The 288,358-nt window shown below is 43.8% G+C and overlaps 3 protein-coding genes and 1 long non-coding RNA gene across 15 annotated transcripts in view; 2 read left to right on the top strand and 2 right to left on the bottom strand.

Annotated features, from left to right (window-relative positions):
- tmem181 (transmembrane protein 181) overlaps positions 1-118,039 on the top strand; it is a 137,798-nt gene extending 19,759 nt beyond the window's left edge. For all 3 annotated transcript variants that reach the window (XM_072265941.1, XM_072265942.1, XM_072265944.1), the window contains exons 2-17: positions 5,652-5,755; positions 14,266-14,327; positions 15,878-15,962; positions 22,556-22,677; positions 35,586-35,708; positions 43,634-43,714; positions 53,687-53,786; positions 70,309-70,439; positions 70,617-70,708; positions 83,213-83,270; positions 89,876-89,978; positions 97,635-97,686; positions 99,380-99,462; positions 99,821-99,910; positions 108,965-109,031; positions 113,802-118,039. In XM_072265941.1, coding sequence (XP_072122042.1) covers positions 5,652-5,755; positions 14,266-14,327; positions 15,878-15,962; positions 22,556-22,677; positions 35,586-35,708; positions 43,634-43,714; positions 53,687-53,786; positions 70,309-70,439; positions 70,617-70,708; positions 83,213-83,270; positions 89,876-89,978; positions 97,635-97,686; positions 99,380-99,462; positions 99,821-99,910; positions 108,965-109,031; positions 113,802-113,880 — 1,432 coding nt within the window. In that variant the 3' untranslated portion in view covers positions 113,881-118,039. The remainder of the gene's footprint in view (positions 1-5,651; positions 5,756-14,265; positions 14,328-15,877; positions 15,963-22,555; positions 22,678-35,585; positions 35,709-43,633; positions 43,715-53,686; positions 53,787-70,308; positions 70,440-70,616; positions 70,709-83,212; positions 83,271-89,875; positions 89,979-97,634; positions 97,687-99,379; positions 99,463-99,820; positions 99,911-108,964; positions 109,032-113,801) is intronic.
- A 17,144-nt stretch (positions 118,040-135,183) lies between these two features.
- On the bottom strand, positions 135,184-169,687 carry LOC140201591 (uncharacterized). Of its 3 annotated transcripts, none has more exons than XR_011886903.1 (4): positions 152,624-152,709; positions 152,414-152,530; positions 137,743-137,820; positions 135,184-135,420 (listed from the first exon to the last, which is right to left on the bottom strand). It is a non-coding gene; the product is annotated as an uncharacterized lncRNA (long non-coding RNA). The 3 variants fall into 3 exon arrangements; XR_011886902.1 differs by lacking the exon at positions 135,184-135,420 and adding an exon at positions 168,821-169,687 and having other exon boundaries at positions 137,234-137,820; positions 152,624-152,665; XR_011886901.1 differs by lacking the exon at positions 135,184-135,420 and having other exon boundaries at positions 137,234-137,820.
- A 209-nt stretch (positions 169,688-169,896) lies between these two features.
- sytl3 (synaptotagmin-like 3) lies at positions 169,897-279,219 on the top strand. 7 transcript variants are annotated; one of them, XM_072265934.1, is made up of 12 exons: positions 169,897-170,070; positions 208,736-209,117; positions 227,525-227,740; positions 228,998-229,065; positions 232,918-232,969; positions 240,484-240,532; positions 246,821-246,893; positions 255,527-255,654; positions 267,772-267,861; positions 271,296-271,465; positions 277,412-277,514; positions 278,857-279,219. In XM_072265934.1, exons 2-12 carry the CDS (start codon positions 209,008-209,010, stop codon positions 279,028-279,030), a joined length of 1,233 nt encoding a protein of 410 aa, XP_072122035.1. In that variant the 5' UTR covers positions 169,897-170,070; positions 208,736-209,007; the 3' UTR covers positions 279,031-279,219. The 7 variants fall into 7 exon arrangements, with proteins under 7 accessions (XP_072122035.1, XP_072122038.1, XP_072122039.1 ...); XM_072265937.1 differs by lacking the exon at positions 169,897-170,070 and adding an exon at positions 183,775-183,842; XM_072265938.1 differs by lacking the exon at positions 169,897-170,070 and adding an exon at positions 187,979-188,073 and having other exon boundaries at positions 240,487-240,532.
- On the bottom strand, positions 175,561-191,771 carry LOC140201590 (dynein light chain Tctex-type 1-like). 2 transcript variants are annotated; one of them, XM_072265940.1, is made up of 5 exons: positions 191,447-191,771; positions 180,001-180,042; positions 179,791-179,914; positions 178,204-178,281; positions 175,561-175,888 (listed from the first exon to the last, which is right to left on the bottom strand). In XM_072265940.1, exons 1-5 carry the CDS (start codon positions 191,450-191,452, stop codon positions 175,818-175,820), a joined length of 321 nt encoding a protein of 106 aa, XP_072122041.1. In that variant the 5' UTR covers positions 191,453-191,771; the 3' UTR covers positions 175,561-175,817. The 2 variants fall into 2 exon arrangements, with proteins under 2 accessions (XP_072122041.1, XP_072122040.1); XM_072265939.1 differs by lacking the exon at positions 191,447-191,771 and adding an exon at positions 181,760-181,834.
- Positions 279,220-288,358: the final 9,139 nt, after the last annotated feature.

Below are 288,358 nucleotides of genomic sequence, written 5' to 3'. Positions count from 1 at the left end.
AAGGACAGCAAAAACAATCCAGGGAATTACAGACTGGTGAGTCTGACATCAGTGATGGCATTCAGATCTATCATCCCCATGAAACTCATCACTAAGCTCCATACTTAGGCCTTGTTACCTCCCAGTGCAACTGGATTCTCAATTTCCTCACTTGCAGACCCCTGTCAGTATGAATTGGCAACAACATCCCCCTCACACTCAACCCTCTGCCCTGCTCACTTTACACTTATGATTGTGTGGCTAAGTACAGCTCCAATGCCGTATTTAAGTTTTCTGATGACACCACTGTTGTTAGTCGAATCGAAGGTGGTGCTGAATTGGCATATAGGAGGGAGTTGGAAAATGTGATTGAATGGTGCAAAAAAACAACCTCTCACTCAATATCAGCAAAAATAAAGAGCTGCTTATCAACGACAGGAGAAAGAAGCCAGAGGCCCTTGAGCCAGTCCTCATAAGGGGAACCGAGGTGGTGAGGTTCAGTAACTTTAAGTGCTTTGGCGTAAGCCTATCAGAGGACTTTTCCTGGGACCAGCATGTAAATGCCATCACAAAGAAGGCAAGTTGGCACCTCTACTTTCTTAGTAGTTTCTGTAGATTTGGCATGTCACCTAGAACCTTGACAAACTTCTATAGATGCGTGGTGGAGACTAACCTAACTGGTTGGATCATGGTCTGCTGTGGAAACACTATTGCCGAGGAATAGGAAAGTCTACAGCCCAGTCCATCTGACACCATTGAGTGCTGCAGTGGGAAAGCTGCATCCATCATCAAAAACCCCTATCATCCAAGCCATTCCCGCTTCTCAAACCTAACACTGGGCAGCAGTTACAGAAGCATTGGGTCCCATACTGCTGTGTTCAGGAACAGTTATTACCCTACAACCATCAGGCTAGGAAACAGCATGGATAACTCCATTCACTTCAACTCTGAACTGAATCTGCAACCTTCAGATCATTTTCAAACTCTTTACAGTTCATGTTCTCAGTATTATTTTATTTGCACATTGGTTGTTTGTTAGTCTTTGTCAGTTTATGTATAGCTTTTTTGGTAAATCCTATTGTATTTTTTTCTTCTATAAGTGTCTGCAAGACAATGAATCTCAGGGTAGTGTCTGGTAACATATATGTATTTTGATAATTTTACTTAGAACTTTCATTTTTTCTGCCTTACCAGTTAAACCGCATACATTGAAATAAATGCAGTTTAAAACTGGGTATTCTTTTCCGATTCTGATGGGAAAGTTACTGGGAGGGGATTCTGAAGAGCAAGATTTTCTAGCACTCGGATAAACATGGGCTTATTGGGGATAATTTGCATGGTGTTGTGCTTGGGAAATAAAGTCTCACAATTTGTTAGTTTTCAAAGAGGTAACCAAGAGGATAGATGAGGGTATGGAGTTGGTGTTATCTCCATGGTAGTTGGAAAGGCCTTTCACAATGGCCCACATGGTGGGCTGATCTGGAAGGTGAGATCACATGGGATATCTGGACGGCCAGCTAACTGGCTGTGCAGTTGGCTCAATGGTAGGAAGCACAGGCTGATGGTGGAAACATGTCTTTCAGACTGGAGGTCCATAACTAGTGACGTACAGCAAGCATTGGTACTAAGACCTTTGTTGTTCTTTATTTATATAGAATATTTGAATGAGAATGTGCACGGCATGGTTAGTAAGTTTGTGAATGAGAAGTGGTATTATAGACAGTGAAAAAAGTTATCAAAAATTACCTTAGGATCTTGAGCTATTGGCTAAGTGGATTGAGGATTGGCAAGTGTTGTTTATTCCAGATAAGGGCAAGGTGTTGTCTTTTGGGGAATTCAAACCAGAATAGGACATGTACAGTGATGGATTCTGTTCTTGATGATGATGGTAGATGCTTGAAATGCACATTCTCTCTGATTTCATCGGGTTTCTTTCTGATGCTCTGGTTTACTAGTACATCCCAAGTGATGTAGGTTAATTGGCTATTATAAAATGAGTGGTAAAATCTGAGGGAATTGAAGGGAATGTGGACAGAATAAAATGAGATTAGTGGGACTGCTTCGTCAAGCACCTCCACTCCATCCGCCTAAAACAGGACTTCCAGGTGGCCAAACATTTTGATTCTAATTCCCATGCCCATTCTGACATGTTGGTCCATGGCTTCCTCTTATGCCAAGATGAGGCCACCCTTCGGGTGGAGGAACACCCCAACCTGATGGCAGGAATATCAAATTCTCCTGGTTAAAAAAAAAATCCCCCCCCTTCTATTCCCCATCTGCCTATCACCTCCCCTTGAGTCCTCTCCTGCTTCTCTTTACCCTATGGTACATTCTCCTTTCCTATCCGATCCCTTCCTCTCCAGCCCTTTATCTTTCCCACTCACCTGGTTTCACCTATCACCTTCTAGTTATCCTCCTTCCCTCTCCTCTTCCTTTCCAGTTTGGAGAAGGGCCTCATCCTGAAAGGTCAACTGTTTACTCTTTTCCATAGATGCTGCCTGATCTGCTGAGTTCCTCCAGCATTTTGTGTATGTTGCTTTGGATTTCCAGCATCTGCAAGTTCTCATGTTAGTGGAAGTGGTTACTTGAAAATCAGCATGCTCTTGATGGGTCTGCATCCTGCACTGTAAAACTCTATATCTTGGGTATCTTGATCCCTCTGCTTGAAATTGAATATTTGATTTGAATGCTACTGAACATTTTAATGTAAAAGTATGCATTAGCCACGTCAGAGCAATATTCACAGCAATTCCATGAATCATAATGGGTGTGACCCTTTGTTGGACACATCACAGAGAGCGATTGTAAGTCGTGTAAAGAAGAATGGATACATTATTCTTAGCTAAACAGTGCCTTTCAAATCACCTATAAGTCTGTGACATTCTGAGCGGTTGAAACCATTCATACAAGGTAGGAATTTTACTTTGTAGAATAGGTAACTTGTGGAATGAGTATCTGCAATCGAACTAAGGTAACCAGTGTTTCTGGGAAAGGCAGGCATATGTGTATGATCCCTTTCTAAACCTAATTATACACTGTTTTCTTACCCACTGGTTTGTCCTGTTTGAAATGGTTGATGAAATTCACATGGGAATGATTGGAGAAATTTTGTACACGCAAAATGCTGGAGGAATTCAGCATGCCAGGCAGCAACTATGGAAAAGAGTGCAGTCGACGTTTCGGGCCGAGACCCTTCAGCAGGACTGGAGAAAATAAGATGAGGAGTCAGAGTTCGAAGGTGGGGGAAGGGGAGGGAGGCCATTGGAGAAAGAAAAAAGGGGGAGGAGAACCAGAAGGAGGCAATGGGCAGGCAAGGAGGTAAGGTGAGAAGGAAAAGGGGATGGAGAATAGAGAAGTTGGGGGGGGGGGGAAGCATTACTGGAAGTTTGAGAAATCAATGTTCTCCTCCAGTCGTGTTGCTCCTCCAACCTCAGTGAGGTGTCATCATGACAGTAGAGGAGGCCATGGATAGACATGTTGGAATGGGAATAACATTGATTTCTCAAACTTCCAGTAATTGCCCCCCTTCTTTATTCCCTATCCCCTTTTCTCTCTCTCACCTTAACTCCTTGCCTGCCCATTGCCTCCCTCTGGTGCTCCTTCCCTTTTTCTTTGTCCAATGGCCTTCTGTCCTCTCCTATCAGACTCCCCCTTCTCCAGCCCTGTATCTCTCTCAACAATCAACTGTCCAGCTCTTTACTTTACTCCTCTCCCCCAGTTTCACTGATCACCTTGTGTTTCTTTCTTCCCTACCCCACTTTCTAGCTCTGACTTCTCATCTTTTTTCTTCAGTCCTGCTGAGGGACCTCGGTCCGAAAACATTTTCATTGATGCTGCCTGGCTTGCTGAGTTCCTCCAGCATTTTGTGTGTGTTGCTGGGATTTCCATCATCTGCAGATTTTCTCTTGTTTGTGATTGGAGAAATTTGTTTCAAAGGTTGTTAAATTTCAGTTTGGATCTTCTCTCTCTGGTGCTTATGATGACTTTTTGGCCAGGGAGGTGGCAAAGTGGATGGGTGGTGGGATGGAGATACATTTTTACCAAAGGAGGTGTAAGGTGCTCCTTCCTTCCCTCCACTAGCCTGCAGGACACCCTTGCTTAGCTCCCCTCACCCCTGCTCCCCCAGCTGATCAGAGTCACGTGAAGCCATTGGAGCAAGTGTTGGATGGTCGTTTGAGGAGCTGGTGCATGTTACAAATCCTGGTTATGCGCCAGGCAGACAATCTCTAAAAAGTATTGATAATGGCTGAGGTCACCTGCCTTGTAAAGACACTGCCCAGATGAAAGCAATGGCAAACTACTTCTGTGGAAAAATTTGCCAAAAACATTCACGGCCACGAACTCATGGTCGTCAAGTACATGGCTACAATGATGACGTTGGTAACAGTGGCAAAGCTGAACTGTATTGATTGCTGTGGATAGAGTCAATGGCACTCATGTCAAGGACAGGGTCATGGTTGAGGCGATGGTTAAGGTGTTTCTGTCAGCAGGGACTGACTGCCTCTTTGCTGTTGAGATGTTCACTTGCATTTTCGGCTCTCAGTGGTGAAGGGCCTTGGGTGTTGTGCCTGTGTATGTGCTGCTCAGCCTGTAGAGCTTTCTGCACCTTCAGGAGTTTAGAGGAATCAGGAACTCATGAAATCCTACCAGGAATTGAAAGACACAAAATGCATATATTCCCATTGACTGGAGAATCTAGAACAAGCAATCAGTCACAAGACATAGGGTTTGTCAGTTCGCGTGGATATCCCAAGTTTCTTCAACGAGAGGGAGATGAACTTTTGGAATTCTCCACCATAGAAGATAGTGGAGACCATCCATCCACCTGAACCTATCCTTCACCCCACTGTCTGCTGAACCCCATTATGATTCCCAAGTACTTACTGTGGCTGGGAATCACGAGGCTCTCCATACACTACCAAACTTTCAGCCTTGTCGTATTTGGACCGAAGGTGGCCTTCGGTTCGTGTAACTTAATAGTGGCCATCAGTAACTGTACCTATTTACAGGTCAGATATTTTGCAACTTAAATCCTCATAACATCGTTATAATTGCTTTACTGTTCCAATTTATCTCTGTCTAGCATTACTGACCTTGGCCTCAGTAAATGAGAGATCAGTAAAAAAAAGTGCTGCTAGCTCTATTCTTACTTTCACTGGGTCTTGTTCATTTATCTGTTGGAAAGTTTAAAAAAATACACTGAACTTGAACTTACAGAGAATGGATTTTTTAATTAACTCTGAAGTAAAGTAGGTTCCAGCACCTCAACTGACTGATGTTTATGCTGGACCTCATAAGCATGGTAGATTTAGGGATGTGGAAGAAGCCAGAATTAAAAATGAGCTGAATCACAATAGTTTGGATTCAAAAAAAGGAAATGTTTATTGATCGGGTTGAAAGCAATATTTCTAATTGCAACAAATTTTATCTTGAATTATGCATTCTTAAAGTTCAAGGGAATTGTTGAATTTACAAGCATGTACTTATACTCTTTCTTTCTTGAACAGAGATGCAATCCCTTTAATATGATTTCTATGTTTGTAATATCTAATGATCTATAATGTGGCTGCACTAATGCAATGAAAAATATGCTTGGAAAAGTTTGTGCTAATTTTGAGATAGAGTCTTTCAGACTTTTCATTTCACTGGTAGTTTTATTCTTTTCTTTGTAGAATAGCACCAATGCGATTATATACTCTCTCCAAGAGACACTTTGTCCTGGTGTTCATGGCCTTCTTCATATGTTTTGGACTGATAGTTTTTATCGGGATAGCTGGTGAGTACAAAATGATGGAACTTGATATTTGGTATTATTTATTGCAAGTTTAATTAAAAACAAACATGTATAACCAGGTAGAAAGATTTTACACTTATTGCCAGTTTGTTTTTTAAAATATGCTTAGGAAGTGGGGGACATAGGTACTGCATAGTTAAACATCAATCCTCAACTGACCGGAGTGAAAAGTCTTAATTACATTGCATGGTGTGGTGGCAGCTCCTTCACTCTCTAGGGAGTATCAGTGAGTCATTGGATTTTTACAATATTCTAGCAGCTTCCATGTTTTCCTTTGGTGCCAAGCCATGAATTACCAGTTTAACTTATCGTCCACAATGAAGTTCACATGGACTATGTGTATTTTTGGTGGAATTCAGAAAGAGTGAGACAGTGTTTGGAATATTGTGTTCAGTTTGGTCAACCTGTAAGAGAAAAGAAGCATTAAGTTGGAAAGAGTGCAGAGGATGTTAACAAGGATGTTGCTGGAACTCCAAGGACAGTATTAGAGAGAGAGGTTGGGACTTTATTCAGTGGATTAGGGGGATAAGGGGTGGCCTTATAGAGGTGTATAAAATTGAGGGACATAGACAGGGTGAATGTGCAATCTTTTTCCCGGGTTAGGAAATCAAGAACCAGAGGAGATAGGTTTAAGGTGAGAGGGAAGGTATTTAATAGAAGCTCGAGTGGCAACATTTTCGGCGAGTGAGTGTTCAGTATATGGAATGAGCTGCCAGGGTAGTGATTGATCCAACATTTAAAAGGTACTTGGACAGGTACATCGATAGGAAAGATTTAGATCAGAGAGTTCCCAACCTGGGATCCACGCAGCCTTGGTTAATGGCATAAAAAAGATTGTTAACCCCGGGTTAGAGGGATATGAGCCAAATGTGGGTACAGATGTGAATCTTGGCCAGCATGGATCAGTTGAGTTAAAGGGCCTGTTTCAATGCTGTATATAGAAAAACATAGAAAATAGGTGCAGGAGTAGGCCATTCGGCCCTTCGAGCCTGCACCGCCATTTATTATGATCATGGCTGATCATCCAACTCAGAACACCGCCCCAGCCTTCCCTCCATACCCCCTGACCCCCGTAGCCACAAGGGCCATATCTAACTCCCTCTTAAATATAGCCAATGAACTGGCCTCAACTGTTTCCTGTGGCAGAGAATTCCACAGATTCACCACTCTCTGTGTGAAGAAGTTTTTCCTAATCTAGGTCCTAAAAGGCTTCCCCTCTATCCTCAAACTGTGACCCCTCGTTCTGGACTTCCCCAACATCGGGAACAATCTTCCTGCATCTAGCCTGTCCAATCCCTTTAGGATCTTATACGTTTCAATCAGATCCCCCCTCAATCTTCTAAATTCCAACAAGTACAAGCCCAGTTCATCCAGTCTTTCTTCATATGAAAGTCCTGCCATCCCAGGAATCAATCTGGTGAACCTTCTCTGTACTCCCTCTATGGCAAGGATGTCTTTCCTCAGATTAGGGGACCAAAACTGCACACAATACTCCAGGTGCGGTCTCACCAAGGCCTTGTACAACTGCAGTAGTACCTCCCTGCTCCTGTACTCAAATCCTCTCGCTATAAATGCCAGCATACCATTCGCCTTTTTCACCGCCTGCTGTACCTGCATGCCCACTTTCAATGACTGGTGTATAATGACACCCAGGTCACGTTGCACCTCCCCTTTTCCTAATCGGCCACCATTCAGATAATAATCTGTTTTCCTATTTTTGCCACCAAAGTGGATAACTTCACATTTATCCACATTAAATTGCATCTGCCATGAATTTGCCCACTCACCCAACCTATCCAAGTCACCCTGCATCCTCTTAGCATCCTCCTCACAGCTAACACTGCCACCCAGCTTCGTGTCATCCGCAAACTTGGAGATGCTGCATTTAATTCCCTCATCCAAGTCATTAATATATATTGTAAACAACTGGGGTCCCAGCACTGAGCCTTGCGGTACCCCACTAGTCACCGCCTGCCATTCTGAAAAGGTCCCGTTTATTCCCACTCTTTGCTTCCTGTCTGCTAACCAACTCTCCACCCACACCAATACCTTACCCCCAATACCGTGTGCTTTAAGTTTGCACACTAATCTCCTGTGTGGGACCTTGTCAAAAGCCTTCTGAAAATCCAAATATACCACATCCACTGGTTCTTCCCTATCCACTCTACTAGTTACATCCTCAAAAAATTCTATGAGATTCGTCAGACATGATTTTCCTTTCACAAATCCATGCTGACTTTGTCCGACCATTTCACCACTTTCCAAATGTGCTGTTATCACATCCTTGATAACTGACTCCAGCAGTTTCCCCACCACCGACGTTAGGCTAACCGGTCTATAATTCCCCGGTTTCTCTCTCCCTCCTTTTTTAAAAAGTGGAGTTACATTAGCCACCCTCCAATCCTCAGGAACTAGTCCAGAATCTAACGAGTTTTGAAAAATTATCACTAATGCATCCACTATTTCTTGGGCTACTTCCTTAAGCACCCTGGGATGCAGACCATCTGGCCCTGGGGATTTATCTGCCTTCAATCCCTTCAATTTACCTAACACCACTTCCCTACTAACATGTATTTCGTTCAGTTCCTCCATCTCACTGGACCCTCTGTCCCCTACTATTTCTGGAAGATTATTTATGTCCTCCTTAGTGAAGACAGAACCAAAGTAATTATTCAATTGGTCTGCCATGTCCTTGCTCCCCATAATCAATTCACCTGTTTCTGTCTGTAGGGGACTTACATTTGTCTTTACCAGTCTTTTCCTTTTTACATATCTATAAAAGCTTTTATATCTCTGACTCTAGAAATAATTTTAGTTATAGACTTCATTTTTAGTTACAGACTTCCTTTCAAGTTTAAACATGGAACTTCTGAACAAAAAAAGTGATATGGGACAATAGTTGACCAGGTCAAAAAAATTAGTTAACTGAAAATATAAGCAGTTAATTCTACATTAAGTGAATAAGACTGAATAGGATTGAAGACTGAAAACTGTGCCTGTTATAGGGTCATAGAGCACTGCAGCACAGAATTAGGCCCTTTTACCAATCTAGTCCATACCAAACTATTATTCTACACAGTCCCATTGACCAACACATGGATCATAGCCCTCCATATCTTTTCCATGCATGTACTTACCCAAATTACTCTTAAATGTTGAAATTGAACCCACATCCACCACTTCCATGCTCTCACCACCCTCTGAGTGAGGAAGTTTATTTATTTATTTAGGGATTCAATGTGGAACATGCCCTTCTGGCCCAACATGTCTAATCAAAGGACAATTTACAATGACCAATTAACCTACTAACCAGTAAGTCTTTGAATTGTGGGAGGAGATCCATACACTCATAGGGAGGACATATAAGCTCCTTACACTCTGCCCCAAAATTCAACTCTGAATTCTGATCTGTAATAGCATTGTGCTGATCACTATGCTACCATAGTTACCTTTCATGTTCCCCTTAAGTATTTCACCTTTCACCCTTAACCCATGGCCTCTAGTTCTAGTCTCACCCAACTTCAGTGGAAAAAGCCTGCTTGCGTTTGTCCTGTCTGTACCCTCATAATTTTGTATACTTCTATCAAATCTCTCCTCATTCTCCTACGCCCCATGGAATAAAGTCCAAATCTAATTCAACCTTTCCCTATAGCTCAGATCCCCAAGTCCCAGTAACATCCGTGTAAATATTCTCTATATTCTTTCAATCTTTTGATATCTTTCCTGTAGGTAGATGACTAAAACTGTACACAATATTCCAAATGAGGCCTCACCAATGTCTTATCAAACTTCAACATAGCCTTCAAACTCCTGTAGTGAATACCTGATTTGTGAAGGCCTATGTGCCAAAAGCTCCTTTACGACCCTATCTACCTGTGATGTCACTTTCAAGGGATTAAGGATCTGTATTTCCAGATCTGTCCGTTCTACCGCATTCCGCAACACCCTACCATTCACTGTATAGTTCCTGCCCTGGTTTGTCCTCCCAAAGTGCAAGGCCTCACATTTCTCTGCATTAAATTCCATCTGCTATTTTTCAGCCCATTTTTCCAGCTGGTCCACAGCCTGTTGCAAGCTTTCCTAGCTTTCCTCTCTATCCACTACATGCCCCACCTTGGTGTCTTCCATAAATTTGCTGATCAAGTTTACCACATTATCATCTAAAGCATTAATATAGATGACAAGCAACAACAGATCCAGCACAGATTCCTGTGGCAGTCCACCAGTCAGAGAGTGAACTATCTCCTACAGGCTTCTCCTGTTAAGTCAATGTCTAATCCAGTTTATAGCCATTTTTTTTAAAACCACATATTCATATTACATTAAAGAAAATGAGAATTATCAATGGGTATATCAGTGGCATTCCAGAGACAATATTTGAGGTAACTTTGTGAATTTCGTATTTTAAAATGTAAAGTGAAATGAACAATAAAGCATCTGAGTTCCATAACTACAGAAACACACTTAGTGATCCCATTTCAGAGCAATAAAGTTCATGATGACTTTTTGTAGTCTGGAAAACATTAATAAAGACATTGTTATGTAATCTTGAACACCAAAGGAGTCCTCAGTGCTGTTACCTGGGCAGATATGTGCAGCTGGGAAGAAACCGAGTATTAGAAATCCTGGATAAATGCATAGTAAATTTGACCACTGTCTTTGAATTGTTGGAAATTCCAAATGAGCTGCTCTGTCCCCTTGTTTGTCCAGGGTAAGACTGTGAAAGTAGAATATCTTTGTGATTATTTTTATTATTTATTCACTCATAGGATAAGCATTGAACTCAGAGACTTTCACATCCTAATTGCTTTTAACCTGCTTCTGGCATTGTTGTTAGCTAGTTTTGAGAATTTGATAAAACATTATTGAATGCACCCAGATATCTTGTAATGTGGGTAAACTTGAAATTGCTGCTCATAGGAGAACTGAAGGATTTGTGAGCAGCTGTCGAAGCATTCTTGGAGATGTGCTTTGCACATTGTTGAGGGAAATATATGCCTATGATGTCGGATGTATGCCCCAAATGACTTGCTGGATCTGGGTATACTGGACCATGCATACACTTGTCTGTGAATTTGGACAGCAACCAAATTATTCAAAATGCACCCCTGTAAGAGGCCAGGTACCTAGCTTCATGTCTCACAGGCAATCAAAAAGAATGTTTCTTAATGCTAGGCACAGAAATAAACTTGGGAGGAAAGTGCTACACTATTTTCTTCCAACTGGGAACAACAGGCACAGTTCTCATTTGCACCTAGCTTTGAATTTGGATTGAATCTGTAATGCATCTGAAATAACTCAAACTAAATGCACAGGTTGTTGTTGAGGGAGTGCTACTTGGTAGCACTGTTGACAATATCTTCAGCAAACAAGGAGCTTGAGAATGAACTGGAGTTGTGCTTTGTGCTGCTGGATTTGTTTTAAATTTGTGGCTACGACCATCCTGGGTGCCACTGTAGCACAGGGGTTAGCGCCATGCTCTTATAGCTGGGGCGTAGGAGTTCAGAGTTCCATTCTGACATCACGTGTAAAGACTTTGTACATCCCTCCCGTCAAGTGCTTGGATTTTCTCTGGCTGCTGTGGTTTCCTTCCACAAACCGGAGAAGTGCCAGTTAGAAGGTTAATTGGTCATTGTAAATTGTCTGGTGACTAGGCTACGGTTAAATTGGGCTTATTCCGTGCTGAAACTCAGTAATAAAAAAAATCCTCAAGTATTGTCATATAGATACTGGTATTGTAACTGTATAGGAAAAGCTTGACTTAGTTTTACAGTGAGTTGTTTTGAAAGATGAATAGTAGCCAGAAGGTGGTGCACCTCACATCCCATTAACATTGCCCTACCACCCTGCCACAAGATTTCATGCTGTTCATGGGGGCTTGCTTTTTTTCAAATTGCAAGAAGTACTTTCTCATTGTTTTTCCATAATTGTTTCACTCGAGCATCTTAGTCCCTAATGTATTCAATGCAGAATATGTTCAGCTATTCATCAATGATTTTGAGGTAGTTCTTTGATAAAGCTGCTGATAATTCCAAAGGTACTTTTGCAAATGACATTCGCCTTCTGACATCTTTCTATAAACTAAATCCTTCCCCTTGATTACAGTGATCCCCAGTCTCAAGTTGCTCTTAGCCCTTTGATCACTAGGTACAGGAAACGTGAGACAGTTTGGTAGGGTGTTGTGAGAACAGCAAATAGGTGTATATTTTGGATATTTTGAAAAATTGATCAAGCTACGATGAACACTAGACTATGTGCTGAGCCTTAACCTTGCCAATGATACAAAGTACAGAGGATATTCTTTGATAAAAGGGAGAAATACATTCTTGTTGATGATTGCCATTGTCTGGTATTTCTACTTTATGTTAGTGTATGAACAATGGCTCATGAATGTGCTGTGTAAATGTATTTGCAAGTTATTGTATAGGTGTACAGTATATTTTATGGTAAAACAAAGGATACTGTTTTGAGTTTCACCCCAGGGTGAGTAATGTGGAGGCTTTGAAGACAATTCAAATGATTCATTGAACATTATTTATTCAGGGTTAAAGAGCTGGATTTGTTTCCTTCGTGATTGACACAGGAATGGGAAGAAGAATGACATGAGGTTGGTTAGAGACAGCAGCAAAATGGCCAATAGATGTGTTTGGAGAAGAGCAGACAGAAATGAGGATGACTTATTTGAGAAAGAATATTTCTGTTGATTTATAGAACCTGATAGAAAAGGGCTATTGGTCACAATTGTCTTGGGTTGTTTTAACATCATAGTGTAAGGACAGAAAATAGATGAATGAATCATACAACTGAGTGTTTCAGTAAAACCATGACATTGGCTTTAATGTTGGATCATCCAGAGAAGGTAGAATTAAACTCGAAGACATATAGCTTGCATGACAAGTATGGTCTTTGAAAGAGAAGAGAAGCCCTTGAGGCTAAACCTGTTTCTCAGCTATAATCAAAAGCAAAAATACTGCTGGGGTAGGAAATAAAATCAAAGCACTGGAAAACGTTGGTCAGACATGTTAGATTGGACTGTATAATTATAATTTTCTTTGTAGCTTAACTTTAGTTTTAATTTGTATTTCATATGACTACTTATAGTGTTTCATAGTGGTCACAGTACTTATATGCAGTTGTTCAGTGTGTCCATTAGCAGTTACATTTGTATGATTCTGGAAGCTTCTTCTGTGTCACATTATTTGAATAGGGGTTATCTGATTGGTTAACTCTTACCTACATATTTGAATAGAATGTTTCTTATCCGTGGGGTATAAGAAGGGTACATCATGTCGACCTTCCATTTTTATTTTGAGTCTTTCTGGTCTTTGCTCTTAGCCACCAGACTTCTGTGACTCTGTGTTTATGATTCTCTTTGTTTTAATAGTGCTTAATAAAATGATCATGAAGCAACAAGTGTTGTGCCACTTCCTTGACTTCTGAAAGAACCTTAGATTGAAAAAACAGAATCCACAAGCATCATTTGTGCAGATACCAGTAAGCTGTTTCAGGGTGAAGACTTTTGGTCAGAACTGGGAAAATTTAGAAATGAAACAAGTCTTAAGTTGAGTGCAAGAAGTTGGTGAGAGAACAAAAGGAAGTTGTGTGATCAAGTGAAAAGCAAAGACACAAACAGTGGCATTAAATTGTGTGAGAAGGGCTATTGAAAAACAAAGTACATGTATCTGGGGAGGGGTAATGAATGGAATATGAACCTGAAGATCAGAAAAGTACAAAATTGTGAAAATGAGATAGAAGGCAAGAGCACATGTTTACTTCATATGTTGAGTTCGTTGAGGGGATGTTTCTTGGGCTTCATTTGAACATGTGGGAGTGAAGTGGGCATTAGTGACAAGCAGTGGAAAGCTCAAAATCACATTTTGTTCTTCCCAGAGTGGAGGAGACTAGATCATGAGCACCAAGTGCAGAAGACTAAACCAGAGCAAGTAAATGTGAATAGCTGTTCATCTAGAAGAGATGTTTGTGTCTCTGGATGGTGGGGAGAGAAGAGGTCAAAGGGCAGGGATTACATCTCCTGTGGTTGTCGAGGTGGTGTGAGCAAAAAAAAAAGGGATTGATGGAGATGAAAGAGTGATTGCAGATGAGATAGTCACTTTGGATATGTCTGGTGGTAACATTAGATTGAAGGCATTCTAAACTATTGAGACCAATGCATTGAATTTGAAGGCTGCTGGTATGATTGCTGAAGGCAAGCAGAGCCCTTCCAGTTTTGTGCTTGAATTTCTTTATTTGATTGTCATTATGCAGTCTTTTTTTGGAAGGGCAATTGTTCCAACTCATTTTGTTTCTACATGGAAGCTTTTTCCAAATTTTTCCGTAGTATCTCCTGAAGTTGAGACAGATTATTTGTCTATTCACCAGTGCATTGTACAGAAAGGCAGCGGGAAAGGAATACATGGATTTTCCTCCTCCCTTTCTTCCTTACCCTATCGATATCGGTGAATTGTTTTTACATACATTTTGTCTGATTACAGGTCCAGAAATTATTACATCCAGAGCATTACCACCAATTCCATCCACAAGGAAAGGTAATCTGGTAAGTGAATAACACTAAGCATGAACTGCTTTTTCTGGAAATACTCAGCAGGTCAGAGCATATAGTTAGCATTTCAGGTGTGTGAAATTTCTGATTGAAATCTTAAAGTTATATATCATTTGTTCTTGTTTGCATGTTACAATGGTTTTATTAAGTTAACACACTTGTAACATTATTGGCAATTCATGAAAAGGCTGAGTGTTGTTTCAGGCAAGATCGCTCAGAGGAGGATATTATTTCTTGGCAAGGGTTCTAAGAAGATCCTTTTTGTGCAAGGGCATTAAATTCAGGTTCCTGCTGAGCCACTGAGCCCCTCCATCATCTTGCTTGCAACTTAAGAAGTGGCCAGAGGAGTTGTACTTTATGCCTCTGCCATTCAGTTCAATTATGGACAGCCGAATTTGCAGTAGGCTAAAAGTATGTATATTTTGGTCTTGGACATATGTAACAATTTAACAACCACTGCTCTCTTGAGTTGAGGGTTCTAAATATCTATTTATTTATTTAGATACAGTGCGGAACAGGCTCTGGTGGCCCTTCGAGCTGCACTGCCTGATAAGCCCTGATATAACCTTAGTCTAATCATGGAACAATTTACAATAACCAACCACTACGTCTTTGGACTGTGGGAGGAAAACGGAGCACCCAAAGGAAACCCACACGGTCACAGGGAGAACATACAAACTCCTTACAGACAGCAGCGGGAATTGAAACTGGATCCCTGGTACTTTAAAGCGTTGTGCAACCACTACACTATCGTGCTGCCCTGACCAATGCCTGAGGAGAACTCCCTCCACATTTTGCCTTTATTAATGTTACAGTGCAGTGTAGGGTGTTCTGGCCCTTTCGGAAGGGAAATGAACATTTGATGTTTCAGGCTGAGTCCCTTCATCAGGACTGGAAAGAAAGAGGGAAGAAGCCAGAATAAGAGTGGGAGGAGGGGAGGAGCACAAGGTTGAAATGAGGGCAGGGGGAAAAGGGGATGATGTGAGAAACATGGAGGTAATAAAAGGAAGAGGTAAACAGCTGAAGGAAGAGTAAACTGATAGAAGAGGATTGTAGACCAGGGAATAAGGGGAAGACGCAGGGAACCAGAGGGATGAAGGTGTAGATGATTGGCAGGTCATGAGAGTGGGGAGGGGAAAGGGGAGGGGTAAAGGGGCTAAAAGGAAAAGGAAGGCAAAGGGGTGGGATCAGAGGGGGGAGGTTCGGAAGTTAGAGAAATCAATATTGATGCTGTCAGGTTAACGACTACCAAACAGGAATATGAGTTGTTGCTTTTTCAATATGTATCTATACCCTTTCCCCTTCCCTGCGCTACACCTTTCTCTCTTATGTTGGTTTTGCATGACCTCAGTTGTTAACTGTTCGAGTACAGACAGCAGCTTCAAGTACAGAACTTGGAAATCTGAATTCAAATCAGTTATGCATAATCAAAATTAGCCTGAATTATTGATGTCAAATTCTCGGATATGTGAGCTAAATTTTATTGATTATATTGACACCTGTCTTCAGCGGTTAAAACTTGACTTTTTATTCTCTCTGTCCAGTCTAGCCCACTGAAACTGCGAACACCAGGGTTGTCCACATACAACCAGGAGCTATGGTTAACATGTCGGTTTGAACAAAGTACAGGTAGGAATATCTGAATAAAGAGCAAGCTTTTCTGCTCTACACTTTGTAAATTGTGCAAATTGTTTATAACCTTCCAGTCCCTGATCAACATCACAGAGGTAATGTCAACTGAGAAGTAGAAAGTTGAATTACATCTATTTTAATACAAGGAGTCTCAGATAAAAACAGATGACCTTGGAATGTTGATCGGTACATGGGAATATAAAATAGTTGTAACCACTGAGAGGTGACTGAAAGAAAGGCAGGACTGACAACGTAACATTTAGGGTATACAAGCTTAAGATATGATAGTGGAAGAAGTAAAATAGAGGGCATTGCAATATTGGCAAAGGAGACCATTGCAGTAATGATGGAAGATGTCTCTGAAGACTCTCCAAATGAGGAGCTTAATAAAAAGGAAATTGTTTTGCTATGATTCTGCTGTGGGCCTCCCAACAGTCAGCAGGTGATAGAGGGGCAGATATGAAAGCAAATCACAGAAGTCTTAAGAGGAATAAGTTTGTAGTCTTAGAGGATTTCATCTTCCCTAATATTAGCTGGGATCATGTTGGTGTGAAAGAATTAGATGAGGCAATTATATTTTTAAAGAGCTCCAGGAAAGCTGCATAGTTCAACGAGGGATGGGACAGTGCTGGAACTAATCTTTCGGAATGAAGTGGGCTGGTGGTTGAAATGTCAGTGGATGAGCTCATTGGGCCCAGGGACAATAATCCTTCAGTTTCAAAGTATTCTTGAAAAGGATAAGTAATATTGAGTTCAGAAGTAAAGTATTTCTAACTTGTTCAACCACTGAGGATGAAGCATAATGAGATGTTTCCTGGATATCAAGGATTTGATAAAGAAAAAAATACAGCAATCAAGTTTTTTAAGTACTCCCTCTATACATCCAACACTACCTTCAGGTCTGTAGGACATATAGGGAAAGTACTTAAAAAAGAGATAAATGAAGAAGGTAAAGAAATGCTGCAAAATAGCACAGGCAGACAATATTAAGGTAAATCCCAAGGCATTTTGTAAGTATATTGAGGGCAAGAGGGTATCCAGGAAAGATCAGGGCCCATTAGGGACCAGAAGGGAATTCTAAGGACATGGGCGTGGTCTTAAATGAGTATTTCTCACTCATGTTCACTCATTCTTGGTTGGACATGGCATCAAAGGTTACGGGGAGAAGGCTGGGAACCGGAGCTGAGGAGGAGAGAAAAAGAGGATCAGCCATGATTGAGTGGCGGAGCAGACTCGATCAGCCTAATTCTGCTCCTATGTCTTATGGTCTTATAGTCAAAGACATTACTTTTGCAGATTTTGGGGAGGGTGATGGGGAATATTCAAAAGCATGTTAATATTTTGAAGGGTATATATCTTTGGCAGGGGAAGGTAAACAGAGAATTCGGGTTGAGGGTGGGGCAGCTGGTGTACAAGTAGACGCAGTATGTCGTGAGATTCTGAGATTGTGAGGAAGGACAACCAGATGATAGGATAACATTTCAGTCAGGATGAGTGGAAGTGTAAATATAGGGGCAATATTGAAAAGGGTGATGAATTCAGGACTAAAGCTGTTATATTGGAATGTACTCTGTATATAGAATTGGGTAGATCATTTTGTTGCACAGTTAGAGATTGACAGGTATGACTTTGTGGGCATCAGTGAGTTGTGGCTGAAAGAAGATCAGAGTTGTCGACTTAACGTTCAAAGATGCAAGATATATCGAAAGGACAGGCAGGTAGGCCGAGGGGTGGGTTGGCTCTGTTGTTAAAAAAAATGAAATCAAATATTTAGAAAGAGGTTACATAGGATCGGAAGATGTAGGATCCTTGTGGGAAGAGTTAAGGAAATGCAACCGTAAAAACACCCTGATTAGAGTTAAATACAGGCCTCTGAATAGTAGCCATAATATGGGGTACCAATTACAACGGGAGATAGAAAAGGCATGTAAAAAGTGTAATGTTATCATTGTCATGGTATATTTTAATCTGCAGGTAGATTGGGAAAATCAGGTTGATGCTAGATCCCAAGAGAGGGAATTTGTATAATGCCTACAAGATAGCTTTTAGACCAGCTTGTGGTTGAGCCTACTAGGGAAAAGGCACTTCTGATTTGAGTGTTCTGTAATGAACTGGATTTGATGAGGGAACTTAAGGTAAAGGAGCCCTTATGAGTCAGTGATCATAATATGATAGAATTCACCCTGCAGTTTGAGAGGGAAAAGCTAAAATCAGATGTATCAATATTATAGTGGAGTTAACGGGATTACAGAGGCATGAGAGTGGAACTGACTAAACTTTTGATTGGACTAGCAGGGATGATGGCAGAAAAGCAATGGTTGGAGTTTCCGGGAGCAATTCAGAAGGTGCAGGATAAATACATTCCAAGAATGCAGAAGTATTCTAAAGGGAGAATGAGACAACGTGGCTGACAAAGGACAGCATAAAAGTAACAGAGAGTACTCCACTTGGAGTAATGTGTTCAGTTCTGGTCACCTCATTACAGGAAGGATGTGGATGCTATAGAGAGAGTGCAGAGGAGATTTACAAGGATGTTGCCTGGATTGGAGAGCATGCCTCATGAGAATAGGTTGTGTGAACTTGGCCTTTTCTCCTCTGAGTGACAGAGGATGAGATGTGATGTGATATAGGTGTATAAGATGATGAGAGGCATTGATCGGGTGGATAGTCAGAGGTTTTTTCTCGGCTGAAATGGCTAACACGAGGGGGCATAGTTTTAAGGTGCTTGGAAGTAGGTACGTGGGTAAGTTTTTCACACAGAGACTGGTGGATGCACAGAATGCACTGCCAGCGAAGGTGGTAGAGGTAGATACAATAGGGTCTTTTTAGAGACAGGTACATAGAACTTAGAAAAACAGAGGGCTATGCGGTAGGGAAATTCTAGGCAGCTTCTAGAATAGGTTACATGGTCAGCATAACATTGTGGGCTGAAGGGCCTGTAACATGCTGTAGATTTTCTATGAGAGGACATATAATATAGCAAATAGTAGTGGGGAAACAGAGGATTGTTAAGATTTTAAAGACCAACAAAAGGCAACTAAGGAAGCCATAAGGAGAGAAAAGATGAAATATGAAGGTAAGCTAGCCAATAATAAAAAAGAGGATACTGGTTATTGGACTGCTCGAAAATAACACTGGAGAGGTAATGGGGGACAAATAAAATGGCAGACAAACTTAAGTAAGTATTTTGTGTCAGTCTTCCCTGTGGAAGACACCAGAAATTAGTGAGTGTTGGGGGCATCAGTGAGTGTAGTCGCTATTAAGGAAAATGCGTTTGGGGAAGCTGAAAGGTCTGAGGGCAGATAAGTCATCTGGACCTGGGTCCTGAAAGAGGTAGCTAAAGAGATTGTTGGGGGGCTTTAGTAATGATCTTTCAAGAATCACTAGATTCTGTAATAGTTCCAGAGGACTGGAAAATTGCTAAAGTTACTTCACCCTTTAAGAAGGGAGTGAGACAGAAGAAGGGAAATTACAGGCCACTCAGCCTGATTTCTGTGGTTAGGAGGGTGTTGGAGTTCATCATTATGGATGAGGTTTTGGGTATTTGGAGGCACATGGTAAACTAGACAAAATCTGTTGGAATTCTTTGAGGAAATAACAGGTAGGATAGACAAAGGAGAGTCAGTGGACGTTGTTTACATGGATTTTCAGAAAGCCTTTGATGAGGTGCCACACGTGAAGCTGCTTAACAAGGTAACAGCCCTTGGTATTGCAGGAAAGATACAAGCATGAATAGAAGATTGGCTGAATGGCAGTAAGCAAAGAATGGTAATAAAGGGAGCCTTTTCTGATTGGCTGCCAGTGACTAATGGTACTCTGCAGGGGTCATTGGTGTTGGGACCACTTCTTTTCACTCTGTGTGTCAATGATTTGGATGATGGAATTGATGGCTTTGTAGCCAAGTTTGTGGATGATGCAAAAATAGGTGGAGGGGCCAGTTGTGTTGAGGAAACACTTAGTCTGCAGAAGGACTTAGAGCCTCAGAATAGATGGACACCCAATTAGAACAGAGATGAGGCGGAATTTCTGTAGCCAGAAGGTGATGAATTTGTGGAATTGTATTACTACAGATGTTTGTGGAGACCTAGTCATTGTGTATATTTAAAGCACAGGTTAATAGGTTCTTGATTAGTCTGGGCATCAAAGGTTATGGGGAGAGGGAGGAGAATGATGTTGAGTGGATTAGTAAGTCAGCCGTGATGGAATGCCTTGATGGGCTGAATGGCCTAATTCAGCTCCTATGTCATGTGGTCTTACATTGGATGTTTTAGTAGACATAAAGGTGGGTAAATCTATAGGGCTGATGGGTTCTGAAGGGTAAGGGGGTGGTTGCTGGGGTCAGAATGTTTTTTTAAATCTTTGCTGGGCACTTGGTGAAATGCCTGATGACTGACTAAAGGACGACAACTGTAGTAAATTTATTCAAGAAGAGTAGCAGGTGTAAGCCCGGTAAATACTGATAAGTCAGTTTACTGTCTGGTCAGAAAGGTATTGGAAAATATCCTGAAGGGCAGGATTTATCTGCACTTGGAAAGACAGTGCACTTTTATTGTGGTAGATTCTCTGACTCACCTTGTTGATAAGGGCAGTACGTTTAGGTAGTCTGCATGAACTTTAACAAGGCCCCATATACAAGGTCAATCCAAAGGTTGGAGCCCAGGGATCTAAAGCTTGTTGGCAAATTGGATTCAAAGTTAGCTTGTTACTAAGTTAAAAGTGGCAGAGGGTTGATTTTGTGATTGGAAGCCTGTGACCAGTGGCGTACTGCATGGATCAATACTAGGAGCCTTACTGTTTGTTGTACGCAGTAGATTCCAGTAATTGGTCCTTCAGTTAATCAGGGCAGCTGCTTATTTGGGACCTCTCTTAATAAAAAGTAATTGAGAAAATTGCCAGGATTTCCTCTGTTGATTTGGGACACTATGCCACTTAATTGGGGCAGGAGACTGTTGCCAAACAGGTTCTGACGAGCGTCAGTCCTTGGAAGGTGGTAGAGGCAGGAGTTTATGAAGCATTGACTAAGTATCCAAATGAGTGCCAAGGTTTGCAAGCCTACAGACCAAGGATTGGTTAGTGGGATTACTACAAATGGGTTACTTGATTGTTGGCATGAATGCAGTGACCTTATGCCTCACTGGACAACAGGGTGACCTGTTGGGGCACCCTTAGAGAGAAGGGTAGTGCAGTCTGATGTGACCAGAATGAACACTAAATTTTCCTGCATGCTATTGGTATCACTTTGCTTTGGAAACTGAAGTAGAAAACCTCAGTTTATTAAAGAAGAAAGATGTGTAGCAAAGCAAATATAGCTGTTCCTCAGTTAACGAAGGACACGTCTGATGGCTTCATTTCTGGTTTATCTGCCACCCTTGTGGCTCTCGTTGTCATTCTGGAGACATGCAGCCCTTTCATCCCCCGTTTCTTCACCTCTTCTGCTGTTTGTTGTTTGTCTCTGATCCTGGAGACGTGCATGCCTCTCCTCCTCTGTCTCTTTTCTCGCATTTTTTTTGTCCTCTTTGATCCTGGAATCATGCGGCCCTGGCCTCATCTGATTCTTGTCCTCTCCCTCTCTTTGCCGCTTCCTGACGACGTTTGGGGTCATCTCTTGACCATAATGGCTCCCTTCCCTTTCCACGTGGCATAATTAGGCTGACCATTTTTTTTTTTTTTACCCTAATGCTGGATAGAAGATACGAAGTAGTAACACCAAAGGATGCTGATTATTCTTGATGGTGTGGTTGGAGCTCTCCTAAATGGACGTGATATAGTCACCGCTGTCCTTTGACTGCAGCAAAGGGTTTTATGGGTGTCTCAAAGTACATCATTACAATAAGATTTAATTATCTCTTAGTGATGGGTGGCAGTTAGATCTGTCCCAATCCTGCACATGCTGATGGTGATTAGCAGAATGTGACCCCTCAAAATAGAGCTGGCCTGCCCTTTTGCACCAGTAGGTGTCGCTGCTGAGGCTGGCCGTGCGCATGCGTCAGGCTGTCGCATCCCGATTTCCATGATGGCCGATCGGCTCTCTGATTAAAAGGGAGCCTGTTGATTTTTGCGAATGAGCAATTTCATACGAATATATAACCCTGAACTTTGCTTGCATTCTGTAAGTTAGCGCATTTTAATTTGATTTAGCCAAAAAAAGTGCCGCCGTAAAGCACCGTTTGCGCTAATTGGAGGTGACAAACAGACAGACAGAGCATGAGAGTTTTAGTAGTATATAGATGACTCCAAATCAAGAAAACGTTTACAGATTATGAGCTCGGTAATTACTGCAAAATTCAGTCTCATGTTGTTCATCTCATGTATGCTGATGTCACTAAATGCAGTTAAAAGCTATTACCTGCTCTAATTTGAGCCTATGAATGGCCTACTGTGATTTTAATGGCGATGCTTATTGTAGATTGTACCCGTGTACTTGTATAATTCATTGATCTGTAAATGTAGTAAATTATTCATCAGAGGAACTTTATAGACTTCATGTGGCATTGTGTGAGCTTTGCTTAATTTGAAACCACAGATTTACAGTATCTTGGGAATAATGTAAAAATATTCAGTGCCTATCAAATCTCAATTTTGATTTTCAGAAGTGGAATTCCGGAAAAATGTTTCCATGATGGTTGCAATAAGTGGAGTCATGCAAGACACCAGTGTGCCAAACATTAGGGTGCAACCTCATAACCATACTCGGTCTCTTCACTGTCCAAATGTAAGTTTCTGTAGATGTGCTTTCAGTTAAACACTGATAATTAAACTGTAGTTCTATTTATATAAATGTAATATTTAGTGGTGACTAGCTCACCTTTGGATCTGGGTGCTGCAGCTGTTGAATGTAAGAGCTTTTTTTTCAGAAAATCCCATCTAGCTGTGATCTACAAATTTCTTACCAGGTCCACTTTTGAACCCTTTATTCTTGTGATTTTATCTCCATCCAGTCTAATTAACCTGTGAGTGACTTGCCCTTCCAAATTTAAAAATAATTTTTTGTTTCATATGTTGGAGAATTGCTTGACATGATCGCTGTACTTTGAGCTACCTGATGGTGTGGCAGGTAGTGCTGATACTTGCAACACACATCAAAGTTGCTGGTGAACGCAGCAGGCCAGGCAGCATCTGTAGGAAGAGGTGCAGTCGACGTTTCAGGCCGAGACCCTTCGTCAGGACTAACTGAAGGAAAAGTGAGTAAGGGATTTGAAAGTTGGAAGAGGAGGGGTAGATCCAAAATGATAGGAGAAGACAGGAGGGGGAGGGATAGAGCCAAGAGCTGGACAGGTGATAGGCAAAAGGGGATACGAGAGGATCATGGGACAGGAGGTACGGGAAGAAAGACAAGGGGGGGGACCCAGAGGATGGGCAAGAGGTATATTCAAAGGGACAGAGGGAGAAAAAGAATGTGTGCATAAAAATGAGTAACAGATGGGGTATGAGGGGGAGGTGGGGCCTTAGCGGAAGTTAGAGAAGTCGATGTTCATGCCATCAGGTTGGAGGCTACCCAGACGGAATATAAGGTGTTGTTCCTCCAACCTGAGTGTGGCTTCATCTTTACAGTAGAGGAGGCCGTGGATAGACATGTCAGAATGGGAATGGGATGTGGAATTAAAATGTGTGGCCACTGGGAGATCCTGCTTTCTCTGGCGGACAGAGCGTAGATGTTCAGCAAAGCGGTCTCCCAGTCTGCGTCGGGTCTCGCCAATATATCAAAGGCCACATCGGGAGCACCGGACGCAGCATATCACCCCAGTCGACTCACAGGTGAAGTGTTGCCTCACCTGGAAGGACTGTTTGGGGCCCTGAATGGTGGTAAGGGAGGAAGTGTAAGGGCATGTGTAGCACTTGTTCCGCTTACATGGATAAGTGCCAGGAGGGAGATCAATGGGGGGGACGAATGGACAAGGGAGTTGTGTAGGGAGCGATCCCTGCGGAATGCAGAGAGAGGGGGGGAGGGAAAGATGTGCTTAGTGGTGGGATCCTGTTGGAGTGCTGATACTTTGAAGGTCCAGGGCATCCAGATTTGATCCTGACCTTGTGTGTTCTCTGTATGGGACTTGTATGTTCTTTCTGTGACTGTGTAGGTTTTCTCTGTGTTCTGGTTTCTTCCCACATCTCAGAGGATATGCTGCTGGGTTAATTTACTACTAGGTTAGCATGCCTTGGTGTTGGTTAATGACAGAATGAACCAGAAGGGTTAATGGTTATATATTGCAGAGGTATAGAGAAATTAGGTGAAGGTGCATCGTACCAGTGAGGTTGCTCCTCTTGGAACTGAATTAATGGCTGAGGTTCCTTCCAGTTTGTTAAAAGTATGAATTAAGACCTGGCTCATATTGCACAGATGCCTGCCATCATGTTGCAGACATAAGGTAGAGATGAATTTCTGCAGTTCGCCATTTTTAAGAAAGCTGCCACCTTTGGGTGGCAGAGTGCAGATATGTCTCTACCAAAGGAGGTGTAAGGTGCTCCTTTCCTCTGCTAGCTTCTAGGTCACCCTGGGGTAAGGTTTTGAACCTCATTAGCCCCCTGATCATGGTCACATGAAGCCATGGGAGCAGCTGGTGTATATCTCAAGTCCTGGTTATACGACCCCTGATGCCAAGCAGACAATCTCTGAAGAGTATCGATAATTGTTTCTGTAATTTCAGTTGTTGGGTTCACTACATATATTTTTGGTAATTCTCTTAATCATTTGACCTTTTTTTAACTTTTTAAAATTTCTTTTCCCCCTTTGCTGCATTTTTTCCCCTTTCTATGGCTTTTAATTATAGTCAATTTGGATTGGCGTTTACATTTTAATACATCCACTTCTGACAACAGTTGTTTACCATTCATGAATTAATGTAGTAGTTCGACATTCTTCATTTGGGTTCCTACAGCTGTCAGAAATCTCCTTTGCTTCCAAAAGTTTCCAAAATCATGAAAAACTCAAAAAGCATATTGAGAATCAGTGTAGATAATAGCTGATCTTCCTTCTGCCAACTTATAGACTTCAGTCAAAGCTTTCAGTTCTGTCTATTGCACAGAGGTATCAGGAGTCATGCTTCCTGATGCCAGCTCTTCAGTTTTAGAAACAGCGGTCCAAATAGCCACTTGAATTCCTCCATCAGTTGCTGAGGAACCATCGGTGTACAGAGTCAGATCTGGGTTCAGTAAACGTGGATCTTTATAATAATTTGCATCTTCATAATGTGTTAGTATCTTGGCTTAGTAATAGTCATCATAGTCCTCCATGTCCAATAAGAATTCAGCATATTCATTTCCAAATAGTCATTTCACATGTAAGTCATCTGGTTTTTCTATCAAAGCAAGTAAAGGCTGTAGGAAAGGGCTTAAGTCATTTTTTGAATTGGACAATACGTCTAAAACATCTGAAATTGCTTATTAAGAACCTTGTCATCAGATCTGGGTCTCCTGACATGTGAGAGAGAGGACTGAACTTGTTGTTGAGCTTGTTTCTGTTGTCCATCTTGCTTCCTATGCCAAAAACGTCTAGCCCAATTTCCTTCTTTACCACAAGTGGCATCTAGTTGTAGGGCATTGGCCTTGGAGATGTGGCTCAGACTGAGATTGCTGGACTGCACTCAGTGAATTCCAATTCCAATCCCTGCAGCAACTGTGGATGTTGACCAGTAAGCAATGACTGTTGACCCATGGTCATTGGCTGTTGGTCAACAGGTGACTGTAATGATTTTATTTGGATTTTGATATTTCTTGTTTGGTGGCTTGCACTAGCTCACTGTATGGAAAACTAATGTCACTCCAATTCGTTTTTGTCAGTTTCATTATTTTGGCAATGTCTGGTTTCAAGTCATCCATAAAAGTTGACTTCAAGAGACCACATGTAGAGTCCTTTATATTGTCTTCATTTATTCCTGGAACACCTGAGGAAATTAACCAAGCTGTTCTGAAGGGCCCTTCTTATTTAGAAACATCCTCAGAAATTTTTTGCTTGCCATTGTCTACTTTCCTCCAATTGGCCCATATTGAGTTCTGTTCTTTCTAAGCACCCCTTATTAGCTTCCCTACCACCTTGTATGTTTTGTTTATCATCTCCCATTTTGTCATCAGCTCTACATGTCAACTGTCTGATCTGCTAAGACAACACAATAGCCAAAATTTAGGTGCCATCATATGGGTGCAATATGTATATGTTCTTAATGTATTTAATTTCAGCCCACATCTTTAAACTTTGTTTTTTTAGAATGTTGAATTTCTTTGGATAATTTATGAATTTTGATAAATTGAATTGATAAGGTGGTTGATGAAAGACCATCTGTCTCCTTTCAAAAGTTCCATCTTCAGTCCTGTGTGTTTTTACTTCCTTGGTCTTTGTTGGAGCAGTTTGTGACATGGCTGCCAATCCTATTATTTCATCACCGTCACCTTCACTTGAGTCACTGTAGAGTTCATGTCATGTTCATGCTGTAATTCTTGGGATCTTGGATATACAAATAAAAAATAGAATGGTACAGCACAGTACAGGCCCCTTCGGCCCACAATGTTGTGCCGACCCTCAGACACTGCCTCCCATATCACCTCCCACCTTAAATTCCTCCATATACCTGTCTAGTAGTCTCTTAAACTTCACTAGTGTATCTGCCTCCACCACTGACTCAGGCAGTGCATTCCACGCACCAACCACTCTCTGAGTAAAAAACCTTCCTCTAATATCCCCCTTGAACTTCCCACCCCTTACCTTAAAGCCATGTCCTCTTGCAGTGAGCAGTGGTGCCCTGGGGAAGAGGCGCTGGCTATCCACTCTATCTATTCCTCTTATTATCTTGTACACCTCTATCATGTCTCCTCTCATCCTCCTTCTCTCCAAAGAGTAAAGCCCTAGCTCCCTTAATCTCTGATCATAATGCATACTTCCTAAACCAGGCAGCATCCTGGTAAATCTCCTCTGTACCCTTTCCAATGCTTCCACATCCTTCCTATAGTGAGGTGACCAGAACTGGACACAGTACTCCAAGTGTGGCCTAACCAGAGTTTTATAGAGCTGCATCATTACATCGCGACTCTTAAACTCTATTCCTCGACTTATGAAAGCTAACACCCCATAATCTTTCTTAGCTACCCTATCCACCTGTGAGGCAACTTTCAGGGATCTTGGACATGTACCCCGAGATCCCTCTGCTCCTCCACAGTACCAAGTATCCTGCCATTTACTTTGTACTCTGCCTTGGAGTTTGTCCTTCCAAAGTGTATCACCTCACACTTCTCCGGGTTGAACTCCATCTGCCACTTCTCAACCCACTCCTGCATCCTATCAATGTTTCTCTGAAATCTTTGACAATCCTCTATACTATCTACAACACCACCAACCTTTGTGTCGTCTGCAATCTTGCCAACCCACCCTTCTACCCCCAGATCCAGGTCGTTAATAAAAATCACGAAAAGTAGAGATCCCAGAACAGATCCTTGTGGGACACCACTAGTCACAATCCTCCAATCTGAATGTACTCCCTCCACCATCACCCTTTGCCTTCTGCAGGCAAGCCAATTCTGAATCGACCTGGCCAAACTTCCCTGGATCCCATGCCTTCGGACTTTCTGAATAAGCCTACTGTGTGGAACCTTGTCAAATGCCTTACTAAAATCCATATAGATCACATCCACTGCACTACCCTCATCTGTATGCCTGGTCACCTCCTCAAATAACTCTTTCAGGCTTGTTAGACATGATCTGCCCTTCACAAAGCCATGCTCACTGTCCCTGATCAGACCATGATTCTCTAAATGCCCAGAGATCCTATCTCTTAAGAATTTTTTCCAACAGCTTTCCCACCACAGACATAAGGCGCACTGGTCCCGGACTATCCCTACTAGCTTTTTTGAACAAGGGGACAACATTCGCCTCCTTCCAAGCCTCCTTTACCATTCCCGTGGACAACGAGGACTTAAAGATCGTGACAAGAGGCTCAGCAATCTCTTCCCTCGCCTCATGGAGCACCCTGGGGAATATTCTGTCAGGCCCTGGGGACTTATCCGTCCTAATGTATTTTAACAACTCCAACACCTCCTCTCCCTTAATATCAACATGCTCCAGAACATCAACCTCACTCATATTGTCCTCACCATCATCAAGTTCCCTCTCATTGGTGAATACCGAAGAGAAGTATTCATTGAGGACCTCGCTCACTTCCACAGCCTCCAGGCACATCTTCCCACCTTTATCTCTGATCGGTCCTACCTTCACTCCTGTCATCCTTTTTTTCTTCACATAATTGAAGAATGCCTTGGGGTTTTCCTTTACCCTACTTGCCAAGGCCTTCTCATGCCCCCTTCTTGCTCTTCTCAGCCCCTTCTTAAGCTCCTTTCTTGCTTCCCTATATTCCTCAATAGACCCATCTGATCCTTGCTTCCTAAACCTCATGTATGCTGCCTTCTTCCACCTGACTAGATTTTCCACCTCACTTGTCACCCATGGTTCCTTCACTCTACCATTCTTTATCTTCCTCACCGGGACAAATTTATCCCTAACATCCTGCAAGAGATCCCTAAACATCGACCACATGTCCATAGTACATTTCCCCGCAAAAACATCACCCCAGTTCACACCCGCAAGTTCTAGCCTTATAGCCTCATAATTTGCCTTTCCCCAGTTAAAAATTTTCCTGTCCTCTCTGATTCTATCCTTTTCCACGATAATGCTAAAGGCCAGGGAGCGGTGGTCACTGTCCCCCAGATGCTCACCCACTGAGAGATCTGTGACCTGACCCGGTTCATTACCTAGTACTAGATCTAGTATGGCATTCCCCCTGGTTGGCCTGTCCACATACTGTTACAGGAATCCATCCTGGACACACTTAACAAACTCTGCCCCATCTAAACCCTTGGAACTAATCAGGTGCCAATCAATATTAGGAAAGTTAAAGTCACCCATGATAACAACCCTGTTATTTTTGCACCTTTCCAAATTCTGCCTCCCAATCTGCTCCTCTGTATCTCTGCTGCTACCAGGGGGCCTATAGAATACCCTCAATAGAGTAACTGCTCCCTTCCTGTTCCTGACTTCCACCCATATTGACGCAAAAGAGGATCCTGCTACATTACCCACCCTTTCTGTAGCTGTAATAGTATCCCTGACCAGTAACGCCACCCCTCCTACCCTTTTCCCGCCCTCTCTATCCCTTTTAAAGCACTGAAATCCAGGAATATTGAGAATCCATTCCTGCCCTGGTGCCAGCCAAGTCTCTGTAATGGCCACTACATCATAATTCCATGTATGTATCCAAGCTCTCAGTTCATCATCTTTGTTCCTGATGCTTCTTGCATTGAGGTACACACATTTCAGCCCTTCTACCTTACTGTCTTTACACCGTTTATTCTGCTTCTCTTTCCTCAAAGCCTCTCTGTATGTTAAATCTGGCTTTACTCCATGTACTCCTTTCACTGCTCTGTTGCTCTGGGTCCCATCCCCCTTGCAAATTAGTTTAAACCCTCCCGAGCCATGCTAGCAAACCCACCTGCAAGATGGTGATGCTGTCTCAGAAGTCTGTCCAATGTACGGGATGTTTCCCCAGGAGGATTGTCACTGGCCCACTTGAGGTCCCTGTTGGGTTTTCTAATACTGCTTCAGTTTACTTTGAAGCTCTGTGCACTGTATTTTGATTTGATTACACTTACCATTGTTGGTTTTTCACATGTTCAGTTAGAATCAAAGGGTCATAGAGTTGTAGAAAAAAAAGTATAGAACAGAAACAGGCCCATTTAAACTGCCTATTCTCATAGGCCTCCATACTCCAACCGTCCATGTACCTATCCAAACTTCTTTTCAACTTTGAAATCGAGCTCGCATGCTCCACTTGCGCTGGCAGCTCATTCCACACTCACAATCCTCTGAGGTAAGTTTCCCCTCATGTTCCCCTTAAACTTTTCACCTTTCACCCTCTAGTTGTAGTCCCACCCAACCCAGGTGGAAAAAAACCTGTTTGCATTTACTGTATCTAAACCACTCATAATTTTGTATACCTCTATCAAATCACCTTTTAATCTTCTATGTTCCAAGGAATAAAGTCCTAACCTATTCAATCTTAACATCTAACTTGGGTCCTAAAGACCCGGCAACATCCCTGTAAATTTTCTCTGTACTCTTTCAACCTTATTTCGATCTTTCCTGTAGGGTTGTGACCAAAACTGCACACAATACTACATATTAGGCCCCATCAATGTCTATATAACTTCAACATGACATCCCATCTCCTGTATGCAATACTTTGATTTATGAAGGCCAATGTGCCAAAAGTTTCTTTACGACCCTATCAACCTGTGATGCCATTTTCAATTAATTATGGACCTGTATTCCCAGAGCCCTTTGTTCTACCACACTCCTCAGTGCCCTGCCATTCACTGTGTAAGACCTACCCTGGTTGGTCCTACCAAAGTACAACACCTCGTACTTGTCTGCGTCAAGTTCCATCTGCCATTTTTCAGCCCATTTTTCCAGCTGGTCCAGATCCTACCGAAGCTATGATAGTCTTCTGTGATGTCCACTACACCCCCAATCTTGATGTCTTCTACAAATTTGCTGATCCAATTAACCACATTATCATCCAAATTGTTGATATAAATGATAAACAACAATGGACCCAGCACTGATACCTGTGGAACTCCACTCATCATAGGCCTCCAGTCAGAGAGGCAACCATCCACTACCGCTCTCTGGCTTCTCCCACAAAGCCAATGTCTAATCCAACTCACAACCTCAGCTTTAATGCCAAGTGACTGAACCTTCTTGACCAATCTCCCATGCGGGACCTTGTCACTGTCTCGCCTTCATCAACTTCCCTGATAACTTTCTCAAAACCTCTATAAAATCCATTAAACACGACCTACCACGCACGAAGCCATGCTGACCATCCTCAATCGGTCCATGTCTATCCAAATGCTCATATATCCGGTCCCTTAGAATACCTTCCAGTAACCTTCCCACTACTGATGTTGGGCTCACCAGCCTATAACTTCATGGTTTATTTTTAGAGCCTTTCTTAAATGGCGGAACAACATTGGCTATCCTCCAATCTTCCCACACCTCGCCTGTCGCTAAGGATGATTTAAATATCTCTATTAGGGCCCCAGCAATTTCTGCACTTGTCTCCCGCAGTGTCTGAGGGAACACCTTGTCAAGCTCTGGCGATTTATCCACTCTAATTTGCCTCAAGACAGCAAACAACTCATCCTCTATAATAGGAGCACTGGCTGCTTGCCTTTTGATTGGTTGCTCTTTACCAGAGAGGGAAGAGACTGCTGCTGCACCCAGAGTGTTGCCCAAGGGTTTTCTGCGTTTTGGATGTGGATTTGGACTATAGACTCTTTCAGTCTTATAGTTTTATATTCTGTATTTTTTCACCTGATCGTCTCGTTTTTTTGTGTGGGGAGGGGAATTTGGGAGTTGATGTGCCTGATCAGTTATTGTTTGTTTTTTTTTATGCGGGAAGAGGGACTCAGGGGTCCATGTGCCTGATCCATTTTGTTCTTTTTTTTGTGCAAGAGGAAGGATTTTGGGGGGGGGGGGTTGATACGCCAGTTTTGTGTTTATTTTTTATTTGAGGGGAGGTGGGATTTGGGGGTTGATAATCGTGCTGCCTTTCTTTTCTTTCTTGGTTTCATGGCTACCTGGAGAATTGAAGAATTTTAGAGTTGTATACTTTGATAATACATTAACCTTTGTATAGAGTCTATGAAGTTGATGCTGTTTTGTCTTACTTTAAGTAAACATAGATGCAAAAAATTCATTTACGATCTCCCCCATCTCTCTTGGCTCCACACAAGGATTACTATTCTGATTTTCCAGAGGACCAATTTTGTCCCTTGTAATCCTTTTGCTCTGAACATATCTGTAAATCCCTTGGGATTCTCCTTCACTCTGTCTGCTAAAGCAATCTCATGCCTTAATTGAGCCCTCTTGATTTCTTTCTTAGTGCTCTCTTGCATTTCTTGTACTCCATAAGCGCCCCATTTCTTCCTACTTACCTGGACCTATAATACAAATACACTTCTTTGTTCTTCTTAACTAGGGCCTCAATAGCTCTTAAAAATCAAGATTCCCTACACTTGTTATTTTTACCTTTTATTCTGACAGGCACTTTGTACTCTCAAAATTTCACTTTTGAAGGCCTCCCACTCACCAAGTACACCTTTGCCAGAAAACAACTTGTCAAACCACACTTTCCAGATCTTTTCTGATACCTTCAAAATTGGTCTTTCTTCAGTTTAGAATCTCAACCTGCAGACCAGACCTATCTTTTCTCATATTTACTTTGAAACTAATAGCATTGTGATGACCAGATGCAGAGTGTTCATCTACACAAACTTCTGTCATCTGCCCTGCCTTATTCCTTTATAGCAGATCATGTATCATACACTCTCTTGTTGGGACTCCTATGTACTGGTTAAGAAAACGTTCCTGAACATATTTGACAAACTCTATCCCATCTAGTCCTTTGACATTATGAGAGTCCCAGTCAATATATGGAAAGTTAAAATCACCTACTAAAACAACCTTATGTTTCTTGCAACAGTCTGCAATCTCTCTTTACAAATTTGTTCCTCCAAATCCCTCGGACTGTTGGATGATCTGTAATATAGCCTCATTAACACCTTTCTTATCCCTCAATTTCACCCACAACACCTCACTAGATGAATTCTCCAGTCTGTCCTGACTGAGCACTACCTTGACATTTTTCCTTGACTAGTAATGCTACCCCTCCTTTAATCCCTACCACTTTGTCTTGTCCAAAACAATGGAAACCCAGAATACTGAGCTGCCAGTCCTGTCCCTCCTAGAACCAAGCCTTGCTAATGGCTACAATATCATAAATCCAGGTGTTGACTTATGCCCTGAGCTCATCTGCCTTTCCTACGATATTTCTTGCATTGAAATATACGCAGCTCAGGATAATAGTTGCACTGTGCTCAACTTTTTGATTCCTGACTTTGTCAAAAGTCTTAACAATGTGTCTCTGTGACGTCTCCACTAACTGTTCTGGCTCTGTGGTTCTTATCTCTCTGCCACTCTAGTTTAAAACCCCTGTGCAGTACTGTGGGGCTCTGAAACCCCCATCACTGAACTGTAACTGTGAGGCTCTGTAACTCCCATTGCTGTACTGTAACTGCAGGAAGGGGCTTTAAACAATCCCATCTTCCACATCATTCTTTGTACCTTGAATATGAAAATTAAAAATAAACGACAGATAATCTTAAAACAGCAAGCTGATCACGCAGCTCCTTTGGAAAGACAGTGAATTCAGGGAGTGAAATGTCTCAGAACTCACTCAATTCTAGCAGGCTGTCTGAAGGTGAGTATGATTCCCTTGTTCAAAATGCAGAAAGAGAAGGCAGGGAATTAGAGGCCAGATAATTCACACCACCAGGGTCAGGAACAGTTATTACCACTCAACCATCAGGCTTTTGAACGTTGGGGGATAACTTCACTCAACTCCATTTCATCATTGAAATGTTCCCACAACCTATGGACTCACTTTCAAGGACTCTTCCTCTCATGTTCTCGATATTTATTACTCATTTATTTATTATTATTATTATTAGTAGTAGTATTTCTTTTTGTAGTTGCACAGTGTGCTGTCTTTTGCGCACTGGTTGAAGGCCCAAGTTGATGTGGTCTTTCATTGATTCTATTATGAATTTATTGAGTATACCCGCAAGAAAATAAATCTCAGGGTTGTATCTGGTGACATACATGTATTTTGATAATAAATTTACTTTGAACTTTGAATTTTGAACTTGAACATCTATTTTAGGCAAGATGAAATAACTAATGATTTAGTAAAGCTGAATATAGTCAAAACTATTTACGATAGTTTTATGCCAAGTAAATCTTGTCTGACAAATTTGAATGAGTTCTTTAAAGAATGTGATATTTGATGGAGTGGAACCCTATTCAGATGTCTTAGATTTCTAAGAGGTATTTGACAAGGGGCCACATAAAAGGCTGGAGATAAATGAAGTTAAGGTATTGGAGGAAGTGTGTTAGCATGGGTTAAAAACTGGCAGTCACGTAGAGTTGGGATTTGAACTATACCACCATGCAGCCCACAACTTTTTTTTATCCCCAACAGATAATGCTTATCAACACATGCAAAATGCTGGAAGAACTCAGCAGATCAAGCAGCATCGATAGAAACGAATAGATATTCAATGTTCACAACCAAGAGAAAATTTGCAGATGCTGGAAATCCAAGCAACACACACAAAATGCTAGAGGAACTCAGCAGGCCAGGCAGCATCTGTCTCCCTCTGGTGCTCCTCCCCATGGTCTTCTGTTCTCTCCTATTGGACTTCCCCTTTTCCAGCCCTGTATCTCTCTCACCAACTTTCCAGTTCTTTATTTCATCCCTCCCTCTTGAGGTTTCACCTGTTACTTTGTGTCTCTCTCTTCCCTCCCCCAACTTTTAAATCTACTCCTTGTCTTTTTTCCCTCCAGTCTCATCCCAAATGTCAATTGTACTCTTTTCCATAGATGCTGCTTGGCATGCTGAGTTCCTCCAGCATTTTGTGTGTATTGGTTAGATATTCGATGTTTCAGACCAAGACCCTTCTTCCCGACTTGCAGTTCTAAAAAAGGGTCTCGGCCCGAAATGTTGACTCTTTGTTCATTTTTATAGACGCTGCCTGACCTGCTGAATTCCTCCAGCACTTTGTGTGTGTTCTGCTCTGGAGTTTCAGCATCTGCAGACTTTATCGTGTAGACGATGCTTGTCTACTGTTTCCAGCATTTCCTGCATTTCAGGTTTCCACCATTTTAAGAACTTCGGTTTTCTTAGTCATTCCATTACTGACAGAATTTGTATTTGTATGGATGTAAATGTTTACAGCCCAAGCTTCATAAACATAAACATCTTTTAATATTATATTTAAACATAAATATAGCCAGAAATTTTGACAGGATGTGTACATCAAGTGTAATACAGGTTTCCTCCGCTATTCAAAGGTAGAGCATTCCTATGAAACTGTTCGTAAGCCGAAATGGCGTAAAGCGAAGAAACAATTACCATTAATTTATAAGGGAAAATTTTTTGAGCATTCCCAGACCCAAAAAATAACCTGCCAAATCATACCAAATAGCACATAAAACCGAAAATAACACTAACATGTAGTAAAAACAGGAATGGTATGATAAATACACAGCCTATATAAAGTAGAAATAATTTATGTACAGTATAGTTTCACTTAACAGAATCGGGAAGTTTAAGCCAAAATTGATTTGTCAAAAAAAATTGGCACGTAAACACATGTGCACGTCACGCATTCGCACATACATGCACGTCACGCTTGCACACATACACGCATTCGCATGTCATGCATGCGCACAAACCTGCCCGTGCAAGGCTTCATGGTCATGGTAGTCTTTATTGGGGTAAACGCAAGTTTAAAGCAAGCGTCTTTTTTCGTAAAAGCGAAAATCCTCTTTCGGTTAACGAAAACAGGTACTAATGTAGGTCTTTTGTAAAAGCGAAATGTCATAAAGAGAACATTGGGAAAGCGGGGGACACCTGTATGTCATGTGCACTGTCCTGAACCTCTTTGAATAATACAGTTGCATCAGTGTTTCAGTTTTTTTGTGAGAATGTGACTAATTGGGGTTTTTATTTTATTTTAAAGCGGCTCTGTGATGAAATAATTGTACTCCATCTTGGTTATCTAAACTACACGGAATATGTGATTACTGTCACATTTTACAATCTAGTAAACACTGAGTTTTCAATCAAGGATGTGAATTTCACAGTAAGTACACCATTTATGATTTTTTTCAACAATGTTTCTAGTATTAAACCCTTGTCTTTTACAAATAGTTCATGCAAATACATGTACAAAGATCCTTTAATTACAGTGGCTAAAGGTTTAAAAAAAAATATTTTTTGCAGTGTGTCCTGCATATCCAGTTGGTAGTGTTGTTATTTGTGTATTCCTTTCACTACACCAACTTTGAGTAATTCTCAAAAGAGAACAGTATTTGATTTAGAGATGTAACTTAGTCTCCAGAATCCCTGTCACTGTGAATTTTTACTGTTGTGTAACCAATTTCCTCTTTGTTTTTATATTTTGCTTTATTGCACATACCATGTTTCATATGTTGGTGTTAAAGGTCAAGACTGATACTGATTCTTGTGTTTGGTGAAGTACCTTGTCCCATTCTTGTCGATTTCCAGTCCCCTTGTACACTGGCAGCGTCCACATGGTCTTAACATGGCATTCCTGTTCCGACATGTCGGTCCATTGCCTCCTCTTCTGTCAAGATGTGGTCACCCTCAAGGTCACCATATATTCCATCTGGGTAGCCTCCAACCAATTGGCATGAATATCGATTTCTCCTTCAGGTTAAAAAAAAATCCTTCTGTTCCCACTCTGACCTCTTACCTCTTCTCACCTGCCTATCACCTCTCCCTGAGTCCCCTCCACCTTCCCTTTCTCCTATGGTCCACTCTGCTTTGCTATCAGGTTTCTTCCATTCCAGCCCTTTACCTTTTCTACACACCTGGCTTCACCTATCACCTTTTTGCTATCCTCCTGCCCCACACCCCTCCTTTTAATTCTGGTGTCCTCCCCGTTCCTTTCCAGTCCTGTTGAAGAGTCTTGGCCCAAGACATTGACTGTTTGTTCATTTCATCGATGTTGTCTGAACTAGCTGGGTTCCTCCAGCATTTTGTGTGTGTGTTGCTTTGGATTTCCAGCATCTGCAGATGCTCTCGTGTTTATGCTATTTATATATTGTTCCCTTCCTGTGCTTTAATCAAGTGTTTTTATATAGTATAAGCAGCAATAGAGAAGGCAGCTTGTTCATTTTTTAATAGTGCATATCTACTACTACTTTTTATTAAGTGATTGGATTAGATGAAAGTGGATGTGTTATTTTTCTCTTCATCATATCATTTGGTCAACATAACATTATTGTGTGAGTTTGCTGTACATAAAGTGACATTTCCGTTATCATAGCAGTGACTTTGTAGAGTCAAACAGCATAGAATCAGGTCCTTTGGCCCAACGCATCCATGCCAACTGTGTTACCCAGTAAAACAAGTCCCATCTGCCTGCATTTCACCCCCAGCTCTCTACTTCTCTCATTTCCTTGTACTTAACGAGATAGCTTTTAAATGATGCTGATGTGTCTGCCCGGACCACTATTTTTGGCAACTCATTCCAAATGTACATCATCCTCTGTGTGGAAAAAGCTGCCCCTGATATTCCTTGTAAATCTCTCGCCTCTCTCTTGTTTTTAGCACTCCCTCCCTGGAGAAAAGATTATGTGCTTTTACCCTGTCTATACTCCTCATGCCTTGATCAGGCCACCCTGAATCTCTTGTCTTCCAGGGAATAAGGTCCTAATCTATGCAACCTTTCCTTGTAAGTCAGGCCCCCATCTCTGCCAGGTCCAAGCAACGTCCTGGTAAATCTTCCCTGTACTCTTTCTAGTTTAATATGAGGGTGCTAAAAACAGTACACAATACTCCAAGTGCAGCCTCACCAACTTAACTGCAACATAACTTCCCAACTCCCGTACTCAGTGTCCTAACTAATGAATGCCAGTGTGCCAAGTCACAAACGAGAAAATCTGCAGATGCTCGAGATCCAAGCAACGCACACAAAATGCTGGAGGACCTCAGCAGGCCAGATAGCATCTATGGAAAAGAGTACAGTTGATGTTTTGGGCTGAGACTCTTTGGTAGGACTGGAGAAAAAAAGATGAGGAGTAGATTTAAAAGGTGGGGGAGGGGAAACACAAGGTGGTAGGTGAAACTGGGAGGGGGAGGGATGAAGTAAGGAGCTGGGAAGTTGATTGGTGAAAGAGGTACAGGGCTGGAGAAGGGGGAATCCAATAGGAAAGAACAGAAGGCCATGGAAGAAAGAAAAGGGGGAAGGAACAGGGGGAGGAGCACCAGAGGAAGGCGATGGGCAGGCAATGAGCTAAGTTGAAAGAGGGAAAGGGGGATAGTGAAAGAGAGGTGGGGGGACCATTACCAGAGGTTCGAGAAATCAATGTTCATGCCATCAGGTTGGAGGCTACCCAGATGGAATATAAGATGTTGTTCCTCCAACCTAAGTGTAACCTCATCGCGAGAGTGGAGGAGGCCATGGATTGACATATTGGAATGGGAATAGTGTGGAATTAAAATGGGTGGCAACTGTTTTCACAATCCTATCTAGTCTTGTGGCTGCTTTCAGCAAGCAATGCCCACATAACTCAGAACCTCTGTTCCACAATACTCCTCATTCACTGTACAAGTCCAACTGTGGTCTCATCTCAAGAACACAATACTTCACATTTATCTGGATTGAGAGCCAATTGCCAATCCTCAGCCCACATACCTTGGCACAAGGACATCTTCTATCCTGCTGTTATAAGACTATTATCTACCACACTGCACCTCCTCTGTAACTATAACACTTTATTCTTCATTTTGTTATTGTTTCACCTTGTTCAGTATTGCGCAAAATACTTAAGCACATTTTTATAGCTAGGGTGCCTAAAACTTTTGCACAATAATGTACTACCTCAGTGTAGTGCTGCAATGAAATAAACTGTTCGGATGGAATGCAAGACAAGTTTCTTACTGTACCTCAGTGGTTGTGAGAATAAAATAAATATCAATTTAGTTGATTAAGATACCCCTGTAATTTTTCACTATCTTTTATGTTATCTATAATGCCACCTACTTTAGTATCATTTACAAGCCAACTATCCATGGCTTGTAAATTCATATCCATACAATTTATGTACCAGCATTCAGTATTGCGGTAGGAAAGTTTGTAGGTGCCTACAATTGTATAGACTCAGTCATATAGCCCACGATGTCCATACCAGCAATTACTTACATACCTACAGTGACTCCATTACCCAACACCAAGTCTGGATGCATCAATGTTATGTGCGTGCCTTCCTTCATAACGTCAGGTAGTGTGTTACATATTACGGACACTCCCTGCATGAAATCTTTTTCCTCAGCCACCTTCTAAGCCTGTTCCTCCTTACCTTAAACTTGTGCTCTCTCGTTTTTGATAGCCCAACTATGAGGAAAGATTTCCTATTAACTCCTATCTATGCTCCTTATTTTGTGTTCCTCAGTCGGTTTCCTCATCAGCCTCCTCTGCTCCAGAGAAAATAAACCTGTAACATCAAATTATTCATCATGTGAAATTTTCTAGGCAACATTCTGGTTAGTCTCCTCTGTATCCTCTCCTTGGCAATCCTTTCCTATAGTGGGGTGACCAGAAATCCACCACTACTCCAGAAGTGGCCAAACCAATATTTTATAAAGCAGTAACATAACCTCTCTGCATTTGTATTTTGTCTTGTGTTAGGTATCCTGTATACCACCTTCACCACCTTAGCTACCTATTTCTGTCACCTTCCAGGTCCTTCAGTACCTACTCCCTAGGGCCATACTGTTTGTTGTGTGTGCATCAGCTCAGACTTAACATGATTAAGTTCTGTTTTCCATTGTTCTATTCACTTCAATTAACTGATCAAGATATTCTGTGGTCCAAGGCCATCTCCTAACTATCAATAATATCACTACCTTTTGTATGATGTGCAAACTTACTATTATAATCCCCACATTCATATGCAAATCATTAGTCAATATCACAAATAGTAAGTGTCACCATTCCAATTCCTGTGGTACACCACTGGTCATAGGCATATAATCACAAAAAGGGCAATCCTCCACCGTCACCCTTTGCTTTTTACCAAGCTAATTTTGGATCCAATCCAGGTAAACTGTTCCTCCTCTGTCCCTTTCTCTCTCCTCATGATTTGTCCAGTTCCTCCTACACCACACTCACAGCCCCAATATATATATTTTTCTATCCCTTCTTCCCCTTCCTTCACCCAGCCCATCTGTCAATCACCCACACATTCTTCTGACTGAGTTCTCTCTGTTCCCATCTGCCCTCCCCACCTCCCTTATTTGGTTGTATGTTCCACCTTCCTTTCCCATCAGAATCATCTGCAGCCATTTTTTCCCTCCATCTATCACCTTGCAAAATCTGTTGTTTATTCAACTCTTCCCTCCTCCATTTGCATATCGCCTCTCCTCACCCGGAGCCATCTCTCACCAGCCAGTTCTTGTCCCACCTCCTCTCCTCACCTCTTTATACTGGCTCTCTTCCCTCTACTCTTAAGTCTAGAGGAAGGATTTTTCCATTTCCCTTCGCTGACCTGCTGTTCCTCCTGCTTTTTGTGTGTTGCTCCAGGTTCCAGCAACTGCAGTCTCTTTCATTTGGGTCCGTTTTCCCAAATTGCCTTGGATCCCTTGAAGCTTAACCTTTTGGATGAACTGACCATGTGAAATCTTGTGAGAGCATTTACTGAAGTCCATGTAGGGTATCTTTTTTACGCCATGGACCCCTGTCATTAACCGAGGGGTTCGTGAACCCCAGGATGGGAATCCCTGATGATGGGTTTATCGTTACATTTTGTTCCATCTAAATGCAATCATATGTGCCCTTTTAATAAAACCATGCTATGCTGTCTTTCCAAAAGTTAAATTCCTCGGGATTTTTCCAATAGCTTCTTGTTGAGGACATTGGACTAGCAAGCCTGGAATTACTAGCCTTCTTGCACCACATACAGCATAGAGTTGCAAGAAAAAGTCTGTGAACCCTTTGCATTTACCTGGTTTTCTGTATTAATTACTCAGAAAATGTGGTCTGATCTTCATCTAAGTCACAATAATAAACAAACACAATCTACCTAAACTAATAACACACAAATAATTGTACTTCTCTTCATCAATACTGAGTAGACAGTTTAAACAATCACAGTCTAGGTTCAAAAAAGTATGTGAACCTCTCCAAAAGCTGTTTGGAGTCGGGTGTTCCAGTCAATGAGATGAGATTGGAGGTGTGGGTTGTAGAGGTGCCCTGCCTTATATATAAAAAAGATGCACAAAGTCAGATTATTGACAGAGCCTGCTCTTCCGAAGAAAGATCTGTTTATGTGCACCATGCCTCAATGAAAACAACTTTCAGAGGTCCTCAGAAGAAGAATTGTAGAGATGCATGAAGCTGGAAAAGGCTGCAAAAGCATTTCTAAAGACCTGAATGTTCATCAGTTCGGAATAGAAGAAATTCAGTACTGTTGCGCCTCTCCCTAGGAGTGGTCTTCCTGCAAAGATCACACCAAGAGCACAATGTGCAATGCTGAAAGAGGCGAAAACAAACCCAAGGGTAACAACCAAAGACCTGCAGAGATCTCTAGAACTTGGTAAAGTCTCTGTTCATGAGTCCACTATAAGAAAAACACTGAACAAGAATGGTGTTCATGGAAGGACACCACAGAGGAAACCACTGCTCTCCAAAAAAAGACATTGCTGTACTTCTCAAGTATGCAGAAGACCACCTGGATATTCCACAACACTTCTGGACAGATGAGACAAAAGTTGAACCTTTCGTCAGAAATGCACAACGCTGTGTTTGGAGGAAAAAGGGCACTGCACACCAACATCAACTGTGAAGCGTGGCAGAAGGAGCATCGTGGTTTGGGGCTGCTTTGCTGCCTCAGGGCCTGGACAGCTTGCAATCATTGAGGGAACAATGAATTTAAAATTGTATCAAGACATTTTACAGGAGAATGTCGGGGTAGCAGTCTGTCATCTGAAGCTTAGAAGTTGGATGATACAAGACAATGATCCAAAACACAAGAGTAAATCAACAACCAGATGGTTTAAAAAGAAGAAAATTTGTGTTTTGGAATAACCAAGTCAAAGTCCAGACTTTAACCCAGTTGCGATACTGTGGCATGATCTGAAGAGGGCTGTTCATGCAAAATAGCTCAGAAATATTGATGAACTGAAGCAGCTTTGTATGGAGGAATGGTCTAAAATTTTTCCTTGCCATTGTGCAAGTCTGCTTAGCAACTACAGGAAACATTTGGTGGAGGTTGTTGATGGTAAAGGAGGTTCTATCAGGGTTCACATACTTTGTCCAGCCTGGACTCTGAATGTTTAAACATTGTGTTCAATAGAGATATGAAAGTACAATTGTTCGTGTGTTATCAGTTTAGGCAGATTGTGCTTGTCTATTGCTGTGACTTGGATGAAGATCAGACCACATAGTAATTAATGCAGAAAACCAGGTAATTGCAAAGGGTTCACAAACTTTTTCTTCCAACTGTATGTTGCCTCCTGCAATGTCTGGGAGGGCTCCAGTGATCTCATTCCTCATCTCCCAGGGAAGCCTGCAATATATCTAATCAAACCTTAGGAAATTATTCACCCTCCAGCCCACCAACACACACCTAATTCCCTTTTTAATGCTAATGTGTTCGAGAATTTTATTACCCATTCCAATTAATTCTTCAGGTACAATGATGTCCTTTTTGGTAAATACAAGTGAGAAGTATTTATTTAACAACTCCGTGTCCTCTGGCTCCATTTACATGTTACTATTTTGTCCCCGTTTAAGCCCTACTCTTTCCCTGGTTATACTTTGTCCTTACTTTGTTTACTAAAAAGCCTTTGTAATTTCCATATATTCTTATTTTTTCTTTAAATCTCTTTTTTAGAATCCCTTTGCCTCTTCTGCTCCCCATTCTTTATGTCTGTTATATATTTGCATTTTTCTTTTTCCTGTTCTCAATTGATTCACTTGACAACCAGGATCCCTAGAATATGATGTTATTTCCTTTCACCCTTATGGGAACACATTTACCATCAACTCTTGTTGGTTGTTGATCTACCTTCAAATAGCTGTTTGCAGTCTACTTTTGTCAATCCTGTCTTGTAATGTTAAATCAGCTTACCCAAATCTAGGATCTTCATTTCTGTTGAAACTTAAAGGGTTATGATCATTATTTCCAAAATGGTGTTATGATACCTCTCATAACATTAGATCTCACAGTGGCTCTTCTCTGGTAAGAATATCCATGTACTGGTTTACAAAAAGCTCTCTTGGATGCAATAGGCTCATACTCAATAGTCCCCCCTCCCCTTTTTGCACACCCTGTACCCAGTCGCATGTTGAACTTCTATACCAGGTAGTCCCAACCTGGGGTTCACTGACCCTTTGCTTAATGGTATTGGTCCATGACATGAAAAAGGTTGAGAACCCCTTTTCTATACCCTGGAATGTTGACTTGCCAAGCCTGTCTTACCTTGAACTATGACAGGGATAGTTAGGGTAGAATCTTTTTCCCGTAAGTATAAGCTGTGAGGTAGGCAGCTTAGTGGTCTTTTGGGTAGAGTTTTATGCACATAGTGATTTGAACCTGGAGTGTGCTGCGTGAGGAGGTGGCGGAGGAAAGTGCTTGTCTCATTTAAGAAACATCAAAATAAACATTTAAATTGTCAAGGGGTAAAAGACTATATCTATTGCCAGTAAATGCGACTACTGCAGATAAGTACAAGGGCGGGCATGGAGATAATGAACCATGATAACTGATACCCTTTCTTAGTGTGTCCTGCAGCAGCTTGGAGACATCCTTGACCCTGGCTCAAAGGAAGCCCATACCCTCCAGCAGTCTTTACTTGCAGCCACAGAAATTCCTGTCTACTCTCCTCACAAGCAAATCCCCTATCTTGTTCCCCTACTGTAATAGCTACATTTCCATCTTTGAAGCCACAAACCATGTTTCATATTGAAATAAATTGAATGCTACTGTGGAGACTGTTTGCCTTGCTTATTTAAAGCTGGTGTTATGCTTCTGTCAACAGCTGAAGATGTATAATGCCTCATTTTCACAAGTGGAGATCTGGTTTCGGTTCATCTTTGTAGTTTTCACTTTCATGGTCACAGTAAGTACAATATGTGCCAGGAGCAATTAGTATTTTGAAGGGTGGCTGTGTTTTGAATAATTCTGCTTGCATACCTTCATGGTATTAGAAACAAAATGGCTTTAGAGTTGTTTAGCACAGGTACAAATGGCCTGACTGCATTGAATACCTATCTATTGGCAAGATGATCAAGTGTGTTTTTTTTCAGGGAGGAGGGAATCAAATGTATGGTTTCCAAATTTGGCCATTACACAAAAATATGTGGGAGGGCACGTTGTAATGAGGATGTCATGGTCCTGCCACAGGATATGGATCAGACGTCAGCATGGTTTTGTGCAGAGGATCTAGTTGTGCAACTGCATGAGTATTGAATTACAGCGGTACAACAGAGGAATGGGCCTTTCAGCCCACAATGTAGTGCTGAACTAATTAAATCTGTCATTAAACTAATCCCTTCTGCTGACACAATTCATGTACCTTCATTTTCTGCACATTCATGTGCCAATCCAGGAGCCTCTTAAACACCTCTTTCATATTTGCTTGCACCACTGTTATCCCTGGCAATAGATTGTACGCATTTAACACCCTCTGTGTAGAAAATAAAACCTGCTCCACACGTCTCCTTTGAACTTGGCTCGTCTTATCTTAAATGAAAGTATTGGACATTTTGACCATAATAATAAGATACCTATTTATGCCTCTTATAATCTTCTAACAGGTTTCCATAAGACATAGGAGCAGAATTAGGCCATTTGGTACATTAAGTCTGCTTCACTATTTAATCATGGCTGATACTTTTTTACCTTCCTGAGCTCCACTTCCCAGCCTTCTCCCCATAAGCTTTGGTCCTGTGTCCAATCAAGAACCTACCAAGCTCTGCCTTAAATACCCCAATGACCTGGCCTCCACAGCTGCCTGTGGTAATAAATTCCAAAAATTCAGCACCCTTTGGCTAAAGAAAATTTCTTTGCATCTGTGTTTTAAATGGATGCCCCCCTATCCTAAGGCTGTGTCCTAGACTCCCCCAACATGGGAAACATCCTTTCCACATTTATTCTGACTAGGTCTTTCAACATTTGAAGTGTTTCATTGAGATCCCCCCCCCCCACTTCATCCTTCTGAATTCCAGCGTATACAGACCCAGAGCCATCAAACATTCCTTGTATGATAACCCTTTCATTCCTGGAAGCATCTTTCTGAACCTCCTCTGGACCCTCTCCAATGCCAGCACATTGTTTCTAAGATGAGGGGCTCAAAACTGTTCACAATACTCAAGGTGAGGCCTCACCAGTGCCTTATAAAGCCTCAGCATCACATCCTTGCACTTGTATTCTAGACCTCTTGAAATGAATGCTGACATGGCATTTGCCTTCCTCACCTCCGACTCCACTTGCAAGTTAACCTTTAGGGTATTCGGCATAAGGACTCCCAAGTCCATTTGCGTCTCAGATTTTTGGATTTTCTCCCCATTTATAAAATAGTCTGCACATTTATTTCTTCCACCAAAATGCATGACCATGCATTTTCCAACATTGTATTTCATTTGCCATTCTCTTGCCCATTCTCCTAAACTTCTGCAGTCTACCTGTTTCCTCAACAGTACTTGCCCCTCCACCAATCTTCGTATCATCTGCAAACTTGACAACAAAGCCATCTATTCCACCCTCGAAATCATTCATATACAGCATAAGAAGAAGCACCACTAGTCATTGGCAGCCAACCAGAAAAGGATCCTTTTATTCCCACTCGCAGCCTCCTACTAATCAACCAATGCTCTAGCCATGCCAGTAACTTTCCTATAATACTTCTAATTTGGTAAACAGCCTCATGTGTGGCACCTTGTCAAAGGCTTTCTGAAAGTCCAAATGTACAACATCAGCTGCATCCCCTTCATCTATCCTAAGTGTAATCTCCTCAAAGAATTCCAACAGGTTCGTCAGGCCAGATATTCCCTTAAGGAAACCATGCTGACTTTGTCCTATGTCCCCAAGTACTCCCTAACCTCATCCTTAACAATTGACTCTAACATCTTCCCAATCACTGAGGTCAGGTTGACTGCTCTATAATTTCCTTTCTGCTGCCTTCTTCCTTTCTTAAAGAGTAGAGTGACCTTTGTAATTTTCCAGTCCTCTGGCAACATGCCAGAATCTAATGATGTTTGAAAGATCATTATCAATGCCTCCACAATCTCTACCGCTACCTCTTTCAGAACCCTTGGGTGTAGTTCATCTGGTCCAGATGACTTATATACCCTTAGGTCTTTCAGCTTTTTGAGCACCTTCTCCCTTGTGATAGTAACTGCACTCACTTCTCTTCCCTCGCACCCTTCAACATCTGGTACACTGCTAGAGTCTTCCACAGTGAAGACTGATGCAAAATATTCATTTAGTTCATCTGCCATCTCTTTGTCTTTTGTTATTATTTCTCCAGACTATATCCACTCTCATATCTCTTCTATTTTTTTGCATTTTTGAAAAAGTTTCTACTATCCACTTTGATGGTGTCTGCTAGCTTGCTTTCATATTTTATCTTTTCCTTGCTAATGATTCTTTTAGTTGCTCTCTCTGTACGTTTTTAAAAGCTTCCCAATTCTGTCTTCCCACTAATTTTTGCTTTGTTGTATGCCTTCTCTTTTGCTTTTACATAAGCTTTGACTTCCCTTGTCAGCCACGGTTGTACTGTTTTGCCATTTGTTTTTGAAATACATCTATCCTGCACCTTCCTCATTTTTCCCAGAAACTCACGCCATTGCTGCTTTTCTGTCAGTCCTGCCAGCATCTCCTTCCAATTTCCTCTGGCCATCTCCTCTCTTATACCACTGTAATTTCCTTTACTTCACTGAAACACTGCTACATTAGACTTTGCTTACTCCCTATCAAATTTCAAGTTGAACTCAATCATATTGTGATCACTGCTTCCTAAAGGTTCTTTTACCTTAAGCTTCCTAATCACCTCTGGTTCATTCCATAACACCTAATCCAGTGTAGCTGATCCTCCAGTAGGCTTAATGACAAACTACCCTGAAAAGTCAACTCATAGGCATTCAACAAACTCACTTCCTTGGGATGCATTTCCAACCTGATTTTCCCAATCGACCTGCATGTTGAAATCTCCCATGACTATCATAGCATTGCCCTTTTGACGTACCTTTTCTATTACTTGTTGCAATCTGTGGTTCACATCCCAGCTACTGTTGGGAAACCTGTATATAACTGCCATCAGGGACCTTTTACCCTTGCAGTTTCTTAACTCAACCCACAGGGATTCAACACCTTCTGATCCCATGTTATATCTTTCTACTGATTTGATGCCATTCTTTACCAGCAGAGCTACGCCACCCCGTCTGCCAACCTTCCTATCGCTCCCATGCAACGTGTAACCTTGGATATTCGGCTCCCAACTGCAACCATCCTTCAGCCGTGATTCGGTGATGGCCACATCATACCCAACAATCTGTAAAAGTGCAACAAGATCATCCAGCTTATTTCTTATACTCTGTGCATTGAGATATAACACTTTGAGTGCTGCATTTACAACCTTGCTTGATTCTGCATCCCTAATACACTGGTACTCACCCTGCTGGCTGCAATTATGTCCTATCATCCGCCTGTCCTTCCTGACAGTCTGACTGCAAGCTATCTTTACTTTTTTACCATCCATCCTATCCTGAGTCCCTTCACTCCAATTCCCACCCCCTTGCCAAATTAGTTTAAACCCTCCTCAGCAGTTCTAACAAACCTGCCTGTGAGAATATTGTCTCCCCCCCAGGATCAGATGCAACCCGTCACTTTTGAACAGGTCATACCTTCCCCAGAACAGATCCCAATGATCCAAGAACCTGAATCCTTGCCCCCGCACCAGCTTCTCAGCCACGCATTAATTTGCCAAATCATCCTGTTTCTTCCCTCACTGGTGCGTGGCACAGGCAGCCATCCGGAAGTTACTACCCGGGAGGACATGCTTCTCAGGACCTCTTTTCCTTTCTATGTCATTGGTACCAATATGTACCAAGACGTCTAGCTGCTCTCCCTCCCTCTCTAAAATGTTGTGGACGTGACCTGAGATGTCCCTGACTCTGGCACTTGGGAGGCAACATACCATCTGGGTGTCCCGTTCACAGTTCCCCTTAGTCTCTGATGCTCCAGAAAAATGATCCAGATTTGTTGTGGCCTTCAATAAAGTCAGCATCTTGGTAAATCTCTTCTCCACCCTGTCTAAAGCCTGCACATCCTTCCTATAATTTGACAATCAGAAATGAAAGCAATACTCCAGATGCAGCCTAACCGGAGGTACACAAAGCTGCAACATAATCTTTGACTTTTGAACTCAGTGCCTTGGTGAATAAAGGCAAGTATACCATATGTGTACCATAACAGCATAAAGACATGGGAGCAGAATAGGGCCATTCAGCCCATCGAGTCTGCTGCGCCATTCCAGCATGGCTGATTTATCATCCCTCTCCACCTCCTTCTCCCGCCTTCTCCCTGACACCTTTACTAATCAAGAACTTATCAACCTCCTCTTTAAATATACCCAATGATTTGGCCTCCATAGCCATCTGTGGCAATGAATTCCAAAGAATCACTACCCTCTGGCAAAAGAAATTCCTCCTCATCTCTGTTCTAAATGGATGTCTGTCTATTCTGAGGCTGTGACCTCTGGTCCTAGGCTCCCCTATCATAGGAAACATCAACTTCACATCCATTCTGTCTAGGCCATTCAATATTCTACAGGTTTCAAATACATCCCCATTTATTCTAATAAAATCCAGTGATTACAGGCTCAGAGTTATCAAATGCTCCTCATACATTAAGTCTTTCATTCCTAGAATCATTTTTGTGAACCTTCTCTGGACTCTCTCCAATGCCAACACATCTTTTCTTAGATAAATGGCCCAAACCTGTTCACGATACTGCAAGTACTGTCTGACCAATGCCTTATAAAGCCTCTGCATTATATCTTTGCTTTTATATTCAAGGCTGACATTGTATTTACCTTCCTCACCGCCAACTTAACCTGCAAATTAATCTTTAGAGAATCCTGTACAAGGACTCCAGCGACTCTTTATACCTTTGATTTCTTAATTTGCATCGTTATTCTGCATCATTATTCTTTCTACCAAAGTGCATGACCATAAGCTGCTGTACATTGTATTCCATCTGTCACTTCTTTGCCCAATCTTCTAACCTGTCTAAGTCCTTCTGCAGCCTCCCTACTTTTTCAACCTTTACCTGCCCCTCCACCTAACAGACACAAAGTACTGAAGGAATTGAGCAAGTCAGGCAGCATTTGTGGAGAGAAATAAAGAGCTGACATTTCAGGGCCGCTGCCCTTCATCTGGGTCTTTACCATCCTACAGGCAGTTTCAGAGAGCTATTAACTTGGAATGCAAGATCACCCTATACTTCAACAGTGTTACAGGTTCTAGATCTTTCTTTACATTCAATCTCCTAAGGTGCAACACCTCACACTTGTCAGGATTAAAGTCTATCTGCCATTTCTCTGCCCATATCTACAACTGATCTATATTCCAGTGCATACTGGTTGGTTGGTAAGTTGATGGAGAAGATCCTGAGAGGCAGGATTTATGAACATTTGGAGAGGCATAATATGATTAGGAATAGTCAGCATGACTTTGTCAAAGGCAGGTCATGCCTTACGAGCCTGATTGAATTTTCTGAGGATGTGACTAAACACATTAATGAAGGAGGGGCCGTAGATGTAGTGTATATGGATTTCAGCAAGGCATTTGATAAGGTACCCCATGCAAGGCTTATTGAGAAAGTAAGGAGGCATGGGATCCAAGGGGACTTTGCTTTGTGGATCCAGAATTGGCTTGCCCACAGAAGGCAAAGAGTGGTTGTAGATGGATCATATTCTGCATGGAAGTCGGTGACCAGTGGTGTGCCTCAGGGATCTGTTCTGGGACCCCTTCTCTTCGTGATTTTTATAAATGACCTGGTTGAGGAAGTGGAGGGATGGGTTAGTAAATTTGCTGATGACACAAAGGTTGGGGGTGTTGTGGATAGTGTAGAGGGCTGTCAGAGGTTACAGAGGGACATTGATAAGATGCAAAACCGGGCTGAGAGGTGGCAGATGGAGTTCAACCCAGATAAGTGTGAGCTGGTTCATTTTGGTAGGTCAAATATAATGGCAGAATATAGCATTAATGGTAAGACTCTTGGCAGTGTGGAGGATCAGAGGGATCTTGGGGTCCGAGTCCATACGACACTCAAAGCTGCTACGCAGGTTGACTGCGTGGTTGAGAAGGCATATGGTGCATTGGCCTTCATCAACCATGGGATTGAGTTTAAGAGCCGAGAGATAATGTTGAGCTTTATAGGATCCTGGTCAGACCCCACTTGGAGAACTGTGCTCAGTTCTGGTCACCTCACTACAGGAAGGATGTGGAAACTATAGAAAGGGTGCAGAGGAGATTTACAAGGATGTTGCCTGGATTGGGCAGCATGCCCTATGAGAATAGGTTGAGTGAACTTGGCCTTTTCTCCTTGGAGCGACGGAGGATGAGAAGTGAGCTGATAAAGGTGTATAAGATGATGAGAGGCATTGATCGTGTGGATAGACAGAGGCTTTTTTCCAGGGCTGAAATGGCTAGCACAAGAGGGCACAGTTTTAAGGTGCTTGGAAGTAGGTACAGAGGAGGTATTAGGGGCAAGTTTTTTATGCAGAGGGTGGTGAGTGTGTGGAATGAGCTGCCGGCGACAGTGGTGGTTTTAGGGTCTTTTAAGAAGCTCCTGGATAGGTACATGGAGCTTACAAAAATAGAGTGCTATAGGTAACCCTAGGTAATTTCTAAAATACTGTGCTCATGGACTTCTTCATCAAGTTATGGTATTGTTGCACTGTTGTAACTATATGTATAATTATGTGGTTTTGTCAGTTTTTTTAGTCTTGGTTTGTCCTGTGTTTTTGTGATACCACACCGGAGTAAATAATGTATCATTTCTTAATGCATACATTACCAAATGACAATAAAAGGGGACTACGTGTCTTCATAATCTAAAAAAAATAATTACATGTTCGGCACAGCATCTTGGGCCAAAGGGCCTGTATTGTGCTGTAGGTTTTCTATGTTTCTATCTATATTTTGGCAATCTTCTACACAACACCACAAGCCTTTGTATTGTCTTCAATCTTTCTAAGTTTCACATATCACTACCTTCTGCCTTCAGTAGGCAAGCCAATTCTTAATTGAATTGGCCAAGTTACTCTAGATCTCATGCATCTTAGTCTTCTGGATGAGCTTCCCAAGAGGAAAGATGTCAAATCTCTTGCTGAAGTCCACAACATCCGCAGTTGGACCTTCATCAACTACCTTCATAATGTCCTCAAAATACTCAATCAAGTTTGTAAAAAATGACTTACCACATACAAAGCCGTGCTGACGGTCACTAATTAGTTCATGGTTTACCAAATACTCATAAATTCTATCCTTAATGGACGTCTCATATAGCTTCCCTGCTACTGATATGATTCATCAGTCTGTCGTTTCCAGGAACCCCTTTTCCCTTTTTGAACTAAGGAATACCAATAGCTACTCATCATTCCTCCAGGACCTCACTTATAGCTAGAGAGGACACAAATATCTTGATCAATATCCCAGCAATCTCACTCCTTGCCTCTTCTATAACCTGGGGTATATCCCTCAGGCCCTTAGGACTTAACCACCGTAACATTCTTCAAGAGACCAAACAGTACCTCTTTCTTTTTCTCAAAATGCCCTAGCTTACTAGTAAGTTGATCTCACTATGCTCCATGTCCTTCTCCTTGGTGAATCCCTGCATGAATACCAATGCAGTGTGCTCATTTAGGACTAATCTATTTTCTCTGCCTCCAAGCATGTGTTCTTTTCTTTATTCCTGAGTGCACCTACCCACTCTCTAGTAATCCTCTTGCTCAACGTGTGTAGAGAATACCTCAGGATTCTCTTTAATCCTACTTGCCAAAGACTTTTCGTGGCCCCCTCCTGGCTTTCCTAACTCCATTCTTAAATTCTTGACTAGATTCTTTATAATCCTCATGACTCCATTTGATGTTAGCTTCTTATATATGTTTCACTTTTTTGACTAAATTCACCACCTCTTTTGACATCCAAAGTTCTGTAACCTTACTGATTCTCCCAAAGGCAGATGTTTCAAATAGTCTCTGACAACCAAGTCAGCTCCTGGCTTTTGCATGTGGTTTAGCTACTAAGCCTTGTGGAACCATTTCTACTGATGGGAGGGGGCAAGGGAGATTTACTGGCGCCTTAAAACCAGTTGCTTTGAGCAAATAAGGCTCTTCAGTTATGGTGGGCAGTTCATCTAGGACAAGGAACCTTAAACCTCTGCCCCTGCCCCCTTCCTCTTCAGTCCTGCCCGAAACGTTGACTGTACGTTTTCACGGATGCTGCCCGACCTGCTGAGTTCCTCCAGTGTGTTGTGCGTTTTGCTTAAGCCTCTGCTGCAGCTTCACTAACTTATGGGGAAACTTAAGGAAACATCCAGAGCTGAAGTCCCTAAGGCAGTCCAATGTTGAGTTCAATGCTGACTGACAATTCCTGTGACATTGCTGGTTCCAAACTATATCGGTCTCTGCCATTTCTTTGGATTCATCAGCTGGGTGGAGAGAGGGATCCTGCTGCGTGGGCAACAGCTTGCTCTCCATATCATACTGCCCTGGCTTGCTTACTGGTTTGCACATAGACAGCAAGAACATAACATTCATCATCAACCCCCATCACCAGAGGGCCTCAGTGGTCACGTGTACTTGCCCAAAAACAGCTGTTCCCAATGAACTCTTCCTAGTTCCTGGCTAATATTCTCATAATTTGCCCTCCCAAATTAACATTCTCCCGCCAGGTCTATAACTTAGCCTTTTACATTGTTATCTTAAAATTTAAGGAGTATTTACCCATTGAAAGGTCAGTCACTTGGCCAAGCTCATTTACTAATACCAGGTCCGGTGTCATCCCTGGATGTTGATTGGCTATTTTTCTGACCTACAGAGTTCTTCCAGCATGTTGTATGTTGCTCCAGATTCTATCATCTGATGTTTCCTCTCTGACAGTATTTCACATCATTTCCTTTCATCACGTCAAGCATTATCCTCGTTTGTGAAGGCAGTTGCAAAATACTCAATAGGAACCTTCCTCTCATCCTCCTTACACACAGGTTGGATTTGGTCCCCAATACAATCCCAGCCTTATCTTTGTTTAATTTTTTTTATTATTTTACTTGTTTTCTTACCACCTGCTTTCCAAAGTTTCAGTTTTAATTCCATTGTTCTGCATTTGATAATCCTCCAAGCTTTTTGTTCTTTTAACTTGTCTGTCTGAGATGACCTTCCCTTTGTTCACTGTGTTCACCTTGTCATCTAAGGGTTTTAGATTGCGCAGCCCCACCAGATTTTTTGGAGGAAGATCTGAATCTCCTTATTGAAAGCCTTCATTACTCTGAAACTGAGTCATCTTCAGACCACTTCTCTGCTAAAGTTGGCCTGCCCAATTTAGAAAGTTTACTTCTATTTTTCATTGGTTCTTTTCCATAATTATGCTAAATTGAACTGAACTATGGTAAAGTAGATCTTCCGCAGAAACTTCTTCCACAGCCAAGCTCCATTCTGTGAAGCTAACTCCAAGAAATATTCCCACCACTGCTCTTGCTGTATTTGCTCACATTTCTAAAAGCGTTACTCCTGAATATACTCTAGGAATTTGTGCCGTTTATCCTTCTCACACGATCTCTCACTATTACTATTATTTCTCCAGTTGCTACATGACCGGTGAAGACTTAGAGCATTTTCTATTTTTAACTTTATTTGATGATCATTTAACACATAATCACATCTAGCAGCTGTGTTTAAAACTGGTGGTTGGACATACATTTCTTAATGTCAATGTGATATGTTGCTCCACAGTTTGTGGAAATGTCAATTGAAATGTTATCATTCCTGAGATGGCAATCTCTGAAGAACTTTATGTTCATTCCACAGTGCCTGTTTGCTCACTCTTTGAGGAAGTTTTCAATGCGAGATTGGGCGATTGAACAGAAATGGATGTCCATCTTATTGCCATTGTTACTGCTTTATAATGGTATGTATCATTGATGTTTACTGCTGCACATTGGAAACTGAGGAATCCATGCCTGCTGTCAATCCCATTTGGAGATTAAGAATCCCAATTTATGGTCTGCTCTGAAAATCTCAGGAATCCCATTTTATGTATAGCATGTTCCATTGGGGGAGCTCAGAAAGCCAGACTTGAGGAATGATTCACTAGGAAATTGGGAATCCCTGCCCGCAGACTGCCTCACAGGGAGCTCATGCTGTAACCTACACATGGTCCCATAAGGAAATAAAGAATCTCGTGCGATCTTGCGGAGGAGTTAGGAAACAGAGCAAGAGACTGTTTTTCCTTGTTTATTTTAAGCGTGTCCAGGGGCTTGATACTGTTCCTTGTGCATTGCTGCAGTTCACAGTTTATTTTATGTGAAAGTGAAGGATGGAATCCAGCTATGAACCTTCTATAACCTGAAATAATTTATTAACCTTGATTTATAGCTCTTTAGTGTTTCTGGCCTTTCCTCATGCACCTTCAGCCAGAATTTGAGAAGAATCTGTGGCTGAAATAGGGCACAATTTGTGTGACTGTTAATGACAGCATGATATTTTGCTATACAAGTTGTGATAACATCAACAGAAATAGGGCCTTGGTGCTGTACTGTTGGAGAAAGAACCTTCAGCTCATATTTGTCCATTCCAGCCAAAGTGTACGTTCAAGTCATTTATACTGAAGACAAATTACAGAGAACATTGCAGCACAGTGCAAGTCCTTGGAGCCAACCTTTTAACCGACTCTAAAATCAAACTAACCTTTCTGTCCTAACGTAATCCTCCATTTTTCTGTCATCTATGTGCATATCTAAGAGTTTTGTAAATGCCCTTGATATAACTGCCTCTACTATTGAACCTGGCAGGATGTTCCATGCACCCACCATTCCCTGTGTAAAGAACTTACCTCTGACAATCCCCCTTTACTCCAATTACTATAAAATTATGCGCCCTTGTATTAGCCATTTCCACCTTGGAAAAAGTCACTGGCTATCACCTCTATCTCTGCCTTTTTGCATCTTGTGCAGTTTCCCTGTCATCCTCCTTCGCTCCAAAAGAAAAAGCCTGAGCTCGCTCAACCTATCTTTATTAGACATGCAGCCAGACAACATCCCGGTAAATCTCCTCTGCACCTTCTCTCAAGCTTCAATATCCTCCTTATAATGAGGCAACCAGAACTGAACACAATATTCCAAGTGTGGTCTAGTCAGAGTTTTATTAAGCTGCAATGTTACATCATAGCTCTTGAACATAATCCCCTGAGTAATGAAGGGCCAACACACCACAATCAACGTCTTAACAATCCTCTGAGTAATGAAGGGCCAACACACCACGATCAACGTCTTAACAATCCTCTGAGTAATGAGGGCCAACACACCACTATCAACGTCTTAACAATCCCCTGAGTAATGAAGGGCCAACACACCACTATCAACATCTTAACACTCCTCTGAGTAATGAAGGGCCAACACACCACAATCAACGCCTTAACAGTCCCCTGAGTAATGAAGGGACAACACACCACTATCAACGTCTTAACCATCCTCTGAGTAACGAACGGCCAACACACCACTATCAACGTCTTAACAATCCCCTGAGTAATGAGGGGCGAACACACCACTATCAACGTCTTAACAATCCTCTCATTAACAAAGGGCCAACACACCACTATCAACGTCTTAACAATCCTCTGAGTAATCAAGGGCCAACACACCACTATCAACGTCTTAACATCCTCTGAGTAATGAAGGGCCAACACACCACTATCAACGTCTTAACACTCCTCTGAGTAATGAAGGGCCAACACCACTATCAACGTCTTAACAATCGCCTGAGTAATGAAGGGTCAACACACATTTATCAACGTTTTAACCATCCTCTGAGTAATGAAGGGCCAACACACCACTATCAATGCCTTAACAATCCTCTGAGTAACGAAGGGCCAACACACCACTATCAACGTCGTAACAATCCTCTGAGTAATGAACGGCCAACACACCACTATCAACGTCTTAACAATCCTCTGAGGAATTAAGGGCCAACACACCACTATCAACGTCTTAACAATCCCCTGAGTAATGAAGGGCCAACACACCACTATCAACGTCTTAACAATCCTCTGAGTAATGAGGGGCGAACACACCACTATCAACGTCTTAACAATCCTCTCATTAACAAAGGGCCAACACACCGCTATCAACGTCTTAACAATCCTCTGAGTAATCAAGGGCCAACACACCACTATCAACGTCTTAACATCCTCTGAGTAATGAAGGGCCAACACACCACTATCAATGCCTTAACAATCCTCTGAGTAACGAAGGGCCAACACACCACTATCAACGTCGTAACAATCCTCTGAGTAATGAAGGGCCAACACACCACTATCAACGTCTTAACAATCCTCTGAGGAATGAAGGGCCAACACACCACTATCAACGTCTCAACAATGCTCTGTGTAACGAACGGCCAACACACCACTATCAACGTCTTAACAATCCTCTGAGTAATGAAGGGCCAACACACCACTATTAACGTCTTAACAGTCCTCTGAGTAATGAAGGGCCAACACACCAGTATCAACGTCTTAACAATCCGCTGTGTAATGAAGGGCCAACACACCAGTATCAACGTCTTAACAATCCCCTGAGTAATGAAAGGCCCACACACCACTATCAATGTCTTAATAATCCTCTGAGTAATGAAGGGCCAGCACACCACTATCAACGTCTCAACAATCCTCTGAGCAATGAAGGGCTAACACACCACTATCAACATCTTAACAATCCCCTGAGTAATGAAGGGCCAAAACACCAGTATCAACGTCTTAACAATCCGCGGTGTAATGAAGGGCCAACACACCACTGTCAACGTCTTAACACTCCCCTGAGTAATGAAGGGCCAACACACCACTATCAACGTCTCAACAATGCTCTGTGTAACGAACGGCCAACACACCACTATCAACGTCTTAACAATCCTCTGAGTAATGAAGGGCCAACACACCACTATTAACGTCTTAACAGTCCTCTGAGTAATGAAGGGCCAACACACCAGTATCAACGTCTTAACAATCCACTGAGTAATGAAGGGCCAACACACCACTATCAATGTCTTAACAATCCTCTGAGTAATGAAGGGCCAACACACCACTATCAACGTCTTAACAATCCCCTGAGTAATGAAGGGCCAACACACCACTATCAATGTCTTAATAATCCTCTGAGTAATGAAGGGCCAGCACACCACTATCAACGTCTCAACAATCCTCTGAGCAATGAAGGGCTAACACACCACTATCAACATCTTAACAATCCCCTGAGTAATGAAGGGCCAAAACACCAGTATCAACGTCTTAACAATCCACGGTGTAATGAAGGGCCAACACACCACTGTCAACGTCTTAACACTCCCCTGAGTAATGAAGGGCCAACACACCACTATCAACGTCTTAACAATCCACTGAGTAATGAAGGGCCAACACACCACTATCAATGTCTTAACAATCCTCTGAGTAATGAAGGGCCAACACACCACTATCAACGTCTTAACAATCCCCTGAGTAATGAAGGGCCAACACACCACTATCAACGTCTTAACCATCCTCTGAGTAATGAAGGGCCAACACACCACTATCAATGTCTTAACAATCCTCTGAGTAATGAAGGGCCAACACACCACTTCAACGTCTTAACAATCCCCTGAGTAATGAAGGGCCAACACACCAGTATCAACCTCTTAACAATCCTCTGAGCAATGAAGGGCCAACACACCACTATCAACGTCTTAACAATCCTCTGAGTAATGAAGGGGCAACACACCACTATCAACGTCTTAACAATCGTCTGAATAATGAAGGGCCAAGACACCACTATCAACGACTTGACAATCCAACACACCACTATCAACGTCTCAACAATCCTCTGATTAATGAAGGGCCAAAACACCACTATCAACGTCTTAACAATCCCCTGAGTAATGAAGGGCCAACACACCACTATCAAAGTCTTAACAATCCTCTGAGTAATGAAGGGCCAACACACCGCTATCAACGTCTTAACAATCCTCTGAGTAATGAAGGGCCAACACACATTTATCAACGTCTTAACAATCCTCTGAGTAATGATGGGCCAACACACCACTATCAACTTCTTAACACCCTCTGAGTAACAAATGGCCAACACCACTATCAACGTCTTAACAATCCTCTGAGTAATGAAGGGCCAACACACCACTATCAACGTCTTAACAATCCTCTGAGGAATGAAGGGCCAACACACCACTATCAACGTCTTAACAATCCCCTGAGTAATGAAGGGACATCACACCACTATCAACGTCTCAACAATGCTCTGTGTAACGAACAGCCAACACACCACTATCAACGTCTTAACAATCCTCTGAGTAATGAAGGGCCAACACACCACTATCAACGTCTTAACAATCCTCTGAGTAATCAAGGGCCAACACACCACTATCAACGTCTTAACAGTCCTCTGAATAATGAAGGGCCAACGCACCAGTATCAATGTCTTAACAATCCTCTGAGTAATGAAGGGCCAACACATCACTATCAACGTCTTAACAATCCCCTGAGTAATGAAGGGCCAACACACCACTATCAACGTCTTAACAATCCTCTGAGTAATGAAGGGCCAGCACACCACTATCAACGTCTCAACAATCCTCTGAGCAATGAAGGGCTAACACACCACTATCAACATCTTAACAATCCCCTGAGTAATGAAGGGCCAAAACACCAGTATCAACGTCTTAACAATCCACGGTGTAATGAAGGGCCAACACACCACTGTCAACGTCTTAACACTCCCCTGAGTAATGAAGGGCCAACACACCACTATCAACGTCTTAACAATCCACTGAGTAATGAAGGGCCAACACACCACTATCAATGTCTTAACAATCCTCTGAGTAATGAAGGGCCAACACACCACTATCAACGTCTTAACAATCCCCTGAGTAATGAAGGGCCAACACACCACTATCAACGTCTTAACCATCCTCTGAGTAATGAAGGGCCAACACACCACTATCAATGTCTTAACAATCCTCTGAGTAATGAAGGGCCAACACACCACTTCAACGTCTTAACAATCCCCTGAGTAATGAAGGGCCAACACACCAGTATCAACCTCTTAACAATCCTCTGAGCAATGAAGGGCCAACACACCACTATCAACGTCTTAACAATCCTCTGAGTAATGAAGGGGCAACACACCACTATCAACGTCTTAACAATCGTCTGAATAATGAAGGGCCAAGACACCACTATCAACGACTTGACAATCCAACACACCACTATCAACGTCTCAACAATCCTCTGATTAATGAAGGGCCAAAACACCACTATCAACGTCTTAACAATCCCCTGAGTAATGAAGGGCCAACACACCACTATCAAAGTCTTAACAATCCTCTGAGTAATGAAGGGCCAACACACCGCTATCAACGTCTTAACAATCCTCTGAGTAATGAAGGGCCAACACACATTTATCAACGTCTTAACAATCCTCTGAGTAATGATGGGCCAACACACCACTATCAACTTCTTAACACCCTCTGAGTAACAAATGGCCAACACCACTATCAACGTCTTAACAATCCTCTGAGTAATGAAGGGCCAACACACCACTATCAACGTCTTAACAATCCTCTGAGGAATGAAGGGCCAACACACCACTATCAACGTCTTAACAATCCCCTGAGTAATGAAGGGACATCACACCACTATCAACGTCTCAACAATGCTCTGTGTAACGAACAGCCAACACACCACTATCAACGTCTTAACAATCCTCTGAGTAATGAAGGGCCAACACACCACTATCAACGTCTTAACAATCCTCTGAGTAATGAAGGGCCAACGCACCACTATCAACGTCTTAACAGTCCTCTGAGTAATGAAGGGCCAACACACCATTATCAACGTCTTAACAATCCTCTGAGTAATGAAGGGCCAACACATCACTATCAACGTCTTAACAATCCCCTGAGTAATGAAGGGCCAACGCACCACTATCAACGTCTTAACAGTCCTCTGAATAATGAAGGGCCAACGCACCAGTATCAATGTCTTAACAATCCTCTGAGTAATGAAGGGCCAACACATCACTATCAATGTCTTAACAATCCTCTGAGTAATGAAGGGCCAACACATCACTATCAACGTCTTAACAATCCTCTGAGTAACGAAGGGCCAACACACCACTATTAAGTTGCATGGCAACTTTGAGGGATCAGTAGATGTTGACCGCAAGATCCCTCTTCCTGCACACTGACAGGACTCCTGCGATTGACCCTGGATTCTGCCTTCATATTCAACCATTCTGAATGAGTAACTTCACACAAGATGTGTACAAGATAATGAGAGGCATTGATCGTGTGGGTAGTCAGAGGCTTTTGCCCAGGGCTGAAATGGCTGGCACGAGAGGGCGTAGTTTAAGGTGCTTGGAAGTAGTTACAGAGATGTCAGGGATAAGTTTTTTACACAGAGAGTGGTGAGTGTGTGGAATGGGCTGCCGGCAACGGTGGTGGAGGTGGAAACAATAGGGTCTTTTAAGAGACTCCTGGATGGATACATGCAACTTCAGAACATAGAGGGCAATGGGTAAGCCTAGGTTGTTCTAAGGTAAGGATGTGTTCGGCCCAGCTTTGTGGGCCAAAGGGCCTGTATTGTGCCGTAGGTTTTCTATGTTTCTGTGTTTACTTCAACACGAGAGCATTGGCAGACGCTGGAAATCGAGGCAACACACACAGTATGCTGCAGGAACTCAGCAGGCCAGGCAGCATCTATGGAAGAGGGCCCTGATAAAGGGTCTCAGCCCAAAACGCTGACTGTTTACTCTCTTTCATTGGTGCTGCCTCAGCGTTTTGTGTGTATCACTTCACTCTTCTCCAGATTGAACTCCATTTGCCATCTCTCAGCCCAGCTCTGCATCCTGCCAATGCCCCATTGCAATCTACAACAATCCTCCACCCTATCCATAATTCCACCAACCTTCATGTCAACTGCAAACTTACTAACCTGCCCTTCCACTTCCTCATCCAAGTCATTTATATAAAATAACAAAGAGCAGGGGTTTCAGAACAGACACCTGTGGAACACACTAGTCACTGACCTCCAAGCAGAATTCTCTCCATCTATTACCACCCTCTGCGTTCTATTTGCAAGCCAATTCTGAATCCACACAGACAGGTTTCCCTGTTGACGTTCTGAATCAGCCTACCAGGGAAAACCTTTACAAATTCTCTACTAGAATCGATGTACACCATGACCACTGCTCTCCTTTCATCAGTCTGCTTTGTCACATTGTCAAGGAATTCAGTCAGTCTTGTGAGGCATGACCTGCCTTTCTCAAAGCAATCCTGAGCATCCCTAATCAGACTATGCTTTTCCAAATACTTGTAAATCCTGTCTCTAAGAATCATCTCCAATAATTTGCTCACCATTGAATTAAAAATCACTGGTCAATAGTTCCCAGGGTTATCCCTACTCTTTCTTGAACAAACCAATAATATTGTCACCCTCCAGTTATCTGGAACTACACGTGGCCAGTGCGGATGCTAAGATAATCACCACAAGCCCAGCAATCTCTTCCCTTGCCTTCCCATAGTAACCTGGGGTATATCCTGTCTGGCCCTGGGGACTTATTTATCCTAATGTTTTTCAAAAGTCCCAGCACATCCTCTTTCTTAATATCATCATGTTGTAGCATATCAGCCTGTTTTACACTGTCCTCACTAATGTCAAGGTCCCTCTCACTGGTGAATATTGAACCAAGGTATTCATTAAGGACCTCCCCACTCTGGAAACTTTTTGGAGAGACATTTTTAATATTATTTCCAAGGTATTGAATATAGATATCTCTCCCCACCCTATTACTGCTATCTTTGGACTACCTAAAATTTCCAGTAATCTCTCTCCTTCAGCCCGTAGAATGATTGCATTTCTTACTTTAATGGCGAAAGGATATATTTTACAACATTGGAAAGAGCTTAATGCTCCAACTACCTTTTTTTGGTTTTCTCAGACGATATTATGCTTGAATTTGGAGAAAATTAGAAGCAATCTTTATGACTCTTCATTTAAATTTGAACAGACCTGGAGATCTTTTATTCAATATTTCCATTTAATGTAATATATACCCTTCTTGTTTTTTTTACTGTTTTTAATGGAGGTCGGGATTGAGGACGTGATTTTAAGTTTTTTAACTCTATTTGGTTTCAAGTTAGCCCATTGCTTTGCTTTGCTTTTAGTTAGTTGCACGGTGGGTTTTTTTTGGGGTTTTTTTTTCTTTTTCTCGATTGATATATATAAAAATTAGTATACCGTTATGTTACCTTGGTATGTTATGTTTAAATTACATTGTTTGTATTTTTTTTGTATTAATATCTCCTGTAATTTTACTATATTCTAACAGTGTATTAGTGCCCATATGGCTTACCTTTTTGTATACTTATTCAATAAAAAGATTTAAAAAGAAAAAGAAAGGACCTCCCCTATTTCCTCTGACTCTAGGCGCATGTTTCCTCTTCTATCCCTGATCAGTCCTATCCTCACTTTGGCCATCCTCCTGTTTTTCACATACCTGAGTGATTGGTGTTTTCTTAAATCTATTCGCCAAGGCCTTCTCAGTGCCCCCTTCCAGCTCTCCTAAATCCATTTTTCAGCTTCTTGCTGGTTACCTTACAACTCTCAAGACCCCTGTGTGATCCTTGCTTCCTAAACCTTAACTAAGCTTCTTTCTTCCTCTTGACTAGATAGATGTTCCACTTGTCTTGTCAGACATGGTGCCTTTACCCTACCATCCTGCCTCAGTGGGACAAACTTATCCAGAACCCCATGCAAGTGCCCCTTGGATTTCCTTGAGTACATCTATCCCAATTTATGCTCCTCAGTTTCTGCCTAATAGCATAATTCTCCCTACACAATTAAATAATTTCCCATAACATCTACTCTTATCTCTCATCAAGACTGTAGTAAAGGTTAGTGAGCTGTAGTTACTGTCTCTGAAATGCTATTCCACTGAGAGATCTGACACGTGACCTGGTTCATTGTCTAGCACCCAATATAATCCCTCCCCTGGTCGCCCTGTCTACATATTGTGTCAGGAATCCTTCCTAACACCTAACAAATTCCATCTCTAAGGATGTGTTATTCTTGCACTAAGGATGTGTCAGTCAATATTAGGGGAAGTTGAAGTCCCCCATGAAAACATCCCTGTTATTTTTGTACCTTTCCAAAATCTGCCTCCTGATCTATTCCTCAGTGTTTCTGTGGTTATTGGGTGGTCTATAGAATACTCTCAATTGCATGATCGCTCCTTCCTGTTTCTGACTTGCATCCACACTCACTCAGCAGACAATCCTTCCAAGATGTCCTCCCCTTTCTGCGGCTGTGATACTATTCCTGATTAGCAATGCCTCTCCCCCACCTCTTTTACCCCCTCCCTGCCCCTTTTGAAACATCTAAACCCTGGAACATCCAGCGGCCGTTCTTGCTCTTGTGATTGCAAGTATCTGTAATAGCTACATTATAGTTTCATGTCCTGACCTAGCTCTAAGTTTTTTTTTCCTGACACCTTTCAACCCATCGCACTGACTGAAATTTTGCCAAATCAACTGCTTATCCTTCCTTATAGACTCTCTAAATGTTGCGTTTACCTGTATGTAAACTGCCCCATCCTCTGACGTATCATTCTGGTTCCCATCCCCTGCCAAGCTAGTTTAAACCCACCCCAACAGCACCAGCAAATCCGCCTCAGAGAGGAAGGGTTAGGTTGATCTCAGAGTAAGTTAGAAGGCTGGCCCGATATCACTGGCTGAAGGGCCTGTTTGTGTTGTAATGTTCTCCATTCTCACGTACAGGTGTAGCCGGTCCTTTTTGTACCGGTCATACTGTACCTTGCCCAATGACCCACAAATCTGAAAACCTTGCTTTGGCATCAACTCCTCAGCCACACATTCATCTGCTAAATTTATCCTTTTCTTACCCTCTCTGGCGCAAGGCACAGGGAGCAATCCAGAGATTACTACCCTCGAGGTACTGCTTTTCAGCTCCCTATATGCTCTCATCAGGACCTCATCCCTTTTCCTGCCAATATGTATCGTGATTTCTGGCTGCTTGGCCTCCCCATTTAGAAGACTGTGGACCTGATCTGAGATGTTCCTGACCGTGGCACCTGGAGGCAACATACGTGGGAGGGTGTATCATTCACATCCACAGAATTTCCTGTCTGCTTCTCTAACTATTGAATCCCCAATCACCGTTGCACTATTGTTGTCCAACCTCCGCTTCCCTTCTGAGCCACAGAGCCAGACTTAGTGCCAGAGCTCTGGTCACTTATCCTTTCTCCGGCTAGGTTGTTTCTCCCCCCTGCCCCCACCTCTCGCAGCAGTGTCCAAAACAGTATGCAGTATTTATCATTGAGGGGAAGGGCTACAGAGGTACCCTGCAGTGTATTAATTTTCCTTCTCCTGATAGTTACCCAGCTACCTCCCTCCTGCAACTTAAGGGTGACTGTCATCCTGGAGCTCCTATCTGTCACCACCTCATTCTCCCGTATATGCCAAAGTTCATGCAGCTGCTGCTCCGCTGAGTATGTAAGGAGCTGCTGCTGATGCACCTCATGCAGATGCAGTTATCAGGGAGAATGAAGTCTCCCAGAGTTCCCACATCGCACATAAACAAAGCACCACTGACCCTGTCTCATTCTCACTGCACTAATCGACAAAGGTAGAAAGAAACTTGCCTTAGCCTTCACCCCTTTGAGCCGAAGTCTCAAACCACTCAAACACTGGCCCACTCACACGGTGACTGTTCACCACTGATTCCTGGTGCACACGACTAGTCACAGAGGAAGCTATTTAGAACCATAGAACCATAGAAACTACAGCACAGAAACAGGCCCTTTGGCCCTTCTTGGCTGTGCCGAACCATTTTCTGCCTAGTCCCACTGACCTGCACACGGACCATATCCCTCCATACACCTCCCATCCATGTATCTGTCCAATTTATTCTTAAATGTTAAAAAAGAACCCGCATTTACCACCTCATCTGGCAGCTCATTCCATACTCCCACCACTCTCTGTGTGAAGAAGCCCCCCCTAATGTTCCCTTTAAACTTTTCCCCCTTCATCCTTAACCCATGTCCTCTGGTTTTTTTCTCCCCTTGCCTCAGTGGAAAAAGCCTGCTTGCATTCACTCTAGCTATACCCATCATAATTTTATATACCTCTATCAAATCTCCCCTCATTCTTCTACGCTCCAGGGAATAAAGTCCTAACCTATTCAGCCTTTCTCTGTAACTGAGTTTCTCAAGTCCTGGCAACATCCTTGTAAATCTTCTCTGCAGTCTTTCAACCTTATTTATATCCTTCCTGTAATTTGGTGACCAAAACTGAACACAATACTCCAGACTCGGCCTCACCAATGCCTTATACAACCTCATCATAACATTCCAGCTCTTATACTCAATACTTTGATTAATAAAGGCCAATGTACCAAAAGCTCTCTTTACGACCCTATCTACCTGTGATGACACTTTTAGGGAATTTTGTATCTGTATTCCCAGATCCCTCTGTTCCACTGCACTCCTCAGTGCCTTACCATTAACCCTGTATGTTCTACATTGGTTTGTCCTTCCAACGTGCAATACCTCACACTTGTCAATATTAAACTCCATCTGCCATTTTTCAGCCCATTTTTCCAGATGGTCCAAGTTCCTCTGCAGGCTCTGTAAACCTTCCTCACTGTCTACTACACCTCCAATCTTTGTATCGTCAGCAAACTTGCTGATCCAATTTACCACATTATCATCCAGATCATTGATATAGATGACAAATAACAATGGACCCAGCACTGATCCCTGTGGCACACCACTAGTCACAGGCCTCCACTCAGAGAAACAATTCTCTACCACCACTCTCTAGCTTCTTCCATCGAGCCAATGTCTAATCCAATTTACCACCTCTCCATGTATACCTAGCGACTGAATTTTCCTAACTAACCTCCCATGCGGGACCTTGTCAAAGGCCTTACTGAAGTCCATGTAGACAATATCCACTGCCTTCCCTTCATCCACTTTCCTGGTAACCTCCTCGAAAAACTCCCAACAGATTGGTCAAACATGACCTACCACGCACAAAGCCATGTTGGCTCTCCCTCATAAGCCCCTGTCTATCCAAATGCTTATAGATTCTGTCTCTTAGTACTCCCTCCAATAACTTACTTACTACTGACGTTAAACTCACTGGCCTGTAATTTCCCGGATTACTTTTCGATCCTTTTTTAAACAACGGAACAACATGAGCTACTCTCCAATCCTCTAGCACTTCACCCATAGACAGCGACATTTTAAATATTTCTGCTAGGGCCCCCGCAATTTCAACACTAGTCTCCTTCAAGGTCCGAGGGAACACCCTGTCAGGTCCCAGAGATTTATCCACTTTAATTTTCCTCAAGACAGCAAGCACCTCCTCCTTTTCAATCTGTACAGTTTCCATGGTCTCACGACTTGATTCCCTCAATTCCATAGATTTCATGCCAGCTTCCTTAGTAAATACAGACGCAAAAAACCTACTTAAGATCTCCCCCATTTCCTTTGGTTCCGCACAAAGCCGACCACTCTGATCTTCAAGAGGACCAATTTTATCCCTTACAATCCTTTTGCTCTTAATATACTTGTAAAAGCTCTTTGGATTATCCTTCACTTTGACTGCCAAGGCAACCTCATGTCTTCTTTTAGCCCTCCTGATTTTTCTTAAGTATTTTCTTGCACTTCTTATACTCCTCAAGCACCTGATTTACCCCCTGTTTCCTATACATTTCATACAACTCCCTCTTCTCCTTTATCGGAGTTGCAATATCCCTTGAGAACCAAGGTTCCTTATTCCTATTCAATTTGCCTTTAATCCTGCCAGGAACATACAAACTCTGCACTCTCAAAATTTCCCCTTTGAAGGCTTCCCACCTACCAATCACATCTTTACCAGAGAACAACCTGTCCCAATCCACGCTTTTTAGATCCTTTCTCATTTCTTGAAATTTGGCCTTCTTCCAGTTCAGAACCTCAACCCTAGGACCAGATCTATCCTTGTCCATGATCAAATTGAAACTAATGGTGTTATGATCACTGGATCCAAAGTGCTCCACTACACAGACTTCTGTCACTTGCCCTAATTCGTTACCTAACAGGAGATCCAATATTGCATCCCCTCTAGTTGGTCCCTCTCTATATTGATTTAGAAAACTTTCCTGAACACATTTTACAAACTCTAAACCATCTAGACCCCTAACAGTATGGGAGTCCCAATCAATGTATGGAAAATTAAAATCCCCTACCACCAAAACTTTAGGTTTCCTGCAGTTGCCTGCTATCTCTCTGCAGATTTGCTCTTCCAAGTCTCGTTGACTATTGGGTGGTCTGTAATACAATCCCAGTAATGTGGCCATACCTTCCCTGTTTCTCAGCTCCACCCATAAGGACTCAGTAGACAAGCCCTCTAATCTGTCCTGCCTGAGCACTGCTGTAATATTTTCCCTAACAAGCAATGCTACTCCCCCACCTTTCATTCTTCTGCCTCGATCACATCTGAAACATCGGAACCCTGGAATATTAAGCTGCCAGTCCTGCCCCTCCTGTAGCCAAGTTTCACTAATTGCTACGACATCATAATTCCACGTGTCAATCCATGCCCTCAACTCATCTGCCTTCCCCGCAATACTCCTAGCATTGAAATATATACACCTCAGAAGATTTTTACCACCACTCACAACCTTTCTGTCAGCGGATTTGCTTAAACTTTCAACATCATTTATTTTCACCCCAGCCACACTGTCAGCTCTGGCACTCTGGTTCCCATCCCCCTGCAAATCTAGTTTAAAGCCTCCCCAATAGCACTAACAAACCTCCCTGAAAGGATATTGGTCCCCCTGTAGTTCAAGTGTAACCCGTCTCTCTTGTACAGGTCCCACCTGCCCCAGAAGAGGTCCCAATGATCCTGAAATCTGAAACCCTGCCCCCTACACCAGTTCCTCAGCCGCTTGTTCCTCCTCCAGAGCATCCTATTCCTACCCTCACTGGCACCTAGCACAGGTAGCAATCCTGAGATTACCACCCTTGAGTCCTGCTTTTCAACTTCCTACCAAGCTCTCTATACTCACTGTCCAGGACCTCTTCACTCTTCCTTGCTATGTCATTGGTACCGATGTGCACCACGACATCTGGCTGATCACCCTCCCACTTCAGAATGTCATGCAGTCAATCAGAGACATCCTTGACCCTGGCACCCGGGAGGCAACAAACCATCCTGGATCCTCTGTCACGACCACAGAACCTTCTATTTGCACCTCTAACTATCGAGTCCCCTATCACTACCACTCTCCTCTTTCTCCCCCCTCCCTTCTGCACTGCAGAGCCAGACTCAGTGCCAGAGATCCGGCTACTGCAGCTAGTCTCAGGTAAGTCATCCCCCCCAACAGTATCTAATGCGGTATACTTGTTGTTGAGGGGAATGGCCACAGGGGAACCCTGCTCTGCCTGCCCTTTCCTCTTTCCTCGCCTGACAGTGACCCAATTTCCTGTCCTCTGCTCCTTTGGCATAACTACCTCCCTGAAGCTACGATCTATGATCTCCTCATTCTCCCGAATGATCTGCAGGTCATCCAGCTCCTGCTCCAGTTCCCTAACGCGGTTTGTCAGGAGCTGCAGCTGGATGCACTTCTTGCAGGTGTCGTTGTCAGGGACACCGGAGGGCTCCCTGACTTCCCACATCCTGCAAGAGGAGCATTCCAACATCCTGCCTGGCATTCTCTCTACGCTAGACAATCTGAACAAAAAACTTACCGGAACCTACCCTGGCCTCTTGCCTGTTCTCGCTGAAGCCTGTTAAGCCAAAGCCGTCCCACTCTGACTCAGTCCACTCCGACAATGGCTGCTGTATATGGTGGTCTGCTTTTTAAACCTTTGCGTGGTATGTCACGCGCCTGCGCAGTGCAGACCCTTCTCCCCGTGCAGTGTTTAAAAAAAAACAACTTTTTCTACCCGATTTCTTCACTCCTTCTCAGCTGCTTGCTTCGACTGAAACAAGAACCGTTGAAAATTTCTCTTTTTAAACCTTGGCGCGCTATGTCACGCGCCTGCGCAGTGCAGACCCTTCTCCCCGAGCAGTATTTAAAAAAAAAACGACTTTTTCTACCCGATTTCTTCACTCCTTCTCAGTTGCTTGCTTCGACTACCACCCTCTGTTTCCTACCATCAACCAATTTTATATCGCATTTGTTAGCTCTCTTTGGATGCCATACCCTTTCAGAGCAGCCTATCTTGCAGAAACCTATTAAAACCTTTCTGAAATCTATATATACTATTTTGACCACTTTCCAACAACAACCTTCCTCGTCTCTTCTTCAAAAACTTCAATCAAATTGGTAAGTCAACATCTCCCACGTTTGCAGTCTTGCTGGTTACCCCTAATCAACTCTTGCCTTTCCAACTAGAAATATATCATCCTTAAGAATACTTTCCAGTAACTTAGCACAGCTATTGGGTCCATAATTAAGGTCTTCTTAAATAAAGACACAACATTTATTATCTTCTTGTATTCTGGCACCTTGCCAGAGGATAGTGTTGTTTCAAATATCTTTCCAAAGGCCCCCACAATTTCTTCTCTAGCTTCCCATGGTGTTCTTGGATATACATTGTTACAGTTCGGTGATGGGGTTTACAGAACACTGCTCATCCCCAGCAGCTCTACACATAGATTTCCTTCTTGGTCTTAGAGTGGTCCTGTTCTCTCCCTAATCATACGTTCTAGTACCAATTGTTTGGCGACAATAAAGTATAAAGTATAATCACCCTTTTCCCCCTTAATATACTAAAAACATTTCTTGGGTTTCTCTTTAATTTTCCTTGCCAAAGCCAAATCATGCCCTCTCTTTTGCACTCTGAATTTTCATCTTAAGTATACTTCAGCATCCACTATATACCCCCAGTGAATCATTTGATCCAGCTGCCCGCATCTGAGCTAAGCCACCACCTTTTTGTTGACCAGAGTTCCAATATTCCTTGACATCCGGATTTACCAACTCCCTACAGCCTTGTGTTTTACTTCAACAGGAACACAGTTTTGCTTTCATTCCTGTGAAAGATTTTCAGTGAAGTGTTTTCATTCCTGAGCTGGTAATTTCTGAAGAGCTTTATGTTGATCCAACAGTGTTTAAGGAAGTCTTTGCTCAGTCTTTGAGAAAGTTTTTAATGAGAGATTGGGTAATTCAGTAGGGATACTTATCTGTTCAGTTATAGGTATGTACTTTATAAAGTAAGGAGGGAGGAATATACTGTGAACCATTTGAAGTTTTTGAAAGCTGAACAATCTTGAAACCTCAAAATAGCAAACTGGGACTTTGCTTTAGAAAGAATATGTTGTTGTAGGTGTTCAGGTTTTCTAAAATATTGGACAGTGATATTATTTTGTTTTATTTTCAGACCCATTCTTCCCACTGTCATTTCTTGTAAACAGTTGGTTTCCAGGAATGCTGGATGATCTTTTCCAAGCGATCTTCCTCTGTGCTTTGCTGCTGTTTTGGCTCTGTGTTTACCATGGATTCCGTGTGCAGGTACACTAGAACTTTATCAACCTTTACCCTACCAGCCCTTTGTCTTACCCTGCCTCATGCTCAGTACCATTCCATGTAATGTCATTCCTCTCCATCCCTCTCTCATCGGTGCAGCCTGTTGGTTTTTATGGATTTATGATGTCTAATCATCGCTGCATACTGTTGTTTTTCTTTCAGGGAGAGAGGAAGTTCTTAACTTTTTATTTGCCTAAACTATTAATTGTTGGTCTCCTCTGGCTGGCTGCAGTGACACTGGGAATATGGCAGACGTGAGTAAGGGCACCACTTTAAACACTTGTCTTTTATGTAGCATTTAACTGAAAACTTCTTGTTTCAGATTCCCAGCATCCACAATTTTTTGATTTTTTTTAAACTGGGAGATATTGAAGTTTAACTATCGCCTGTATCATTTGGGAAATGTTTTGTGGATCTAGAAGAGCAACAATCAGTAATTATATCTTTGATAAATGAAGTCTTGCATTCATTTAGTACATTTAAAGCTTCAGATTTAATATGGCTTTGAAGTCAATGATGAAAATTTTAGTATCTTGTCAATATTTATATACAAGGTTGAGCAAACAAAAGATGATCTTTGCATTGTGTTGTAGGTCAGGGCTTCCGTATATAGTATTAAGGTAGGGCTGTTTTGTCCACCCATATTATTACTTAGCTGTAGCACAACACAACAGCTTTTATGATTTCAACAATGCAAGGTATTTCAAAATGTTATGTAGGAGTATTATCAAATGAACTCAATGCACGTTTTGAACAGAGAAGTGAACAGTTATGTCATTACCCAACCTGACAGTCTCCATTGTACCTGAATCTACACTTACTGTCACAGACGTGAGATTGATCTTCTAGAGGGTGAACCTACAGAAAGCATCAGGCTGTGTCCTTAGAACCCGTGCAGATCACGTAGCAGTGGTATTTGCAGACATTTTTAAACTCTCTCTGCTTTAGGCTGTAATTCCCTCCTGCTTTATGAAGACCACTATAATCCCGGTGCCCAAGAAAACAAGATAGCATGTGTTAATGACTACCACCCAGTAGCTTTGATATCTCCCAGTATGAAGCTCTTTGAGAGGCTGGTCATGGCACGCATTGACTCCAGCTGTCTAGACAACTGCAACCCTCAGCAATTTGCCCACTGCTGATAAAGGTCTAGAGCAGATGCCATCTCCCTGGTCCTACACTCATCCCGAGAGCACCTGGACCTTAAAAACACTGACATCAAACTATTGCCATAGAGGGAGTACAGAGAAGGTTCACCAGATTGATTCCTGGGTTGGCAGGACTTTCATATGAAGAAAGACTGGATGAACTGGGCTTGTACTCGTTGGAATTTAGAAGATTGAGGGGGGATCTGATTGAAACGTATAAGATCCTAAAGGGATTGGACAGGCTAGATGCAGGAAGATTGTTCCCGATGTTGGGGAAGTCCAGAACGAGGGGTCACAGTTTTAGGACCGAGATTAGGAAAAACTTCTTCACACAGAGAGTGGTGAATCTGTGGAATTCTCTGCCACAGGAAACAGTTGAGGCCAGTTCATTGGCTATATTTAAGAGGGAGTTAGATATGGCCCTTGTGGCTATAGGGGTCAGGGGGTATGGAGGGAAGGCTGGGACGGTGTCCTGAGTTGGATGATCAGCCATGATCATAATAAATGGCGGTGCAGGCTCGAAGGGCCGAATGGCCTACTCCTGCACCTATTTTCTATGTTTCTATGTTTCTATGTCTATTGTCTACAGACTACAGTTTTGTCCTCAATATTAAAAACAGGAATGGAGTAAGCACTCTGTTGGCAGCATTCTATACAGTCCCCAGTAACAGGAGGGACATCGAGGAACAGATTGGGAAGCTCCCAATATAGCTTCCTACCCAGCTCCCTATATTCTCCCTTCAGGACCTCATCCCTTTTCGTACCCATGTCATTGGTATCAATAGATATCACGAACCTGGCTGCTCATTCTCCCCTTTAGAATGCCGTGTAATCAATCCAAATGTCCCTGACCCTGGCATCTGGGAGACAACATACTCTACCATCCGGGCATCTCTTTCACAACTACAGAATCTCCTGTCTGCTCCTCTAACTATGGAGTCCCCTATTACTACTGCACCCCTCTTCTCCTCCTTCCCCTTTGAGCCACAGGGCCACACTTAGTGCCAGACACCCAGTTACTGTAGCTTTCCCCTGGTAGGTTGGTCCCACCAACAGTATCCAAAGCCATATATCTTTTATTGAGGGGAATGGCCACAGGAGTACTCTGCTCTTTCTGCCTATTCCCTTTTGCTGTCCTGACAGTCACCCAGTTACCTGTCTTCTGCACCTTACGGTGACTACCATCCTGTAGCTCTTCTCTATCAGCTCCTCACATTTGAGCTGGTGGTCATCCAGCTGCAGCTCCAGCTGTCATCTCTTTGTACAGAATCCTCTTGAGCCAAAGCCTCAATTTCTCCACTCTAACACTGGCCCCTCCGGCTTTGGTCACTCCCACAATGATCACTCTGCTTAAGCTTACCTTGTTTTATAGGGCTATGCTCAGTGTTTAATAAATCACAATATCTTAAGCCCACCAAAAGGTTTCGAAAGGCCCCACTCATTTTTTTTAGAAAGGATAGAAGGAATTTTTCGCACGTGGTGGGTGGTTGTACTGTGAAATACTTTTGAGGGGGATGGTGGAAGCATCTGGCCTCCTCTTAGCCTTCGATGCTCCAGCGAAAGCAATAATCCTGGTAAACCACTTCTTTACACCCTCCAAATCTTCAGGGGTTCCCCAAGCTTTTTTATGCCATGGAGACCTACCATTAACCGAGGGGTTAAGCTGTTCTACATCCTACCTACAATGGGCTAACTAGAATTGCACAGAATACTCCAAATGTTGCTTAATTGATCTTATTTTGCAGTTGCAATATGACTCCTTTATTCTTATACTCAGTACCCCAACCAATGAAGGCAAGCATGTCATATGCATTCTTTACCATCCTATCTACTTGTGTTACTACTTTCAGTGAACCATTGTCTTGGACCCCAAGATCCACCTGGTCATCAATGCTGTAAAACGTCCTGCCGTTAAATGTATACTCTTCACCCCGAAAAGTACAACACCTCACACTTTCTTGGATTTAATTTCCTTTGCCATTACTCTGCCTGTGTCTGAAACAAATTTTTGTTCTGCTGTATCTTTTTCAGTCCACTACACTGTTTACAAATCTATTAATCTTTGGAGATAGGTGGGTTATTTTTCAGTTCAATGGTCCAATGTTTCCATTTAATATCAGAGAACGTACAATGCGTATAAAAAGTATTCACCCCCCCTTGGAAGTTTTCATGTTTTACAACATTAAATTACAGTGATTTCGCTTTTTTGACATGATCAACAGGAAAGATTTTTTTGTGTTCAAAGTGAAAACAAATTTCTACAAATTGGTCTAAATTTATTACAGTTATTAAACACAAAATAATTGATTGCATAATTATTCAGCCCTTCAAGTCAGTGTTTAATAGATGCACTTTTGGCAGCAATTATAGCCTTGAGTCTGTGTGGATAGTTCTTGATCAGCTTTGAACATCTGGACGCTGCAATTTTCCCCATTCTTCTTGACAAAATTGCTCCAGGTCTGTCAGATTGCATGGGGATCTTTTCAAGTCCTGCCATAAATTCTCAATTGGATTGAGGTGTATACATACAGACTTTGTCTCTCCAGGACATTAACTTTTTTTTTAAGCCATTCCTGTGTAGCTTTGACTTTATGCTTGGTGTTGTTGTCTTGCTGGAAAACAAATCTTCTCCCAAGTTACAGTTCTCTTGCAGACTGCATCAGGTTTTTCTCCAGGATTCCCGTGTATTTTCGCTGCATTCATTTTACTCTCTATCTTCACAAGCTTCCAGGGAAGCATCCCCACAGCATGATGCAGTCCCCACCATGCTTCTCAGTAGAGATGGTGTGTTTTTGATTATGTGCGGTGTCCAAACATAGCGTTTAGTCTGATGGCCAAAAAGCTCAATTTTGGTTTCATCAGACTATAGAACCTTCTTCCACCTGACTTGTGAGGTTCCCATATGCCGTCTGGCAAATTCTAGCCGAGATTTTTTGTAAGTTTTTTTCAATAGTGGCTTTCTCTTTGCGACTCTTCCATAAAGCTGTGACTGGTGAAACACGCAAGCCACAGTTATTATATGCACAGTCACCCACCATCTCAGCCACCGAAGCTTGTAACTCCTCCAGAGTTGTCATAGGTCTCCTAGTGGCTTCCCTCATTCGTCCCCTTCTCGCACAATCACTCAGTTTTTGAGGACAGCCTGCTCTAGTCAGATTTATAGCTGCACCATATTCTATCCATTTCTCAATGACTGACTTAACTGTACTCGAAGGGATATTCAGTGACTTGGAAATTTTTTTGTATCCATCTCCTGACTTGTGCTTTTCAGTAACCTTCTTGCGAAGTTGCTTGGAGTGTTCTTTTGTCTTCATGCTTTAGTTATTGCCAGGGTATTGACTCACCAGCAGTTGGACCTTCCAGGTACAGGTATATTTTTACTACAATCAATTGAAACACCTTGACTGCACGCAGGTGATCTCCAGTTAACTAATTATGTGACTTCTAAAACCAAATGGCTGCACCAGTGATGATTTTGTTCGTCATATTAAAGGAGTGGATAGTTATGCAATCAATTATTTTGTGTTTTATATTTGTAATTAAATTGTATCACTTTTTAGAGTTCTGTTTTAACTTCGACACAGAAGAGTCTTTTTCTGTTGATCAGTGTCAAAGTTGCCAAATTAAATTCACTGTGATTCAATGTTGTAAAACAATAAAACATGAAAACTTCCAAGAGGGGTGAACAATTTTTATAGATACTGTATACAGTCTACAACAGAAATTCTTGCTCCTCACGGACATCCACGAAACAGAAGAAAAACCCCAAAGAATGAATGACAGAAAAGCATTAGAACCCCAGAGCTCCCCTCCCCTTTTCTAAGCACAAGCAGCAGCAAATCATCAATGCTCACCCTCCCTTTCCCCACACTTATTCCTACAGAACACATCAGCCTCCCCGTCACCCACCGTGCAAGCAATAGCAAAGCTCCCAAGAGTCCATCAAAAACCACTGTTCATCCCAACAGTTTGGCATCCCACAGGCTTGCTCTCTCACTAATGTGGGAGAGAGAGCTCTCACTCTTACCACATGAGAGGGGAAGCCAACATCTTGCTGCTTCTATGTTACCATTTGCAGCGTTGCTTTAGAGATTCCCTGGCTTAAGAATTGGCAATAAACTCACTCTCACCATTGAGAGAGAGTAATCGCTTGAGTGCAGAGGCCTCTGCCAGCCGATGTTCCGATCTCCCACGATGCTTTAGTTGGCGACCCAGATGAGGAATCACAGTGAGAGGTATACAATAGAAAGCTAGAGAGAAAACGGAATTGTAGACCAACACACATAAAATGCTGGAGGGATTCAGCAGGTCAGCAGGTATGGAAGTTAATAATCAGTCGATGTTTTGGGCCAAGACCCTTCATCAGGACTGGAAAGGAAGTGAAAAGAAACTGGATTAAGAAGAAGAAGGTCATAGTCATAGTCATACTTTATTGATCCCGGGGCAAATTGGTTTTCGTTACAGTTGCACCATAAATAATAAATAGTAATAGAACCATAGATCGTTAAATAGTAATATGTAAATTATGCCAATAAACTATGAAATAAGTCCAGGACCAGCCTATTGGCTCAGGGTGTCTGACCCTCCAAGGGAGGAGTTGTAAAGTTTGATGGCCACAGGCAGGAATGACTTCCTATGACGCTCTGTGCTGCATCTTGGTGGAATGAGTCTCTGGCTGAATGTACTCCTGTGTCCACCCAGTACATTATGTAGTGGATGGGAGACATTGACCAAGATGGCATGCAACTTAGACAGCATCCTCTTTTCAGACACCACCGTGAGAGAGTCCAGTTCCATCCCCACAACATCACTGGCCTTATGGGTGAGTTTGTTGATTCTGTTGGTGTCTGCTACCCTCAGCCTGCTGCCCCAGCACACAACAGCAAACACGATAGCACTGGCCACCACAGACTCGTAGAACATCCTCAGCATCGTCCGGCAGATGTTAAAGGACCTCAGTCTCCTCAGGAAATAGAGACGGCTCTGGCCCTTCCTGTCGACAGCCTCAGTGTTCTTTGACCAGTCCAGTTTATTGTCAATTCATATCCCCAGGTATTTGTAATCCTCCACCATGTCCACACTGACCCCCTGGATGGAAACAGGAGTCACCGGTACCTTAGCTCTCCTCAGGTCTACCACCAGCTCCTTAGTCTTTTTCACATTAAGCTGCAGATAATTCTGCTCACACCATGTGACAAAGTTTCCTACTGTAGCCCTGTACTCAGCCTCATCTCCCCTGCTGATGCATCCAACTATGGCAAAGTCATCCGAAAGGTGAGGGAGAGGAAGGAGTATTATCGCGAAGGTGATAGTTGATGCCAGGTGGGTGGAGGAGAGAGGATGAAGTAAGATTCCAGGAGATGATAGGTGGAAAAGGTAAAGGGCTGGAGAAGAAGGAATTTGTTAGGTGAGGACAGTACACATGGGAGGACGGGCACCATGGGGAGGTGATGGGCAGGTCAGGAGCAGAAGAGGGGGGCCAGAATGAAGAATTGAAAAAAAGGGAAGAGAGAGGGGAAAAATTAGCAGTAGTTGGAGAAATCAATGTTCATGCCATCAGGTTGGAGGCTGAAGATGAAATATGAGTTGTTGCTCCACCTACCTGAGAGTGGCCTCATCGTGGCAGTAGAGGCCAACATGTCAGAATGAGGATAGGGAATTATAGACCAGATACTCTGACACAGGTTGTGGGAAAATGCTGGAGTCTATTATCAATGATGGAGAAGACAGACAGGATTGGACAGAGCCAACTTGCATATGTAAAAGGGAAATTACATTTGACAAATCTACTGCTCCTTTTTGAGGATGTAACTAGCAGAATAAGTAAGGGAGAACTACTGGTTGTGATGTATTTGGACTTCCAGAAAACTTTCAATAAGATACTATGAAAGAGATTACCATGATAAAACACAGCAGGTGAGTTAAGATGGCAAAGTGTTTGGAGGTTAGAGTGGTGACGATCTGGAATATACGGCACAGCTTTGTCTCTTACCAAAAACAGTGAACAGTAGCACTGAGGGTACTCCAAAAGAGATTCTCCAGGTTAACTCCTGGGATGAGAGGGTTCTCCTGTCAAGAGAGTTATAGATTCATACAGCATGGAAACAGGCCATTTTGTCCAACTCATCTATGCCAGCTGTGTTTGGCCCATAGCCCTCAAAACCTCTCTAATCAGATGTCTTTTCAATGTTGCTGATGTGCCCCCGTCAAACATTATTTCTGGCAGCTCATTCCAAATACACACCACCCTTCAGGTGAAGAATCATCTCCTGACATTCCTCTTAAATTTCTTGCCTCTGATCTTAGCTGTACACCCTACACCCTAACAGCATAAATAGTCATAGTGATACTTTATTGATCCCGAGGGAAATTGGTTTTCATTACAGTTGCACCATAAATAATTAAATAGTAATTTGTAAATTATGCCAGGAAATAAGTCCAGGACCAGCCTATTGGCTCAGGCAGTGATGTTTCACTTTCCAACAAGCCCAGTGCCTTTTTAAGCTTGTTTTCAAAGGGAGGATAACACTACACTTGTGTAAATGTGTATAGCATCCAGTGACGCTGTGACCTCTGATGCAAAGGCCAATGTCAGCACATATTTCGAGAGGGCGAATCCTTACAAGGTGTCAGATGTTAACGATGTACCTGGCTGGGTACTGAAAACCTGTACAGACCTGTACAGACTGAAGTGTTCAAAGATATCTTCAACCTCTCACTGCTGTGGTTGATGTTCCCACCTGTTTCAAAAGGGCAGCAAAAAAATGTGGGGTGAGTTGCTTCAATGACTATCTCCTGGTCAGACTCACATCTACTACAATGAAGTGCCTTGAGAGATTGGTTAATGTTAGAATTAATTCCTGCATGAGCAAGGACCTGAACCTGCAATTCACCTACCACCACAGCAAGTCTACAGCAGATGCAAAATCTGCTTTGGAGCACATAGACAATTGCAAAACATACACCGATTACAGTTCAGTGTTAAATGCCTCAGTACCAATTAACGAGTTTCAAAACCTGGGTTTCTTTAAATCTACTACTACAACCAGATCCTTGACTTCCTTATTGGGGACCAGAGTCAGTGCAGATCAGTAATAACATCTCCTTGCTGATTATTAACATAAGTGTACCTCAAGGATGTGTGCTTAGACCACTGTTCTACTCTCTTTACACTCATAACAGAGTGGCTAAGCACAGCTTAAACATCATCTATAAATTCTCCAGTTACACCATTGTGTAATAATAATAAACCTGATTCTGCTTCTAATTCTGCTTGTTGGTAAAATCTCAAATGGCAATGAGGAGGGATACAGGAGTGAGATAGATCAGCTGGTTGAGTGGTGGTGCAACAACAGCCTTGCACTCAACATCAGCAAGACCAAGGAATTGCTTGTGGACTTCAGGAGGGAGAAGATGGGAAAGCATACATCAGTGGTGGATAGGGTGAGCAGCTTCTAGTTTCTCAGTGTAAACGACTTGGGTATCAATCTTGGGTCCGATACGTTGATGCCATCATGAGGAAAACACACCAGCAGCTCTACTTCATTTGGAGTTTGAGAAGATTCAGCATGTCATTAAAGACTTACAGATTTCTATAATGCATGGTGGAGAGCATTCACAGTTGCAAAGTATAGAGACTCCAGTGCAGAGGATTGCAAGAGGCTGTTGAGTGTTGACTCAGCCAGCTCCATCATGGGCACATCCGTCCACACCATCAAGGACATCAGTAAGGCAGAATCCAATACCAAGGAGCTTCACCATCTGGGACATGGCCTTTTCCAGTTACTACCATCAAGAGGGAGTAAAATTAACACTCAATTCATAAGTAGCTTCCACTTTCCACCATCAGATGTATGAATGGTCCATGAACGCAACCTCATTACTCCTTTTTTTAATCAAATGTTTATTTTAGTAATTTGTAGTTATTTTATGTCTTTGCACTGTGCTACCACAAAACAACAGATTTGATTATCATCTACAGTACAGTGCAAAAGTCTTAGGCACATATATATATGATAGCTGGAGTGCCTAAGACTTGCACAGTACTGTATTTGTCAGCGTGGAGTGAAGAGCGAGTTTGTAAATCTGGCAGGACGAAGGATGTTGGGAATGGCGAGAGTGGAGCACCACAGGAGCGGAATGGGACAGGTGACAGAGAAGGAGTGTCGGGGTGGTGTGGGGTGGGAGGTGGGGAAGGTGCTTGAGACACCGGGCAAGGTTATCCGATTCCAAACAATAGGTTAATTGATCATTACAGAGTGTCACTCTGGTGCTTCCAGCTCACTTCCTCTTTTCCCAACCATGATTGCCCTCTTCCTGTGTCCTTCCCACTCTGAGTCAATCACTGTCATATGTCATTAAATTTGTTTTTTTGTGTGGTAGCAGTACAGTGCAATACATAAAATTCTTACAGTGGTGTGCTAAAGTCTTAGCACCCTAGGGATATATATGTGCCTAAGAATTTTGCACAGTACTGATTCTGCTTGTTTGAAGACTGCTTTCACCTTGTGTATGTTGATCATGATCGCTTATACCTCTTTATCAACCCTCATTTCCTACATTCCAGAGAGTAAAGTCCTAGTCTACATATCTCCTTGATAAATGTGAGGTATTGTACTATACATTCCAGAGAGTAAAATCATAATCTACACATCTTGATAAATGCGAGGTATTGTACTATAAGGGTCAAACTGGATCAATTTGTACAGAGAATGGTAGAGTTCTGATTAAGCATTCTGAAACAGAAGGCCCTCACAGTGCAAGTGCAGTTTGCTGAAGGCGGCATCACAGGTACATTGCGTGGTGAAGAAGGTATTTGGCATGCTGGCTTTCATCAGTCAGAGTGTTGAGTGTAGGAGTTAGGAAATTATGTTGCATTTATATAAGATGTTGGTGAGGCCATACTTGGAGTATCATGTACAGTTTTGATCACAATATTCTAGAAAATATTAAAATAGCAAAGATTTACCAGGATATTGCCTTGGCTGAGGGGCGGGGCTTGACTTACAAGGAGTGATTGCATAGACAAAGACATTATTTAGTTGGGTTTGTAGTCCTTGAAATTTAGAAGAATGAACGGTGACCTTAATCAAGCATACGTGATCATGGGGGATTAGAAAGGATAGATGTTGAGATGTTTTTAAAAGTAGGGAAGTCGTGGACAAAGGGACATAGATATTAAATAAAGGGCTGGTCATTTCAGAATGAGGTGGGTAGAAACTTCAGTGAGGGTGGTAAATCTTTATAATTCTCTTTCCCCATGGGTGGTGAATCTCTAGAATTCTCTGTGTCAGTGAGTGGTGAATCTCTGGAATTCTCTGTGTCCGTGGGTGGTAAATCTCTGGAATTCTCTGTGTCAGTGAGTGGTGAATCTCTGGAATTCTCTGTGTCGGTGGGTGGTGAATCTCTGGAATTCTCTGTGTCAGTGAGTGGTGAATCTCTGGAATTCTCTGTGTCGGTGAGTGGTGAATCTCTGGAATTCTCTGTGTCCGTGGGTCGTGAATCTCTGGAATTCCCTGTGTCAGTGAGTGGTGAATCTCTGGAATTCTCTGTGTCAGTGAGTGGTGAATCTCTGGAACTCTCTGTGTCCGTGGGTGGTGAATCTCTGGAATTCTCTGTGTCCGTGGGTGGTGAATCTCTGTCATTCTATGCCCCTGAAGGTTGTGAAGGCCTCATCATTAGATGTATTTAAAATGGAGATAGATAAATAATTGAAAGGATGAGGATTTGTGGGTTGTTAGGAGTGGGTAGTGAAGAGGAGTTGAGATCAGTCATGTTTGCAGATGGTTCGTAGTCTACTCCAGTTCCTATTTTCTTGGTGTTGTTGCATTATAAAGGTAAGCATTCCATCAGTCGTCTTCAATATCATTTTCATCTGTGTTGTCATTTTCAGGGAGCTGTGAACTTGGACCTAAGGTGTCTCTGTTAATCAGCAATCCTCATTGCCATACTGTTTACTGCAGGTGCCATACCCTGATTTGACTTCCCAAACTGCAGATCCAAGTGGACTAAGGCTTGACTGAGAGAAGGTACTAGGAAGACTCACTACACTTTTAGTGGATAAGTTTCCTGGTTGCTGAGGGAAGTGAGAAAAAAAAATGGAAGGAATTGCAGAGATCCTGCCCATAATCTATCAAATAGCTAAAGATTCATGGGCAACTATTATGGATGTGATTTTTTTACATAACCACCTTGTGTTGAAATGTACACAGAGCAGAATAAACAGTTCAGAGTTGGGCTTCCAGGAGACACTGTAGATCAACAAGACTCTCCTGAGAGTGGCAGCAGGCTTATCTAAAGAAAGGCTATCATCCTGATGAAGTCACAGATGTTACAGATCAAAGTACATGTGTGTTTAATGCCAAGATTAACATATTATAGTAGCCGTAAGTGATCCCACAACTAACAGATCAAATTAAAGCTTTACACTGCTATCTTATCTAGTAGTGAGTGATGAACAACTGTGAGGAGGAGGCAGAGGCTCCATGGTAATTGCTGTCCTCAAGCCAGGATACAGCACAGCAGAGCACAGGCCAAGGGTGCTGATAGTATACTGGGTGGAATATTGAAGGCAACTCCAGAGCATCACACATCTCTCTGGAAAAACTGTTTTGGTGAGTTCCGTCACAGTAAATGGACAAACCTCATCTGGCAAATCACTGCCCCACCCCATTTACTCTTAAACATCAACTGATAGCAAGTGTCATTAAGAGAAGTGGATTGTTTTCTGCTCCTGGAAGATTGAATGTTTGGAAGCTTGATCACCCAACAAAGAACTTCCATGTAGATTTTGTTTTAATATTTGGAGCCTCCCTGTGAAACATAAATCAATTTTCTCATTAACATGAAGCCTTCCTGCACCGCATATATTGAGATAAAGTGTTAGATACTTGCATAGTAGTGGTTCAGTGTGAAGGGAAAGGATTCAGAGTTCAATTGATTTGAGTTTGGAAGTACAAAGCACTTATGGCTTGAACTGTACATGAAGGACCATACCTCATTCTAGTCTCATATGCAGCTTCTCTGCCTGTTCACCTGCTAATGTCCCACAACACTGAACTCGTGCTGTCAGAGGCCTTTTCACTGTCTGTACATATAACTGATAAAATACGTCAATTTTTAAATCAATTCAAATTAATTTATAAACACAACTCTAATAAATTTAACTAACATTTTCATTTTAATAAAGTATTTTTTTAAAAATCACTTGTGTTTGCTTGCCTTTTTATTGAAAGTTGGTGACCCCAGTTGGGTGAATTGGGCCATGCCTGATACACCTGCTGTTGTAAAACTGAGGGGGGGGGCAAGTGCAAAGAGTTTCCAATGCATTAGCTCAGTGCAACCAGGAACTACTCATGGGATCTCTGCTGACTCCGGAGTCAGATGGGCTAGGGTCCGCTGTATTGTGTACTTGCATGCTACAGTGCATTGGTGCAAGTGTCCAGGGAAAGCATTTCAGCTTGTTGGTAGTTCTCTCTGGAACCTCCACTATCAGGTAACTTGGAGTAAATTAATGCAGCCTTATCATTACAACTTTACAACTTGACTTAATTGTTTTCCGCCATTGCTGCTCTCCCTTTTAATGTTAACCTTTCTGTGGAACCTTTTCAGAGTTAATGAGCTACGTGACCCAACATACCAATATCGAGTAGACACAAGCAACTTCCAGGTGAGAAGTTCTTAACTCATGAAAATTTATTAGCATATTTGAAATAATTGCGTAGGTTAATACAAGCACCTTGTGTTTAGGAATGTGCTAAGCTGTGGTAAACGTGATAATTGTTATACTTCCCTGCAATAACCAACAGAATTTACAAATTTAAAAGCACCACCACATGCATATACTGAAATAGTCTTCATATTTTAACAATCTGTTTCCTGACACGGTTAAAAAAATTATGGTAGCGTGTGGAGTCTGTTGCAATTGTGAGTATTAATATTGATTGGGATTGAAATCTGTAGCCATATTTTTAAATACTTATCATGGACAGGCCTACATTGCAGTAATAACATTTCAGTAATATTGTAAATATATTGTTTGATAAAGCATTTTTTGTTATTTACATAATTAATAATGGGTTATATGTAAAAGTGTATCAATGGCATTCTTCATTATGCCACCACGTCATATTTGAGTGCCTCACTAAAGTAAAACTAAGACCTGTTTCCCAGCTCCCATGTTTTTCTTTCGATGATTTCTGGAGTTACAAAACAATGGCGATGTGGAAGTTTTAAAATGAATCACGTTTATTATCACCAGCATGTGACGTGAAATTTGTTAACTTAGCAGCAGCAGTTCAATGCAATACATAATCTAGCAGAGAGAGAGAAAAAATTAATAAATAAACAAGTAAATCAATTACATATATTGAATAGATTAACAAAAAAGGTGCAAAAACAGAAATACTGTATATTTAAAAAAAGTGAGGTAGTGTCCAAAGATTCAATGTCCATTTAGGAATCGGATGGCAGAGGGAAAGAAGCTGTTCCTGAATCACTGAGTGTCTGCCTTCAGACTTCTGTATCTCCTACCTGATGGTAACAGTGAGAAAAGGGCATGTTCTGGGTGCTAGAGGTCCTTAATAATGAACACTGCCTTTCTGAGACACCGCTCCCTAAGATGTCCTGAAGACGACTACCTACCCATTGAAGTGCAGCAGGTTTTTTTTTCCTTACTAGAGGAGAAAGACATTCTTGTTTAAAAAAAAGTTCAGCAAGTATTTCTTTGCAAGAGAACTTAAGCAGTCAAGTTAAAGAAACAGGCAGAAAATGGATGAAATTCACAGGTTGAAAAGCACTGAGTACTGGGTGATCATAATGATAAAATTTTAAAAAGCAGAGATGGGTGGCTACATTGGAAAGACAGACACGTTTGATTGCACAACTGATAAAATTGAGTAATATATACTGAACAAATTGAGCAGTATTTTGAAGCAAACTAAATAGCCAATGACAAGCAAGTGCCAGTTTTGCTGAGTGGAATAGGTGGAAATGTATACAGTTTGATTAGAAGTTTGACTGCTCCAACCAAACCAGCCAGAATAAACTTTGCTGATATTGTGAAAGTAATGCAGGGATATTTAGACCCAAAACCATTGTTGATTGCAGAATTCTTTAGGTTTCATATGCAAAATCAAAAGGAAGGGGAATCCGTATCAGCTTACGTGGCTGAACTGAAGAAATTGAGCATTGCCAGTTCAGTAATGGATTTAATAATGCACAAAGAGATCGTTTCGTTTGTGGAATCTTACAAGAAAGCATTCAAAAATAGCTCCTTAATGAAGCACAACTCACATTTAAAAGAATGGTTGAAATCACTGTATCAATAGAAACAGCAGCCAGAAATGCAATTGAGTTACAGTCAAGACTGAAAGTGAACATGAACAAGATTGCAATGTCTGAACAGAAACCTGCCTGGCCAAACAAATTATGTTACCATTGTGGCAGGGACTCACATACACCAGACCAATGCAAGGTTAAAGGTGAAACTTGCAGAAAATGCAACAAAGTAGGACACATGCAAAGAGGATGTTGGGGAGACAAAAATAAGTGGATTGCACTGGGAAGAGATAATGACAAAAAGTTTCAAAAGAGCACAAGTCTGCATTTTGTTGACAAAAAAAATCTGATAATGATGAGAGTGACACAGTACTGGGTAGCCTTGAGATTTGTATTGCAAAAATTAACAGGAGGCAAGCAATATGGCTTACACCAGGAGTGAACAGCAAATTAATTAAAATGGAATTGGACACTGACTCAGCTGTTACAGTCATACCGCAAAATGAATTGGAACGGCATTTCAAAGCTACTGAACTGAAGCATTCAGATATCTAACTGAGAACTTAAACTGGAGAAAAAATAACTCCTGTGGGAAAGACATTTGTAGCAGTGAAATACAACAACCATCAAGCCAGATTGGGCTTGTATCTGTTAAAAACGGGAGGGCCAGCATTGTGGGGTGATGATTGGCTGAGACAGCTACAACTATCATGACAAATTTCATGACACATGCCGGTGATAATAAACCTGATTCTGATTCTGATTCTAAACTTGATTGCAGATTTGCAGATCCATCTACTGATTTCGTACAACATCCCTTGCAATAGAGTCAAAGCAAATTAAGAAAGGTACTGGATGATGCCACAACAGTGTTCAAGGATGGCATTGGAAAACTCAAACATATCAAGGGTAAAATAACGTTAAATGAAAATACCATGCCCAAGTTTTACAAAGCCCATGCAGTTTCTTATACCATCTGTGATAAAGTAGCCAGTGAGTTAGATCGCATGGAGCTGAATGAATACTTTCCAGGGTTGAGTGGAGCCCGTGGGTAATGCCAGTGGTCCCAGTGGCTAAGAAGAATGGGTCTGTCAGATCTGTGGTAATTTTAAGATCACCATCAACACAGTACCCTCTGCCCAGGGTCGAGGATATCTTTGCAAACTTTTTTAGAAGGAAGCACTTCAGCAAAGTCAACTTAGCTGAAGCTCATTTACCGATGGAGATGGAAGACGAGTTCAAAGTGTTTCTCACCATAAATACGCATCAAGGGCTTTATTGCTATAATTAGGCTTATTTTTGGAGTAGTATCTGCACTTGAACTCTGGCAGAAAGCTGCGGACCAGATACTGCTAGGCTGCCCAGGCACTCAGTATTACCTAGATGACATTATTGTCACTGGTAAGGGTGACAGGGAACATCTCCAAAATCTCAAGACAGTGTTAAAAAGATTAGAAGACTATGTGTTCAGAGCATGATGCACCAGTGTGAATTCTTTAAACCAAGCATCGCTTACTGTGGTCACATCATTGACGCACAAGAATAACACAAGTGTGCTGAGAAAATTCAAGTAGGGGTGGATGACTCACGGCCAAAGGACACGTTTTAGGATTTGTGAATTATTTTTAACAGGTTCCTGCCAAACCTGGCTAATGTGCCCCACCCCTTGAACTCATTACTATAGATCAGGAAGAAATGGCAATGGACAAAACAGTGTGAGGTGGTTTTCCAAAGGAGAAAGAAAATGGTGACACCAGACACCATACTCACACATTATGATCCATATTGTCCAGTGAAGCTTGTCTGCAACACTTCACTTATGGCACAGGTGCAGTCATATCAACTGTTTATACGTGATGGGAGTGAATGTCCCATAGCCTTTGTGTCACATTCCCTTACTGCTGCAGAGGAAAATTACGCATAGGGTGACACAGAGGCCTTGAAGTGTAAATTGCTTGGGGTGTAAAATATTTCACCCAGTATCAGTATGGGAGAGAGGTTACCCTCGTTACTGACCAACAACCACTGGTCTCCATTTTCAGTCGACAGAAGGTGTTCCACTAATGCCAGCGGCATGAATACGGAGATGGGCTCTGTTTCTTGGAGGACACAATTTGTCCCGTTTACCATTGGAAGGGGAAATACCTGAAAAATTTACAAAAGAGGACATTCTGTTTGATATATCCACTCTAATGCAAATCAAAGTTCTCTCTATTATTGGCAGAGATGATCCAAAGGGAAAGCAGGAAAGACCCCAGTGTCTCAAAATGGCTGGAATATGCATTATAAATTCTGGCTCCCCATTTTTACCAAGATTGAGATGAACTTGCCCTTGATGGGGGTTGCCTTATGTGGGCATTGAGAGTTGTTGTACTGTCCAAGCTGAGAGCTAAAGTGTTGGAGGAAGTACGTTCTGGTCATCTAGGTGTGGAAAAATGAAAACGTTAGCTTGAAGCTTTGACTGGTGGCTTGGGATAGATCAATGGATTGACCAACTTGCCATGCACTGTTTGGGGTGCTAACATGCCCAGAAGATGCCAAGGTCCCTGGGAATGGCCTGCATTGCCCTGACAGAGGATTCATGTGGATTTTGCTGGTCTATTCATGAGCACAAATTTCTTGGTAATAGTGATGTAGCTACAAAGTGGCCAGAAGTGTTCCCAATAGCCTCCAGTACAGCTTGGACACTGTTGATGTGTTGAGAAGCCTCTTCTCAAGGACTGATGTTCCAGAACACTTAGTGATAATGGACCACAGTTTATTGCAGAACAATTTCAGTCATTCCTGAAAATGACTGGAATAAAATATTACATCGGCGCCGTACTACCCAGCTACAAATGGCTTGACGGAAAGGGTTGTCCAGAATCTAAAGAACATACTGTGAGCAATGTCAGCAGAACACACTGCACGTACAATGAACCAGAAGCTTGCCAAATTCCTCCTTGCATATTGCAGTTCGGCACACTCCACAACCAACAACTTACCAGCTATTTGCTGTTCCTAGGTCATCTCATGCTCACGCTTGGATTACCTTACACCCAATCTCAGAAGGAGTATGCAGGACAAAAAGCTGAGACAAATTGAGGTCCTTCAAACAAGGAGGTTTGATGTTTCACTTCTGGAGATTCTGGACAAGCAATCCTGTTGAGGGACCACAGAGTTGGTTAAAAGTGGGTATTTGGAAAGATTAAGGGTAGAACTGAACCACTGTCCTACACAGTGGAGATTACTTTTAATATCATCTGGAGAAGACACATCGATCAGTTGGGAAGAGCAGAGTCAATTGTTAGAGAAGAAAGGTGTCCAGAGCTGTCAGAACCACTTCCTGCAGTCCTGGAGTCAACTCCTACAACCACCTCAGATAAGGCCCCAGGACTTGAGATTGTTTCACAGCCTTAAGTCTCTCCTGCCAAGCAGAGTAACCCTTCATCTTGTCAGGAAAAATGGTATATTATCCCACAAGGGTAAGAGATCTTCCATGGTGATTAAATCTCTAGGCCTGAAAGGGACAATTTAAAATTTGCTGTGCTCGGAATGTCTATATAGTAGTTGTTTTATATAGTATACTATGTATATAAGGTGGCTAGAGAGTAATACATTACATATTTGAAATACACTCCCAGTTGGGAGTTTTCAGCAGGAAGGAGTGTAGTGCATTTATTATTTCAGTAATATTTGAGTAATATTGTCAATATATTGTTTGATTAGGTATTCTTTGTTGTTTACATAATTCATTACGTTAGATGTAAAAGTACGTCATTATACCACCACGTCATAATTGAGCACCTCACTAAAGGAAAAATAAGTTGGGCAGTACCGAACAGGAACAGGCCTTTGACCTACCATGTCACTTGCTTCTTGATTGATTTAATTTAATAAATGTTGCCATAGTCCCTTTGTGGCTCAGTTACCTTTCTTCTCTATCTTGATTTCATGTCTAACCTTGGCTAAATTGCATTTCCAGAATTACTGTATGATGAATTGGTACAACCATTTTGAAAAGTGCAAGAGAAGGCAGACCTAGAAGAAGGCTCTCAGCCGAAATCATTGATTACCCATTTCCATCCATTGATGCTGCCTTACCCACTGAGTTCCTCCAATGATGAGTTCAAATTAACTCTGTAGTATGGTGACGGAACCATTGGTTATTAAGTGCATTGCAAACATCTTGTTGTCAATAATCAGTGCTACAAAATACTACTTTGTTTTTTTTTCTATTGTATCATGCCATTTTAGTACAGTATTCTTTTGTAAGTGAAATCCCCTTATACGGGGCATCTCTGGAAAACTGGGTGTGCACAACTTTGGTCCCACCAAATCCATGAGAATGTCTCACCCACCCAACCCCTGTGTGAATGCTGTGTGAGTTACTGCCCCGGCAAGAAGTACCAGATCATACACTACATACAATTAAAAAGAAGTATATTTAAGACTGTTAAATTAAGCAAACAGTTGTTAAGTGAAAGAAAGGAAAAAAACAGAAAGGGCCCATTACTCTTAAGCAGTTAAATGTGCACTGAAGTTGGAGCTTATATTGAACTTGTCTGTCACTCATGCACCAGACCCTCAGTCCGCGTGAAAGTGCACACCACCTTCCGAACGTTGCCCGTAATCCATCTCGAACAAACAGGTCTCCCGTGGGAGTACCGCTTCTTCTTTCTTGAAGCCAGGCACCAAGCACCTTGTGCAACAGGGACGGCATCCTCAGCCGTCTTTCCCCCCTCTTCTTCCAGCTCCTGCCAACCAAGACCTTCTCCAGAACCTTATCCCATCTCATGATCCTGATTTGCTGAAAGCACATTCCTGAGGTGAATAACAAGCCTCTTATCATAGCTCAAACTCACACAAGCTGGAAGCAGAACAGAATGCTTTTATAGAACTGCTAAAATTAAATACCTACAGCATAGCAGTAAAGATCTTAACCTTGGCATTACATAAGGATTCCTTCTTTCATTGTAATGTTAATTTTTTTCCTTTTTTTGCCCCCTCTGGTAGGGAATGAAGATTTTCTTTTTGATAGTGGGTTCCCTGTATGTACTCTATCTGGTTTTCCTGATTGTGAGGGCTTGCTCGGAACTGAAAAATATGCCGTACTTCGGTGAGTGAAATTTATTGTTGCATGAATCTGATTGGGGTTAGACCCATTTGCATGTGTACCATGGAACTAAGTTGTGCACAAACGAGTCATTTGATGGCCGACTTTCAAACATACCATGGACTTGATAGGGTTCATAGAATCATAGAGGCATGGAGCACTACAACTCTGAAACAAGCCCTTCGGCCCATCTAGCTGGGCTGAATGTTAATCTGCCTTCCATACCCCTCCCATCAATGTACCTTCCAAACTTCCCTTAAATGTTGCAATAAAACCCACATCCATCACTTCCGCTGGCAGCTTGTTCCACACACACAGAACCCTCTGAGTGAAGAAGTTCCCTTTCAGGTTCCCCTTAAATATTTCATCTTTCAGCCTTAAAGCACAGCCTCTAGTTGTAGTCTTGCACAACCTCAGTGGAAAAAACCTGCTTGCATTTACCTTATCAATACTCCACATAATTTTATATACCTCGATCAAATCTCCCCTCATTCTCCTGTGTTCCAGGGAATAAAGTCTTAACCTATTCAATTGTTGTTCCTTTTTGCACCTTGTGATTGTTGTTTTACGAGGCTTGAGCTGCTAGTTTGATGCTTAACCCAGCATGGATGGAAAGCATACAAGGACCCGGCCGGATTTGAACCTGGGACCATTTGCCTCTAAATCGGGTGCTGATGGCAGTATACCATCAGCCTGCTAACCTCTTCAATCTTGCCCTATAATTCAGTTCCTCAAGACCTGGCAATATCCTTGTAAATTTTCTCTGTACTCTTTCAATCTAACTGATATCTTTCCTGTTGATAGGTGACCAGAACTGAATGCAATAATAGTCCTCACCAATGTCATATACAAGTTCAACATAAAATCCAAGCTCCTGTTCTCAATACTTTGATTCGTAAGACTGTAAGACATAGGAGCAGAATTAGGCCATTAAGCCCACCGAGTCTGCTCCACAATTCCATCATGGCTTAATTATTATCCCTCTTAACCCCATTCTCCTACCTTCTCCTCATATCCTTTGACGGCCTGACCAGTCATGAACCAATCAATCCCCGCTTTAAATATACCCAATGGCTTGGCCTCCACAGCTGTCTGTGGCAATGAATTCCACAGATTCACTACCCTATGGCTAAAGAAATTCCTTATCTCTGTTCTAAATGGATGCCCTTTATTCTGAGGCTGTGCCCTCTGGTCCTAGGCTCCCCCTACTATAGGAAACACCCTCTGCACATCTATTCTATCTAGGCCTTTAGTATTCAATAGGTTTCAATGAGATCCCCCTCTTTCTTCTTAACTCCAGCAATTACAGGCCCAGAGCCATCAAATGTTCCTCATATGTTAACCCTTTCATTCCCAGAATAATTCTCATGAACCTCCGATGGACCCTCTCCAATGCCAGCACATCCTTTCTTATATAAGGAGCCCAAAACTATTCACAGTACTTCAAGTGCTGTGTGACCAATGTCTAATAAAGCCTCAGCATTACATCCTTGTTTGTATATTCCAGTCCTCTTGAAATGAATACTAATGTCATATTTGCCATCCTTTTCACCAACAACCTGTAGGTTAACCTTGAAGGAATCCTGCACAAGGACCCCCAAGTCTCTTTGCACCTCTGATTTTTGAATTATCTCTTTGTTTAGAAAATAGTTTACTTGTTTATTTCTTCTACCAAAGTGCATGACCATACACTTCCCTACTCTGTATTCCATCTGTCCCTTCTTTTCCCATTCTCCCAATAAGTCTAAGTCCTTCTGCAGATCCCCTGCTTCCTTAAAATAACTTGCCCCTAGACCTATCTTTGTATTGTTTGCAAGCTTGGCCACAAAGTCATCAATTCCATTATCCAATTCAATGACATGTAGCATAAAAAGAAGTGGTCTTAATACTGACCCCTGTGGAACACCACTAGTCACAGATAGCCAACCAGAAAAAGCTCCCTTTATTCCCACTCTTTGCCTTCTGCCGGTCAGCAAATTTCTATCCATGCTAGTATCTTTCATGTAGTACCATGGTCAGTAGATTAACAGACCATGGTATTATGTGAAAGATAGCTTGTCAAAGGCCTTCTGGAAGACAAAGCATCCACTTACTCTCCTTTGTCTATTAAAGAATTCGAACGGATTTGTCAGGCAAGGTTTCCCCTTAAGGAAACCATGCTGACCTTGGCCTATTTAATAATATGTCTCCCAAGTACCCCAAAACCTCATCCTTAATAATAGACTCCAACATCTTCCCAACCACCGAAGTCAGGCTAACTGGCCTATAATTGCCTTTTTACTGCCTCCATCCCTTCTAAAAGCATGGAGTGACATTGCAATTTTACAGTCCTCTGGAACCATTCCAGAACATAGTGATTTTTGAAAGATCATTACTAATGCCTTCACAATCTCTTCAGCTACTTCTTTCAGAACCCTAGGCTGTCGTCCATCTGGTCCAGGTGGCCTATCTACCTTCCGACCGTTCAGCTTCTGAAGCACCTTCTCCTCAGTAATAGCAGCTGCTCTCACTTCTACTCCCTGAGACCCAAACTTCTGGCTTATTGCTGGTGTCTGCCACTGACACAAAATACTTATTCAGTTTGTCCACCATTTCTTTGTCCCACATTAGTACCTCTCCAACATCATTTTCCAGCAATCCAAAATCCACTTTTGCCTCTCTTATGCTCTTTATATATCTGAAAAAACTTTTGGTATCCTCTTTTATATTATTAGCGAACTTACATTCATTTTTCATCTTTTGTCTCTATGGCTTTTTTAGTTGCCTTCTGTTGGTTTTTAAAGGCACCCTAATTCTCTAACTTCCCACTAATTTTTGCTATATTATATGTCTTTTTTTGCTGTTATGTTGGCTTTGACTTCCCTTGTCAGCCATGGCTGCCTTATCTTTCCTGTAGAATACTTGTTCTTTAAAGATGTATCTACCCTGCACCTTCAGAATTGATCCCAAAACTCCAGCGATTGTTGTTCTGCTGTCATCCCTGCTCATGTTCCTTTCCAATCAACTTTGGCCAGACCCTTTTATGAAGGCCAGTGTGCCAGGTGCTCTCTTTGTGAACTATCTACTTGTGATACCACTTTCAAACAATTATGGATCTATATTCCCTTTGTTCTACAACACTCCTCTGTGCTCTACCATTCATTGTGTAAGTCATACCTTAGTTTGTCCTCCCAAATGCAGTGTCTCACAGTTGTCTGCATTACATTCCATTTGCTAACTTTTAGCCTATTTTTCCAGTAGTTCCAGATCACTTTACATAAGAACACAAGAAATAGGAGCAGGAATAGGCTATCTGGCCCGTTGACCCTGCTCCACCATTCAATAAGATCATGGCTGATCTGGCCATGGACTCATCTCCACCCACCAGCCTTTTCCCCATTACCTTTAATTTCCCTACTATGTAAAAATCTATCCAACCTTGTCTTAAATATATTTATTGAGATAGCCTTCACTGCTTCATTGGGCAGAGAATTCCACAGATTCACCAATCTCTGGGGAAAGCAGTTCCTCCTCATCTCCATCCTAAATCTACTCCCCAGAATCTTGAGGCTGTGTCCCTTAATTCTAGTCTCACCTACCAAATTTTGATAGCCTTCCTTGTTTTCCACTGTGCCACCAATCATGGTGTCATCCAAAAATTTGCAGATCCATTTTACCACATTAACATTCAGATCTTTAATGGACCCAGCAGTGATCCCTGCTGCGCAGCATGAATTACAGGTCTCCATTTAGAAAGGCAAGCATCTACTACCACTGTCTGGCTTCTCCTACTAAGACAATGTTGAGTCCAATTTATTACTTCATCCTGTAAACCAAGTGACCAAACCTTCTGGACCATCCTCCCAAGTAGGACTTTGTCAAAGGCCTTGACAATCCCTTAGGTCCTGTCTATCCAAATGCTCCTATACAATATCCTGTTCCTTAGAATGTACTCACTACTGACATCAGGCTCATGGGCCTAAATTTCCTAGCTTATTCTTAGAGCCTTTCTTGAACAACAGAACATTAGCTCTGCTCAAGTCCTCTGGCACCTCGCACATGGTAAGGATGTTTTAAATATCTCTACCAAGGCTCCCGTTACTTCTGCACTTGCCTCCCATGAAGTTTGAGGGTACATCTCAGAGGGGTAAGGTCCTGGTGACTTACCCATTCTAATTTGCCTCAAATAAGCACCTCCTCTTCCATAATCTATATTACAGCCCATAACCTCACTACTGTTTTGCCACAGTTCTATTTACATTGTGTCCATCTCCTGAGAAAATACAGATGCAAAGAATCCATTTAAGATCGTTCCCCTCTCTTTCATCTCCATGCATTGATGACCACACTGATCTTGAAGTGGACCAATTTTGTCCTTTGCTCTTAATCTATCTGTAGAATCCCTTGGGATTCTTCTTCACCTTGTCTGCCAGAGCAACCTTGTGTTTTCTTTTAGCCCTCCTAATTTCCCTCTCAGGAGTTCCCTTGTGTTTTTTATACTCCGCAAGTGCTTTATTTGTTCCTTGCTGCCTATACCAGTATACCTGATATGCACCTCCTCCTCCTCCTTAACCAGGGCCTCAGTACCCTCGAAACTAAGGTCACCTAAGCCTGTTATCCTTGCCTTTTATTCTGACAGGAACACGCAACCACTGCTATCTCAGTATTTTACTTTCGAAGATTTCCGACTTACCAAGCCTTGCTTTACCAGAAAGTAACCTATCCCAACCACACCTGCCAGATCCTTCCTGTTGCCATCTAAACTGACCTTTCTCCAATGTAGAATCTAGTCCTATCATTCTTCTTAATTATCTTGAAACTAATGGAATTATGATTACTGGATCCAAGGTATTCCCCTACTCACACTTCTGTCAGCAGTTGAATTCTCTGCTGCTTCTCTTCCAGGAACACCAGCCCTGAAGTTCTCTGCTTAACAACAGCATTTCTGTCTGCTCTTTCCATCAAAGATTATGCATTCCTGGCACCACCTATTCTACTGTTTAAATTTCCCTTTCATCTCCTTCCCAGTTCACAGAAATGTTGTCTGCTTTTCCTTCCACAGATGCTGTATGATCTACTAAGAATTTCCCATGATTTCTTATTTTATTTTATATTTTCAAGAAATGCATTTTTCACAGATTCTTATTCCTACATTCCTCAGTCCTCCCTTTTGTTTCTGCAGTGTCGGTCCTGAGCAAGCTGGGCAGAACGCAGAACTTGGCTGCCAGTGGGAGAGGCTATTGACTTCATTGTTGCAGAAATAATATTTAGAGCACACCAGGAAACTGGACGTGGTGCTTTTTAGGCAGGATATTTGCCATTCCAACACAACAACAGTCCTAATGTTCAGTAGAATGGGCATGAAGTCATTCAGTAACTTCAGTTCCCATTTCAGTAAAGGAAATATATGTGAAAGTTAATCTTACTTCTCGTGAACTTGATGAAGGTCTTTGTTTCCCCACTAGTAACTGGCAAGGTCCCAGAGTGCTGAAGAGTAGCTAATGTTGTTTAAGAGGGGAAATATGTATAATCCAGGAAATTACAGGCTGGTGAGCCTCATGAGATTGGTAGGGAAGCCTTTGGAGACAATTTTTAGGGATTGGATTCACATGAAAAACATGGCCTGATTAGGGACAGGCTTTGTGTGGGGCAGGTCATGTCTTACTAACTTGATTGTGTTTTTTGAGGATGTGTGAAGGTGATTAATAAGGGCTGAGCAAGTGGATGTCATCTACATTGATTTTAGTAAGGCATTCGCTAGGGCCCTTCATGGTCGGCTGATCTAGATGCGTGGAATCTGTGGTGATTTGATGGTTTGGATTCAGATTTGGCTGGCCCATAGAAGATGTGGTTCTGGCTGGAGATTCATGACCCGTGGTTTTCTGCAAAGATCACTGTTGTGTGATATATAAATTACTCAGATGAAAACATAGATGGATTGGTTAGTAAGCTTGTAAATGACACAAGGATTGGTGGAGGTGGGGACAGTGAATTATAGCAGAATATAGATCAGTTACAAATTTGGGCAGAGAAATCGCAAATGGAGTTTAATCTAAGTCAGCGTGTGGTCTAAGGGGTAAGTATACAATTAATGGCGGAATCCTTAATGGCAGTGAAGTGCAGAGGGATTTTATGGTTCAAGTCTTTTGCTCTCTAGAAGTGGCCATGCAGGTAGATAGAGGAGAGCTTGCCTTCATTGTCTATGGCAATGAGAATATAAGAGTCAGGAAGTTACTTTGCAGTTACATAAAACTTTGGTTAGGCCGCACTTTGAAGTATTATGTGCAGTTCTGACTGCCCATTACATGAAGGATGTGCAGAAGAGGTTTACCAGGATGCTCCCTAGATTAGAGGGTGTAATAGTTGGATGCATCAGTGGGGGAGATGAGGCTGAGTACAGGGCTACGGTAGGAAACTTTGTCACATGGTGTGTGCAGCTTAATGTGAAAAAGACTAAGGAGCTGGTGGTAGACCTGAGGGAAGTTAAGGTACCGGTGACCCCTGTTTCCATCCAGGGGGTCAGTGTGGACATGGTGGCAGATTACAAATACCTGGGGATACGAATTGACAGTAAACTGGACTGGTCAAAGAACACTGAGGCTGTCTACAAGAAGGGTCAGAGCCGTCTCTATTTCCTGAGGACACTGATGTCCTTTAACATCTGCCGGACGATGCTGAGGATGTTCTACGAGTCTGTGGTGGCCAGTGCTATCGTGTTTGCTGTTGTGTGCTGGGGCAGCAGGCTGAGGGTAGCAGACACCAACAGAATCAACAAACTCATTCGTAAGGCCAGTGATGTTGTGGGGATGGAACTGGACTCTCTGACCGTGGTGTCTGAAAAGAGGATGCTGTCTAAGTTGCATGCCATCTTGGACAATGTCTCCCATCCACTACATAATGTACTGGTTGGGACAGGAGTACATTCAGCCAGAGACTCATTCCACCGAGATGCAACACAGAGTGTCATAGGAAGTCATTCCTGCCTGTGGCCATCAAACTTTACAACTCCTCCCTTGGAGGGTCAGACACTCTGAGCCAATAGGCTGGTCTTGGACTTATTTCCTGGAATAATTTACATATTACTATTTAATTATTTATGGTGCAACTGTAGCGAAAACCAATTTCCCCCAGAATCCGTAAGGTATGACTATGACTAAAGAGAGATTGGACAAGCTTGTATTATTTTCTCTGGAGCATTGGGGGCTGAGAGGAGATGTAATAGAAATGTACAAAATTATGAGAGGCATTGATTAGATGGTCGGATATCTTTCTCAAGATAGAAATGCCATGTACTAGAGAACATGCATTTAAGGTGAGGGGGGGATTTAAGGAGATGTGCAAGGCAAGTTTTTTTACACAGAGTGGTAGGTGCTTTGAATAGGTTCCTGCTGAGTGGTGGATACAGAGATGATAAGAGCATTAAAGAAGCTGTTAGATAGGTACATGAACATGCAGGGTGAAGGGATATGGATCAAGTACAGGCAGAAGAGAACCAATGCTTTGCTATATTTGACAAAGACATTGTGAGTTGAAGAGCTTATTTCTGTGCTGTATTCTTTTATGTTCGTTTATCTATGTTAGTTATTGAATCCTCTATTACATTTTTCAGTTCTACTTCATCCATTCCAATAGCGTACAGATCTCGTGCTTGCACATATTGTGTTTCTATTTTTGTTTCAGATCTCCGACTGAAATTTTTGACTGGGTTAACATTTATTGTGTTGATAATAAGGTAAGTGGTAACTCCCATCTATATCTCTGTTAAATAACAATACAATAAGTGAAATGTTCATGTCTGACTTGCTCACACAAGTGTGTTAGCCATCACCGTGATTTAAAGATTTTTCTTTATATCTATGACTGGCAGCAGTTTAAAACTTCTCCTAAACTTTGCCCAGTTGAACTTTGTCTCCTTCCTATAATCAGTGTCATTGATATTTGAGATAAAACTATAAAATCAGGAGAGGCATTGACTGGATGGACAGTCAGAATCTTTTTTCTGAGGACGGAAATGTTAAATTTAAGATAAGAGATCGCCAGTAAGATGGCAGCATGCTTGTACACAGCAGCCTCTCTGGGTCCAACAAGTGGTACGAGTGTGTGTTTTAAATGTTTTTCTTGTGATTGCAAGACCCAGTTGGACATTGTTAATACTAAATAATCCAAGCCTGGTTTATTGATGAGATTGACAGCAAAGGAGCTGTGTGGTCTCAGGTTGTTACACAAACCAAGTCCTCATGCCACATTGTCACCTGTTGCAGCCACCCAGGGGACATGGCATGGGAGAGGACAAAGGTGCGGGAGGCAAACTAGATTCTATGCTAGGTTGGGGCTGGTCTCTGTCTGTTGGCTCTCCATGCTGCTACCTGGAAGACAAGCTAGATTGCAGCTGACCCAGAGCAAGATGAAGAACTGCTGCGTGCATGTTCTTGCAGAAACGTGTTTCCAGAATAACATCCCTTGCACCATCAGTCTTAAGACCATGCCACTCAAAATATTATTTTTAAGACTTGATGTGCTATTGTAACTATATGTGCTGTGTGTACTGTATTTTGCACCTTGGCCCTGGAGGAATTTTATTTTGTTTAGCTGTTTACGTGTGTATGGTTGTTTGAGAATTACACTTAAACTTGAACTCGAGGTGGGAAGTTCAATGGAGGTTTATGAGGCAAGGTTGTTTGTACACAGAGGAGGTTGACAACTGAAACACAGTGTCAGGGGAGTGGGGACGAGCAGGTATGATAACTATGTTTAAGAGCTATTCAGCACGTGAATATGCAAAGAATGGAGGGATTTAGACCATGTGCAGGCAGATGGAATTAAGTTAAATTGTTATCAGGGTCGGCACATAGATCGTGGGCTGAAGGGCCTGTTCCTGTACATTACTGTTCTATGTTCTGTTATATCCAGTCTCATCATGAAGGCAAATTAGTGGAAAGGATGGTGGGGTGAAGGAACCACAGTTGACAAGGGATGCGGAGCATCTAGTCAAGAGGAAGAAAGAAGCTTATTTAAGGTTTAGGAAGCAAGGATCAGACTGGGTGCTGGAGAGTTACGAGGTAGCCAGGAAGGAGCTGAAAAATGGATTTAGGAGAGCTAGCAGGGGACATGAGAAGGCTTTGGTGAGTGAGATTTCGAAAAACCTCAACATGTATGTGAAGAACAAGAGGATGATGAGAGTGAGATCAGGAGTAGAAGAGGAAGCATGCGCCTGGAGAGTCGGAGGAGGAAAGGGTGCTCCTTAATGAATACTTTGCTTCAGTATACACCAGTGAGGGAGATCTTGACATTTATGGGGACACTGTAAAATGGGGTGAAATGCTAGAACATGCCAAGGTTAAGAAAGAGAATGTGCTGGAATATTACAAAAATGTGATGTTTTTACAACAGATCAAGTTTTGATTTAATTTTGTATTCTTTTTCAGCATTGTCATATTGTATCTGAGGTTTGGAGCTAACGTCCTGCAAGATAACTTTGTAGCAGAGCTTTCAACTCATTATCAGAACTATATCCTTTATTGTACCTTATCTTTATCTCCAATAACGTTGAACAAAAGGAAATGTGCTTTGTTCTACTTGCATTAGAGCCAGTATAAGTTCTGGCAGGTAATTTTCAGAAGAAGTACAATGGGAGAGGGATGTATCAATTTTTTAAATTGGATAATCAGGCTGAAGTATATGAAATTGTTGGGAAGTGTGGAGACTGGGAAGTTACATCTAGTTGTTCAGGAAAGTCTAGAAAGGCTTTCATAGCGCAAGATTATGGAAGCTAACATGATCTTGTGCAGATTACTTCAAGCCAATGGGTGAATAATGTATACTTAGGAAATTCTGTGCATTTGCTTGTCTTCCTTTACAAGTGTTACCAGCTGAGTTTCTATCCTTCTATGGCCTACTGAACTTCTATCTCTATACACTGGCATATGTGTATTCCCCCTCGAAGAATGCTGTGTATGGTACGTGTAATTTAAAACAATGTTCGGGTAGCCTTTGTATGAACATGACAATGCGAAGGTTCCAGGTGAAACACAAAGCCATCCTTCAGTAGTTGTATGAATAGAATTCAGTCAGCATGTTAATAGGATCTTGAGGTTTTACAGCTTAGTACAGTCCTTTGGCCCAACTTGTCTATGATGAGTTTAATTCCCATATCCATCTGAAGCTTCCCATCCATGTACTTTTTCAAATGTCTTTTAAACATTGTAAGTGCCCCTGTATCTGCTAATTCCTCTGGCAGTTTGTTCCACATACCCTCCACTCTGTGTGGAAAAAGTTACCCCACAGTACCACTTTTAAATATTTTCCTTCTTGCCTTAAACCTGTAGTCCTTAAATCTTAGGTCCTCTTGTTTTAGAACAACCTCCCCCCCCCCCCCCTGTGAAAAAGACTGTAACCATCCACTTATCTATGCCCCTTATAATTTCATGAACCTCTACACCGTCACCCCTCAGCCTCCTTCACTCTTGGATAGCAAGTCCCAGCCTACTCGGTCTCTCCCAATAGTTCAAGCTCTCTGGTCCCGGCAACATCATTGTAAATCCTTTCTGCATCCTTCCCAGCTAATCACATCCTTCCTATAGCTAGGTGACCAGAACAGCATAGAACCATAAGTAATTATTTGAGCGATTTGATTTTATTTGGGAGTGGTTATTCTTTGGCCACATACAAAGAAAGCTTGTTTTTTTTAAGCAAACGATGTTGAAAAGTGCATCAATAACACTTGGGTTACTTTTGAGTATGTTCTCTGTTCCAAGTTATGCTAAGCTAGCAGCCCACAGCAGGCCTCATAAGCAGCAGCAATGCGCATAAATGTGTACTGAGAGTTTTTTCAGAGTCATACCATATGGAAACAGATCCCCTGGCTCAACCTGTCCGTGCTCAGCAAGATACTAATATAAAATAGCCACATTTGCTTTTGTTCAGTCTGTATCCTTCTAAACCTTTCCTATCCATATACTTGTGTAGGCATTTTAAATGTTGTCATTGTACCATCTCAACCTGTCTCACCTCTCAGTTTAAACACTCTATTTTCTGATTCCCTTTCTCTTGGGGAGGAAAAGGCTCTATCTATCTGTCTAATCAGAGCTACAACACAGAACAGGCCACTCCAGTCCAATGAGCCACACCACCCAGCAATCCACCTATTTAATACTAGCTTTATCACAGGACAATTTACAATGACCAATTAACCAGTTCGTCCTTAGAATATTGGAGAAAACTGGAGTACCTGATGGAAATCCACACAGTTCATGCGGAGAACATACAAACTCCTTACAGATGCTTCCGGAAATTTCAGAATGCCCTGAGCTGTAATAGTGTTGCACTATGTATTCACCCTATCTAAGTCCCTTGTGATTTTGTACACATCTATAATGTCATCCCTGAGTCTCCTATACACCAAGGAATAAAGTTTCCTACGTGCCTGTCCAACATTTCTCTATAATTCAGTCCTCAAGTTCTGGCAACGTTTCTGTAAATCTTCTTGGAACTTTTTCCAACCTAACGATGTCTTTCCTATAACAGGGTGACCAAGCCCGTACAGTCTACCTGTGATGCTGCTTTCAGCAAACTATGCTCCAAGGTCTCTTAATTCCACAAGACTTCCCAGGGCCTTACCATCACTGTATCAGTTCTATACTGGTTTGGATTCCAAAAATGCTACACTGAATGTCATCTGCCCACTTACCAAACTAATCAAACCCCCCACCCTGTAAGTTTTGATAAATTTCTTCACTAATTAATTACAATACCACTTATGTTAGTATCATCTGCAGACTCACTAACCAAGTGTTATACACTCTTGTCCAAATTGTCTATACAAATATAGCAAACATATTGAAGGCAAAAGGCTAACCATGGGAAGGGTAGGGCCCATTAGTGATGTGTGGCAATCCGTCTGAAACCAGAGAACGTGGGTGAGGTTATACAGCACAGAATCAGGTCCTTTGTCTCACCCCATCCACACCAATCATTATACCCATTTACTGCAGATGACAAACAACACGGACCCAGCAACGATCCCTGTGGCAATCTGCTAGTCACAGGCCTTTAATCAGAGAGGCAACCATCTACTACCACCCTCTAGCTTTTTCCATAAAGCCAATGTCTAATCCAATTTACTACCTCATCTTGAATGTCAAGAGACCAACTTGATCAACCTCTCATGCGGAACCTTTTCAGATGATGCCTTACTAAAGTCCATGTAAACAACATCTACTGCCTTACCTTCATCTGTTTTCCTGGTAACTTCCTCAAAATACTCTTTAGAGATAGACATGACTTACCATGATGAAGCCATGTTGAATATCCTTAATCAGTTCATGTCTATCTCTAAATATATATGGTCCCTCAGAATACCTTCCAATAACTTTCCCACTACTGATGTCAGGCTCACCAGCCTATAACTTTGCTTTATTTTTAAGAGTCTTTCTTGAACAGCGGAAAATCCTCTGGTAACTCAACTGTCGCGAAGAATGATTTAAATATCCTTATTTAAAGGATCATCTATTTAAATAAATTTCTCAGGGAAATGTACGGCTGAAATGTGGCAAATGTTCAGGGGATATTTGCGTGGCGTTCTGCATAGGTACGTTCCAATGAGACAGGGAAAGGATGGTAGGGTACAGGAACCGTGGTGTACAAAAGCTGTTGTAAATCTATTCAAGAAGAAGAGAAAAGCTTACGAAAGGTTCAAAAAGACTAGGTAATGATAGAGATCTAGAAGATTATAAGGCTAGCAGGAAGGAGCATAAGAATGAAATTAGGGGAGCGAGAAGGGGCTATGAGAAGGCTTCAGCGGGCAGGATTAAGGAAAATCCCAAGGCATTCTACAAATATGTGAAGAGCAAGAGGATAAGACATGTGAGAATAAGACCAATCAAGTGTAGCAGTGGGAAAGTATGTATCGAACCTGAGGAGATAGCAAAGGTACTTAATGAATACTTTGCTTCAGTGTTCACTACGGAAAAGGATCTTGGCGATTGTAGGGATGACTTACAGTGGACTGAAAAGTTTGAACATATAGATATTAAGTAAGAGGATGCGCTGGAGCTTTTGGAAAGCATTGAGTTGGTTAAGTCACTGGGACTGGACGAGATGTACCCGAGGCTACTGTGGGAGGCGAGGAAGGAGATTGCTGAGCCTCTGGCAATGATCTTTGCATCATCAATGGGGACAGGAGAGGTTTTAGAGGATTGGAAGGTTGAAGATGTTGTTCTCTTATTCAAGAAAGGGAGTAGAGATAGTCCAGGAAATTACAGACCAGTGAGTCTTACTTCAGCGGTTGGTAAGTTGATGGAGAAGGTCCTGAGGATTTATGAACATTTGGAGAGGCATAATATGATTAAGAATAGTCAGCATGGCTTTGTCAAAGGCAAGTCGTGCCTTACGAGCCTGATTGAATTTTTTGAGGATGTGACAAAACACATTGATGAAGGTAGAGCCGTAGATGTAGTGTATGGATTTCAGCAAGGCATTTGATAAGGTACCCCATGCAAGGCTTATTGAGAAAGTAAGGAGGCATAGGATCCAAGGGGACATTGCTTTGTGAATTCGGAACTGGCTTGCCCACAGAAGGCAAAGGGTGGCTGTAGACGGGTCATATTCTGCATAGAGATCAGTGACCAGTGGTGTGCCTCAGGATCTGTTCTGAGACCCCTTCATGATTTTTATAAATAACCTGGATGAAGAAGTGGAGGGATGGGTTAGTAAATTTATTGATGACACAAAGGTTGGGGGTGTGTGGATAGTGTGGAGAGCTGTCAGGAGTTACAGCAGGACATCGATGGGATGCAAGACTGGGCTGAGAAGTGGCAGATGGAGTTCAACCCTGATAAGTGTGAGGTGGTTCATTTTAGTAGGTCAAGTATGATGGCAGAATGTAGTATTAATGGTAAGACTCTTGGCAGTGTGGGGTATCAGAGGGACCAAGTCCATAAGACACTCAAAGCTGCTGTGCAGGTTGACTGTGTGGTTAAGAAGGCATACGGTGCATTGGCCTTCATCAACCATGGGATTGAGTTTAGGAGCCGAGAGGTAATGTTGCAGCTATATAAGAGGAATAGATAGAGTGGACAGCCAGCGCCACTTCCCCAGGGCACCACTACTCAGTACAAGAGGACATGGCTTTAAGGTAAGGGGTGGGAAGTTCAAGGGGGATATTAGAGGAAGGTTTTTTACTCAGAGAGTGGTTGGTGCGTGGAATGCACTGCCTGAGTCAGTGGTGGAGGCAGATACACTAGTGAAATTTAAGAGACTACTAGACAGGTATATGGAGGAGTTTAAGGTGGGGGGTTATATGGGAGGCAGGGTTTAAGGGTCGGCACAACATTGTGGGCCAAAAGGCCTGTACTGTGCTGTACTAGTCTATGTTCTATATAGGACCCTGGTCAGACCCCACTTAGAGTATTGTGCTCAGTTCTGGTCACCTCACTACAGGAAGGATGTGGAAACCATAGAAAGGGTGCAGAGGAGATTTACAAGGATGTTGCCTGGATTGGGGAGCATGCCTTATGAGAACAGGTTGAGTGAACTCGGCCTTTTCTCCTTGGAGCGACAGAGAATGAGAGGTGACCTGATAGAGGTGTATAAGATGACGAGAGGCATTGATCATGTGGATAGTCAGAGGCTTTATTCCAGGGATGAAATTGCTAACATGAGAGGGCACAGTTTTAAAGTGCTTGGAAGTAGGTACAGAGGAGATGTCAGAGATAAGTATTTTATGCAGAGTGGTGAGTGTGTGGAATGGGCTGCCGGTGACGGTGGTGGAGATGGATACGATAGGGTGTTCTAAGAAACTTCTGGATAGGTACATGGAGCTCAGAAAAATGAGGGCTATGGGTAACCCTCGGTAATTTCTAAAGTAAGTGCATGTTCAGCACAGCGTTGTGGGCCGAAGGGCCTGTAGGTTTTCTATGTTTCTAAATATCTCTGCTAGGGCTTCGGCAGTTTCTGCACTTGTCTCCTGCAGGGTCCAAGGGAACACCTTGTCAGGCCCTCAGGATTTGTTCACCCTAATTTGCCTCATGACAGCAAACAACTCCTCCTCTAATCTGTACAGGGTCCATGAAGTTGTTGCCACTATGCCTCACTTCAATAGTCCGTGTCTGTTTCCTGAGTAAATACAGATGCAAAAAGATTATTTAAGATCTCTCCTACCTCTTTTGGCTCCACACATGGAATACCATTCTGATCTTCCAGAGGTCCAGTTTTGTCCCTTGCAATCCTTTTACGTATCTGTAGAATCCCTTTGGATTCTCCTTCACCTTGTTTGCTAGGCCAACCTCTTGCCTTCTTTTAGTCCCCCTGATTTCTTTCTTATGTGTTCTTTTGCATTACCTACACTCCATAAGCACCCCATTTGTTCGTACCTGCCTATACCTGCTATGCATCTCCTTTTTTTTTATTAACCAGGGTCGCAATATCTCTTGAAAACAAAGGTTCCCTACATCTGTTATCTGTACCTTTTATTCTGACGGGTGTATACTCTCAAAATTCTGCTTTTGAAGGCCCTCCACTTTGCAAGTGCACTTCTGTCAGAAAACAGCCTGTACCAGTACACAATTGCCAGATCCTTTCTGATACCATCACAATTGGCCTTTCTCCAATTTAGAATCTCAGCCTGCAGACCAGACTTACCTTTTTGCATATTTACTTTGAAACTAATGACATTGTGGTCACTAGCCGCAAAGTGTTCTCCAACACAAACCTATTACCTGCCCTGTCTCATTTTCTAATAGCAGATCAGATATAGTGCACTCTCTCATTGGGACTTCTTAAGACAACTTTCATGAACAGATTTGAAAAACTCTCTCCCATCTAGCCCTTTTACAGTATGGGAGTCCCAGTCAAAATGTGGAAAGTTAAAATCACCTACTGTAACAATCTTCTGTCTGTGATCTCTCTGAAAGTTTGTTCCTCTAAGTTCTTCGGACTGGTGGGTGGTTTGTAATACAGCCCCATTAATGAGGTTATATCCTTCTGATTTCTCAGTTCCACCCATAATGCCTCACTAGATGAGTTCTCCAGTCTGTCCTGCATGATCACTTTCCCTGACTAGTAACACCACCTCTCCTCATTTAATCCCTGTGGCTCTGTCACATCTAAAACAACAAAACCCTGCAACACTGAGTTGCCCCTCCTGCAACCAAGTCTCACTAATGGCTACAATATTGTAATTCCAGGCGTTGATCTATGCCCTTATCTCATCTGCCTTTCTTGTGATACTCCTTGCTTTGAATATATGCTGCTCAGGACATTAGTTGCACCATGCTCAATCTTTTGATTCCTGACTTTGTCTGGGGACTAAACAGCATCTGTCTGCACAACTTCTCCACTGTGTTCTGGCACGCTGGTTCCCATCCCTTGCAACTCTAGTTTAAACCCTCCCCCATGCAGCAGTCGCAAACCTTCCCTTCTAGTTCAGGTGCAAACCACCTGTTCTGTACGGGTCCCACCTTCCCTGGAAGAGAGCCCAGTCATCCAAAGATCTTCTGCCCTTCCCTATACACCAACTCCTTAGCCGGGTTTTAACCTGTATAATCTTGCTATTTCTGGACTCATTAGCACGTGATACAGGTAGCAGCGCTGAGATCACAATCCTGAAGGTCCTTGCCTTTAACTTGGAGCAGAAGAGGCTCGACAGACATGTACAAAATAATGGGAGACATAGGGTATAGTAAGAAACCTTGCCCAATAGAAAAGAGAATTTAAAATGAGAGGATACAAGATAAGTGGTAAAAGGTTGAGAGAGGATCTGAGGAAGAACCTTCTCATCTAGAAGGTGGTTAAAGTCTGGAATGCAGTGTTTTACTATGTGGCACAGGCAGGGTAACAAAAGATATGGAAAATAAGTATAATTGAGGCATTGATATTGCAATAACGGTTGCAATGTGTTAGGTGGGGAATCAAGAGTCTAATCACCGAGCAGAATTGAAGAGAGGACAAGAGTGAATACTAAAATCAGTCAAGAAGGATTACTGTGTTAATGGGATTATATTATAGACTACCCATTAGTCAGTAGGATATAAAGGAGCAAATTTGTAGAGAGTTTGCAGACAGTTGAGAGAAACATAAGGTTGTGATAGTAGATGATTTTAAGTTTCCACATTTTGACTGGGACTCTCATTCTGTAAAAGGGCTGGATGGGGTAAAGTTTGTCAGATGTGTTCAGGAAAGTTTCCTTAATCAATGAATAGAAGTCCCAACTAGAGAGAGTGCAATAGTGGATCTGCTAATAGGAAATGAAATAGGAGAGGTGACAAGTTTAAGTAGGGGAACAGTTTGATTTTTGTGATCACAATGCCATTAGTTTCAAGATAATTATGGATAAGGATAGGTCTGGACATTGGCTTGAGATTCTAAATTGGAGAAGGGCCAATTTTGATGGTATCTAAAATGGATTGGGACAGGTTGTTTTCTGGCCAAGGTGTGCTTGGTATGTGGGAGGCCTTCAAAAGTGAAATTTTGAGAGTACACAGTTTATGTGTTCCTGTCAGAATAAAAGGCAACGATAGCAAGTTTAGGGTGTCTTGGTTTTCAAGAGATACTGAGGCCCTATGAAAGGAGGTATAAGCAGCAAGTAACAAATGAGATACTTGAGGAGTACAAGAAGTGCAAGTGAGCAATTAAGAAAGAAATCAGGAGAGCTTAAAGTAGGGAGGAGTTGCTCTCGCAGAGAATCCCAATGGCTTCTACAGATAAATGAAGAGCTAAAAGATACCAAGGGATAAAATTGCTCTTCTTGAAGATCAGAGTGGTAATCTATGCATGGAGCCAAAAGAGATGGGGGAGATCTTAACTGGATTTTTGCATCAGTATTTACTTGGGAGACAGACACAGTCTATAGAAGTGAGGCAAACAGCAGTGAGGTCATGGACTTTATACAGGATACAGAGAATGAGGTGTTTGCTGACTTGTGACAAATTTGGATGGATAAATCCTCAGGTGTCCTCTCAGACCTTGTGGGAGGCTGGTGCAAAAATTGCAGAGGTCCTAACAGAGATATTTAAAACATCTTTAGAAATGGATGGGGTGCTAGAGGATTGCTGATGTTGTTCAATTTTTTAAAATGAAGACTCTAAGAATAAGCTGCGAAATTATAGGGTGGTCAGTCATGGGTAAGTTATTGGAAGGTATTTTAAGGGACCGGATATAGAAGTGTTTGGCTAGACATGGACTGATTAGGGATAGTTAACATGGCTTTGTGCATAGGTAGATTGTCTCTAACCAACCTTGTAGAGTTGTTCGAGGAAGCTACCAGGAAAGTCAATGACGGCAAGGCTGTGGATGTTGTCTACATGGACTTTAACAAGCAATTTGACAAGGTCCCGCATGGGAGGTTGGTTGAGAAGGTTTAGCTTAGTGTTCAAGATGGATTAGATATTACGTTCACAGGAGAAGCCAGACAGTGGTAGTAGATGGTTGCATCTCTGACTGGAGTCCTGTGACTAGTGGAGTGCCACAAGGATCGGTGCTGGGTCCATTGTTGTTTGTCATCTGTATCAATGATGATGATGATAATGTGGTAAACTGGATCTGCAGATTTATGGATGACACCATGACTGGGAATGTAGTGGACAGTGAGGAAGGCTGTCAAAGTTTGCAGCAGGATCTGGACCAGCTGAAAGAATGGACTGAAAAATAGCAGATGGAAGTTAATGTAGACAAGGGTGAGAAGTTGCATTTTGGACGGACAAACCAGGGTAGGGATTACACGGTGAGCGGTGGGGAGCTGAGAAGTGTGGTAGAACAGAGCGATCTGGGAATACAGATCCATAATTCTATGAAAGAACATCACAGGTAGATAGGGTCATAAAGAATGTCTTTGGCACATTGTCTTTCATAAACATTGAGTTTGTGTGTTCTCCCTGTGACCATGTGGGCTTCCTGCAGGTGTCCCGGTTTCCTCCCAAATTCCTAAGGCGTACAGGTTTTGCTTATCCAATTTGAAGTATCTCATTCAGTCATTTTCTAACAGCATTTGCTGAGAAAATTATCTTCTTCTTCCTTAGAATCCCAGCTAAAGGATAACCCGGCCTTTTCCATGTTAAATGATTCTGATGATGATGTGATTTATGGGTGAGTTAAGTACTATTCATGGTTTAAGGTTCAACATTGCACTTTGCTTTTAAATCAAGTTTATTTTGCTGTTGTGTTCTAAGAAAATCTCATCTCGGAACAATTGTTTTTATTATGGTAGCTTCCACCTAAAGCCATGGTAGGAAAGTTGATAATTTCCAATTCAGCCTCTTTGGAAAAGTACTTAAAGTTGTGCCGTTGCATTCCTGTCTTGCCTTTTATTTTGCCACTTTTCTTATGATACCCCTGAGCTTGTAGGGTAAATAAGTGAATGACTGCAAATGCATCACTTGATCTGAGGTAATGATTGGTATAAAGGTTCACAACTGTGGAGTCCATAGCTGCAGGTTACACAAGACATGACCGATGATGAAATTGTGAGTATATGTGTATTTACTATGTGCAAGGGGCAAGGGTGGAGTGTGCTTGGGAGAATGACAGTGGATGGTTGGGATGACGGTCTGTATCATTCATGGTGTTAAATAAGTCAGCCTTTGACAAAAGGGAGCAAAGTTTTTTTCGGGCTTTTGCTGCAGTTTTAACAATTAACGCCAAGGTTTAAAACCATGGTGTTTGGATCAGAAGGTGAAGATTGTCATTGAGCTTGGATTTTCCTAAGATCCTGCTAAGTGGTCAAAATTGGTTTATCAGTCCTCGGTTGGAGTATGCGTCTGGCATGTAATCTCTGCATAGAATCATAGAAAACCTGCAGCACAATACAGGCCGTTTAGCCCACAAAGCTGTGCCGAACATGTCCCGAACTTAGAACTACCTAGGCTTTACCCATAGCCCTCTATTTTTCTAAGCTCCATGTAGCCATCCAGGAGTATCTTAAAAGACCCTATCGTTTCTGCCTCCACCACAGCCGGCAACCCATTTCACTCTCTGCATAAAAAAAAAAATTCACCCCTGACATCTCCTCCGTATCTGCTTCCAAGCACCTTAAAACTATGCCCTCTCGTGCTAACCATTTCAGCCCTGGGGAAAAGCCTCTGACTATCCACATGATCAGCGATCCCCAACCTCCGGGCCGCGGACCAATACATTGCCGTGATGAATGCAGTGGTGCAGCGATGGCCGGAATGCACTCAGCACATCTTTAAGAAAAAAGCCGAAATAAACAAGCTAATTAATTAGGTACCGCCCGGCACGTAAATGTCGGCCCAGATCAGAGGCGGACACGGAGGTTGAGGACCACTGCACATGAACAATGCCTCTCATTACCTTGTACACCTCTGTCAGGTCACCTCTCATCCTCCGTCGTTCCAAGGAGAAAAGGCCGAGTTCATAAGTGTCATAAGGCATGCTCCCCAATCCAGGCAACATCCTTGTAAATCTCCTCCGCACCCTTTCTATGGTTTCCGTATCCTTCCTCTAGTGAGGCGACCAGAATTGAGCACAGGACTCCAAGTGGGGTCTGACCAGGGTCCTATATAGATGCAACATTACCTCTCAGCTCCTAAACTCAGTCCCACGATTGATGAAGGCCAATGCACCGTATGCCTTCTTAACCACAGAGTCAACCTGCGTAGCAGCTTTGAGTGTCCTGTGGACTCAGACCCCAAAATCCCTCTGATCCTCCACACTGCCAAGAGTCTTACCATTAATGTTATATTCTGCCATCATATTTGACCTACCAAAATGAATCACCTCACACTTATCTGGGTTGAAAGCCATCTGCCACTTCTCAGCCCAGTTTTGCATCCTATCAATGTCCCATTGTAACCTCTGACGGCCCTCCACACAATCCACAACACCCCCAACCTTTGTGTCATAAGCAAATTTACTAACCCATCCTTCCACTTCCTCATCCAGGTCATTTATAAAAATCCAAAGAGTAGGGTGTCCTAGAACAGATCCCTGAGGCACACCACTGGTCACCGACTTCAATGCAGAATATGACCAGTCTACAACCACACTTCGCCTTCTGTGGGCAAGCCAGTTCTGGATCCACAAAGCAATGTCCCATTGGATCCCATGTCTCCTTACTTTGCATGGGGTACCTTATCAAATGCCTTGCTAAAATCCATATACACTACAGCTATGGCTCTACCTCCATCAATGTGTTTAGTCACATCCTCAAAAAATTCAATCAGGCTCATAAGACATGACCTGCCTTTGACAAAGCCATGCTGGTTATTCCTAATCATATTACGTCTCCCCAAATGTTCATAAATCCTGCCTCTCAGGATCTTCTCCATCAACTTACCAACCACTGAGGTAAGATTCCCTGGTCTATAATTTCCTGGGCTATCTCTACTCCCTTTCCTGAATAAAGGAACAACATCTGCAACCCTCCAATCCTCCAGAACCTCTCCCGTCCTTATTGATGATGCAAAGATCATTGCCAGAGGCTCAAAATCTCCTCCCTCGCTTCCCACAGTAGTCTGGGGTACATCCTGTCCGGTCCTGGTGACTTATCCAATTTGATGCTTTCCAAAAGCTCCAGCACATCCTCTTCCTTAATATCTACACGCTCAAGCTTTTCAGTCCACTGCAAGCCATCCCTAGAATCGACAAGTTCCTTTTCCGTAGTGAATACTAAAGCAAAGTATTCATTAAGTACCTCTGCTACAAACGTTTGTATTTCCTCCGGTTCCATACACACTTTCCACTGTCACACTTGATTGGTCCTATTCTCCCACGTCTTATCCTCTTGCTCCTCATATACTTGTAGAATGCCTTGGGGTTTTCCTTAATCCTGTCCGCCAAGCTCTTCTCATGGCCCCTTCTTAAGCTCCTTCCTGCTAGCCTTATAATCTTCTAGATTCCTATCATTACCTAGTTTTTTTAACCTTTTGTAAGCTTTTCTTTTCTCCTTGACTAGATTTACAACAGCCTTTGTACACCACGGATCTTGTACCCTACCATCATTTCCATGTCTCATTGGAACGTACCTACTCAGAACCCCATGCAAATATCCCCTGAACATTTGCCACATTTCCCTGAGAACATCTGATTCCAATTTATGCTTCCAAGTTCCTGCCTGATAGCTTCATATTTCCCCTTACTCCAATTAAACACTTCCGTAACTTGTCTGTTCCAATCCCTCTCCAGTGCTATGGTAAAGGAGATAGAATTGTGATCACTATCTCCAAAATGCCCTCCCACTGAGAGACCTGACACCTGACCAGGTTTATTTTCCAATACCACATCAATACAGCCTCTCCTCTTGTAGACTTCTCTACATATTGTGTCAAGAAACCTTCCTGAACACACCTAACAAATTCCACTCCATCTAAACCCCTCACTCTTGGGAGATACCAGTCAATATTTGGGAAATTAAAATCTCCCACCACAACAACCCTATTATTATTACTCTTTTCCAGAATCTGTCTCACTATCTGCTCTTCCATGTCCCTGTTGCTATTGGGTGGTCTATAAAAAACACCCAGTAGTGTTATTGACCCATTCATATTCCTAATTTCCACACACAGAGACTTAGTAGACAATCCCTCCATGACTTCCTCCTTTTCTACAGCCGTGACACTATCTCTGATCAACAGTGCCACGCCCCCACCTCTTTTGCCTCCCTCCCTGTCCTTTCTGAAACATCTAAAGCCTGGCACTTGAAGTAGCCATTCCTGCCCCTGAGCCATCCAAGTCTCTGTAATGGCCACAGCATCACAGCTCCAAGTGCTGTTCCACACTCTAAGCTCATCTGCTTTATTCATAATACTCCTTGCATTGAAATGGACACATCTCAAACCATCGGTCTGAGCACGTCTCTTCTCTATCACCTGCCTATCCTCCCTTTTGCACTTTCTCCAAGCTTTCTGTATTTGTGAGGCAAGCTCCCTTTCCTCCGTCACTTCAGTTCGGTTCCCAGCCCCCAGCAATTCTCGTTTAAAGTCTCCCCAGTAGCCTTAGCAAACCTTCCCGTTAGGATATTGGTACCCCTGGGATTCAAGTGCAACCCGTCCTTTTTGTACAGGTCACACCTGCCCCAGAAGAGGTCCCAATGATTCAGAAATCTGAATCCCTGCCTCCTGCTCCAATCCCTCAGCCACGCATTTATGCTCCATTTCACTCTATTCCTATACTCACTGTCGCGTGGCACAGGCAGTAATCATGAGATTACTACCTTTGAAGTTCTGCTTCTCAATTTCTTTCCTAACTCCCTGAAGTCTGTTTTCAGGATCTCCTCCCTTTTCCTACCTATGTCGTTGGTACCAATACATACCACGATCTCTGGCTGTTCTCCTTCCCACTTCAGGATATTGTGGATGCGATCAGAAACATCCTGGACCCTGGCACCTGGGAGACAAACTACCATCCGCGCTTCTTTCCTGAGTCCACAGAATCGCCTGTTTGACCCCCTAACTATAGAGTCCCCTATCACTGCTGCCATCCTCTTCCTTTCCCGACCCCTTTGAGCCACAGGGCCAGACTCTGTGCCAGAGGTGCGGTCACTGTTGTTTCCCCCAGGTAGGCCGTCCCCCTCAACAGTACTCAAACAGGAGTACTTATTGTTAAGGGGGACAGCCACTGGGGTACTCTCTAGCACCTGCTTCTTGTACTTTCCCCTCCTGACTGTTACCCACAGCATGTGGCTGGGATCAGTCGAGTGCAAACTATGTGTGACAAATATACCACGTCTCTCTTTGCAGGTGTAGCTTGAGGTCTGAATTACTAAAATAATGCTTGTTGGCATTTTATAAGTTTGGTTGAAATGGTGAAAACTATACTGTTAAATCTAATTTAATTGTTTGAGTCAGAACTTTTAAAAGTTGTGTTTTTGTTCAGTAACATTTGAATTTTCTTTATTAGGAGTGATTATGAAGAGATGCCTTTACAAAATGGCCGTGCCAATAAATCGAAGTACCAGGATGAGTCCGATAGTGATTGAAGTACTTCTTCAGAGGACTAATTGTTTTCCCTTGTTAATTTCTGAAAACCGATGGTGAAGCCAAATTTTCTTTCAACTGTTTTTCATGTCAGCACCCTCTAGCTGAACTGTCCCACTGGTAACTTAACCTGTAAATATTTAACGATCTCATTCTCTGAGCACCTCATCTGGTTGTCCTGCCCTTATCAGTAGCTTCTGATTGAGAGCAGAGGAAGGAGCAGATTACCGTGCTGAAGATGAGAATTTCCTATTCTTTGTGGGTAAAGGGAGTGTGCGGTTTTATCTGAAACCAAATCATGCTGCTTCTCAAGACGTTTCTACCTAATGAACAATTATAATGCCATGGATGTTCTGTTGGTGAGCTCACTTTTAGACTAGATGCCATATACAGCACGTTCAAAGCCCTGAGTGGAGTAATGTGTAACTTTTTAAAGCAGAACTTTGGATGCTGCTTGTGAATGCATTTGGTGCTGTTATAAAATTCAAAATGTCTGAGAAATTAATCGAGCTATGGACCAGAGATTGAAATTCCAAGTCCAACTGTTAAAAGCATCATAACATTACTTTATAAAGTTAAAACTATTTTCTAAACAAAATAAAGGATTGGAATTTCAGTCTCATGCTTTTATTTGTGTTACTTTTAAAATATGACACAATGTTAAATACTTTTGTCAAGTAATATTTACTACTACAATTTGAGAGCCAGTATCAGAGAGAAGTAAAAAACCCAGTTAAGTTGCTCTGATTGTATCACTACACCTTATTGTTTACAAGTGTTTATTCCACAACAGTTGAAGTTAACCTCAGCTGACTATACATGAACACCCCTTTGGAAGTTTCTCTCATTGTGATAGCATATTTAATTCAATTAAATTATTATTGCCGCAATAAATCTAAAGTCCTGCCTGAAGTAAGGAAAATGACCATTTGTAAATAATCTCTCCTCCTGTTGCTAGTTCTCTTTGTCCTAATCCTATACTATTTTTCCATGTTTTTATCTCCTGGAAGTATTTAAAGTTTGATTGAAAATCAATGTTTTTCATGTTCAGTTGTTTCTCCCTTCAATAAACTTCTAGCAAAGCAGAAAAGTCTATTTTAGAAAAACTAAAAAAACTCCAAGTGAATGAACAGCTAAATTGTTCCAAGTTATGCAGAGAATAGGGAAGAATCTCTCACTGGGATAATTGACATTGGGCAGGAATAGAATGGAATTTGCAACTGCATTGAGGTAGTATAACAAGGTGTTTGTCCAGGAAAATTGTAATGTACACTCAGGAAGACCTAAGGTCAAGTTCTGATGTGGTTTTCCTGTATTTTGATTTAGAAGTTCAATTGTTGAAAAATGATACGGGTAGAGTGGGGTGGGCACCAACACAAAAGACCTAAAATCTGGTTGTGGTATTTAATTTGAGGTTGTTTCACCGATACCCATTTCCCTGAGAAACAGCAAACCAATTCTTCCATACCGACTCACCTTTCCTAGAAGATTTGTTTTATGTTTGATATGGCAAGTGCAATGTTACTTTTCATCAGGAACGTATTTGATCTTTAAGGCAGCAATAAAATCAAATGTTTTAATTGGGGATAATACCTACTTGATTGGGCATCAGTAATATACCCTGCCTCAAACTATATCCCACCAATTTACTGGAAGTGATCCTGATTTCCCTACCTGTCATCGTCTTGTACATCGTCAGTTTATGTTCTAACAATCATACATCTCAGGTTCCTCATCTAAGTCGATCCCAGAAACTGGAAGGAGAAAACAAGCAAGTTGTCTTTAGCTGTCTGAACCAAGCAAGTTGTCTCTACTCTTTTAAACTTTAAAAGAGAAGTTGTCTTTAGTATTTTAACCTTTCAAGGACGAGAGAGGGCGAAGTTTTAGTGTGCAGCAGGATGCAGGTGGCTGCTCAGGCGGGCAGGGAAGTGACAAATGGGGCTAAATTGTGAGGTTATGCATTTAGGGACATACAAGGCATAGGTAGTGAGGGGTGGGAGGCTAGCAGATACCAATGGATCCTTAAAGGTAGCGAATTGGTATGGAAGGAAGTTGAAAAGGCACGTGGGATGCCTTCACTTATTAGGCATAACAGAGAATAAAATACGAGGGAAGTAGGTAGGTAGTTTTCTTTGAAACAGAGAAAGCCAAGGGGAGTTTTGTTCATCCAGCATTAAAGGTAGCTTTCAGCTCACTGAGTCTGCACTGACCATCCAGAGCTCCATTACACTGACACTGTATTATCCTCCCCACACATCATCAACTGCACCCCCTCCGATCCCCCCCCCCCCCGGCCTGCATACCACACGCAATTTACAGTGGCTAATTAGTCTTCTGAGCCACATGTTGGATTTGGGAGGAAATCAGGACCCCACACACATAGGACTGGATCAAACCTAGGTCACTGGGGCTCTGACTGTGCAGCTGTACTAGCTTCACCAACCTGCTGTTTAACTGAGGTGTATGAAAATATGTGTGGTCTCCAAAGAATAGTGGTTTAGAGGGAAGGTGGTATATTACAGGGTCCAGAACCAACCTAAAGGGGAGCTGTGACCTGCAGGAAAACAGACCCAATGCTGAAAGGTGAGATTGGGCTGGAGTGTTCTAACTTGACCAACACAGCACAATGGGCAAATGGTTGCCTCCTGTGTTGTCTAATTTTTGTGATTCACCAGGAAGAAGATCTAATCTTTGGAAGGTCTGTTGTTATTGGGTGTGTAGGTCACCATTTAAGTGCAACCTTAGCCAGATTTTATGGAATGGGCTGCCGAATTTTCCATTGCCCCTTTAGCCTAAATTATTTTTAAAATGCATATGTAAAAATAATGCCAAGTTGAAGCTTTTTCTCCACAAATCAATCAATTCATCCAGCTAATAAAGGACAGAAACATTCACCACATTTAAATGGTACTGTGATAGCCCATCATTGAGGAGACACAGTGCTCCCTCTTCTAAGTCAATTCTTGGCACCATACTCCAGGAGAGACATCAAAGGCTTTGTAGAGGTTTGCTCAAATGATTTTGGAGATGAGGGCTTTAGTTCTATGGATAGATTGGACAAGCTGAGGTTGTTCTCCTTAGAACTGAGGGGATAGCCAAGGATCTAATAAAGATGTTTAAAATCATGGAAGGTCAAGGCTCAGTGAGGCTGGTGCGATTGATTCAGTACGTAAATAGAAACGTCCCATTGGAGGAAGGTTCAAGAACTGGGGATACAGAATGAAGAGAATTGGAGAAAGAACCAGAAGATATATCAGGAATGTGTTTTGAGCATTGGTGATTGAGAACGCACTGCCAAAGTGGGTAATGGGGCAGAGTCGATTGTAGAGTCCAAAGAAATCTCTATGAGTATCCTACAGGATAGAATTTAGGGAGATTTCGGGGAAGTGATGCATTGATCTGTGGTGGACCCAGCACCTGTACCGTAACCACCCTGTGATTCTGTACGCAGCAGTGAGTTAACATCACTATGAAAGGGCTGCAGTGGCACTGAATAAAGGTGGTACGGCCTAGACAGCAGTACCAATTCTCAGTAAAACCATTATGCATTCCACTTCAATAATTCATCTGCAAGTAACAGTTCTAAGTGATGCAGAACTTCTCCAATTATACTGTAATGGCTATGAGGTGACGGTTAACAGAGGTGAGGGTGCTGCCATTTGGTGAATTGTAGTTTAAACTGAAATGATACAATGATAATCAACATATCCATTGACAAAATACAAGTCCACGTAGAGAGGGTCAACTCTGATTGAGACAGGAGTAACAATGGCAGTATCTTGGGAGCCTGTAAGATGTGCTGAGATCTCCATTCTGAGTATTCATCTTGCCCCTGAGTCACTTGTAGTGACAGCCACAAATATTTTTTTAAATGTGATTATTTTAAAGTTAAAAATAGAACATTTTTCACAGTCCACAAAACATTTGATAATGCCCAACTAGCATTTTTTAAAAGCTCTCCATAGATTTTAGTGCTGTTTTCAACAAATTAATTCTGCTTTACTGTTTAATGTCATTGTTGCATGGTTGAAAAATTACTGAAGTTGATATTTATAATAGATCATAATACCAATGTACGTCAGCTGGATCTGTAAGTATTTTGATGTCAATGTACAAATCTGTGGAGATACTCTAGATTAAAATAACTCATTTTAAAACTAAGCATGATTTTGTTGATTTAATGGTCAGTTATCAATTCTATGAGAAATTGTTATGAATTAAATGAAAATTATAAATGATCTTTGTGCTTTTGTTTTATACAGTATTAACCGATGATGACTGAGTTCATGCAATAATCAAACCAGACATGTCTTGATTCTACTGTGCGGAGCATCAGTGGTCTGAACCATAAATTAGGAAGCAGTTTTAGGTGTATCTTAAGAAAGAAGGGAGGCTATGGAGAGAGTAGGCCTCCTGAGAGATCAGTAGGGCTGCCTATGTGTTGAGCTGCAGGAGAGATGGATGAGATTTTTAATAAATATTTCTTCACAGTGTTTACTGAGGAGAAAATCATGGTTCCTCAAGAGATGAGGGAAACAAATGGAGATTTTTGGAGGACATTTGTATCAGCGAGGAGATATTTGCAGCCTTACAGCATATTAAGGTGGAGAACTCCCCAATTCTGACTGATTGTATCCTAGGACCTTGTGGGAGACTAGAGAAGAAATCGTGAAGTCCCTTATGGCGATATTTCCATTATCATTAGCCATTGGCAAAACTACCTAAGACTGTGAAGTGGCTAATGTTACTTTCTTATTTATGAACGGTAGCAAGGACAAGCCAGGGAACTACAGCCCAGTCAGCCTGACATCAGTAATGGGAAAGTTACTGGAGGAGATTCTAAACAACAGGATCTACTAGCATGTGGACAGAGAGTCTGATTTCTAGAAATTTCTGAACACTTGCTACAATCTGCAGCCTGTAATTTCCTTTAAGAAATGTACTTTTGAACCATCTATGAAATTAGCGATTTAACAATCTTCTGAAGGACTCTGCAGACTTGGCTGTCAGGAATGCAAGTATAGCACCTTTGAGCAAACAAAAGTACATCGCCAGCACTGGATGAGAGGGAGGAGGAGAGGACTTCAAGCCAGTTTAAGGCATTGGGGTTGAAAACTTCCTCTACCCAGCATCTTGTTAGTAAATGTACAGTCACTGGAGAACAAGGACAAGATTGTTGTATCAGAGGGAAATGAAGGATTGCTGCATTCTCTGTTCCATGGAGGCATGATTCATTCTGGACCTGCTGGGTATGGTGCTGCAGAGGGTTTCTCAATCACTGGACGGACCGATTCAGAAAAGGCATGAGGTGGGGTCTGTGTTTCATGGTAAACTCTTCATGGATGTAGCGATCTTGTTACATGCACTCTTGTTCACCTGACTTGGAACATGCAATGATTAAGTGCCAATGGTTGTACTTACCAAGAGAGTTCTTCTCTGTGATCCTGACCACAGTTTACATACTGCCAAAGGCAGATGTTAAGCAAGCACTCGATGTATTGAGTGCCGTGATTAGCAAACGAGAAACAACCTATCCTGATGCCTTTCAAATTATAGAAGTCCCAGCTTGCTTGAAGAAATTTTTGTCCAATTATCATCAACATATCACCTGCAGCACTAGGGCCATACACACTCGACCACTGTTATACTACGATCAGGAATGCCAATGGTTCCAACCCCAGACTGCATTTCAGGAAATCTGATAAACTGGCTATCCTCCTCCTACCTGTATATAGGCAGAGGCTAAGGAGCAAAGCTCCAGAGGTAAGAACAACAATGAGGTGGTCATGCGAGGCAGAGGAGTGGTTACATGATTGCTTCGAGTCAATGGATTGGGCTGTGTTCAAGAATTATCAGAGGATCAGAATGAATATACTATGATTGTCACGGACTTTATAAGTTCACTCATCGACAAGTGTGTCCCCACAAAATCATTTGGTCTTCCCCAACCAGAATTTCTGAATGAATGAAGAGATCTGCAATCTGCTGAGAGCCAGATTAGGGGCATTCCATTCAGGCAGCTAAGTAAAGTACAAGAGGTCCTGGTATGACCTCCAGAAAGCTATCTCAAATGTGAAGTGGAAATTCCTGACCAAACTGGAATTACAGAAGGATGCTCGCTAGCTGTGGCAGGTCTGAATTCTATCACTTCCTACAAAGTAAAACAAAATGGCATATGTGACAACAAGGTTTCACTCCCAGGTCAGCTCAATGCCCTTTATGCTCACTTTGACTGAAAAACCATGGAAGCACCTTCACAAACTCCCAACGCCCTTGTGATTTCAGTCTCTGAGGCCGACATGAGTATCCTTCAGGAGAATGAACCCAGGGAAAGCACCTAGTCTAGATGGTGTACCTGGCCGAGACCTGTGCTAGCTGGAGTGTTTTCTGATATCTAACTTGTTGTTTTGGTGGTCTAAGGTACCCACAGACTTCAATCATACCAGTGCCCTAGAAGACTGCGGTAAACTGCTTCAATTTCTATTGTACAATAGCACTGAGATCCACTGTGATCAAGTGCTCTGAGAGGTTGATGATGAAACATGTCAACTCCTGTCTGATTCACTCCAATTTGTCTATCATCATAACAAGTCAACAGCAGGTGCCATTTCATTAGCTCTTCACTCAGCCCTGGAACATCTTTACAGTAAAGATGCATACATCAGGATGCTCTTCATTGACTACAGTTCTGAATTCAACACTACCATCCCCTCAAAACTAATCAATAAGCTTTACGGCTCTGTCCTCAATACATCCTCGTGCAACTGGATCCTCAATTTGCTCACTTGCAGACCCTCATCGGTTTGGATTGGAAACATCGTCTCCTCCACAATCAGTACAAGGCTGTGTGCTCGGCCCCCTACTCGACTCACTTTACACTTATGACTGTGAGGCTAAGTACAGACCCAATGCCGTATTTAGGTTTGCTGATGACAGCACTCTTGACTGAATCAAAGGTTGTGATAAATCAATGTATAGGAGGGGGATGGACAATCAACAGCAGCCAACATCAGCAACACCAGAGAGCTGATTATTGACTACAGAAGGAGGAAGCTGGAGGTTCATGAGCCAGTGCTTATCAGGGAATCAGAAGTGGAGATGGTTAAATTCCTTGGTGTTATCATTTCATAGTTTCTGTCCAGGATCCAGTTTGTGAGTGCCATTATAAAGAAGGCAAGGTACATTTTTTTAGAAGTTTGCAAAGATTCAGTATGTCATCTAAAACTTTGACAAAGTTCTATAGATGCACAGCGACCCTGTCCTCAATACAGACCATCACAAGTAAATCTCTCCCCACCATTGAGCACATCTACAAGAAACGCTCTTGCAGCAAAGCAGCATTCACCACCTGGGCCATGCTCTCTTCTGGATGCTGCCATCAGGAAGGAGGTACAGGAGCTTCGGGTCCCACACCACCAGGTTCAGAAACAATTACTACCCCTCAACCATCAGACTCCTGAACCAATGTGGATAACTTCACTCACCTCAACATTGAACTGATTCCACAACCTATGATTTCACTTTCAAGGACAACGGCTCATGTTCTCAATATTTATTGTTTGTTAATTAATTAATAGTGTTATTTATTTAGCAATACAGAGCAAAATATCAGTCTAAACACAGGACAATTTATAATGGCCAAATGCCTACCAACTGATATACCTTTGGACTGTGGGAAGAAGCCGTAGTACCCAGAGGAAACCCACACAGCCATGGGAGAGAATGTACAAACTCCTTAATTTTGGTGCTAGAATCGCTACCGTGGTGCTCTGCTTTTTCTTGTATTTAACTAACTTGTTGATTTTTGCACTCTGGTTGTTTGTCCATCTTTGTTGTGTGGAGTTTTTCACTAATTCTATTGTTTCATTGTATTTACTGTGAATGCCCGCAAGGTGACATATACCTGCTTTGATAATAAAGTTACTTTGAACTTTGGAGGGGTTAGTGTGGTTTTGTGTGTGGAAAGTTGTGCTAGATGAATATTTAAAAGTTTGATGAGGTAAGCAAAGTAGGTGAGGGTGGGTTTGTGGATGTTGTCTATTTAGACTTCAGCAAGGCCTTTAATAAGGAAATGCTTCATAGGCTGATCTGGAGGTTAGGTCCTCTTGGAATCCAGGGTGAACAAGTTAAATGGATTCAAAATTGGTTTGGAGGTTAGAAGCAGAGGGTGGTAAACATAGAAAACCTACAGCACAATACAGGCCCTTCAGCCTGAAAGGCTGTGCCGAACATGTCCTTACCCTAGAATTACCTAGGCTTACCCATAGCCCTCTATTTTGCTAAGCTCCATGTACCCATCCAGGAGTCTCTTAAAAGACCCTATCATATCCACCTCCACCACTGCCGCCGGCAGCCCATTTCACACAGTCACCACAGTCTGCGTAATAAACTTACCCCTGACATCTCCTCTGTACCTGCTTCCAAGCACCTTAAAACTGTGCCCTCTCATGCTAGCCATTTCAGCCCTGGGAAAAAGCCTCTGACTATCCACACGATCAATGCCTCTCATTATCTTGTACACCTCTATCTCATCCTCCGTCGCTCCAAGGAGAAAAGGCCGAGTTCACTCAACCTATTCCCATAAGGCATGCTCCCCAATCCAGGCAACATCCTTGTAAATCTCCTCTGCACCCTTTCTATGCTTTCCATGTCCTTCCTATAGTGAGGTGACTCAGAGCTGAGCACAGTACTCCAAGTGGAGTCTGACCAGGGTCCTATATAGAGCAACATTACCTCTTGGCCCTTAAACTCAATCCCACAGTTGATGAAGGCCAATGCACCGTATGCCTTCTTAACCACAGAGTCAACCTGCGTAGCAGCTTTGAGTGTCCTATAGACTTTGACCCCAAGATCACTCTGGTCCTCCACACTGCCAAGAGTCTTACCATTAATGCTATATTCTGCCATCAAATTTGACCTACCAAAATGAACAACCTCACACTTATCTGGGTTGAACTCCATCTGCCACTTCTCAGCCCAGTTTGCATTCTCTCAATGTCCTGCTGTAACCTCTGACAGCCCTCCACGCTATCCACAGCACCCCCAACCTATGTATCATCAGCAAATTTACTAACCCATCCCTCCTCCAGGTCAATTATAAAAATCACAAAGAGCAGAGGTCCCAGGACAGATCTCTGACGCACACCACTGGTCACTGACCTCCATGCAGAATATGACTCATCTACAACCACTCATTGCCTTCTGTGTTCTGGATCCACAAAGCAATGTCCCCTTGGATCCCATGCCTCCTTACCTTCTCACCTTCTCAATAAGCCTTGCATGGGGTACCTTGTCAAATACCTTGCTGAAATCCATATACACTACACCTACTGCTCTACCTTCGTCAATGTGTTTAGTCACATCCTCAAAAAATTCAATCAGGCTCGTAAGGCACGATCTGCCTTTGACAAAGCCATGCTGACTAATCCTAATCATATTATCCCTCTCCAAATGTTCATAAATTCTGCCTCTCAGGATCTTCTCCATCAACTTACCAACCACTGAAGTTAGACTCACTGACCTATAATTTCCTGGGCTATCTCTACCCTTATCGAATAAGGGAGCAACACCCACAACCCTCCAATCCTCCAGAACCTCTCCCCTCCTCATTGATAATGCAAAGATCATCGCCAGAGGCTCAGCAATCTCCTCCCTTGCTCCCACAGTAGCCTGGGGTACATCCCATCTGGTCCTGGTGACTTATCCAACCTGATGCTTTCCAAAAGCTCCAGCACATCCTCTTCCTTAATATCTACATGCTCAAGCTTTTCAGTCCACTGCAAGTCATCCCTACAATCGCCAAGTTCCTTTTCCGTAGTAAATACTGAAGCAAAGTATTCTTTAAGTACCTCTGCTATCTCCTCTGGTTCCATACACACTTTCCACTGTCACACTTGATTGGTCCTATTCTCTAGCATCTTATCCTCTTGCTCTTCACATACTTGTAGAATGCCTTGGGGTTTTCCTTAATCCTATCTGCCAAGGCCTTCTCATGGCCCCTTCTGGCTCTCCTAATTTCATTCTTAAACTCCTTCCTGCTAGCCTTATAATCTTCTAGATCTCTATCATTACCTAGTTTTTTGAACCTTTCCTGAGCTATTGTTTTCCTCTTTACTAGATTTACAACAGCCTTTGTACACCACAGTTCCTGTACCCTACCATCCTTTCCCTGTCTCATTGGAATGTACCTATGCAGAACACCACGTCAATAACCCCTGAACATTTGCCACATTTCTTCTGTACATTTCCCTGAGAATATCTGTTCCCAACTTATGCTTCCAAGTTCCTGCCTGATAGCCTCCTATTTCCCCTTACTCCAATTAAACAATTCCCTAACTTGTCTGTTCCTTTCCCTCTCTAATGCTTTGGTAAAGGAGATAGAATTGTAATCACCACCTCCAAAATGCTCTCCCACTGAGAGATCTGACACCTGACCAGGTTCATTTCCCAATACCAGATCAAGTACAGCCTCTCCTCTTGTAGGCTTATCTACATATTGTGTCAAGAAACCTTCCTGAACACAATTAACAAACTCTACCCCATCTAAACCCCTCACTCTAGGGAGATGCCAATCAATATTTGGGAAATTAAAATCTCCCACCACAACAACCCTGTTATTATTACACCTTTTCAGATTCTGTCTCCCTATCTGCTCCTCGATGTCCCTGTTACTATTGGGTGGTCTATAAAAAAACACCCAGTAGAGTTATTGACCCCTTCCTATTCCTAACTTCCACCCACAGAGACTCCGTAGACAACCCCTCCATGACTTTCTCCTTTTCTGCAGCCGTGACACAATCCCTGATCAATAGTGCCATGCCACACCTCTTTTGCCTCCCTCCCTGTCCTTTCTGAAACATCTAAAGCCTGGCACTGGAAGTAGCCATTCCTGCCCCTGCACCATCCAAGTCTCTGTAATGGCCACAACCTCATAGTTTCAAGTACTGATCCACGCTCTAAGCTCATCAACTTTGTTCATAATACTCCTCGCATTAAAATAGACACATCTCAAACCATCGGTTTGAGCGTGTACTTTCTCTATCATTCGCCTATCCTGCCTTTCGCACTGTCTCCAAGATTTCTCTATTTGTGAGACAACCTCTCTTTCCTCTGTCACATCAGTTCGGTTCCCACCCCCCAGCAATTCTAGTTTAAACGTTCCCCAATAGCCTTAGCAAACCTCCCCACCAGGATATTGGTCCCCCTGGGATTCAAGCGCAACCCGTCCTTTTTGTACAGGTGACACCTGCCCCAAAAAAGGTCCCAATGATCCAGATTGTTTCATGAAGGTTCTTTCATGGAATGGAGACTGTGAACTGGTGGTGTGCCACAGAGATGAGTGTGGGTCCCTTGTTATTCCTTATTTATAAAAATGATTTCAATTCAAATGCTAAAGACTTGATCAGTAAGTTTGCAGACAACACAAAATTAGGAGGTATTGTTAATAGTGAAGGATGCATTGTTGATCGAAAGATCACAGGGATCTTTCAGTTCGGGAAGTGGACCGAGGATTGGAAAACAGGTTTCAATACAGATAAGTATGAGGAAAATCGAACCAGGTTAGGACTTATACTATGAATGGTAGGGCACCAGAGAGTTAGTGGAACAGAGGGACTTTGGAGCACATGTGCACAGTTCATTGAAAGCAGTGTCACAGGGAGATAAGAGTGGCGCTGGTCTTCATCAGTCAGAGCATTGAGTAGGGCTGAGTATCATGTTGCAGTTGTATAAGTCACTTGGAGCTCTGTGTACTGTTTTGGCCGTCCTGTTGCAGGAAAGATGTTGTTAAAGTGGAAAGAGTGCAGAGAAGATGTAGCCAAGTCTGGAGGGTTTGAGCTGTTAAGTTGTTGATTTCTTTATTCCTTGGAATGTGGGATAATGAGGAGTGACCTTTTAGAATCTGTATCTAGCTATCCCCTAGAAGACAGAGTAGGGATGGAAAGCTGTATCCTAGCTGAAGGACTGTGACTAGTGGAGTTCCTCAAAGTTACTGCTCTGATCTCTGTTGTACAGTATATCAATGACTTCAAGACTGAAGATTGTTTAATCTTATTTCCTGTAGACAAGTGTAAAGAAAAAGAAATAATTGTTACTCCAGATCCGATGCTGCACAGAATAAAACACAAAAGCAAAAGAACACCATAATAAACACCATAAATATAAATACATAAGATAGCTTATGTACATAGATTGATTGTATGTCCATAAGGTGACCGATGGGGAAATAATGAAGTAGTGGTGGAGTTAGTGGGTAGAGGTGTTGATCAGTCTTTCTGCTTCGGGAAAGTAATAGCTTTTACGTCTGGCGGTCCTCGTGTGAAAGCTACATATCCTCATCTCTGATCAGAGTGGGACAAACAGTTCCTGAGTAGGGTGTGTAGGATCCTTCATGATGTTACTGGTCCTTTTCTGTATATATGTCTGTGAAAGCAGGTGGGCAGGTGCCGGTGATGCGTTGGACAGTTTTGACTACCTGTTGTGGAGCCTTCCTGCCTGCCACAGTGTAGTCTCCATACCAAGCAGTAATGTAGCTTGTGATGATGTTCTCTGTTGTGTATCTCTCGAATGACATGAGTATGGACGTGCAAAGTCCAGCTCTCTTCAGCCTCCTCAGAAAGAGGCATTGGTGAGCTTTCTTGACTGTGTAGGATGTGTTCTGGGTCCATGAGAGGTTGTGTGTGATGTACATTCCCAGGAGTTTGAAACTGCTCCCACTTTCCACTGCTGTACCGTCGATGTACAGGGGAGTGCAAATGGTGCGAGTTCTCTAGAAGTCGATAATCATCTCCTTTGTCTTGTTGACATTAAGGAAGAGGTTACTGTATTTGCCTGGCACCAGGCCTCGAGCTCTTTCACTTCCACTCTGTAGACCGTGTCATGGGTGTATTCGCAAGTATGCCAATGACACCAAAATTATTGCTGTTATGCATAACGTAAAGGACTATCAAAGAATACAGAGGGATGTAGATTAGTTATAGACATGGGCAGAGAAGGGGTAGATGAGTAATCAGGGTAGGTGCGAGATGTTGCATTTTGGGAGGTCCAATGAAAAGTGGAAGGATACAGTTGATGGAAGACACCTTAAGACCATTGAACTACAGAGGAATATTGCTCACTGAAAGGGACTATGCAAGTGGATAAGGTAGCAAATAAGCTGTGTAGAACACTTGTCTTTATTAGTTGTGGTGCTGAACAGAGTAAGGAAGTCATGCTGCAGCTCCATATAACTTTAGTCAGAATACACATGGAGTATTGTCTACGGTTCTGGTCATTCCATTAAAGGAAGGATGTGGTAAAGGTTTATCAGATTGCTGCCTGGATTAAAGGGTATGAGGTACGAGGTACGAGGAGATATTGGACAAACTTCGGTTGTTCTTAGAGGATTGGAGGTTAAACATAGAAACATAGAAAATAGGTGCAGGAGTAGGCCATTCGGCCCTTCAAGCCTGCACCGCCATTTATTATGATCATGGCTGATCATCCAACTCAGAACCCCGCCCCAGCCTTCCCTCCATACCCCCTGATCCCTGTAGCCACAAGGGCCATATCTAACTCCTTCTTAAATATAGCCAATGAACTGGCCTCAACTGTTTCCTGTGGCAGAGAATTCCACAGATTCACCACTCTCTGTGTGAAGAAATTTTTCCTAATCTCGGTCCTAAAAGGCTTCCCCTTTATCCTCAAACTGTGACCCCTTGTTCTGGACTTCCCCAACATCGGGAACAACCTTCCTGCATCTAGCCTGTCCAATCCCTTTAGGATTTTATACGTTTCAATCAGATCCCCCCTCAATCTTCTAAATTCCAACGAGTACAAGCCCAGTTCATCCAGTCTTTCTTCATATGAAAGTCCTGCCATCCCAGGAATCAAATCTGGTGAACCTCCTTTGTACTCCATCTACGGCAAGGATATCTTTCCTCAGATTAGGGGACCAAAACTGCACACAATACTCCAGGTGTGGTCCCACCAAGGCCTTGTACAACTGCAGTAGTACCTCCCTGCTCCTGTACTCGAATCCTCTCGCTATAAATGCCAGCATATCATTCGCCTTTTTCACTGCCTGCTGTACCTGCATGCCCACTTTCAATGACTGGTGTATAATGACACCCAGGTCTCGTTGCACCTCCCCTTTTCCTAATCGGCCACCATTCAGATAATAATCTGTTTTCCCATTTTTGCCACCAAAGTGGATAACTTCACATTTATCCACATTAAATTGCATCTGCCATGAATTTGCCCACTCACCCAACCTATCCAAGTCACCCTGCATCCTCTTAGCATCCTCCTCACAGCTAACACTGCCACCCAGCTTCGTGTCATCCGCAAACTTGGAGATGCTGCATTTAATTCCCTCATCCAAGTCATTAATATATATTGTAAACAACTAGGGTCCCAGCACTGAGCCTTGCGGTACCCCACTAGTCACCGCCTGCCATTCTGAAAAGGTCCCGTTTATTCCCACTCTTTGCTTCCTGTCTGCTAACCAACTCTCCATCCACATCAATACCTTACCCCCAATACCGTGTGCTTTAAGTTTGCACACTAATCTCCTGTGTGGGACCTTGTCAAAAGCCTTTTGAAAATCCAAATATACCACATCCACTGGTTCTCCCCTATCCACTCTACTAGTTACATCCTCAAAAAATTCTATGAGATTCGTCAGACATGATTTTCCTTTCACAAATCCATGCTGACTTTGTCCAATGATTTCACCGCTTTCCAAATGTGCTGTTATCACATCTTTGATAACTGACTCCAGCAGTTTCCCCACCACCGATGTTAGGCTAACCGGTCTATAATTCCCCGGTTTCTCTCTCCCTCCTTTTTTAAAAAGTGGAGTTACATTAGCCACCCTGCAATCCTCAGGAACTAGTCCAGAATCTAACAAGTTTTGAAAAATTATCACTAATGCATCCACTATTTCTTGGGCTACTTCCTTAAGCACTCTAGGATGCAGACCATCTGGCCCTGGGGATTTATCTGCCTTCAATCCCTTCAATTTACCTAACACCACTTCCCTACTAACATGTATTTCGCTCAGTTCCTCCATCTCACTGGACCCTCTGTCCCCTACTATTTCTGGAAGATTATTTATGTCCTCCTTAGTGAAGACAGAACCAAAGTAATTATTCAATTGGTCTGCCATGTCCTTGCTCCCCATAATCAATTCACCTGTTTCTGTCTGTAGGGGACCTACATTTATCTTTACCAGTCTTTTCCTTTTTACATATCTATAAAAGCTTTTACAGTCAGTTTTTATGTTCTCTGCCAGTTTTCTCTCATAATCTTTTTTCCCCTTCCTAATTAAGCCCTTTGTCCTCCTCTGCTGATCTCTGAATTTCTCCCAGTCCTCAGGTGAGCCACTTCCTCTGGCTAATTTGTATGCTGCTTCTTTGGAATTGATACTATCCCTAATTTCTCTTGTCAGCCACAGGTGCACTACCTTCCTTGATTTATTCTTTTGCCAAACTGGGATGAACAATTGTTGTAGTTCATCCATGCGATCTTTAAATGCTTGCCATTGCATATCCACTGTCAATCCTTTAAGTGTCATTTGCCAGTCTATCTTAGCTAATTCACGTCTCATACCTTCAAAGTCACCCCTCTTTAAGTTCAGAACCTTTGTTTCTGCATTAACTATGTCACTCTCCATCTTAATGAAGAATTCCACCGTATTATGGTCACTCTTACCCAAGGGGCCTCTCACGACAAGATTGCTAATTAACCCTTCCTCATTGCTCAATACCCAGTCTAGAATAGCCTGCTCTCTAGTTGGTTCCTCGACATGTTACACAGAAACATAGAAAACCTACAGTACAATACAGGCCCTTCGGCCCGCAAAGCTGTGCCGAACATGTCCTTACCTTAGAAATTACCTAGGGTTACCCATAGCCCTCTATTTTTCTGAGCTCCATGTACCTATAAAGTAGTCTCTTAAAAGACCCTATCGTTTCCGCCTGCACCACCGCCGCTGGCAGCCCATTCCACGCACTCACTACTCTGTGTAAAAAAACTTACCCCTGACATCTCCTCTGTACCCACTTCCAAGCACCTTAAAACTGTGCCCTCTCGTGCCAGCCAGTTCAGCCCTGGGAAAAAGCCTCTGACTATCCACATGATCAATGCCTCTCATCATCTTATACACCTCTATCAGGTCACCTCTCATCCTCGGTCGCTCCAAGGAGAAAAGGCCAAGTTCACTCAACCTATTCTCATAAGGCATGCTCCCCAATCCAGGCAACAGCCTTGTAAATCTCCTCTACACCCTTTCTATGGCTTCCACATCCTTCCTGTAGTGAGGTGATCAGAACTGAGCACAGTACTCCAAGAGGGGTCTGACCAGGGTCCTATATAGCTGCAACATTACCTCTCGGCTCCTAAACTCAATCCCATGATTGATGAAGGCCAATTCACAGTATGCCTTCTCAACCACAGAGTCAACCTGCGCAGCAGCTTTAAGCATCCTATGGACTCGGATCCCAAGATCGCTCTGATGTTAGGGAAGATATTAGATATTTTTAAGAGTATAAGAGGCATAGATAGGATAGGCATTTAGAATCTGTTTCCCACGCTGGAAATGTCAAATACCAGAAGATATGCTTTGAAGGTTGTTGGGGGTAGAGTTTAAAGGGCAGTTTTTTAATGCAGAATGTGGGTACCTGGAATGGATTATCAGAGATAGTAGTGGAATCAGACAACTTGTGGGTTCAAAAGGCTTTTTTATTTTAGACAGGCACATGAATGTGAAGGAAATGGAGGGATATGGATGATACACAGGAGGAGGACATTTGGTATACAGTGGCATCAAGATCCAGTATATGCAGGGGTGGGGCTTAGTGGTATATGGGGCGAACACAGGAAATTGGGTGTAGCTGGATGTTTAACAGTGGGGTGGATTTGTTGAGCTGAAAAGCCTGTATCTGTGCCGTATTGCTCTATGACTATGACTTGGTTCCCTTTGCTCCATTTCTGGGGCAGCTGCTGAATGGGGAGACCTTAATGAGAGGGAGAATCAGCAAGTGTTACACTGACACGGTCACACTTGGGCTGTAACTCAAAACTAACAGCAAAGGATTAACTTTTCTGTTTTGAACACGTTCATTTTTATAAGCAATAGAACTTTATTGAATTCTGAAATTTAGATAATTTAATATCGCAACTGTCAAAGCAAAATTCTAATCCAACAAATTCAATGTTGATTGATGACAAATTTGTAGAATTTTGTAGTGGAACCAGTCTCAATGGTGTTGCAAAGGGGAAATAGCCCTAGACTGACCACAGTCACAACAGATACACACCAATCTTCAGAATTAGGAGACAAATCAAATTGATACACAATAGAATTGTGTATTTTGAATATGGTGGCTCAGCACAGTAGAATCTGCAAGATGATCATAGTGGGCCAGAAACCACATTAACAACACACAAAATGCCGGTGGAGCATCTCAATCAGCAAACATTTGATGATGTATTTTGCCTTTGGATGCTGAAATCACCACTAATTGGTGTTAGCATCAACCTGTCAGCAGTGGAATAGTGCACACATTTTGTTAATAATGCCAGAACCTGTATTTGTCCTACAGTCACAATGAGTAACATCATATTAGATACCTTAATTGACTAGTTCTGTGGTAACTTGATGGGCCTCATAAGGTAATAAAAGACATTTGCCAGTTGGATTCTTGCAAACCAGTCATGAAGGCAAAGCAATTTTATCCCTACCTGGAAAATACTCACTATCAAATGGAAAAGCACTCCTATGCACTATTTGTCATTCAAATATCCAACTTGACTATCAATTGCCCAGCCACTTTGAAGCTTGGTTATTATAAATTCATGTCATATGTTTTCTTGGCATATTTAATTGGACTCCATTGAGTTTATTCTATAGGACTTTTGCCGTAATTAATTAAAAATGTTAATTTTCAGCATATATTACAGAATCATGGAATCTTATACCTCAGACGAGCACACATTATAGGTGTGCTGGTTCTTTGAAAGATTACTCCCATCTCATAGCTCAAAAGCACAGAAATAGGCCCTTTGGCCCAACTGTCCATGTTAAATAAGTTGTCCCATCCAAACTAGTCCTATTTGCTCGTGTTTAGCCCATAACCTTGTAAACATTACCAATACATGTACCTGTCCATCTGTCTTTTAAAAATTGTTATTGTACCTGCCTCAACCACTTCCTTTGTGCAATAAGAAGTTGCTCCTCAAGTTTCTATTAAATCTTTCTCCTCTAACTTTAAATCTATGCCCTCTAATTCTTGATTCCCCAATCCTAGGAAAATATATGCACATTTACACTATTTATGTCCATCATGATTTTATACACCTCTATAAGATCACCTCTCAGTCTTCTATACTCCCAGAAATGAAATCCTAGCCTGTTCAACCTCTCCCTCAAGTTCCAACAACATCTGTCCGTGTTCTTCCTACCTGCATATAGGCACAGAGCAAGGCGCCAGATATGAGGTTACAAAAAGGTGGTCACAAGGGGCAGAAGAGCGACTGTGGGACTACTTTGAGTCAGTGGACTGGGTCATTTTCAAGGACTCAGCAGGGTACTGAATGAGTACACCATGGTTGACACTGACTTTATAAAGACACTTGTTGACAAGAGTGTTCCCACAACATTATTCATAGTTTTCCCCAACCAAAAACCCTGGATGAATCAATAGATTCGAAATGTGCTGTGGGCTACATTGGAGGTGTTCAGATTTGGCAATCCAGGAAAGTACTAGAGATCCTGAAGCTCTCGGCCCAAAATGTCAACTGTTTATTCATTTCCATATATGCCCTGCTTATTGCTCTTTTAGTTGTCTTACTGGTTTTTAAAAGCTTCGCAATCATCTAACTTCCCACTAATTTTTGCTATACTTTATGTCTTCTCTTTTGCTTTAATGCTGTCTTTGACATCCCTCGTCAGCCATGGTTGCCTCATACTCCCTTTAGAATACTATGTCTTCTTTGTGATGAATTTATCCTGCGTCTTCCCAAATTGTTCCATCCACTCCAATTGTCTACGTCACAACATGTCAACAGCAGATGCTATTTTATTGGCCTTTCACTCAGCTCCAGAACACCTGGACAATGAAGATGCATACATCAGGATGCTCTTCATTGACTACAGCTCAGTATCCCCTTGAAACCCATCACTAAGCTCCAAGACCTAAACCTCAATACTTCCCCGTGGATCCTTGATCTCCTTACTTGCAGAATCCAGTCAATGTGGTTTGGCAACGTCTCCTCCACAATCACCATCAGTACAGATGTGCCTCAAGGTTGTGTGCTTAGCCCACTACTCTACTCACTTTATCCCTATGAATGTTGTATTTAAATTTGCTAATGACAGCACTGTTGTTGGTCAGATCAAGTGGTGTCAAGTCAACATATAGGAGGGGGGTTGAAAATCTGGATGAATGGTACCACAACAACACCTCTCACTCAACGCCAGCAAAACCAAACAACTGATTATTGACAACAGGAGGAAGAAACCAGAAGTCCATGAGTCAGTGCTCTTTAGGGGATTGGAGGTGGAGATGTTCAGTAACTTTAAATTTCTTGGTGTTGTCATATCAGAGGATCTGTCCTGAGACCAATACTCAAGGAACATCACAAAAAAAAGCTCAACAGTATCTCCTTTTCAGAAATTTGCAAAAATTCAGCATGTCACCTGTCACATACCCCAAAACGGGTTAAAGAACCAGCAGAAATGGCAAACACTTTGGAGTCCAGTATTGCGAGGACGAGATGGAGATCATTTGAGTCTTCAGGTGAGCTGATGCCATCGATCTTCCCGTTGTCCTCTGAAATCCTTTAGAAGTCACCGACTGTGACCACAACAAAGGGGACCGTTCTTCTGTGGTGGAATTATCAACCCAGGCGAAAGTTGGACACATGAATAACTCCCCACCGGTCACAACCTTTTCACACTGCGAGAGCCATTGATCGATCCTCCAAAACCCACTTTTTCTGTGGGCACAAGAAAGCTCATCCAGTGTCCAAAACCATGTGCCTGTCAGTCTAACAACTGACCTATTTATCTCCCCGTGCTGAACACCAGCTGTCCATCAAGCAGCTCCTCCCTTCTCTCTCTGTAAGAATTTGGAAGTTGCTAGTGTCCTTGCAAAAGTGTAAACATGCTGCCAAAAAACCATAACACCATCTCAAAGCAGTCTTCATCTCTCTCTCTTTAACACCAACAAGGTGTCTGTGTTAAATAACTCTCTCTCTTCAAAAACCATAGTTCATAGAGATAATTCAGCACCCTGTCACACACCTAAAACTTTGACAAACTTCTATGGATGCACAGTGTGAAATATCCCAACTGGTTATGACAGCCTGCTATGTGAACAGCAATGTCCAGCAATGAAAAAGTCTACATGAAGTAATGGACGTAGCTCATTGCATGACAGAAAGTCTTCCCCACTGACATGGAGTGCTGCCACCTAGCACCATCATCAAAGGCTCCCCATCCAGGTCATGTTCTCATCTCACTGCTGCCATGGCAAGGAGGTACAGGACCCTTAGGTTCCACATCACCATGTTACTAACAGTCTATTTACTCCTCAACCACCAAGCTCCTGAACCAGTGTGGATAACTTCACTTACCTGAACACCGAAATGATTCCACAACCAATGGAATTACTTTCAAGGTCTCTACAGCCAATGTCCTCAGTATTATTTATTTATTTATTACACATTGGTTGTCAGTCTTTGTGTGCATTTTATCATTGTTTGTATCGTATGTATTTGTTCTATTATGGATAGTCACAAGAAAATCAATCTCAGGATAGTATATGGTGACACAGATGTACTCTGGCAATAAATTTAATTTGAAATTTGAAATTTCCTGTTGGGCAACTGAAGCCTCCACAAAGCGGGTACAGGACCTGGAAAAGACTGCAAGTTTGCTTCGTTGGCCTTTCTGGTGACTAGAATCATTTGTGCAGAAGTCCATGGACTTGCCTACAGTGGAAATGACATCATTGATCCCAGCACTGGTACATCCTATTTAACCAGACATTGCCAATCTCCTCATGTGGGTCCTGTACTGACCTAGAACTCTATATCCTGTCTCCTCTCCTCAGCTACACAAAACAGAAGCTTCTTGTGAAGTTATGACAAGAAAAGAACTTAGGAACACAGCACTCAAGGGAAGGATTGCTGAACACCTTAAATGATGGAAGCAAGGATTAAATTAAACACTCCATATTTATTTTAAAGTAACAACAGAACTTCACATGAAACTGGTGTTAACTATTCCTTAATGCGCAACATAAAATTAAAACAATGGCAAATAAAAATGTAACATGGTAACAAAGCAATACTGAAGGTAAGATGTAGTGAACAGAGGATGTACAATAGTAACTGTTACACCCTTTAATTAGTATTACGCTCATTTGTGCTTCACAGTCAGGGTCTCTGAAGGAGGGTTCAATGTGGTGTCTGGCAGTCATCGAGATTTCAGATGCCCAGCCCGAACACAGTGACAATACAATATGTGGTATTATTCTCCCATCTCACAGTGCAGCTCCCTGAAAACAGTTAAAAGGTGCACAGTTAGGAATTGTTTCAACATTGCCACATGCTTGGGCAAACTACTTGACAGAGTGCATGTTATTTTTATTTATATATTGTTTAAGTACTCCACGTCACAGTCCCATGAATCAGCATTTGGACATTCTGATAGCAATTAAATTAATCCCACAGTTCATCCCCATGTTCTACTTCTGAAAGCAAGCAGTGTCAGCTCTACTTCCCCAGCCCACCAGCATGTGGCAAGTTCTGTTGGATGTATGAGGGTTGTTTTGTCTGGAACGTCAGAAGCTGAAAGGAAGTTTGTAAGGTTATGAGAGGCATAGATAGGGCAGACAGAGACTCCCCACACACCGCCCCCAGATGGAAATGTCAAAAGCTAGGGGGCATAAGTTTAGTGATATTCAAGTGACATTTTATTTACAGAGAGTGGTTTGTGCCGGGGAGGTGGTGGAAGCAGATACAATAACAATGTTTAAAAGGCGATTAGACAGACATTAACAGACAGGGAACGGAAGGGTATAGACCAGGGGCAGCCAGAAAGGTTTACTGCAGATTGGTATCATTATCTGTGCAGACATACACAACACGCTGGAGGAATTCAGCAGGTTGGGCAGCATCCGTGGAAACGAACAGTCAATGTTTTGGGCCGAGACCCTTCGGCAGGGGCCCTATAAAGAAGGTGGGGGGAGGGTGGGAAGGAGAAGGCTGGTAGGTTCCAGGTGAAAAACCAGTAAGGGGAAAGATAAAGGAGTTGGGAAGGGGAAGCAGGGAGGTGATAAGCAGGAAAGGTGAAGAAGGAATAGGGGAAAGCACAATAGAAGGAGGCAGAACCATGAGGGAGGTGATAGGCAGCTGGGGGAGGGGGCAGAGTGACATAGGGATAAGGGAAGGGAATTACCGGAAGTTGGAGAATTCTATGTTCATACCAAGGGGCTGGAGACTACCTAGACAGTATATGAGGTGTTGCTCCTCCAACCTGAGTTTAGCCTCATCATGGCAGTAGAGGAGACCATGTATGGACATATCTGAATGGGAGTGGGAATGTGAAGCAGAGTTGAAGTGGGTGGCAACCAGGAGATCCTATCTGTTATGGCGGACGGAGCGGAGGTGCTCGATGAAGCGGTCCCCCAATCTGCGTCGGGTTTCACCGATGTAGAGGAGGCCGCACTGGGAGCACCGGATGCAATGGATGACCCCAACAGACCCACAAGTGAAGTGTTGCCTCACCTGGAAGGACTGTTTGGGGCCCTGAATGGGGGTGAGAGAGAAGGTGTAGCACTTACGCTTGCAGGGATAAGTGCCGGGTGGGAGATCCGTGGGGAGGGACGTGTGGAGCAGGGAGTTGCAGAGGGACTGATCCCTGCGGTAAGCGGAGAGGGGTAGAGAAGGAAAGGTGTACTTAGTGGTGGGGTCCTGTTGAAGATGGCGGAAGTTGCAGAGGATAATGTGCTAGATCCGGAGGCTGGTGGGGTGGTAGGTGAGGACAAGGGGAAATCTGTTCCTGTTGTGGTGACGGGAGGATGTTGGGGCAAAGGGCCTGTTCCTGTACTGATGTTCTGAATTACTTTGCTTTTGGTTGGATAGCTATTTGTTTGAACACATTTGTTTCTGACTGTATGAATTAATTCTATTTGTCACTATTCTATAGCATTAGATTATACAGATGGCTTGCTGGATAGCAAAACGAATTGCATCCAGTATTTATTCTTGATTGCTATTACCTCTTCAAAGAATCCAATGAGAGTATTAAAGCAAGGCTTTCACCTTTAAATTCTAGTTGACTATTCAGTATTTTAGATGCTGATCACTTTTTACGATTGGTACATTTTATTTATTTTGAACTTAAGAGATGCATCACAGTAACAGGAACATCTGGCTCAATGACTCACGCCACCCAATTACACGCATGTGACCAATTAACCGACAAACCCATACGTCTTTGGAATGTGGAAGGAAACGGGAGAGCCTGGAGGAAACTCCCACGGTCACTAGGAGAACGTCCAAACTCCTTACAGGCGGTTGGCAGTTGGGGATTTGAACCTGGGTGGCTGGCATTGTTACGCTACCATGCCACCACTTTGGTACTTGCAGATAACTGACTTGACTGCATCACTTACAGAACATCATACCCAGTTCCCTGGGCTTAATTTACTTTGCCTATAAGAAAAGAACAAAGTATGAGGAGGCTCACAATCCTTCCCTTCATACACAGCTTAATGCTGAGATGATTCAAAGTTGCACAAAAAGAATCCTTTCTCGACAAGTCACAGTCATTCAGCAGCTAAGCAGAAATGCAATTGTCACAACATCAAACTTACCGTCGGTATTAGCATCCCAGTAGCAAGAATTAGCTGCGCTCAGACCAGCTCCATTCTTCTGCATTATCACAGTGGTCACTGCAGTCAAGTACAGTTCACTGGTCAGTATCCCACTGTTCAGGTACTTTCACACAAGTTTGACGGGGTAACAGTGATTCGCACAATGCTTCACAGTGACAGTGACCCAGGTTCACTTACCACTGCTGTTTGTAAGGATTTTCTACTTTCTCCCCGTGACCGTGTGGGTTTCCTCTGGGTGCTCTGGTTTTCTCCCATAGTCTAAAGACATACCGGTTGGTAGGTTAATTAGTCCTGTGATTAGGTGAGAGTTAAATGTGGGTTGTTGGGCAGCGTGGCTTGAAGGGCTGGAAGAGCCTATAATCTCAATAAATAAATAAACTTCCCGTTTCTATTGGCACAATGTGAACATCTTGTGTGGGCAAAACATGCTGTGTAGGAAGAGTGGAAAAGAACGATAGTGGATATTCCAGCTAATGAATTAAAACATCCAGGGGTATAACAGGAATTTGTCAATCTAGACTTCAATTGTGCTTATTTACATTGTAAACATTCATGCAGTAATTTCCTGTGAATAATCCATGTAGGATTTGACAATCTTCAACAAGAGTAAGAGACTACAGCTAATACAGATGTTCTACCACTGGGTTATTCTAGTAATGGCGAGTGCTGGCTCATGTTGATCTTTCACATGAACAAAAGTACACACCCATCCTGCCAATGGAGCTGTTACTGAACCTCTGCCTCCCAAACTCCTATTAACACTAACTCCTGGAATAGTCAAAAAGAAATACACCTTTTCCTCCCCACCAGCCCCCAAGAAAAATACAGTTGTTTAAGATAACTATTCTTTAGGAGCCCCCAGCCAATCATGATGTATAACCTTCAGATGGGTTACACAAGAGCAGTCAGCTCCATACAACAAAGTCCAATTTCACTTTCTCTTGTCCCAGAAATGTATCTGCACTCAAGTGGATAATTGCCTATTTACTACACATTATTTAACTCTTTTTCTTGCCAGTTGTTGTACTTGACATTTTACTCCAAAGATTGTTTTTTCAGTGAGACTGATATTGCACACCACAATAAACTTTAAGCTTATTTGTGTCCATTACTCCCCTCTGTCTCAGTTGACGTTAGCTAGACTACGTCTAGAGTTTCGCATGTACATGATTATATGCAGAATTAAAAGTGCGAGAACCTAACTGACTCGTTGGCAGCTTGACAAGTCGTGCTGTGAGAATAATGTATGAACAAAGAAGTGTTTGTTCCATGAGAAGCTTCTTTGTCTACCCTTATCTGTATGTGATAACAATGTATATCAGCAGCTTCAAACAGTATTCTGGGCTCACTTGGCTGCAGGTTTTGGTGAGCAGAGACTGTGTTGCCAACCGAGAATGCAAGCTTGCTAGTAAACAGTATGTACTTTTAAGTAAACTGTGTTTGACAGTTATTCCGTGTCTGAACCTAAAGGCCTCTGGTAGAGAGGCAGATCGGCACCTTAGCGCAGCGAGCAATATGTGGTAGACCCCTCGCCAAAATTGACCAAGTGGGGTGAATCAGATGAACCGGCCCACAGGGTGAGCTCTAAACTTGGTTCCTCTCTGCTCTCTGACGACCCTGTTTGTTCCCTCGTTTTGACGGGGAAAATCTACTGACGGGACCCAGAATGGAAAATCAAGACGGGCGGTTCGAGTCCCCCGGAATAGTTGAGAAGTTCGAGTCTTCTCGTAAGTGAAGACGCGTGGTCAAGTCCCTTGGAATACGATGGGTGCGCACTTAGACAAAGGAGGGAGGGGTGGAGAGTAGTCCGATACAGAAAGTAATAGACAAATATCCAGACAATGAAAAGAAACAGAGACAAATGTCGTTCCAATTGTCTAAACATTTGGGAAAAGACAACTGCAGGAGGTACATTTGACTTAACAGGGAACAGGGAATATGGAAAGGGAAGGCATGGAAAGAGTATGGTCATCTTATTAGCCTATGGTGACAAGAGGCAGAAATAAAAGACAGACATAAATTGTTGGGCCAATAACTCTAAGCGAAGAGGGATAGACGTCTGTGATAAAAGAGGCAATCCTAGGAGTTGGCAAGATTTGAGAGCGATTTGTGAAGAATGGGATAAGGGACAGAAACAGACAAAGGAGACGGGGAAAGAAATTGTATGAGAGACAAAACACACTGACCATGAAAGAACGAATAAAGGGAAAAGGGAAACGGAAAATAAAATTAATTCTGGGGTACACGGCCTCTACCCAGACATACCGACCGATTCCCCAAATGATACTGATGACGACTGGGAATGGGTAAGTGGCCATAAGACCCACAACTGCATTGGTGCCTGTTTCACCATGGTCAGGTTCCCCACCCCATATGGTTCTCACCCTGGTGCCCCAGTTGCCAATTCGACAGTCATTGCATCGCCACCGACTGATGAAGTTTCTCTAGAACAGTTGGGAAGCCCAATACCCGTTTCTGCCCGCACGCGGTCAGACTGGACCCGTCCTGGACTGGAGCTCTAACAAGCGCCATCAGTCTTACCGGGACCAATACAGAACCCCAAGGGTTCTGTAATTATTTAAGAACTGTCCTGACTATTTATTCCGCTAACTACCGAGATTTGTTCCCTCTGGCTATGGCCGCCCTGATTCCTACTGACCAGACACGATTCACCACTCGGCTCGGACATGGCAATTACAACCAGCTAATCGCGACTGTTCAAACAAAACTGCAGATGACTGAAAATATATTGGACCCCTGTCCCACATTCTGCCTCCCTCCATAGATGTAACTAAGGTCTTAGAGTGTAAACCCAGGAAAGGTGAGACCCCTGATGATTTCCTAAAACATCTTAATGCTATTTATTCTGCACGATCAGGAGATCCGCCGTACACAGCAGGGAACTGGTCCCCACAGTACTGTGCTCTGCTCCTCCAAGCCCTGCCCAGCAAGGTGGCCGACGAGGTTAAAGTCAACAATATGAACGGGTCAGAATCCACTCAAGCTTCAGAAAGCCATTTAAAATAAGTTAGTAGTTCACAAAGACAAAGTATTTCTAGGAAAGTTGTAAATCAGATAAAGACATTCATTATTTATCATTGTAGCTGTATTAACAATCTGTGCCCTTGTCAGAAAGTAGTGTCTAGTTCAGTCTTTCAAAGCAAACCACAGAGGCTGTCACAAGGTGGGCATTGGTGGCAGACCCAAATGCAAGACACAGACTCTGAAGTACTAGGAACAGGACTCCCTGTGTCAAGAAAGCAAGGGAAGTGGGGAAGAAAGGACACTGGACATAGACACAGGCCTTGGATGAGACTAGGATGCAGGGCCTGGGCTAGGAGATGGACAAGAAACATGGAACTCGGACAAGGAACTAGGAACAAGGAGCCTGGACTAGGGACACAGGACTCCGGAACTAGAGCCTGGACAAGGACCCGGAACCTGGGTCTTGACTCAGAACCAGAATCCAGGTTTAGGCTAGGACAAGATGTGGCTACAAGTCATGGCATGGCTACAGGACTGGACGCAAGACTCCTGGACAGGACGAGGGAACTCCAGCACTAGGCTGGATGAGGCACATGGACAGGATGAGAACACAAACCCTTGACTTATCTTGGGAGACAGGAACCTCAGAGCCTTGGGTTTGGAACTCAGGAACCTTGGAGCCTTGGGCTTGGAACTCAGGAACATGGAACACAGAGCCAGGACCCTCCTTGGGAGCAGGATGTAGGGCCAGGACTCGTACACAGCACACAGAGCCAGGACCCCTTCCTTGGGAACAGGACCAAGGGCCAGGGTTCTTTCTATACACAGTACACTGAACACAAAGAGACAGTTCTCCACTCAGGGTAGCAGCAAACAGCCAGATCTACCCAGCAGAGGCGAGGACACAAAGAGACAGTTCCCAACACAAGGTAGCAGCAAATGGCCAGACTTACCTAGCGAAGGCAAGGACACAGAGACAGTTCCCAACTCAAGGTAGCAGCAAACAGCTAGATCTACCAAGTGAAGGCAAGGACACAAAGAGACAATTCCAAACAACAACAGACTATTCCTTATCTTGACACCACAAGGCCCCAGTCTTGCTCTGGCAGTTAAACCTAACAACATTGCAGGTGAGGCTTCAGAAGGAAGGGGAAGGGAAGAGAACAGAACAGTCCAGCAAACAATCCCTCGTTTGCAGAGGTATTTATGTGCCAGACCGAAATGAGAATCAGGTGCCTCAATTAAAGCACCCAACAGAAGGGAGAAAACAGGAAAACTCAGAACAAGGATCGATGGACCGGACTGTGAACCGGAATGCGGACTTCACGGACCGGACCATGACAGTGGCCATCTTAAGGGAGAAAAAGTTCATTTAAATTTTCAGTGGGTGGCGAGAGCAATCTTCTATATTTTAATATTTGTTTTCTTTCTGTGTGAGGAAATGTTAATTTTTGATTTTGTCCAATTCTGAACAATGTAAGGACATACATATAGTTATTTTAAAAAAAACTAGGGTCAGAAAAAAAGATTATTTGTGTAAGGGGTATCTTCTTTTATACCACGAGGGAGGGGAGTTGACTGCTGAAGACACCTCGGTGAGAGAGGTTGCGGCGACTGGACCCTGAGGCCATGGAAGACATGTGTGTGTGGATTATAGGACGCTGAACAGGCGCACTGTCATTGACCAGAATACGGCCCTGAGGGCTGTTTGTGTGGTGCAACGTGGTTTAATGTGCTGGATCTGAGGAGTGGATGTTGCCAGTTCCTGATGAGTGAAGCCGACAAGGAGAAGACAGCCGTCATAGTCATAGTTATAGTCATAGTCATACTTTATTAATCCCGGGGGAAATTGGTTTTCGTTACAGTTGCTCCATAAATAATAACTAGTAATAGAACCATAAATAGTTAGATAGTAATATGTAAATTATGCCAGTAAATTATGAAATAAGTCCAGGACCAGCCTATTGGCTCAGGATGTCTGACCCTCCAAGGGAGGAGTTGTAAAGTTTGATGGCCACAGACAAGAATGACTTCCTATGACGCTCAGTGCTGCATCTCGGTGGAATGAGCCTCTGGCTGAATGTACTCCTGTGCCCACCCAGTACATTATGTAGTGGATGGGAGACATTGTCCAAGATGGCATGCAACTTAGACAGCATCCTCTTTTCAGACACCACCATGAGAGAGTCCAGTTCCATCCCCACAACATCACTGGCCTTACAAATGAGTTTGTTGATTCTGTTGGTGTCTGCCACCCTCAGCCTGCTGCCCCAGCACACAACAGCAAACATGATCGCACTGGCCACCACAGACTCGTAGAACATCCTCAGCATCGTCCGGCAGATGTTAAAGGATCTCAGTCTCCTCAGGAAATAGAGACGGCTCTGGCCCTTCTTGTAGACAGCCTCAGTGTTCTTAGACCAGTCCAGTTTATTGTCAATTCGTATCCCTAGGTATTTGTAATCCTCCACCATGTCCACACTGACCCCCTGGATGAAAACAGGGGTCACCAGTACCTTAGCTCTCCTCAGGTCTGCCACCAGCTCCTTAGTCTTTTTCACATTAAGCTGCAGATAATTCTGCTCACACCATGTGACAAAGTTTCCTACTGTAGCCCTGTACTCAGCCTCATCTCCCTTGCTGATGCATCCAACTATGGCAGAGTCATCTGAAAACTTCTGAAGATGACAAGACTCTGTGCAGTAGTTGAAGTCTGAGGTGTAAAGGGTGAAGAGAAAGGGAGACAAGACAGTCCTCTGTGGAGCCCCAGTGCTGCTGATCACTCTGTCGGACACACAGTGTTGCCAGCACATGTACTGTGGTCTGCCAGGTAATCAAGAATCCATGATACCAGGGAAGCATCCACCTGCATCACTGTCAGCTTCTCCCCCAGCAGAGCAGGGCGGATGGTGTTGAACGCACTGGAGAAGTCAAAAAACATGACCCTCACAGTGCTCGCTGGCTTGTTCAGGTGGGCGTAGACACGGTTCAGCAGGAAGACGATGGCATCCTCAACTCCTAGTCGGGGCTGGTAGGTGAACTGGAGGGGATCTAAGTGTGGCCTGACCATAGGCCGGAGCAGCTCCAGAACAAGTCTCTCCAGGGTCTTCATGATGTGGGAGGTCAATGCCACCGGTCTGTAGTCATTGAGGCCACTAGGGCGCGGCGTCTTCGGCACAGGGACAAGGCAGGACGTCTTCCACAATACAGGAACCCTCCGGAGCCTCAGGCTCAGGTTGAATACATGGCGAAGTACTCCACATAGCTGAGGGGCACAGGCTTTGAGCACCCTGGTACTGCAGCCTTGCTTGGGTTGAGACGTTTCAGCTGTCCTCTCACCTGTAGAGCTGTGAAGCCCACCGTGGTGGTTTCATGTGGGGAAGTGGTATAGTCATGAGAGCAGGGTGGGGGACTGTGAGGAGGGGTAGGAGGGGAGAGTGAAATATGTGTTGGTTGGGGGCCGACAACAGATGGCTCATGTGGGGGATGGGCAGGGGCCACACTGTCAAATCTGTTAACGAACAGGTTAAGTTCATTGGCCCTGTCCACACTGCCTTCTGCTCCTCTATTGCTAGTTTGCCGGAACCCAATGATGGTCCTCATAGGACCCCTGGGATTCTTCCGGTCTGAAAAGATGCCACAGGGCATATCCGGAGCCCCTGCAACCTTCCCGCGGGGCATGGGGAAGACCATGGTGGATGTGGAGGTGTTTGGAGTTTTGGTGTATTTGGATGATCTCCTAGCATTGAGATTTGCCTTGGAAGACTATGAAGCGAGGCAAGTGAGGGATCCCGGGTGACTAGGGATTAATGAAGTAAAACTTTCTTTGGACGAGTGCCAGGTCTGGAAACGGACGCAGCTCCTGAGTGAGGGGATTTGCACTGCTGAACTGAATGCTCAGGCTGGAGACTGAGTGCTGCAATTGGAGTCCTCGCCCGTTAAAGTGGAGACAGGGAAATGGAATTCCCAGCTGAAACTACGGTCATTTACTGATGAATTAATCAAGAGAGATGAAACAATGACCAAGCTTCGAAAGGATCAGCAGAAAGTCAAGAAATCGATCCAGAACAGACTAGAAGAAGCTGGTGGTGTAATTGTGTCCCAGATGGAGATAGACACGAAGCGAGAGTCAGAGAAGAAGCTGACGTCTTGATTGCAGGAGGCTGAAGAGGCAGCCCAGGCAAAGTGCTTCAGTTTGGAGAAAATCAAACAGCAGCTACCAATCGAGGAAATTGGGAAGAATACAAATTCGATGGATGATGAGATGGAGGTGTGGTACATGCTGCCTTTTGCTAACTTCCCCTTGTTGGATGAAGAGACTTTTGACCCTTCTCCCATTGAGTCAGGGGTAGTGAGGGGGGCTATCTGTGGGCAGCCTGGGTTACAGCAAGACCTGGAAGAAAAAGAAGCAGGGCCCTGGACACGGGACAGGGGGCTCCGAGTTGCAGTGGGGGCATGAGTGAGAGAATAAGAGAGGAATTGGCAAGCAGACCCCAGGTGTCCCCAGTAGTGTCCAAACCTGAAGGGTTTAGGTGAGGGGGTACGGAGGTCTTGGAGGATTAGGAAACTCCCAGATAGGTTGGCCTATGTAGTGCCCATGGAACAGGGCATAAGGTCTACTGTTTGGGGAGCAATATCACTGTTTGTACCTGGATTGGGTTTTTGTGTCTGCAGGAAGGGTTGGCGAGTTATTTAGAAGTCATGAGGACATGACTAAATTTGGTGGGGGGAGAGTGTAAGGTGTTTCTTCTTTTATGTTACTGCTAAAGTGAATAAAATGGCTTCTTTGTTATGTTAAAAATAAAATGGCTTCTCTGTGATGTTAACTGCTGAGACAGTAGTTCTCTCTCTAGCAGCTTGTTTGGGTTATATTACTGATAAGAGAATTGTATTCATTTGCTAACCAATTGGGATAGATGTTATTCTTTCTTGTGTGTCTGTAAGCTATTGTTTTCGGGGGCTTTGGGTGAGAAGGTGCGATAGGGACAGAGAGAGGAGACACGATGCTGTAAGCTGGCTGATGGGACAGACCTCGAGCGGAAGTCCGAGGCCCAGGATCTTTGGCGAGGAGAGAAGACAAGGACAGACTTGTGTGGAGTGTCTCGTCGACCACTGTGGTTGGTTCCAGACGGCGGGTCGAGGAGGTCGGAGGGGATCGAATGGTGGAAAGAGGACTCCGTTAATTGAGCTCCAACTGTGTGCACGAAGTGGTTGAGCTTCGATAAGTTTGGTGCCTTTTACTTTCCTTTTATATTTTATGTCGATTAATTACATTCTTCCAGTAAGATCTATAAAGTGTAATCATTTAATCGCACATGGTGTATTGTCTGTTATTTGGGCGTGGTGGGGTACATCACACAGCATCCACACAAACTTGATTACCCAGTTTGGCGGGGCCGAAGGCTGCTCCCCCTAGATGGAAGCGAGTTGTGCGAGCCTGAGGCTTACCGGGGGGCTACATTTGTTTTTAAAAGGTTTCGTGATCATGTAGCACCAATGTAGTACAGATCTTAATAGACCAGAAGGTACCAGATTCAGCCCTTGACCTGTGCTAATTAACCCCCATTGTTAATACACCACACTGACTCAGATGCGTAAATTCCTGGGTCTTGTCAACTTTCGCTGCAGTAGAAATGAGGTCCCTCTCCTACAGAACCCCCTTCTTCATTTTCCCCTGTTCTACTGTGGTGCACATTTTGTTGAAAGAAATTACTCCCAGATTCGGGGTACCAGAGCAAGTTGTATCTGACAATGGCCCTCATTTTGTGGGTGAGATTAATACCCAACTATGCCAGGCTCTGGGTATTAAACATTGCCCCCACAGACCGCAAGCTGCCGGCCTGATTAAAAGGGTTAGATTAGATTAGATTCAACTTTATTGTCATTGTGCTGAGTACAGATACAAGGTCAATGAAATGCAGTTAGCATCTAACCAGAAATGCAAAGAATAGTGTTATTTACAAAATAACTGCGAATAAAAAGTAAGTGCTACAACACACAAATATAGAAGTACTGAGACAGTTCAATATAGGTGCAATACTGCTTAGTGCTGTGATGTGAGGTTCAGCAGGGTCACAGCCTCAGGGAAGAAGCTCTTCCTGTGCCTGCTGGTGCGGGAGCGGAGGCTCCTGTAGCACCTACCAGATGAGAGGAGAGTAAAAAGTCCATGGTTAGGGTGAGATGCATCCCTGATAATGCTTTTCGCCCTGCCCAGGCAGCGTTTATGGCAGATGTTCTCAATGAATGGATTGCTGAAAAACAAATTGGCTGAACTAGGACAAGAAAGCGGTCAAAATTGGCTCACAATGCTACCAATAGTCTTGTTTCAGATGAGAACTCATTATCAGACCAAACATGGTCAGTCGACGGCTGAAATAGTACATGGCAGACTGTTAAGAGCCCCTGGAAGGCTGCCTTGCCAACCCCAAAATTACCTGAGATGGACCTGAATCAAACATTGAATGAAATTATAGGATATATCCTGGCACTAACCAAATCTCTCCAGGTCTTGCATTCGCAGGTGAAGAAGGCCTGTCAGGAAGGAGAGGAACTGGAAAATGAACATCGAGTTCGCCCAGGTGACTATGTTCTCGTAAAGAACCATCTTAGAAAGAAGCTGGAGCCTCACAGGAAAGGATTCAACCAAGTGTTACTGACCACTCCAACGGCACTCAAACTACAAGGACTTCCAAAATCGACATATCTAGGACACGTCAAACGTGTGCATTCATGACTAAGCTATTACTAGTAATCTTAAGCACTTGTATTGTAGTAACCAAGCCAAACACCTTCCTGTCACTTTGCTATAGTTATGCTGGGAAAACTAACTCATCTGCCTGCTGGGTGTGTGCAGTGATTCCTTACCATGGGAAGATAGATGGTTGGTACACTTGTCCCCCTGGAAAAAGACATCATGGCCCTCCACCACTGTCAGATCTGACCAACCAGTGAATACTATCTGCTACTGTAATTTCAAAGGTAAGGGGACTTACTTTCCAGGCACTTGTCCCATTTCTGCAACGGCCAAACCACTGCGCCCCCTGAATGGAACTCAATGGGTTTGTGGGGAAAGGGCGTACTTGTGGCTCCCAGGAGAGACAGCTAGCTGATGGGATACCCAACAAGAGAGCAGAAATTGGATGGGATACTGCTTCCTGGCTTACCTTGTACCCCACATGTGAATGCTGAAAACCCTGGACCAGCACCCTTCCCTCCTTCAGCAAAAGCAAGGAATCTCACAACCAGAGTGCTTCTGGATGATAGCTTTCCCCTTCTACGGGGTGGCCTGCAATTCAAGGGAAATCATCAACCTGGCCGCAGTTTTGGAGGAAATGGGCAATAGCACCAATAAGGCCATGGATGGCGTACAGGATCAGGTGAGGGCCATCACCGCTGAAATGATTGTGCTACGACAGACGGCTTTACACAACCGAATGGCCCTCGATTTTGTTCTGGCTGAAAAAGGAGATGCATGTGCTGTTATAGGACAAGAGTGCTGCACCAACATCCCAGATGAATCAGAGAACATTGCCTATTTCTCTGTTCACACTCAAAAGGAGTAAATAAAATCCGGAAAATCGGGGCTGACCTACATGGCTTTAGCTCAAAAGGAGGATTGTGGTCTTTCAGTGGCACCTTTGCAGGGTGGAGCGGTATACTGCTACATTATGCTATCATCATCACAGGAGTACTCATACTTATTGCACTTTTCCAATGTTTATGGCCCCTTGTCAGCCGGTGCTTTTGCCCTGCACCCACAAGGATATTCATACAAAGAGTCCCCCTAGAAGGAAGGGGACCCCAGAGAGACCGAGGTGCAAATGATGAGAATGGAGACTCTGATGATGCGGAAAGCCCTTTGGCTTATCCCAAGGGTTACTATTCACCTTTCTTACATGAATATGAAAATTAAGATGTACAACAACCCTGACATTGATAATCTTAGTTGTCATGGAATGACAAGAGGAGGGAATGAGGAATTATATGCAGAATTAAAAGGGCTAAAACCTAACTGACTTATTGGCAGCTTGATATGTCATGCTGTGGGGATAATGTATGAACAAAAAAGTGTTTGTTCCATGAGAAGCTTTTTGGTCTACCCCCATCTGTATGTGATAACAATGTATATCAGCAGCTCCAAACAGTATTCTGGGCTCACTTGGCTGCAGATTTTCTCAAACTTGGTGAGCAGAGTGTTGCCAACTGAGAATGCAAACTTGCTAATAAACAGTATGTACTTTTGAGTAGAATCTGTTTGACAGTTATTCCCTGTGTCTGAACCCAAAGGCCTCTGGTAGAGAGGCAGATCGACAGTAGTATTACATTCCTTACTTAAGGTTCTTGATGGAGAAATCAGAGAATGGTTGCTCATGTGGGAGAGTCTGGAAGTGGAGGTCACTGTTGAAAAATAGGGAGTTCTGTATTAATAAGAGTTGAGGCAATATTTCTTCTGGGATAACTCTTTGAATAAACAAGAAGTAGACAGATTCTGGATTAGGTGATATCATAGAAAACGAGGAGGTGATGGAAGACATGAGTTACATAAAGGTAGATAAACCTCCATAGTCTGACCAAGTACATTGGGGGAACCAAGGAAAGAAATTGCTGGGGCTCACAGATCTCCCTCCTGGTAGTTAATTGTGTGATCGTGACCAGTGCTCGAACACCAGCTTCCTCACCACCATTAACGGGCCCAAACAGTCCTTCCCAGTGAGGAGACACTTCACCCGTGTATTTGTATCTGGTGCTTCTGGTGGAACCTCTGCTACATCGGTGAGACCCAACATAGATTGGGGGAATACCGTGTGGAACACCTTCACTTTGTCTGCCACAAAAGGCAGGATCGCTTGGTGGTCTTTCATTTCAATTCAACCTCCCATTCCCATTCTGACATATCTGTCCATGGCTTTCTCTATGGCCATAATGAGTCCAAATTCAGGTTGTAGCAGAAACACCTCATAATCTGTCTGGGTAGCTTCCAATCTGATGACAAGGACATCAATTTCTGTAACTTCCAGTAATTTCTCCATGCTCCCTCCTCTCTTATTCTATTCCCCATTAAGGTTATCCTCTCACCTCTTCTCTTCTCCTCACTTGCCTGCCCAGCATCTCTCTCTGGTGCCTTTCTTTCCCTTTCTTCCATGATCCAGTGTCCTCTTCTAGGTTTCTTCTTCGGTCCTTTACCTCTTCCACTTATCAACTCCCCCCCTCCCACCCACTCTCTCACCTTCCCCCTCATCCAGTTTCACCTATCACTTGCTAGCTTGTACTTCTTCCAACCCCCACCACTTTCTTCTGGCTTCTGCCTTTGTTTTTCCAGTCCTGACAGAAACACAGAAACATAGAAAATAGGTGCAGGAGTAGGCCATTCGGCCCTTTGAGCCTGCACCGCCATTCAGTATGATCATGGCTGATCATCCAACTCAGAACCCTGTACCAGCCCTTCCTCCATACCCCCTGATCCCTTTAGCCACAAGGGCCATATCTAACTCCCTCTTAAATATAGCCAATGAACTGGCCTCAACTGTTTCCTGTGGCAGAGAATTCCACAGATTCACCACTCTCTGTGTGAAGAAGTTTTTCCTAATCTCAGTCCTAAAAGGCTTCCCCTTTATCCTCGAACTGTGACCCCTCGTTGATGAAGGATCTCGGCCCAAAATGCTGATTATTCACTCCCCTTCATAGATGCCCCTGACTTGCTGAGTTTCTCCAGCACCCTTTTAGTGTGTGGCTGAAGCTTTCCAGCACCTGCCGAATCTCTCGTATTTATAATTTGTGCTTGGAAGGTTATGTCTCGTGAATTTATAGAGTTATTTGAAAAGGTGAGAAAAATTGTCTACATGGACTTCAGCAAAGCTTTTACCAGGGATTTGCATCGTAGACATGTCCAAAAGGTGAGAGCACATGTGATCCAGGTCAGCCAGCCAATTGGAAAAAAAATTGGCTTCAAAGGAGTCAGAGGGACGTAGAAGAGACTTGCTTTTCAGATTGGAGGCAAATAATTAGTTGTGTACCACAGGTATCCATGCTAGATAATGATGATTTGGATGGGAATGTGGTTGGTTAGTAATTTGTGGATGGCACCAAAATGGTGGTTTGGTGGGCAACAAAGGACATTGTCAAAGGTTACAAGAAGATCTAGATCAGCTGGGAAAATGGGCAAAGGAACAGCAGATGGAATTCATCTCAGACAATTGTGAGTGATGCATTTTGGCAAGCTAGTAAAGACAGGGTCTTGGGGAGTGTTGTAGAACACAGAGAAAGTTCCCAGAAATTGATGAAGACATAGAACAAGATAGGACAAAATCAGCATGGTTTCCTTAAGGGAAAATCTTGCCTGATGATCCTGTTGGAATTCTTTGAGGAGATTAGAAGTGGGATACAGGGATGCAGTGTATGTTGTATAGTTGGACTTTCAGAAGGTCTTTGACAAGGTGCCACACATGAGGCTGCTTGCTAAGTTAAGAAACTATGCTGTTACAGGAAAGTTACTAACATGGTTGGAGCCTTGGCTCATTGGTAGGGGGTGGCGAGTGGGAATAAAAGGACCCTTTTCTGGTTGGCTGCCAGTGACTAGTGGTGTTCTGCAGGGGTCGGTGTTGGGACCACTTCTTTTTATGCTGTATATCAATGATTTAGATGATGGACTAGATGGCTTTGTTGCCAAGTTTGCTGATGATATGAAGATTGGTGGAGGGGCAGGTAGTGTTGAAGAAACAGGTAAGCTGCAGAAGAACTTAAACAGATCAGGAGAATGGGCAAGAGAGTGGAAAATGAAGTACAATGTTAGAAACTGCATGGTGATGCACTTTCATAGTAGCAATAAATGTGCAGGCTATTTTCTGAACAGTGAGAAAATCCAAAAATCTGAGATGCAAAGAGATTTGGGAATCCTTATGGAGAAAGGCTCAGACAGAGTAGCATGGTGAACTTGTGGAATTTGTTACCACTTGCAGATGTGGAGGCCAGGTTGTTGTGTGTATTTAACGCCAAGATTGATTGCTTCTTGATTGGACACAGCATCAAAGGTTACGAGGAGAAAGTTGGAGAGCGGGGTTGAGGAGGAGAGAAAGGATCAGCCTTAACTGAATGGTGGAGCAGACTCTGGGCCAAATGGCCTAATTCTGCTCCTATATCTTATGGTCTTATACAACAACATGCTTCTCCTCATCGGACAGGCATTGAGAACAAGAACTGGGACATCCTGTTACAACAGTATAGGACACTGGTAGACTGCACAATGGAAGCATGTGATTGAGTTAGAAAGGGTGCAGAAAAGATTCACAAGGATGTTGCTGGGATTGGAAAGCTTGAATAATGTGTAAAAGATTCACAAGGATGTTGCTGGGATTGGAAAGCTTGAATAATGTGTAAAAGATTCACAAGGATGTTGCTGAGATTGGAAAGCTTGAATATTGTAAAGAGCCTGTGATCATTTCCTTGAATTGAAGGAGAAAGGACAAGTTTTTCCCAAGAAGGTGGTGAGTCAATGAAATGAGCTGTCAGAAGAATCTGTAGAGATGGATACAATTTAAGTAAGATATGGATGGGAAGGCTTAAGGGAATAGCAGCGAAACGCAGTCTGCACAGGATGGCATTCTACGGGGCCACAGTGTGTCACATAATTCATGTTTCGTCTTGGTCAACAATCTGCTGCAACACTTACAAATGTACTTGAAGGGTTTGCCCAGTCTGCTGAGTTGACGTAGACTGAGTTCCATCACACTGTTTGTCCAGTGGTTAACTCTGCTTGCCCGATACCCATTTTCACCAATTACAGTCTCTAATGATCAGAAACAGTAAAGCATTTATTAATTTCAACAGCTGATTACCTCCAGTCAATTTCAATGCACCCGAATCACATTTAATGTCTTACCTCTGTAATGATGCCTGTTACTTCATCACCAATAAATGCAGTCTGAAAAAGGAAAAGCATTTATGGGTGTCTTTGAAAACTTTTCCATGTGGATTTGCATTCACATGCATCCACACTTTAAAATTTGTGAGGATGCCTGGCACCAGACTGCAGACTTCTAATCATTTAAACATTATGTGAAAACTCAAAATGGTCCACAACATGTACTTATGAAGCAATCACAGAATGCAGAGGAACTGAGCAGATCAGGCAGCATCTATGGAAATGAATAAACAGCGGACGTTTCAAGCCAGGACCCTTTTTCAGGACTGGAAAGAAGGGGAAATGCCAGAATAACAAGGTGGTGGTGGGGGGTGGGTGGGGAGAGAGGGAAAAGAGGAATAACTGGAGGATGAGAGGTGAACCCAAGTGTGTCTGAAAGGTAAAAGTCAGGGGATGAAGAAATCTGATAGGACAGAAGAATGGAGCATAGAAGTAAGAGGGAGGGGGAGGTGATAGGTAGGGGAGAAGGGGTAGGAGGGAGGGAACTTATTTACTGGAAGGATAAATCAATGTTTGTGGTATCAGGTAGAAGTCCACGGATTGACATGAATGGGAAAGAGAATTGAAATACAATGTTGGAAACTGTATGAAATACAATTTTGGAAGGTGTATGGTCATGCACTTTGGTGGCAGAAATAAAAGGGCAGACTATTATTTAGATGGGGAGTGAATTCAAAATGCAGAGATGCAAAGGGACCTGGGAATCCTTGTGCAAGATACCCTAAAGGTTAACCTGCAGGCTGAGTCAGTGGTGAAGAAGGCGAATGCAATGCTGGCCTCTTATATTCTATACTTCTAAAAATGAATGCCAGCTTTGCATTCTAGAAGTATAGAATATAAGAGCAAGGATGTGATGCTGAGGCTCTATAAGGCACCTGTGAGACCACACTAGGAGTATTGTGTGCAGTTTTGGGTTCCTTATTTTAGAAAGGATATTCTGACATTGGAGAGGGTTCAGAGAAGATTCATGAGAATGATTTCAGGAATGAAAGGGTTACCGTATGAGGAACGTCTGGCAGCTCTTGGGCTGTATTCCCTGGAGTTCAGGAAAATGAGGGGGGATCTCACAGAAACATTCCAAATGTTAAAAGGCCTGAACAGATTAGATATGGCAAAGTTATTTCCCATGGTTGGGAAGTCTAGGACAAGAGGGCAAAACTTCAGGATTGAAGGACATCCATTTAGAACTGAGATGCTGAGAAATTACTTTAGTCAGAGGGTGGTAAATCTAGGGAATTTGTTGCCAAGTCATTGGGTGCATTTAAAGCAGAGATAGAAAGGTTCTTGATTAACCAGAGCATCAAAGGGTCTGGGGTGAAGGCAGGGGAGTGGGGATGACTGGAACGATTGGGTCAGCCCATGACTGAATGGCGGAGAAGACTTGAAGGGCCGAATGGCCTACTCTTGCTCCTCTATCTTATGGTCTTATGGAATTAAAATACTTGGCCATCAGGAAGTTCCGCTTTTGGCGGATGGAGCGGAGGGGCTCGACGAAGCGGCCCCCCCCAATTTACGGCACGTCTCCCCCGCTGTGAGGAGCCGCATCGGGAGCACTAGACAATAGATGACCCCAGCACACTGGCAGGTGAAGTGATGGGAGGACTGTTTGGCGCTCTGAGGGGGCACTTTGGCCGCTTGTAGGGAAAAGTGGCAGAAGGGCACTTCAGCCTCCAGATTGCAAACTACTCCGGGGTGATTCCCCTCAGATTCAACTTTACAAGGCACCCATGCTGGCACAGTTCAGTCTGACAGCAACCCCATCACTGCATTCTGCCCTCTCCCCAGGCCACACCCTCTATAAAGCCACTCTGAGCTAGGTAGGGATCTGGCTGTTTCTGTAGCCAGCTGAGTTTGCTGGCTGAACTGAGACTGAGTTACCCTGAAGCAGGGATGGAACTGTCTGTTGTTTTGGTGTTTGTCTCTTCTTGTCCTTGCCTCTGTGGGGTAAGACAGGCTGTTCTGCCATTGCCCTGTGGGGGGGTCCTGTCTTGTCTTGTCCTTGCCTCTGTGGGGTAAGTCAGGCCATTTTGCTGTTTCCCTGTGGGGGGATCTTTGTCTTGTCTTGGCCTCTGTTGGGTAAGTCCAGCTGTTCTGCTGTTACCCAACAGGTGGACCTGTCCCACCTTGGTGTGGAGATAAAGTTGAGTCTCCAAGCTCCTGCCTCAAGGCCAAGGCCCCAGCCATGTCCTATCCTGTAGCCATGTCATGTCCTTGCCTAAATTCTGGGGTTTGAACTCAAGGCAAGACCCAGGTGCTGGGTCCAGTCTCTGGCTCGGAGCCCCAAGCCCAGGCTCCAAGTTCATAGTTCCTTGTCTGGGTTCCGGTCTAGTCCATGTCCTAGCCCAAGTCTGCATTCTTGTCCTTGCTCCTTGTCTGTATTCTGTCACGTCCCTACTCTGGTCAAGTCCTGTTTCTTGTACTTCAGTGTCTGTGTCTTGCATTTGGGTCTGCTCCCAGTGCCCCACTGTGACATCTGAGGATTGTGTTATTCCTGACAGTCTGTTCGTTCATCAATAGGTTCAGGAAATTATGGCAAGTTAACCATTTTAACTGATGGATCAAAAGTTAACTTAGCTGGGAACATTGGTGTTGGAAAACATCGCTCTGCGGTGTGTAGATTTTGTCAGCATTATGAAACAGCTGAACATGTTCTTTTACTGTGTGAGCCATCTAAAGTTGAAAGAGTACATGTAGACTGCACTATGAGCTTAGGGGGTTGACAGTTTTCCTTTAAAAGCATTATAAAGTTATGGAAGTGACTTTAATTCACAATCATTCTCTCATTGTTTACAACCTATCGGGCTCTCTGGTGTGATTTAGTTTTCATTTGATAAAGGAACTAGGAGGGGTTTTACTTCCCAACTCTCTGCACCACACTCCAGTCCAGTAGGTGGCAGTAATGCACCTTTAAGTTGGACTGCCAACTGCCATTAAAAGTCAGAAAGAGGGCAGGGCAGTTGTCATGGGACCATGGGGTGGAGTTTGAGGGTGTTGCATCAGAGGAGGTAGAGCTGTTTTGCTGATGTCTCCGATGGCAAAGCACGATGTTGTGGGTGCGTACTGTTCTGCTTTTGCTGGTTTACACTTTCATTAAAATTGCTTGGTTATAACATGGAAGAGCAACAGGCCCTTTAGCCAATGATGCTGCACCAAACTAATTGAGCTAATGACACCTAATCCTTTCTGCCTGCACGTAGGTACATCTGCCTCCACTCCCTGTGTATTCATGCACTTGTCCAAGAGTGTCAAACATCTCTATCTGCCTCCAGCATCATTCCTTCAGTGCATTCCAGATACCCACTACTTTCTACGGAAAAAAACCTTACCCAACACATCTCCTTTGAAATTACCCCCTCATATACATCCCCTTTATAAATAAGACATTTCAAACCTTGGAGTTATTTGACCTTGGGTTCTAATATTTTTGTCATTCATTCTTTGGGATATCTTTCTTCTGTTTCATAGAAACATAGAAAAATATACAGCACAATACAGGTCCTTCGGCCCACAAAGCTGTGCTGAACATGTCCCTACCTGAGAACTACCTAGGCTTTACCCATAGCCCTCCATTTTTCTGAGCTCCATGTAGCAATCCAGAAGTCTCTTAAAAGACCCTATTGTTTCTGCCTCCACCACTGTCGCCGGCAGCCCATTCCACGCACTTACCACTCGCTGCATAAAAACTTACCTGAGGTCTCCTCTGTACCTAAGTGCCTTAAAACTATGCCCTCTCATGCCAGCCATTTCAGCCCTGGGGAAAAGCCTCTGACTATCCACATGATCAATGGCTCTCATTATCTTGTACACATCTATCAGGTCATATCTCATCCTCTGTCACTCCAAGGAGAAAAGGCCAAGTTCACTCAACCTATTCTCATAAGGCATGCTGCCCAATCCAGGCAACATCCTTGTAAATCTCCTCTGCACCCTTTCTATGGTTTCCACATCGTTCCTGTAGTGAGGGGACCAGTATTGAGCACAGTACTCCAAGTGGTGTGTAACATTACCTCTCGGCTCCTAAACTTAATCCCACGATTGATGAAGGCCAAAGCACCGTATGCCTTCTTAACCACAGAGTCAACCTGCATAGCAGCTTTGAGTGTTGTATGGACTCAGACCCCAAGATCCCTCTGATCCTCCACACTGCCAAGAGTCTTACCATTAATGCTATATTCTGCCATCATATTTGACCTACCAAAATGAACCACCTCACACTTATCTGGGTTGAACTCCATCTGCCACTTCTCAGCCCAGTTTTGCATCCTATCAATGTCCTGTTGTAACCTCTGACAGCCTTCCACCCTATCCACAACACACCCAACCTTTGTGTCATCAGAAAATTTACTAACCCATCCCTCCACTTCCTCATCCAGGTCATTTATAAAATTCACGAAGAGTAGGGGTCCCAGAACAGATCCCTGAGGCACACCACTGGTCATTATGGATGTCTGTGAAGAGCAAGAATTATAGGTTGTGTAATTGTACTGTGTACATTCTCTGATATTAAATGGAAACATTGAGCCATTGAAAAAGAAAGGGCTGTCCATTATCCCTCTGTCTCTCAAATATTTGTAAACATCTATCAGGCCTCCCCTCAGCAACCACAGCTCCAGACACACACAATCCTAGTTTGTCTAACTTTTTGAGGATTATACACACTTTTAATCACCTTGTCATAGGAAAAATGTTATTAAACTAGAAAGACTACAAAAAGATTTGCCAGGATGTTGCCTGGTCTTGGGGACCTGGGTTATAGGAGATGTTGCGTAGACCTAGATTTGAATCAGGTTTAATATCACTGGCATAGGCTGTGAATTTTGCTGTCTTTGTGGCAACTGAATTACTGTGTGTATGTGTGTGTGTGTGTATATATATATATATATATATATATATATATATATATACACACACAGACACATTCTGTATATAAAATATTTCAATTAAATATGTAGTGCAAATGAGAAGTAAAAGAAGTATTGAAGAAGGGTTCATGGATTCAATGTCTATTCAGAAATCAGATGGCAGAAGGGAAGAAGCTGTTCCTGGTTCACTGAGTATGTGCCTTCAGGCTCTGTACCTCCTTCCTGATGGTAGCAATGAGAACAAGGCCTGACCTGCATGATGGGTGTCCTTAATGCCACCTCTTTGAGGCATCGCTCCTTAAAGATGTCCTGGATACTACAGAGGCTAGTGCCCATGATAGGTTGACTAAGTTTACAACTCTCTGCAGCTTATTTCAATCCTAGACAATAGTTTCCACCTCCACCTGCCCATACCAGACAGTGATGCAGCCAGTTAGAATGTTCTCCATGGTACATCTGTAGATATTTGTTAGATTCTTTGGTGACATACCAAATCTCCTCAAACTCCGAATGAAATACAGCTGCTGTCGAGCCTTCTTTGCAGCTGTATCAATATAACCATATAACAATTACAGCATGGAAACAGGCCATCTTGGCCCTTCTAGTCTGTGCCAAACTCTTACTCTCACCTAGTCCCACCGACCTGCACTCAGCCCATAACCCTCCATTCCTTTCCTGTCCATATAGCTATCCAATTTAACTTTAAGTGACAACATCGAACCTGCCTCAACCACTTCTGCTGGAAGCTCGTTCCACACAGCTACCACTCTCTGAGCAAAGAAGTTCCCTCTCATGTTACCCCTAAACTTTTGCCCTTTAACTCTCAACTGATGTCCTCTTGACTTAGGAGGGTTACAACTTCCAAATTTTAAAAATTATTATAAAGCAAATCAACTTAGATTGATTGCATCTTTTTTTGACGAACAAAAACCAGCATGGATTAGAATAGAATTAGATAAGATAGGAGAAAACTCCCCCTTAGATTTTATATATAAATAGGAATCTAAATGGATACGGGAAAAGAAAGAATCTCCTATATTAAGACATTTGATTGATCTATGGAATAAGATAAATGTTGATGAAATAAAGAAATCTTTATTAGCAAGGAGACCTTTGATTCAGAACAGACTTATTCCTTCTACAATGGATAATCAACTTTTATATAATTGGTACCAAAAAGGGATTAGATGTATAGGAGACTGTTATGAAGGAGGTATATTGATGTCATTTGAACAATTAAAGAATAAATATCAAATAAAATATTTATTTTATTAATATTTATTAATATTATTCAATAAAATATCAAATAACACTTTCTTTTGTTACTTTCAATTAAGGGCTTATTTAAGAGATAAACTGGGTCAAACAATATTATTGCCAAAACCTAATGAAATTGAAACTTTAATTCAAAAAGGAAAAATTTTAAAAATTACTACTTTTATGTATAATCTGATTCAAAAACAGACACTTAAACAAGGAATCCACAAGTCAAAACAAAAATGGGAAATGGATTTGAATATTAATATTGATGAAACAAGTTGGTCAAGACTATGTCTTGACAGTATGACAAATACAATAAATGTTCAACTCAGATTAGTACAATATAATTTTTTACATCAATTATATATTACACTGCAAAAAATAAATAGATTAAGTTCAAACTTATCTGATCAATGTTTTCAGTGTAATCAAGAAATTGGTACTTTTTCACATTCTACTTGGTCCTGTTCCAAAATTCAACCTTTTTGGATAAATTTAAGAGTTTTATTGGAACAAATTATTGGAACTCAACTTCCACATAACCCTGTATTATTTCTATTAGGTGACATTGAAGGGATAAAACCGAAACTTAAATTGAATAAATACCAGAAAGAATTTATAAAATTGCACTGGCAGTAGCCAAAAAAGCTATTGCAGTTACTTGGAAATCGGATTCGTATTTAAGTATGGATCATTGGAATAATGAAATTTTTAGCTGTATTCTGCATGAAACAATTACTCATAATTTAAGAAATAAATATGATACATTTCTGAATATTTGGCGCCCTTATTTACAAAAGATAGGATTGTATATATAGGTGTTCTGACGATAAAGATGTTGATCCTTTGGGGAAAGAAACAAATACATATATTAAACTTATTTCAAATCCCATGGAGCATATGGAGACCTTGCAATATCCAGGCAGTCTTTCTTTCTTTTTTTTCCTGTTTTTTTTTCTTTTTCTATCTTTTCTTTTAGGTAGGGGTATGTATCGGGGGAAGGGTTAAGGGGAGGGGGGAGGGTAGATATTATTATTCCACGTAATCAAGTTTGAAAATTGAATTTAAAAAATTTTTAAAAGTAATCCAATTTTCTAAATTAACACACATCAGTGAAAAAGTTCTTTAACAAAATTTACAAACTACCCAAAACATAGAAACATAGAAAATAGGTGCAGGAGTAGGCCATTCGGCCCTTCGAGCCTGCACCTCCATTTATTATGATCATGGCTGATCATGCAACTCAGAACCCCGCCCCAGCCTTCCCTCCATACCCCCGATCCCTGTAGCCACAAGGGCCATATCTAACTCCCTCTTAAATATAGCCAATGAACTGGCCTCAACTGTTTCCTGTGGCAGAGAATTCCACAGATTCACCACACTCTGTGTGAAGAAGTTTTTCCTAATCTCGGTCCTAAAAGGCTTCCCCTTTATCCTCAAACTGTGGCCCCTCGTTCTGGACTTCCCCAACATCGGGAACAATCTTCCTGCATCTAGCCTGTCCAATCCCTTTAGGATTTTATACGTTTCAATCAGATCCCCCCTCAATCTTCTAAATTCCAACGAGTACAAGCCCAGTTCATCCAGTCTTTCTTCATATGAAAGTCCTGCCATCCCAGGAATCAATCTGGTGAACCTTCTTTGCACTCCCTCTATGGCAAGGATGTCTTTCCTCAGATTAGGGGACCAAAACTGCACACAATACTCCAGGTGTGGTCTCACCAAGGCCTTGTACAACTGCAGTAGTACCTCCCTGCTCCTGTACTCGAATCCTCTCGCTATAAATGCCAGCATATCATTCGCCTTTTTCACCGCCTGCTGTACCTGCATGCCCACTTTCAATGACTGGTGTATAATGACACCCAGGTCTCGTTGCACCTCCCCTTTTCCTAATCAGCCACCATTCAGATAATAATCTGTTTTCCTATTTTTGCCACCAAAGTGGATAACTTCACATTTATCCACATTAAATTGCATCTGCCATGGATTTGCCCACTCACCCAACCTATCCAAGTCACTCTGCATCCTCTTAGCATCCTCCTCACAGCTAACACTGCCACCCAGCTTCGTGTCATCCGCAAACTTGGAGATGCTGCATTTAATTCCCTCATCCAAGTCATTAATATATATTGTAAACAACTGGGGTCCCAGCACTGAGCCTTGCGGTACTCCACTAGTCACCGCCTGCCATTCTGAAAAGGTCCCGTTTATTCCCACTCTTTGCTTCCTGTCTGCTAACCAATTCTCCATCCACATCAATACCTTACCCCCAATACCGTGTGCTTTAAGTTTGCACAATAATCTCCTGTGTGGGAACTTGTCAAAAACCTTTTGAAAATCCAAATATACCACATATACTGGTTCTCCCCTATCCACTCTACTAGTTACATCCTCAAAAAATTCTATGAGATTCGTCAGACATGATTTTCCTTTCACAAATCGATGCTGACTTTGTCCGATGATTTCACCGCTTTCCAAATGTGCTGTTATCACATCTTTGATAACTGACTCCAGCAGTTTCCCCACCACCGACGTTAGGCTAACCGGTCTATAATTCCCCGGTTTCTCTCTCCCTCCTTTTTTAAAAAGTGGGGTTACATTAGCCACCCTCCAATCCTCAGGAACTAGTCCAGAATCTAACGAGTTTTGAAAAATTATCACTAATGCATCCACTATTTCTTGGGCTACTTCCTTAAGCACTCTAGGATGCAGACCATCTGGCCCTGGGGATTTATCTGCCTTCAATCCCTTCAATTTACCTAACACCACTTCCCTACTAACATGTATTTCGCTCAGTTCTTCCATCTCACTGGACCCTCTGTCCCCTACTATTTCTGGAAGATTATTTATGTCCTCCTTAGTGAAGAAAGAACCAAAGTAATTATTCAATTGGTCTGCCATGTCCTTGCTCCCCATAATCAATTCACCTGTTTCTGTCTGCAGGGGACCTACATTTGTCTTTACCAGTCTTTTCCTTTTTACATATCTATAAAAGCTTTTACAGTCAGTTTTTATGTTCCCTGCCAGTTTTCTCTCATAATCTTTTTTCCCCTTCCTAATTAAGCCCTTTGTCCTCCTCTGCTGAACTCTGAATTTCTCCCAGTCCTCAGGTGAGCCACTTCCTCTGGCTAACTTGTATGCTTCTTTGGAGTTGATACTATCCCTAATTTCTCTTGTCAGCCATGGGTGCACTACCTTCCTTGATTTATTCTTTTGCCAAACTGGGATGAACAATTGTTGTAGTTCATCCATGCAACCTTTAAATGCTTGTCATTGCATATCCACCGTCAATCCTTTAAGTGTCATTTGCCAGTCTATCTTAGCTAATTCACGTCTCATACCTTCAAAGTCACCCCTCTTTAAGTTCAGAACCTTTGTTTGTGAATTAACTATGTCACTCTCCATCTTAATGAAGAATTCCACCATATTATGGTCACTCTTACCCAAGGGGCCTCTCACGACAAGATTGCTAATTAACCCTTCCTCATTGCTCAAAACCCAGTCCAGAATAGCCTGCTCTCTAGTTGGTTACTCGATGTGTTGGTTCAAAAAAACCATCCCGCATACATTCCAAGAAATCCTCTTCCTCAGCACCTTTACCAAAACAAGTGATCAAACTGACTACAGGACAAACCAACTGCAATTCCACCAGAAACTGCAATATCACTGTTTTCAAACACAGCCATTCATTACTTTTGCACCCACTACACATCCATCTATTGAAATGCTTCTCATTTTCTGAATTTGCTACAACTTTTCTTAAATTCCTGTACAGCAGGCTTCATACCTGCTCCAGGTTCCAGGTTAGATTCTCAGAGATATTGACACCCAGCAACTCCTGAGGACTGCTGAGTTTTCCCTCGTCTTACCCTTTCTGAAATTCACGATCAGTTCTTTGGTCTTTGGTTGAGTGCAAGATTTTATTCCTTGGAATGTAGGAGATTGAGGGGTGACCTGAGAGGGATAAGACAATGAAGGGCATAGAGAGGGTGAGAGCACATGGTCATTTTCAGAAGGAGGGAGTGCTAAAAACAAAAGAGCATTGGTTTAACATCTGAGGCGACGGATTTAAAAGGGGCATCAGGGACAGCTGCTTCACACAACGGGTGGTGTGTATTTGGAAGGAGCAGCCAGAAAGAATGGTTGAGTGGAGCACATTCGCAACATTGTAAAGCCATCTAGATAAGGAATAGAAGAAGTTTTGAGGCCAAACGTGGGCAGATGGAACTAGTTTCCTTGCTGTACCACTCCCCTAATAACACATGGTCTTTAACCCAAACATCATCTTCAACAGCATCTGTATATCAACACTGTTTAGCATCCTGTCATTTGTTCTATCCCTTTACATTCAATCTGCCAATGTGCAACATCTCACACTTGGCTGGATTAAACTCCATCTGCCATTCGTCTGCCCCAATCTGCAATTCATCCATCTCCCGCTGTATTTTTTTGGCAACCTTTTATACCATTCACAAAGCCAACAATGCTTGACTGGTCTGTGAGATTACCAACTCACCGGTACATGTTTTCACCCAAGTCTCTGATATCCCAGTACAGGTCCCTGTGGAATACCACTCATCCTGGATCTTCAGCCAAAATAAGTCAGACCAATTGTTACTGTCTGTCTTCTACGGACAAGCTAATTCCGAATCCAAATGGCCAGGTCACTCTGGATCACGTGCACTTTGGCATTTTGTGGATAGAAGGAATGAGCTTGGTAAGTTGTGCGCAGGTGCTTGTATTCACAATAATTGATCTTTCAAGCACTCCTGTGTGTTATAAAAATCCCCACTTCTCTGTTCTTTGCCCTCCTTCCATAAGTTGTTTAGTGTCCATAGTTCCTGATGACACAGAAGGAGGCTATTTCAGTCTACTGAGGTCTCTGCTGGCATAGAGAGCAATCCCTTTTCTCACTAAGTTTCACCCTAACCTATTTCCCCACAGTTTCACTGAATCTCCTCAGATTCTACACTCACCTGTATTCCAGTTACAATTTACAGCGGCTGGCCAATTTACGATATGGAAGGAAACATTTGAGCATGTCCTTTGATCGAGAATAGAGGTCTTGGTTGATTTATCCTTCCCAATCTTTCACTTTCTAGTTATTAGCTGTACTCTGCAACACTGAATGTCTGAATTGACAGAGATATCTGATGCAAGGGAGTTGGACAAGTTGTGCTTGTAACCAGTGAAGTGTAAGAGTGGGTGGTAACTTAAAAGATCCAATAAGACTATCTGACAATGGAGCAGAATTAGGCCATTTGGCCCATCATCTGCTCTGCCATTTGAACATGCTGATCCATTTCTCTCTCAACCCCATACCTCTTCCTTCTCACCAAAACCGTTCACTCCTTGACTTATCAAGAATCTATCAGCCTCGGCCTTAAATACACTCAATGGCCATTTGCAATTTTCTAGTCCACCAGAACTATGCTAGAATCTAGTGATTCTTGAAAGATCATTACTAATGCCTCTGCAATCTCATCAAATACCTCTTTCAGAACCCTGGGGTGTAGTCCATCTGGTCCAGGTGACATATCTACCTTCAGACCTTTCAGCTTCCAAAACACCTTCTCCTTAGTGCACTCACTTCTGCCCCGACACTCTCGAACATCTGTCACACCACTGGTGTCTGCCACAGTGAAGTCTGATGCAAAATACTTTTACAGTTTGTCCACTTTCCTTGTCCCCCATTACTACCTCTCTAGCGTCATTTTCCTGTGATCTGATATCTAATCTCACCTCTCTTTTACTCTTTATATATCTGACTAAAACATATTGGTATCCCTTTTAGTGTTATTGGCTAGCTTACCTTCATATTTTATCATTTCATTCCTTATGGCTTTTTTAGTTGCCTTCTGCTGGCTTAAAAAAAAAATTCCCAATCCTCTAACTTCCCACTTTTACTCAATTTTATGCCCTCTGTTCTGCTTTTATGTTGAATTTTAATCCTTTATCAACTCCGGTTGTGTTGTCCTGCTTTTAAAATACTTCTTTTTTGGGGTGTATCTATCCTGTGCCTTCCGAATTGCTTCCAGAAACCCCAGCCATTGCTGCTTTGCAGTCATCCCTGCTAGTGTCCCCTTCCAGTCAACATTGGCCAGCTCCTCTCTCATGCCTCTGTAATTCCCTCAGGTCCCGAGGCTGCTTGGCAGGCGTCATGCGGAGTGTATAATTGCGGGAGAGTGTCGAATTGAAAAATGAAAGGTCACTCATTTAAGACAGCTATTTCCTCTGAGGGACACGAATCCAAGGGTAATGGAAGTAAATTCAATTTCTCTCCCTCCAGATGCTACCTGACCTCCTGAGTGTCAGATATTTTGACAAAAAAACTTGACCCATGAAGCATCTATTGGGAAAAGTGGCAGGGAGGAGACCTGTTAAAGTGAATGGAACAGTTTAAGGTCTTCTGCAAGAGCATGCATCATCCTTGATGAAATGAATTAGTACCACGAGCAGTTATATTGTCTGTTTACAGGGAAAGAAGATTTTTTTAGTTACCCATGACCAGAATAAACTGTGGAGTTACGATATGTCTGGGGATTATTACCCAGAATGCAGAGAGTGAAGGAGAAGCAATGGTGTCCTCCAGGCATGTAGTGTGTGCTGGCGTTCTACACAAGAACACATGGCCCTAGAAATGTGGAGGACAGTCTGCTTGTGAGTAGTCATTAAATTTCGTACTTCTGGAAACAAATAGAATGAAGATTGATATTAGTCCTTCAATACAAACTTGCTGGCAGTAGCAGTTTAAAGCAGCAGATCGTTTGTCACTGTGTCGGGGATATTCTCTGAGGAGAGCAGCTTCATTTGAAGACGTTAAGCTTTAATGGCAGTTGTTGAGAGCACAGCTGAGGCATGTTAACTCTTCTAATTTTACTTATTTCTGTATTCCGCCATCAATGGTTTACCTTCTCATTTTACTTTCTTTTTCAATCTTTTTATTAATTTCAGAATATAGAAACAAAACATAACAATAATACAGATAATATGAGATGTATTGTTACATTTAAAAAAAGAGTAATTGCAAAACCAAATAGTGGAAATTACCAAAGCTCCCATACATGTAGAACTGATCACGGATAATATAAAGCAAAAAAAAAAGAAAAAGACAAAAAAAAGAAAAAAAAACCCATCCCAAAAGAAAAAAAAGCAACTAAACTAAACTAAAAGACTTGGGCAAAACTAACAACTTAAAAATGGAAAAGAAGAAAACCTCAGCGTCGACGCCTCCATTCCCCTCCAACAACAGTGCAGAGAAATAAAACCAGTTTGGAAATGATCAAATTACATCAAATGAAAATGCTGAATAAATGGTCTCCAAATTTTTTCAAACTTAATAGAAGGGTCATAAACTGCAACATTTTAAAGATGTCTTTGATTTAAGTAATTTGTTTGTCTGGAGGTAACAGGTGACAGTAAGTTCATTATGAAAAGTCCCATGAGAGGTACAGGCTTACTCGACTCTAATTGCAAGTGAAGGGCCACTGGGGAGAGTATGGATTGTTCTCAGTCTGTTAACCTGGATAGAAAGCTGGGTGGAATTATGTCTGATCTTGCCTCTGCACACTAAAAACTGTCTGATGAAACTTTTTTATTGTCTGTCAACACTGAAGTTAGGTATATTGTGAAATAATTGGGTTAAGAAATTATGATTTGGGAAAGATTCAGCAGAACTGCAACAAACAATCTGCTGGAGGAGGAGCTCAGTGGGTCAGGCAGCATCTACAGAGGGAAAGGAACTGTCAACATTTCAGGTCAGGACTCTGTATTAGAACTAGAGATGAGTTCTTGTGTCTCCTCTGGAAACTCAATGCTCAATCAAGACATTTCCTCGAAGGCAGTCAATTAATTTACATGATTAAAAGGGAGAAAATATAAATAATTATATTTCTGTGCTTTATTATAATTGGCTTTGCTGTATCACATTAACTTTCATGATGCAAGGTAACAAGAGAATTAGGAATGTGGAAATGAATTGTTGCTTCAGTATTTGTATACAATGAACTGCAGAGTACTGTTCAGTTGTATGGTTCAGAAATGTCAGATTGAGTCATATCTCTGAACTTTCATTGACACTTGTTGGCTGGAGTTGGTGCTACTCCCCAGTGTTCGCTTGGCGGAAGGCAGGCTGTGTTGTACTGCCTGCAGAGTGCTGCAACATCCATGGACTCAGGAACGTGGACTATTTATTTTTTTGTGAGACTGCATTTCACTGCGATCTTATATGTTCTGTATGTACCTTGTACTGTGTGTGACTGTACGTGCTGTGTTTTGCAGGGCAGCCCCAGAGGAACACTGTTTCATTCGGCTGTATTCATGTATGGTTGAATGACAATTAAATTTGAACTTTAAGAATTCTGTCATACTGGTTAGCCATGACCTACCATGCACCAAGCCACATTGACTATTCCTAATCAGTTCCTGTCTATCCAAATATTTACATTGCCGGACGCTTAGAATACCTTCCAATAACATTCCAACTACCGATAGTTCGCAGTTCGAGTTTACTTGTCAGGCTCACTGACTCACCAAACTATAATTTGCTGACTTATTCTTATAGCTTTTATTTAACCATGGAACAACATTAGCCATCCTCCCAAATCCGGCACATCAGCCGTGGCTAAGGACATTTTAAAGATCTCCGCTGGGGACCATGCAATTTCTGCACTCGTTTCCCATCATGTCCAGGGGAATCCCTTGCCATGCCCTGTGGATTTATCCACCCGAATTTGCCTCATGACAGCAAACATCTACTTCTCTGTAACCGGTACACGGTCCATGCGGTTTTGCCTCACTTCTATAGATGTTTTGTCTATCTCCCGTGCAAATACAAAAGCAATAAATCCGTTTAATATCACCCCAACTCTTTCAACTCCATGCATAGATTACCACTCTGATCTTTAAGAGGACCAATCTTGTCCCTCGCTATCCTTTTGCTCTTAATATTTCTGTAGAGACCCTTGGGATTTTCTAGAGCAACCACATCCCTCCTTTTGAACATGGAGCTCTGGTACTCCTGAGTGACCTCCAGCCTGATGTTGAGAAACTGATATCACTTGCACTAAGCCCATCCATCTCACTGAAAGACGACAAAGCAATCAAGTAGTGAGTAAATGGACAACTAATACACACTCTAAAATTGTTGTTGAAAATTGTTTTTACTGCAATTAACTAATTTGATTTGTAGTTTTAACTGGATTTGAATAGTTTTTGCAGTTAGTTGTCACACTTTGAATTTGCAGTGTGGCCAGAAAGGGAGAGCGGGCACAGGGGATGTGGTCTGGGAGCCGGGTAAGGAGGGGTGACAGTGGTCACCCAAAAGTGTTTGGGAACCACCGCTCCAGAGTGACCTTCCCCTACTTGTTCTACCCATATGGCCTCACTTGATCCTGGAAGAAAGTTGTCTTTGAGAACTGCTGTTACGTCCTACATTATCAAAGAGGCTGCCGCCCCTCCTTGCTGACCTGTATTTCTGCCACGCCTGTACCATCTGTATCCTGGAACATTGAGCTGCCAGTCCCACTGCTTTCTCAGCCATGTTTCTGTTTTGCCAATAACATTGTCCTCAGTGCCAACTGCACTCTGCGTCTGTCAGCCCGACCTTGTTAAGCCTTGTGCATTGAAATACATTCATTTTTCCTGAGTTTTACTCTGCCGCTACCTACCCTGATTACCTTGCTCCCGCTGAAATATATCCCATGACTCGCTCCCGCTCACAGTCCCAACCCCCAGCCCTGCAAGTACATGGGTCTCCCTCCGACTCAAGTGCAATCCCTCCCTCTCGTACAGATCGCCTCTGCCTCAGAAGGGATCCCAATGATTCAAGAGTTTGAATCTCTGTTTCCTGCACCAGCTCTTGAGTCAGAAATTCATCTGGCCTGTCTTTCTATTTCTGACCTTGCAAATGTGCGCCACAGCAGGTGCTCCCACAAGAAGGTACCATACTTCATCAAATATCCTCACCACCTGGGGTGTGTCATCTTCTTACACCTTCCATCAGGCAGGAGGGACGAAGCCTGAAATCACTCACCACCATGTTCAGGAACAACGATTCTGGACCACTTCATCCTTCAGATTGACATCTGATCCCTAATCATCCTCTTATCTCCCAGGACCGAGGCTGCCGTTCCTGACCCCTTCAGCTTTTTCCGGCCAAGTCGTTTATCTTTTGCTCCGCTCTTCCCACCTTTCTGTTGAAGCTCAAGTCCCTGCTTCTGATCTGAATGAGGTGCACTCCACCTTCTTTGAAGACAGCCTGTCAGCACAAAGTTGAAAGTAAATTGTATTGCCAAGGTACGTACACAGTATGTCCCCACACACAGTCTTAAGATTCATTTTCCTATGGGCATCGTCAGCAAATCTATAGAACAGTATCTATAACAGGATCAATGAAAAATCAACCAGAGTGCAGAAGACAACAAACTGTGCAAATGCAAATATAAATAAATAGCAATAGATAACAGGAACATGAAATAAGATAAAGAGTCCTTAAAGTGAGATAATTGATTCTGGGCACATCTGAATGAATTGGCTCATTAAGCAGAACAGAAGTAAGTAGGGGTCCTTCGTACAGGCAGTGGGGTGGTTTCCCGGGCTCCATTAATGCTGTTCATTAGTTGGATGTGGCGTGCGTTGTCAGGCCAAGCTCTGATCAACATTGTGTGAGGAATGACTTCATCAGTGGGTCTGCCTGCATTCCTGCAGTATGTGTATGCAGCCTGACCTATTTGCTATCGCAGGCAGTGCACTCTGCGAGAAAGCTGATGTCCAGAGCGCTGAAGGATAGGCGGTGTTTGGCAAATTGTTTCTCAGCTGACTTGAACTGGACATCCACGTGCAAGAAGAGAGGGGTTTCCTGCATGAAGCCCCCTCTGCATATTGAGACAAAGTGCTGTGGATGGTTTATTTTAAAGCTGTTTGCAGCTTTTGGTGACAGCAGTACTCTTTATCATGACATTAGTTCTGTGGTTTGTGGTTTCAACGATTCACTGAGAGTGTACATGCAAACGGAAATGATTAAGGTGAAGTCTCTGATCAGTTCAAAGTGAATGGTAAGTTCTGCATCTTGTGTCTCTGTTGTGAACTTACTTTGAGAAAATGATGTGTTGTACTTTTCTGAAGGAAATTAGCTGCTGCAACTAGACTGTAGTGAGGCCTTGAAGGAGGCATGTTTAGCTAAATAAACCTCCAGCACCCATCGCTGGAAGTTTTCTGTCTGTTGGAAAGATTACTGATCACCATGGTGAAGTCATTACTATGTGCTATCCAAGTCACCTCAAGGTAGGTGGAAGAAACTTCATATTATGAAAGGAGAAGCAAAACTAACTTGCCGTATTGGTAATAGTGGTGTGAGGGATAGGTGTGCCATGCACAATTGGTGACAGTGATGTGAGAGATGTGTGGTCTGTGCACCATTGTAACATGGGGTGTGAGTTGTGTGTAACTTGCACTAATGGTGACAGTGTTGTGAGGGTTGCTTTACACGATTGTGACATGGTGTGAGAAACGGGTTGCCTTGCACTCTTGATGAGTGGTATGAGAGGATGGACCTTTAACTATTGTGATATAGTGTGAGGGACGAATGTATAGAACATAGAACATAAAACATAAAACATAGAACACAGAAAACCTACAGCACAATACAGGCCGTTTGGCCCACAAAGCTCTGCTGAACATGTCCTTACCTTAAAAATTACCTAGGGTTACCAATAGCCCTCTATTTTTCTGAGCTCCATGTACCTGTCCAGGAGTCTCTTGAAAGACTCTATCATATCCGCCTCCACCGCCGTCACCGGCAGCCCATTCCACACACTCACCACTCTCTGCGTAATAAACTTACCCCTGACATCTCCTCTGTACCTACCTCCAAGCACCTTAAAACTGTGTCCTGTCATGTTGCCATTTCAGCGCTGGGGAAAAGCCTTTGACTATCCACATGATCAATGCCTCTCATCATCTTATACACCTCTATCAGGTCACCTCTCATCCTCCGTTACTCCAAGAAGAAAAGGCCGAGTTCACTCAACCTATTCTCATAAGCATTCTCCCCAATCCAAACAATATCCTTGTAAATCTCCTTGCACCCTTTCTATGGTTTCCACCTTCTTCCTGTAGTGAGGTGACCAGAACTGAGCTCGGTACTCCAAGAGGGGTCTGACCAGGGTCCTATATAGCTGCAACATTACCTCTCGGCTCCTAAACTCAATCCCATGATTGATGAAGGCCAATACACTGTTTGCCTTCTTAACCACAGAGTCAACCTGCGCAGCAGCTTTGAATGTCCTATGGACTCGGACACCAAGATCCCTCCGATCCTCCACACTGCAAAGAGTGTTGGTGTCCCAGCCCAGGGCTGAAATGGCTGGCATGAGATGTGCATTCAGGAAATCAGGAGACATGAGATCCAGGGAAACCTGGCTACAAGGATTCAGAATTTGCTTGTCCACGGAAGGCAGAGGCTGGTAATAGACCGAGTGTACACTGCTGGGACCTGTTGGTGTTCTGCTGTATTCTGTTCTGGGACCCCTGTTCTTTGTGAATTTTATAAATGATTTGGATGAGGAATTGGAAGGGTTAGCAAGTTTACAGATGACATGAAGGTTGCTGGCATAGTGGATATTGTGGAAAGTTGTCAGAGGTTACAAATGGATGCCAGTTGTTTATACTGAGAAGTGGCAGGTGGAGTTCAATCCATAAAAGTGTGAAGTGATACTACTTGAGGTTGACCTTAAAGGTAGAGTACAAGAGTATAGCCCCCATTTTTCTAACTTCCATGTGCCTTTCTAAGAGTCTCTTAAATATCCATAATGTATCTATCTCTACCACCACTCCTGGCAGCTTGTTTCACACACCGATCCCTTTCTGTGTACAGTAAAAACCCTATCTCCTATACTTTTCACCAAACACCTTAAAGTCATGTCCCCTTATATCAGCCATTTCTGCCTGGAGGGAACTATCTGGTTGACCTCTCTATGCCTCATTATCTTATACACCTCCATCAAGTTGCCTTTCATCAGTCTTCGCTCCAAAGAGAGAAGTCCTGAATCTCCTGACCTATCCTTACAAGACATGCTCTCTAATCAAGTGATCACAATAAATGTACAACCGTGGCTGACAAGGGAAGTCAAAACTATTGTAAAACCAAAAGAAAGAGCATAAAACAAAGCAAAAATTAGTGGGAATAGAGAGGATTGCAAAGGTTTTAAAAGCCTACAGAGCAACTAAAAATATCATTAGAATGGAAAGGATGAAATACGAAAGCAAGTTAACAAATAATATCAAAGTGGATAGTAAAAGTTTTTTCAAGTAAGTTAAAAATAAAAGAGAAATGAGAATGGACATAGGACTGCTAGAAAATGAGGCAGGAGAAATAATAACGGGGGACAAGGAGACGGCTGATGAACTAATTGAGTGTTTTGCGTCAGTCTTCACTGTGCAAGACTAGCAGTATGCCTGATGATGTTGTGTGTGAAGGAAGAGAAGTGGGTGCAGTTACTATTACAAGAGAGAAGGTGTTCAAAAAGCTAAAAGACCAAAAGGTACATAAGTCACCCAGACCAGAGGAACTGCACCCTAGGGTTCTGAAAGAGGTAGGTTAGAGATTGTGGTGGCATTAGAAATGATCTTTCAAAAATTATTGGACTCTGTCATGGTGCCAGAGGACTGGAAAATTGCAAATGTCACTCCACTCTTTAAGAAAGGAGGCAGGAAGCAGAAACAAAATTATAGACCAGTTAGCCTGACCTCAGTGGTTGGGAAGATGTTAGAGTCAATTGTTAAGGATGAGGTGATGGAGTACTTGGAGACTCAGGACATGATAGTACAAAGTCAACACGGTTTCCTTCATGGAAAATCTTGCCTGATGAACTTGTTGGAATTCTTTGAGGAGATTACAAGTAAAATAGATAAAGGGGATGCAGTAGATGTTGTATGTTTGGACTTTCAGAAGGCCCTTGACAAGGTGCCTCACAAGGTGCTTACTATGTTAAGAGCCCATGGTATTACAGGAAAGTTACTAACATGGTTAGAGCATTGGCTGATTGGTAGGAGGCAGTGAGTGGGATTAAAAGGATCCTTTTCTGGTTGGCTGCCAGTGACTAGTGGTGTTCAGCAGGGGTCGGTGTTGGGACCACTTCTTTTTATGCTGTATATAAGGTATTTAGATGATGGAATAGAAGGCTTTGTTGCTAGGTTTGCAGATGATATGAAGATTGGTGGAAGGACAGATAGCGTTGAGGAAACAGGTAGGATGCAGAAGGACTTACAGATTAGGAAAATGGGCAAGAAAGTGGCAAATGAAATACAATGTTGGAAAATGTATGGTCATGCACTTTGGTCGTAGTAATAAATGTGCAGACTATTTTCTAAATGGGGAGAAAACCCAAAAATCTGAGATGTAAAGGGATTTGGGAGATTTGTGCAGAACACCCTAAAGGTTAACTTGCAGGTTGAGTCGGAGGTGAGGAAGGCAAATACCATGTTAGCCTTCATTTCAAGAGGTCTAGAATACAAGAGCAGGGCTGTGATGCTGAGGCTTTATAAGGCACTGGGAGGCCTAACCTTGAGTATTGTGAACAGTTTTGGGCCCCTCATCTTAGAAAAGATGTGCTGGCATCCGAGAGGATCCAGAGGGGGTTCACAAGGATGATTCCAGGAATGAAAGGATTATCATACGTGGAACGTTTGATGGCTCTGGGTCTGTACACGCTGGAATTCAGAAGGATGAAGGGGATCTCATTGAAAGCTTTCGAATGTTAAAAGGTCTAGACAGAGTAGATGTGGTAAGGATGTTTCCCATGGTGGGAGAGTCTAGGACAAGACTGCACAGCCTTTGGATAGAGGGATGCCCTTTCAAAACAGAACTGTGGAGAAATTTCTTTAGTCAGAGTGTGGTGAACTTGTGGAATTTGTTGCCACATACAGCTGTGGAGGCCAGGTCGTTGGGTGTATTTAAGGCAGAGATTGATAGGTTCTTGATTGGACATGGCATCAAAGGTTACAGGGAAGAGGCCGGGAACTGGGGTGGAGGAGGAGATTTAAAAAAAAAGATCAGCCATGATTGAATGGTGGAGCAGACCTGATGGGCCAGATGGCCTAATTCTGCTCCTGTGTCTTATGGTCTAATCCAGGGAGCAACATGGTGAATCTCCTCTAAACCCTCTCTAAAGTTTCTACATCCTTCCTATACAGAGGCAACCAGAATGGAACACAATATTCCAAATGTTGTCTAACTAGAGTTTATAGAGTTGCAACATTACCTTGCAGCTCTTCAACTCAATCCCCTGACTAATAAAGGTCAACACACAAGACATCTTCTTCTCCACTGTATTCACTTGCAGTGCTACATTGAGGGATCCTATGGACCCAGACACTAAAAATCCTCAGTTCCTCCACACCGTTAACAATCCTGCATTCTGCCTTAAAATTCAACCTTCCAAAGTGAATCACTTCACCCTGAGGTCATCACAAAAAGAATAGTAGTTACAGAGTGCCTGGGGTTGTTGGGCTGCCCTGGCCCACCGGGATTAGCACCTATGAAAACATTTTTGTCTTCTTTGCCAAAAAGAATCTGGATTGGTTTATGGAGAAGGTTTAAGAACTATTACAGCAGAAATACAAGGTGTTCTTAGACCAAGAGCTCAACCACACCGCCATGGAATGAAACAGTACTAAATTCTAAGATTAAGCAGAAAAACCCTGATCTAAAGAACAGACAGTGGGTGGAAGGGGCAAGGCATCCAACCATTTGTTAATGGCCATGGTTCAAAGCTGTCCAGACCATCTGCAGACCAAGCACACAAGGAACTAAGAATGGAGAACAGCTGATGGAAGGAACGGTGACATGGTTTCCTTGACTCCATCCACTACAACTAGTGCCACAAGGTTTTGTGAGTAGCCCCCTGCACTACTCACTTTATCCCTATGATCATGTGTCTAAGCACAGCGACAATGTTGAATTCATGTTTGACAATGACACCAGTGTTGGTCGAATCAAGATGGTATCAAGTCAACATACAGGAGGGAGATTGAAAATCTGGTTGAATGGTACTACAACAACACCTCTCGGTCAATGCCAGCAAAACCAAAGAACTGATTATTGACGACAGGAGGAAGAAACCAGAGGTCCAGAGATTCATTCAGGGATCAGAGGTGGAGAAGTTTAGTAACTTTAAACTTCTTGGTGTTGTCATATCAGAGGATCTAGCCTGAGACCAATACTCAAGTGACATCACAAAGAAAGCTCAACAATATCTCTTTAGAAATTTGCAAAACTTCAGCATGTCACCTAAAATGTTGACAAGTTCTATAGATATACAGTGGGAAGTATCCTAACTGGTTGCATTACAGCCTGGTATGTGAACAGCAATGTCCAGCAACAGAAAAGTCTACATCAGATAATGGACGTAGCTCATTTCATCACAGACAAAGCCTTCCCCACTGTGAAGCACACTGGCATGGAGTGCTGCCATCCAGTACCATCAGATCATGTTCTCTCTCACTGCTGCCTTTGGTGGGGCAGAGGTACAGGACCCTGAGGTTCCTCAAAACCAAGTTAATAACAGCCTAATTACTCCTCAGCCACCAGGCTCCTGAACCAGTATGGATAACTTCACTCACTTCAACACTGATTCCACCGGCTGTGGAATTACTTGACACAAAGACAGAAGCTTCTTGTATAGTTATGACAAGAAAAGAACTTAGGAACACAGCACTCAAGGGAAGGATTACCGAACACCTTAAATGATGGAAACAAGGACTAAATTAAACACTCCATATTTATTTTAAAGTAACAACAGAACTTCACATGAAACTGGTATTAACTATTCCTTAATGCACAACATAAAATTAAAACGATGGTAAATAAAAATGTAACATGGTAACAAAGCAATACTGAAGGTAAGATGTAGTGAACAGAGGATGTACAATAGTAACTGTTACACCCTTTAATTAGTATTACACTCATTTGTGCTTCACAGTCAGGGTCTCTGAAGGAGGGTTCAATGTGGTGACTGGCAGTCATCGAGATTTCAGATGCCCAGCCCGAACACAGTGACAATACAATATGTGGTATTATTCTCCCATCTCACAGTGCAGCTCCCTGAAAACAGTTAAAAGGTGCACAGTTAGGAATTGTTTCAACATTGCCACATGCTTGGGCAAACTACTTGACAGAGTGCATGTTATTTTTATTTATATATTGTTTAAGTACTCCACGTCACAGTCCCATGAATCAGCATTTGGACATTCTGATAGCAATTAAATTAATCCCACAGTTCATCCCCATGTTCTACTTCTGAAAGCAAGCAGTGTCAGCTCTACTTCCCCAGCCCACCAGCATGTGGCAAGTCTGTTGGATGTATGAGGGTTGTTTTGTCTGGAACGTCAGAAGCTGAAAGGAAGTTTGTAAGGTTATGAGAGGCATAGATAGGGCAGACAGAGACTCCCCACACACCGCCCCCAGATGGAAATGTCAAAAGCTAGGGGGCATAAGTTTAGTGATATTCAAGTGACATTTTATTTACAGAGAGTGGTTTGTGCCGGGGAGGTGGTGGAAGCAGATACAATAACAATGTTTAAAAGGCGATTAGACAGACATTAACAGACAGGGAACGGAAGGGTATAGACCAGGGGCAGCCAGAAAGGTTTACTGCAGATTGGTATCATTATCTGTGCAGACATACACAACACGCTGGAGGAATTCAGCAGGTTGGGCAGCATCCGTGGAAACGAACAGTCAATGTTTTGGGCCGAGACCCTTCGGCAGGGGCCCTATAAAGAAGGTGGGGGGAGGGTGGGAAGGAGAAGGCTGGTAGGTTCCAGGTGAAAAACCAGTAAGGGGAAAGATAAAGGAGTTGGGAAGGGGAAGCAGGGAGGTGATAAGCAGGAAAGGTGAAGAAGGAATAGGGGAAAGCACAATAGAAGGAGGCAGAACCATGAGGGAGGTGATAGGCAGCTGGGGGAGGGGGCAGAGTGACATAGGGATAAGGGAAGGGAATTACCGGAAGTTGGAGAATTCTATGTTCATACCAAGGGGCTGGAGACTACCCAGACAGTATATGAGGTGTTGCTCCTCCAACCTGAGTTTAGCCTCATCATGGCAGTAGAGGAGACCATGTATGGACATATCCGAGTGGGAATGTGAAGCAGCGTTGAAGTGGGTGGCAACCAGGAGATCCTATCTGTTATGGCGGACGGAGCGGAGGTGCTCAATGAAGCGGTCCCCCAATCTGCGTCGGGTTTCACCGATGTAGAGGAGGCCGCACTGGGAGCACCGGATGCAATGGATGACCCCAACAGACCCACAAGTGAAGTGTTGCCTCACCTGGAAGGACTGTTTGGGGCCCTGAATGGGGGTGAGAGAGAAGGTGTAGCACTTACGCTTGCAGGGATAAGTGCCGGGTGGGAGATCCGTGGGGAGGGACGTGTGGAGCAGGGAGTTGCAGAGGGACTGATCCCTGCGGTAAGCGGAGAGGGGTAGAGAAGGAAAGGTGTACTTAGTGGTGGGGTCCTGTTGAAGATGGCGGAAGTTGCAGAGGATAATGTGCTAGATCCGGAGGCTGGTGGGGTGGTAGGTGAGGACAAGGGGAAATCTGTCCCTGTTGTGGTGACGGGAGGATGTTGGGGCAAAGGGCCTGTTCCTGTACTGACGTTCTGAATTACTTTGCTTTTGGTTGGATAGCTATTTGTTTGAACACATTTGTTTCTGACTGTATGAATTAATTCTATTTGTCACTATTCTATAGCATTAGATTATACAGATGGCTTGCTGAATAGCAAAACGAATTGCATCCAGTATTTATTCTTGATTGCTATTACCTCTTCAAAGAATCCAATGAGAGTATTAAAGCAAGGCTTTCACCTTTAAATTCTAGTTGACTATTCAGTATTTTAGATGCTTATCACTTTTTACGATTGGTACATTTTATTTATTTTGAACTTAAGAGATGCATCACAGTAACAGGAACATCTGGCTCAATGACTCACGCCACCCAATTACACGCATGTGACCAATTAACCGACAAACCCATACGTCTTTGGAATGTGGAAGGAAACGGGAGAGCCTGGAGGAAACTCCCACGGTCACTAGGAGAACGTCCAAACTCCTTACAGGCGGTTGGCAGTTGGGGATTTGAACCTGGGTGGCTGGCATTGTTACGCTACCATGCCACCACTTTGGTACTTGCAGATAACTGACTTGACTGCATCACTTACAGAACATCATACCCAGTTCCCTGGGCTTAATTTACTTTGCCTATAAGAAAAGAACAAAGTATGAGGAGGCTCACAATCCTTCCCTTCATACACAGCTTAATGCTGAGATGATTCAAAGTTGCACAAAAAGAATCCTTTCTCGACAAGTCACAGTCATTCAGCAGCTAAGCAGAAATGCAATTGTCACAACATCAAACTTACCGTCGGTATTAGCATCCCAGTAGCAAGAATTAGCTGCGCTCAGACCAGCTCCATTCTTCTGCATTATCACAGTGGTCACTGCAGTCAAGTACAGTTCACTGGTCAGTATCCCACTGTTCAGGTACTTTCACACAAGTTTGACAGGGTAACAGTGATTCGCACAATGCTACACAGTGACAGTTATTTTTGGCATTTTGGCAAGTTAGTAAAGAGAAGGTCTTGGGGAGTGTTGTAGAACACAGAGAAAGTTCCCAGAAATTAATGAAGACGTAGGACAAGATAGGACAAAGTTAGCATGGTTTCCTTAAGGGAAAATCTTGCTTGATGATCCTGTTGGAATTCTTTGAGGAGATTAGAAGTGGGATAAAGGGATGCAGTGTATGTTGTATATTTGGACTTTCAGAAGGTCTTTGTCAAGGTGCCACACATGAAGCTGCTTACCAACTTAAGAAATCATGGTGTTACAGGAAAGTTACTAACATGGTTGGAGCATTGGCTTATTGGTAGGAGGTGGTGAGTGGGATAAAAGGATCCTTTTCTGGTTGGCTGCCAGTGACTAGTGGTGTTCTGCAGGGGTCAGTGTTGGGACCACTTCTTCTTATGCTGTATACCAGTGACTTAGATGATGGACTAGATGGCTTTGTTGCCAAGTTTGCAGATGATATGAAGATTGGTGGAGGGGCAGGTAGTGTTGAAGAAACAGGTAAGCTGCAGAAGAACTTAAGCTGATCTGGAGAGCGGGCAAGAAAGTGGCAAATGAAGTATAATGCTAGAAAGTGCGTGGTCATGCACTTTCGTAGTGGCTATTTTCGAAACGGGGAGATGCAAAGGGACTTAGGAATCCTTGTGCAGAAAGGCTCAGACAGAGTAGCATGGTGAACTTGTGTAATTTATTACTACATACAGCTGTGGAGGCCAGGTTGTTGTGTGTATTTAAGGCAGAGATTGATTAGTTCTTGATTGGACACAGCATCAAAAGTTATGAGGAGAAAGTCGGGAAGTGGGGTTGATGAGGACAGAAAAGGATCAGCCTTAACTGAATGGCGGAGCAGACTCCGGGCCAAATGGCCTAATTCTGCTCCTATGTCTTATGGTCTTATACAACAACATGCTTCTCCTCATCGGACAGGCATTGAGAACAAGAATTGGAACATCCTGTTACAACAGTATAGGACACTGGTAGACTGTGTACAGTTCTGGTCATCATACTGTAGGAAGCATGTGATTGAGTTAGAAAGGGTGCAGAAAAGATTCACATGGATGTTGCTAGGACTGTAAAGCTTGAATAATGTGTAAAAGATTCGCAAGGATGTTGCTGAGATTGGAAAGCTTGAATAACGTGGAGAGCCTGTGATCACTTCCTTGAATTGAAGGAGAAAGGACAAGTTTTTCCCAAGAAGGTGGTGAGTCAATGAAATGAGCTGTCAGAAGAATCTGTAGAGATGGATACAATTTAAGTAAGATGTGGATGGGAAGGTTAAGGGAATAGCAGCGAAACGCAGTCTGCACAGGATGGCATTCTACAGGGCCAGAGTGTGTCACATAATTCATGTTTCGTCTTGGTCAACAATCTTTCGCAACACTTACAAATGTACTTGAAGGGTTTGCCCAGTCTGCTGAGTTGACGTAGACTGAGTTCCATCACACTGTTTGTCCAGTGGTTAACTCTGCTTGCCTGATACCCATTTTCACCAATTACAGTCTCTATTGACTAGAAAAAGTATAGCATTTAGTAATTTCAACAGCTGATTACCTCCAGTCAATTTCAATGCACCCAAATCACCTTTAATGTCTTACCTCTGTAATGATACCTGTTACTTCATCACCAATAAATGCAGTCTGAAAAAGGAAAAGCATTTATGGGTGTCTTTGAAAACTTTTCCACGTGGATTTGCATTCACATGCATCCACACTTTAAAATTTGTGAGGATGCCTGGCACCAGACTGCAGACTTCTAATCATTTAAACATTATGTGAAAACTCAAAATGGTCCACAACCTGTACTTATGAAGCAATCACAGAATGCAGAGAAACTGAGCAGTTCAGACAGCATCTATGGAAATGTATAAACCGTGGACGTTTCAAGCCAAGACCCTTTTTCAGGACTGGAAAGAAAGGGAAATGCCAGAATAACTGGGGGGAGGGGGGAGCAGGAAAAGAGGAATAAGTGGAGGATGAAAGGTGAAGAAATCTGATAGGAGGGAAGAATGGACCGTAGGAGAAAGGGAATGAGGGGGAGGCAATAGGTAGGTGAAGAAGAGGTACGAGGGAGGGAACTTATCTACTGAAAGGATAAATCGATGTTCGTGGCATCAGGTTGAAGTCCATGGACTGACATGAATGGGAAAGGGAATTGAAATACAATGTTGGAAAGTGTATGAAATACAATTTTGTAAAGTGTATGGTCATGCACTTTGGATGAAGAAATAAACAGGCAGATTATTAGTTAGATGGGGAGAGAATTCAAAATGCAGAGATGCAAAGGGACTTGGGACTTGGTAAACCTGCAGGTTGAATAAGACCAATTCAATGTTGGCATCCATTTCTCGAGGTATAGAATATAGGAGCAAGGATGTGATGTTGAGGCTCTATAAGGCACTCGTGAGTCTACGTTTGGAGTATTGTGTGCAGTTTTGGGCTCCTTATTTTAGAAAGGATATTCTGACATTGGAGAGGGTTCAGAGAAGATTCATGAGAATGATTTCAGGAATGAAAGGGTTACCGTATGAGGAACGTCTGGCAGCTCTTGGGCTGTATTCCCTGGAGTTCAGGAAAATGAGGGGGGATCTCACAGAAACATTCCAAATGTTAAAAGGCCTGAACAGATTAGATATGGCAAAGTTATTTCCCATGGTTGGGAAGTCTAGGACAAGAGGGCAAAACTTCAGGATTGAAGGACATCCATTTAGAACTGAGATGCTGAGAAATTACTTTAGTCAGAGGGTGGTAAATCTAGGGAATTTGTTGCCAAGTCATTGGGTGCATTTAAAGCAGAGATAGAAAGGTTCTTGATTAACCAGAGCATCAAAGGGTCTGGGGTGAAGGCAGGGGAGTGGGGATGACTGGAACGATTGGGTCAGCCCATGACTGAATGGCGGAGAAGACTTGAAGGGCCGAATGGCCTACTCTTGCTCCTCTATCTTATGGTCTTATGGAATTAAAATACTTGGCCATCAGGAAGTTCCGCTTTTGGCGGATGGAGCGGAGGGGCTCGACGAAGCGGCCCCCCCAGTTTACGGCGCGTCTCCCCCGCTGTGAGGAGCCGCATCGGGAGCACTAGACAATAGATGACCCCAGCACACTGGCAGGTGAAGTGATGGGAGGACTGTTTGGCGCTCTGAGGGGGCACTTTGGCCGCTTGTAGGGAAAAGTGGCAGAAGGGCACTTCAGCCTCCAGATTGCAAACTACTCCGGGGTGATTCCCCTCAGATTCAACTTTACAAGGCACCCATGCTGGCACAGTTCAGTCTGACAGCAACCCCATCACTGCATTCTGCCCTCTCCCCAGGCCACACCCTCTATAAAGACTCGCTGTTCATCCCCCCTCATCCCGCACCTCCTCCCCACTTTCATAAGCGTCCATTTTCCCAACCGCCGTCCCCGCTCGAGCGAGCCTCCCCCACCGGGCCGGCCGACGGCGCGCCTCAGGGGGCGGGGCCTTCTCTCTGACGACATCGGGGGCGGGGCGGGGCGGGTCGGGGCGGGGAGGAGGGGGCGGGTCGGGTCGGGGAGGAGGGGGCGGGGCGGGCTTTGGGTTCCGGGCGGGGAGGAGGGGGCGGGGCGGGTCGGGGAGGAGGGGCGGGGCGGGGCGGGTCGGGGAGGAGGGGGCGGGGCGGGTCGGGTCGGGTCGGGGAGGAGGGGGCGGGGCGGGGCGGGTCGGGTCGGGGAGGAGGGGGCGGGTCGGGTCGGGTCGGGGAGGAGGGGGCGGGGCGGGTCGGGGAGGAGGGGGCGGGTCGGGGAGGAGGGGGCGGGGCGGGGCGGGTCGGGTCGGGTCGGGGAGGAGGGGGCGGGGCGGGGCGGGTCGGGTCGGGGAGGAGGGGGCGGGGCGGGTCGGGGCGGGGAGGAGGGGGCGGGTCGGGTCGGGGAGGAGGGGGCGGGGCGGGCTTTGGGTTCCGGGCGGGGAGGAGGGGGCGGGGCGGGTCGGGGAGGAGGGGCGGGGCGGGTCGGGTCGGGGAGGAGGGGGCGGGTCGGGTCGGGGAGGAGGGGGCGGGGCGGGTCGGGTCGGGGAGGAGGGGGCGGGGCGGGGCGGGGCGGATCGGGGAGGAGGGGGCGGGGAGGAGGGGGCGGGGCGGGTCGGGGAGGAGGGGGCGGGGCGGGCTTTGGGTTCCGGGCGGGGAGGAGGGGGCGGGGCGGGTCGGGGAGGAGGGGCGGGGCGGGTCGGGTCGGGGAGGAGGGGGCGGGTCGGGTCGGGGAGGAGGGGGCGGGGCGGGTCGGGTCGGGGAGGAGGGGGCGGGGCGGGGCGGGGCGGATCGGGGAGGAGGGGGCGGGGAGGAGGGGGCGGGGCGGGTCGGGTCGGGGAGGAGGGGGCGGGGCGGGGCGGGGCGGATCGGGGAGGAGGGGGCGGGGAGGAGGGGGCGGGGCGGGTCGGGGAGGAGGGGGCGGGCTGTGGGTTCATCAGTAGTAACAGAAACATAGACAACCTACAGCACCATCCAGGCGCTTCGGCTCACAAAGCCGTGCCGAACACGTCCCTACCTTAGAACTACCTAGGCTTACCCATAGCCCTCTATCTTACTAAGCTCCATGTACCTGTCTGGGAGTCCCTGTCGTATCCGCCGCCACCACCGTCGCCGGCAGCACATTCCATGCACTGGAAAAAGCCTCTGACTATCCACACGATCAATGCCTCTCATCATCTTATACACCTCTATCAGGTCACCTCTCATCCTCCATCGCTCCAAGAAGAAAGGGTCGAGTTCGCGCAACCTATTCTCACAAGGCATGCTCCCCAATCCAGGCAACGTCTTTGTAAATCTCCTCTGCACTCTTTCTATAGTTTCCACATCCTGTTTACACAGGCTCTTGTTTCTCACTCAACAGGTTGTCAGTTCAACTCTCAGTTAGAGATGTAGGTAACACTAAGAAGGCCTGGATATATGGTTCAGGAAATTATTTTGGCTTGTTAACCATTTTAACTGATGGATCAAAAGTTAACTGGGAACATTGGTGTTGGAAAACATCGCTCTGCGGTGTGTGGATTTTGTCAGCATTATGAAACAACTGAACACGTTCTTTTACTGTGTGAGCCATCTAAGGTTGAAAGAGTACATGTAGACTGCACTATGAGCTTAGGGGGTTGACAGTTTTCATTTAAAAAACATTACGAAGTTATGGAAGTGACTTTAATTCACAGTACAGTATTGTTTCTCATATTTACAACCTATCGGGCTCTCTGGCATAATTTAGTTTTCATTTGATAAAGGAACTAGGAGGGGTTTTACTTCCCAACTCTCTGCACCACACTCCAGTCCAGTAGGTGGCAGTAATGCACCTTTAAGTTGGACTGCCAACTGTCATTAAAAGTCAGAAAGAGGGCAGGGCAGTTGTCATGGGACCATGGGGTGCAGTTTGAGGGTGTTGCATCAGAGGAGGTAGAGCTGTTTTGCTGATGTCTCCGATGGCAAAGCACGATGTTGTGGGTGCGTACTGTTCTGCTTTTGCTGGTTTACACTTTCATTAAAATTGCTTGGTTATAACATGGAAGAGCAACAGGATCTTTAGCCAATGATGTTGTCCCAAACTGACTGAGCTATTGACACCTAATCCTTTCTGCCTGCACGTAGGTACATCTGCCTCCACTCCCTGTGTATTCATACACTTGTCCAAGAGTGTCAAACATCTCTATCTGCCTCCAGCATCATTCCTTCAGTGCATTCCAGATACCCACTACTTTCTATGGAAGAAAACCTTACCCAACACATCTCCTTTGAAATTACCCCCTCATATACATCCCCTTTATAAATAAGACATTTCAAACCTTGGAGTTGTTTGACCTTGGGTTCTAACATTTTTGTCATTCATTCTTTGGGAATTTTTCTTCTGTTTCATGGATGTCTGTGAAGAGCGAGAATTACAGGTTGCATACTGTGTACATTCTCTGATATTAAATGGAAACATTGAGCCATTGAAAAAGAAAGGGCTGTCTATTATCCCTCTGCCTCTCAAATATTTGTAAACATCTATCAGGCCTCCCCTCAGCCACCACAGCTCCAGACACACACAATCCTAGTTTGTCTAACTTCTTTTTAAGTATTGTACACACTTTTAATCACCTCGTCATAGGAAAATTGTTATTAAACTAGAAACACTACAGAAAAGATTTGACAGGATGTTGCCTAGTCTTGGGGACCTGGGTTATAGGAGATGTTGCATAGACTAAGATCTGAATCAGGTTTAATATCACTGGCATAGGCTGTGAATTTTGCTGTCTTTGCGGCAGCAGTACAGTGCAAAAGATAATAGAAAAAAAACTGAATTACAGTGTGTATATATATATGTATACACACACATTCTGTATATAAAATATTTCAATTAAATATGTAGTGCAAATGAGAAATAAAAGAAGTATTGAAGAAGGGTTCATGGATTCAATGTCCATTCAGAAATCGGATGGCAGAAGGGAAGAAGCTGTTCCTGGTTCACTGAGTATGTGCCTTCAGGCTCTGTACCTCCTTCCTGATGGTAGCAATGAGAACAACACTGACCTGCATGATGGGTGTCCTTAATGCCACCTCTTTGAGGCATCGCTCCTTGAAGATGTTCTGGACACTACAGAGGATAGTGCCCATGATAGGTTGACTAAGTTTATAACTCTCTGCAGGTTATTTCAATCCTGGACAGTAGTTTCCACCTCCACCCCCCCCCCCCACCCCCACCATACCAGACAGTGATGCAGCCAGTTAGAATGCTCTCCGTGGTACATTTGTAGAAATTTGTTAGAGTCTTTGGTGACATACCAAATCTCCTCAAACTCCTAATGAAATACAGCTGCTGTATCAATATGTTGGCTCCAGGTTAGATTCTTAGAGATATTGACACCCAGCAACTCCTGAGGACTGCTGAGTTTTCCCTCGTCTTACCCTTTCTGAAATTCACGATCAGTTCTTTGGTCTTTGGTTGAGTGCAAGATTTTATTCCTCGGAATGTAGGAGATTGAGGGGTGACCTGAGAGGGATAAGACAATGAAGGGCATAGAGAGGGTGAGAGCACATGGTCATTTTCAGAAGGAGGGAGTGCTAAAAACAAAAGAGCATTGGTTTAACATCTGAGGCGACGGATTTAAAAGGGGCATCAGGGACAGCTGCTTCACACAACGGGTGGTGTGTATTTGAAAGGAGCAGCCAGAAAGAATGGTTGAGTGGAGCACATTCGCAACATTGTAAAGCCATCTAGATAAGGAATAGGAGAGGTTTTGAGGCCAAACGTGGGCAGATGGAACTAGTTTCCTTGCTGTACCACTCCCCTTATAACACATGGTCTTTAACCCAAGCAGCATCTTCAACAGCATCTGTATATCAACACTGTTTAGCATCCTGTCATTTGTTCTATCCCTTTACATTCAATCTGCCAATGTGCAACATCTCACACTTGGCTGGATTAAACTCCACCTGCCATTCGTCTGCCCCAATCTGCAATTCATCCATCTCCCACTGTATTTTTTTGGCAACCTTTTATACCATTCACAAAGCCAACAATGCTTGACTGGTCTGTGAGATTACCAACTCACCAGTACATGTTTTCACCCAAGTCTCTGATATCCCAGTACAGGTCCCTGTGGAATACCACTCATCCTGGATCTTCAGCCAAAATAAGTCAGACCAATTGTTACTGTCTGTCTTCTACGGACAAGCTAATTCCGAATCCAAATGGCCAGGTCACTCTGGATCACGTGCACTTTGGCATTTTGTGGATAGAAGGAATGAGCTTGGTAAGTTGTGCGCAGGTGCTTGTATTCACAATAATTGATCTTTCAAGCACTCCTGTGTGTTATAAAAATCCCCACTTCTCTGTTCTTTGCCCTCCTTCCATAAGTTGTTTAGTGTCCATAGTTCCTGATGACACAGAAGGAGGCTATTTCAGTCTACTGAGGTCTCTGCTGGCATAGAGAGCAATCCCTTTTCTCACTAAGTTTCACCCTAACCTATTTCCCCACAGTTTCACTGAATCTCCTCAGATTCTACACTCACCTGTATTCCAGTTACAATTTACAGCGGCTGGCCAATTTACGATATGGAAGGAAACATTTGAGCATGTCCTTTGATCGAGAATAGAGGTCTTGGTTGATTTATCCTTCCCAATCTTTCACTTTCTAGTTATTAGCTGTACTCTGCAACACTGAATGTCTGAATTGACAGAGATATCTGATGCAAGGGAGTTGGACAAGTTGTGCTTGTAACCAGTGAAGTGTAAGAGTGGGTGGTAACTTAAAAGATCCAATAAGACTATCTGACAATGGAGCAGAATTAGGCCATTTGGCCCATCATCTGCTCTGCCATTTGAACATGCTGATCCATTTCTCTCTCAACCCCATACCTCTTCCTTCTCACCAAAACCGTTCACTCCTTGACTTATCAAGAATCTATCAGCCTCGGCCTTAAATACACTCAATGGCCATTTGCAATTTTCTAGTCCACCAGAACTATGCTAGAATCTAGTGATTCTTGAAAGATCATTACTAATGCCTCTGCAATCTCATCAAATACCTCTTTCAGAACCCTGGGGTGTAGTCCATCTGGTCCAGGTGACATATCTACCTTCAGACCTTTCAGCTTCCAAAACACCTTCTCCTTAGTGCACTCACTTCTGCCCCGACACTCTCGAACATCTGTCACACCACTGGTGTCTGCCACAGTGAAGTCTGATGCAAAATACTTTTACAGTTTGTCCACTTTCCTTGTCCCCCATTACTACCTCTCTAGCGTCATTTTCCTGTGATCTGATATCTAATCTCACCTCTCTTTTACTCTTTATATATCTGACTAAAACATATTGGTATCCCTTTTAGTGTTATTGGCTAGCTTACCTTCATATTTTATCATTTCATTCCTTATGGCTTTTTTAGTTGCCTTCTGCTGGCTTAAAAAAAAAATTCCCAATCCTCTAACTTCCCACTTTTACTCAATTTTATGCCCTCTGTTCTGCTTTTATGTTGAATTTTAATCCTTTATCAACTCCGGTTGTGTTGTCCTGCTTTTAAAATACTTCTTTTTTGGGGTGTATCTATCCTGTGCCTTCCGAATTGCTTCCAGAAACCCCAGCCATTGCTGCTTTGCAGTCATCCCTGCTAGTGTCCCCTTCCAGTCAACATTGGCCAGCTCCTCTCTCATGCCTCTGTAATTCCCTCAGGTCCCGAGGCTGCTTGGCAGGCGTCATGCGGAGTGTATAATTGCGGGAGAGTGTCGAATTGAAAAATGAAAGGTCACTCATTTAAGACAGCTATTTCCTCTGAGGGACACGAATCCAAGGGTAATGGAAGTAAATTCAATTTCTCTCCCTCCAGATGCTACCTGACCTCCTGAGTGTCAGATATTTTGACAAAAAAACTTGACCCATGAAGCATCTATTGGGAAAAGTGGCAGGGAGGAGACCTGTTAAAGTGAATGGAACAGTTTAAGGTCTTCTGCAAGAGCATGCATCATCCTTGATGAAATGAATTAGTACCACGAGCAGTTATATTGTCTGTTTACAGGGAAAGAAGATTTTTTTAGTTACCCATGACCAGAATAAACTGTGGAGTTACGATATGTCTGGGGATTATTACCCAGAATGCAGAGAGTGAAGGAGAAGCAATGGTGTCCTCCAGGCATGTAGTGTGTGCTGGCGTTCTACACAAGAACACATGGCCCTAGAAATGTGGAGGACAGTCTGCTTGTGAGTAGTCATTAAATTTCGTACTTCTGGAAACAAATAGAATGAAGATTGATATTAGTCCTTCAATACAAACTTGCTGGCAGTAGCAGTTTAAAGCAGCAGATCGTTTGTCACTGTGTCGGGGATATTCTCTGAGGAGAGCAGCTTCATTTGAAGACGTTAAGCTTTAATGGCAGTTGTTGAGAGCACAGCTGAGGCATGTTAACTCTTCTAATTTTACTTATTTCTGTATTCCGCCATCAATGGTTTACCTTCTCATTTTACTTTCTTTTTCAATCTTTTTATTAATTTCAGAATATAGAAACAAAACATAACAATAATACAGATAATATGAGATGTATTGTTACATTTAAAAAAAGAGTAATTGCAAAACCAAATAGTGGAAATTACCAAAGCTCCCATACATGTAGAACTGATCACGGATAATATAAAGCAAAAAAAAAAGAAAAAGACAAAAAAAAGAAAAAAAAACCCATCCCAAAAGAAAAAAAAGCAACTAAACTAAACTAAAAGACTTGGGCAAAACTAACAACTTAAAAATGGAAAAGAAGAAAACCTCAGCGTCGACGCCTCCATTCCCCTCCAACAACAGTGCAGAGAAATAAAACCAGTTTGGAAATGATCAAATTACATCAAATGAAAATGCTGAATAAATGGTCTCCAAATTTTTTCAAACTTAATAGAAGGGTCATAAACTGCAACATTTTAAAGATGTCTTTGATTTAAGTAATTTGTTTGTCTGGAGGTAACAGGTGACAGTAAGTTCATTATGAAAAGTCCCATGAGAGGTACAGGCTTACTCGACTCTAATTGCAAGTGAAGGGCCACTGGGGAGAGTATGGATTGTTCTCAGTCTGTTAACCTGGATAGAAAGCTGGGTGGAATTATGTCTGATCTTGCCTCTGCACACTAAAAACTGTCTGATGAAACTTTTTTATTGTCTGTCAACACTGAAGTTAGGTATATTGTGAAATAATTGGGTTAAGAAATTATGATTTGGGAAAGATTCAGCAGAACTGCAACAAACAATCTGCTGGAGGAGGAGCTCAGTGGGTCAGGCAGCATCTACAGAGGGAAAGGAACTGTCAACATTTCAGGTCAGGACTCTGTATTAGAACTAGAGATGAGTTCTTGTGTCTCCTCTGGAAACTCAATGCTCAATCAAGACATTTCCTCGAAGGCAGTCAATTAATTTACATGATTAAAAGGGAGAAAATATAAATAATTATATTTCTGTGCTTTATTATAATTGGCTTTGCTGTATCACATTAACTTTCATGATGCAAGGTAACAAGAGAATTAGGAATGTGGAAATGAATTGTTGCTTCAGTATTTGTATACAATGAACTGCAGAGTACTGTTCAGTTGTATGGTTCAGAAATGTCAGATTGAGTCATATCTCTGAACTTTCATTGACACTTGTTGGCTGGAGTTGGTGCTACTCCCCAGTGTTCGCTTGGCGGAAGGCAGGCTGTGTTGTACTGCCTGCAGAGTGCTGCAACATCCATGGACTCAGGAACGTGGACTATTTATTTTTTTGTGAGACTGCATTTCACTGCGATCTTATATGTTCTGTATGTACCTTGTACTGTGTGTGACTGTACGTGCTGTGTTTTGCAGGGCAGCCCCAGAGGAACACTGTTTCATTCGGCTGTATTCATGTATGGTTGAATGACAATTAAATTTGAACTTTAAGAATTCTGTCATACTGGTTAGCCATGACCTACCATGCACCAAGCCACATTGACTATTCCTAATCAGTTCCTGTCTATCCAAATATTTACATTGCCGGACGCTTAGAATACCTTCCAATAACATTCCAACTACCGATAGTTCGCAGTTCGAGTTTACTTGTCAGGCTCACTGACTCACCAAACTATAATTTGCTGACTTATTCTTATAGCTTTTATTTAACCATGGAACAACATTAGCCATCCTCCCAAATCTGGCACATCAGCCGTGGCTAAGGACATTTTAAAGATCTCCGCTGGGGACCATGCAATTTCTGCACTCGTTTCCCATCATGTCCAGGGGAATCCCTTGCCATGCCCTGTGGATTTATCCACCCGAATTTGCCTCATGACAGCAAACATCTACTTCTCTGTAACCGGTACACGGTCCATGCGGTTTTGCCTCACTTCTATAGATGTTCTGTCTATCTCCCGTGCAAATACAAAAGCAATAAATCCGTTTAATATCACCCCAACTCTTTCAACTCCATGCATAGATTACCACTCTGATCTTTAAGAGGACCAATCTTGTCCCTCGCTATCCTTTTGCTCTTAATATTTCTGTAGAGACCCTTGCGATTTTCTAGAGCAACCACATCCCTCCTTTTGAACATGGAGCTCTGGTACTCCTGAGTGACCTCCAGCCTGATGTTGAGAAACTGATATCACTTGCACTAAGCCCATCCATCTCACTGAAAGACGACAAAGCAATCAAGTAGTGAGTAAATGGACTACTAATACACACTCTAAAATTGTTGTTGAAAATTGTTTTTACTGCAATTAACTAATTTGATTTGTAGTTTTAACTGGATTTGAATAGTTTTTGCAGTTAGTTGTCACACTTTGAATTTGCAGTGTGGCCAGAAAGGGAGAGCGGGCACAGGGGATGTGGTCTGGGAGCCGGGTAAGGAGGGGTGACAGTGGTCACCCAAAAGTGTTTGGGAACCACCGCTCCAGAGTGACCTTCCCCTACTTGTTCTACCCATATGGCCTCACTTGATCCTGGAAGAAAGTTGTCTTTGAGAACTGCTGTTACGTCCTACATTATCAAAGAGGCTGCCGCCCCTCCTTGCTGACCTGTATTTCTGCCACGCCTGTACCATCTGTATCCTGGAACATTGAGCTTCCAGTCCCACTGCTTTCTCAGCCATGTTTCTGTTTTGCCAATAACATTGTCCTCAGTGCCAACTGCACTCTGCGTCTGTCAGCCCGACCTTGTTAAGCCTTGTGCATTGAAATACATTCATTTTTCCTGAGTTTTACTCTGCCGCTACCTACCCTGATTACCTTGCTCCCGCTGAAATATATCCCATGACTCGTTCCCGCTCACAGTCCCAACCCCCAGCCCTGCAAGTACATGGGTCTCCCTCCGACTCAAGTGCAATCCCTCCCTCTCGTACAGATCGCCTCTGCCTCAGAAGGGATCCCAATGATTCAAGAGTTTGAATCTCTGTTTCCTGCACCAGCTCTTGAGTCAGAAATTCATCTGGCCTGTCTTTCTATTTCTGACCTTGCAAATGTGCGCCACAGCAGGTGCTCCCACAAGAAGGTACCATACTTCATCAAATATCCTCACCACCTGGGGTGTGTCATCTTCTTACACCTTCCATCAGGCAGGAGGGACGAAGCCTGAAATCACTCACCACCATGTTCAGGAACAACGATTCTGGACCACTTCATCCTTCAGATTGACATCTGATCCCTAATCATCCTCTTATCTCCCAGGACCGAGGCTGCCGTTCCTGACCCCTTCAGCTTTTTCCGGCCAAGTCGTTTATCTTTTGCTCCGCTCTTCCCACCTTTCTGTTGAAGCTCAAGTCCCTGCTTCTGATCTGAATGAGGTGCACTCCACCTTCTTTGAAGACAGCCTGTCAGCACAAAGTTGAAAGTAAATTGTATTGCCAAGGTACGTACACAGTATGTCCCCACACACAGTCTTAAGATTCATTTTCCTATGGGCATCGTCAGCAAATCTATAGAGCAGTATCTATAACAGGATCAATGAAAAATCAACCAGAGTGCAGAAGACAACAAACTGTGCAAATGCAAATATAAATAAATAGCAATAGATAACAGGAACATGAAATAAGATAAAGAGTCCTTAAAGTGAGATAATTGATTCTGGGCACATCTGAATGAATTGGCTCATTAAGCAGAACAGAAGTAAGTAGGGGTCCTTCGTACAGGCAGTGGGGTGGTTTCCCGGGCTCCATTAATGCTGTTCATTAGTTGGATGTGGCGTGCGTTGTCAGGCCAAGCTCTGATCAACATTGTGTGAGGAATGACTTCATCAGTGGGTCTGCCTGCATTCCTGCAGTACGTGTATGCAGCCTGACCTATTTGCTATCGCAGGCAGTGCACTCTGCGAGAAAGCTGATGTCCAGAGCGCTGAAGGATAGGCGGTGTTTGGCAAATTGTTTCTCAGCTGACTTGAACTGGACATCCACGTGCAAGAAGAGAGGGGTTTCCTGCATGAAGCCCCCTCTGCATATTGAGACAAAGTGCTGTGGATGGTTTATTTTAAAGCTGTTTGCAGCTTTTGGTGACAGCAGTACTCTTTATCATGACATTAGTTCTGTGGTTTGTGGTTTCAACGATTCACTGAGAGTGTACATGCAAACGGAAATGATTAAGGTGAAGTCTCTGATCAGTTCAAAGTGAATGGTAAGTTCTGCATCTTGTGTCTCTGTTGTGAACTTACTTTGAGAAAATGATGTGTTGTACTTTTCTGAAGGAAATTAGCTGCTGCAACTAGACTGTAGTGAGGCCTTGAAGGAGGCATGTTTAGCTAAATAAACCTCCAGCACCCATCGCTGGAAGTTTTCTGTCTGTTGGAAAGATTACTGATCACCATGTTGAAGTCATTACTAGCGGCAATGTGCTATCCAAGTCACCTCAAGGTAGGTGGAAGAAACTTCATATTATGAAAGGAGAAGCAAAACTAACTTGCCGTATTGGTAATAGTGGTGTGAGGGATAGGTGTGCCATGCACAATTGGTGACAGTGATGTGAGAGATGTGTGGTCTGTGCACCATTGTAACATGGGGTGTGAGTTGTGTGTAACTTGCACTAATGGTGACAGTGGTGTGAGAGACTGGTGTATCTTACCCTATTGGTAACAGTAGTGTGATGGTTGATGTGCTTTGCATGATTGTGACATGGTGTGAGAAATAGGTTGTTTTGCAGTATTGGTGATAGTGGTGTGAGAGGATGGACCTTTCACTAGTGATATAGTATGAGGGAAATGTGTATCTTGCACTATTAGTGACAGTGGTGTGAGGGACAATGTACCTTGCAAGATTGTGACATGCTGAGAGAGATGGGTGTACCTTGCACTTTTGATGATGGTGGTATGAGAGACGATGGATCTTTCACGATTGTGGTGTGGTGTGAGGTGTGTGTGGTAGTTGCACGACTGTGATATGGGTATATCTTGCAGTATTACTGATAGTGGTGTGAGGGGGGATGTAGCTTGCACCATTGGTGAACATAGTGTGAGGGTCAGTTGTATCTGGTACGCTGGTGAAAATGGGTGAGGAATGGGTATACCTTGCTTGCTTTGAGCATGGGCGAAGCAGGGACTCCAAATGATGTATTAGACCAACTGGAAAAGTTGGCCAAGGATTGCAAGCTGCGATTACAGGGCCTCAGCAAAGCGATGTATTTTGGGAGGTGAAACCAGGACAGGAGTTGCACAGTGAATGACAAGGCCTTGAAGAGAATTGTGGAGAAGGGAGATGTTCCGGTACAAGTGGGTTGTTACCTGAAAGTAGCATGAGAGTTCGACAAGGTGAAGAAGACAGTGTTGGGTATACTGGCCTTTATCAGACAGAGCTCTGATTACTGAAGCTGGGACTTAATGTTTCAGTGGGTCAAGTAGCCGGTGAGAACATGTATGGAATATTCTGTTCAGTTTTAGGTGTCCAACTGTAGGAAGAATGAGATCAAGCTGGAAATGGTGCGGAAGAGTTTCACAAGGATGTTACCAGTATTAGTATCTTGAGATACAAGGAAAGGTTGAGACTGTTTGCCCTGCAGTGAAGGAGACTGAGGTGTGATCTTATGGAGGTTCATGAAATCAGGAGAGTCCACCTTGATCAGTGTATAGAGCCATTTGTAACTGGTGCCAATCTCTTGATCTGTGGGATGAGAGACTTGTGTTACTAGGGCAGGAGCACTATTAGCTGCACCACTCTGGAGCCCATTCATTGTCCCACAGATTATTATGGGATGCGAGAGAAGAGATTGCTGCATCTTTGGTGATTATCTTTGCATCCTCACTGGCTACAGCAGTAGAAATGATGAGTGGAAGATGCCAGTGGAGTAGTATAATTCAGGGTAGTGGAGGTATAATTTGTCCGTCTGTGCTGATCACCTCATACCAGATACAACTGACCCTCACACTATTGTCACCAATGGTGCAAGCTACATCCCCCCTCACACCACTAAGCAGTTCCACCGTGAACACTATCTGTTATCAGTCAACATGATGCTTTCCGATCAGGTCATGCACAGCACATACCTCCGCCGCACTGCTCAGGTGTGTTTCCGTGGTACAGGGGCTAGTGACCCTTTTGCCTGTTCTATGTACTTGACATATGAATTTTTTTTGAGTTCTATTGCTGAGCAGCAGTGAACCATCTGACTGGCCTATCAGAGTTATCTTTGGGAACTAGTTGACTTGATCAGCATTTCTGATCTGGCTATTGTTCACGATTGCACTTAATTAAAAAAAAAGTTATTCCTTTGAGCAAGAAAGGTAATCATGATAACTGTGGAAATTATAGACTAGTCAGTCTTACACCTGTTGTGGGCAAACTATTATAGTGTCACAGTGTGTACTTGCAGTACCAGCCCCGACAGCAGTCTCTCTCTGTCACACCAGTTACCAGCACCCACTCAACCCAGGTTCAGTGGAAGACAGCACAGACAATGACTCGACCTCAGGAGTGGAGAGTGGCAGATACCCCATGAAGAGACGGGAACAAGTGCTTAGACATAGGAATACCGACAGAGCATTGCCGACTGAGCAACCCTGCGAGATAATTCATTCTCCCCAACACAATGGCTACACTAAGGCACTAAATGAGAGTCCTCTTTAAATAATCATAGAATGTGGGAAACCCGTGCCAGCCACAATGCTTGGGGAGAAGGGTCTGCACTGCGCAGGCGCGTGACGTAGCGCGCCAAGGTTTAAAAACAGACCACCATATACAGTGGGCAGCGGAGTGAGAGGGAGCAGAGTGGGACGGCTTTGGCTAAACAGGCTTCGGCGAGAACAGGCAGAGGCCAGGGTAGGTTCCGGTAAGTTTTTTGTTCAGATTGTTTAGAGTAGAGAGAATGCCAGGCAGGATGTTGGAATGCTCCTCTTGCAAGATGTGGGAAGTCAGGGAGCCCTCCGGTGTCCCTGACAACGACACCTGCAGGAAGTGCATCCAGCTGCAGCTCCCAACAAACCGCGTTAGGGAACTGGAGCAGGAGCCGGATGACCTGCGGATCATTCGGGAGAATGAGGAGATTATAGATAGTAGCTACAGGGAGGTAGTTACGCCAAAGGAGCAGAGGACAGGAAATTGGGTCACTGTCAGGCGAGGGAAGGGGAAAGGGCAGGCAGAGCAGGGTTCCCCTGTGGCCATTCCCCTCAACAACAAGTATACCGCATTAGATACTGTTGGGGGGGGATGACTTACCTGGGACAAGCTGCAGTAGCCGGATCTCTGGCACTGAGTCTGGCTCTGCAGTGCAGAAGGGAGGGTGGAAAAAGAGGAGAGTGGTAGTGATAGGGGACTCGATAGTTAGAGGTGCAGATAGGAGGTTCTGTGGTCGTGACGGAGAATCCAGGATGGTTTGTTGCCTCCCGGGTGCCAGGGTCAAGGATGTCTCTGATCGATTGCATGACATTCTGAAGTGGGAGGGTGATCAGCCAGATGTCATGGTGCACATCAGTACCAATGACATAGCAAGGAAGAGTGAGGAGGTCCTGGAGAGTGAGTATAGAGAGCTTGGTAGGAAGTTGAAAAGCAGGACCTCAAGGGTGGTAATCTCAGGATTGCTACCTGTGCTAGGTGCCAGTGAGGGTAGGAATAGGATGCTCTGGAGGATGAACAAGTAGCTGAAGAACTGGTGTAGGGGGCAGGGTTTCAGATTTCAGGATCATTGGGACCTCTTCTGGGGCAGGTGGGACCTGTACAAGAGAGACGGGTTACACTTGAACTACAGGGGGACCAATATCCTTTCAGTGAGGTCTGTTAGTGCATTGGGGAGGCTTTAAACTAGATTTGTAGGGGGATGGGAACCAGAGTGCCAGAGCTGACAGTGTGGCTGGGGTGAAAATAAATGATGTTAAAAGTTCAAGCAAATCCGCTGATAGAAAGGTTGTGAGTGGTGGTAAAAATCTTCTGGGGTGTATATATTTCAATGCTAGGAGTATTGCGGGGAAGGCGGATGAGTTGAGGGCGTGGATTGACATATGGAATTATGACGTTATAGAAATTAGTGAAATTTGGCTACAGGAGGGGCAGGACTGGCTGCTTAATATTCCAGGGTTCCGATGTTTCAGATGTGATCAAGGCAGAGGAATGAAAGGTGGGGGAGTAGCATTGCTTGTTAGGGAAGATATTACAGCAGTGCTCAGGCAGGACAGATTAGAGGGCTTATCTGCTGAGTCCTTGTGGGTGGAGCTGAGAAACAGGAAAGGTATGGCCACATTAGTGGGATTGTATTACAGACCACCCAATAGTCAACGAGACTTGGAAGAGCAAATCTGCAGAGAGATAGCAGGCAATTGCAGGAAACATAAAGTTGTGGTGGTAGGGGATTTTAATTTTCCATATATTGATTGGGACTCCCATACTGTTAGGGGTCTAGACGGTTTAGAGTATGTAAAATGTGTTCAGGAAAGATTTCTAAATCAATATATAGAGGGACCAACTAGAGGGGATGCAATATTGGATCTCCTGTTAGGAAACGAGTTAGGACAAGTGACGGAAGTCTGTGTAGGGGAGCACTTTGGTTCCAGTGATCATAACACCATTAGTTTCAATTTGATCATGGACAAGGATAGATCTGGTCCTAGGGTTGAGGTTCTGAACTGGAAGAAGGCCAAATTTGAAGAAATGAGAAAGGATCTAAAAAGCGTGGATTGGGACAGGTTGTTCTCCGGCAAAGATGTGATCGGTAGGTGGGAAGCCTTCAAAGGGGAAATTTTGAGAGTGCAGAGTTTGTATGTTCCTGTCAGGGTTAAAGGCAAAGTGAATAGGAATAAAGAACCTTGGTTCTCAAGGGATATTGCAACTCTGATAAAGAAGAAGAGAGAGTTGTATGACATGTATAGGAAACAGGGAGTAAATAAGGTGCTTGAGGAGTATAAGAAGTGCAAGAAAATACTTAAGAAGGAAATCAGGGGGGCTAAAAGAAGACATGAGGTTGCCTTGGCAGTCAAAGTGAAGGATAATCCAAAGAGCTTTTACAGGTATATTAAGAGCAAAAGGATTGTAAGGGATAAAATTGGTCCTCTTGAAGATCAGGGTGGTCGGCTATGTGCGGAACCAAAGGAAATGGGGGAGATCTTAAATAGGTTTTTTGCATCTGTATTTACTAAGGAAAGTGGCATGAAGTCTATGGAGTTAAGGGAAACAAGTAGTGAGATCATGGAAAATGTACATATTGAAAAGGAGGAGGTGCTTGTTGTCTTGAGGAAAATTAAAGTGGATAAATCCCCGGGACCTGACAGGGTGTTCCCTCGGACCTTGAAGGAGACTAGTGTTGAAATTGCAGGGGCCCTGGCAGAAATATTTAAAATGTCGCTGTCTAAAGGTGAGGTGCCGGAGGATTGGAGAGTGGCTCATGTTGTTCCGTTGTTTAAAAAAGGATCGAAAAGTAATCCGGGAAATTATAGGCCAGTAAGTTTAACGTCGGTAGTAGGTAAGTTATTGGAGGGAGTACTAAGAGACAGAATCTACAAGCATTTGGATAGACAGGGACTTATTAGGGAGAGTCAACATGGCTTTGTGCGTGGTAGGTCATGTTTGACCAACCTATTGGAGTTTTTCGAGGAGGTTACCAGGAAAGTGGATGAAGGGAAGGCAGTGGATATTGCCTACATGGACTTCAGTAAGGCCTTTGACAAGGTCCCGCATGGGAGGTTAGTTAGGAAAATTCAGTCGCTAGGTATACATGGAGAGGTGGTAAATTGGATTAGACATTGGCTCGATGGTAGAAGCCAAAGAGTGGTGGTAGAGAATTGCTTCTCTGAGTGGAGGCCTGTGACTAGTGGTGTGCCACAGGGATCAGTGCTGGGTCCATTGTTATTTGTCATCTATATCAATGATCTGGATGATAATGTGGTAAATTGGATCAGCAAATTTGCTGCTGATACAGAGATTGGAGGTGTAGTAGACAGTGAGGAAGGTTTTCAGAGCCTGCAGAGGGACTTGGACCAGCTGGAAAAATGGGCTGAAAAATGACAGATGGAGTTTAATACAGACAAGTGTGAGGTATTGCAGGTTGGAAGGACAAACCAAGATAGAACATACAGGGTAAATGGTAAGGCACTGAGGAGTGCAGTAGAACAGAGGGATCTGGGAATACAGAAACAAAATTCCCTAAAAGTGTCGTCACAGGTAGATAGGGTCGTAAAGAGAGCTTTTGGTACATTGGCCTTTATTAATCAAAGTATTGAGTATAAGAGCTGGAATGTTATGATGAGGTTGTATAAGGCATTGGTGAGACCGAATCTGGAGTATTGAGTTCAGTTTTGGTCACCAAATTACAGGAAGGATATAAATAAGGTTGAAAGAGTGCAGAGAAGGTTTACAAGGATGTTGCCGGGACTTGAGAAACTCAGTTACAGAGAAAGATTGAATAGGTTAGGACTTTATTCCCTGGAGCGTAGAAGAATGAGGGGAGATTTGATAGAGGTATATAAAATTATGATGGGTATAGATAGAGTGAATGCAAGCAGGCTTTTTCCACTGAGGCAAGGGGAGAAAAAAACCAGAGGACATGGGTTAAGGGTGAGGGGGGAAAAGTTTAAAGGGAACATTGGGGGGGGCTTCTTCACACAGAGAGTAGTGGGAGTATGGAATGAGCTGTCAGATGAGGTGGTAAATGCGGGTTCTTTTTTAACATTTAAGAATAAATTGGACAGATACATGGATGGGAGGTGTACGGAAGGATATGGTCCGTGTGCAGGTCAGTGGGACTAGGCAGAAAATGGTTCGGCACAGCCAGAAGGGCCAAAAGGCCTGTTTCTGTGCTGTAGTTTTTCTATGGTTTCTATGGTTTCTAACTGAGATTAATCAGAAAGTAAAGGGCTTAGTGATTCTTGTTAAGACAGCAATTAGTAAGTACGGGTGTCTGAGAAACCTGGAAGTCCAACACTCAACGGCAAGCTGCAGACGCCCGCAGGGCTCATTGCATATAGAGGGCTGTTAATGACAGCACTTGTGAGCACATGGAGAATGTTAGTGTGACTTGGGATAGTCAGCATAGCTTTGTTAGGGGCAGGTCAAGCCTCACAAACCTGATTAACCTTTTCAAGGAAAGGGCAAAACAAATTGATGAAGGTAGAGCAGTTCATGGATTTAAGTAAGACGTTCAGAAAGGTTGCCCATGAGATGTGCATTCAGGAAATCAGGAGAATTGAGATCCAGGGAAACCAGGCTGCAAGGATTCAGAATTTGCTTGTCCACGGAAGGCAGAGGCTGGTAATAGACCGAGTGTACACTGCTGGGACCTGTTGGTGTTCTGCTGTATTCTGTTCTGGGACCCCTGTTCTTTGTGAATTTTATAAATGACTTGGATGAGGAATTGGAAGGGTTAGCAAGTTTACAGATGACATGAAGGTTGCTGGCATAGTGGATATTGTGGAAAGTTGTCAGAGGTTACAAATGGATGCCAGTTGTTTATACTGAGAAGTGGCAGGTGGAGTTCAATCCATAAAAGTGTGAAGTGATACTACTTGAGGTTGACCTTAAAGGTAGAGTACAAGAGTATAGCCCCCATCTTTCTAACTTCCATGTGCCTTTCTAAGAGTCTCTTAAATATCAATAATGTATCTATCTCTACCATCACTCCTGGCAGCTTGTTTCACGCACCGATCCCTTTCTGTGTACAGTAAAAACCCTATCTCCTATACTTTTCACCAAACACCTTAAAGTCATGTCCCCTTATATCAGCCATTTCTGCCTGGAGGGAACTATCTGGTTGACCTCTCTATGCCTCATTATCTTATACACCTCCATCAAGTTGCCTTTCATCAGTCTTCGCTCCAAAGAGAGAAGTCCTGAATCTCCTGACCTATCCTTACAAGACATGCTCTCTAATCAAGTGATCACAATAAATGTACAACCGTGGCTGACAAGGGAAGTCAAAACTATTGTAAAACCAAAAGAAAGAGCATAAAACAAAGCAAAAATTAGTGGGAATAGAGAGGATTGCAAAGGTTTTAAAAGCCTACAGAGCAACTAAAAAATCATTAGAATGGAAAGGATGAAATACGAAAGCAAGTTAACAAATAATATCAAAGTGGATAGTAAAAGTTTTTTCAAGTAAGTTAAAAATAAAAGAGAAATGAGAATGGACATAGGACTGCTAGAAAATGAGGCAGGAGAAATAATAACGGGGGACAAGGAGACGGCTGATGAACTAATTGAGTGTTTTGCGTCAGTCTTCACTGTGCAAGACTAGCAGTATGCCTGATGATGTTGTGTGTGAAGGAAGAGAAGTGGGTGCAGTTACTATTACAAGAGAGAAGGTGTTCAAAAAGCTAAAAGACCAAAAGATACATAAGTCACCCAGACCAGAGGAACTGCACCCTAGGGTTCTGAAAGAGGTAGGTTAGAGATTGTGGTGGCATTAGAAATGATCTTTCAAAAATTATTGGACTCTGTCATGGTGCCAGAGGACTGGAAAATTGCAAATGTCACTCCACTCTTTAAGAAAGGAGGCAGGAAGCAGAAACAAAATTATAGACCAGTTAGCCTGACCTCAGTGGTTGGGAAGATGTTAGAGTCAATTGTTAAGGATGAGGTGATGGAGTACTTGGAGACTCAGGACATGATAGTACAAAGTCAACACGGTTTCCTTCATGGAAAATCTTGCCTGATGAACTTGTTGGAATTCTTTGAGGAGATTACAAGTAAAATAGATAAAGGGGATGCAGTAGATGTTGTATGTTTGGACTTTCAGAAGGCCCTTGACAAGGTGCCTCACAAGGTGCTTACTATGTTAAGAGCCCATGGTATTACAGGAAAGTTACTAACATGGTTAGAGCATTGGCTGATTGGTAGGAGGCAGTGAGTGGGATTAAAAGGATCCTTTTCTGGTTGGCTGCCAGTGACTAGTGGTGTTCAGCAGGGGTCGGTGTTGGGACCACTTTTTTTATGCTGTATATAAGGTATTTAGATGATGGAATAGAAGGCTTTGTTGCTAGGTTTGCAGATGATATGAAGATTGGTGGAAGGACAGATAGCGTTGAGGAAACAGGTAGGATGCAGAAGGACTTACAGATTAGGAAAATGGGCAAGAAAGTGGCAAATGAAATACAATGTTGGAAAATGTATGGTCATGCACTTTGGTCGTAGTAATAAATGTGCAGACTATTTTCTAAATGGGGAGAAAACCCAAAAATCTGAGATGTAAAGGGACTTGGGAGATTTGTGCAGAACACCCTAAAGGTTAACTTGCAGGTTGAGTCGGAGGTGAGGAAGGCAAATACCATGTTAGCCTTCATTTCAAGAGGTCTAGAATACAAGAGCAGGGCTGTGATGCTGAGGCTTTATAAGGCACTGGGAGGCCTAACCTTGAGTATTGTGAACAGTTTTGGGCCCCTCATCTTAGAAAAGATGTGCTGGCATCCGAGAGGATCCAGAGGGGGTTCACAAGGATGATTCCAGGAATGAAAGGATTATCATACGTGGAACGTTTGATGGCTCTGCATCTGTACACGCTGGAATTCAGAAGGATGAAGGGGATCTCATTGAAAGCTTTCGAATATTAAAAGGTCTAGACAGAGTAGATGTGGTAAGGATGTTTCCCATGGTGGGAGAGTCTGGGACAAGACTGCACAGCCTTTGGATAGAGGGATGCCCTTTCAAAACAGAACTGTGGAGAAATTTCTTTAGTCAGAGTGTGGTGAACTTGTAGAATTTGTTGCCACATACAGCTGTGGAGGCCAGGTCGTTGGGTGTATTTAAGGCAGAGATTGATAGGTTCTTGATTGGACATGGCATCAAAGGTTACAGGGAAGAGGCCGGGAACTGGGGTGGAGGAGGAGATTTAAAAAAAAAGATCAGCCATGATTGAATGGTGGAGCAGACCTGATGGGCCAGATGGCCTAATTCTGCTCCTGTGTCTTATGGTCTAATCCAGGGAGCAACATGGTGAATCTCCTCTAAACCCTCTCTAAAGTTTCTACATCCTTCCTATACAGAGGCAACCAGAATGGAACACAATATTCCAAATGTTGTCTAACTAGAGTTTATAGAGTTGCAACATTACCTTGCAGCTCTTCAACTCAATCCCCTGACTAATAAAGGTCAACACACAAGACATCTTCTTCTCCACTCTATTCACTTGCAGTGCCACATTGAGGGATCCTATGGACCCAGACACTAAAAATCCTCAGTTCCTCCACACCGTTAACAATCCTGCATTCTGCCTTAAAATTCAACCTTCCAAAGTGAATCACTTCACCCTGAGGTCATCACAAAAAGAATAGTAGTTACAGAGTGCCTGGGGTTGTTGGGCTGCCCTGGCCCACCGGGATTAGCACCTATGAAAACATTTTTGTCTTCTTTGCCAAAAAGAATCTGGATTGGTTTATGGAGAAGGTTTAAGAACTATTACAGCAGAAATACAAGGTGTTCTTAGACCAAGAGCTCAACCACACTGCCATGGAATGAAACAGTACTAAATTCTAAGATTAAGCAGAAAAACCCTGATCTAAAGAACAGACAGTGGGTGGAAGGGGCAAGGCATCCAACCATTTGTTAATGGCCATGGTTCAAAGCTGTCCAGACCATCTGCAGACCAAGCACACAAGGAACTAAGCATGGAGAACAGCTGATGGAAGGAACGGTGACATGGTTTCCTTGACTCCATTCACTGCAAACTATGTTATCCAGCCTTTCCACCACTCTCGCCAGGTGAAGAGCAGCACCTCACAATCCACTCCACCAGGTGCCATCTGAATGCAGATTCTGCCCTGATGGGCCATCTAAGAATAGAAACAGATGTTTTTGCCTTCTTCTCTGTCACTAATTCCTCATCACTGTCCATTGTTTGGAAAGACCTATAGATCCAGCGGTCATCTGATTTTCAATTTTAGTTTATTGACATAGTCACACAATGGCTTTTTTAAGTAACAGTTGTGGAGATGCCATAAATGTTGTGTCCTTCTCTACAGTGCTTCCCACTACCTCCCACCATCTTGGAAGGAATTATGTCCCATTAACTTAATTACAAGAATAACACAAAGTCATAGTGACTGAGTAATGATTAGATCCAAGTTGTTTGTGATACGTTCCTGCAGGCAGCTTGTTGCCACAAGTACGTGTTTGATTTAAGTCGATCTTGAATATGCAAAAATAACTGGGTAGAAGCTTCCTACCAATGATCTGTGGTGTATAGATTTTGTCAAACGTCTCACAGTTAAATCAGTGAGACTGTTGGATTTATGGTGTTTCTGATGTAATTTCTTGTGTTTTTTGGAGATTTGCACTTGTACTTGTGAAAAGCCTTTTCCAAAAGTTCTTGCCTCATGCTTTACAGCCTCACTCAGTGGTGAATATATTTATGGAATCATCATTACAGAGCATGGAGCTAGGCCTTCTGCTCTATGCTGATCAATATTTGTCAAAGCTTATCCTATTCACCCACATTCGCCCACATATCCCTCTAAACCAGGGTTCCAACTTTTTGTATGCCCTGGATCCTTACCATTAACTGAGGGATCTGTGGACCCCAGGCTGGGAACTGCTGCTCTAAACTTTTCCTACCCATGTACCTATCAAGGCACCTTTAAATATTGTTAATGTACTTGCCTCAACCCCCTCCTCTGCAGCTCGTTCCATATACCGACCACCCTCTGGGTTTCTCTTAAATCTCTTCTCTCTCACCTTCAGCCTACACCCTCTAGTTCCTGATTCCTCAATCCTGTGAAAAAGACTCTGCACACTGATCCTAGCTATTCTCCTCATAATTTTATACACCTCTATAAGATCATTACATGCTCTAATGATAAAACTCCCAACCTGCTCAACCTCTCCCCTGAGTCTCTGCAACATCTGTGTAAGTTGCCACGGCACTCTTTCCAGCCTGATAGCACCCTCCTCACAGCAGGGTGACTAAAACTAAACACCATATTGCAACGCTGTCTCACCAACGTCGTGTACAACTACATTCTAACATCCCACCTTCAAGGCTCAGCTCCCTGCAAGCCAAGAGCCTTCATCACCACTCTGTCTCCTTGCAACATCACTTTCAAGGAACCATGTACTTGTTCAGCTACTGTAGATCCTTCTGTTCTGCAACAGCTAGAGCCCTACTGTTCACTGTGAAATGAAGATAAATTACCCGCATTTATTTTCCCAAAGTGCAACATCCTGCACTTATCTGAATCTGCCACCCCTCAGCCCACTGATTGGGATCTGTTTGTAAATCCTGATTACCTTCTTCACCGTCAAGAACGCTATACATTTTTGCGTCATCTGCAGACTTGATAAGCATGCCGTGAGCATTCTCATCAAAGCTATTGATATTGATGTCAAATGATACGGGCCTAGCATTAACCCCTATGGAACACCACAAGTTACGGGCTTCGACTCCAAAAAACAGCCTTCCACTGTCACTCTCTGCTTCCTACCATCAAGCCAAATTTGTACCAATTAGCTTTCCTTGGATCCCATGCAATCTTAACTTTCCAGAGCAGCCTATCATGCAGACCCTCATGAAAGGTCTTACTGAAGTCCATATAAACTACTACTTCTCCTCTGCCCTTATCAACCACCTTGGCTACCTCTACAAAAAAAACTCAATCAAATTCATGAGACACGATCGTCTATGCACAAACCTGTGCTGACTACCCCTCATCAGCCCCTGTCTTTCCAAAATGCTCGTATATTTGATCCTTCAGAATCCCTTCTGGTAACTTACTTACCACAGATGTTAGACCTGCTGGTCTATATGTATCAGGTTTTTCTTTGCTGTCCTTAAATAAAGGCACCACGTTAATCACCATTGTCTTCTGGCACTTCACTCGTGGTGCTGTTGCAAATATCTCAGCCAAGGCTCCAGCAATCTCTTCTTGTTTCCCATAGTTGTCCTTGGATATTAATGGTTAGGCTCCAGAGATATACTTACCTTCATTTGTTTTAAGACATCCGGTGCCTCTTATGTTATAATGTGGCCTATCCCCAAGGCCTTCCCATTAATTACCTTATGGCCCATGGTCCCGTGCTCTTCTCATTGAACTTAGAACAGTGCAGTACAGGTTCAGGCCCGTCAGCTCACAGCACCAAACCAGCTAAAAAGTAAATCAACCCTCCCCACCCCCCCAAAAAAATTCTTCCTACCTACACAATGTCCATTTCCCTCCATCTTCCTCATTTCATGTGCCTATCTCAACATCTTTTAGAAGCCTCTAATGTATTTGCCTCTACCAGCATACTAAGAAGAGCATTCCAGGCATCTGAGTAAAAAAAGACATCCCCTTTGAACCTGGCCCCTCTCACTTTCAATGCATGCCTTCTGGTATTAGACGCTTCTACTCTGGGGAAAGGATACTCTCTGACTACTCTATCTATGCCTCTCATAATTTCAAAACTAGGACCCCGCAATTAGTGCTAATCAGGCATCTACTTAAATAATACCAGTAACACAGAATCCCTGAGCCTATCAAAATAAATTTAATAAGCTTAAACAGGAAGCACCAGGAGACCGCATTAGGAAGAGTAATTCGCTTGAGAAAAGCACAAGGAACGTTAAATGATTAATGTCTCTTATTAAACAACAATTGACCATTTCAGGTTCTCTGAAAAGCCCACGCCCAATACTCTCCGGTGCCACGCACAGGCCCGAAGAGCTCATTACATAATAATGATGGAGAAAGGTGTGGGAAGGTGAGTGTGAAAGTGGAGACAGCCGCTGAAGGGAGATGAGCAGGAAGCATTACAGGGCTGAGCTCTGAGATTGGAAAGCATTTGAACAACAGTCAGAACAAGGAGTAGACAGGTGGGAGGGGAGAAGCCTTTATGTGAGTTGCGTGTGTGCAGTGGGTGGATGGAGCCAGGAAGGGGAGGGGCATGAAGATGGGTGGGAGGGGCAAGAGGGGTGGAACTAAGAGAAAGGAGAGAAAAATAGAAAGATCAGAAGAGAAGAAGAGAAGTGGAGAGAGGGGGGAGGGGAAGAAAGGGGAGAAACAACAAACTGGAAATGGGGGGGGGGGGGTTGCCTTAAATTAGGAAATTCAGTGTCCATGCCATGGGGTTGTAGACCACCTAGACAGAATATAAGATGTTGTGGCTTCAGTTAGTGTGGGCCACATCCTGGCAGTAGAGACGGCCAAGGATAGGCAGGTCACAGTAGGAATGGGGAGGGCAGTTGAAATGGCCTACAAATAGGAGCTCCAGACGGCCATTGTGGACTGAGCAAAAGTGTTTTGCCAAGTGATCTCCTAGTCTTGCTTGGTCTCACCAGAGAAGGTCACATTAAGACCACCGACTGCAGCCTACTTGCCACTTTCTCCCAACTCCACCGCTGCCTCCTCTCATACTTGTAACTACCTGTCATCCTACACCCCTCCTCAATGCACCGATCACCATAGGACTCCCATCTCACCACTCCCTTCCCCCTTTTTTGCCTCAACGTTTTTTTGTCCACATGAAGGGGTTACCTGAAACATTGGCAGTTCCTCCCCTCCTACAGATGCTTCTTATTGAGTTCCTCCAATAGATTGTTTGTTGCTCCCGAATCCAGCATCTGCATTTTTCTGTGTCTCCAACTTTTGCAAGTTTCTATCTAATAACATCAAAATTAGCCTTACCCCAATTTAGAACCTTTAGACCAGTTTGTTAAGTATTTTTTTAAGTCGTACCACAGGTTCTTTGTTCTTTTATTCTGTAGCCCAGTTATGAAGACAAGCATTACACTTACCTTTTTCACCAACTTATCTGCCTGTGTTACCTCCTTCAGGGATCTTCGGACTTTAACGCTCTTGGACACATCTTATCAACAGATCGATATCAACCGGTAGCCTAACACTATGTTACCTCACAACTTAATGTAAACTTAATCCAACTTGATGTAAAATTGTATTGTCTACAGTCGCTCTAACCAGGGGTCTATTTTGCAGCAATATTATTGTGTAGTCCTTTCTCATTCCCCATCTAATCCGGATCTAAATCTGTTTTGTACAGGGGTTCCCAACCTGGGGTCAGTGGACCTATTGGTTAACAGGAAGGCTCCATGGCATAAAAAGGTTGGGAATCCTCAATTCACTGAACAAGAGATCCTACTCTTATATTTCAGGAACCCATCCAGGTCATTATTCATGTAAAATGTCTTTGCTAGGTCTATATGTAGATTTAAGTCCCTGTGATAACATCACTTATAGCCTATTCTACATCATGACTTGTATTCAGAAGTCTAAAGCAACACCCGCCAAGATTTTCTGCTCTTGATAGTTCCTAGCTCCACCACGTATGTACCAAAGACTGCCAAAGCAAAATCTGTCATGATTAAGATCTTGGCACTAGCTTTGTAGCTAGGAGTTTTCCCTTTGTCCAAAGGTGACTCCCATTCTACCACTGGGTGCTAAGAGATGTGTTTATTTGATTTTCCTCATGCCTTCCCCTGGTAGAATGAGCCATGTAGTCAGAGTGGAGACCTGTGTCTTCAGTGCAATGCCGGTTGGTTTTCTGTGACTTTAAGCAGTCGTTTGCTGCACATCTTAATGTAATCTGATAGACTTAAGATACGCTATCTGCGGAAATGTTGCACAAGGCAGAGGATTTTGTTCTGTTGTTGCAATGAAATTAAAGAATGAATGACAATTTTCAAATGTGGTTCTTTCACCAGTCGTCTTGTAACAAAATCCATGCAGTGCACTCTGGGTTTATGTTATTGGGCAACATGGACAGAGGGGACTCCGGGTGAATTGATATTAGGTTGCTATGAAGACGAATTCCTTTTTATTGATTCTCGGTGTTGTGCTCTGGATGCTGCTGGTAAAGCCAGTGTTTATTACCCATCTCTAATTGCCCTCAAGAACGTGGTAGGGTGCCAGCTTGAACTATTGCAGTTCCTCTGGTGAAGGTACTCCATCGTGTTGCTCTAGGCCTTGCATCCAGCAACAGTGAGAAGCAATGATGAAGAAGCAAATCAAGAAGTCTGTGGAACCTGCAGGTGGCGCCGTCTCCTTGGTCACAGAGGTTTAGGGTTTGGTACTGTAGGTGCTGTGGAAGTAGTCCTATTATGGAACAGTTGATGGGTGACTTTCTGCCTGTAATCTAATTAGAGTTGTTGCATGATTATCATGTAGCAGAATTTTACACCAGCACTCATTCAGTTTGAGATATCGTTTTGGATTTAAAGGGGAAGCTTTATTCAGTGCTTTTGTAGCATTGTGGTTAGCACGATGCTTTACAGTACAGGTGAACCAGGTTCGGTTCCCGCTGCTACCTGTAAGGAGTTTGTATGTTCTCCCTGTGACCGCGTGGGTTTCCTCCGGATACTCGGGTTTCCTCACACAGTCCTAAGACCTACAGATTGGTTCGATAATTGGTCATTGTAAATTGTCCCGTGATTAGGCTAGGATCAAATCAGGGGATTACTGGGTGGCGTGGCTCGAAGGTCCAGAAAGGCCAGCTTCACAGTGTATCTCAATAAATAAATAAATACATTTCAATATTTTTCCTCTAACTGTCTTTCAGGGGAGACAACGTTGAAGGTTTTGAGCTAAAAGAAAGAGGAAGCAGTAAGTTTATAAACTGGCAGTCGGAAGGTGTTAAGATGCTTCAATTTATGATCAAGAAACTCTGAAGCTGAGCTCAGTATCATTATCAGTACTTGGTGATGCTGCACAACAGTAGGAAGTCAACACAGAGGCTTGCTGCCTGATCAACATAACCTTTCTCAGTGGCTACATCTGGAATCCCGCCTAGTTTTGGAGTTTGACTGTCAGCTGCACTGGTCTGAGAGCAGAATGAATGTGGAAGTTGACATCAAATCTCTCAAAGATCAAGAAAGGGACAAAGTTCTGGAGGTCCTTCATCGGGATGAACGGCTGCGAAAAGTGGAAGAAGAACGGATAAGGTAGGGAAAACCCTTGGAAAGTTTCAGCGATGGATTTGGCACCCAAGCACCAAAGGCATCCATTCAAACATTGATGTGGCCTAAAACACAAATGTGGTCAAATGATTCCTGGTAGAATGTTCCAGAGCTGTGTTGGGCAAATGAGTAGGGCAACATTTTTGTTCTGGAAGGGTTGGTGTGGTGGAAGAAGTGGGAAACTGAGTGCGTGCTCACCCTCATGCGTCCTCAGTAGGGTGAGTCGAGGCTTGACCCTGATCCTTTATGTTGTTCGGTTTGACCCATTATCTCATCGACCACCGGTACAGAAATAGAACAGAGAGCAGAGAACAGGCCCTTCAGCTCACCATGTTGTGCTAAACTAATTAAGCTAGTAATTAAATGCCTAAATAAAATAATCAATTCTCCTTACACATGTCCAAATGTCCAATTGGAGGGATAGGAGGGTAGGCAGAGGGGGAGGTGTGGCTCTACTGGTAAAAAAAATGGCATCAAGTCAGTAGAAAGGTGTGACATAGGATTGGAAGATGTTGAATCCTTGTGGGTTGAGTTAAGAAACTGCAAGGGTAAAAGGCCCCTGATGGCAGTTATATACAGGCCTCCCAACAGTGGCTGAGAGGTGGATGACAGGTTACAAAAGGAAATGGAAAAGGTGTGTCAAAAGGGCAATGTTATGGTAGTCATGGGAGATTTTAACATGCAGGTTGATTAGGAAAATCAGGTTGGTAATGGATCTCAAGAGAGTGAGTTTGTTGAATACCTAAGAGATGGCTTTTTAGAGCAGTTTGTCGTTGAGCCTACTAGGGGATCAGCTATACTGTATTGGTGTTATGTAATGGACTGAAGGCGATTAGGGAGCTTAAGGTAAAAGACCCCTTAGGAAGCAGTGATCACAATATGATTGAGTTCAACTTGAAATCTGATCAGGAGAAAGTAAAGTCTGACATAGCAGCATTTCAGTGGAGTAAGGGAAATTACAGTGGTATTGGAGAGGAGTTGGCCAAAGTAAATTGGAAGGAGCTGCTGGCAGGGATGTCAGCAGAGCAGCAAAGGCGTGTGTTTCTGGGAAAAATGAGGAAGGTGCAGGACATGTGTATTCCAAAACTGAAGAAATACTCAAGTGGTAAAATAGTACTACTATGGCTGACAAGGGAAGTCAAAGCTATTGTAAAAGCAAAAGAAAGGGCATACAACAAAGCAAAAATTAGTGGGAAGACAGAGAATTGGGAAGTTTTAAAAAATTTACAGAGAGCAAAATATGAAAGCAGGCTAGCAAATAATATCAAAGTGGATTGTAGAAGTTTTTTCAAGTATGTTAAAAATAAAAGAGAGATGAGAGTGGATATAGGATCACTAGAAAATGAGGCAGGAGAAATAATAACGGGGGACAAAGAGATGGCTGATGAACTAAGTGAATATTTTATGTCATTCTTCACTGTGGAAGACACTAGCAGTATGTCTGATGTTGTAGTGTGTGAAGGAAGAGAAGTGGGTGCAGTTACTATTACAAGAGAGAAGGTGCTCAACAAGCTGAAAGACCTAAAGGTACATAAGTCACCCAGACCAGATGAACTGTACCCTAGAGTTCTGAAAGAGGTAGCATTAGAGATTGTGATGACATTAGAAATGATCTTTCAAAAATCACTGGACTTTGGCATGATGTCGGAGGACTGGAAAATTGCAAATGTCACTCCATTTTTTAAGAAAGGAGTAAGGCAGCAGAAACGAAATTATAGACCAGTTAGCCTGACCTCAGTGGTTGGGAAGATGTCAGAATCAATTGTTAAGGATGAGGTGATGGAGTACTTGGTGACACAGGACAAGATCATACAAAGTCAGCATGGTTTCCTTCAGGGAAAGTCCAGCCTGATGAACCTGTTGGAATTCTTTGAGGAGATTACAAGCAGGATAGATAAAGGGGATGTAGTGGATGTTGTATGTTTGGACTTGCAGAAGGCCCTTGACAAGGTGCCACACATGAGGCTGCTTACTAAGTTAAGAGCCCATGGTATTACAGGAAAGTTACTAACATGATTAGAGCTTTGGCTGATCGGTAGGAGGCAGCGAGTGGGAATAAAAGGATCCTTTTCTGCTTGGTTGCCAGTGAGTAGTGGTGTTCCGCAGGGGTTGGTGTTGAGACCACTTCTTTTTATGCTGTATATAAATTATTTAGATGATGGAATAGATGGCTTTGTTGCTAGGTTTGCAGATGATACGAAGATTGGTGGAGGAGCAGGTAGTGTTGAGAAACAGGTACGCTGCAGAAGGACTTAGGCAGATTAGGAAAATGGGCAAGAAAGTGGCAAATGAAATACAATGTTGGAAAATACATGGTCATGCGCTTTGGTAGTAGAAATAAATGTGCGGACTATTTTCTAGATGGGGAGAAAATCCAGGAATCTGAGACACAGAGGGCAGTACACCTTGAAGGTTAATTTGCAGGTTGAGTCTGTGGTGAGGAAGACAAATGCCATGTTAACATTCATTTCAAGAGGTCTAGAATACAAGAGCGAGAATGTGATGCTGAGGCTTTATAAGGTACTGGTGAGGCCTCACCTTGAGAATTGTGAACAGTTTTGGGACCCTCATCCAAGGAAAGCTGTGCTGGTAATGGAGAGGGTCCAGAGGAGGTTCGCAAGGATGGTTCGAGGAATGAAAGGGTTATCATACGATGACTCTGGGTCTGTACCCGCTGAAATTCAGAAGGATGAGGGGGGAATCTCATTGAAACCCTTTCAAATGTTGAAAGGCCTAGACAGAGTAGATGTGGAAAGGATCTTTCCCATGGTGGGAGAGTCCAGGACAAGAGAGCACAGCCTCAGGATAGGGGGGCACCCTTTCAAAACAGAGATTCGGAGAAATTTCTTTAGCCAAAGAGTGGTGAATTTGTGGAATTTGTTGCCATATGCAGCTGTGGAGGCAGGTTGTTGGGTGTATTTAAGGCAGAGATTGAGCGGTTCTTGATTGGACATGGCATCAAGGGTTATGGGGAGAAGGCTGGGAACTGGGTTTGAGGAGGAAATTTAAAAAAAAGAAACAGCCATGTTTGAATAGCTCGATAGGCCAGATGGCCTAATTCTGCTCATATGTCTTAAGTCTGTATCCTTCCATTCTCGACAAGTTCATGTGCCTATTTAAGACCCTCTGTTCTGTTTGCTTCACTACTACCCCTAACGACACATTTCAGGCACCCACTAAATTTCTGTGTTTAAAAAAAAGCTTGTCCTGCACATCCTCTTTGAACTCGCCCCCTCTCCATAAATGCGTGCTCTCTAGTATATTGGATATTTCGTCTCCAGGGTAAAAGGTACCACTCTAGCTATGCCTCACATAGTCTTATAAACCTCTATCAGGTCTCCTCTCAGCCTCTGCAACTCCAAAGAAAACAACCCAAATTTGTCCATCCTCCCATTATATCCTGTAAACATCTTTTGCACCCTGTAAAAAGCCTCCACATCCTTCCCATGATGGGGAGACCAGAACTGAATGCAATACTCTAGATGCAGCCTAACCGGAGTTACATAAAGCTGCAGTATAACTTCCTGACTCTTGAACCTATTTCCTTGGTAACAAATATAAGTATACTGTATACCTCCTCACCATCCTATAAACCCGGGAGCTGTGACTTGGACTCCAAAATACCCTCAGTGCATCAATTTTTCCCATTAACCATGTACTGCCCCTTTACATTTGATCTGGCAAAGTGCAATGTCTCCTACTTAGCTGGATAAAATACCACCTGCCATCGCTCTGCTCACATCTGCGACTGATCTATAACCTGTTGTATTCTTTGATAATCTCTTACACCAGTGGTTCTGAATGTGAGGCCCACGGACCCCTTGCTTAATGGTATTGGTCCGTGGCATAAAAAGTGTTGGGAGCCCCTGTTCCTCACTACGCACAATGCCATCAACTTTTGGGCTGTCAATGATTTTACTAACCCACCAATCTATGTTTCCATCCAAGTCATTCACAAACAGCAGAGGTCCTAGTACAGATTCCTGTGGAACACCAGTAGTTATGGCCCGCCAAGCAGAATAAGTCCAATTAACCACTATCCTGTATCTTCTAAAGGCAAGCCAGTTCTGAACTCAATAGGCCAAGACACTGAGAATCCTCTGCACCTTAATCATCTGAATGAGGCTACTATAAGGGAGCTTGCTGAGTACTTCACTAAAATCCACATAGGAAACATCCTTTGCTCTACCTTCATCAATCACCCTTGTCATCTCCTTGAAAAACTCAAGTTAGTAAGACGTGGCCTGCCCTGCACAAAGCTATGCTGACTGTCCCTAATTAGACCATGCTTTTCCAAACGCTTATAGATCCTATCCCCAAGAATATTCTCCAACTGCTTTCCTACCACTAAAGTGAGACTCAGCAGTCCATGGTTTCCAGAATTATCACTATTTCCTTTTTTGAATAACGGGAAGTTACTTACCAGTCCACCTGAACTTTGCCTAAGGCTAGAGACGACACAAGTACCTTGACCAAGGCCCCAGCAATTTTACCTTTTGCCTTTCTCAACAACTTGGGGTATATTCCATCAGGCCCTGGAGACCTATCCACCTTAATCAACACATAAAGTGCAGAGGAACTCAGCAAGTTACCTACAGAGGGGAATACTGTAAGCAAGTTGATGTTTTGGGCTGGGAGGGGAACCAGAATGGGGAACGGAAAAAGAGAAAAGGTGGGAGGGCAGAGAAGTTACCAGAATATAGAGCAATCAATGTTCATGCCATCAGATTGGAGGCTACCCAGATGGAATATGAAGTGTTGCTCCTCCACCCTGAGTGTGGCCTTGTTATGGCATTAGAGGAGGCCATGGGCCACACCTCGGAATGGAAGTGGAAAATTGAATTGAAATGCTTGTCCACCGGGAAATCTCACCTTTTTTGGTGGGTGGAGTAAAGGTGCTCGACGAAGTGGTCCCTCAATCGACATCAGGTCTGAGCGATGTAGGGGAGTCTGCACCAGGAGCACCAGTTACAGTAGACGATGCCGACAGACTCACAGGCAAAGTGTTGCCTCAACTGGAAAGACTGTCTGGGCTCCTGAATGGTGGTGAGGGGGAGGTGTAGGGGCAGGTACACCACTTTCCCCACTTGCAGGGGTAGGTGCCAGGAGGGAGCTCAATGGGGAGGGACAAGTGGACAGGGGAGTCACATAGAGAGTGATCCCTATGGAAAGTGAAGAGTTGCGGGGGGGGGGGGGCGAAGGAAAAAGTGTATTTTGTGGTAGAATCCCACTGTAGATACCGGAATTTACAGAGAATGATGTGTTGGATACAGAGGCTCGTGGGATGGTCGGTAAGGACATGGAGAACTGTTACAGTGGCAGGAGGATGGGGTGAGGGAAGATGTGCAGGAAATGGAGGAGATGTGGGTGAGGACAGCACTAATGGTGAGGGAAGGAAACCCTAAAAAATTCTTGTGTATCTGTGCATATTATCCAACTTAATGTTTTCAAGCAATCTAACTGCCACTTTTCTTTATGTCAGAAAGGCCCTGGCATATTAAAAACCTCCACTCTGACCTCACTATCCTTCACATTCTTCTCCCTTGCCCATGTCCCCTGCCTCCAAGCCCATGTTCCCTCTTTCATCCTTTGAGTGAGCTACCCTCTCCCTAGTTTTCTTCTTGCTCTTGATATACAGTATACAGAGAATAGCTTGAGATCTCTTTAATCCGACCTTTCATGGCCCCTCTGGCGCATCAGAGGCAAAGGTAGAAGTTTATAAAACTATGAGCATTATAGACAGAATAGGCAGTCAGAATCTTTTTTCCAGGGTGGAAATATCAAATAATAGGGGGTATGAATTTAAGGTAAGAGGCGTAAATTTAAAGGTTTGCAGGGTCTGCATGAGGAGGAGGGGGTAACAGTGTGGTCCAGACCTGCTATTCACCTACACAGTGAGGGAGGAGAGTACCAGAGCCCAGTACTTCTTGGGTTGGGGTACGTGGTACTACATAACAATTTCTGCTGCTTACACTAAGTCAAGGCAATGTGTGCCCCTACATTTCTAAACCAAAGGATTTTGTCCAGCATAAGAGGGATGGGTTACACCTGAAATGGAGGGGGACTAATATTCTGGTTGGGAAGTTTGCTGGTGCTGCTCAAGGAGGGTGGAGCTAGTTTGTTACGGGGTTGGGACCTTGAGTAACAGGTCAGAAGTGCAGGGTTTGAAAGGAAGATAGATGCCACAATCAATAAGTTTGTACAGATGGATGAGCAAGATAATTTACATGATAGGACAGACAGGTTCATGTCTGTTTATTTGAATGCTAGGCATATTGAGGGTGAAGCTGATGAACTTAGAGCAGAGGTCACTTCATAGAGCTATGATGTCAAGGCCATAACAGAGACAGGGACAGGACTGGATACTAAATGTTCCAGGGTTTTGGTATTTTAGAAAAGATGGAGAGTGAGGTGAAAGGGGTGTGAGTGTGATTTGCACTATTAGTCAAGAACAGTATCACAGCTGCTTTTGGAGGAAACATAATGAAGGGACATAATGAAAGGCTCATCTACTGAGTCCATATGGGAAAAGTGTAAAATAACAGGGTGGTTGTCATGGCTGATTTAAAATACTTCTCTAATATAGGCTGGTTCCTCCTCAGTGCAAGAGGATGAGATGGGACTGAATTTGTTGCCTTCAACCAGATGATTTCTTAAATCAATGTGCAGGTAGTCGAGTAACAGGAGAGACCAGAATGGACCTGGTATTGGGAAGTGAGTGTAGATCACAACTTGTTAACTTTAATATAGCTGTAAAATATTGTTTTAAAGTAATTATGGAGCTTGCTGGAGACTATTAAATTGGAACAGGGCAAATTGAGAGGGTATTAGCTCAGAACTAGGGAGAGTTAAATGTGAGCAGATGCTTTTGTCCACACCTGACGTGAAGAGTGTTTAAATTCCAACTGTACGAGTGCAGAACAGATATGCTCCGGTAAGAAAGAAGAACAAGAATGGAACCTTGCATTATGAGAGAGGTGGTGAACTTAGTTAAGACAAAAAAAAAGTATGTAAGATTTTGTCCTATATGTCCTTATAGTGCATGCCCTCTAATCTAGGCAGCATCACGGTAGACCTCTTCTGCACCCTCTACAAAGCCTCAACATCCTTCCTATAGCGTGGTGACCAGAATTGCACGCAATACTCCGAATATGATCTAACTAAAGTTTTATACAGCTGCAACGTGATTTTCTGACTTCTCCACACAATGTTCTATAAGCCTTCTGCACTTCCCTATCTACTTGTGTTACCACTTTTGGAGAGCTACAGACTTGGACCCAAATATCCCCCGTGCCTCTATAGGCCTTACCATTTACAGAATACCTTCCTCTTTCCTTTGACCTCCCAAAGTGCAACACCCCACAGTTGACTGGATTAAACTCTATCTGTATTTCTACACCCAAATTCCCAACTAATTTATGTTCTGCTGTGTCTTTTGAAAACTTCCTTCACTATCCACAACTCTGCAAGTTTCTGTGTCATCTGCAAACTTAATCATCAGACCACCTAAATTTCTTCAAATCATTACCATTTATCGCAAACCACTGAGATCTTAGTCCTGATCCTTGCAGAACAGCACTGGTCACAGACCGCCAGTTACAACAATGCCCCTCTACCACTGTGCTCTGTGACCATGCCAACTTGGATCTCTTGTAACTTAACCTTCTGCTCAACCTACCATGAGGGACTTTGTTAAATGCCTTACCAAAGTTCATGTATAACGTACTTTATGGTACCCTCATTACCCATTCTTTGTCACTTGGTCAAAAAAGTATAATCATATTTGTGTGACTGGACCTCCCCTACACAAAGCCATGTGACTATTCCTAATAAGTCCATGCTTTCACAGAGGTGAATAAGTCCTTTCTCTCTGAAACTTCTTCAATAATTTTCCTATCTCCAATATAAGGCACATCACCCTGTAATTTTCTGTTTTGTCCCCATTGTACTACTTAAACCAAGGAACAACATAGGCTATTCTTCAGTCTTCCAACTTCTTTCCATAGCTGAGGAGGATGCAAAGTTCCCTGACAAGGCTCCGCAATCTCCTCCTTTGCCTCAGTATCCTGGGATGGATCCTATGAGGACCTGGGATCTTATCCACATTAAAGTTCTTCAAGACACACAATATCTCCTCACTCTTAATATGAATGTGGTCCAGAATGACAACGTAGTCCTCCCTGAACTCGGTATCCTTCATGTCCTTTTCCTTGGTGAATACCAAGGCAAAGTACTCTTTAGTAACTCACCCACATCCTTTGCCTTCATTTCTTTTCCTTGAATGGACTAATCTTTCCCAGCTAAAGAATGTATAAAATGTGATTTTCATTAATTCCACTCACCAAGGGCATTTCAGGGCCCCCTTTACCCCTCATTTTATTTTGTTTCTTATTTCCTGCTTCCTTTAAGGGTTTTGTAAGTATTTCGGTTTCCTAAATATTGTTTCCTTTTCCTTTTTGACTAAGCTTATATTATCTCTTTTCATCCAAGGTCTCTGAAATTTGCCATCCTTATTTTTCATCCTCACAGGAACGTGTTAAAACCATAAGATACAGGAGCAGAAATGGGCCATTTGGCCCATTAAGTCCGCTCCATAATTCCGTCACGGCTGATTTATAACCCTTTTGATCCTCTCCTCCTGCCTTCTCCCCATAAACGTTGACACCCTTTCTAATGAAGAACCTATCAACCTCTGCTTTAAATATTCCCAATGACTTGGCCTCCACAGCCATCTGTGGCAATGAATTTCACCTAAAGAAATTCCTCGTCATCTCTATTCCAGTGTTCTGAGCCAATTACCTCAGGTATCAGCCACCGCAATGTGAGAAACATCCTCTGCATGTCCATTCTATCTAGGCCTTTCAAAATTCAGTAGTTTTCAATGAGTTACCCCTCATTCATCTAAACTCCAGTGAGTACAGGCCCAGTACCATCAAAAGCTCCTCATACTTTTACCCGCAAACAACAGGAATTCTGCAGATGCTGGAAATTCAAGCAACATACATCAAAGTTCAGTTAGTCCTGACAAAGGGTCTCGGCCTGAAACATCGACTGTACCTCTTCCTAGAGATGCTGCCTGCCCTGCTGCATTCACCAGCAACTTTGATGTGTGTTGCTCATACTTTTACCCTATCATTCTCTTCTTGTCCCTCTCCAATGCCAGCACATTCTTTCTTAGATATGGGGCTCAAAATTGCTCACAATTCTCCAAATGTAGTCAGACCAAAGCTTTATAAAGCTTCAGCATTACATCCTTGTTTTTATATTCTAGTCTTCTTGAAATGAATGGTAACATTGAGTTTGTCTTCCTTGCTATCGCCTCAGCCTGCAAGTTAACCTTTAGTGTATCCTGCACAAGAACTCCAAAGTCCATTTGCAAATTTGCACCCTATTTAGAAAATAGTGTGTGCCTTTACTCCTTCCTGTTGGGGAAACACACAATGGAAATCTGGAGGTTGTTTAGTGAGCACCTGTGTGGATAAGTTTGTTCCAATGCAGCAGGGAGAGGATGGTAGGCTGAAGAACTGTGGTTGACAAGAAGTGTGGGATATCTAGTCAAGAGGAAGGAAAAGGCGTACTTAAGGTTGAGAAAGCAAGGATCAGACAGGGCTCTAGAGAGTTACAAGGAGATGAGGAATGGACTAGGGAGACTAGACTGACCTTGGGGCAAGTTGAAGTGTCAGCGCAACATATTGGCTGTAAGGCTTATATTCTGCTGTACTGTCTATGTTCATGACTAAACTGTAATATGCTTGTAACTTCTTTCCCCATTTGGGTGTAGAAATACAGATGGAGTTTAATCTAGACGACTGTGAGGTGTTGCGCTTTGGGAGGTCAAAGGAAAGAGGAAAGTATTCTGTAAATGGTACAGCCTTTAGAGGCACGGGGGATATTTGGGTCCAAGTCTGTAGCTCTCCAAAAGTGGTAGCACAAGTAGATAGGGAAGTGCAGAAGGCTTATAGAACATTGTGCGGAGAAGTCAGAAAATCACGTTGCAGGGGCATAAAACTTTAGTTAGATCACATTTGGAGTATTGTGTGCAATTCTGGTCACCACGCTACAGGAAGGATGTTGAGGCTTTGTAGAGGGTGCAGAGCCATCAATTCCATCATCCAGATAATTCATGAATAGCATGAAATGCAGTGGACCGGACATCAACTGTTGCGGAACACCGCCAGTCACCGGCAACCAGCCAGAAAAAGCTTCCTTTATTCGCACTGTTTGCCTCTTGACAGTCAGCCAATCTTCACAAGATCACAAGGCAAAGGAGCAGAAGTAGGCCATTCGGCCCATCGAGTCTGCTCCGCAGCTCCCCCATGAGCTAAACTATTCACCCATCTAGTTCCAATTTCCAGCTTTTTCCCCATATCCCTTGATACCCTGACTAATTAGATACCTGTCAATCTCCTCCTTAAACACCCTCAATGATCGGGCCTCCACAGCTGTACGTGGCAACAAATTCCACAAATCCACGACCCTCTGACTAAAAAAATTTCTCCTCATTTCTGTTTTAACTGGGTACCCTCTAATTCTAAGACTATGGCCTCTTGTCCTGGACTCACCCACCAAGGGAAACAACCTTTCCACATCTACTCTGTCCAACCCTTTCAACATTCGAAATGTCTCTATGAGATCCCCTCTCATTCTTCTATACTCTAAAGAATACAGTCCAAGAGCCGATAGACGCTCCTCATATGTTAGCCCCTGCATTCCAGGAATCATCCTCGTAAATCTTCTCCGAACTCTCTCCAACATCAGTACATCCTTTCTAAGATAGGGGGCTCAAAACTGCACACAGTATTCCAAATGAGGTCTCACCAGTGCCCCGTAGAGCCTCATCAACACCTCCTTACTCTTATACACTATTCCTCTTGAAATGAATGCCAACATAGCATTCGCCTTCCTTACCGCCGATCCAATCCATCTTCTATTAAAGTTATTATCTTTCCTGTAATTCCATAGTCTCTTATCTAGTTAAACAGCCTCATGTGCGACACCTTATCAAAGGCCTTCTGAAAATCTAATTAAGCAGCATCCACTGACTCTTCTTTGTCTATCCTGCCTGTTATTTCCTCAAAGACTTTCAACAGATTTTACCGGCAACATTTCCCCTCAAGGAAACCATGCTGACTTTGTCCTATTTTATACTGTGACTCCAAGTACCCTGAAACCTCATCCTGAATAATAGACTCCAACATCTTTCCAAGCACTGAAATCAGGCTAATTGGCCTATAATTTTCTTTCCCTCTTAAAGAGTGGAGTGATAATTGCAATTTTAAGTCCTCCAAAATCATTCCGGAATCTATTGATACTTGAAAGATCATTACTAATGCCTCCACAATCTCTTCAGCTACCTCTATCTTCTCCAGGTGAGTTATCTACTCTATCTTCAGGTGTTTCAGCTTTCCAAGCTCCTCTTCCTATGTAATAGCGGCTACACTCACTTCTGCTCCCTGACACTCTTAAATTTCTGGCGTACTGCTGGTGTCCTCTATAGTGTAACTGAAGCAAAATATTTCTTCAGTTTGCCATTTCCTTGGTCCCCATTACAAATTCTCCGAAGTATTTTGCAATGGTCTGATGTTCACTCTTGTCCGTCTGTTGCTCTTCATATATCTGAAAAACATTGGTATTCTTGTTTACCTTCGTATTTCAAATTTTCTCTCTTTATTGTTTTTAAGTTGCCTTCTGTTGGTTTTTAAAAGCTTCCCAATCCTCTAGGTTCTCAACAATAGTTGCTATATTGTAGGCTTTCTCTTTTGCTTTTATGCTGTCCTTGACTTCTCTTGTCAGCCACAGTTGCCTCATCTTTCCTTTAGAATGCTTCTTCATCTTCGGGATGTATCCATCCTGCACCTTCTAAATTGCTTCCAGACATTCCAGCCATTGCTATTCTGCCATCATACCTGCTAGTGTCCCCTTCCAATCAACTTTATCCAGTTCGTCTCTGTAGTTCCTTTCATTCCACTGATACATCTGACTTTAGCTTCTTCCTCCTTAACTGCAGGATGAACTCTATCATATCATGTTCACTTTCTCCTAAGGGGTCCTTTACATTAAGCTCCCGAATCAAATCCGGTTCATTACCCAAGCCAAAATTGCCTTTTCCTTAGTGTGCTCAATCTTAGAGAAAAAAAAACATTATGTAGGCATTCTATAAATTCCATCTCCTGGGATCCAGCACCAACCTAATTTTCTCCAATTCACCACATACTGAAATTCTCCATGACTACCATACCATTGGCCTTTTTACATGCCTTTTCTATCTTCCATTGTAATTTGTACCTCACATCCTGGTGACTGTTTAGAGGCCTGTATATCACTCCTATCAGGGTCTTTTTATCCTTACGGTTTCTTAACTCTACCTCCAAGGAAATCATACATATTCTGATCTTATGTCACCTCTTTTCAAGGATTTGATTTCAGTTTTTACCAACAGAGCTGCCCCACCCACTCTGTCTACCTGCCAGTCCTCTTGATACAATGTGCACCATTGGATGTTAAGCTCCCAACAATGATCTTCTTTCAGCCATGACTCAGGGATGTGCACAATGTCATACCTGCCCATCTCTAAATGCGCTGTGAGATCACCTACCTTATTACATGTACTGTGTGCATTCAGATAAAACCTTCTGTACTGTATTAGAGTCATAGAACAGTACAGCACAGAAGCAGGCCCTTCAGCCCATCTATTCCATGCCAAACTATTATTCTGTCCGGTCCCAAAGACCTGGAACCATAGCCCTCCATACCACTCCCATCCATGTATCTATCCGAATTTCCCTGAAATTGAATCTGCATCCACGACTTACGCTGGCAGCTTGTTCCACACTCTTACCAACCTCTGAGTGAAGAAGTTCCCCCTCATGTTTCCCTTAAATATTTCACCTTTCACCCTTAACCTATGGCCCCTAGTTTTAGTCTCACCCAATCACGGTGGAAAAAGACTACTCGCATTATCTGTATCTATACCCCACTTAATTTTCTATTTCTCTGTCGAATCTCCCCTCGTTCCTATACTTTAGAAAATAAATTCCTTACCTAATCAACATTTCCCAAAAAACTCAGGTACCCGTCCTTTGTCATTTTTGCCTGTCTCATCTGTCCTTGCCCCATACTGTTGCAAATGTCCCACAGATTCAAATACACTTCTCCCACACCAATCTTCCATCAATGTCAGTTATGAACTCTAATCGACTACCCTTTAAAACGCTCCCACATGTCAGATGTGGACTTACTCAGTAACATCTGCACCCAATCTGCTCTCCTCACTTCCTGCTGAATACAGTTGTAATCAGCTTTTTCCCAGTTTAACCCCGAGCTCAAGCTTTTTGTTTTAATTTTTTTTTGTTTGGAGATAGAGCACAGTAATAGGCCCTTCTACCCAATGAACCTGTGCTGCCCAAGTGACCAATTAACCTACTAACCTGTATGCCTTTGAAATGTGGGAGGAAACCAGAGCACCTGGAGGAAACCCATGCAAGACACGGGCGGAATGTGCAAACACAGTAACTCTTACCGTTATCTTGACTGCACTCTTCCCACCCTGTCACTTGTAAGAATGTTTTTCACTTCTCTCAGTTCCTCTGCCTCTGCCCCTCAGGGCGGGACTTTCCATTCTGGGACATCTGAAATATTTTCTATTTTCAGAAAAAGGGCTTTTCCTTCACCATTATCAATGCCACTCTCTCCTGTATTTCCCCTGTTTCCCACACGTGTGCACACACCCCATTCCCCCAACCCCAAAATAACAGGCATAAGATTCTCCTTATTCTCACCAACCTCCTCATGAGCCACTACATCCAACACATCCTCCTCCACAAATTCTGCCATCGCCAATGGAATCCTAGTACAAGGCACACCTTTCTACTTGTTCCTCCCCACTGATCTTCCTCCTGGCACTTACCCCTGCAACTCTGACAACTACTACACCTGCCCCTACACCTCCTCCCTCATCACCAGTCAGGGCCCCAAATAGTCCTTCCAGGTGAGGCGACTTCACCTCTAAGTTTTCTTTGGCAGTTAAATGGGGCACGACTGCACAAGCGCGTGTAAGTCGGACTGTGAGGCAGTGGGAGTATTTAAAAGAGAGCAGTTTAATGGAGCGGGCAACGTTGTACTGGGTGACGGAGTAGAGGGAGACAGAGTAGGAAGGCTTTGGCTCCTGAGGCTTCAGCGAGCAGAAGCTGAGGAGGAGCTTCACTCCAAGTGAGGTAAGGTCGGGTAAGTTCCTTTAATAAATCTAATTACCTCAAGATTAGATAATGAAGGCAGCAGTTAGGGCAGTCGAGTGCTCCGTTTGCAGTATGCGGGAAGTCAGGGCGAGCACAATCGTCCCTGATGACTACACCTGTGAAAGGTGCATCCAGCTGCAGCTCCTGACAAACTGAGTTAGGGAACTGGAAATGGATAAACTTTGGATCATTCGGGACGCAGAGGCAGAAGCAGAGAGGAGTTACAGGGAGATAGTCACCCCTAAGAGTCAGGAGACAGGTAGCTGGATGACTGTCAGGAGAGGGAAGGGGAATAGACAGGATGAGCAGAGCACCCCTGTGGCCGTTCCCACCAATAATAAGTACATCATTTTGGATACTGTCCACCAGGGGCGAGTTGCAGTGGTTGTTTCTCTGGCATAAAGTTGGGACCCTCAACTCAGAAGGGAAGGAAGAAAATGAGGAGAGCAGTAGTGATAGGGGATTCGATAGTTAGGGGGACAGATAAGAGGTTCTGTGGAAGAGATTAAGAATCCCAGATGGTCTCTTGCCTCCCTGGTGCCAAGGTCCGCGATATTTCGGATCGAGTTCTCAGTATTCTCAAGAGGGAGAGTGAGCAGCCGGATGTCGTGGTCCATGTAGGGACCAATGACGTGGGTAGGAAGAGTGAGGAGGTCCTGAAAGGTGAGTTTAGGAAGTTAGGCACTGAGTTAAAGGACAGGACCTCCAGGATAGCAGTCTCAGGATTTCTACCAGCGCCACGTACAGGCAGGTAAGATAGCGCAGATCAACACGTGGCTGAAGACATGGTGCAGGAGGGAGGGCTTCAGATTTATAGATAATTGGGCAGTTTTCCAGGGAAGGTGGGACCTGTTCTGGCAGGACAGTTTACATCCGAACTGGAGGGGGACAAATATTCTTGTAGGCAGGTTTGCTAGAGAGGCTCCAGTGGATTTAAACTAGATACAAGGGGGGAGGGGAACCAGAGTGTAGGAACAGATGTAGGGAAGAAGGAAGAATAAGAAAATAGTAAAGTTGTTTGCACCATTAGTGATAAACAGAGAGAAGGAGGTGGAAAATTTCTTAAATGCATTTATTTTAATGCTAGGGGCATTATAAGAAAGGTGGATGAGCTTAAAGCATGGATTGATACCTGGAAGTATGATGTGGTAGCTATTAATGAAACATGGTCACAGGAGAGGTGTGATTGGCAACTAAATATTCCTGGATTTAATTGCTTCAGGTGTGATAGAATCAGAAGGAGAAGAGGGGGAGGTGTGTATTGCTTGTCAGAGAAAATATTACAGTGGTGCTCTGGCTGGATAGATTAGAGGGCTCATCTAGGGAGGCTCTTTGGGTGGAATTGAGGAATGGGAAAGGTGTAGTAACACTTATGGGGGTGTATTATAGACCTCCAAATGGGGAGCGAGAAATGGAGGAGCAAATTTTTAAGGAGATAGCAGATATTTGTAGTAAGCACAAGGTTGTGATTGTGGGAGATTTTAATTTTCCACACATAGACTGGGAAGCCCATACTGTAAGAGGGCTGGATGGTTTGAAGTTTGTAAAATGTGTGCAGGATAGTTTTTTGCAGCAATACATAGAGTTACCAACAAGAGAAGGGGCAGTGTTGGATCTCCTGTTAGGGAATGAGATACGTCAGGTGACGGAGGTTTGTATTGGCCTGTGAGTTTGACGTCAGTGGTGGGTAAATTGATGGAAAGTATTCTTAGAGATGATATCTATAATTATCTGGATAGACAGGGTCTGATTAGGAAAAGTCAACAGAGATTTGTGGGTGGAAGGTCATGTTTGACAAACCTTACTGAATTTTTTGAAGAGGTTACTAGGAAAGTTGACGAGGGTAAAGCGATGGATGTTGTTATATGGACTTTACTATGGCCTTTGACAAGGTCCCACATGGAAGGTTGGTTGGGAAGGTTCAATCGTTAGGTATTAATATTGAAGTTGTAAAATGGATTCAGCAGTGGCTGGATGGGAGACGCCAGAGAGTAGTGGTGGATAACTGTTTGTCAGATTGGAGGCTGGTGACTAGTGGTGTGCCTCAGGGATCTGTACTGGGTCCAATGTTATTTGTCATATGCATTAATGATCTGGATGATGGGGTGGTAAATTGGATTAGTAAGTATGCAGATGATACTAAGATAGGTGGAGTTGTAGATAATGAAGTAGGTTTTCAAAGCTTGCAGAGAGATTTAGGCCAGTTAGAAGAGTGGGCTGAAAGATGGCAGATGGAGTTTAATGCTGATAAATGTGAGGTGCTACATTTTGGTAGGACTAATCAAAATAGGACATACATGGTAAATGGTAGGGCATTGAAGAATGCAGTAGAACAGAGAGATCTAGGAATAATGGTGCATAGTTCCCTGAAGGTGGAATCTCATGTGGATAGGGTAGTGAAGAAAGCTTTTGGTATGCTGGCCTTTATAAATCAGAGCATTGAGTATAGGAGTTGGGATGTAATGTTGAAATTGTACAAGGCATTTGTGAGGCCAAATTTGGAGTATTGTGTACAGCTTTGGTCACCGAATTATAGGAAAGATGTCAACAAAATAGAGAGAGTACAGAGAAGATTTACTAGAATGTTACCTAGGTTTCATCACCTAAGTTACAGAGAAAGGTTGAACAAGTTGGGTCTTTATTCTTTGGACTGTAGAAGGTTGAGGGGGGACTTGATAGAGGTATTTAAAATTATGAGGGTGATAAATAGAGTTGGCATGGATAGGCTTTTTCCATTGAGAGTGAGGGAGATTCAAACAAGAGGACATGAGTTGAGAGTTAGGGGGCAAAAGTTTAAGGGTAACATGAGAGGGAACTTCTTTACTCAGAGAGTGGTAGCTGTGTGGAACGAGCTTCCAGCAGAAGTGGTTGAGGCAGGTTTGATGTTGTCATTTAAAGTTAAATTGGATAGATATATGGACAGGAAAGGAATGGAGGGTTATGGGCTGAGTGCAGGTCGGTGGGACTAGGTGAGATTAAGCATTTGGCACGGACTAGAAGGGCCGAGATGGCCTGTTTCGGTGCTTTTATGGTTATATGGTTTGTTGTGGTCATCCACTGTATTTGGGTTTCCCAGTGTGGCCTCCAGTACATCAATGAAACCTGATACAGAGTGGGGACCATTTTGTCAAGCACCTTTTCTCCATCCACCACAACAGCCGGGATGGAGCAAAGGTACTTGACGAAGTGGTCCTTAGTAAGCACCGGGATTAATTTCACCTCCACTTCCACTTCCCATTCCCATTTCCATATTGACATGCCTGCCTAAGCCTCCTCTACTGCCTCAATGAAACAAATACAGGTCAGAGGAACAACATCTTTTCTTCCATTTGGGCAATCTCCATCCTCATGGCATAAACATCAATTTCTCTAACTTCCAGTAAGCACAACCCTCTATTCTCTCCATCCTTTGTCTTTCTTGATTGGGTAGGTCCTCTCACCCCTTCTCTTCCCCCCTCCCACCCTCATGACCTGTCCATCCCCTCCCTCATCCACCACCTTCCCTTTATTTCATGGTGTACTGTCCTCCCCTGTCAGATTCATTCTTCTTCAGTTCTTTACTCCTCCATCTATCACCTCCTTGCTTTTCACGTCATTTCATTGCCCCATCTCTCAGCCACCTAGCTTTTTCCTCACTAGAACTCACTTGTCACCTGCCAGTTTCTACTCCTTCCCCAACCCCTCCTTACCCCAAGCCATCAGACTCCTCAATACCCAGAGCCTGGACTGACACCAACCTACTGCCCTTTACTGTGCCTATAGTCTTGTTTAATATTTATTGTAATGCCTGCACTGTTTTGTGCACTTTATGCAGTCCTGGGTAGGTCTGTAGTCTAGTGTAGTTTTTATGTAGTTTTACGTAGTTCAGTGTAGTTTTTGTGTTGTTTCATGTAGCACCATGATCCTGAAAAACGTTGTCTCGTTTTTACTGCGTACTGTACCAGCAGTTATGGTCGAAATGACAATAAAAAGTGACTTGACTTGACTTGACTTCATTTCCAGTCCTGATTAAGGGTTCTTGGTTGAATACATTGACTGTTTATTCCTCTCCATTGATGCTGCCTGATCTGCTGAGCTCCTCCAGCATTTTGTGTGTGTTACTGCATTGTGAAACTCTGAGTCTGTGATCTATGCTACTGATTCCTCCCTTATGCACAGAAAGCTGAAATCTGAATATCAGGAAATCCGTCAGAAAGGAGCAAAGAGTTGCAGGCGGGAATACAGCCGCCGTTCCTGTGCCCGATGCCAGGTTGCTTTGGGACTCGTGTTTAACAAGGGCGTCGAGTGCAGTATCTGCAGTCACAGAGTGTGCAGTGATTGCTGCGTCTATAGTAACAAAGGAACGTGCAGATGCGTCGTATGTCACACTCGAGGGTAAGCCATTGTTAAACTGATATTCGTACTTATTCATGGTTGGGCTCAGAATTTCTCGGTTCCCTTCCGTGAAAGACACTTTGTAAGGAGTTGCTGATCAAACGCTACATCATCAGCACTTGTCCCATCAACTGGTTGTGTAATTGAAGTTTAATATCTTTACTCTTTCAGTCAAATATTTTTGTTATGAAGGCCAAATCTCATTTGATTTCATTGACTTGTACACAAACATAAAAATTTCCCAATCTTTCATTGTTCATGAATTACTCATTATTTCTAATTTTACCAAAGGGGATAACTTCACACATTCCCCAAAGCACTCCGTTTGTCGAGTGGGTGCTGATTCACATGGTTTGCCCATACCTACTTGTCTTTCCTGATTCAGCTGGTTCTCTCACCCCTTCTCTCCCCCCCCACCCTCATGACCTGCCCATCCCCTCCCTCTTTGTTACCTTATCACGATCCACGTTCCCACTTCACCTCATGCTCTCAGCATGCATGAAAATTGGTGATCTATTGTTTATGCAGATTATAACCTGGCAACCCTGCTTGTTTATTGAGAATCACTGCTTTCTATCCATTAAACCAACTCTCAATACCAGGCTAACACAGTGCCTTTAATTTCATGTGCTCCAACTTTCTTCGGTAACCTTATCAAAACCCTGATGAAAATTCAAATTTACCGCATCCTCCTATTAGACATAGGTTTGAAGAACACCAAAGGATTGGTCAAGTGTGATTTCTCTTCCATAACCCATGATGACTCTGCTCAATCATGTAAGTTTCCAATTTCTTGTTAGGTTCTAGCACTTTTCCAGTGTCAGACTAAAGGATCACTAATTATCCATTCTCTCTCTCTCCTCCTTAAACAACAGTGTGACATTTACTCCCCTCCAATCTACAGGAACCATTCTAGAATCTATAGGATTTAGGAAAGTGGTAACCAGCATTCCCACCATCTGTTTCCAAGTCTAGTAGATACAATATCTGGATTTAGGAAGATGGTAACCAGTGTTCCCACCATCTGTTTCCAATTCTAGTGGGTAAAATATCTGGAGGTTTATGAACTCATTAATTTCCCTTCTCTGTGATTGACCTCACTGTATTTTCCCTTGAGAACTGTTCCATCCATCCATGTTTCCTGACGGTAATACTACTGCACCGACTGGACGATTGTGTGCACCAGCGAACACAAACTGTCATCTCACACTCTGGAGGTCCGTCCCTGAAATGACTTCTGCTGTTTCTGTGTTTCAGGCTGGTGAAGGTAAAATCTGGAGAGTGGTTTATCGAGGAAAAAGCAAAGAAATTTCACCAGGAACAAGGTGCTTGATCTGCTGATGTTAACTACTCACATCTCACAGAAGTGCGTGGGAAAGGACGGGTCAATGTGCAACTTGCTCAGTATGTTCACAGAGAGTGCTGATGCCCCGAGAGGTTCTACCCGGTCACCGCCATGGGACTTTGATCAGGCAGGGCTCTAAAATGTTTGTTGCCAGGGGATTGTGTCATTGGCTAGTCTGATTGTTGTCCACTGGGCAGAAAAGGCCTCCCGTACTGCTGGAGCTGCTCTGAATAACATTGAACTTACAGCAGTACAGACCCTTTATCCCACCATGTTAAAGCATAGAACAGTACGGCAAAGAAACAGGTCCTTGGGCCCACAATTCTGTGATGAACCAACTAGAAAGTAAATCAATAAATCCCCTAAAAATAATCTCTCCTACCTTCGCAATGTTTGTATCCCTATGTCTTCCTCACATTCATGGGGAGGGAGGGAGGGAATGTCGACTCAGACCATGAGAGGCCTGCGTCAGGCATTTTCATGCCTTACCAGGCGCAGACTGGAAGTCTGTGTGGGGCGCCACTCCTCACACAGACACTAGAGCAATGTGCGGTTAAGTGCCTTGCTTAAGGACACAAACATGCTGCCACAGCTGAGGCTCGAACTAGCGACCTTCAGATCACTAGACGAATGCCTTAACCACTTGGCCACATGCCCAACACATTCACGTGCCTATCTAAATGTCTCTTAGAAGCCTCTAATGCATTTGCCTCTAACACCATACCAGGCAGCACATTCCAGATATCCACCACTCTGAATAAAAAAATTCCCTTTGAACTTTTACCATCCCCTCTCACCTTCAATGCATGCCCTCTGGAATTAGACATTTCAAACCTGGGAAACAGATACTCCCTGTCCACTCTATCTCTGCCTCTCATAATCTTAACCTCTATCAGATCTCCCCTCTGCCTTCACGCTCCAGAAAAAACCCAAGTTTATCCAGCCTCTCATGATAGCACATGCCCTCTAAACCAGGCAGCATCCTGGTAAACCTCTTCTGCTCCCTCTCCAAAGCCTCAACATCCTTCCTATAGTGGGGTGACCAGAACTGTATGCAATCCTCCAGATGCAGCCTAACAGAGTTCTGTAAAGCTGCAGCATAACCTCTTGATGTTTGAACTCAATGCCTTGACTAATAAAAGCAAGCGTTCCTTAAGCCTTGTTAACCACCCAATTGATCCATGTAGCCACTTTCAATGAACTATGAACTTTGTCCTCAAGATCTCTCTGCTCATCAACACCGTTAAAGGTCTTGCCTTGTTACATTGTGATGAACTAATTTAACTAGTAATTAAATACCTAACTACACTAATCCCTTCTGCCTACACAATGTCCATATCCCTCCATTCTCTGCATAGTCCTATGCCTATCTAAGAGGCTCTTAAATAACTTCATTGTATCTGCATCCTCCCAGCCCCTGGCAGCTCAGTCCAAGGCAACCAACACACACTGTGCAAAAAAAAAAACACCTGCCAGGCACATCTCCTTTGAACTTTCCCTCTCATCTTACATGCACGTCCTCCAGGATCAAACAGCTTGCTTCTGCATAAGTCTGGCAACTTCCCTTCTCGCTAATAAAGCTAACCTGGATATTACCAGGTTTAGCTAGTGAATTGAATTGACTTTATTACTTACATCCTTCAAATACATGATGAGTAAAAATCTGTATGTTACATCTCTGTTCAATTGTGCAACATGCGATTATAGTAATTTATAATAAATATTATGTGCAACAGGACAGTTAATATAGCATAGAAATACAGTTGTGTCAGCATGAATTAATCAGTCTGATGGCCTGGTGTAAGAAGCTGTCCCGGAGCCTGTTGCTCCTGGCTTTTATGCTGTGGTATTGCTTCCCGGATGGTAGCAGCTGGAACAGTTTGTGGTTGGGGTGACTTGGGTCCCCAATGATTCTTCGGGCCCTTTTTACACACCTGTCTTTGTAAATGGCCTGAATAGTGGGAAGTTCATATCTACAGATATGCTAGGCTGTCCACACCACTCTCTGCAGAGTCCTGTGATTGAGGGAAGTACAGTTCCCATACCAGGCAGTGATGCAGCCAGTCAGGATGCTCTCAATTGTGCCCCTGTAGAAAGTTCTTAGAATTTGGGGGGGCCCATACCAAACTTCCTCAACTGTCTGAAGTGAAAGAGGCGCTGTATGTACAGACCACGTGAGATCCTCAGTGATATTTATGCTGAGGAACTTAAAGTTGTTCACCCTCTCAACCCCAGAGCCATTGATGTCAATAGGGGCTAACCTGTCTCCATTTCTCCTGTAGTCCACAACCAGCTCCATTGTTTTTACGACATTGAGGAGAGGTTGTTTTCTTGACACCACTGGGTCAGGGCGATGACTTCTTCTCTGTAGGCTGCCTCATTATTATTTGAGATTTGACCAATCAGTGTAGTGTCATTGGCAAGTTTATTTAGCAGATTGGAGCTGTGGGTGGCGACACAGTCATGGATATACAAGGAGTAAAGGAGGGGGTTTAGGACACAGCCCTGAGTGGCACCTGTGTTGAGAGTCAGAGGGTTGGAGGTGAGGGAGCTCACTCTTAACTACCTGCTGATGATCCGACAGGAAGTCCAGGATCCAGCTGCACAAGGCAGGGTGAAGGCCGAGGTCTCTGAGCTTCTTGTTGAGTCTGAAGGGAATTATGGTGTTGAACTGTAGTCCAAGAACAGCGTTCTCACATAAGCATCCCTCTTCTCCAGATGTGTAAAGACGGTGTGTAGAGCTGTGGCTGTTGCATCATCTGTCGATCGGTTGTGTCGGTAGGTGAATTGTAGGGAGTCCAGTGTGGGTGGTAGCAAGCTGCAGATGTAGTCATTGACCAGCCTCTCAAAGCATTTGCTTATTATTGAGGTGAGTGCGATAGGATGCCAGTCCTTCAGACATGTCACCTGGGTCTTTTTAGATACAGGGACAATGATGGATGTTTTGAGGCAGGAGGACACTCACCATTGGGAGAGGGAGAGAGTTAAAGTGTGGTTTTGTAGTTGGACTGTGGAGAGGACAGGAAACGTGTTACACCTTCCTTATATCCACCAGAGTGACCGTGTGCTGGTTTGAGTTCCCAGACAGCACAAGAATCACGTTTCCAAGTGTAATCTTCACAGAGGGATCAGAAATGGAAACAGTGAACAATTTCGAGTCCCTGGGCCCTACATATCAATGCAATGACCGAGAAGGCACGACAGCAGCTATATTTCATTAGGAGTTTGAGGAGATTTGGTATGTCACCAGAGACACTCGCAGATTTCTAAACATGTATCATGCAGGGCATTTTAACTGGCTGCATCACTGTCTGTTCTGGGGGTGGGGGGGTGTAGTGCACAAGCTGAAAGCGGCAGAGAGTTGTAAACTCAGTCCGCTCCATCATGGACACTAGCCTCGGTAGTATCCAGGACATCTTCAAGGAGCAATGCCTCAAAAACACAGGATCCATCATTAAGGAGCCCTTTCACCCAGGTCACACCTTGTTCTCATGGCTACCATCAGGAAGGTGGTACAGAAGCCTGACCAGCACACACCTCACCCACCTTGTGGGAATCTTGTATGATGTGATCACAAATTAGTCTTGACCGATACCACATGACCAACTAGCCTGGACCAATATTGCTTCCAAAGTGCTTGACTCGCCCGCTTCTATCAATTCTTTAAGAACCACCAGTATCACAGTATCACATTGTTGCAGGGGAGATGTGGAGATGTGTCTCCAGCAACTTGTAAAGTCAATGTAACTCCGTCATCAGTTTCCATTCACCAGTATACAATCCTGAATAAAGTCCACCTTGTTCACTGTTACCTGACTGTTTTCTTCTCCAGGTGAGCACAAAACGATGAGCGAGAAGCTGTTGCAGACCTTACAGACACTAAGGTAAGACTCCTTGTCTATTTGTCTACAAAGGCTGCAGTAATGGGAACAGTGGGGGAGGAGAGATCACATAGTGCCCTGCTCAGTGTACCAAGGTGAACAAGTCAAGGCCAGAAACAAAATATTTGATTGCTCAAACCAGTATTCCACACTCTGTGTGCACACACACACACAGACTTCACCAGATGTTGTGCACTGTCTAGACACCCAAGCTACACCAGACGTTGTACACTGTCTAGACACCCAGGGTACACCAGATGTTGTACACTGTCTGGACACCCGGGGTACACCAGATATTGTACATTGTCTGGACACCCAGGGTACACCAGATATTGTACACTGTCTAGACACCCAGGGTACACCAGATGTTGTACACTGTCTAGACACCCAGGGTACACCAGATGTTGTACACTGTCTGGACACCCAGGATATACCAGATGTTGTACGCTGTCTAGACACCCAGGGTACACCAGATGTTGTACACTGTCTGGACACCCAGGATATACCAGATGTTGTAGGCTGTCTAGACACTCAGGGCTGTATTCCCTGTATACACATGCAGTGTACACCAGTTGTTGTACACTGTCTGCATACTCAGGGCTGTATACTCTGTATACACACACACAGAGTACACCTGATATTCCGTGTGCACCCTAGGCTATCCCTGATGTCCTCTATTCACCATGTTCCCTCAGACTGAACCAGTTATTCGTCTCCCACTTTTCCCACTCCATATTTGAGTTTTGAGGTCCCGTGTCTTCTGCGGCGCCTCAGCTTTTAGGAGCCAATAAAATGTTCCTTCTCCCTCAAGGCCTATTCAATGCTACCTTGCCTTTGTGGTTGGTGAGGCCCTGGACCTCTGGGTCTGCTACTGCAGCCTCCCTGCATGGTGGCTGTTAGGCCTGTGTGCAGCTATGTCTGGCTGGGGATTGTCAGCTGGTCTGTGAGCCGCCGTCTGAGAGGGGCCTTCCTTGCAGGCTCATTCAGGGCCTCACCATTGACCCTCATGCCACTGGTAGGGAGAAGAGGTTAACCCCGTCAGGTCTGGATGACGGAGTTCCTCCCAGAGCAGGAGGCTTGTCACCTCAGAATAAAACCAATCCCTGGTGCACTTTTGACCTTTGCACATATCCCTGGAAACAGGAGGCAGCCATTCAGCCTCTCATGGAGAGTCTGAGACTTGTACAGCACACAGAAACAGGCTCATTGGCCCACCACATAGATAGGCCTATGAAGATACAGAGAACAGAGGGTGCGGCCCATGTCCGGACAGAAGAGATTGGGTCTAATTAGTGTAGATATTTCAGCCAAGCATTATGGGCCAGAGGGCCTGTTCCATGTGAATGTCCATGCTGATCTTTTTTGCCTGTCCACATTAATCCCGTTTTCTCTTGTTTCCATACCTTGCCCAATTAAGTGTCCCTCTAACAAGTCTGGAGGGGATTCTGAGGGACAGGGTCTACCAGCGTTTAGACAGAGTCTGATTAGAAGGGATGGGGACAGAAGAAGAGAGCCGTTGTGATAGGGATTCATTGGTTCAGGGAACAGACAGGAGGTTCTGTGGACGAGAGCAAGATTACCAGATGGTATGTTGCCTCCCAGATGCCATGGTTAGGAACATCTCAGATCGAGACTGTAGCATCATTAATGGGGAGGGTGAGCAGCCAGAGGTCATGTTGGTGCCAATGCCATAGGCAGGAAGGGTGCTCAGGAAGATAAAGGATTGGACTTGCAGGGTTGTGGTCTCAGGATTGCCACACGTGTCACGTGCTTTTGAGGCTAGAAATAGGAAGCTGACACAGTTTAACACATGGCTAAGGAGATGGGGAAGGAGGGAGGGCAACAGATTTTTACATCATATAGGCTCCATTCAAGGGAAGGTGGGACCTGTATAGATGGAAAGGTTTACACCTGAACTGGAGGGGCACAAATATCCTTGTGGGAAGGCTTGATAGTGCTACATGGTGGATGGTGGGGGGTGGGATTTAAGAGTTGCAGGGGGATGGGAGCCAGAGTGCCAGGGCAGATAGTGGAGTGACTGTGGGAAAAGATGTTGTTAACACTACATACAAAGTCAGGAGTTGAAAGATTGAGCATGATGTGACTAATGTCCTGAGTTGTATCTATTTTAATGCTAGGAAAATTGTAGGCAAGGCAGATAAGGTTAGAACCTGGATCAGCACGTGGAATTATGACATTGTAGCCATTAGTGAGACTTGGTTGCAGGACGGACAGGACTGGCAGCTCAATGATCCAGATTCTGTTGTTTTTAGACGCGATAGAGTGGAAGAGATTAAAGAGGGAGGGTTGGCATTACTAGTCAGGGAAAATGTCACGACAGTGCTCAGACAAGACAGACTAGAGGGCTTGTCAACTGAGACTATATGGGTGGATCTGAAGAATGAAAAAGAGATGACCACATTCATAGGATTATATTATAGACCATCCAATAGTCAGTGGGATTTAGGTGAGCAAATTTGTGGGGAGATCTTAGACAGTTGCCAGAAACATAAGATTGTGATAGTAGATCATTTAAAATTTCCACATATTGACTGGGACTCCCATACTGTAAAAGGGCTAGATGGGATAGAGTTTGTCAAATGTGTTCAGGAAAGTTTCCTTAATTGGTATATAGAGGTCTGACTAAAGTGTGTGTAGGGTAACATTTTTGATCTAGTGATCATAATTCCATTAGTTCCTGTTTCCATAAAACAGGAGTGATCTTGCACCTCCTGCGGCAATCCCAGATTCCCCTCGTACAGTATTTTCTGTCCCTGAACTGACTCAGTGGCTGGGCTTCCTCCGCTTCTGTCGTTGACAATACCAAAGATTCACCACCCTTGGGGTGAGGGACTTTCTCCTCATCTCAGTCCCAATTGCTGACCCCGTTCATCTGAGACCGTGGCCCCAGGTTCCAGGCCCTCAGCCGGGCAAAACCTGCCCTTTTTTACCCTTTCAAGACCCATGTGAGTTTTGCTTGTTTCAGTCTTCCAGACTCTAGTGTACAGGTCCAGTATTCTGGATCTCCCCTCGAAGGAGGGACACATCCAGAAATCAACCTGGTAATTCTTCGTTGCTCTCTTTTGTTTTCTCTCTCTCTCTCCTCCCCGCCCCCCCCCAAGTTACTCAGTTCTTCAGACGCAAGAGGAATAGAGTACAAAGATAGTGACGTCTTACTGCAGTTGTATAGGGCTCTGTCCAAGACCCCACATAACTGTGGTAAGGCATCCTTTCCTATGTACTATAATCCTCTGACAGGGCTGCTGTATCTGTTGGCTTTCTGATCATTGGTGTCTATCCCTGTGTGTTCATGTTAGTGATTTGTGTGTAAGTGTGCCCAGGACGTTCTGAACAGCAACTTTTTCCAGTCCCTCGCCATTTAAGAAGCACCTTTTCCGAATAGGTTTCTCCGTCTCGTAAGAAGCACCCAGCTGTGGTCTTAAACTGGAGAACAATTTATCTCTGGCACTGAGTCTGGCTCTGCAGTGCAGAAGGGAGGGGGGAAAAAGAGGAGAGCGGTAGTGATAGGGGACTCGATAGTTCGAGGTGCAGATAGAAGGTTCTGTGGTCGTGACAGAGAATCCAGGATGGTTTGTTGCCTCCCGGGTGCCAGGGTCAAGGATGTCTCTGATCGATTGCATGACATTCTGAAGTGGGAGGGTGACCAGCCAGATGTCGTGGTGCACATAGGCACCAATGACATAGCAAGGAAAAGTGAAGAGGTCCTGGAGAGTGAGTATAGAGAGTATAGCTTGGTAGAAAGTTGAAAAGCAGGACCTCGAGGGTGGTAATCTCAGGATTGCTACCTGTGCTACGTGCCAGTGAGGGTAGGAATAGGATGCTCTGGAGGATGAACAAGTAGCTGAAGAACTGGTGTAGGGGGCAGGGTTTCAGATTTCAGGATCATTGGGACCTCTTCTGGGGCAGGTGGGACCTGTACAAGAGAGACGGGTTACACTTGAACTACAGGGGGACCAATATCCTTTCAGGGAGGTTTGTTAGTGCTATTGGGGAGGCTTTAAACTAGATTTGCAGGGGGATGGGAACCAGAGTGCCAGAGCTGACAGTGTGGCTGGGGTGAAAATAAATGATATTGAAAGTTTAAGCAAATCCGCTGATAGAAAGATTGTGAGTGGTGGTAAAAACCTTCTGAGGTGTATATATTTCAATGCTAGGAGTATTGCAGGGAAGGCGGATGAGTTGAGGGCATGGATTGACACGTGGAATTATGATGTCGTAGCAATTAGTGAAACTTGGCTACAGGAGGGGCAGGACTGGCAGCTTAATATTCCAGGGTTCCGATGTTTCAGATGTGATCGAGGCAGAGGAATGAAAGGTGGGGGAGTAGCATTGCTTGTTAGGGAAGATATTACAGCAGTGCTCAGGCAGGACAGATTAGAGGGCTTGTCTACTGAGTCCTTATGGGTGGAGCTGAGAAACAGGAAAGATATGGCCACATTAGTGGGATTGTATTACAGACCACCCAATAGTCAACGAGACTTGGAAGAGCAAATCTGCAGAGAGATAGCAGGCAACTGCAGGAAACATAAAGTTGTGGTGGTAGGGGATTTTAATTTTCCATACATTGATTGGAACTCCCATACTGTTAGGGGTCTAGACGGTTTAGAGTTTGTAAAATGTGTTCAGGAAAGTTTTCTAAATCAGTATATAGAGGGGATGCAATATTGGATCTCCTGTTAGGAAACGAATTAGGGCAAGTGACAGAAGTCTGTGTAGGGGAGCACTTTGGATCCAGTGATCATAACACCATTAGTTTCAATTTGATCATAGACAAGGATAGATCTGGTCCTAGGGTTGAGGTTCTGAACTGGAAGAAGGCCAAATTTCAAGAAATGAGAAAGGATCTAAAAAGCGTGGATTGGGACAGGTTGTTCTCTGGCAAAGATGTGATCGGTAGGTGGGAAGCCTTCAAAGGGGAAATTTTGAGAGTGCAGAGTTTGTATGTTCCTGTCAGGATTAAAGGCAAATTGAATAGGAATAAGGAACCTTGGTTCTCAAGGGATATTGCAACTCTGATAAAGAAGAAGAGGGAGTTGTATGAAATGTATAGGAAACAGGGGGTAAATCAGGTGCTTGAGGAGTATAAGAAGTGCAAGAAAATACTTAAGAAAGAAATCAGGAGGGCAAAAAGAAGGCATGAGGTTGCCTTGGCAGTCAAAGTGAAGGATAATCCAAAGAGCTTTTACAAGTATATTAAGAGCAAAAGGATTGTAAGGGATAAAATTGGTCCTCTTGAAGATCAGAGTGGTTGGCTTTGTGCGGAACCAAAGGAAATGGGGGAGATCTTAAATAGGTTTTTTGCGTCTGTATTTACTAAGGAAGCTGGCATGAAATCTATGGAATTGAGGGAATCAAGTAGTGAGACCATGGCAACTGTACAGATTGAAAAGGAGGAGGTGCTTGCTGTCTTGAGGAAAATTAAAGTGGATAAATCCCCGGGACCTGACAGGGTGTTCCCTCGGACCTTGAAGGAGACTAGTGTTGAAAGTGCGGGGGCCCTGGCAGAAATATTTAAAATGTCGCTGTCTACGGGTGACGTGCCGGAGGATTGGAGAGTGTCTCATGTTGTTCCGTTGTTTAAAAAAGGATTGAAAAGTAATCCGGGAAATTATAGGCCGGTGAGTTTAACGTCAGTAGTAGGTAAGTTATTGGAGGGAGTACTAAGAGACAGAATCTACAAGCATTTGGATAGACAGGGACTTATTAGGGAGAGTCAACATGGCTTTGTGCATGGTAGGTCATGTTTGTCCAATCTATTGGAGTTTTTCGAGGAGGTTACCAGGAAAGTGGATGAAGGGAAGGCAGTGGATATTGTCTACATGGACTTCAGTAAGGCCTTTGACAAGGTCCCGCATGGGAGGTTAGTTAGGAAAATTCAGTCGCTAGGTATACATGGAGAGGTGGTAAATTGGATTAGACATTGGCTCGATGGAAGAAGCCAGAGAGTGGTGGTAGAGAATTGCTTCTCTGAGTGGAGGCCTGTGACTAGTGGTGTGCCACAGGGATCAGTGCTGGGTCCATTGTTATTTGTCATCTATATCAATGATCTGGATGATAATGTGGTAAATTGGATCAGTAAGTTTGCTGATGATACAAAGATTGGAGGTGTAGTAGACAGTGAGGAAGGTTTTCAGAGCCTGCAGAGGGACTTGGACCATCTGGAAAAATGGGCTGAAAAATGGCAGATGGAGTTTAATACTGACAAGTGTGAGGTATTGCACGTTGGAAGGACAAGCCAACGTAGAACATACAGGGTTAATGGTAAGGCACTGAGGAGTGCAGTGGAACAGAGGGATCTGGGAATACAGATACAAAATTCCCTAAAAATGTCGTCAGAGGTAGATAGGGTCGTAAAGAGAGCTTTTGGTACATTGGCCTTTATTAATCGAAGTATTGAGTATAAGAGCTGGAATGTTATGATGAGGTTGTATAAGGCATTGGTGAGGCCGAATCTGGAGTATTGTGTTCAGTTTTGGTCACCAAATTACAGGAAGGATATAAATAAGGTTGAAAGAGTGCAGAGAAGGTTTACAAGGATGTTGCCGGGACTTGAGAAACTCAGTTACAGAGAAAGGTTGAATAGGTTAGGACTTTATTCCCTGGAGCGTAGAAGAATGAGGGGAGATTTGATAGAGGTACATAAAATTATGATGGGTATAGATAGAGTGAATGCAAGCAGGCTTTTTCCACTAAGGCAAGGGGAGAAAAAAACCAGAGGACATGGGTTAAGGGTGAGGAGGGAAAAGTTTAAAGGGAACATTAGGGGGGGCTTCTTCACACAGAGAGTGGTGGGAGTATGGAATGAGCTGCCAGATGAGGTGGTAAATGCGGGTTCTTTTTTAACATTTAAGAATAAATTGGACAGATACATGGATGGAAGGTGTATGGAGGGATATGGTCCGTGTGCAGGTCAGTGGGACTAGGCAGAAAATGGTTCGGCACAGCCAAGAAGGGCCAAAGGGCCTGTTTCTGTGCTGTAGTTTCTATGGTTCTATGGTTCTATGGTGACACGGAGTCATTGAACTTTAAGCAACAAAACAATTTTCTTTCCATGTCCAAAGATGTTCAACAGGCCAGGCGAGCTGTGGGGAGAGAAACAGCTGGTGTTTCAGGTTCAGGAAAGGTCAGAAGATCAGTGGGGGTGGGAAGAACAGAGACAATGTCTGTGACAAGGAACAGGCCAAAGCTGTCAAAGAAACAACTGGTTTAAGAGCCAGGAGTCGGATCCAAATGATTCAGAAGGGAATAGAAATAAAGCAGTCTGAATGACGGTAAAGCCACATTGATGACAGAAGCTGGAGTCCTCTTTGTTCATATAAACCTGCTTTGGTGAAACCTGGTTTGTGCTACAGTCTTCCAATATTTGTGAACCTGCTGGAGGTTATCTGTTGGTGAGCGATGGAGTGGTTGCAAACCTTCTCACCGCTGCAATGAATCACACGGACGTGTGACGACTTTTGACAAGCTCCTATTTAATTATTGTTTCTCTTTTCCAGCAGTATCGCCATTGTACCCCCAACTCCCCCGCCTACAGGATGTCTACTGGTAATGTAAAACTGCATTGACAAATGTGATATGATCTGCTTCAAACCCACGTGTGGCAATGTTCCAAACCCATCTTCCTCCTCCGCTCGTACTCTGCTTCCTACCTGAGCTGGCCCAGAGGTGGCATTGTCAGACACAAACCTATTAGGGAGCCCTTGTGCTCACCTTCATCCGTGGTCCGTAAAATGCACCTCCAAGCGGAAGAGTCAGTGCTGAGCTGACCTTCGGGATATGTTAACTTCTTGGTATCAATAACTGAGGTGGGAAAAGGTATGAAGTTCTGTCAGATGAATTGAAGGAGCTGAGACATAAGTTATAAAGCAGTCCATCAGGGTGGCCATCAAAGTCAAGTTTGCTGTTAGATACACAAGCACATGTGTGAAATACAGTGAATCCTAGTTAATTGGGACACAGTACATTTTGTCTCAATTAAACGGCTGCTGCAATTAGCCAAAGTTTCATAGAAGTAGTTACAAAGTATAAAAAGGAAAAACTACTGTTTAACTGAGTAATAAATTATCTCTTTAAGTGAAATACAGAACGAATTAGAACACTACCAAAACCTCTACAGTACAGTGCTTGTTCATGAATCGCAAAAAGTTAACCTGCAGGTACAACAGGTTATTAAGAAGGCAAACGGAATGTTGGTCTTCATTGCTAGAGGGATTGAATTCAAGAGCAGGGAGGTCATGCTGCAACTATACACGGTACTGGTGAGGCCGCACCTGGAGTACTGTGTGCAGATCTGGTCTCCATACCTGAGGAACAATATACTGACTTTGGAAGCAGTGCAGAGGAGGTTCACAAGGTTGATCCCAGGGATGAAGGAGTTAAACCATAGAACCATAGAACCATAGAAACTACAGCACAGAAACGGGCCCTTTGGCCCTTCTTGGCTGTGCCGAACCATTTTCTGCCTAGTCCCACTGACCTGCACACGGACCATATCCCTCCATACACCTCCCATCCATGTATCTGTCCAATTTATTCTTAAATGTTAAAAAAGAACCCGCATTTACCACCTCGTCTGGCAGCCCATTCCATACTCCCACCACTCTCTGTGTGAAGAAGCCCCCTCTAATGTTCTCTTTAAACTTTTCCCCCCTCACCCTTAACCCATGTCCTCTGGTTTTTTTCTCCCCTTGCCTCAGTGGAAAAAGCCTGCTTGCATTCACTCTATCTATACCCATCATAATTTTATATACCTCTATCAAATCTCCCCTCATTCTTCTACGCTCCAGGGAATAAAGTCCTAACCTATTCAACCTTTCTCTGTAACTGAGTTTCTCAAGTCCCGGCAACATCCTTGTAAACCTTCTCTGCACTCTTTCAACCTTATTTATATCCTTCCTGTAATTTGGTGACCAAAACTGAACACAATACTCCAGATTCGGCCTCACCAATGCCTTATACAACCTCATCATAACATTCCAGCTCTTATACTCAATACTTAGATTAATAAAGGCCAATGTACCAAAAGCTCTCTTTATGACCCTATCTACCTGTGACGACACTTTTAGGGAATTTTGTATCTGTATTCCCAGATCCCTCTGTTCCACTGCACTCCTCAGTGCCTTATCATTAACCCTGTATGTTCTACGTTGGTTTGTCCTTCCAACGTGCAATACCTCACACTTGTCAGTATTAAACTCCATCTGCCATTTTTCAGCCCATTTTTCCAGCTGGTCCAAGTCCCTCTGCAGGCTCTGAAAACCTTCCTCACTGTCTACTACACCTCCAATCTTTGTATCATCAGCAAACTTACTGATCCAATTTACCACATTATCATCCAGATCATTGATATTGATGACAAATAACAATGGACCCAGCACTGATCCCTGTGGCACACCACTAGTCACAGTCACTAATCTAGTCACTAGTCACTAATCTATGAGGAGAGATTGAGTCGGCTGGGACGATACTCTCTGGAGTTCAGAAGAATGAGAGGGGATCTTATAGAAACATACAGAATTTTGAAAGGGATAGATAAGATAGAAGTAGGAAAGTTGTTTCCATTGGTAGGTGAGACTAGAACTAGGGGACATTGCCTCAAGATTCAGGGGAGAAGGTTCAGGACGGAGATGAGGAGAAACTGTTTTTCCCAGCGAGTGGTGAATCTGTGGAATTCTCTGCCCAGGGAAGCAGTTGAGGCTTCTTCACTAAATATATTTAAGAAACAGTTAGATAGATTTTTAACATAGTAGGGGAATTAAGGGTTGTGGGGAAAAGGCAGGTAGATGGAGCTGAGTTTATGGACAGATCAGCCATGATCTTATTGAATGGTGGGGCAGGCTCAATGGGCCAGGTAGCCTACTCCTGTTCCTATTTCTTTCGTTCTTATGTTCTTATGTTTGAAACTGTATTAGTTGAATGGAGAATTCATCTGCATGTTCTTTTGGTTGACTGTAAATGAACAAAATCAGCGTAGACACCTCGTACCGATAATGGACTGCCTTCATACAATGCTTTAGACAGTCTTCATTTTCATTGTAACATCGAAGATGATCATCGATACCATCATAATTCCTAACTTGTTGAAGTAATGAAACCGTTTCGTAATCACTCCCGGCCGTTCCTGGCATCTCCAAGCCTGAATGCTTGAAACTGTAGTGAGCAAAACAGTTCTGAATTGTCTTGCTGCTTATTTCTTGCCAGTTATCAGAGAGAAAGATCATTGCTTTGTGAATGCAAACGCACACAACGGGCGCTGGTTAATAACTGATCTCTCTAAGCGTGGTGTAGTGCCTGAGAGCCACACAGGTGCTGGTGACTGATGCCAGTTAGAAACTGTGGGCAACGGTCTCCTGTCCCAATGAAGTGGCACAGTGTCCAAATAAGTGAAGGGAATCCCAGCTGTTTTCTCAGTTTAGTTTTCTTATTTTAACGGTTGTCCCAATTAAACCCGATGGGCCAATGAACTGGAATCCACTGTACTTGCCTGCAGCAGCATCACAGGCACGTAGCATCCCATAAGCAGCATTCACAAGAGAAGCATCAGTTAAATATAAATTAAACCCACACAGTCACAGGGAGAATGTGCAGACTCCTTACAGACAGTGCTGGAAATTGAACCCAGGTCATTACGTGCTAGCCTCTGTGCTACCATGCCACCCCAGATATGCAGACAAATTATGGAAAGGTGCAGAAAAACACCTTTAGTGTGGGACTCTAACTTCCCCAGTATGACGGGAACTTCCTTGATAGATGAGGTGCATGAACAATGATCCAATGGAATGGCACATCAGGCTGCCCTGTCTGTCCCTGCTTCTTTTGTGTGGATGGGCTGAGGGGAACAGGTGGCAGTGTTACACCTCCACTCACGAGGGGGCGCTAGAGATCAGAAACTCTATATTAAAAGCAAATAGATGCCAAATGAGTTTTCATTTTAGAGCAATACAGATGCAATTCTGGAGGAACTCAGCAGGTCAGACAGCACTTACAGTATGGAAATGAATAAACAGTCGACATTTCAGGCTGACACCCAAACGCCAGCTGTTTATTCATTTCCATAGTTGCTCCCTGACTTATTGAGTTATTCCAGTATTTTTTGCCAGTTGCTTTGGATTTCAAACTTCCGCAGAATCTCTTCTGTTTATGAGTTGTTAATTTCATCCATGTTTGATTGCCTTTATAACCAACAGTATCAGAGATATTGGAAAAGACATGAAGATGTAAATTGTCACAGTTCAGTCGTGATTTTGAAGCAAAGTAGCTCAGGTCCTGCAAACTTGAAATAAGACGAGAGAATATCATAGAGTCATACAGAATGGAGACAGACCATTTGTCCTGTCACACTAACCAATGGACGCCATTCCATTTTAATCCATCTCCTAGCACTTGGCTAGTAGCCTTCTATGCCTGGGTGATTTAGGTGTTTCTCTGGATACTTCAATTTTGTCAATAGCTTCTTCACGTCTCTCTAGGTGAAAAAAAAGTCCTCCTCAAATTCCCCGTAATTATCTTCCCCCTTACTCTAAACCTATAGTTTTATCATCTTCTGATATCAGGGAAAGTTTCCTGCAGTCTACGCTATCCATACCTTCCCAACTTCAATGTCCCCTCAATTACATCCCCTCTTAACCTCGACTGTTCCAGATAAAGCAGACCCAATTTATCCAGTCTCTCCTCACAAAAGAAAAACTCCATCCCAGAGAACTTCCAGCTGAATCTCCTCTGTACCTCCATTGCACTAGCAGATTCTTCCTGCAGCGCGGTGACCAGAACTGCACTCAGTTCTTCAACTACGGCCTGACCATTGTTTTATAAAGTTGGAGCATGTGTTCAGCAGCCTGACTAACGAAGGCCAGCATCCCATGTGCCTTTCTAACCATCTGACACATTCAGGGATCCTTGGACTTGTGCACCAGGGCCCTCTGTTGCTAACTACTCCCTCAGTGCCTATCGTTCTTCAATTCCTCCCACTTTCCACAAACTAAATGCGTAGCCATTCATAGTCGCAAGGGCTCTAGCTTTGCCCGTCTTATTGTTAGCTTCTTGTAACAATCCTTATTCCAAAGGTATTGCCCTCCCCATCTCTTTCTCCACTGTAATTATACAGAACTTACTACTTTCATCACCACCGCTACGAACTTCAATCCTGCTCTCAATGTTACGTGGACTTCTCTTCCTTTTCTGGATCTCTCTGTCTGCACCTCAGGACAAAGACTTCCCACCAGTATCCACTATGAACTATTGACTCTCACTGCTAGCTAGACTACATCCCATCTCCTAGAAGCATGCCATTCCTTTTCTTCGTTCCTCTGTCTCTGCTGTATTTATCATCAAGATGAGACCTCCCATTTCAGAAATACTAAAAGATCCTCCTTTATTAGGAAATACACCTTCTACCATGGTTGCTGGAGTCCTGTCTCACATTTCCTCCATTTCCCAGATGTCCACTCTTCCATTCAGGCAGAACCTGCTAGCTGCCAGCAGCAGTGGTGGAGGTGGATACGATAGGGTCTTTTAAGAGACTCCTGGATAGGTACATGGAGCTTAGAATAATAGAGGGTCATGGAGAACCCTAGGTAATTTCTAAAGTAAGTACATGTTCAGCACAGCTTTGTGGGCCGAAGGGCCTGTATTGTGCTGTAAGTTTTCTATGTTTCTAACCTTCCACCTTACCAGCCTCGGTGTTCACCACATCCATCAGCTTGTCGACTGCTGCATAGGTATTCAGCAGGTCAGACAGCACCTGTGGAGGGAGATTCTGATGAGAGGACATTGACTTTGTCTTCCTCAACAACTGCTACATGCCCTGCTGAGTATTTCTGGCCCTCTCAGTTTCTATGATATCCTTGGCGTTAGTGACCTGCGGTTTTACGGGAGAAGAAGGATCCCGGCAAATCTTCTCTGATTGTGTGAACACCCCCCGCCCCCCCTACACAAAGAGCACAAGCTGAGCCATTGTCTTGGACATTCTTGTTGGACATGGTTGCACACACAGGCAGAACTATTATAATCCTTGCAATTTTGGAAAGTAAAGAGATAAAAATAATTGAAAATATTTGAAATCTTTGAACTAGCTTAATGCAATGTAGTTGCGTACCTGAAACCTCCTTGCCACTCAGCAGCTGTGCCTGTGCGTGGAGAGGGTGCTGACCTGGTGCAGGTTTGGCAGGAGTCCTTGCTGAAAACTGCAGCAGAGTTGTATGCCACTGCTAGACTCGATGGTAGTCCAGCATCTCGATGTGATCAATAGGAATCTGATGGTTAGCACAGGCTCAGTGGGCTGAACGGCCTGTTTCCATGCTTTATGACTCTGTGGCATTGATAAAATCCATCAGGAATTTTGGGTTTTCCGTCCTTATGCACACTTTGCAGAAAGTCAAACTTCCCAAGAACCGCTGATGCTGGAAACATCCAGCGGATCGATCAGCATCCGTAGAGAGAGAAGCAATATCTGGTTTATGACCCTTTGTCAGAGCTTGGCCTCTCTGTTGATCATTATTACAATCAGATTAGGCAGAATTTTCATCCTATTTGACACGCCCTCTTTCTCCTTTGTTCTTGATACTTCTTACTTGTTTAAATACTGCTGTAGCAGGTTGGATCCTGAGCAAGTATTACTTGAAGTACAGTAATATTCCAAACAAACGGGAAGTTCCATATTTACCATATTTCCAAGATAGCACAGAATTGCTGTTCCAAAGTTTACGACTTTAACACTGCTGTGGATAATTGGGTATCACAAATGACAAGTTCCATAAATTTGCAACTATGCTTGATATAGAAATAAATATTGTTAAAGACAGCACAATTGATGAAAGATGATTTGACTATTCCTAGGATGACAAGCACTCGAAAGGATTCAATAGGTCGATGGAGAACTTGTTCTGGTCGCTTACTGACCGTGTCAGACGTAAGTAGTCCCAGCTCTATCCCTAAAATGTAGATATTGGGTTAAAAGTCCTACTTTCTAGAGTTAAATATCTGGTGGCTCACAGAACTTAGATGTAATGTTACTTATTATCAGAATCAGGTTTAATATCACTGGTATACATTGTGCAATTAATTAACCTTGCAGCAGCGGTACAACGCAATACACGATAATTAAACAAAATTGTGAATTAAGTGTGTGTGTGTGTGTGTGTGCATGCACGCGCGCGCATGTATATATATATTTTCCTCACCCCTTATGGGTGATGTGTTTGTGTATTTTTCCCGCAATCTCGGGTCCTCTACCAGAGGCCTGAGAGCCTGAGGGTTCAGTGCGGTATCCTCACTGTTCCTAGTAGTGTGCTCTTCTGGGCTGAGATCTCAGACGTTGTTTCTGGGATTTGTTGTAGCCACTCTCCCAGTTCAGGTGTTACTGCTCCAAATGCCCCTATCACCACTGGGATTACTCTGGCTTTAACCTTCCACATCTTTTCCATCTGCTCTTTCAAGCCCTGATATTTCTCCAGCTTCTCATATTCTTTCTTCCTGGTGTTACTGTCATTCAGGATTGCCACATCTATTAATATTGCTTTCTTCTGTTCCTTGTCCAGTATTACTGTGTCTGGTTGGTTGGCCACTACCTGCTTATCAGTCTGTACTTGGAAGTCCCACAGGATCTTAGCTCTGTCAATCTCCACTACCTTCTTGGGTGTTCCTCATTTGGACTCAGGAGTGTCCAATCCATACCCAGCACAGATGTTCCTATACTCAATTCCTGCAACCTGGTTGTGTCATTCTGTGTAACCTGTTCCTGCCTTATACTGTTAATTTATCTGTCAAAAAGAGCAGAAATAAAAATGGAGTGGGGTAGTGTTGATGGGTTCAATGTCCATTTAGGAATCTGATGGCAGAGGGGAAGAAGCTGTTCCTGCATCACTGAGTGTGTGCCTTCAGGCTTCTGTACCTCCTTCCTGATGGTAGCAATGGGAAGAGGGCATGTCCTGGGTGGTGGGGGTCCTGAATGATCGATGCCACTTTTTTGAGGCATTGCTCTTTGAAGATGTCCTGTATACTGCGGAGGCTAGTGCTCATCTTATGAGACAAAAATCTAGATGGTTAATTGTAACTCAGCATATTCTCTGCCGCATCGTGTTTGAAGTATCACTGATTAATCTGTTCTGTACCTTACAATAAATAACTTAAGTTTGTTATTTATGTGTGATTCATCTGTAGGTTTTATCCTTACCTTCTCAAGTTATCATGTGTTATGTGTGCTTTGTGTTTTACGTCCTGGTTTGGAGATATGTCTCGTTTCTATGTACGTTATATGGTTATATATGTTATATACATGTACTGTATATAGTTAAATGAGCAATAATCCTGACTTGACTTGATTGAAACTCAGTGTACTCTACTTGTAAATAGACAGCATTTGAAAGTTTATTCTGTGTGAGTTATTGCAAGTTCTGAAAGGTGAACAAGACAATACTGTGTTCCCCCAGTCCAGTCTCAGGTACTACGTGACAGCTCTGTGTTAAAGGTGCTGGCAGAGTGGATGTTGCTCTGTGCGGGAGCAGTCCACTGTGGCCTCACTGATAGACCAGGAGATGCCGGTCCGGCACAGCCCCACCCCGCAGAGCCCCTGTGCAAAGGTTTCACGTTTTACACGGTAAACCTATCACTCAATGTTAGCAGTTGCGTGTTTAAAGGAATAAGCGCTAGCTTAAAAAGCAAATGGGGCTTTTCAGGAACTTTTGGCTGGTTTGAGATATGGCAACTTATAAGGCAGTAGTCAAAAATATCTAAGTGAAGTGACCGTTGTGTAAGTGGGCAGATTTAGAGAGGTGGGTTGAGCCTTTGGTGAGAAGAGGCAGATACTGCAGTTTCTATTAAAATTTCAGTTAAGTTTCCTTCTTTTTTGTCTATTAGTGCCCGGCTGGGGGAGTGAGTGTGGGTCTGGGGTCTGTTAGTGCCCAGTTGGTGGAGTGAGAATGGGTCTGGGTGTCTATCACTGCCTGACTGGTACTGAGCGAATGGGTCTGTAGTCTGTTAGTGAGAATGGATCTGGGGTCTAATAGTGAGAAAGGGTCCGGGGTCTATTAGTGGGAATGGGTCCGGGGTCTAATAGTGAGAATGGGTCCGGGGTCTAATAGTGAGAATGGGTCCGGGGTCTAATAGTGAGAATGGGTCCGGGGTCTAATAGTGAGAATTGGTCCGGGTCTAATAGTGAGAATGGGTCCGGGATCTAATAGTCAGAATGGGTCCGGGGTCTAATAGTGAGAATGGGTCCGGGGTGTAATAGTGAGAATGGGTCCAGGGTCTAATAGTGAGAATTGGTCCGGGGTCTAATAGTGAGAATGGGTCCAGGATCTAATAGTCAGAATGGGTCCGGGGTCTAATAGTGAGAATGGGTCCAGCGTTTATTAGTGGGAATGGATCTGGGGTCTATTAGTGGGAATGGATCTGGGGTCTGTTAGTGAGAATGGATCCGGGGTCTAATAGTGAGAATGGGTCTGGGGTCAAATAGTGAGAATGGGTCTGGGGTCCATTAGTGGGAATGGGTCCAGGGTCTAATAGTGAGAATGGGTCCAGGGTTTAATACTGAGAATGGGTCCGGGGTCTAATAGTGAGAATGGGTCCGGGGTCTAATACTGAGAATGGGTCTGGGGTCTAATAGTGAGAATGGTTCCGGGGTCTATTAGTGAGAATGGGTCCGGGGTCTGTTAGTGAAAATGGGTCCGAGGTCTGTTAGTGAAAATGGGTCCGGGGTCTGTTAGTGAGAATGGGTCCGGGGTCTAATAGTGGGAATGGGTCTGGGGTCTATTAGTGAGAATGGGTCCGGGGTCTGTTAGTGAGAATGGGTCCAGGATCTAATAGTGGGAATGGGTCCGGGGTCTATTAGTGAGAATGGGTCCGGGGTCTGTTAGTGAAAATGGGTCCGGGGTCTGTTAGTGAAAATGGGTCCGGGGTCTGTTAGTGAGAATGGGTCCGGGGTCTAATAGTGGGAATGGGTCCGGGGTCTATTAGTGAGAATGGGTCCGGGGTCTGTTAGTGAGAATGGGTCCGGGGTCTGTTAGTGAGAATGGGTCCGGGGTCTAATAGTGGGAATGGGTCCGGGGTCTATTAGTGAGAATGGGTCCGGGGTCTGTTAGTGAGAATGGGTCCGGGGTCTGTTAGTGAGAATGGGTCCGGGGTCTAATAGTGGGAATGGGTCCGGGGTCTATTAGTGAGAATGGGTCCGGGGTCTGTTAGTGAGAATGGGTCCGGGGTCTGTTAGTGAGAATGGGTCCGGGGTCTAATAGTGGGAATGGGTCCGGGGTCTAATAGTGGGAATGGGTCCGGGGTCTAATAGTGTCTGGCTGGTGCTGTGAGAATGGGTCTGGGGTCTATCACTGCCTGGCTGGTGGAGTGAGAATGGGTCTGGGGTCAGTGGTATTTTCTTCATGTCAGATGTGAGACTCCAGTCTCTCTGATCAGATGTGCACGAAGTGCTTTCAGATGCAGCTCCCGACAGACCGTGCTCAGGACCTGGAGCTGCAGCTCAATGGAGAGAAGTAGGAGGTGACAGGTGATAGATAGGAACAACATCGGGGTAGTTCAGGAGGCAGGTACCTGGGTGACTGTCAGGAGGGGAACGGGAATAGGCTGACAGTGCTGAGTACCTCTGTGTCCGTTTCCCTCAATAACGAGTGTACCACTTTGGATGCTGTTGAGGCGATGACTTACCGGGGAAAGCCAAGTGACAGGTCTCTGGCACTGAGTCTGGCTCTTTGACTCAGAAGGGAAGGGGGGGAGAAGAAGAGTGCAGTAGTAATCAGGGATTCCATAGTTAGAGAAGCAGAACTGTTTCTGAACGACGTACTTCCTTCCTGATGGCAGCAGTGAGAAAAGATCAGGGCCTGGATGGTGGGCCTCTTTGATAATTAATACTGTTTTCCTGCAACAGCGCTCCTTGTTGATGTGCTCATTGGTGGGAAGGACTTTACCCACGATGGACTGGGCTGTGCCTTCTACTGATTGTAGGATTTTCAAAGGCATTGGTGTTTCCAGAACAGGCCACAGTGTAACTAGTCAGTACACTCTGCTCCATGCATCTATAGAAGTTTGTCAAAGTTTTAGATTTCATGCCAAATCTTTGCAAACTTCTAAGAAAGTAGAAGCACTGCTGAGCCTTCTTTGTAATGGCACTGCATGCTAGACCCAGGATGGATCTTCATCAAGGAATTTCAAGTTACTGACTGTCTCTACCTCGGATCCCCTGACGAGGACTGGCTCATGGTTGCCCGATTTCCTCCTCCTGTATCCAATAAATCTGAGTCTCTTTGGTTCTGCTGACATTGAGTGAGAGGTTGGTGTTGTGGAACCATTCAACTAGATTTCCCACCTCCCTCCTACATGTTGATTTGTCACCACTTTTGATTGACCAACAACAGTAGTGTGGTTAGCAAACTTAAATATTCCATTGGAGCCATACTTAGCCTTACAGTCATAAGTGTAAAGTGAGCAGATCAGGGGACTAAGCACACAGCCTTGTGGTGCAGCTGTGCTGATGGAGATTGTGGAGGAGATGTCATTGCCAATCTGAACCGAATGGGGTCTGCAACTGAGGAAGTCAAGAATCCTGTTGCACAAGGGGTATTGAGGCCAAAGTCTTGGAACTTATTGATTATTTTTGAGGGGACGATAATGTTCACTGCAGGGCTACAGTCAATGAAGAGTAACCTTCATTGTTCAGATGTTCTGGAGCTGAGTGCAGGGCCAGAGAAATAGCGTCTGCTGTTAACCTGTTGTGACGGTGGGCAAATTGCAGTGGATCCAGTTGGAGTCACTCCTCAAGCAGGAGTTGATACGTTTCACTCCCGACCTCTCAAAGCACTTCATCACAGTGCTACTAGATGATAGTTACTGAGGCAGGTTACCACGATTTTCTTGGACACTGGTGTGATTGATGCCTGCTTGAAGCAGATGGGTACCTCTGACTGCCAAAGTGAGAGGTTAAGGATATCAGTGAACACTCCATCCTGATGATTAGCACAGGTCTTCAGTACTCAGCCAGGTACACCGCCTGGACCAGGTGTTTCCCTGGGTTCGCCCTCCTGAACGATTCTCTCACGTCAGCCTCAGGGACTGAAATCACAGGGTCATCGGGGGCTGTGGGGTTTGGTGAAGGAGCCCCATGTCCTGTCTGTTCAGAGGTGTCTAAGACGAGTGGGATAAGGTTTAAGGAGAGGAAATCTGAGGAAAAGCTGGTTGCAATCTGGAACATACTGACTGGGGGGGGGTGATAAAGGCATATGTCACTTGGCTTTATTTCAAAGGAGGTGATAGTATTCAAGCGTTTTTCTGTGATTCAAGTTTGGTCCAGGTTTATCTCTTTGCATGTGAGATGGCTTTCCACAGCTTGTACCTGGTCATGTCAGTTGTATGTTGGGGAGATATTATGGTGCTTTGACGCAATCAAAGTGGATGCTGCCTCCACCCTGTTACATGGTTGCTCTGGCAAGCCCTGACACTTGTGTTTAGGAAAGCTTCCTGCATCAGTATGTAGAAGTCGCAACGAGAGAGTATGCGATGCTGGATCTGCTGTTAGGGAATGAGACAGAGCAGGTGACAGGTGGTTGTGTAGGGGAACACTTTGTGTCTAATAATCAGAATGCCATTAGTTTCAAAGTAAGTATGCAAAAAGGTAGGTCTGGCCTGCAGGCTGAGATTCTTAATTGGAGAAAAGCCAATTTTGTTGGTATCAGAAATGAACTGGCTAGTGTGGACTGGGGCAGGTTGCTTTTCTAGCAAAGGCATACTTGGAATGTGGGAGGCCTTCAAAAGTGAAAATTTGAGAGTACAAAGCTTTTCTGTGCCTGTAAGAATGAAAGGTAAAGATAATAAGTGTAGGCGACCTTAGTTTTCAAGACATGTTGAGGCCCAGGTTAAGAGTAAAAAGGAGGCGCATAGCAGGTAGGAATAAATGAGGTACTTATGGAGATCAAGAAATGCAAAAGAACACTTAAAGAAATCAGGAGAGCTAAAATAAGGCACGAAGCTGCTCTAGTGGCCAAGTGAAGGAGAATCCTAAAGGGATTCTACAGATATGTTAACAGCTCAAGAACTGCAAGGGACAAATCTCGTCCTCTGGAAGATCAGAAAGGTAATCTATGTGTGGAGCCAAACAGATGGGGGAGACCTTAAATAAATTATTTGCATGTCTATTTACTCAGGAGATGGACACTGAGTCTATAGAAGTGAGGCGAAGTGCATCATCTTCATGGACCCTGTACAGATTACAGAGGATGAGGTGTTTGCTATCCTGAGCCAAATCAGAGTGGATAAATCCCCAGGGCCTGACAAGGTATTCCCTTGGACCCCACGGGAGGCAAGTGCAGAAATTGCAACGGCCCTAGCTCACATATATATAGATCAACCTTAGTGACGGGAGGTGCCAGGGGATTGGAGGATAGCCAATGTTATTCCTCAGTTTAAAAAAGGCTCTAATAGTCAACATGGCTTTGTGCGTGGTGGGTCATGTCTGACCAATATTTATAGAGTTTTTCGAGGAGGTTACCAGGAAAGTGCAAGGCAGTGGATATGGTCTACATGGACTTCAGCAAGGCATTTGACAAGGTCCCACAGGGGAGTTTGGACAAGAAGGTTCAGTAGCTCAGCATTCAAAATGAGGTGGTAAATTAGATTAGACGTTGGCTTTGTGGGAGAAGCCAGAGAGTGGTAGTGGATGTTTACCTCTCTGATTGGAGAGGCTTGTGAGAGTGTGGAATAGTCATAGTCATAGTCATACCTTATTGATCCTGAGGGAAATTGGTTTTCGTTACAGTTGCACCATAAATAATTAAATAGTAATAAAACCATAAATAATTAAATAGTAATATGTAAATTATGCCAGGAAATAAGTCCAGGACCAGCCTATTGGCTCAGAGTGTCTGACCCTCCAAGGGAGGAGTTGTAAAGTTTGATGGCCACAGGCAGGAATGACTTCCTATGACGCTCTCTGTTGCATCTTGGTGGAATGAGTCTCTGGCTGAATGTACTCCTGTGCCCAACCAGTCCATTATGTAGTGGATGGGAGACATTGACCAAGATGGCATGCAACTTGGACAGCATCCTCTTTTCAAACACCACTGTCAGAGAGTCTAGTTCCATCCCCACAACATCACTGGCCTTACGAATGAGTTTGTTGATTCTGTTGGTGTCTGCTACCCTCAGCCTGCAGCCCCAGCACACAACAGCAAACATGATCACACTGGCCACCACAGACTCGTAGAACATCTTCAGCATCGTCCGGCAGATGTTAAAGGACCTCAGTCTTCTCAGGAAATAGAGACGGCTCTGACCCTTCTTGTAGACAGCCTCAGTGTTCTTCGACCAGTCCAGTTTATTGTCAATTCGTTTCCCCAGGTATTTGTAATCCTCCACCATGTCCACACTGACCCCCTGGATGGAAACAGGGGTCACCGGTACCTTAGCTCTCCTCAGGTCTACCACCAGCTCCTTAGTCTTTTTCACATTAAGCTGCAGATAATTCGGCTCACACCATGTGACAAAGTCTCCTACTGTAGCCCTGTGCTCAGCCTCATCTCCCTTGCTGATGCTTCCAACTATGGCAGAGTCATCCGAAAACTTCTGAAGATGACAAGAATGAGCTGCCAGCAAGCTTGATTTCAATATATAAGCAATGTTCGGATAGGTTGATGGATGGTAGGGGCATGGAGGGCTATGGACAATGGGAGTAGGCAGTTTAAATGGTTCGGCATGCACTAGATGGGCTGAAGGGCACATTTCTGTGTTGTACTTCTCTACGACTAGAGAGTGGGAATCGTGTTTGAGGTCGTCACTAGCACCATGCAAGTGACCTAAAAAACAGGCCCTACACGACACCACTGGTGCTACTGAAATCTGCCACATCACAGAAAGTGCAGTCATTTATGGAAGTTATCTGTAGAAAGGGTTTAAGAGGAGGAGCCACACTCCCAGGCTCGTATCCTTGAGGATCTCCTGGTACAATGCCGGCTATCTAGTCTTTGTCTACTACTCCTGCTCCACTCCCTTCTCTGAAGACTGCTCCCTCTCTCTCTGCAGTGTCCCTCTCACCACAACTTGGTTTATTTATTCCTTGAGATACAGCATGGAGTAGACCCTTCTGTCCCTTTGAGTCATGCCACCCCCCAAGCCCCCATAGCCTAACTACAGGACAATTTACAATGACCATTAATCTATCAACGGGTACGTCTTTGGACTGTGGGAGGAAACCAGAGCATCCGGAGGAAACCCACGCAGTCATTGGAAAACATACAAACTCCTTGCAAAGAGCGGCAGGAATTGATCCTGGGCCACTGGTACTGTAAAGCGTTGTGCTGACCACTACGCTACTGAGCTGCCATAACTTACTCCAGCTTTCTGACCGCAACTCAAAATGGGGCTGCACAAAGAGACACAGCCAGGGAAAACATCGACTCTTGTGATCAGTGGCTGGTGGATTTTCAAGTATGTGACGGGGGGGAAAAGGCATTAAATTCGGTTCTATCTTCTCAACCAGAGTGAGATTATCAAAGGAAGCTTGAATAAAATGAAGTCTCCGCTTTATTGCTGAAACTTGTCTTTCTCCAGAAATATCTAAATCTCATGAAGATGTACCGAAGAACACCCAGCTGCTCTCAGCAAGTTACGCACCCAAAGTTTGTGAGCTGAAGAAAGAGAGAAGCCTATCCGACACAGCCTTAACCAGTGCGAGCAAGGTACATAGCTTGGTGATCTTGGAAACGTTTTCTCTGTGTTCACTACCGGTGTTAACCTGGGTCAAAGCTCCAGGAACAGCTGGGAAATAGTAAAGGAACAGCTGGGAAATAGTTCAGGAACAGCTGGGAAATAGTACAGGAACAACTGGGAAATAGTACAGGAACAGCTGGGAAATAGTACAGGAACAACTGGGAAATAGTACAGGAACAGCTGGGAAATAGTTCAGGAACAGCTGGGAAATAGTACAGGAACAACTGGGAAATAGTTCAGGAACAGCCGGGAAATAGTTCAGGAACAGCTGGGAAATAGTACAGGAACAACTGGGAAATAGTTCAGGAACAGCTGGGAAATAGTACAGGAACAGCTGGGAAATAGTTCAGGAACAGCTGGGAAATAGTACAGGAACAACTGGGAAATAGTTCAGGAACAGCCGGGAAATAGTTCAGGAACAGCTGGGAAATAGTACAGGAACAACTGGGAAATAGTTCAGGAACAGCTGGGAAATAGTACGGGAACAACTGGGAAATAGTACAGGAACAGCTGGGAAATAGTACGGGAACAACTGGGAAATAGTACAGGCTCCAAGTCAGCTGGGGAAGTGAACCAAACAAAGGCTGATGGAACTTAACTCAGAGTAGTGTGAGCGCAGTTCTGTGGCAAGCTATACCAGGGCAGGGTATGGTATATACAGTAAAGGGTAGGGCCACAGAGAGCATGGCAGAACAGAGTCCTAGGGGTGCAGTACTCAGTGCCCCGACAGTGGCGCCACAGGCTGGTGAAGGAAGCAATTGGTATGATTCATCAGCCAAAGCATTGAGTATAAGAGTTGTGACGTTATGTTGCAGCTGTACAAGATGTTGGTGAGACCACACTTAACGTATTGTGTGCAGTTCTGGTCACCCAGCTATGGGAAGGATGTGTTAAGCTGCAGGAAGGATTCTCACCATGTACTGGGTCTGGAGGATGTGAGTCATAAGGGGGACTGGAAAGTGATGGGTAACTTTACTGAGGTGTATACAATCTTGAGGGCCCTACACAGGATGAATGGTCAGAGTATTATTTTCCCCAGGAGCATCATCATCATCATGTGTTGTGTTTGACATGATCATGTGTTGTGTTGTTTGACATGATCATCATGTGTTGTATTGTTTGACATCATCATCATGTGTTGGTTTTGACATGATCATCATGTGTTGTGTTGTATGACATGATCATCATGTGTTGTGTTGTTTGACATGATCATCATGTGTTGTGTTTGACATGATCATGTGTTGTGTTGTTTGACATGATCATCATGTGTTGTGTTTGACATGATCATCATGTGTTGTGTTGTATGACGTGATCATCATGTGTTGTGTATGACGTGATCATCATGTGTTGTGTTGAATGACATGGGTGATCATGGTCTTTCCATGACCATGATTGCTCTTGGCAAATTTTTGTATGGAAGTGATTTGTCTTGGCTTTAAGTGACCCTGATCGGGGGCTAAGCAGGTGCTACACCTTGCCCAAGGGTGACCTGCAGGCCATTGGAGGGAAGGAGAGCCTTACACCTCCTTGGGTAGAGACGTATCTCCAAACCCACCACCCAGTTTCTCAGGAGTCTAAACCTAGCAGGTCTAGGTTTAAAGTGAGAGGGGAAAGCTTTATAGGGAATCTGTAGGGCATGTTTTTCACAAGAGTGGTGTGTATATGGATTGAGCAGCCAGAGGAGCTGGTTAAGACATTAATAACATTTAAAGCATATTTGGACAGGTACATTGATCTGAAATGTTTACAAGGATATGAGCCAAATATAGGCAAATTGACCCTGGACAGGTATGGTTCACTGACCCTGGATAGACCTGGTCCACTGACCCTGTCCTGACCCTGGACAGATCTGGTCCACTGATCATGTCCTGACCCTGGACAGATCTGGTTCACTGATCATGTCCTGACCCTGGACAGATCTGGTCCACTGACCCTAGACAGATCTGGTCCACTGACCCTGTCCTGACCCTGGACAGATCTGGTCCACTGACCCTGTCCTGACCCTGGACAGATCTGGTCCACTGACCCTGTCCTGACCCTGGACAGATCTGATTCACTGATCATGTCCTAAGTGACCCTGTAGGTTTTCATAAATAAAATTGTGGAGACATATTATGCTTGAGAAATAGCTGTACAAACTCAGTGACTGGACACTAAAAACTGAACACAAAGCGCACTAAAAGTTCTTTAAGTAATTATGTCATCACGTCAGACCAGCCCCTTAAAGAGAACCCCAATTCAATTCCGGTGGTTGCGAGTCCTGTGTGTTTCCACCAATTACGTTACCCTACTCAAGCCCCTCAGGGTTCACTGAAACTGGCATTGTAGGCAGGTCAACAGGGACCCAATAGTGTTGTCTGGCACGATGGGAAGTAGGAGTAGGAGGAAAGGAATTGAATTTATTGAGGAGGGTGGAACGCTGTTGAGAGACTGACCAGGCAGTTGTGGCATCAGGAGTGAATCAGTTGGCACTCGTTACGGCTGCCCGTATACCAACTCAGCCACAGACACTGCAGCTCCCCTTTTGGAGCTGTTCTGAGCCCAGCACCATCATGGGAGATGACTCATTGGTCAGGGAAGCCCTCAGGGCAGCCTTATAGGCCATTGGACTGCACATGATACGTCGTGGTGTGATAACACCGGGGTTCTGGGCCATCGCAGCCCCATGGTCTGAAATGAATTGGGGGACCACGGTGGGAAGAAATATCAGTTGGGGTGCCAAACGGAGCTGATGAACGTCCGTGCCACGTCTGCAGCCATGATCAATGCGAGGGGGACGACCTCTGACCACCTGCTGGTATGGTCCACCATGGTAAGGAGATGTGTGAAACCACGGGGTGGTGGGTGGTGAAGAGGACCAACAAGGTCCACATTGGCATGGTCAAACCATCACTCCGGGACTGCAAAAGGTGCCAATATCCCCTGGAAATGACGGTTAATTTTTCCCCGCTGGCACTCCGCACAGGCACGTTCTTTCTAAGGCCATGCCACACAAACTTTAGTGTAACCAGCTTTTGAGAGGCCTTCCAGCCTAGATGCAAGAGGCCACATATGCCAGTTGAGACCTCACACAGGAAAGAAACCCCAGCTTCCCCGAAGCCAACCGTAGCCCCCTATCTGCTGTTCGGTTAGCCTGGACCTCTGGGTCAGTAACTTGCCGACATAGTCAACCCCCGTGTGTACGGGCCCAACGGCCGGCCGTGAGAGACAACCAGCCACGGCGTTATTTTCCCCCTTGATATGCTGTATATTCGTTGTGAACTCGGGTACGTAGGGCAGGTGGCTTTGCTGCCGTGCAGACCGAGGCTCTGATATTTTGGCCATTGCATGCACGAGGGGTTTGTGGTTAACCAACACCGTGAAACGGTGGCCCTCTAGAAGAAAACGAAAAAGGCGGACAGCCAGATAGAGACCGAGAAGCTCTCGGTCAAACGTGCTGTACCTCTGTTCCGGGGTTCGGAGCTGCCAGTTGAAAAAGGCGAGCAGCTGCCACACGGCTCTGACCGACTGTTCATGCACATCACCCACAGCAAAGTCTGAGGTGTTAGTAATAAGTTCACCATGCCTAAAAACTCCTGTAGCTTTTTTGTAGTGTGGTGTAGTGGGAAATCCATAATAGCAGCTACTTTTTGTTGTGAGGGGTTTCGCAGCTTCTGCAGAGATATGATGGCTGAGAAAGTCAATGACAACCCAAAGCGGCATTTAGCAGGGTTGACTTGTTCTCAAAAAGTGTTCAGAGATGAGATGCGTGTTCAGATTTGGGTGCACTGGCAACAAGTACTTCACCCAGGTAAATAAAACGAAAATCTAAGTCTTTCAATATGGAGTCCATCAGCCTTTGGAAAGTCTGTGCTGCATTTTTCAGCCCAAACAGCACGTGCAGAAACTCAAGGAGGCCAAACGGGGCTATCACAGCAATTTTGGGAATGTCCTCGGAGCACACAGGCACCTGATGGTAGCCCCTATCTAAACTGACTTTGTAAAAAAGTTAACTTTCCAGCTAAATGTGCCAAGAAGTCCTGGGTGTGTGGGACTGAGTAACAACTGGGGGAGTGGCTGTATCAGCATTGGTAATTACCACGCCACCTGCAGAAGTTGGGGACCACGTAGAGGGGCAAAGCCCAGGGGCTATTCAACTGACGTACAATGCCTAGTCTTGGTAAACTCAGCCCTTACAGTTGCCAGCTTTTCCAGGTCCAGTCTATGTGTGCTGGCATGGACTGGCAGGCCAATTGTGGAAAGTGGGCTCAACCCCATGTTTTGAGACCGTCGTGGAGAATGTGAGTTTGGTAACATATGCGAATTTCCCCAGCAGTCGAGTAAACTCACTTGCAGTGATGCATGCGCTTACAGAGTCGTAAGGCACCTACTGGGAGAACAGGGTAACGACCCAAAGTCCTTAACATCCACAAGCCGGCTGTTCTTCAGATCAACTAACAATCCTTGGGCTCACAGGAAACCTGCACCAAGCAGAGGTCTGGCCACTTTAGCCAGGATGAAGTCCCATGTGTAACATCACCCACTGAAGCAGAGCATCATCCATTGTATCCCGTAAGTCTGGGTCCTGCTGTCACTGGCGGCCTCCAGTGAGGTTTCATCGCTCTTTGCCTTCTCATCAGTAGGCGATGCTGGCAGCCCCCTCACCTGAGCATCCGTGTCACACAGGAGGTGTCACCCTGAGAGGGTGTCCGTAATGAAATGTAGACAACCCCGGCAGCTGGAACCCACCGGGTTCACAGACCTCCGGTGTCCCGGTGTGCTGGCACTGTCGAAGCTGCAAGGTGGTCGACATTTTCTAGCGTTCATAACAAAGTGGTAGAAACACAGGCCCAGCATCATCTGTTTCGCAACCGCAGGCATCCTAATAGCTGTCCAGGCTTACTGAGGTAGAGAAAGGAGGAGGAATGATGCACCGTTGCCCAGCTGAGTGTAAACTATCAGCCATTTTAGCCAGCTCCCTATAGTCCATCACGGGGGCATTAGTGAGGGCTATGCAAACTTGATCAGGAACTTGCTGCCTGAAGAGTTCTTTAAAAATAAAACAGGTATGGTGATTTCCCAGGAGAGCCAGCATGTGGTCCATTGACCCTGTAGTGAGTGACCCCCAGCAGGACCCTGGACAAATTTTGTCCACTGACCTTGTAGTGAGTGATCCCAGTAGGACCCTGGACAGATCTGGTCAATTGACCCTGTAGTGAGTGATCCCAGCAGGACCCTGGACAGATCTGGTCCACTGACGCTGTAGTGAGTGACCCCCAGCAGGATCCTGGACAGAACTGAGCTATTGACCCTGTAGTGAGTGACCCCCAGCAGGACCCTGGACAGACCTGGTCCATTGACCCTGTAGTGAGTGATCCCAGCAGGACCCTGGACAGATCTGGTTCATTGACCCTGTAGTGAGTGATCCCAGCAGGACCGTGGACAGATCTGGTCCATTGACCCTGTAGTGAGTGACCCCAGCAGGACCCTGGACAGATCTGAGCTATTGACCCTGTAGTGAGTGATCCCCAGCAGGATCCTGGACAGATCTGGTCCATTGACCCTGTAGTGAGTGATCCCCAGCAGGACCTGGACAAATTTTGTCCACTGACCCTGTAGTGAGTGATCCCAGAAGGACCCTGGGCAGATCTGGTCAATTGACCCTGTAGTGAGTGACCCCAGCAGGACCCTGGACAGATCTGATCCATTGACCCTGTAGTGAGTGACCCCAACAGGACCCTGGACAGATCTGGTTCATTGACCCTGTAGTGAGTGATCCCAGCAGGACCCTGGACAGATCTGGTTCACTGACCCTGTAGTGAGTGATCTCAGCAGGACTCTGGGCAGATTTTGTCCATTGACCCTGTAGTGAGTGATCCCAGCAGGACCCTGGACAGATCTGATCCATTAACCCTGTAGTGAGTGACCCCCAGCAGGACCCTGGACAGATTTTGTCTATTGACCCTGTAGTGAGTGATCCCAGCAGGATCCTGGACAGATCTGATCCATTGACCCTGTAGTGAGTGACCCCCAGCAGGACCCTGGACAGATCTGATCCATTAACCCTGTAGTGAGTGACCCCAGCAGGACCCTGGACATCTGATCCATTGACCCTGTAGTGAGTGATCCCAGCAGGACCCTGGACAGATCTGGATCATTGAACCTGTAGTGAGTGATCCCAGCAGGACCCTGCACAGATCGGGTCCATTGACCCTGTAGTGTGTGACCGGAAGGCCAACTGGATGGCAGCTCAGGGAATGCAGAAAATGAGAATCAGTGGACAACAGAACATTGTGACTGGTGGACACAGAGACACAGGGCACTGAAAAAGGACATTTCGCCAATCATATCCACGCTGGCCATCGAGTACCCATACAGGAAGACAACAAATTGGGAGTAGGAGATGGCCACTCAGCCCCCCACCATTTAATGTGCTGATCCATTCTGGCCTCAACTCCTCATCTGTGCCAGTTCCCATCTCCCTCAATCCTTGATCTTTCAAACATTTTTCCATCTTTAAATACTTGCAATCATTTGACATACCCATCACTCTGGGGCGGGGACTTCTCAAGGTACTTCAGTCATATCTTTGTATCTATTTGGCACACCTCTTTAGATTCTTGGAAACCAACTGAACCCGTTTGGCTTCTCTTGATCTCTTCAATCTGGGTATCTCTCTGGATCTCTTGAATTATCTTTGTGAATCCCCTTTGTACTCCCTTGAATGCTATTCATTCCTGGATGCTGGTAAGGGGACAAAACTATGCCCAGTACTCAAAAGTGAGGCCCTGTACAAGTGTAAAAAACTCAAAACTGTTTCTAACCTCTAACCCTGTCACAATAGAGACCACACATCATTTACCATCTCAGTTATTTGACACTTTCTACTGTCAGTAATGCATGCACTAGAGCACGTAGATCCCTCTATATTTCACTCACCTGCATTTTCTCTGTATTGAAGTAATAATCCACATTTTGACTTCCCTCACCAAAGTGCATGACCTGACATTGCAGTGGGTTATAGGGAGACTGAGTGATTGGGCAAAACCCTGGTAAGTGGAGTGTAATGGGCCTTAGCACTCAGATCTGCAGCTGGATCTTCAACTTCCTCACAGGCAGGACCCAGGCTGTAAAAATAGGTGACAAGCTCTCCTCTACAATCACTCTGAGTACCGGTGCCCCACAAGGCTGTGTACTCAGCCCCCTGCTGTAATCACTGTACACCCATGATTGTGTAGTCAAGTTTCCATCAAACTCAATATATAAGTTTGCTGATGACACAACAATTGTAGGCCGTATCTCAGGTAATGATGAGTTTGAGTACAGAGAGGAAATTAAGAACCTGGTGGCATGGTGCGAAGACAATAACCTATCCCTCAATGTCAGCAAGACGAAGGAATTGGTTGTTGACTTCAGAAGGAGTAGCGGACCGCACGACCCAATCTACATCAGTGGTGCGCAAGTGGAACAGGTCAAAAGCTTTAAGTTCCTCGGGGTCAATATCACAAATGACCTGACTTGGTCCAACCAAGCAGAGTTCACTGCCAAGAAGGCCCACCAGCGCCTTTACTTCCTGAGAAAACTAAAGAAATTTGGCCTGTCCCCTAAAACCCTCACTAAATTTTATAGATGCACCGTAGAAAGCATTCTTCTAGGGTGTATCACAACCTGGTATGGAAGTTGTCCTGTCCAAGACCGGAAGAAGCTGCAGAAGATCGCGAATACGGCGCAGCACATGTATAACCAATCTTCCGTCCTTGGACTCACTTTACACCGCACGCTGTCGGAGCAGTGCTGCTGGGATAATCAAGAACATGACCCACCCAGCCAACACACTTTTCATCCCTCTTCCCTCCGGGAGAAGGCTCAGGAGCTTGAAGACTTGTACGGCCAGATTTGGGAACAGCTTCTTTCCAACTGTGATAAGACTGCTGAATGGATCCTGACCTGGATCTGGGCCGTACCCTCCAAATATCCAGACCTGCCCCTCAGTTTTTTTGCACTACCTTACTTCCCATTTTTCTATTCTCTATTTATGATTTATAATTTAAATATTTAATATTTACTAATTTTAACTATTTTTAATATTTAATATTTGTAATCCAGGGAGTGTGAAGCGCAGAATCAAATATCTCTGTGATGATTGTACGTTCTAGTACCAATTGTTTGGCGACAATAAAGTATAATGTGGGCAAGGGTGAGGTCATGCACTTTGTACTTGGGGCAGCACGGTAGCGTAGTAGTCAGCACAACGTTTTACAGTGCCAGCGACCCGGGTTCCATTTACAGTGCCAGCGACCCGGGTTCAATTTACAGTACCAGTGACCCGGGTTCCATTTACAGTACCAGCGACCCGGGTTCAATTTACAGTACCAGTGACCCGGGTTCCATTTACAGTACCAGCGACCCGGGTTCCATTTACAGTACCAGCGACCCGGGTTCAACTTACAGTACCAGCGACCCGGGTTCCATTTACAGTACCAGCGACCCGGGTTCAATTTACAGTACCAGTGACCCGGGTTCGATTTACAGTACCAGTGACCTGGGTTCCATTTACAGTACCAGCGACCCGGGTTCCATTTACAGTACCAGTGACCCGGGTTCAATTTACAGTACCAGTGACCCGGGTTCAATTTATGGTACCAGCGACCCGGGTTCGATTTACAGTACCAGTGACCTGGGTTCCATTTACAGTACCAGCGACCCGGGTTCCATTTACAGTACCAGTGACCCGGGTTCCATTTACAGTGCCAGCGACCCGGGTTCGATTTACAGTACCAGTGACCTGGGTTCCATTTACAGTACCAGCGACCCGGGTTCCATTTACAGTACCAGTGACCCGGGTTCGATTTACAGTACCAGTGACCCGGGTTCCATTTACAGTACCAGCGACCCGGGTTCCATTTACGGTACCAGCGACCTGGGTTCCATTTACGGTACCAGCGACCCGGGTTCGATTTACAGTACCAGTGACCCGGGTTCAATTTACAGTACCAGTGACCCGGGTTCGATTTACAGTACCAGTGACCCGGGTTCCATTTACAGTACCAGTGACCCGGGTTCCATTTACAGTACCAGTGACCCGGGTTCCATTTACAGTACCAGCGACCCGGGTTCCATTTACGGTACCAGCGACCTGGGTTCCATTTACAGTACCAGTGACCCGGGTTCGATTTACAGTACCAGTGACCCGGGTTCAATTTACAGTACCAGCGACCCGGGTTCCATTTACAGTACCAGCGACCCGGGTTCCATTTACAGTACCAGCGACCCGGGTTCCATTTACGGTACCAGTGACCCGGGTTCCATTTACAGTGCCAGTGACCCAGGTTCCATTTACGGTACCAGCGACTCGGGTTCAATTCCCATCGCAGGGTAGCGTAGTAGTTAGCACAACGTTTTACAGTACCAGCGACCCGGGTTCGATTTACGGTACCAGTGACCCGGGTTCAATTCCCATCGCTCGGTAGTGTAGTGGTCAGCACAACATTTTACAGTGCCAGCGACCCGGGTTCAATTTATGGTACCAGCGACCCGGGTTCAATTTACAGTACCAGCGACCCGGGTTCCATTTATGGTACCAGCGACCCGGGTTCGATTCCTGCTGCTGCCTGTAAGGAGTTTGTACCTTCTCCCTGTGACCGGCTGCTCCAGTTTCCTCCCACAGTCCAAAGACATGTTGGTTGGTAGGTTAATTGGTCATTGTAAATTGTCCCGTGATTAGGCTAGGGTTAAATCAGGGAATTACTGGGCGGTGCAGCTCAAAGGGCCAGAAGGGCCAGTTCCACACTGTATCTCAATAAACAAATAAATAAATTGAATTCACCTCCAATTGCCCAATCACTCTTGCTATCTGCTCTATAAACTATCGTAAAGTCATAATATCCTCATTTCAACTTGTACTTGTGTCATCAGCAAACTTGCTTCCTCCCCTCTTGCCGATAAATAGTGAAAGATTGTGGGCCAAGAGCTGATCACTGGAATGCTCCACTAGTTCATTTATTCCAACTACTGGCCAGTTTTCAATCCATGCTAACACATTTCTGATACCTTGTATGCAAGCCTCCAGTGCAGCACCTTGTCAAATGTCTCTGGAAGTGCCAAATATACTACATCTACAGACCCCCAGTCACCTGCTCTGCTTGCTCTCAAAGAACTCAAGCAGATTTGTCAGGCATGATTTGCCTTTCTTGAAATCATTTTGTCAAGGTTTGATTAAACTTTCCTGAACAATATGCTGTTTCTGTTTTTTAATTATTGACTCCAGCGTCTTACTAGCAACAGATACTCAATTAACAGATCTGCAGATCCCTCCCTTTGGTCTTCCTTCCTTTTTGAACAAGGGAGTTGCTTTGGCTGCTTTCCAATCCATTGGTATGCTCCTGGAATTCTGCAGCCATTTGGGTGCATGCCATCAAGAATGGAGACTTGTACTCAGGGAATTAAAGGAAGACCAGTTCTTCCATTCTGTTGGCACCTAGAGTCCCCCATGAGGAAGACTGGTGCAAAGTTTTGGTTCTGCATTCCCTGTTCTCCATTCACCTGGCACCTCACCTGTGAACAATGAAGATTTAAAAATCTCTTGCCACCCATTATCTCCACACTTGCCTCTCCCAGCAGTCTCAGATATATTTCATCAGGTCCTGGGGATTAATCAACCTTTAAGCCCACTAAGGCATCTAATACCTTCTGCTTTTTGATGATAATATGTTCTGGAACTTCATTCTGAATTCTCCAGCTACAGTGTCGTTTTTGGTGAACCCTGACCTGACTTACATCCTCTGGTTCTCCGCATACATGGTTCCGTTTGGTCCGCTAGGGACTCTACTCTTTCCTCGGTTGCTCAAATGCCCATTAGATACCAAGAAAATGCTCTGAGATTCTCCTTTATCTTGACAGGCCTGCCAGTTTTTTTTGTGTACAGAAGTCTTCTGCTGGGCTTTTCCAAGAGAGTTGGAATACTGGAGTGTGTGGGTTTCACTCCAAATGTATGTACCTCGAGTGAGCCCACAGCTAGAATAGACCATAAGATGGAGGAACAGAATTGGGCCAGTCGGAAAAATTGAGTCTGCTCTGCCATTCCATCATGGCTGATTTATTATCCCTCTCTGCATCATGTCTGGGGTACTGTTGTCAGTTCTGGTGTCTGGCACACTAGGACTGGAAGCAGTTCAGGCTTGTAGCTGGCAAAGTGGCAATCTGTTAAGAATGGGCTGAAGAGAACTGTAATTGGAGTAGTGAGTGGAGATCTGACTGGAGTATCCATGGGTCATCAGCAGGACAGTGAGTCAGGAGATACTCTGCTCAGTCTGGAGCCAGAGAGACATGGTCTCAGGACGAAGAGGTCAGGGCTCCGATGGGAAAATGTCATTATCCTGGCGCTGAGCCCATGGAGTTCTGAGGAACATACTGTGGTGGGAACGTACAGCGGCAGACACAACCTCAAAGGTGTGGGATGCAAAAGAGATCATTAGTTGGTGAAGCGGAGCCTTCGTACTGCTGATTCCTGGCCTCGCTTTGTGCAAGTGTACAGGCCGCACAGAGAGGCAGCACAAACCAGGAAAACCAGTCACCAGCAGAGGGATCAGGGAAACCGTCCTGCAGTCTGGAGGCATCTCAACTGGTTCAGGGTTGTTTATGTGGGTGACTGTTGGTGTGGAGGCATCGTCCGAGACTGGACTGTCAATGTGGGACCTCCAGTCACCAGAACGTCAGTACAGGTGCCCATAGACCAGACCCCTCAGTCAGATCCCAGGAAATGACCCTGCCCGTAAACAACTCAAGTAATGGTCTCCAGAACTCTGGTCCCATCCTTCACTGCTGACCTTTGCCCTCCTGTAACTCCCTGCTCTCGTGCCTGCCTGTTGCCACAGGCAACGCAACAATTGTTCGGCAGTTGTTGGGATCCTTCTCTGCCCTACTTCCTTACGGTGGGTTAGGGCACTGGTGGGCGTGGATAGCAAGAGGGAGGCGCCATTATAATTTTCTTTGGAAAATTATAATGGCGCCTCCCCCCCATGGTGTATGCCCTATCGCAATCAAACACACAATAAGGTGAGGATAGGGGAGGGGAACGTCACTGACTGGACATCTCTGCTTGTTGACAGCTGTCTCCCGCCATCCTCCAGGGCCTCAGCAAGGTGAGCGACAGAGACCAAGGAAGCTCCCAGGAAGAGTCTGTGCAGCAGATGGAGCAGGTTAGTTCCACACTGGGTCAGCGGGACGTGTTCTGGGAGAGGGTTGGGGGGGGGAATGCACGTGAGGGTGAGGTCTACATCGTTGCCACTGCCCTGGCTGGGCCTCACCTTCAAGGTGCTCATTCCTTAGTCTTTCCATACCACACCACCCTCCCTCACCCTCCTTACCATTCACACTCCCACTCAACCCAACCAGCCCTCCTCTTTCCCCCTTGAACCCAGAGCCCGCGTTCACCCACGCCCTCCCCTCCCCATTCTCACTTCCAGTGATTGAAGGTACTTACTTCGGCATCCATTTCTCTCTGTGCCTGCCCTCGGCTCCATCCACATTCTGCTACTCCATTTCCTCAATGCTCCCTCCTCCTTTGACGATTCAAGAATTTTGCTTCTGTTAGAACACTGTGTTATGCTGACCTTTTAACCTACGCTAAGATCAATCTAACCCTTCCCTCCTACAAAATCCTCAATTTTTCTATCCTCCATGTGCCCACCTAAGAGTTTCTTAATGCCACTAATGTATCTGCCGCTATCATCACCCCTGGCGGGATGTTCCCTGTACCCACCACCCAATGTATTAAAAAAACTGACCTGAGATATCCTCTCTAAACCTTCCTCCGATCACCCTTGCATTAGTTATTTCTGGGAAAAACCCAATTTATTCCTCTAATCATCTTGTACACCTCTATCAAGTCACCTCTCATCTTTCTTCACTCAAGAAAGAAAAGCTTGCTCAACCAGTCCCCAATCCAGGCAGCATCCTGGCAAATCTCTCTGCACCCTCTCTAAAACTTCCACGTCTTTCCTACAATGAGGCGCCCAGAACTGAACACGATATTCCAAGTGTGGTCTAGCCAGGGTTTTATAGAGCTGCAACATTACCTCAATGCTCTTGAACTCAACCTCCCCCCCTATGACTAATGAGGACCAACCCCAATCACCCTCGCAACTTGTGTGGCAACTTCGAGGGATCTGTGTATGTTGATCCCAACATCCCTTTGTTCCTCCACACTGGTAGGAATCCTGCTATTAACAGATTCTGCCTTCAAATTTGCCTTCCAAAGTGAATTCCTTCACTTTGAACTCCATCTGCCTCTTCTCAGCCCAGCTCTGCATCCTATCGATGTCCTTTTCCCCGCCTTCCCAGTTTCCCCCAGAACATGTCTCCTGGAAGCTGCTCCGTCCTCTCGCTCAGACAGGTTGATGTCTTTAAAGTAAGTGAAATCCAAGATCATCACAATTCTTTTGTGGTGCTCTTCATTATATTTTATCTTCTCCACAGAGAGGAAACAGGCTCTGTGCAATCCCAATCCCAATCCTGCAGCAATTTTCCCTGTATCCTATCTTCATTCACTCCCATAACTCTACCGCCCCCGACACTCAGGGCAAAATGAAAATGACCAAGTACCCTCTCGCATGTCTTTGCAACATGGGAGGAAGCTGGCATATCCGAACAGAGAACACGTGAAGGACACACAGATAGGACTTGAGAGTTCAGGATTGAACCCAAGTCATGGAGTTGTGAGGGGCAGCTCCAATCAGTCGCCCCACTGTGCTGCCCCTTCTGGCTCAGCTGATTAAGAGACATTGTGTGAAGGATCTGGAATGTGGGCAAGAGGACCCCTCTTACTTTTTCATTTCTTGTAAGCCTTCTGCCCTCCATCACCACCTCTCTTTCTTTCTTGAAGAAGTCTATTCCTTTACATAAAACATAATAAACATAAAATAGTACAGCACAGTACAGGCCCTTCGGCCCACAATGTTGTGCTGACCCTTAAACCATGCCTCCCATATAACCCCCCCACCTTAAATTCCTCCATATACTTGTCTAGTAGCCTCTCAAATTTCACTAGTGTATCTGCTTCCACCACTGACTCAGGCCGTGCATTCCACGCACCAACCACTCTTTGAGTAAATATCCCCCTTGAACTTTCCACCCCTTACCTTAAAGCCACGTCCTCTTGTATTGAGCAGTGGTGCCCTGGGGAAGAGGCGCTGGCTATCCACTCTATCTATTCATCTTAATATCTTGTATACCTCTATCATGTCTCCTCTCATCCTCCTTCTCTCCAAAAAGTAAAGCCCTAGCTCCCTTAATCTCTGATCATAATCCATACTTTCTAAACCAGGCAGCATCCTGGTAAATCTCCACTGTACCCTTTCCAATGCTTCCACATCCTTCCTATAGTGAGGTGACTAGAACTGGACACAGTACTCCAAGTGTGGCCTAACCAGGGTTTTATAGAGCTGCATCATTACATCGCGACTCTTAAACTCTATCCCTCGACTTATGAAAGCTAACACCCCATAAGCTTTCTTAACTACCCTACCCACCTGTGAGGCAACTTTCAGGGATCTGTGGACATGTACCCTCAGATCCCTCTGCTCCTCCACACTACCAAGTATCCTGCCAAGCTATTGGACATCTTCCCCAATACTGGCTTTTACACCTAGGTATCAACTCTTGTTTTTGTCTCTCCTCGAGATGTTTGGCCAGGGTAAGTGTGCAGCAGAAGAGTGCTTTGGTGTTTAAGGCGATGAAGATGGTGGTGTGGATGTACAGGCATCAGGAAGTATTAGTAAAAGAGACTAGGGAAACCGCAAACGACAGGAATTCTGCAGATGCTGGAAATTCAAGCAACACACATAAAAGTTGCTGGTGAACGCAGCAGGCCAGGCAGCATCTCTAGGAAGAGGTGCAGTTAACGTTTCAGGCCGAGACCCTTCGTCAGGACTAACTGAAGGAAGAGTGAGTAAGGAAACCGCAGGTGTTTTAATCAAACTGGTGAAGATTTAAATGGTGAAGGGTTGGGTTAGATAGGTGCAGCATGGTAGTGTAGTGGTTAGCACAGTATCAGTGACCTGGGTTCAGTTCCCGCCATTCTCTGTAAGGAGTTCGTCCGTTTTCTGCCTGTGACCACATGGGTTTCCTCCGGGTGCTCCAGTTTCCTCCCACAGTCCGAAGATGTACCAGTTGGTAGGTTAACTGGTCATTGTAGATTGTCCCGTGATTAGGCTAGGGTTAAACTGGGAGTGGCTGGGTGATGCTGCTCGAAGAGCCAGAAGAGTCTGTTCCGTGCTGAATCTCGATAAATAAAAAAAATTAAAATATAAAGAAATGAAGAGATAATAAAAACAGAGATCCATACCCAGGGAAGAATAAATATTAATGTATTAGACTGGGGACAAGATTAGAATTATTATGGGGAGACTGTGATTTCACTACTAAAGTCAGTGACTGAAAAAGACCATGCCAGTGTTTTGCAATAGTTTGCTAGATGACTCAATGAACAGACAAGAATCTGGACAGGTTACAAGTGAACAGCTAGTGGGCATAGCAGTGACCAGGCAGCACACTGGCCCATTTGAGGCAAGGATATGCTCTGAGGCATAAAGGCGTCATTTGTAATGTCATGTCTTCCATCATGTCTCCATAGGAAAGTATCAGCAGCACCTACACAGATTCAAAGACCACGGACAAGGCTAATGTTACTGGTGAAATCGAATTATCTATCCAGTACAACTTTAAGGCTTTGGCGCTGGAAATCCACATCAAATCATGCAAAAACCTAGCCTCTGGAGATGGGAAGAAGAAAAAGTGTAATCCGTATGTGCTTTCTAGAGCTCTGTTTAACGGAGATCATATTTACACAACATCTTCTGAGAGGCCAAAGAGCCTCACAGATAATGTAGGACTTCTAATCTTTGGGCGCTTGTGTAGGGAATGTGGGAAGGTTTACTCAGGCTCAGCAAGAAGAGATACTAAAGCAACCAAATATCTGCTCTTTAGTCCATTGTACCAGGACTTACTCTTCAAAAGGGCCTCCTGCTTCAAAACTCAAACCTCGACTTGGTCTTCTTTTGCCTATAAGCTAGTCAGTTTATCACCTCTCCAACAGCCCCATAGCGGTATCTATGAAATTGGTTCAACCTTGCTTTCAGGAAGAACATTCCAGAAAGGAAACCCTCCTCATCCCCCCACTAGAACTTTCTCTGTGTACTTAAAATCCATGATCTCTGGCTGTTAACCCATTAGTCAGTGGAAAAAAACTCCTCAACCTTTAATTGTCTTGTAATCATCTGCATCGTCTCTGTTCCAAAGAAGGCAGTCCTGAACTCTCCACCCCTCTATTCTAAAGAAGACAATCCTGAACTCTCCATCCCTCTATTCTAAAGAAGACAATCCTGAACTCTCCATTCCTCTATTCTAAAGAAGACCATCCTGAACTCTCCACTCCTCTGTTCCAAAGAAGACAATCCTGAACTCTCCACTCCTCTTTTTTTGCCTCATACCTAATGACATCTGTGTAAACCTGCTCTACTTTCAGGCCTTTGCTTTTTTCTTGAGTTGTAATTGCCAAAGCTGAGGCAAAACCAATGAATTATAAAGTCCTGGTGAACGCAGCAGGCCAGGCAGCATCTCTAAGAAGAGGTACAGTCGACGTTTCAGGCCAAGACCCTTCGTCAGGACTAACTGAAAGAAGAGCTAGTATGAGATTTGAAAGGGGGAGGGGGAGATCCGGAATGATAGGAGAAGACAGGAGGGGGAGGGATGGAGCCAAGAGCTGGACAGGTGATTGGCAAAAGGGATATGAGAGGATCATGGGGCAGGAGGCCTAGGGAGAAAGAAAAGGGGGAGGGGGGAAGCCCAGAGGATGGGCAAGGGGATAGTCAGAGGGACAGAGGGAGAAAGAGGAGAGAGAGAAAAAGAATGTGTGTATATAAATAAATAACGGATGGGGTACAAGGGGGAGGTGGGGCATTAGCGCAAGTTTGAGAAGTCAATGTTCATGCCATCAGGTTGGAGGCTACCCAGATGGAATATAAGGTGTTGTTCCTCCAACCTGAGTGTGGCTTCATCTTGACAGTAGAGGAGGCCGTGGATAGACATATCAGAATGGGAATGGGATGTGGAATTAAAATGTGTGGCCACTGGGAGATCCTGCTTTCTCTGGCGGACAGAGCGTAGATGTTCAGCAAAGTGGTCTCCCAGTCTGCGTCGGGTCTCGCCAATATATAGAAGGCCGCATTGGAAGCACCGGACACAGTATATCACCCCAGCCGACTCACAGGTGAAGTGTTGCCTCACCTGGAAGGACTGTCTGGGGCCCTGAATGGTAGTGAGGGAGGAAGTGTAAGGGCATGTGTAGCACTTGTTCCAATTAGAAGGATAAGTGCCAGGAGGGAGATCAGTGGGGAGGGATGGGGGGGACGAATGGACAAGGGAGTCGAGTGGGGAGCGATCCCTGTGGAAAGCGGGGGGGGGAGGGAAAGATGTGCTTAGTGGTGGGATCTCGTTGGAGGTGGTGAAAGTTACGGAGAATTATATGTTGGACCAATTAAGATTGTGTCTCAATCTCCTCAACTCCCATTCTGCTTAACTCGTAGAATTACCTCCTTTTCAGAGAATCGGTGTGGTGAATCATCTTTTCACTACACCCTCTGAAGCCAAGAATATTCTTCTTAAGGCAAAATGCAAACTGTACCCACCCTGGTTCATTTCACCGTCATCAGAATCCAACCAGTTTGCTTTTCCATTTGCATTCTGTGATCTGAATCCGAGCACATCCTAATCTTTCAGTTTTCCAAGTGTACTGATCTCCAACCTTTTAAAATATGTTCTGCTTCCGTGTTTTCCTGTTGCCGTGTACCGTTCAGCTAGGTTTTCTAAATAGACGGTAACAAACTGCAACAAACTCTGGCGGTGGAGGGAGGAAGCGTTTTGGAGGTTTTAATGCAAGTCACATGGCTGCTTCCTGCTGGATAGTCAGAAGAGATCCTGCAGATGCTGGAAATCTTGAGAAACATCCACAAAATGCTGGAGGAGCTCAGCATGTTCTGCTGGATGGTGCTGATCACCGTGCAATCTGTTGGAGTTGCACTCATCCAGACATGTGGGGAGTGCTCCCTCTCGCTCCTGACTGGTGCCTTGGGGATTCTGCAGGGTGCTCAGTCCCTGACCAACTCTGTCTGCACGATGCCCAGCCCCTGACGTACTAGAAACACAGAAAACCTACAGCACAATACAGACCCTTCAGCCCACAACGCTCTGCCAAATATGTACTTACTATAGAAATTAGCTTGGGTTACCCATAGCCCTCTATTTCTCTAAGCACCATTTACCTATCCAGGAATCTCTTAAAAGACCCTATCGTATCCGCCTCCACCACTGTCGCCAGCAGCCCAATCCACGCACTCACCACTCTCTACATAGAAAATTACCCCTGACATCCCCTCTGTACCTACTTCCAAGCACCTTAAACCTGTGCCTTCTCGTGCTAGCCATTTCAGCCCTGGGAAAAAGCCTCTGACTATTGACACGATCAATGCCTCTCATCACCTTGTACACCTCTATCAGGTCACCTCTCATCCTCCGTTGCTCCAAGGAGAGAAGACCGAGTTCACTCAACCTATTCTCACAAGGCATGCTCCCCAATCCAGGCAACATCCTTGTAAATCTCCTCTGCACCCTTTCTATAGTTCCCACATTCTTCCTGTAGTGAGGTGACCAGAACTGAGCACAGTACTCCAAGTGGGGTCTGACCAGGGTCCTATATAGCTGCAGCATTACCTCTCGGCCCTTAAACTCAATCCCACGATTGATGAAGGCCAATGCACCGTGCGCCTTCTTAATCACAGAGTTAACCTGCGCAGTAGCTTTGAGTGTCCTATGGACTCGGACCCCAAGATCCCTCTGATAGGCCATCATATTTGACCTACCAAGATGAACTACCTCACACTTATCTGGGTTGAACACCATCTGCCACTTTTCAGCCTATCAATGTCCCACTGTAACCTCTGACAGCCCTCCACACTATCCACAACACCTCCAACTCTTGGTCTCACAGTTCTTATGTGAGTGGTGTAGTGGAATTTCTGGGCAGTGCTGACCCCCAGCATGTAGATGTTGTACGACTCTGAATCGATACTGCCTTTGAATCTAAAAGGTAGATGGTTCCACTCTCACTTGTTGAGGTTATTGGCTGGCACTTTTACAGCCCGAGTGTGTCTCGCTAGTTACCAAGCCTTGCCTGAAAATTGTCAGGGTTACGCCGCTTGTACGTCTAGTTGCAAAGGCAGTTAAACATTGTGCAATCCACAGCGAATATCCCCTCCTCTGAGTTCTGAAGGAAAGGTGGTCCTGAAGCTAGTTGGGCCTGGGACACTGCCCAGTGCATCACCTGCACCAGCCTACCCAACAGCAGAGAGGTGCTGGCAAAAGGCCAACTATATCATGAAGCATCCCACCCACCCTGCTCGTGGACTGTTTGCCCCACTCCCATCAGGATAGAGGCTACACAGCATCCACACCAGGACCATTAGATTCAAAAGCAGTTTCTTCTTCCCCCAAGTCACAGGCTGATCAACACCTCCACTCATTAACCCTCCACCCCACCCCCAGCACTACATCCACATCACTTAGTGTCACTTTATGTACACACAATCAGCCTATGTATATAACTGTTAACTTGTACATTGTGCTTTGTAGGATTGCTTTAATATTTGTATTTATTGTTTTTTTAATTGTGTTCTTTATGCTTATAGTGTTTTTTAATGCTGCATCAGCTCCAGAGTAAAATTGGTTTCATTCTCCTTTATATATGTAATGAAGAATGACAATAAACAATCTTCGATCATGAAAGACCCCAGAAAACCTACAAATACAGGCCGTCCTGTAAACACAGAATGTCCTAGAAATACAGAACACCCACAAACACAGGATGTCCCATGAAATGCCCCAGAACACCCACAAATACAGGATGTCCCATGAAAGGACCACACTGTGGCTTTCTACGTGAAGGCAAAGTCCTTGCAATTTTTGCACCACCTTTGTTAAAAGCTCCCTCAACTTGCTCATTGATTCCAGCTCTGGAACATCGGTAGGGAGCGACTGTGAGCCGTTCTCACTTTTGTCTTTAACCCTTCACTCTTCATCAGCTCCACACAAAGTAATTCTTCCCTCTGGTTTTCCTCTCTACTACTTTAACCTCAGGTGTTTGTTATCTGGGCTACACACCCACACCTTTCCCATTTCCCCGTTAGATGACCCATCACCAAACTGAACTGGTTCCACAACCTAAGGATCACTTTCAAGGACTCTGCATCTCACATTCTCAATACTTATTGATTATTATTATTTCTTTCCATCTCTTTTTGTATTAGCACAGTTTCAAGTCTTTTGTATATTGGTTGTTTGTCTGTCTTCGTGCATGGCTTTTCATTGATTCTATTGTGTTTCTTTGTACTTACTATGAATGCCCACAAGCTGATGATTCCCAGGGTAGTATATGGCGACATATTATGCAGTTTGATAATAAGTTTACTTTGAACTTTGACCTGGGCTGTTTATTCCCAGATTTGGTTTCCTGCAACCAATGAATTATTCACAGAGTTCAGGGAATGTAACGAAGCAATGGTACAGCTCAGTTAGTTGCCTTAATGAGGGCCACATGTTTTAACTCAAAAACTGTCAATCTAAAATTTCATTTACGTTGATGATGTTGCAATGTTACCAAACTTTAAACAAGAGAAGAAACCTCATCCCTGTAGTGAGCAGAAGGGATGGCATGGGAATTTTCCAAAATCTACCGCAGGACCAGGTCCAACAGGAATGCATTTGCTAATTATTTCTCTTTAGGTTAATGTTTGTTGGCCCTGTTACACATTGCAATGTATAAGCTGCCTGGGTTTGTAAAAGATTCTAAAATACCTCGTTGGTGCTGAAGACATAAGGTAACACAGCACTGAAACAGGTGCATCTCCCTGTGGCAACAATGGTATTCACCAAGCCTGTGTGTGTCCCTCTATCGCTCTAAATCCTTCCTCCCTATGTCTTTATCCAAATAGATATAAATAGAGAGCAGGGGAGGTGAATTCTTGGCAAAATTCTCGTCCTGTTAGGGTAGGACAATTACCTTAGTGCAATTGATGATGTCCTTATCTCTTGTACTGCGGGTTCAAACATAAGGAAGGGATACAGGAGCAGGCTTCACCACCTGCTGCTTGCTCCACCATTCTGCGACGCTGTGGCCAACCTATTAGCTCCACTTTCCGATACAATCCCAAACTCCTTCATTCCTTAATAGCTAAGTAGATATTGATATCTGTGTTGAATATATGTGTCTCCTGAGTCTCTACAATTCCTTCCGGTGGAGAATTCCAAAGGATGCTACCTTTAGCTCAGTTCTGGCTTACAGGCCTCTTATTCTGAGTCTATGAACCCCTAGCAGATGTCCAACTCCTGGCCAAGAGAGACAGCCCTCCCTGTGTCTAGGCTGTGGGAATGTTGTATGTTTCAGTGAGATCACCTCTCAGTCTGGTAAACTCCTTTAAAACAGAGCTATTGGTGGCTACTCACATCAGCCTCCCATGACTCCTATGACTGCTCTGCAATTCAATTGGCTAAAGTTTGGGCAGCCTGAATGTAAATGACGCAATGGAAATGAAATATCTTTCAGCTTTCAACCGCTATTAATGAATCATCTAGTATTTTCACTGGGGTAATGTGAACAGCTACTGAAACTGAAAATGTATGATGTGTTTGATGTTTTAGGTATGTGAAGACCTACTTGCTTCCGGACAAATCTTCCCACAGTAAGTTGAAGAGCTCCGTGAAGAAGAACACGGTGAATCCAGTTTTTAATGAAACATTACGGGTAATTCATTGTTTACGCTGTTTCTACCACTTAGATCATTTTGGTCAGCAGCTGAATTCGGTACGTTGCCTCTCAGGCTCCACTCCCTGTTGGGGACCATCCAGTTCCCTGTCTGAATGAAGATTGTCATCCTATCCTGGGCTGCCAACTTTTCCACCTGTGTTGCCACTTTTGGAAATCCATGTACCTGAACCGTAAGGTGTATCTGTTCATTGGATTCCCCGGGGCTTTACCATTAACAATGGACGTTCAGCCATTGTGCACCTTCCCATAGCAGGTCAATTTGTACTCATCAGCATTAAGGTTCAACTACCTTTGCCCTGCCTATCTTTCCAGCTGACCTGCTTCCTACTCTGTCCTTAGGCAGCTCCCCTCATTATCTAGAACAAGCCCAATTTTTGTGACAACTTATCAGCATCTTTACCTGCACTTATAACCAAACACGATGTGGCCTCTCAGTTTTGAAATGGGTTTTAACTGGTGCTGGGAGTTTTCACCACAGTCCTGGAGAACCTTTCCCAACATCACCCTGGATCATCTGGTCAGGATTTATGATGTTCCCTTCTCCCTTGCTCTCCGCCTGAGGGAGAAATAGTGTATGACATCAAACCTACAAGCCTACAACTGCAGTTAATCATGGATTACTGCAGAAAGTATGAGCTGCCCTCATAACTTAACATAGCAGAAGTTGGCCAGTAGTGGCCTAGCACTGGTGAATCAGTACTCACACACTCTCAGGCCACCATGAGATGCAGGTCTAGAAGACAACACAGTGCTCCAGGTGCAGCCCAACCGGCAAGTGACACACAACCATGCGCTTTCAGACAACACGTTACAGTTTACACTGCTGTATACCTTCTCATAGTATGTTCTAGTATACTGTACCTTCAGGCAGTACACTACTATAACCTTACATATCTCCACATAGCACAGGACAGTCTGCCTGTGAAACTTTGGACAGTACGGCAGGACACTATGGTGCGCTTATGAGCTGTCAGACCGATTACTAGAGTGTGCCTTTATACCGCCAGGCAGTACACTGCACTGTACCTGTCAACATTAAAGAGTACGTTACAGTGTACCTGTGAACCTTCAGGATGTACAGTGCAGTCTATAGTTTTGACTCTCTCACAATGAAGAAAATACTCTGTGCCCCAAGTTAATCTTTATAAATGCAGATTTCCACTCAATGTTGCTCTGTCATTTTCTGCCCTGTTGTGTGGTCTCCCCCACTGACTGTCACAGAGGGCCTGGCTTATCAGCCAGATGGTAGGCAGTACGAAGTCCCGGGCTCAGGAGCTGACAGCTTTTTATAAGCGGTGTTCTACTTTGCATTCCATAGTACGACATTGAACGGTGGCAGCTGGAGACGAGGACACTTCATGTCTCTGTGTGGTACAGTATGACACTCAAACGACAAGTGTTTGTGGGACAGGTACACATTCCCTTTGACAAATGGCGATTCGAAGACAACTCGACTCAAGCACACCAGTGGTACCAGCTCCAAGACAAGTGATATCGGCACTGTCCTGATCCACAGGAGCACACGAGGGGCAATGGTTCAGAGGCTTTAATCCAAATAGTCTGCAAGTGCTTGTAATGTATAATGAATCAATTTGTGTACAGCAATTGGAAATCTAAACCTCTTTATTGATGTGCCCATTTGGGGAAATGTTTATGAAAGGAAATTGAATAAACAATTTTGCCAGGACTTTATAGTGATGATGATTCTCATATAGTTGCAAAAGTTCAATGGTTCGCATCAGAGAACGTATACAGTATACAACCTGAAGTTCTTACTCCCTGCAGACATCCACAAAACGGAACAGCCCCAAAGAATGAATGACAGGAAATGTTAGAACCCCAAAGCCCCCCTCCCCCTCCCCCTCCCCCACACAAGCAGCAGCAAAAACATCAACCCCTCCCCCCCTCACTTGCTCCAGCAGAAACATCAACCACCCCCCCACCACGCAACAATAACAAAGCTGCCCCCCCCCCAGAGATCATGATCTAGAGTCTATCAAAAACTACTGTCCAACCCGACACTTTGACATCTCACAGGCTCTCACTAATGAGGGAGAGACAGGCATCACTCCTGCGGCAGCGAGAGGGGAAACCAGCAGCTCCCTGTTTCAATGTTACAACCTGCGGCATTGCTTATTTCGACAGCAGTGTACACTGCCGTCTCGATGTTACAATCTCCCACCATTCAGCCACGCTGCTGAGGAATCAGGTTGTCACAGGGCAGCACCCCGAAGGCTTGCCCTCCACCTTGCTCAATCAGCACATCCGTGTTGGACTGAGCTGTAGATGAAGATGTGACAACGTTCACAACCGTCACCTCTCCCTCCCATGTTCTGGAGAACCACAGCAGCACTATCCAATGCAAGTGTCACTGCTCCTGCCCTGGGTTTCGCTGAATCACTTTCCTGAATCAATCACAGAGTCAACAGCACAGAAACCGCTTTACACTGAGAGTACTGGGTGTGTGGAGCACCCTGCCCAGGGCGGTGATAAAGCAGATACATTAGGGACATCTAAAAAACCCATAGATAGACACGTGGGTGGTGTATAAATGGAGGGTTATGTAGGAGGGAAGAATTAGATTGATATCAGGGGTCGGCACAGGATTGTGCTGTAGTGCTCTGTGTTCTGTGGAAGATGTGCTTCAGCACGCCACATTCATGCTGATCATCAAGCAGCATTCACTTAATTTCCCAGAGCCTCAACTGCTGCTTCTTTGTCACAGAGTCATAGAGAAGTACAGCCCAGAAACAGGCCCTTTGGCCCATCTAGTCCACGCTGAACTATTTAGACTGCCAACTCCCGTCGACCCACACCTGAACCACTGCCCTCCTTACCCCTACCATCCAAACTTCTCTTAAACCGTTGAAATCGAGCTTGCATGCACCACTTGCACTGGCAGCTCGTTCCACCCTCTCGTGATGCTCTGAGTGAAGAAGTTTCTCCTCATGTTCCCCTTAAACATTTCACCTTTCACCCTTAACCCATTGACCTCTAGTTGTAGTCTCACCCAACCTCAGTGGAAAACGCCTGCTCACATTTACCCTATCTATACCCTCATAATTTTGTATAGCTCCATTAACATCTCCCCTCAATCTTCTGCATTCCAAGGAATAAAGTCCTAACCTATTCAATCTTTCCTTTAACTCAGATCCTCCAGACCCGGCAACATCCTTGTAAATTTTCTCTGTACTCTTTCAACCTTACTTACATCTTTCCTGTAGGTAGGTGACCAAAACTGCACATAATACTCCAAATTAGACCTCGCCAACATCTTATACAACTTCAACATAACATCCTATCTTCTGTGCTCAATACTTTGATTTATGAAGGCTAATTGTGCCAAAAGCTTTCTTTACAACCCTATCCATCTGTGACACCACTTTCAATGAATTATGGACCTGTATTCCATGTCCCTCTGTTCTACGTACTCCGTTCACTATGTGAGACCTACCCTGGATGGTCTTATCAAACTGCAACACCTCACACTTGTCTGCATTAAACTCCATCCACCATTTTTCAGCCCATTTTTCTAGCTGGTCTAGATCCCACTCCAAGCCATGATAGTCTTCCTCCCTGTCCACTATGCCCCAATCTTGGTGTCATCTGCAAATTTACTGTTCCAGTTAACCACATTATCATCCAGATCATTGATATAGATGACAAAGAAAGGACCCAACACCAATCCCTGTGGCACTCCACTAGTCACAGGCCTCCAGTCAGAGAATCTGGTGATTCAAGTTCTCAACTAGATGGTACATATAGTAAAGGTTCTGAGAGACTCTGCCACCACCACCCCCTCAAGCAAAGTGTCAACATTCTTCTGGGTAAAATGCTCCTCAGATGCCCTCTAAATTCTCATTCAGATCCACTCTAGATCTATTACTTGTTATCCTAAAACCATGTGTTCCCATTTGTTTCAGGTAGCTCTGCTATGCTGTCAAGTTTCCCATCACCTAACCTGCCCGTACCCCTCATACCCTGTACTCCTCTATCAGGTCCCTCTTCAGCCACCTCTGCTCCAGGGAAAACACCCTCTCCTCATAACTGCAATGCTCCATCCCAGGCAACATCCTGGCGAATCTTATTTGCATCCTTTCCACTGCAATCACATCAATCAATCAGCTGCAATCACATCATGCCTCCAGCTGTGGTGACCAGATCTGCAGATAGTTCTTCAGCTGTGGCCTAACTAATGTTTTATCTACACAAACACGAGGAATTCTGCAGATGCCGGAATTTCAAGCAACACACATAAAAGTTGCTGGTGAACACAGCAGGCCAGACAGCATCTCTAGGAAGAGGTACAGTCGACGTTTCGGGCCGAGACCCTTCATCAGGACTAACTGAAAGAAGAGCTAGTGAGAGATTTGAGAGGGGGAGGGGGAGATCCAAAATGATAGGAGAAGACAGGAGGGGGAGGGATGGAGCCAAGAGCTGGACAGGTGATCGGCAAAAGGGGATACGAGAGGATCATGGTAAGGGGGGGCCTAGGGAGAAAGAAAGGGGGAGGGGGGAAGCCCAGAGGATGGGCAAGGAGTATAGTGAGAGGAACAGAGGGAGAAAAAGGAGAGAGAGAGAGAGAGAGAAAGAAAAAAAATTAATAATAATAATAAATAATGGATGGGGTATGAAGGGGAGTAGGGCATTAACGGAAGTTAGAGAAGTCAATGTTCATGTCATCAGGTTGGAGGCTAGATAATAATGTTTTATCTAGTTTGAATAAAACTCTGCTTTTATATATTTTTGTAGCTGAAGGAAAGATTCTTGTATGCTTTCTAATTTCCTTATCTACTGATGATGTCACCTTCAGAGATCATTGGATTTATAAACTAAGGCCCTTTGCTCTTTAATCCTTCCTAATGATCCCTCACCCCCACCACTGTTAGTGTATGTTTTACCTTTATTTGTCTCCTCAAGTGTATTATTGCACACTTAGCAGGATTAAACTGCATCTGCCAATGCTCTGCCCAATTTAACAGTTGATCAATATCATTCTGTATCCAAAGACCACCTTTGTCACTCTCAACACCATGTACAGATTGCTGTTTTAGTCCCTAATGGGTCCTCCTTTTTCCCTGGTTACCATCCTGTTGAACATATTTACAAAATGGTTTATGATTTCTCTTGTCCACCAATGAATTTTGGGCCCAGAAACGTGGAGGTAGTTTGAGGTGCACTTGCAATGGGGTTCTGAAAGGTTGAGGCAGGGAAAGGATGGCAGAGTGAAGGAACCATGGTTGACGAGAGATGTAGAACAGATGGAATTTAATGCAGACAAGTGTGAAGTATTTCACTTTGGGAAGATAAGCCAGGATTGGACTTACACAGTAAGCCGTGGGGAACTGAAGTAGAGGTTACGTGTTAAGAGTGAAAGGTGAAATGTTTAAGGGGAACTTGAGGGGAAGCTTCTTCACTCGGGATGGTGAGAGTGTGGAACGAGCTGCCAGAGGAAGTGGTAGATAGGGGTTTGATTTCATTATTTAAGAGAAATTTGGTGAGCTACATGGATGGGAGAGGTACGGAGGGCGATTGTCCTAGTGCAGACCAATGGGTCTAGGCAGATTAACAGTTCATTACAGTCTAGATGGGCCAAAGGGACTCTTTCTTTGCTGTAGTGTTCTGGGACTCTACCTAGTCAAAAGGAAAACAGATGCATCTTAAAGTTTAGGAAGCAAGGATCAGACAGGGCCCTGGAAAATTGCAGGGTAGACAGGAAGAAGCCCAAGGATGGACTTAGGAGAGCTAAAAGGGGGCATGAGGAAGCCTTATTGAGTAGGTTTAAGGAAAACCCAAAGAAATTCTACAAGTATGTGAAGAACACGAGGACAAATAGAGTGAGGATAGGACCAATCAGGGATAGAGGAGGAAATATGTGCCTGGAGTTGGAGGAGATAGGAGAGGTCCTTAATGAATACCTTGCTTCAGTATTCACCAGTGAGAAGGACCATGACAAACGTATAAGAGGCTGATATGCTGGAACATGTTGATATTAAGAAGAGAATGTGCTGGAACATTTGAAAAACATTAGGATAGATAAGTCCCTGGGGCCAGACAGGTTTCTACGGGAAGCGAGGGAAGAGATTGCTGCAACTTTGGTGATGATCTTTGCATCTTCATGACCACAGGAGTGGTACCAGAAGACTGGGGTGCTCGCAGACGTTATTCCTTTGTCCAAGGAAGATAACCCTGGGAATGATGGACCATTTAGTCGTATGTCATTGGTGGGAAAACTATTGTGGGGGGGGGGTTTCTTTGAGACAGAAGTTATGAGCATTTGGTGAAGCACAGTCTGATTAGATAGTCTGCATGGTCTTGTGAGTGACAGGCTGTGTCTCATCAGCCCGACTGAGTTCTTTGAGGATGTGATCATCCCCAAACCCATAAGGAAGCTCAAATCACAGCTTGTACAGGTCAAAGGTGACCTGGTACTCAGGAAGGCTGGCATTTATAGGATTCCCTGTGAATGTGGAGCAGTTCCCCAGAGGAACTGGCAGTAGCAGAACTTTGCATTAGCAATGGCCATAGGATTGAGTTCAATGGCACAAAACTTCTGTGCCGTGCCAATGGCTTTTGGGACCGCCTCATGAAGGAACCATTGAAATAAAACTAAAGGATAAGAGTTTTAACAAAGATGAAGGTTCTCACTCTATGTAAGCACTGGAATTCGATTGTAAACAAGGTGGGTCAGTGGAAACCTGATTGGAAGAGAACTAACCAATCAGGAGGCACGGACGATGGGGGTATAAATACCACCAGACTAGATATGCCCAGTCATCATCCCTGATGAAGATGGCAGAGTTTCTCACTGAAACCTCGGCTATAATTGATACATGTACCCGGCGGGACGCCTGAGAAGAATTTATTCAACTGTTTCATGATGTTGAAATTGCCATTCCCCTCTGATTCCAGGATCTTATTTTCAGCACCATTGTATCCTTTTCCTTATCCTACATTCAACCTTCCAGTGTTGTGGTCATTATCTCTGAAATGCTCTCCCCTTGACACTTCAAACATTCCCCAGGATTGGGGAATACAAGTCCTGCCTCTAGCAGGATTGCACTGGAGGAGGTGCAGAGGAGGGTCACCAGGATGTAGCCTGGGATAAAGATAAGGAGAGATCGGAGAAGATGAGTTTGCTTTCCTTGCAGCAGAGGAGGGTGAGGGACATCTGACAGATCTGAGAGCATCCTGACTGGCTGCATCACTGCCTGGTATGGGAACTGTACTTCCTTCAATCACAGGACTCTGCAGAGAGTGGTGCGGACAACCCAGCGCATCTGTAGTTGTGAACTTCCCACTATTCAGGACATTTACAAAGACAGGTGTGAAAAAAGGGTCTGCAGGATCATTGGAGACCCAAGTCACCCCAGCCACAAACTCTTCCAGCTGCTACCATCCGGGAAGCGGTACCGCAGCATAAAAGCCAGGACCAACAAGCTCCAGGACAGCTTCTTCCACCAGGCCATCGGACTGATTAATTCATGCTGACACAACTGTATTTCTATGTTATATCAACTGTCCTGTTGTACATAATATTTATTATAAATTACTATAAATTGCACATTGTACATTCAGACAGATGTAATGTAAAGATTTTTACTCCTCATGTATGTGAAGGATGTAAGAAATAAAGTCAAATCAATTCAGAGGTGTACAAACTTCTGAGGGTGCAGAAAGGGGTAGAGAGTGAAAATCTCTTCCCTGTTGCAGAGGGAATTAAGACCAGGGAGAATCAGTAGAGGTGAGGAGGAATTTTCTCCCCCAAGGGGTGGTTAAATCTTGAATTACCCTGGCAGAGAAGGCTGGTGAAAGAGGTGGTCAGCATGGGCATGGTGAGTGATGGGGTTGTTTCTGACTACATACTGTACCACCTCAGGAAACTCTCCAGATCAGGTCCAATATCTCTGGCATGTCTCATGAAATTCACTGAGTTTCTGGCAGCAGTACAATGCAATACATAGTGAAGAGGAAAAAAAACTCAATTACGGTAAGTATACTGTATATATATTAAATAATTAAATTAAATAAGTAGTGCAGAAGTAGAGAGTTTACAACTCTCTGCAGCTTACTGTGATTCTGTGCAGTAGATGACCCCTGCCCCCAGTACCAGACAGTGATGGAGCCAGTTAGAATGCTCTCCACAGTATATCTGTAGAAACTTTTGAGTGTTTTTGATGACACACCAAATCTTTGCAAATTTCTGATGAATGCATTTGAAAAACTACCAAACATTGCGGTGATCCCAGTTAATAGTGTCACACAATGTGGGATCAGTCTCTTTGGCCCACTGTGGCCATTCCAACCATTGAGCTACCAGCACATGGTCTGTAGCCTTTCACATTGTCATGATTCAAGTACTCGTCAAGATATGTTTTAAATGTTCTGAGACTCTCTGTCTGCACCACCCCTCAGGCAGCGCAGCCACCTCCTGAGTGAACGAATTCTTCTCAGCACCTCTTCCTCATCTTAAACAAAATCTCTTTGGTTTGAGACAGCACCATCGAGGGATGAAGTTCTCTCTTTCCACACTATGCTCCTGATAATATTGTCCACCTCTGTCAGATCCCCACTCTCAGGCTCTGCCCCAGAGAAAACAGACCTGGATTACCCCGCTCCTCATCGTAACTGAAATGCTCAGCTCTAGGTAATGTCTTGATGAGTCTCCACTGCAGCCTAAAATTCCAGCTGTGACATGACCTCCGTTGTCCCACAACCGCCCTGCTCTTAAACTGCTCGCCCGGCCAGGGAAGGCCAGCATTCCCTCTGCCTTCATCACTACCCTATCTACTTATGCTGAGACTTCTGCCTTCAATTCTTTTTTAATTTTATTTTATTTTAGAGACAACAGGCCATTCTGGTGCAAGGAGCCTGCACTGCCAAATTGAGCAATTAACCTACTAATCTGGACATCTTTGGAATGTGGGAGGTGTGACGGGATCCTGAATTACCCCTATGAACTGTGCTTTTGAAAAGAGAAAGAGAGAGAGAGAGAGAGAGAGAGAGAGAGATTCAACACCAGACACCTTGTTATTAAGAGAGAGGTGAAAACTGTTTTGAGATGGTGTTATGGTTTCTCTGCAGCATGTTTACACTTTTGCAAGGACACTGGCAGCTTCTGTGTTCTTACAGAGAGAGAAGGGAGGAGCTGTTTGATGGACAGTTGGTGTTCAACACGGTGAGATATTCAGAAGGTCAGCTGATAGACTGACAGACACATGGCTTTGGACACTGAATGAGCTTTGTTGTGCCCACAGAAAAAGTGGGTTTTGGAGGATCAATCAGACGGATCGATCAGTGGCTCTCACAGTGTGAAAAGGATGTGACCGGTGGAGAGTTATTCGTGTGTCCGACCCTCGCCTGGGTTGATAATTCCAGCACAGAAGAACAGTCCCCTTTGTTGTGGTCACAGTTGGTGACTTCTAAAGGATTTTGGAGGACTATGGGAAGATCGACGGTGTCAGCTCACCTGAAGACTAAAATCTCTCCCTCTCTCTCTCTCCGTCACTACTCAACTCAATACCACAAACTGAACTGAACTTTACTCATCATCATAAGACTATCCATTTACCCCTAGACGTGAAGAAGCTTGGTTTTCACACTTACTGATATATAATCATTGCTAACCTGTTTGATATATCTGCATTACTGTATTGTGTAGTTATAAATACCATTTGTTAATGGCAATACTGGACTCCAAAGTGTTTCCCATTTCTGCTGGATCTTTAACCCGTCACGGAGTACATGACAGAGGATACCTACCCACAGTCATGAGGAGAATGTACGAGCTCCTATGGGACAGCACTGGAATTGTACCCAGACTGCAGATGTTAGGCTAACATGCCAACTCTCTTTTATCTACGTTTATCTATGAACTTTACTATTATCTGTGAACTTGTATACTAAGATCCCTCTGTTCCTCAATACCCCAAGAGCTCTACCATTCATTGCATATATCATACACAGTAGTTGCAGAGGTGCTTTGGCCCATCTAGTCAATGCTAACTATCGTGCCTGTCTATAATAATCCCACTTGTTGCATTAATTCCACGTATCCTGCTCATTCAGGGGCTGTTGCAGATGCCTCTGAAATGTTGTTACTGTTCCTGCATCATCCCCCCTCACCTCCTCTGGCAGCTCATTCCAGAAACCAGCTACTCAGTGTGTGAAATTTATCCCTTTTAAACCTTCTCCTTCTCATGTATAAGCCAAAAGCCTCTGGTTTTAGACTCCCTGACGCTGGCAAACAGACATTAGCCAACCCCAGTAAGCCTCCCAAGTTGCATCAGTTAACACGTATCAAGACTAAGCTGCTGCACTACTGTGGTGTAGCGATTAACACGTTGCTATTACAGCTGGGGGTGTTTTGGAGTTTAGAGTTCAATTCCAGTGCCATCTGATAGGAGTTTGCATGTTCTCCCTGCAAAACGTGTGGGTTTCCTCCGGGTGCTCTGGTTTCCTCCCACAGTCCAAAGATGCACTAGTTGACAGGTCATTGCAAATTGTCATGTGATTAGGCTGGGGTTAAACAGGTGGGTTGCTGGGCAATGGGGCTCATTGGGCTGGAAGAGCTGTTCTGCACTGTATTCCAAATCAATTAAACTAAAATAAATTTCCATCCATTGTTGCTCTGCCTTGGGCCTTGGGGATTGAGAGATGTATTGGCAATACTGTGTCAGTCCTTGCCTCCGTGTTCTGGGTGTGTATAGGTGAATTGCTCCGAGTCCTCGTGCTCCAGGTAAATGAGGCTACACCCCGAGTGGCACTAATCTGGGATCTGTCTGTGCTCTTCATCCATCAGCAGTGGCTAACGTCTCCCA

Source organism: Mobula birostris, chromosome 8 (genome assembly GCF_030028105.1).
Source record: "Mobula birostris isolate sMobBir1 chromosome 8, sMobBir1.hap1, whole genome shotgun sequence".
NCBI lineage: Eukaryota > Metazoa > Chordata > Chondrichthyes > Myliobatiformes > Myliobatidae > Mobula > Mobula birostris.
Note: the sequence above shows the minus strand (reverse complement) of the source record. Positions and strands in the feature narration are given on the sequence as shown.

Excerpts from the sequence above, each read along its gene's own strand:
- LOC140201590 (XM_072265939.1), bottom strand. The coding sequence starts at position 181,786 with ATGGACGCTTATGAAAGTGGGGAGGAG. Across the intron at positions 180,043-181,759 it reads CTTATGAAAGTGGGGAGGAG|ACTGCATTTATTGGTGATGA; the intron begins GTGCGGGATGAG and ends TTCCTTTTTCAG. Across the intron at positions 178,282-179,790 it reads CAAACCCTTCAAGTACATTT|TGACCACTGTGATAATGCAG; the intron begins GTAAGTGTTGCG and ends ACTTGACTGCAG.
- sytl3 (XM_072265934.1), top strand. The coding sequence starts at position 209,008 with ATGAATGTGGAAGTTGACATCAAATCTCTCAAAGATCAAGAAAGGGAC. Across the intron at positions 246,894-255,526 it reads GCTTACTGACCGTGTCAGAC|AAATATCTAAATCTCATGAA; the intron begins GTAAGTAGTCCC and ends GTCTTTCTCCAG. Across the intron at positions 267,862-271,295 it reads CTGTGCAGCAGATGGAGCAG|GAAAGTATCAGCAGCACCTA; the intron begins GTTAGTTCCACA and ends ATGTCTCCATAG.